Raw genomic sequence first — 255,463 nt, forward strand, 5'->3', positions numbered from 1 at the left:
GGTCCTGGATTGGCCTTGCCAGTCTTCAACCCCATAGAAAATCTGTGAAGGGAGTTGAAAGTCCGTGTTGCCCAACGACAGCCCCAAAACATCACTGCTCTAGAGGAGATCTGCATGGAGGTATTGGTCAAAATACCAGCAACAGTGTGTGAAAAGCTTGTGAAGCGTTACTGAAAACGTTTGGCCTCCGTTATTTCCAACAAAGGGTACATAACAAAGTATTGAGATGAACTTTTGGTATTGACCAAAATACTTATTTTCCACCATGATTTGCAAATAAATTCATTAAAGAAAAAAACAATGATTTTCTCGGGGGGGTTCCCCGGGGGGGGGGGGGGGTTCCCCACATTCCGTCTCTCATGGTTGAGGTTTACCCATGTTGACAATTACAGGCCTCTCTAATATTTTCAAGTGGGAGAACTTGCACAATTAGTGGTTGACTGAACACTTACATTGTATATACAGAGATACCTCAAGATTGAGACGTGATAAATTTGCAGTGTACTTAAAGAAGTCTCATTTTCCTTTTAGTAAGAAGAATACATTCTCAATTTTGGTACACTTTGATTCACAAAGCACTAACCTTAACGCAGGTCATTAATTCACCAACTATGTAAAGTCACGGTTGCCACTTGGAAGGCGTACCAACTTGTGTGAACACAGGAGCCGCGGGTTGCCTACCCCTGATCAAGTAGATCCACTTGTATTTGCTAGCTGCACCTACGCTTTTCGTAATATACTGTAACCTTACTTTAGATAGTAAAATAAAACACTGTAGGCTCTGAAATGTACACTAAATGTACATGAAGTAGTTTGTTAGTGTTATAGTTGTGTAGCTGCGCATTGAAGTATGTACAGTAATTGCTCAAAAGAATAGTAAATTATGCTATTTTCATACACAAACATGTTTGTAGCATTTCTGATTAAATCTTCCAATTTTTGAAGAAAAGTGTATTGTTCGATTAAAATTAAGATGGGGGAGGTCAATATGTCATGCGACCAGGGGTGAAAGTGGGCCAGAACAGTCAGGAACGCAGTTCCGGTATAAGATTCAGGACCAGAACGCAGTTCCGGTATAAGATTCAGAGCCGGAATGCTGTTCTGGTACACGGTGCTTTGATTCCGAAAATATGACGGCAACTGTCAAAACGCTATGTAAAAAAAAAATTAAAGAAAAAAATGCTAAGCTGCCACACACGCATTTCATCTCCAAGAAGAAAACAATCTACCAAAATCAGATTTACATACACAAGTGTTAACAACAAGCATAATAAAGTGCTTGTGTAGCGTAATCTGTTTCCACCAATATTTATTATTGATTTTATTCCACGGACGTGGAGGTTTCCCCAGTTCTGAGTCTGTCAATGTGCGAATGCACGCAACGAAGCAAAACGCTTGGACTCATTTATCCGTTCAATTGGCTGACATACTGACATGTGATCAGCAGGGATAGTTAGCTCTGATAGGTCCAAATGTGCATGTTTTCTGGAACAGCAAAAAAAAAAAAGCGACAAAAAACGGGCAATGCAACATAAAATGGATCAAATCTTTAAGAGCAACGAAAGAGTTGAGGAGGCTTATTTTTTTCATATTTAGTTTTATTTGTTCTGATGGGAAGGTTCAGAACATCTTAGCTGTCAATGTGCACTTTGGACTTATATTTGTTCATTTATGTTTGGCTACTTATTCATTTCCTTATGATTTAAAAAAAGTCAATGTTTGCGCGATCTTCTACACTGCCTTCTGGTCTACCTCATTTCACATGGCTGAATCCAACTGCTCCCTGTTAAGACCAACGTAAGATAAGTTTTAGTTTGAGCTAATGTTTTTTAATGCATTCATAATTTAGTTTATAGGAATATTTAGCTGTTTTTTATGTGGGAATATGTGTCTGAACCATTTGTTAGGAGTCTTGTAAAAAAACGTTAGCGTTTTATAGCATTTACTTTTGCTAAGTAAGTTAGCAAATTGTATACACCGTTTGAGGCCCAGCTCAAGTATTTTAATTCTTCATGTTACTTATCCGATTACTCGATTATTCAAACTAACTAGTTAATCGATTCATTGACTACTAAAATAATCGATAGCTGCAGCCCTAAAGTAAATGTTTACATTAACTTTAATTTTAATATACATCCGATGTAGGGCTGTCAAACGATTAAAATTTTTAATCGAGTTAATTACAGCTTAAAAATTAATTAATCGCAAGTCAAACCATCTATAAAATATGCCATATTTTTCTGTAAATTATTGTTGGAATGGAAAGCTAAGACACAAGATGGATATATACATTCAAAATACAGTACATAAGGACTATTTGTTTATTATAACAATAAATCAACAAGATGGCATTAACATGATTAACATTCTGTTAAAGCGATCCATGGATAGAAAGACTTGTAGTTCTTAAAAGATAAGTGTTTGTACAAGTTATAGAAATTTTATATTAAAACCCCTTTTAATGTTTTCGTTTTAATAAAATTTGTAAAATTTTCAATCAAAAAATAAACTAGTAGCCCGCCATTGTTGATGTCAATAATTACTTACACAATGCTCATGGGTGCTGAAGCCTATAAAATCAGTCGCACCCAAGCACCAGCAGATGGCGACAAAACTCCGAAAAACACAACAAGTACACATTTCACTGCGCTGTCATTTTAATCTGTTTGAGCGGGGCATTGGTGTGTTAATTGCGTCAAATATTTTAACGTGATTAATTTAAAAAATTAATTACCACCCGTTAACGGGATAATTTGGACAGCCCTAATTTTTATGTCTCTGGGTCAGAAGTGGGGTCTTCCTGGGGAGAGTCCTTTTTCATTAGGACGCCGACGGATAGTATGGGTCGACACTGTTGTGCCCTCGGACTGCGGGACAGCTTGAACTTGTTTGGATGTTAGTCAAGGTTCTTTATCCACCATCCGCACAATATTTTGTTGAAATCCCTCGTCAATTTTTCTTCTCTGTCCACATCTAGGGAGGTAAGCCACAGTGCCGTGGGCTTTACACTAATTGATGACACTGCGCACAGTAGACACAGGAACATTCGGGTCTTTGGAGGTGGACTTGTAGCCTTGAGATTGCCCATGCTTCCTCACAATTTTGCTTCTCAAGTCCTCAGACAGTTCTTTGGTCTTCTTTGTTTTCTCCATGCTCAATGTGGTACACACAAGGACAGAGGTTGAGTCAACTTTAATCCATTTTAACCGGCTGCAAGTGTGATTTAGTTATTGCCACCAACTGTTATGTGCCACAGGTAAGTAACAGGTGCTGTTAAGTAAACAAATTGGAGAAGCATCACATGATTTTTCAAAGGGTGCCAATACTTTTGTCTGGTCCATTTTTGGAGTTTTGAGTAAAATGATAATGATTTTTTTTTTTTCCCATTCTCTTTTGTGTTTTTTCATTGCAAGCAAAATAAGTACCATAATTTTTGGACTATAAGCCGCTACTTTTTTCCTTCATTTTGAATCCTGTGGCTTATAGTCCAGTGCGGCTTATTTGTTGATTTATTTGGGTTAATACTTAATAGGTAACACTTTTTTTGAGATTTATTATGACATGACACCATCATAGGCATGTCACTAACTCCATTTATGTCCAGCTTGGATCTTTTACATGCATTCAAAAGTGAGATAATTTGCCGGATAACACTAAATGACATCTGTTATAGGCATTCATTAATGCTCATGACAGTGTCATGTCATGATTACGACAGTCTAATGGCGCCACTGTCGTATAAAATGTTACGAAATACCAAAACTAGCAATTAATGAAACAAGTGAAACAGTAACTGAAGAAATAATTAGCACAGAACATGAATTTTGATTGTTATTTACATTTGTTGCGCTGTAATGCATGCTAAGAGGCATGTTAGACAATAGTATTGACAGCAGGTGGTAGCAGAGGTTCACCGTCTCCTCCAAGGGAGCAGTGATGGCCAAATGAAGCTTCTTGAAGTGTCATGGTGGTTCATTTGGTTTTATGACAGTCTTATGATGCCGCTTTAAAATAAAGTGTTACCAGGTAATATCTTTTGGAGTAAATATCTCATAATACAATGAGGAGAGCTGCGGTGTATAATCCCGTGGGGCTTATCCATGAACAAATGCCGTTTTCGTGCCAAATTTGGTGGGTGGCGGCTTATAGTAAGGTGCTCCTTATAGTGCGAAAATTACGGTAATACCAAAGCATTTGTAATTGCAGTCATTTGTATCAATTGAGCATTATCTGACAGAATTGCAGCATTTTGAAACACTAAAAAATGACTACGACTAATAAGTATTATCGTCCAAAAGACTTAGACAAAAATGAAAAGGGCTGCCAAAAACAACACTGCATTGGAGGATGTTATTTTGGAGAAAAAATTGCATTACACTATCATTTTGTTTTTACATTTTGCATACAAATGAGATGAGAAAGTATTCGGGGAACTTTTTAAAAAAGTATCATAAAAAAGCAGAATCATACGGAAGCGTATTGCATTCACTTGAAAAATAAAAAAATGGGAGGCTGTTTTTTGAATTAATTTTTTTTCAACCCTCAGTTTTTCTAATTAATTTATTTTTTGGGTTTGTTTTTTGAATTATTTTTTTCCCCCAACATAGTTTTTTAAATTAATTTATGTTTGGGTTTGTTTTTTAAATTAATTTGTTTTCCAACCTTGTTTTTCAAAATAATTTATTTTTGGGTTTGTTTTTTGAATTAACTTTTTTTTTTCAACTTTGTTTTTTAAAATAATTTATTTTTGGGTTTGTTTTTTGAATTAATTTTTTTTCCAACTTTGTTTTTCAAAATAATTTATTTTGGGGTTTGTTTTTTGAATTAATTTTAAAACAACCCCAAAAATAAATTATTTTATAAATAAATTTTATTTTTCGAGTGAATGAACCTTGTTTTTCAAAATAATTTATTTTCGGGTTTGTTTTTTGAATAAATGTTTTTTTCAACTTTGTTTTTTAAAATAATTTATTTATAGGTTTGTTTTTTGAATTAAAATTTTTTCCAACTTTGTTTTTCAAAATATTTTTTTGGGGGGTTGTTTTCAAATTAATTCAAAAAACAAACCCCAAAATAAATTATTTTATAAATAAATTTTATTTTTCAAGTGAATGAACCTTGTTTTTCAAAATAATTTATTTTCGGGTTTGTTTTTTGAATTATTTTTTTTTTTTCAACTTTGTTTTTTAAAATAATTTATTTTTGGGTTTGTTTTTTGAATGAATTTTTTTTCCAACTTTGTTTTTCAAAATAATTTATTTTTGGTGTTGTTTTAAAATTAATTCAAAAAACAAACCCCAAAATAAATTATTTTGAAGTGTTGTTTTAAAATTAATTCAAAAAACAAACCCCAAAATAAATTATTTTGAAGTGTTGTTTTAAAATTAATTCAAAAAACAAACCCCAAAATAAATTATTTTGAAGTGTTGTTTTAAAATTAATTCAAAAAACAAACCCCAAAATAAATTATTTTGAAAAACAAAGTTGGAAAAAAAATTAATTCAAAAAACAAACCCCAAAATAAATTATTTTAAAAAACAAAGTTGAAAAAAAAATTAATTCAAAAAACAAACCCGAAAATAAATTATTTTGAAAAACAAGGTTCATTCACTTGAAAAATAAAAAAAAATGGGAGACTGTTTTTTGAATTAATTTTAAAACAACCCCAAAAATAAATTATTTTGAAAAACAAAGTTGGAAAAAATATATATATATTTTGACAAACAAAGTTGGGAAAAAAAATTAATTCAAAAAACAAACCCAAGAATAAATTAATTAGAAAAACGATGTTGAGGAAAAAAATTAATTCAAAAAACAAACCCAAAAATAAATTAATTAGAAAAACGGAGGGTTGAAAAAAATTAATTCAAAAAACAGCCTTCCATTTTTTTATTTTTCAAGTGAATGCAATACGCTTCCGTAGAATCATCCATTTCTAAGAGAAAAAAAATTCTCCCTCCACCCAAAAAAATCAGACGCTGCATTAACATGCACCACTATTTCATATGTAGGTCACGTCAGTGTTTCACAACAAGGCACATGACAGCCTAGTGTTAGTATAACGGATGAAGGCTGCAAAGGGGGTCAAACGCGCTCTCAATCCAGGTCCTCCTCCCCTCCGCGCTTTGTAGTAGCGCATACGTAAGCGCGCGTGTCGTCACCGCCTCGTGACGTAAGCGCCGCTGACATAAGAGGCGGCTCAAAGGATTGCCGTATACGGCCATGATGCCGTCCAGGCCGAGCCGTGACGCTGAAGCAACCCGTGACTGCTGCAAAGAGAGGAAGCGGGGGCTCGGACTCGGAAGGGGGGAGGCAGCTGGAGCCGTGACGACTATTTTTAGATGCTCGCCATTGTCTCCGAGCAGGACCCGAATAGACCGGATGGCTGCGGTGGAAGGTGCTCACGAGGGGATGCACTAAATTATCTTTTCTTTTAAAGCCAAGGTCTGCTGAAAAACTAAAATTGTCGACTTTAGGGATGAACTCAATGAATTCGAGTGGCGGGTGCTGGTCTTTCAATGAAGGGAAGCTCGAAGTGTGTCCGTCTGTGAATGTTTTGTGACGGTGGAGGGGCTCAGCGGCACAAGCTGCTCGGTAGGGAAAGAAACTAGAGTGCTAGACGTCAAGTCTCCAAACACAAGCGGCTACAATAGAAAAAACACCAGAAATAAGCTTGATTTTTCGCTAGTTGTTTTTTAACTCATTTGCTCCCCAAAACATATAAATATGTTCTATTTTTAATTGTTTTAGTGTCCCAAAGACGTATTTACACATCTTTTAGGTTTTTTTTTTCCACAAAAGACATCTCTAGGTTCTGATGCAACTTAGCTCCAAAGCACAAAGTTGAAAATACATTTTAAAGCAATAAAACTGGCCACTGGAGGGCAGTAGCACATTTGGTAAGACCCGCAACCCGATTCAACGGAACAAACGGCCAGGGCGCTGGTGGAAGACGACCGAATGGACGTCCAGGATGCCAGGCGGCGGACGATCGAGCAGAACAACCGGGAGGACCCCAGGGATGCCAGGCGCTGGACGACTGAGCAGAACGACCGGGACCACCAGTGCAGCGGACGATGCCGTTGAGTCCATGCTGCTTGCTGCTTCCCGCGACTCAGCCGGAAACGCGCACGGCCAAACCAGTTCCTCCACAGGAACGCAAGTTCCCCAGGCGAACTCCGCCACGAGGCAGTGTTCACCACAAAAGAAAGACTCAAAAAAATCCATCTTGATGGGACAGGCGGCGATGAGGGAAAAGTTTACCCCGTCTGTCGCGGCCACAACAGCGTCATCTCTCAGTTCAATAGTTTAGTTATGTGTAAATAAATTGTTACCTTGCTATCAAAAGCTCCATTTGTCTTTTTGCTTATGTTATTTTGTAGTAGGAAAACATTATTCAGATGTTTAGGATGTCACAAAAGCAAAAAATAGCTGCGTTAAAGCCAAAGTTGTGTTTGAAATGTATGCTTTTACAAAAAGCTCAATTCATCTGTTTTTTTCATCAGAAATTGTAAAATTGCTCAAACTAAGCTATTTTCCAATGCTGATTTCTAAAGAAGGGAAAAAGATCTGACCTAACTTTTTTGCCTGCTGAAAGAACAAAGTCTAATCTTTCTTTTGGTGGGTTCCATGTTTACAGTGGGGCAAATAAGAATTTAGTCAACCACTAATTGTGCAAGTTCTCCCACTTGAAAGTATTAGGCCTGTAATTGTCAACATGAGTAAACCTCAACCATGAGAGACAGTATGTGGAGAAAAAAAACCAAACAGAAAATCACATTGTTTGATTTTTAAAGAATTTATTTGCAAATCATGGTGGAAAATAAGTATTTGGTCTATACCAAAAGTTCATCTCAATACTTTGTTATGTACCCATTGTTGGAAACAACGGAGGCCAAACGTTTTCTGTAACTCTTCACAAGCTTTTTACACACTGTTGCTGGTATTTTGGCCCATTCCTCCATGCAGATCTCTTCTAGAGCAGGGGTCTCCAACCCAGTCCTCAAGGCCCACTGTGGGTCCTGGTTTTTGTTCCAGCCGATCCAGCAGAGACAGTTGAACCAATGAGGCTTCTGTTAAAACAAGCCACACCTGACTGCAGTCAACTGATTGCACTTCTAAAACACCAGATTGGGGAAAAAGTGTTGTCATCTTGTTTGGTAGGAATGAAATCCTGCACCCACAGTGGGCCTTTGTGGAATAGGTTGGGGACCCCTGCTCTAGAGCAGTGATGTTTTGGAGCTGTCGTTGGGCAACACGGACTTTCAACTCCCTCCACAGATTTTCTATGGGGTTGAGATCTGGAGACTGGCTAGGCCACTCCAGGACCTTGAAATGCTTCTTACGAAGCCACTCCTTTGTTGCCCTGGCTGTGTGTTCATTGTGGGATCATTGTCATGCTGAAAGACCCAGTCACGTCTCATCTTCAGTGCCCTTGCTGATGGAAGGAGATTTTCACTCAAAATCTCTCGATACATGGCCCCATTCATTCCTTCCATTATACAGATCAGTCGTCCTGGTCCCTTTGCAGAAAAACAGCCCCAAAGCATGATGTTTCCACCCCCATGCTTCACAGTGGGTATGGTGTTCTTCGGATGCAGTTGAATATTCTTTCTCCTCCAAACACGAGAACCTGTGTTTCCACCAAAAAGTTCTATTTTGGTTTCATCTGACCATAACACATTCTCCCAGTCCTCTTCTGGATCATCCAAATGCTCTCTAGCGAACCGCAGATGGGCCTGGACGTGTACTGGCTTCAGCAGGGGGACACGTCTGGCCGTGCAGGATTTGAGTCCCTGGCGGCGCATTGTGTTACTGATAGTAGCCTTTATTAGTGTGGTCCCAGCTCTCTGTAGGTCATTCACTAGGTCCCCCCATGTGGTTCTGGGATTTTTGCTCACCGTTCTTGTTATCATTTTGACGCCACGGGGTGAGATCTTGCATGGAGTCGCAGATCGAGGGAGATTATCAGTGGTCTTGTATGTCTTCCATTTTCTAATAATTGCTCCCACAGTTTCTTTACACCAAGCGAAGAGTGAAGAGTTACAGAAAACGTTTGGCCTCCGTTATTGCCAACAAAGGGTACATAACAAAGTATTGGGACTGAATTTGGAAATAAATTCTTTAAAAATCAAACAATGTGATTTTTTTTTTTCCAAATTCTGTCTCTCACGGTTGAGGTTTATCCATGTTGACAATTACAGGCCTCTCTAACATTTTCAAGTGGGAGAACTTGCACAATTAGTGGTTGACTAAATACTTATTTGCCCCACTGTATATAGCAATAGAACAGAATTTTCTGTGGGCCTTGCAAAATCAGCCAAAATCCAGTAAAACGGCCGGGAGCGAAGGGGGTTGCACCGGTGAAAATGGCTGGGAGGTAATGAGTTAACAAAGCAAGTGTCGCTAGGATGATTATGATAGTCTCTACACAAAACGCTCACTGCCGCCCGGAACACACCCTCCCATGGCATTTCAGAATCGACACTGTTCAAGCTAAATTTCTCGAGCCTTCGGGGTCGTAGAACCATGGACTTCATAACCTACTGACATGACACGGGAAACGGGGCAAATTCGTAGGGAGTCTATTTTCAAAAACTTCAAATATTTTCAAAACCAAAGCTGCTACCGACCTAAAAGTATAACACAACTTAAAATGGCTATAAAAGTCTCAGATTTAACACTAAATGCACAAAAATCACCCAATGCAGAGATAATCACCTATATTTTCAGGATCAATAGAAATATTTAACATGTATAAGTTTTTGACCAAAATAGCAACTTAATTTTTTTTATTTACTGCAAGTTTTCAACAGCTAATAAATCACTCAATTTAACATCAGAAACTTAATACTAGGGCTGCAGCTTTCGAATATTGTAGTAGTCGATTAATCGATGAACAAGTTCGAATAATCAAGTAATCGGATAAGGAACATAAAAAAAATTAAAATACCTGAGCTGAGCCTCAAACAGTAGAAAAAAAAATAAATGAGGATCTATGTGCAACAAAAGAAGAAATGGCTAACTTACGTAGCAAAAGTGCGCTAGCTTAAATGCTAAAAAATGTTGTTTTTTTTGTTTTTTTTTTACAATGCTCTTAACAAATGGTTCAGACACCTATTCCCACAAAAACTGTCTAAATATACCTATAAACTAAATTACGAATGCATTAAAAAAAAATGTTTTACAAGTTAGACTGTACGTTACTGTAAGACCAACCTGTAGTTATGTGGTCAATTGCCCGTGCTGTGCAGAGTATAGGTTAAATAATTGTAAATTGTTGTCATAACATTTATTCCATGGATATTATCTGAAATTGAGGCTTGTAAGTCCCACAGCATGGCAAGAGGGCATTTGTGTGTTGTTTTTAGCACCATTTTCCGCGTATGTTCCGGCACCTGTGCCCGTCTCGTCATCCCTGCGATGACATATGTACTTTGTGTTCCGGCACCTTATGATTTACAAATTAAGCAATGCTTTTCTTCTCATGTTTGTGCGTGCATGTGGACAAGAAAACTCAAACTAGAGGAGACAAGAGTGTTGGGATTCGGCCTGTCGGAAACTTCCTGTCCTCTGTCACTCTTCTCTGCTTTGGCGGAAGGATTCGATATGGCAGGAACACCAAAAGAAGAGTTATAGCAACCTGAAACGTGACGCACTTAGCTTTCCCAACTAATTCGCTGCCATTGACGAGGAAAGATAGCAAGCAAAGAGTTAAATATGCCTTTAATTTCGAATCTTTAAGATCTTTTTAATCTTTTTCTACTTTAAGGACGTGTTTTTTGCTGCCCCTGTACCTTTAATCATTAATCAGCACCTTTATCTTCACTTGATCAGCCAACCGTCTTCATTTCTATGCAAATTATTCTCACTTTTATCGCTCAATCGTGATGCACACAGTTGGAATTGACCCAAACTTACAGGAGCTTTTATCTTTACGTCCTTGTAAGCTCATGTACGCATATGGATCATTTTCAGTAAATGTTCGAAAGTGATGTTTTTAAAATTATGGCCTGCCAATGATATCAATAGACCTACAGATTATTGTTGGTTGGTTTCAGAGGTGCGTTAGATTTAATCCGGTACGTTTTGAGAAAAATGTGCTTCTTAGAGTAGTTTTACAACACAATATTTTTTACTTTCGTAGATTTTGAAGAAGAAACACTACTCCGCTACTTTGAGCTACACTAGATTCGTTACATTTTTCCTCGTTTTTCTACGTATTGACTTCATTTTTGCCAGAGATGCCGACAGTAGCGCTACCAGTTTCGCCAGTGAGATGTCACATCAATAAACACATGACTCCATTATACCATTCATAGGTAACAACGTTTAATCTCCACTGCAGGGCACTCATGCTATTTGGACGGGTAGTGTCCTGGTCTAAATTTGATGACTTAGGTGTCATCTTTTGGCATTATATGGTCATGTAATTGGCTCAGCAACTCAGCAGGGATTCCCAACCATCGGGCCGGGGACCGACACCAGTCCGTGGCGCATTTGCTATCGGGCCGCAGAGATCGAATAGATAATTTGCTAACGACCGCAATCCGGCCTGTTACTCTTGACTAATCCGAGTAGAGATTTACCTACCTCGCCCTCTAGTGGACAGCATTTTTACTGGGAAAAGGCCACCTGCTGAGCCAGAAGCGGAGCTTACAACTAAGTCCATTCTTCAATTTGTGGCTAAAAGCTAGCAAACGAGGCAACAAAAGCGAATGCAGTAAGAGCATCAATGGGAGAAATTAGCTGCTACTGCATTGGCATCATAGTTCGTAATATTTACGTAAAATAAATGCTAACTGCACTGTTTTTTTTGGGGTTTTTTTTGCTTTTAACCAAGAATTGAGACTGTTTTATGTCCATATCTATAAAGAATTCGGGGGATTTAAGCATTTGTTCACATGAATTTTCACCGGAAAAGCTCTGTTTAAATCAAGTGGCCGCTAGCTACATTCACTTACAGACTAGCATTGTACTTCGACATATTTACATAAAATAAACGCTATGTGCACATCGTTTTTGCTTTTAACCGAGAACCGAGACGGTTTTATGTCCATATCAATGAAGAATTCGGGGATTTAAGCATTTATTCACAAGAATTTTCACCAGTAAAGCTCTCTTCCCATCAGGCGGGTGCTAGCTACATTCACTGACAGACTAGCATTGCACTTTGACATATTTACATAAAATAAACACTAGCTGCACATTTTTTTGTTGTTGTTTTTTTGCTTTCAACCAAGAATCGAGACTGTTTTGCGTCCATATCTATAAAGAATTCTGGGATTTAAGCATTTATTCACAAGAATTTTCACCGTAAAAGCTCTGTTTACATCAGGCGGCCTCTAGCTACAATCGCTAACAGAGTAGCATTGTACTTCGACATATTTACTTAAAATAGATGCTAACTGCACTTTTTTTTCTAAACCAAGAATCGAGATTGTTTTATGTCCATATCTATAAAGAATTTGGGGATTTAAGCATTTATTCACAAGAATTTTCACCGGAAAAGCTCTCTTTACATTAGGCGGCCGCTAGCCACATTCACTAACAGACTAGCATTGTACTTCAACATATTTACGTAAAATAAACGCTAACTGCACATTTTTTTCTTTATTTTAACCAAGAATCGAGACTGTTTTACATCCATATCTATAAAGAATTCAGGGATTTAAGCACTTATTCACAATAATTTTCACCGGAAAAGCTCTGTTTACATCAAGCGGCAGCTAGCCACATTCACTAACAGACTAGCATTGTACTTCAACATATTTATGTAAAATAAACGCTAAAATCAAGACTGTTTTGTGTCCATATCTATAAAGAATTCAGGGATTTAAGCATTTATTCACAAGAATTTTTACCGAAAAAGCTCTGTTTACATCAGTCGGCCAATCAGACTGCCAATGGGTTTTTCCATTGGCAGTCTGATTGGCCAATGGGTTTTCCCATTGGCAGTGTATCAAATACTTGTTCTCCCCACTGTACATTCACTAACAGACTACCATTGTACTTCAACATATTTACGTAAAATAAACGCTAACTGCACTTTTTTTTTTTTTGCTTTCAACCAAGAATTGTGACTGTTTTGCGTCCATATCTTTAAAGAATTTGGGGGATTTAAGCATTTATTCACAAGAATTTTCACCGAAAAAGCTCTCTTTACATCAGGCGGCCGCGAGCTACATTTACTAACAGACTAGCATTGTACTTCGACATATTTACGTAAAATAAACGCTAATTGCACTTTTTTTTTTTTTTTAATTTTAACCAAGAATCGGGACTGTTTTACGTCCATATCTATAAAGAATTCAGGGATTTAAGCATTTATTCGCAATCATTTTCACCGGAAAAGCTCTGTTTACATCAAGCGGCAGCTAGCTACATTCACTAACAGACTAGCATCGTACTTTGACATAATTACGTGATATAAAAACTAACTGCACATTTTTGTTTTTTATTTTAATCAAGAATCGGGACTGTTTTACGTCCATATCTATAAAGAATTCAGGGATTTAAGCATTTATTCGCAATCATTTTCACCGGAAAAGCTCTGTTTACATCAAGCGGCAGCTAGCTACATTCACTAACAGACTAGCATCATACTTTGACATAATTACGTGAAATAAATGCTAACTGCACTTTTTTTTTTTTTTGCTTTCAACCAAGAATCGTGACTGTTTTGCGTCCATATCTTTAAAGAATTTGGGGGATTTAAGCATTTATTCACAAGAATTTTCACCGGAAAAGCTCTCTTTACATCAGGCGGCCGCTCGCTACATTTACTAACAGACTAGCATTGTACTTCGACATATTTACGTAAAATAAACGCTAATTGCACTTTTTTTTTTTTTAACCAAGAATCGAGACTGTTTTACGTCCATATCTATGAAGAATTCAGGAATTGAAGCATTTATTCATTAGAATTTTCAATGAAAAAAGCTCTTTGTCTGTGATTCCACTCGGTCAGCTTTGATGGGCTTGCCAACAACACACGCCCCCTACTTATCGGCCCTGCGTCCCACGTCCGGTCAATACATTACGAAGTCTATGATTGGTTTGTGCTAACTATACTTCATGCGCTGTATTTTGTGGGTCAACCGTTTTTGTTTTTTTGGGGGGTTGGGGGGTGCCAAGCGTAGGTTAGGTTACCATGTAGGCTAGGAATGCCACTGATTGCATTTTATGGGATTTTTTTTCACCCAAAGCAATTTGGCGCCCTCACCATTAGATGGCGCCCTAGGCAACCGCTAAGCTTTCCTATGCTGAGGGCCTGGCACTAGCTACTGGACTGTCTCAAGAAATTAGAATACTGTGTATTCTAATTTCCTGAGACAGTCCTGTATATATACACAGGACTGTCTCAAAAAATTAGAATATTGTGTATTCTAATTTTCTGAGACAGTCCAGTATGTGTGTTTTTCCTTCTCTTTTGAAAATTAAGCCAATACAATTTTTTCATGTATGACATTTTCCCTCCTGCATTATAGGGCTCTCCCACCTGTTAAATTCCACTGTAACCACTGGTTACTACTCACCTCTGATTCACTGTGGTAACGTGAGCACACGTCACAGTTCACCGTAGCAACTCGAAAGAAAAGATCAGTGATGCAAGTCATTGTTGTCCATTAGGGTTTTATTTCTGGGGGGAAAAAATCAACGTATATATTTCCTTTATACAGTATATGAGGAGCAACGTCTCTACAGTTTCATAATGTAAACAATCTCTGAAGAGAAAAATGGATTCAGTTGAAAAGGAAGCCAGCGTTTCCTCTTTCAAACAATGTACACCAATTCAAATATAATTTATAACAATAACATCTATGAAACTAGATTTGAACAATTGAAAAATACTGAAATGCCTTTATTTATTTATTTTTTCATTTATTTCCCCGATCCCTTCTCCTCTCCACATTCTTCACCCGCTGTGAAACCACACATAAAGAAACAAAAAGAGAAAAGGGAAAACACCTCAAAACATCCAAGCTAAGTGGAGCATAAATAAAAAACAAACATATGTAAAAATATAAAATCTCACTAGAAGTATTTAGCATATTTTAGCTTAAAAAAAAAAAATCAGGTGAGTTTGATAGTCATTAGAAGTCAAAATAAAACGTATGCCCTTTATCTTATTTTGTTCCACACACATATATTTATTATTTCATTTAAATTCATTTTCCTACCAAGTGCTCATTTGACATCCTTAAATGTTGATCTCATTTGATGAAATGATTTTTTTCTTTCTTAAAAGAGAAAAAAAAAAGTAGAAAAAAAATAGCACATGAACAGAAAACAAGGAAGCCGCCAACCTGGTGTGTTTTTTGTTGTTGTTTGTTTGTTTTTTTGTTGTTTTTTGGTCAAGTTTTACAGTTTTTCTTGCCGTTTCTCCCTACCTACTTTCCCCCAAGAGCAAGATATATTGCATTGTGGTGAGGCTCTTTTCCCTTTGGAAGGTTTGATTATTATTATTACTATTATTCTTCCTATTTGGATTGATTGGATCAAGCCCACGTGGACAGTGCTTATTATTACACTTGAAAATGTGTCTTCTCAAAACATTTGAGGAGAAAAAAAACAAATTCAACATCAAAGTTTTCTATAAGAAAGTAGATCATCCTCTAGATATATCTACACAAACACACAAATATATATTGAGATATATTCATATATATGTATATACCTTTTTTTTTTTTTTTTTTTTTTTAGAATATGGCTATTGAAAAAGTTGTTCTGAATCAAACGTCCTCAGTGGCGGTCGGGATTGGATCGGAGGGGCGTGCTGCGGAAGAGTGAGCCTCCTGCTGATATTAAGGCTTTGCCGAGATCACGCCGATCGGGACGACACCCGTGATGATGATGGTGACGATATGTCAGGGAACGAGCACTGGAAAATTGGCGAACGCGTACAAATTGTCTTTTTATTAAATGAGGAAGGATCGGAAAAAAGCATACGATGTTTATAGAGGATGTAATGTAAGTTGACCTGGAAATTTGGATGTGTGTTCATTAGAGTCCGCGGGTTACGAACGAGTTCCGTTCCTACGCTGGCGACAGCTGAATTTCGGCGTAAGTCGAAATTAAACCTTTAAAAATTCAAAAGAACTATCCAGAAAGTCCAAAAGTACTGTATTTTGTTTAATGTTGGAAGATACACTGCCCTCTGGTGGCAGCGTTGGGTATGTGTGGACTGTCGTTCAATCATGCTTCCATGCAGGAGCATTCAGACGTCTCACATGGATTAAGGCTAGCTGCGCTCTGGTTTGGCCCACATAAGGCTGTAAGTTGTTTCAGCTAATATATATTTGTGTATGCATTTGTAATTTAAGTTTAGAGCGACACTTTGTGGAGTTATGTGTGAGCGATTTGCTATGAGAATTGTAAATATGTTAGCATTGGTAGCATTTATGAATGTGGACTTTTGTAAGGTAAATTAGGCTAATTTAATCAGCTAAATTTAAATATTGACCAGACTAAATGGACGTTGGAACACCAATCATTTTGTGTCAAGTGTTTTATTGTTAAACGTAACCCGAATTTTTGCGTAAATCGGAATTAACCCTTTAAAATTTCAAAACAACTATCCAGAAAGTCCAAAAGTAATGTATTTTCTTTAATGTTGGAAGATACACTGCCCTCTGATGGCAGCTTTGGGTCTGTGTGGAGTGTCGTACAATAATGTTTCCATGCAGGAGCGCTCAGACGTCTCACATGGATAAGGGATAACAGTGCTGTGGTTTGGCCCACGTAAGGCTGTAAGTTGTTTCAGCTAATATATGATTGTGTATGCATTTGTAATTAAGTTCAGAGCTACATTTTGTGGAATTACATGTGAGCAATTTGCTATGAGAATTGATGATACGTTAGCATTGGTAGCCTTAAAGGTAGTGGACTTTTGTGAGGCAAATTAGGCTAATTTAATCTACTAAATTTACATATTGATCAGTATAGATGGACATTCGAACAACAATCATTTTGTGCCGAGTGTTTTATTGTTCAACTTAATCCGAATTTCCACGTAAATCAGAATTAACCCTTTGAAAATTCAAAACAACTATCCAGAAAGTTTAAAAGTATTGTATTTTGTTTAGTGGTGGAGGCTACACTGCCCTCTGGTAGCAGCGTTGGGTCTGGCTGGACTGTCGTTCAATAATGCTTCCATGCAGGAGCACTCAGACGTCTCACATGGATTAAGGATAGCTGCGCTCTGGTTTGGCCCACATAAGGCTGTAAGTTGTTTCAGCTAATCTATATTTATGTATGCATTTGTATTTAAGTTTAGAGCGATAGTTCGTGGAGTTATGTGTGAGCGATTTGCTATGAGAATTGTAAACGCTAGCATTTGTAGCATTTAAGATCACTTGTGAGGTAAATTAGGCTAATTTAATCTACTAATTTATATATTGAGCAGACTAGATGGACGTTTGAACACCAATCATTTTGTGTCGAGTGTTTTATTGTTAAACGTAACCCGAATTTTTGCGTAAATCGGAATGAACCCTTTAAAAATTAAAAATTCTAATGTAGTTATTTTGAGATTTAGGGGTACTCAAAGGTTTAATTCTGATTTACGCAGAAATTCTGGTTACGTCACCAGCGTAGGAATGGAACTCGATCGTAACTTGGGGACTACCTGTATATCGCGTCGATATGCTCCTGCTAAGAATCAGTATATTGTTTTAAAAAGGTCACTGTTTAATAGAGTTGCACCGATGTCACTTTTTGGCTAATAATACCGATTCCCAAATCTGGTTGTATGGTATCGGCATACTGATTAGAGGTCGACCGATATACTGGCCGGACGATATATCAGGCCGATAAACTGATTTTCTTCCAACATCGATCATCGGCCGATTACCAAAAATAGAATAAGCCCATAAAAAAGAATTTTGATCAGGCATCTGTGTAAGCAACAGTGGCCGCCGCTGACTGACGGTAGGACCCCGGAAGGACCCGGAAGGACCCGGAAGGAGCAGCTTGAAAGCAGGCTGGTACAGGAAGCTTCAGGCTTGCCCATTTTGTAAATATCGCAATTTTTTTTATCTTGCATGAGAGAATTTGTAATGTTGCTTTACCCTTTTAAAGAAGTTTACTGAGTGATCCTTACACTCTAAATGTAACTCGTAGCGTTAGCTTTAGCATCCTCCATCTTTACCAATCTCTTCTGCTCTCACTTGTTTACATGTGGCGTCCTGGTGGGTTTAATTATTTGAAAATAATACTGTAACCTTCTAGTACTGTTCTTGTTGAGTGTGTATATTCATAAAATGAAGTGCTGTATTCAATGGTTCATTATGAATTTGAAGCTGTTAAGGCAATTTAAAAAAAAATTTCCTTTCAAAATCTATGCGCCTAAAAAAAAGTATATCGGCCTTAAATATCGGCTTACAAAATCGGCTTTGATACCGGCAATCAGGTTACTTTTTTTTATTTTTTTTATCGGCATTTGAAAATCTCATATCGGTCCTCTAATCCCGATACCCCATTTTTGAGGGAAAAAATACACATTTTTGGGGGGGGATACGCTTTATAATAACTATCTGTTATAACTGGTTAATACGTCATTACTGAACTGTTAATAAACGATTTATTAAGTGTTTGTTGACAGTTTGTTAAGCATGAATAATGATGCCTTTAGATAGGGTTACGTTAAATATCACATCAAATTTCTGTATCTTAAACTTGTTCAACCTATTTTCTGTTCTTCAAAGTTTATAGCTGGTAAGCAAACTATTAAATGATCTGTAAAGTGTGAGTTTATCTATTAAGTATTAGTTATAAGCTTATGTTTGTTCTTGGGAGGTTATTAATGACTTATTAATGGTATATTACTCATTTATAAGGTGTAGATAGGTATGAATGATTGATATACCTTTAACAAGTCATTTATTTCATGCTCAACAAATAGTTAAGAAACACGTCAACATTAAATCATTTATTAACAGTTTACTAAGGAGCTACTAACTAGCAATTATAACGTGTTAACTATTTTTCTTTTAATACTAAATCACTGCATATTTACTTGTATACTGGAAAGTAATTGCTATTGTGGCTCGGTCTGCCAATGATGGAGCTAGACGTCCAATACAGTAATTGGACGCCACAAGACTGGACACTTATCATCATCTTGGGAAGGGCGACAAGTGTTACCTTTCTACAGTGGTGTGTGTAGCTGGAGGCCATCTTGAGTAGGGCAACCAACGGACGCAATCTTAGTGCTTTAGCAGTGCTAGCCAAATTTCCCGCTAAACCAATATTTTCCACTTGAATAGTGTCTATGTTAATTCTTTGGCTGCAATCAAATGTGAGCATTCAACGCCAATCCTCCCAGTTTAAATGAACTGGACGACTACCGTTGTCAATGGCAGGAAATGCGTTAGCAAACATACTCATGTGTTTATGAGAATTTTGCAAAATGTATTGTATAAAATGCAATCTTTCACCTCTCTCGCTCATTTCCTTGTAAGGAGAGGCTTATCATTTTATCGATTTTTTCCAAAGTCGCAGTTAGCATACTACAAATTTTAGTGACGATCGCTTGCAGTTTTTCCAACGTAAAAATTAACTCCAGTGACTCCTCTGACTTCACACTAATTAGACCGCAAGACCATTGTAGGTGTGTTGAAAGTAGGCGTTTTGGGGACATCTACAGATGGCTCCAAAGATGGATTGATATTGAAATGGAATGCCAATTTCATATTCCTGAGCAAAATATACATAAAGCTGAGCTTTGTCTAAAATGGACCATCTTGGCCAAAGGGTCCCTTTCAGTACGCGAGTGAAAATGGGGACGTAAGACAAACGTTGCTGCGAATCCGCAACTTTTAGCAGAGAATTGATCCGAACGGTCTGATGTTCTCAATCGTCACCATCATCATCACGGTCATCATTATCATCATCTTCCTTTTGCCTCCCCCCACCATCCCAGTTAGGACATCAAGTGTGCAAGATTAAAATAGATTTCTGTACACGTGTCGATCACATTCTTGCGTATTGCATCCAACAACACGGGAAAAACCCAACAAAGTTAAACCAATGTGATCGTCTAAAGGGATTTTTTTTTTTTTTTTTGAACAGTGTCGGACTTGTTGTGTCAAGTTATTGTACGTCAGCGTAACCTCCAAATCCTGCTGCCGCCGCCAAAGTAAAACACCGTGTTTAGTGCTATGTACACATTATATATAAGAACATACTATATTTATATATATGTCATCTTATATTAGTTCTTCTCTTTATGTAAACCATGATGTAAACATTCAACGTTCTTGTGTGTATGTGTGCGTGTTGATGAGTTGGGGGAGGATCGGAAAAAACAAGGCCTCGAACCTGCGCGTAGCTGCGTTTTATTTCAAGTGTATCTGTCTGAGGCCTGCAAGACGGAGGGCGGGGGCAGAACTTGCGAGAAGGGGGCGTGGTTGAAGTTAGGGCGGGGTGTAACTTCCAAGATGGGCATGGTTAAGGTTAGGGTTAGGAATAAGGTTAGCTTTAGACCAGAGCTCTGCTTTAGACTACCTTAGATCCTCGTTTTGTAGGCCACAGACAGACCCTACTCATTTATTTTGGCGAGGAAAGGAAATGCTCCAAACTAAAGCCGCCTCCACACGTCGTACATTTGGGGTATAGACACGAAGCAGTGGCAGACATATTAACTGAGCGCTCACGCCAAGTGTTTCTGTTTAAAATGTGAAATAGGCTCGAATGAAAAATGGTGGTGGAATTTATTATTTTTAAGACTAGCTGTAGATTTGCCTGAATTCTACCGTTTAAAAAAATGGGAAAACCGTAAGATGGTAACAATAAACTATTGTGATAAGAACACTTTAACTGTTGTTTGACAGCAAACAATTATAAAAAAGTATGCGTATGTACTGGTCTGATGGTAGTAGTGAATTCCCTGCAGTCTTTTCTCGAACTTAAAGCTTTCCAACCGAAATTTGAACCCATGCCATCACTATGGCTTTCAAGCGTGCTGACTACCGAGCTAATAGCTAATGGTAAAAATGTATGTGTGTGTTACTAATATGATTGTGGTGGTGAGTTCACTGCAGTCTCTTCTCGTACTTACCGCTCTCCAACCGAGATTTGAAACCAAGCCATCACTATGGTAGTCGAGCGTACAGTCTAATGAGCTAATAGCTAATCGTAAAATGCAGCGTGTGTTACTGATCTGATAGTGGTGGATTCACTCCAGTGTCTTCTCATATATATCGCTCTCCAACAGAGATGTGAACCCATGCCATTACTACGGCAGTCAGGCATGCTGACCAATGAGCTAATAGCTCATCGTAAAATCTAGCACGTGTTACTGATCTGATAGTGGTGAATTCATTAGTCTCTTCTCGTACTGATCGCTCTCCAACCAAAATTTGAACCAATGCCATCACTACGGCAGTAGGGCATGCTGACGAATGAGCTAATAACTAATCGTAAAATGTAGCATGTGTTACTGCTCTGATAGTGGTGAATTCACTACAGTCTCTTATCTTACTTATCGCTTTCCAACCAAGATTTGATCACATGCCATCACTACGGCAGTCAGGCATGCTGACTAATGAGCTAATAGTTAAATGTAGCATGTGTTATTGATCTGATAGTGGTGAATTCATTACCTGTCTCTTGTCATACTTATGGCTCTCCAACCAAGATTTGAACCCATGCCATCACTACGGCAGTCAGGCACGCTAATTAATGAGCCACTAGCTAATTGTAAAATGCAGCATGTGTTACTAATCTGGTAGTGGTGGATTCACTTCAGTCTCTTCTCATATATATCGTTCTCCAACCAAGATGTGAACCCATCCCATCACTACGGCAGTCATGCTTGCCGACTAAAGAGCTACTAGCTAATCGTAAAATGTAGCATGTGTTACTGATCTGATAGTTGTGAATTCACTCCAGTCTCTTCTTGTACTTATCGCTCTCCGACCAAGATTTGAACCCATTCCATCACTACGGCAGTCAGGCATGCTGACTAATGAGCTAATAGCTAATTGTAAAATGCAGCATGTGTTACTGGTCTGATAGTGGTGAATTCACTACAGTCTCTTGTCATACTTATCACTCTCCAACCAAGATTTGAACCCATGCCATCACTATGACAGTCAGGCATGCTGACTAATGAGCTAAAGCTATTTGTAAAATGCAGCATGTGTTACTGCTCTGATAGTGGTGAATTTACTACTGTCTCTTCTCATACTTATCGCTCTCAAATCCAGATTTGAACACATGCCATCACTGTGGCAGTCGGGCATGCTGACTCATGAGCTAATAGCTAATCGTAAAATGTAGCATGTGTTACTGTTCTGATAGTGGTGAATTTACTGCAGTCAATTCTCTTACTTATCACTCCTCAACCTAGATCTGAACCCATGCTATCATAACGGCAGTCAGGCGTGTTGACTAATGAGCTAATAGCTTATAGTAAAATGTATGTGTGTGTTGCCGCGCTGATAGTGGAGGTTAATTTACTGCAGTCTCTTCTCATACTTACCGCTTTCCCTCCAAGATTTGAACCCATGCCATCACTATGGCAGTCAGACATGCTGACTACTGTACTAATAGCTAATAGTAAAAATGAATGTGTGCATTATTATTATGATTATGGTGGTGAATGCAATGCAGTGTCTTCTCATACTCACTCGCTTTCCAACCAATGTTTGAACCTATGCCATCACAATGATAGTGGAGCGTGCTAATGAGCTAATAGCTAATTATTAAATGTAGCACGTGTTAATGCCCTGATAATGATGAATTCACTACAGTCTCTTCTCATACTTGAACCCATGCCATCACCATGGCAGTCGAGCGTTCCGACCACTGAGCTAATAGCTAACAGTAAAATGTATGTGCGTTTCTGGTCTAGTAACATTGATGTTGGTAGTGACATCTTTGCAGTCCCTTCTCGTACTTACAGCTCCCTAACCGAGGTTTGAACCTGCGCCATCACTACGGCAGTCAAGCGTGCTGAGTACTGAGCTAATAGCCTAGTCTAGCTTCAGCTACCAGCACAGTGTTTTACGTTTTCAGGGAGTAAAGTTTCAACATGGACAGCGCTAGCATCCACTGGTTTTGAGTAAATCAGTTGTCAGCGTGCTGGCAAAACCATGGCGTGAATTTGAATCTCACCTAGGGCCGGCTACATAAGGATCACAGTTTTCTACCATGATTTCTGCTGTAGAATTTAATGTGCATTTTACGGTTTTCCCAGCGTTTTTGAACGGTGAAATTCTCGCAACGACAGCTGCCAGCATTTTACTGTCGATTCAATGTTGATTTTTTTTTTTTTTGTACTTTGTACAAAGACTGTGTCATGTAGAAGAGGCTTGAGAGGACGAACCCTGACGATATAGCAGGATGGCGGCGGCGAGAGCAACGGCACACGGACGTGAGGTAGAGATGCTCAGCTGACACCTCCCGCGCCATTTACTGGCAAACTTCTGACGTGCCCTTCCCTTTTTTGCCCCCCCTCGGCGCCTCCGACTGGCCGCGTCGGGCGCAACCAACTGCCGATAAAATAGATGTTTACATTCAGCATGACAAATACATTCCATCGGATCGAACCAAGTCAGTCAGTCGAGACGTTAAGGAGGGGAGTTGGGATCTTTCTCATAATGGAACCGCCGCCGCTAGCAATTAATTGACGTGTTTTCGGACGTCACAGACTGCAGTTCAAATGTAAACAAGACGTGGTCCGGGACGTAGCCTTGAATGTGGGAATGCTCCACCTTTATTGATTGTTTAGTACGATACTACCATAATTTTCGGACTATAAGCCACTACATTTTTCCTTCGCTTTGAACCCTGCGACTTAAACACCAGTGCAGCTTATATACGGATTTTTACAGGCCGATGGGTCGTATTTCTTTAGTCGAGTTGTCAAACGTATCGCTTCTTGATAAGCTATTGCAATATGCTATATGTTATATGCTATTGAATTGCAAAAGTATAGATACTCAGTTATTTGTTTTTGCGCGACCACAGATCACCAGAAGTTTTCTGTCATTAGGCAGTGCCCCCCTGTGGCCGAAAAATGTCCTTGCTTGTAATTGACGTTCCTATAAATGAATTTAAAGGGGAAGTTTAGAATTTTTACATAAGTCTTTGAGGTAGCTGGAGTTTCATTGGTCGGTGGAGTTGATTTCAACAAATTCTGTGCAGTTTGTTAGGTATTTTTTAGCTTCAGGGGTCCGGAGTGGCTAAGCTAGCACGAGTCAATGGTCCCTGCGTAATATACCAATAAAAAACAACACATACGAATCACCGATGACCCATGCAATCAATAGGGTTGGCTATGTTTTCAGGATAAAATTATTAAAACTTAGCATTGCATGTCAATAATTGTAGTATGAGCAGCAATATTTGTAATCCAGCACCTCTGCAGGGAACAGGCTGTCTAGGCAAGCAAGAAGGAGTGAAATGACATTGGTTTTTTTAACGCTGATTTTCTTGTTTTGTGAGAACGAAAGGGACGACCCAGCAGACTTGTGGCCGTAGCACTTCTCTCTATTGTGGTCAGCACAGCAGGTTGGTATGACACTGTTTTGGCCGCATTGGTATTCCGAACAATGCATTTTGATTTTATTTGACAATCTAAGACAATGTTAATATCGTTTTTTTATTGGCATAATAAGCAGGCACCACTGACTCGTGTTAACGTAGCCATTCCGGTGCCCTGAAACTAACAAATAACTGACAAACTGCATGGAATTTGTTGAAATAAACTCCACCGACAAATTAAATAAATGCTAACTCGAAGATTAAGCGTTATGCAGCGCTTAATTTGTAAATCATAAGGTGCCGGAACGCAAAGTACATAAGACAGCGCAGGGATGATGAGACGGGCACATTTCCTGGAACATACTCAGAAAATGGTGCTGAAAACAACACGCAAATGGCCACTTGCCATGCTGTGGGACTAACAAGCCTCAATTTCAGATAAAATCCATGGTATAAATGTTATGGCAACAATTTACAATTATTGAGGCTATACTCTGCACAGCACGGGCAATTGCCCACATAACCATAGGTGGGACTTACAGTACACCCGGCTTGGCTGGCTGTCTGTGAACCTGGCTAGCTGCTGCGGCGCTAGCCTCCTGCTGCACCCGGTCCTACCCGTTAGCATGATCGCTGCAGCTGCCCTCATTGCCGGTTGTTGCTTTTCTGACACGTTTCGAACCATCTTCCTTCATTTTGAAAAAAGACAGTAAACGCAACTGTCTTTTTGGCATGTTGAAATACCGTTTGATCCTGGCTGCTTGTTCCCCAGATGCCGCAAATTTCCATTTTTTTTTTTTTAAATTTCAGGGGCGTGATTTGTTGGTCCAGCTTTTCGCTGAATCAACAAATCTCTGACTTTCAAATGACGGTCAATTTTTATAAACAACATGCAATTCTTGGGATTCGTTCTGTTAATCAATTTATGCATATTATTATCATTTTATTTTACACATTTTTAAAAAACATGTTTATATTATTATTATTTTCTATACACAAGAGGTGCCGGATCTGCCCAAATAAGTCCCGGAACACAGGGAGGCCAAAATCAAGAGGTGCCGGATCTTGTTCCGGCAGGATCCGGCACAAATTTACCCCTGGCCTAATGTCAAAAATTCTGAACTTCCCTTTTCAAATAAAAACCTACCCGTGAAAATGTTGTCTATAAAAGTTGCAAAGCAATGAAACAAACAACAAAAATATCCCTGCGGTTATATTCCGGTGTGTCTTTTATGTAAATAAAACTGTTTTCTTGTCAAATTTGGTAAGTGTGGCTTATAGTCAGGTGCGATTTATAGTCCGAAAATTACAGTATACAGTGCTGCTCGAAAGTTTGTGAACCCCACAGCGATGGTCAGATTTTTTGTAAAAAAAACTAAAATAACCTTATTAAATGTTAAGTTATACCCAAATCCACAATACTGACATTCCAAATAATGGACTGAAACAAAAGAAATAGTTATATTGTCATTCTTTATTTAACAAAAGTGGTTGATTTAAGAAAAACTCAGATATCATGTGTGCAAAAGTATGTGAACCCCTTCAATTAATAGGATATTGCGCCTCCTTTTGCAGAGATTACCTCAACCAAACGGTTTCTGTAGTGACTAATCAGCCTCTCACATCTACTTTGGGGGATTTTTGCCCATTCTTCCTTGCAGAACGCAGTCAGTTGAGAGAGGTTTGATGGGCGTCTGGCATGAACTGCTCGCTTCAGGTCCCGCCACAGCATTTCAATGGGATTTAGGTCAGGACTTTGACTGGGCCAGTCCAGAACACGAATCTTCTTCTTTTTCAGCCATTCCTTGGTTGTATTGCTGGAATGCTTTGGATCATTATCATGTTGCATGATCCACCTTCTGCCAAGCTTTAACTTCAAAACAGATGGCGTCAGGTTATGTTCTAGGATTTGACAATATTCCTCAGAATTCATGATTCCCTGGACTATGTGGAGTTGTCCAGGTCCTGAGGATGAAAAGCAAGCCCAGATCTTGACATTCCCACCTCCATGCTTCACTGTTGGGAGAAGGTTCTTTTGGTGGTATGCAGTGTTGACTTTTCGCCAGACATGGCGGTTTTGGTTGTGACCAAACAGTTCAATTTTGCACCTACATCGGTTGATGAAAACTCTTTTTAATTTAGTCTCGACAACACAACTGTTAAAAAAACAAAAAAAAAACTACTGAATTGATTGATTAGGAAATCAGGTTGAAATAATAGAAAATTCCAAAATGGTGAGGGGGTTCACAAACTTTTGAGCAGCACTGTATATTATGTTATGCAAAAAGAAACAGATGACAGCTTATTCAAGCTGCATTTAGCCCCCTGCTCTCGAGATGGAACATTCCCATATTGCAGTTCGGGCGTCCCAGCGTCGCTAACGAAACACGAGCTAAAAGTAGGGGATCTCCGTGGAAAGTTTCGGAATTTAGCGTTAACGCTGACAGCGGGGTAAAGCAGAAAAAACCTCCCAACGGTGCATAGATCAAATCAAGGAAGCACTACAATTACAAAACAAGAAATCAAATTTCTGTAAACTTTGTCAACCTTTTTACATTGAACGTTATACTCTTTGCACACAAACCACAGGTTTTATCCATGTAGAACATCCAACAAAGCGTGTATCTTTTTTGCCGTTTTTTTTTTTGTTATTGTTTTACAACCACACACAATTTTTTTTGTTTTTTGTTTTTTTTAAACGGCGATTGAATGCCTCCCGCCACCCAGGTTTTTTTTTTTTTTTTTTCAAACAGAGACAAACAAACACACGCGCACACACGATGAGGATTTGCTACGGAGGTCTCTCGGCGGGACGTCGCGCCGCTGTAGCGAATACAAAGTAGCCGCTTTTGCCCCCCAACCCTCCCGAAAAAAAAAAAAAAAAAAATGAAAGAAAAGTTCTTATCGTCGTTTTACTCCCGACGATTTTCAAAAATGTAAACATTTTGCATGGAGAGGTGTGTACCGCTTCTTTCTGGTGCTGCGGGGCGCGGCGTTTAATAAGGCGGGACAGTCACGGCGCTGAGCCAGCGCGGCAGGACGGTCAGCGGTGGTGTAGTGATTTTTGCGCCTCCTTCAGCAGAGTGTCAAAGTCCAGCGTGTCGTACTTGCTTTTGACTGGGCCGGGACCCGCCTCATCTAAAATGAGAGATGCGCATAAATGCACCAACTGCATTAACAGTAGTGTATTACTGAGGACCAAATGGGACGGAATGAAATACCGTATTGGCCCGAATATAAGACGACCCCCTCTTTTTCAAGACTCAAGTTTGAAAAGACTTTTTGAACACCAAATTATTTTTTATACAGAAAATAATTACAGTTCATCTGAGACAAATGATTATAACAACATATTTGAGAGAAAAAGCATGTTATTTTGCCTCATTCAAATCATAATATCTGAACATTTAAATATGTAAACTAAAGTGCACTCACATTAGTAAATGAATGGCTTCTGTTTTTTGAAATGTAAATAAACCAATCTATTGCAATAAAACAGTACTTCTCAAATAGTGGGGCGCGCCCCCCTGGGGGGGCGCAGAGCGATGCCGGGGGGGCGCATGTGACCTCGGGGAACATGCTTTTTTTTTTTTTTTCCTTTTTTTGCCGTACTGGAATTAAGTGTACTTGCACATCCACTCAGTGGGTGGCAGTGGCGCTCTCATTTTCAGAGTGCGCGCAGTATTTTTGAACTAAGGAAGAGCACTCAGCACACACAGAAAACAGATATGAAGAGCAGTGGGCCGCCGCCGTTTTCGAGAGCCGTTTTCCGACCGGACTCACTCACGCAGCGACCCACTTTATTGTCCGGTGTTCTGTCAAAATTTGCTCCCTTATAAAATTTTGCTCCCAAAGCTTTTGTGGCGCTGAAAACCCCCTCTTTTACATTCAATTGGACTCTCAATGTTATCCAAAGTGCTAACTAAACTAGATACATCATAAACATACATGTGCAACACGAAAATGGCTTAAATTAATACTTAACGACGCGGCAAAGTTATTAGCAGTGAGAGCGCGGAGTGCAGTTACTGTGTGCAGCTAACATGGTAGGATGTGTCTGAGAACTTTTGTACATGTCTTTACATGATGAAAATTAAGTAAATATTCCTTTCTTTATGAAAGTTTGTAGTGTTTACTTTGGAATCGCCGCATTCGCGGCCATTTTTAATGTTACACGCATGCGCAAAACCCGCAAGGTAGCAATTTTTGATGGGTTGCAAATTTTGTCAGAACACCGGTTCTCACGTTGCCGCCCGAGAAGTTCCATTTTCGGCTTGGGATCGTCACGACGACCGCCCTCACCTACGGTTCTACCTCGGCTGCCGAGAATGCGCTTTTTTGGTGCCGTTTGCCTTTTAGCTTTGACTTTTAATACAGTGGGTAATGAGGAAAGACCACTGTTTACCGTGTCTAAAAATAATTATAGCGGACAGCCAGAAGCCAAATCAATTAAGACGCCACTTAAAGACATTAGACCCCAATCTCATTGATAAGCCGCTCGATTGTTTTTCAGTGAAAACGTGCCGAATATTGCCAGCAATCGTCCTGCTTTGTCAGTGTTATACCAGTAAACCAGTGAATATTGTTATCATGCTCATTGCAAAATCACTCCACACCACAAGGAAGTAAATACTGTGAGCAGCAAAAATAAAAACTGTCTTTCTGTCCAAGGACACTCTTTTTTTCTTTTATTCAGTTTTGTTTTTTCGGTCAAATTTTTTTGGCATATTGTCCTCATGAGTGAATGTTTCTAATCAATTTTAATTTGTTATTATTTACTGATTTTATTACAGTTTATTTTTCTGTATCAAATGGTCAAAAATGTACCTTGAGTGTATTCTTTACAGTTTGGATGTGACTTTTTTTTTTTTTTTAATTCAGGCAAATTGATGAGCGTCAAGTCTTCTCTGTTACAAACAAAACAATGTTAATAAAGTTATACTTTATTATAAGTTGATCTATGTTACTTTTTTTCTTTATTAGAAAAAAAGGACACAATGTTAGGCAGATGTGTATTTATAATAGTAATTTTATAGACAAATGATACTATTTACAGTGGCGGCAGAGAGTTTGGGGGGGCGCGAAACATTTACGTCTTCCTTGGGGGGGCGTAACAGAAAATAATTGAGAAGCACTGCAATAAAACAACAAAATTGCAATAACTGCATTAACCATCAAAGTGAAGTCTAACTAACTGTAGTCTTGAAACAAATCTGAATAAGGAAAAACAGTGCAATAAAATAATGCAAACTGGTTAAACTTGAAAGTAGCTGAGATCTGTCATAACAGAACATCGCTTCAATGATATCTGGGGCCATCTAGCGTCGTGAATGGGTATAATGTCTAGACCGCGAATGTATGACGACCCCCACTTTTTAAGTCTTATTTCAATGCAAAAAAACACCGTCTTATATTAGGGCAAATACGGGGGAATTAGAACAGCCAATTGTTGCATTGTTGCAATTGGCTAACTTGCATAGCAAAAGTCCGCTAGCTTAAATTCTATATAATGCTAATGTTTACAACAGTTGGCTAACTTGCACAGCAAACGTCCGCTAGCTTAAATGCTATATAATGCTAATGTTTACAACAATTGGCTAACTTGCATAGCAAATGTCCGCTAGCTTAAGTGCTATATAATACTAATGTTTACAACAATTGGCTAACATGCATATCAAAAGTCCGTTAGCTTAAATGCTATATAATGCTAATGTTTACAACAATTGGCTAACATGCATATCAAAAGTGCGTTAGCTTAAATGCTATATATTGCTAATGTTTACAACAATTGGCTAACTTGCATAACAAAAGTCCGCTAGCTTAAATGCTATATAATGCTAATGTTTACAACAATTGGTTAGCTTGCATAGCAAAGGTCCGCTAGCTTAAATGCTATATAATGCTAAAGTTTACAACAGTTGGCTAACTTGCATAGCAAAGGTCCGCTAGCTTAAATGCTATATAATGCTAATGTTTACAACAATTGGCTAACTTGCATAGCAAAGATCCACTAGCTAAAATTGTATATAATGCTAATGTTTACAACAAGGGGTTAACTTGCATTGCAAAAGTCCGCTAGCTTAAATGCTATATAATGCTAATGTTTACAACAGTTGGGTAACTTGCATAGCAAAAGTCCACTAGCTTAAATGCTATATAATGCTAACGTTTACAACAATTGGCTAACATGCATAACAAAAGTCCGCTATCTTAAATGCTATATAATGCTAATGTTTACAACAATTGGTTAGCTTGCATAGCAAAAGTACGCCAGGTTAAATGCTATATAATGCTAACGTTTAACAGATAGTTTCTGGTGTGCACCAGATTTTAAATTTAGAAAAATTATTTTATTTCTGACAATGTCCCTTTAGGAGATCCGTACTTCTAAACCAAATAAGTAATGCATAAACAAAAAATATTAGCTCAAACAAAAACATTCCTTACGTTGGTCTTAACAGGGAGCAGTTAGATTTAGCCATGTTAGACGAGTTATATTCACTATTGCCACTAGACGGCAAGTGTATCCACCTAAATAAATAAAACTAAATGCAACTTTCAAAACAATCCATTATAATGTCACTCTAAAGGAATCCTCGAAGCAGCAAAATCTGATTAGCTTTTTTTCTAATCGAATTACTCCAGTTAATTGATTAATTGCAGCACTATATCTCTAACCAACCCCTGAGAAAGTTCAAGTATATCCTCCTTAGCCGCCATGTTTTGAAAGATTTCAGGTGCTAGAATCGATTAGATTTAGATCAGCATTAGTCCCGCCCATCAACTTTGATGGGTGAGTTTGATAAAATAAATTCATGAAGTGCCGCAACATGTGTCCATGAAATAATGAATTAACATATTTAAAAATGTATTTATATATTTGAATCTGTCCCATTTGGTCCTCCTTAGTGTTGCTATATTGCAGTAATTACCGAGGTCGATATAGCGCTTCCTGGTCAGTCTCTTCCCGCTTGTGGTCGTGCTCGGGAAAACATTCTCGCGTTCCCGCCGGAGCCGCTGGATGCCGGACTGCCGAATCTTTATGACACCGCAGCGCTCCCTAAGGGTGTGACAGTAAATTGATATGGTGATGTATAGCGATACTTTAAAAGGTTAAGAAACAAGGGGCCCTATTTTTGTAGGCTGACTAAATCTAGGCAAAGCAATGTTTTAGACCAGGTTTTGGACTGCTGCTCCCCAAAGGAGGAGAAACTGGTTTGCTCAGTGGAAGGTTCAATCACACTGGATATGAGGAAGTCAAATCAAGTCAAATTTTCAAAGCATGTTTAAAAACCGACAGAAATGAAAAAAAATGTAAGCAATCTGGTGAGCACCAGATTGTTTCTAGTGTGCACTAGAAACGATCTGGTACAGATTAGCATTATTTAGCATTGAAGCTAGCGGACTTTTGCTATGCAAGTTAGCCAATTGTTCCATTGTGTCAATCGGTTAACTTGCACGGCAAAAGTCCACTAGCTTAAATGCTATATAATGCTAATGTTTACAACAATTGGCTCTCTTGCATAGCAAAGGTCCGCTAACTTAAATGCTATATAAAGCTATTGTTTACATCAACTGGCTTACTTGCATAGCAAAAGTCCGCTGTCTTAAATGCTATATAATGCTAATGTTTACAACAATTGGCTAACTTGCCTAGCAAAAGTACGCCAGCTTAAATGCTATATAATGCTAATGTTTACAATAATTGGCTAACTTACATAGCAACATTCCGCTAGCTTAAATGCTGTATAATACTAATGTTTACAACAACTGGCTACCTTGCGTAGCAAAAGTACGCCAGCTTAAATGCTATAGAATGCTAATGTTTACAATAATTGGCTAACTTACATAGCAACATTCCGCTAGCTTAAATGCTGTATAATACTAATGTTTACAACTACTGGCTACCTTGCGTAGCAAAAGTGCGCTAGATTAAATGCTATATAATGCTATTGTTAACATAAATTGGCTAACTTGCATAACAAAAGTCCGCTATCTTAAATGCTATATAATGCTAATGTTTACAACAATTGGCTAACTTGCCTAGCAAAAGTACGCCAGCTTAAATGCTATATAATGCTAATGTTTACAATAATTGGCTAACTTACATAGCAACATTCCGCTAGCTTAAATGCTGTATAATACTAATGTTTATAACAACTGGCTACCTTGCGTAGCAAAAGTGCGCTAGCTTAAATGCTATATAATGTTAATGTTTACAAAAACTGGCTAACTTGCATAGCAACAGTCCGCTAGCTTAAATGCTTATACAATGCTAACGTTTACAACAAGTGGCTAACTTGCATAGCAAAAGTATGCTAGCTTGAATGCTACACAATGCTAAAGTTTACAACAATTGGATAACTTGCATTGCTAAAGTCCGCTAGCTTAAATGCTATATCATGCTAATGTTTACAAAAATTGGCTAACTTGCATAGCAAATGTCCGCTTGTATAAATGCTATATAATGCTAATATTTACCAGATACCAGAAACAATCTGGTTAGCTTAAATGTATTTTATTTCTGTCGATGTTCCTTCAGGGGCTCCGTAAAAACATTTTGATTATCAGACGAAAACTAGACAGAGACGTTATGACTAATAAGTATTTTCGTCCAAAAAGACTACGACTAAAATATGACTAATAAGTATTTTTGTCCCGAAAAGGGCTACCAATAACATCAATGCATAAAAATCACTTAGTCTGGCTTGTTACGTACTCATTACAGATGATGACTTTGCACTCGTCAGCCGTGCCGAAGACCTGGAAGCGCTTCCTCAACATGTTCTGGGTCATGCTGCTGGGCAGGTTGTGGATGTAGAACACCTGACAGTTCTCCTAGCGGTACAGAAACCATGGCAACAGTTAGCAACGGGCGGGAGAAAACACACAGATGGACGTGGGAGGTTTTTAGCATTGCAGATGTTGTCTCCACACACGCACACACACACAACAGTGTAGTGATTCACTTTGCCGCGGAACTGGAACACTGTGTACCTCGTCAGATTTGGCTTTGTTCCCTTGTTCGTCCGTCGGGCACATCTCCGAGTGTTCACTGAGGAAGAAAGTAATCGGTTAAAAAAATACTCAAATATTGAGTAATGTTGTGAGTAAATGCTTACAATGTCAGATTTTTTATTTATTTATTTATTTTTAATAATGGTATATTTTTTCTCAGCACGTCATCTATATTAACTGTTATGATTATACTGTACTATACACTATTACATGACTGAATTAGGCCAAAAAAATATGTAAAAATTAGGGCTGTCAAAATTATCGCGTTAACGCGCAGTAATTAATTTTTTAAATTAATCACGTTAAAATATTTGACGCAATTAACGCACATGTCCCGCTCAGAAAGTATTCTGCCTTTTGGTAAGTTTTACAGCAAGACATTTTGTGCTGTCCAACAGCGAACTCTTGTGGTCGCTTTGTGAGATGGTTTATTGTTTTCTTTCCAGTTCATTATGGCTGCACGACGTCTCGGGTTGATAATGTTGTGCTTATATGATCCTTGGACAAGATTTGTCCGTAAGTATGGTTGTTGTAAAGAATGTATATATTAAGCGAAATGTTCTATTTTTTGTATGAGACGCTTTTTGTTCATGTTTGTTTAGTGAACCTGTATAGCGTGCTAAGCTAACGTTGTTGCTAATGCAATGCTTGTGTACTTTTTTTTTTTGTAGTTTTACAACGGTCTAAAGAGGACAATGGTTTGAGGCCATTTTATTAATAAATCAGATGAAAAAGGAAGAAGTCTAATTATTAAGGCGTCGTTCACTAGCTGTCTAGCTTTAGAAAAAGTAGACGCTTCGGAGTGAGGAAAGCATAGACAGATTTAAATGACAGTAGAGTGAAATGCCCACTACAGTCCTTTTGTACCGTATGTTGAATGTATATATCCATCTTGTGTCTTATCTTTCCATTCCAACAATTAATTTTACAGAAAATATATATATATTTTACAGAAAAATATGGCATATTTTATAGATGGTTTGAATTGCGATTAATTGCGATTAATTACGATTAATTAATTTTTAAGCTGTAATTAACTCGATTAAAAATTTTAATCGTTTGACAGCCCTAGTAAAAATCATTGAATTCTGAGTAGAACTATTGAAAGAAATGAGCAGCAGTGCCCTCTAGTGGAGAAAACATAGTTACGAGGGGGGGGGGAATCCTTTGTACATGTATGTTTTATAAATCTTTTAACATCATCCTGAAAACAAATAATCTAGCTTCATGCAATTATATTGGGATTTTTTTTTTCAATTGGGTTACCCAATTTAATAAAAAATAAAATAAGCAATTTTGGTAATGTACAAGCCCTTAATTTATATAGATGTCTATTTGCAACAACAACAAAAAATTGATGCTTGAGTAAGATATGTTTCTAGTACCCTGAATTCCCAGTTAATTTTAGTTCATGTTAATTCCCCAATACCTGAAGTGAGTATAGTAGTCAAAACTTTTACTCAAGTAAGAGTAGTGTTACTTCAAGAGAATCTTACTCAAGCAAAGTAAAATTAGTCATGCAAAAAAATTACTCAAGTACAAGTAAAAAAAAAAAAGTATCGATGAAAAGAACACTCAAATCACGGGTAACATTGTGAGTAACTACTTACAATATTGTTTTTTTGTTTTGTTTTTTTTTAATCAATGTAGATTTTAAAAAGGACAACTTCCAAATCCAAACTGAGCCCTGGACAAGATTCTGACCCAGATGAAGGCCCGAGTATGAGTCGTCGTGAAAAAAAAAAAGAAAACATTTTTAAAAAAGCAAAGGCGGCGAGCTCAAGCACAAGGCAATACAGTGAAATCTATGTTTCGTTCACATTTACTTTCACCTGGGATAAGACAAAACCTACTACGTTATATTTCACATTCCATCAAATATTACACTGAGTAAGTATAAAAATTGAGAAATTCAATTCAATTCAATTCAATTTTATTTGTATATCCTTGGATCACAACAACGTTGTCTCAAAGGGCTTGTCAAATTATAATGAAATATCCTGTTCAGAAAATTATTTAGATCATCTTTAGTAAGTGTTGTGCGCAAGATTTTTTCCAGTGTAAAAAGGTGCCGGGACTCAGAAAAGGTTGAAAAACACTGGAGTAGAGTAGAGTAGAGTAGAGTAGAGTAGAGTAGAGTAGAGTATGTTTGTACATGTTTATTTGTTGTTAATAAAGTTTTTATTTTATTTTATTTTTTTTTATTTAAACAAACCGGAACAGCGCGTGCGGCAAACAAACACATGCAAAACAGATGCAGAGGGATATGATGGCAGAGCATTCAGAGGAAAATTTGTCCTTTACGAGGTGGAGATATAAACACTATTTCAAGTTGGTCAAAATTAAAGGAAAGAACGTGCATGTAAAGTGTAATTTATGTCCCGGGGCAAAGCTTTTGTCGACGTCTGTGGTAAGCAATTCAAATCTGTTTATTTTTGTTGCAATTCAAATGTAGGATAAATCTGTTGCTGGTGAGGTGCAATAAATATTACAAGGTTCTACAACACAACTACCTGTCTGTTCTTTTCTATTCAACTGACTCGAATACTGCTCAGAAAATTTCAAATTCTTTGATGTACAACAACTTTTTTTAAAGTAACGGAAATAGTTACTTTCCCAGGCAACTAGTTACTTTTACTATAGAGTAATTCAGTTACTAACTCAGTTACTTTTTGGAAGAAGTAGTAACTATTAGGGTTGTTCCGATCATGTTTTTTTGCTCCCTATCCGATCCCGATCGTTTTAGTTTGAGTATCTGCCGATCCTGATATTTCCCGATCCGATTGCTTTTTTTTTTTTGCTCCCGATTCAATTCCAATCATTCCAGATAATTTTTCCCGATCATATACATTTTGGCAATGCATTAAGAAAAAAATTAAAAACATTATTAACATTCTTTCTGTGAGAGGGATCCACGGATAGAAAGACTTGTAATTCTTGAAGGATAAATGTGACTTTGTATTTGTGACTAAATATTGCCATTTAGTGTATTTGTTGAGCTTTCAGTAAATGATACTGTAGCCATTTAACTTCTGCCCAAATGCATGATGGGAAGTGCAACCATGACTGTGCGTTGTGGTACCAATTGATATATCTTCTCTGTGTTGGGAAATAACATAGGGTGTTAAGAAAAAGATCAACTACTACCTTTCTTCCCCACATTGCTTCCCACGATTGTTATAATCGTAGGGAGAGGGATTGTAAGGCTTTAGCCATTTAAAAAATGGCTCCAAAGGCTGCCAAAATTCACTTTACTCATTTTACGCTGCCTTTTAGCTCTATATACTGTATGGGTAAAACAGGCCATTATAGATTTAACGCGACAATGCGTGAGTGGGTCGTGCAGCGCATGCGTTAATTGCGGTAAATATTGTAATTAGAAAACGATTTAATTAAAATATATATATATATATATCAAAAAAAGGCATGTCCGATATTTTTTTGCTGATTCCGACACTTTGAAAATGACGTGATCGGACCCGATCATTACTTTTTTAAAGTAACGTGCCCAACACTGATTACGATTAATTAATTTTTAAGCTGTTATTAACTCGATTAAAAATTTTAATCGTTTGACAGCCCTAAATTAATTATTTCAACAATCTCGCAACTAGCCTTTGTGACGTTCTCTTTCAACACTCGGGCTCTTGCGAAATACTGCTGCTGTAAAATTAAACTAGCTTCAAGTTGCTTCAATTTCTCGCTACATATCTTCCCTGTAATCTTGTCGTACATGTCAGCGTGTCTTGTTTTTTAATATCGCCTCACATTGAACTCTTTAAAAACAACGACTGTCTCTTTGCAAATGAGGCAGACACAGTTGTTGCATATTCTAGTGAACAAATAGTCCAATTTCCACCTATCCTTGAAGCATCAGCCTTTCGCAGTCAACTTTTTTTTGTTGATTGTCGCCCTTTTAGAAAATTAGGAGTAAAGGGTCACACAGGGTAATGTTGCTTAGAGAGCTGCTGCCTTTTAGTGGGTAAATGAGGAGCAGCATTTAGTGTGTAAGCTACCTCATATGCTGGGAGCAGTACTGCTGACCAATTTATTACAGTGCCTTGCAAAAGTATTTGGCCCCCTTGAACCTTGCAACCTTTCGCCACATTTCAGGCTTCAAACATAAAGATATAAAATTTTAATTTTTTGTCAAGAATCAACAACAAGTGGGACACAATCGTGAAGTGGAACAAAATTTATTGGATAATTTAAACTTTTTTAACAAATAAAAAACTGAAAAGTGGGGCGTGCAATATTATTCGGCCCCCTTGCGTTAATACTTTGTAGCGCCACCTTTTGCTCCAATTACAGCTGCAAGTCGCTTGGGGTATGTTTCTATCAGTTTTGCACATCGAGAGACCGACATTCTTGCCCATTCTTCCTTGCAAAACAGCTCGAGCTCAGTGAGGTTGGATGGAGAGTGTTTGTGAACAGCAGTCTTCAGCTCTTTCCACAGATTCTCGATTGGATTCATGTCTGGACTTTGACTTGGCCATTCTAACACCTGGATACGTTTATTTTTGAACCATTCCATTGTAGATTTGGCTTTATGTTTTGGATCATTATCCTGTTGGAAGATAAATCTCCGTCCCAGTCTCAGGTCTTGTGCAGATACCAACAGGTTTTCTTCCAGAATGTTCCTGTATTTGGCTGCATCCATCTTCCCGTCAATTTTAACCATCTTCCCTGTCCCTGCTGAAGAAAAGCAGGCCCAAACCATGATGCTGCCACCACCATGTTTGACAGTGGGGATGGTGTGTTCAGGGTGATGAGCTGTGTTGCTTTTACGCCAAACATGTCGTTTTGCATTGTGGCCAAAAAGTTCAATTTTGGTTTCATCTGACCAGAGCACCTTCTTCCACATGTTTGGTGTGTCTCCCAGGTGGCTTGTGGCAAACTTTAAACGAGACTTTTTACGGATATCTTTGAGAAATGGCTTTCTTCTTGCCACTCTTCCATAAAGGCCAGATTTGTGCAGTGTACGACTGATTGTTGTCCTATGGACAGACTCTCCTACCTCAGCTGTAGATCTCTGAAGTTCATCCAGAGTGATCATGGGCCTCTTGGCTGCATCTCTGATCAGTTTTCTCCTTGTTTGAGAAGAAAGTTTGGAAGGACGGCCGGGTCTTGGTAGATTTGCAGTGGTCTGATGCTCCTTCCATTTCAATATGATGGCTTGCACAGTGCTCCTTGAGATGTTTAAAGCTTGGGAAATCTTTTTGTATCCAAATCCGGCTTTAAACTTCTCCACAACAGTATCTCGGACCTGCCTGGTGTGTTCCTTGGTTTTCATAATGCTCTCTGCACTTTAAACAGAACCCTGAGACTATCACAGAGCAGGTGCATTTATACGGAGACTTGATTACACACAGGTGGATTCTATTTATCATCATCGGTCATTTAGGACAACATTGGATCATTCAGAGATCCTCACTGAACTTCTGGAGTGAGTTTGCTGCACTGAAAGTAAAGGGGCCGAATAATATTGCACTCCCCACTTTTCAGTTTTTTTATTTGTTAAAAAAGTTTGAATTATCCAATAAATGTTGTTCAACTTCACGATTGTGTCCCACTTGTTGTTGATTCTTGACAAAAAAATTAAATTTCATATCTTTATGTTTGAAGCCTGAAATGTGGCGAAAGGTTGCAAGATTCAAGGGGGCCGAATACTTTTGCAAGGCACTGTAAGTCTATGTGCGGGCCAGACGTTATTGACTTTATGACAGAGGCTGGGGGCCGGATGAAATTTGACCATGGGCCGCATTTGGCCCCCGGGCCCTACTTCGGACATGTCTGCTCTAGTATGAGTCGTGGTAAAAAAAAAAAAAAAATTTTTAAAAAGCGAAGATCTTTTCGAGATTTCTACCTGGAGTCTGTCTTGCTGGCAGGGGAGTCGGGACAAACGTGGAGGGTCGGCGAGGGTGAGCGAGATGCCGCTGAGTGCTCCGCCTCTTCCTCTGAGGCAGGGGGCGAGGCGACTGCTGATTGGCAGTCGGCCGGCGGAGGTTGCGACGACTCCACTGACTCGCCTACATCTGATTGGACGCCGTTTTCCTCTCCGACCTTGGGTTTTCGGGACCCTTGCAGCATGCTGCCTAGCATGGCGATGCTTCGCTTGCGGGTTTCTACGAGGCTCAGCGCGCAGTAGTCGTGGTCGCCGAAGCCTTGGCAGGCGTCGCCGTCTTCGGCTATACCCCGCAGCTGGGCGTATAGCTCTGTCTGCTCCGGAAGCTTACGCTGATACGCACGGCTCAGCCAGGAGCCCCGAAGGCCACCGACGCCGGCGGTTGACGATTGGACGGACACGGGGCTGGACGAATGGTCGCCCTTTCTGGCTTCAGATGGCTTGAAGAGGTCGTCCTCTACCGGCTTGTGAGGCGGCGTGGTGGGCGGTGTCAGACCTGCAGAGGACGTAGGAACCAGAACTTTCAGGGTACAAAAAACGGTGCTATACAGCGAACTCTTCCTTCAAGATTTTGCAAGGAAACTTGCACAGAGACTCATTAAGACCTTGAAGCTTACCTGCAGTTCCACACAAATCCACTCCAAGCGTCTGCTCGAAGGTCTTGCTGCTGAATTCTCTTTAGTCATGGAAAACACAAAAACAGCTTGTCAGGTTTTACAGTGATGCCTCCCTGTCTTATCACTGCTACCAAATGCAGCCTGTCCTAACCGCCATTCTCCCCGCGTTTTATATTTTTGGGAGACACGAGCGCACTGGCCGCGGGAATAAAAAGCGACTGGCGCTTGAAAAAGGCAGATTAATGTGAAGGATGGACCGGCGCCAGGGAAAGCGCGCGGTGCAAGCTGGAGACGCTCCAGGGACGCCGGCGGGAGGTTAATGTGGAAAAGCGAGGGCAATGACGACGTGCCCGTCTGGCCTCGGATTACAGTCAGAATCATTAAAGCATCTTGGAATACAATCTGTTTTGGATTAAAATGCATCAATATTAGTCTGTCGAGATAAGAACTGACAACTTTGCAAAGTCGTGCGTATTAAAATCGACGCAGTATTGGCATTATGTACCTTAGACTTCACTATCAGTTGATGGGACACGGGGCTTTACATATCATGCTTTTTGCCCAAAATAGCAACTTATTCTTTTTTAATTTCGTTTTCAACAGCTGATAAGTCACTAAATTTTGAAATGAGAAACTTAATACTTGAGGAAAGCATGCAGAATCATGTTAATTTTACTCAACAAAAGCAAAATTAGCATTTTTCTACATACAATCACAACTTATTTTGGTTAAATTCCGCTATTGTGTATCTAAATCCAACATGGTGGCCGTCACAAAACGAAGAGCTTTTTAAGTTAATTCTTGTAAATAAATGCTTAAATCGCGGGATTTCTAAAGATATGAACGTAAAACAGTTTACATTCTGGCTTATGAGCAATAAATGAGCAGTTATCGTTCATTATACGTCAATATTTCAAACCCAAAATACAGTATTGTTTAATCCAATATGGCAGCCGTCCCAAAACAAAGAGCTTTTTAAGTTGAAAATTCTTGCAAATAATTTTTTAAATCATGGAATTTCGATAGGAATTAACGTAAAACAGTCTAGATTCTTGGTTAAAAAAAAAAAAAAAACAACAACCAAAAAACGGGCTGTTATCATTCATTTTACGTAAATATTTCAAGCCAAAGTTAGGGTATTGTTTAATCCAACATGGCGGCAGTCACGGAACAAAGAGCTTTTTAAGTTAATTCTTGTAAATAAATGCTTAAATCGCGGGATTTCTAAAGATATGAACGTAAAACAGTTTACATTCTGGCTTATGAGCAATAAATGAGCAGTTATCGTTCATTATACGTCAATATTTCAAACCCAAATTACAGTATTGTTTAATCCAATATGGCGGCTGTCCCAAAACAAAGAACTTTTAAAATTGAAAATTCTTGCAAATAATTTATTAAATCACGGAATTTCGATAGGAATTAACGTAAAACAGTCTAGATTCTTGGTTAAAAAAAAAAAAAAAAAAAAAAAAAACACGGGCAGTTATCATTCATTTTACGTAAATATTTTCAGCCAAAGTTAGTTTACTGTTTAATCCAACAATGCGGCAGTCACGGAACAAAGAGCTTTTTAGGTAAAAAAAATTCTTGCAAATAAATGTTTAAATTGCGGAATTTCTGTAGATATGAACGTAAACCAGTCAAGATCCTTGGTTGAAAGCAAAAAACGGGCAGTTATCGTTCATTTTACGTAAATATTTCAAGCAAAAGTTACGGTATTGTGTAATCCAACATGGTGGCCGTCACGAAACAAAGAGCTTTTTAAGTCGAAAATTCATGAATATAAATAAATGAGCAGTTATCGTTCATTATACGTCAATATTTCAAACCCAAATTACAGTATTGCTTAATCCAATATGGTGCCCATCCCAAAACAAAGAGCTTTTTAATTTGAAAATTCTTGCAAATAATTTTTTAAATCACGAAATTTCAATAGGAATTAATGTAAAACAGTCTAAATTCTTGGTTAAAAAAAAAAAAACAACAACAAAAAAACGGGCAGTTATCATTCATTTTACGTAAATATTTTCAGCCAAAGTTAGGGTATTGTTTAAACCAACATGGCGGCAGTCACGGAACAAAGAGCTTTTTAGGTAAAAAAAAAAATCTTGCAAATAAATGCTTAATTCGCGGAATTTCTGTAGATATGAACATAAAACAGTCTAGATTCTTGGTTAAAAGCAAAACCTGGCAGTTATCATTCATTATATTTAAATATTTCAAGCAAAAGTTACTGTATTGTGTAATCCAACATGGTGGCCGTCACGAAACAAAGAGCTTTTTAAGTTGAAAATTCTTGCAAATAAATGCTTAAATCGCGGAATTTGTATAGATATGAACGTAAAACAGTCAAGATCCTTGGTTGAAAGCAAAAAACGGGCAGTTATCGTTCATTTTACGGAAATATTTCAAGCCAAAATTACGGTATTGCTTAATCCAACATGGCTGCCGTCACGGAACAAAGAGCTTTTTAGGTTGAAAATTCATGCAAATAAATGCTTCAATCGCGGAATTTCTGTAGATATGAATGTAAAACAGTCTAGATTCTTTTTAAAAAGAAAAAAAAAACGGGCAGTTATCATTCATTTTATGTAAATATTTCAAGCCAAAGTTACGGTATTGTTTAATTCAACATGGCGGCCATCACGAAACAGAGCTTTTTAATTCGAAAATTCTTGCAGATAAATGCTTAAAAATTGAGGAATTTCTATAGATATAAACGTAAAACAGTCAAGATTCTTGCTTGAAAGCAAAAAACGAGCAGGTATCGCTCATTTTACATAAATATTTCAAGCCAAAGTTACTGTTTAATCCTACTTGGCTGCCATCATAGAACAAAGAGCTTTTTAGGTTGAAAATTCATGCAAATAAATGCTTAAATCGCGCAATTTCCATAGATAAGAACGTAAAACCCTCTAGATTCTTGGTTAAAAGCAAAAAACGGGCAGCGAACATTCATTTATGTAAATATTTCAAGCCAAAGTTATGGTATTGTTTAATCCAACATGGCGGTCGTCACAAAACAAAGAGATTTTTAACCCTTTAATGCCAGCAATATGAAGCAATCTTCAGAGAATCCCAAAATGTGAAAAATAAGGTCCTAATAAAACCTTTTTTTCAAATTTGTAAAAAGAAAAGTCAAAATGAATATGTGTAATAAGCGCTCAGATATCTATAACCCTTGCTAAATCCTGTTTGTTTTTTTCATGGAACATGCAGATGCATGTGTTGACTTGCATCCATCATTTTTTTTTTCCAAAAAGAAATGTCAAAATTCTGAGTTAGTCTCAAAATCATGAAATTTTAGGTGTATCAAATGTGATACATCTGGCAATATAGTAGAAAATTCTTGCAAATAAATGCTTCAATTGCGGAATTTCTGTAGATATGAACGTAAAACAGTCTACATCCTTGGTTGAAAGCAAAAAAAAGCAAAAAACGGGCAGTTATCGTTCATTTTACGGAAATATTTCAAGCCAAAGTTACGGTATTGCTTAATCCTACATGGCTGCCATCACGGAACAAAGAGCTTTTTAGGTTGAAAATTCGTGCAAATAAATGCTTAAATCGCGGAATTTTTGTAGATATGAATGTAAAACAGTCTAGATTCTTTTAAAAAGAAAAATAAACGGGCAGTTACTGTATCATTCATTTTATGTAAATATTTCATGCCAAAGTTATGGTATTGTTTAATCCAACATGGCGGCCATCACAAAACAAAGAGCTTTTTAAGTAGAAAATTCTTGCAAATAAATGCTTCAATTGCAGAATTTCTGTAGATATGAATGTAAAACACTCTAGACTCTTGGTTAAAAGCAAAAAAAAAAAAAAAAAAAATGGCAGTTATCATTCATTTTACGTAAATATTTCAAGCTTCGTTAGGCTATTTTTTTCCCCATTCATTTCATTTCAACGTTTCAAAGTGGTGCGAAAAATATAATTATTACCTTGACTCCTCAACCAAATCACTCTTGAGACTCCTAACTTTATGAACTTGACGTGTTCTGTCCTCACTAAACGTGAAGTTGGTCAGCTTGACAGACAGTAAACAAAGCAATTGTGGTTTTTGAAACTTTTCCTCCCTTCATTTTTGACAATTTGTAAAGCTGTAGCACATATATGTACACGTACGCTCAAAACGACACACATTTTAACAATAAAACACCTGTCACAACACAACTGTTGTTCAAACGTCCATCTCTTTTGATCAAAATGTAAATTTAGTAGATTAAATTAGCCTAGCCTAGCAAAATTCCGCTAGCTTAAATGCTACGAATGCTAACGTATTTACAATTTTCATAGCAAATCGCTCACACATAACTCTGCAAACTGTAGCTCAAAACTTAATTACAAATACATACACAAACTTATATTATCTGGGTTAGGGTTTGGCTGCTTTTGGCTACCAAGAAAGAATCCTAAACACAATTGCTCCTCCCCAGATTAACAATGCTACAGTCGGACGGCGTGAGTGTGACGAAGCACAAAAATCCTCACCCTGTGGACTTGCTGGCGTCGATGGGCAGACACAGGCAGACTCGTTTCTCTGTTCACACACACACAGAAAAATAACAATTAAAGTGTTAAAGAAGGGGAGTACGTGTGGGTGACAATTCCAAGCATTGTCGTCGCCACATGACTGACTCACATCACAACGTCACAACATTCATCAGTCAAGTCCGGCTTGTCAAAACCTGTCCACGCAACATGTTTATACATGTCAACTATTTAATATTCCCTGTTGTTTTCAGGCCTTTTTGTCCAAACTTTCTTTAGGCTGTGTTAGAAGCAGTGTTGTTTTTGGCAACCCTTTCAATTTTCGTCTTAGTCATTGTCTTTTGGACGATAATGCTAGGGTGACAATATTTTGATTTCCAAAAAAGAGGACACTCGGCCCGGCCTCAATATACATTGGGGCAAATAAGTATTTAGTCAACCACTAATTGTGCAAGTTCTCCCACTTGAAAATATTAGAGAGGCCTGTAATTGTCAACATGGGTAAACCTCAACTACAAGAGACAGAATGTGGAGAAAAAAAAAAACTGAAAATCACATTGTTTGATTTTTAAAGAATTTATTTGCAAATCATGGTGGAAAATCAGTATTTGGTCAATACCAAAAACTAATCTCAATACTTTGTTATGTATTCTTTGTTGGAAATAACGGAGGCAAAACGTTTTCTGTAACTCTTCACAAGCTTTTCACACACTGTTGCTGGTATGTTGGCCCATTCCTGCATGCAGATCTCTTCTAGAGCAGTGAGTGATGTTTTGGGGCTGTCGTTGGGCAACACGGACTTTCAACTCCCTCCACAGATTTTCTATGGGTTTGAGATCTGGAGACTGGCTAGGCCACTCCAGGACCTTAAAATGCTTCTTACGAAGCCTCTCCTTTGTTGCCCTGGCTGTGTGTTTGGGATCGTTGTCATTCTGAAAGACCCAGCCACGTCTCATCTTCAATGCCCTTGCTGATGGAAGGAGATTTTCACTCAAAATCTCTCGATACATGGCCCCATTCATTCTTTCCTTTACACAGATCAGTCGTCCTGGTCCCTTTGCAGAAAAAAAAGCCCCAAAGCATGATGTTTCCACCCCAATGCTTCACAGTGGGTATGGTGCAATTCAGTATTCTTTTTCCTCCAAACACGAGAACCTGTGTTTCTACCTAAAAGTTCTATTTTGGTTTCATCTGACCATAACACATTCTCCCAGTCCTCTTCTGGATCATCCAAATGCTCTCTAGCGAACCACAGACAGGTCCGGACGTGTACTTTCTTCAGCAGGGGGACACGTCTGGCAGTGCAGGATTTGAGTCCCTGGCGGCGCATTGTGTTACTGATAGTAGCCTTTGTTACTGTGGTCCAAGCTCTCTGTAGGTCATTCACTAGGTCCCCCCGTGTGGTTCTGGGATTTTTGCTCCTGGTTTTGGTTATCATTTTGATGCTATGGGGTGAGGAAGGAGTTGAAAGTCCGTGTTGCCTAACGACAGCTCCAAAACATCACTGCTCTAGAGGAGATCTGCATGGAGGAATGGACCAAAATACCAGCAACAGTGTGTGAAAAGCTTGTTAAGAGTTACAAAAAAAGGTTTGGCCTCCGTTATTGCCAACAACGGATACATAACAAAGTATTGAAATTAACTTTTGGTCTCGACCAAATACATATTTTTCACCATGATTTGCAAATAAATTCTTTAAAAATCAAACAATGTGATTTTTCAGTTTTTTTTCCCACATTCTGTCTCTCATGGTCTAGGTTTACCCATGTTTACAATTACAGACAATTCAAACCATCTATAAAATATGTCATATTTTATAGATGGTTTGAATTGCGATTAATTACGATTATTTTTAAGCTGTGATTAACTCGATTAAAAATTTTAATCGTTTGACAGCCCTAAACATAATATAAAATAATATAATAAATATAATATAATTTATTATATTATATTATATTATATTATATTATATTATATTATATTATATTATATTATATTATAACACTATTAATCAAATAGATAATAGCCAAATAACCCTCTCTGAGTTCTTCACAGAAAAAGCCAGAAAATAAATAACACAAGTTAAAAAAGAATATATTGTTCAGGGGGCCGGACCAAATGGGAGGTGGGCCGTATGCGGCCCACGGGCCGCAGTTTGGGGAACCCTGGCTTAGAGTCTCAACTCCCATTCAAACTGTAAATTGACATACGAGAGAGTGTGCTTTGAAATTGAACTTAGTCTTCATTGTTACTTACAATGAAACTAAAACTCCAACTGATTTTATGGGTTAGTACCATGAGTGAGCATGGTGTAATTATTGACATCAACAACGGCGAGCTACTAGTTTATTTTTTGATTGAAAATTTTACAAATTTTAATAAAACGAAAACGAGGGGTTTTAATATAAAATTTCTATAACTTGTACTAACATTTATCTTTTAAGTACTACAAGTCTTTCTATCCATGGATCGCTTTAACAGAATGTTAATAATGTAATGCCATCTTGTTGATTTATTGTTATAATAAACAAATACAGTACTTATGTACCATATGTTGAATGTATATATCCGTCTTGTGTCTCATCTTTCCATTCCAACAACAGTTTACAGAAAAATATGGCATATTTTATAGATGGTTTGAATTGCGATGAATTACGATTAATTGCCATTTCCTAAAAACTATTTAAAGTGAAAAGCCAATTCCACAACATGACAGATTTGGTACATCTCTATCATTGGCGCAATAGCCACTCACCGTCGCGGCAGCAAATTTTGGTCGCCTCCGTTGTGTCGTCTTGCGATACCACCTTCGTCGTTGTCCCGCTTGTGGCTTGAGTTGGTGAGAGCTTGACCACTGTCTCAATGTCATCCCGCTCCTCTTTCCTATCACCCTCCCTCCCCCGCCCGGGCCGCAGTCTTTTGGCGAAACGGCTAGGGAAGGACGCCAGACGCCTGGAGCGACGGACTGAGAAGGAGCCGCCGTCCTCATCGGGGATTTGCGGTGTCTCGCAGGAGGAGTTTCTCCTATCTGACAGGGAAGGGTCTGTACAAATTTCCGGTTTAGGGGTGCCGGTGCCAGGTGTGCGATTACAAGGCGGGGATCCTGCCCCTATTTGGGTGTACGGCGGACAGTGCGGTCCGTAAGGCTTGCTGACGTCGAAGGAGCCGCTTTGCTGCAGGAGCTCACGAAGAAGACAATCAGTCTTTATCTGCCGGCGCCTTGCGAAGGGAATCCTCCGAGGAGCGCCCGTGGGCCCGCTGCTCGCCGGCGGAGATACCAAGACCACTCGGCTGTGAGAGTTTGTGACGGGCAAGCGGGCGGTATCGTGTCGGGCCCGAGGCCTGGGTGTGTCCTTGCGGTCCAGACCCTGTTGCTTTCGCATGGGCATGCAGTACGTGTGCATGTAGGTGATAAGCTCTACAACAGAGCGGAGTTCTTTCTCCGAGGTGAACTGCGGTTGGGCCGGCTCGGCGGGGGCCTTGCCTTGCTTTGCCTCCACCTCGCTACCGGAAGACTCTTCGTCCTCTTCTTCGTCGTCATCGTCCTCTGACTCGCTCTCCTCATCGTCTTCCTCTTCGTCCTCGTCCGTTTCGGCTGACGGGGGCTCCTCGTGATCCCGTCGGGCGGTGGTGAGGTGTCGATGGAGCTCTGTGCAAAGACGCCCCACCGGACGCACGGCACGAGGCTTCCGCATCTGGGAGGGGTCCATCTGAGAGGGCATAGACATGTTGGTTGATTAACCGTGGTAAATTAGGACCCTTTCATCACGTATTGAGCCACAAAATCAGAGAATGCAGCAGACCGATACATTGCTCCCCACAAAACTAAGTCACGATTATCAAGGAAGAATCAAAAGTACTACTCTGTCTTTCAACTGATATTTGTCTGGTGCTATTCTGACTAAATTCTGATTGCAAATTGCATCTAGTCTGGTCTAGTGTAGCTCTCATCTGGTAAGGATTACTGTCTGCTGTTAGCCTGTTAGTAGTCCAACTGAAGTCTAACACTTGTCTGGGTCTACCCTGATTCCAGACTTTTTCCAGCCTTTTCTTTGGACTAGTCGTAGTCTGGTACTAGCCTTGTTCTGTATGGGTACTACTTTGTAGTTAAATTTTAGTTTGATGCTAGTATGGTTTGAGTTTGGTACTTCTCTAGTTGAAGTCTGATGTTTGTCTCATCTGGCAGTCATTTAACACTAAAAAGGCTTCAGTGTGGTAGTAGGCTTGTGTACCAAATGCAAGTTGGTGCACTGCATGTCGTGGAAACCTCCTTCCCGATGCCTTCAAGAGACTACGCTAGCGGCTGGAGCTGCTAGCCTGTGCTTTTAAGTTAGCGGCTACCGTGCTCGCTGGCCACACTCGGCGGCTAGGGTTTCATTCCTGACCTGGTCAAGTGGGACATATCGCATCAACGGCATGGTTTCAGACCGGTTACATTGGTGTCGTGTCCTGGATTAGTGGTAAGGGTTTCGGGGGTAAGTGTACTGTAAAAGGTACACGTTGTTACGTTGCATGCCATGGAAACCTCCCTCGCTTTAAATCAAGAGCGCATGCTGATGGGTGGAGCAATTAGCCAGGGCTTTTAGCCTAGTGGTTACCATGCTCGGCTGCCTCACTGGTCTCGCTTGTTCGAGTCCTGACCTGTTTGAGAGGGACGGATCGCGTTGCTGGCGAGATTTCAGACTGTTTGCTCTGGGTTTACTTTAGAGTATGATAGGCTACGTTCATACTACAGGTCTTAATGCATGAATCCGATTTTTTCGTGTTTTTCCGACTTGAGTGAGGCATTAACTTGACGGTCTGAACGTGACAAGTCGCATAGAACTGGACCAGTTCAAATCCCATCTGGGTCATTTTCGTATGTGGTTCAAATCCGATCTGGCCCACATTTTTCCAGACTGTCGGGGCGGTCTGTACTGTCCAGTCTGTCAAATCGGAATTCATGCAGCAATTACGTCATCAAAAAGCTAGAGAACGCTCGGTAGTGGTGCAGCTGTGCATTGTTAGCGCCTAGCTTGCCTTGAACACAGCTTTTTAGGAAGGGTCGGACTTGACAACAGTCATAAAAAAATAAAAATGGTTTGAGGATAAGCCTGAGAATGATCGGTTTTCTGTCTGCTCCATATCAGCAATATTTCAACATTGCTTACACGGCCAAGAGTCGGGGCAAACTGCCCGTGTGTGTGTGTGTGTGTGTGTGTGTGACATGCACAGATAGTGCGTGCATGCTATCGATCCATATACTTTGAATATAAGCCTAGACGGGGATTGTTTATGTCTGTTATTTGTGTCCTCTTTTAAAAAAGCAAAATATGATATCCCTGGAATGACGGATGACAGCCAGCATGTGTGGTCATTTGTTTTGATGCTTCGGCGCATGCGGGTCGTCTTGCTCAGCGCGTGTCTGACTGCGAATTAGTGCGCATGCGTAATACCTGAATGGTCTCAATGGACAAAGGCAGTCTGAACGGGCACGCCAAAAAAAACAGATATGACAAAAAATCGGATTTGTGCATTAAGACCTGTAGTATGAACGTAGGCATAGTCTCCTTTTAGCCTTGTGTTAGTGTAACTTTTATGCCTAGTAGTAGTCAAGTACTGGTTTGGAACAGATTGGCTTTAAACTTGTCTAATATGGCTTTTACTAGTTGGCTATAGACCCTACCCACCGACGTCACAAAATCACGTGCTCGCTGTATGGTTCCGCCCCCTTGTCCGTCATTTTGTGTCTGTATTATCAATGGTCTCAATTGATCGAGCAATTTATAATGCATTTCATGGAAGACCCGGTGCTTTCGGATGCCGTAAACTCACTTGATGCGTTGCATAAAAGGCGTTATGTGGAAAAGCTTCAGTTTATCCATTCGGCAGATCCATATTTGATGCCTAAATCGATGTTTTTCAACCCGCTGTCTCCGCCGTATTTGCCTGACATCTGCTAGCTACCCTGATATGTACAACTATCTTGTCCACACAAAATCAGCCTATTCTCACGAAAGTTTGAAAAACTTTAAGAGCTTGGAGGCTTATAAATACTTCGTTGCTGGTTGGGTGAACTCGTCCACGAAAATTCGGCAGGAATCTATCTTGTGCTTGGAAAGGTGAGTTACGAAATTTTCAATTCAAAATCTTTTGTTATTGCTAACATCCACTGTCAAGTCTAATGTATTTCATGTCGTTTGTCAATGGAGTTAGGGCTTTTAATGTTTATATGGTTTAGCGATAGCACTCTCACTACATACATACGTGTATGTTGTCGGCGATTAGCCTAGCAATGATCTTAATTGTGGTTGTCAGCCCAAAACCCTCTAAATATATATTAAATGCATCTTACCAGATATAAAATGACTACTACATAATCTGTGGTAATCGTTTGGAGCCCAGTTTTCTCGTCGAATTGCAGCAGCCCATCTCGCTCTCTTCTCTCCGGGTCTCTCGGAATCCGGTAGAACTTCAAGTCTCTCCGTCTTCTCCGTCTATCTTCTCTGTTATTGCAACCGACCGCCACACACGCCTTCACCATTTCGATTATTAATGTTAACGAGCAGAAAAACACGTCGTAAATAGGAGGAATGTACCGTAACAGGTAAACATGATGTGTTGACGGACAATTGGGCGGCACCAGTCAGGAGGAAGGAGTTGTGACAGGTGTGTCAGGTGGGTAGGGTCTATTGTCTTGGAACAGTTTGGTTTTCATCTAGTTCTAAGTAGGTTGCAGTCAGATTTAATTTTTTTGCTTCTCTTGTATTTGTCTGGTATTAGTCTTCTTCTTGTATGGAGCCGTACTAGTCTGGATCTGTAATGGAACAAGTTTTATTCCAACAAACTTTAACAATTGTCCCCTGCTTTGTGCTTTTGTCTTTCACACAGCCGCCCGCCCCTGCTTCAATCTGAACAAGCAGCGCCACAATCTCTGAGTACAGAGCAGTCGTATGTTCACCATGCGCCACACTTGTTGATGAGCGATGCCCTCTCTCTCTGCAACACACTCACGTCTAAAATGAGCCGTCTGGGCTGTTGTTTGTTGTTCCTGATGACTGAAGAGCGGAATTGAAAAGTGAATAAAGACATCCCTCACATGTTCAGCTTCGCTGTGTTTGGAATTTAAAGAGACTCTTTCAGTATATTCGTTTATTGTCGTTGGGCACGGGAAAAAGAAATTGAACTGCCACGCAATGATGTTAAAAGTCTCCCCAGACAGCCTAATTTAATAGAATTGCTAGTCTCGGTCTCAACGAGAACAACAACAAAAAGCAAGTGTCACTTCAAAGAAAGCTGGTGATTTTTTGGAATATCTCCGGAGCAGAGCAGGAGTGGGGAAGACGCTGTTGCAAACGCGATGCTAGGTGGCTCCAATAATACCTGACTATAGCCTACAAACTACGCCCACATGATACGGTAGATATCACATATTATAGAACTAGATGCAAATGATAGACACAGCTGCATTGGCAACATGTTTTAAAGACTACATGCGTTAATAAACAGCCGCCATCTTAAAGCAGTGGACCTATCAGGAAGGCTCTGTTGTATAGATCCTTCCTAGCGAACCTACTTTTTTTTTCCTAAAGTGTCTAAAATGGTCCTAAATCGGCAAAATCTTGACTTAAATTTATCTTTAAATGATGAAACAGTTTTAAAACTTATACATGTTGAAAGTAGACAGAAGGGAACTAATGCAATAGCGGGAGCAAGTTTAACAACTTTAACGGTTGATTCACAACTTTAAATGACTTCCACACATAGCAAAGGTTACTATCTAGTTATCGCAATACCCTTGTGTCTAGTTAAGTGGAGGGTAAAGAATTGGGCTAGGGCCAATTGTCCCAAAAACCCTTTAAACTTCACATTGTGTGACCTTTTATTTATTTTTATTTTATTTTATTTATTTATTTATTTTTTTGAAGAAAAAAAAAACATGAAAATTATCACTAGTTACTTTGTCAAGTAACTAACTACTCTTAAATTCAGGTAACTGAGTTACTAACGCAATTACTTTTTGGGAGAAGTAATTTGTAACTGTAATTAATTACTTTTTTAAAGTAAAATTAACAACACTGGCTGTGACCCAAATTGTAGTGCGGGTTATAAGTCAGAAATGTGTAGGGGGCATCATATGAACTAGAGCTGGGAATCTTTGGGCACCTAACGGTTCGATTATGATTACGATTCAGAGTAAGAGTGTGACAATATCTCGATACAGCGATATATCGCGATATTTTGCAACCCGATGGGTTATCGATATGCTCCCGCCAAGAATCGATACTTTTATTTAACATATTGGCCATACAATGGAGTATGGATGCTGTAAACTGCTCAATGTTTGTTGAGCAATTCCTTGGCGGTCCACTAGGGGCGCTCGGGAGTGGCGGTGAGGGTAAAGTGCGCACAAGTTGTCTAGAGAAGAGAGGAAGCTCCAAGTGGGTTGAAAAAATAAAAAAGCTACGTGAGAACGGTGGAGGAAAAAATGAGAAAAATATTGCTACAAATCACACATGGGGACACACTTTAGATTTTACACCAACAAGAAAGGAAGTAAGGTGAACAAGGACTTTGCTGTATGCAAGAATTGTCTAAGAAAAATAAGTTTCACTGGGAGCTGGTGACGTAGTGGACACTGGAGTTTGTGAGCTTCGCTTTCATCTCTTGAGGTAAGAAAGTTTTGCAATGTAATTGACTTTTTAATTTACATGTATCATTTTGATGACATTTGGTGTTGAATGATATAAAATAAACCAGGACCCTAAACTGGATGAAAATGAATATCGAACAAGCCCACATGAATTTACCGATTTATTTGAGAACCAATTTCCATCTAGTTTCTGTTATTACTGTCATTTTGATACAATAAGCTATAGAAATGGTTTGAATAGGTTCCAAGATATATAAAGTGATGTGCATGATAATTAATGTAGCCTACATATTAAAAATAGGTAATTATTGATGTAACCTACATATTAAAAATAGGTAATTATTGAATTTTTAATTTCTATACATTCAATTCATATTTTTTTAAATTCAATACTTCCAACACAAAAAAAAAAAAATCAGGATTTCAACTCAAACGCTATGACGTAGCTAATATTTTTTGTTTTATTTTGTTGTTTTTAAGGTGAGGAAGACTGTGACTGAGCAAGTCTGACATCTTAAATGCTGAAGCAGATAGCGGAAGTGCTCAAACCAAGCAACAAAGGTCATATACGAAGAAAAGACCCACCAATTTTATCATTGCTCCACTCCAAGCTGAACTCCTGACACCCACGGCACTTTTTATTTATTTATTTTTTTAAAGATTTAAAACTTTAAAGAAATTAAGGGTGCCATTCATCATGATCTCTCCAAGCGATATCAGTGGTCGTGGTTGGTTTCCTCTATATGTGCAGGGGCACAATTTGCAGTAGATTTATATTTTACAGCAAAGTTGCACAGAAAAGGTGTCACTGTTTAATAAATGACTTAAACAGTATTTTTTCTATTTTTAAATATCTTTTTTTTTTTCGTTTCAACAGTTGTATCCTAGAATGTCATGTATCCAATTTCTGACCAATATATCGATAATCGCTGTATCGTGATATAATCGTTATCGTGAGCCTTGTATCGCGAATCGTATCGTATCGTGAGGTGCCCTGAGGTTCCCACTCCTAATTCAGAGGCTCCGATTCGATTATAAACGATTATTGATGCACCCCCTCCTTATTTATTTATTTATTTATTTTCATGTTTTGTACATTAGTTCCAAAATTGTTCTTAGGCTCAGGCTCTCAGGCTAAACCAAACTACTTTTTCAGTATCAAGTTCACATATAACAGTAAACAAATATACAAAAATAGTACAGTACAGTACAATAATACAGTGAATAAAAAACTCCAGTCCCCATTCTGTATCAGCAGCTTTAAACTATATTCAATTAATTTAATGTTGTGTATCAACTGTTACAGTTGTTGAAATTGCTCCCGTTATTCCATAATTTCCCTTCTGTCTACTTTTGTCAAAGTTTTAAAACTATTTCATCATTTAAAGATAGATTCAAGACAAGATTCTGCCGATTTAGGAGTACTTTCGATAAAAAGTTAATTAGGTTCGCTACAACAGAGCCTTCTAGAGAGGTCTACTGCTTTAAGATGGCTGCTGTTTAGTTACGCCGGAAAGTCAGTCAATTTGCATCTCTGTTCAATAATACATGTTCTAACACTGACGTCGTCTGTCATTTTGCATCTAGTTCTACATATATATGATATCTACTGTAGCCGTATGTTTGTAGCAACTAGCAACTGGGCGTTGTTTGTAGCTGCTGTCAGCCGCAGTCAGGTATGATTGTTTTTTTTATCTAGCGGCATGAGTTGAACATGATATTTACTAGGGTTGTTCCGATCATGTTTTCTTGCTCCCAATCCGATCCCGATCGTTTTAGTTTGAGTATCTGCCGATCCCGATATTTCCCAATACGATTGATTTTTTTTTTGCTCCTGATTCAATTCCAATCCTTCCCGATAATTTTTCCCGATCATATACATTTTGGCAATGCATTAAGAAAAAAATGAATAAAACTCGGACAAATATATACATTCAACATACAGTACATAAGTACTGTATTTGTTTAGTATTACAATAAATCCTCAAGATGGCATTTACACTTTACATTTTTAAAGAAATTTTTACTAGATGACTTGAATAGCTGTTTGGAAAGACTTTGGATGACTCATTATGACCACAGTGTACAGTATTCCATCGTTTTTCGCGGTTAATAGGGACCAGAACCCATATATAAACATGTTTTTTGTCACTTTTTTCCCCCAAAGTATGATTGTAAAAAATGTATACATATATATATATATATATATATATATATATATATATATATATATATGTGTGTGTGTATTTAAACAAGTGCTTTTTAAGCACTTCAAATGTAATAATTATGATCAGTTTTAAACATAACTGTCCCACTGAATAATTTTTAAACAAGAATAAAGTACTGTAGTAGAAAAATGCTTGGCTTTAAATGCCAAGAAATTAAATGCTTCTGTTTACCTAACATGGCTGTGACTTTTGGAGTGACATGTAGAAATTACAAACTCCACATAATCACTTCTGGCGTTTATTTTATATGTCTCGAACCTCTCCACATTCTCCCCCCCCACAGACACACACATTCATTCCAGCCCGCGCTTCCTTGCAGAAACTGTTTAACAAGTTAAACGATGATTGACAGGTTGCTGCCCGGCTTCTTTGGCCAGATCAAAGCCATCGTTAACTTTAATAAGCAAGTGTCGCAGTGACTGAGAGCTGGGAATGGGGATTAGAGAGGCTGCGCGAGCGAATGAAGGAGAACAAAGGTTTGTGGATTGGAAAAAAAAAAAAAAACTATCGCACGTCCTTGCGATGGAACTATCGCGCATGCGCACATCGCGATGGCGATGTTTAAACGATATATCGTTCAGGCTTAACATGGACTTATTTCTGTGCCTGTTGTGACTGAGAAAACGCAGCTGCTTCTTCAAAGTTTTCCCGATCCGTGGCCGCGCTGAAACCTGACACCACATTTTCTGGCGACATCTACGCTCATTTACATGCTAACAGTGATTGGATGTTTACTGAGGGCTGTGCACGCTTTACTGTGCGCGCGCACTGACCATCCTGTGAATACACCCACAGCGGAGGGAAAGAGACACGAGAGAGACCTGATACAAAATCGTCTTCATGTCCCCTTTTCGGCAGATTTTTTTTCGCACTCCTGCAGATTAATCTGTCAACTTATAATGTATTAATTTTGTGAGTATATTAAAAATGTGCTTTCTCAACTTCTAACATTTTGATTTGATGGGGCAAGACATTTATTTGAGGGAGCACTGCTCACTCTTGCCCTTGTGAGAAGGTTTGCATGAAAATCGTCAATGCACTTTGGGTACTGTGGTCGTATGTCTATGAATTGCACTCCATTTACTCTCAACCTGGTGAGGTAGTTTTATTTAACTCACCTTAACCGGCGGTCGGATTGTCCGCGGGTGCAATCCCCTGTTGTTATAGTGATGCCTGTGAGTGCCATCTTTTCCGGCAGGTACATTGGGTGGAGTCAGCAGCAGGATCTTTAGCTGGTAAAACAATCACAGTCATCATTATTGGTGGTTATCTTTATGAGAAGACTAATCAGACCACATTGAAAATCTCAAGATCCCACTCCGGAGCACTCTTTGCTTTCTTGGACAGGGCGTTTAGTTCTGTTCTGATTGAAGTTTAGTTCTAATCTGGTGCTCATATCATTCTATTCTGTTCTGTTGGTCTAATTCGTCTAATTTGTCACAAAATTCCTTTTAGTATGGTTGCATTTAGAGCCGTCTCTAGTCGACCTTGTCGACGTCATCGATGACGTAAATGCGTCGATGGGCAAAACATACCGTCGACGGATAATGACGGGTTAAAAAAAACAACAACATGCGGATAGAATGGCGGGCGCTTGCGATGCAAGCGTTGTTACTGGCACCCCCAGGGGGGGGCCGCTGTTATTTCAATGTGACCGGCATTGACAGATTGAGCAAAAAGGAAAAAAGTGGCTGAGCAAGCGAGAGAGAGAGGGAGCGAGATGGGTGAGTTGGAAAAAGTTAGCGGGTAGCGCGGAGTTGAGTGGCTGCATCCCCCACGTTTTTGTTTTGGTCAATAAAAGTATCCATAAAGAGCCATCCGACGCCTCTCTGTGTTTTTATGCATGCCGCCGCCTTCCTGAGGAGGAAATCGGATGAACCGACGACAACGAGCCAAGTGAATTGCTGGTTCACTCCTCACTACGGCGAGGAGTTGAAAACACCGCCAATTACCAAAAAGGGCAGAATTGGTAACACGTGAAAGCGGCATAAAGCCAAAAAAAGCCAGGAATTATTTCAAGGAAAATATGGAGGGTGCCACTGTGTGTACTCTTTGCTAAGCTGAGCTCGTATACCACGGTAGCACGTCGGCTATGAACGAATACTTGAAGCGCCGTCACCCAAGTGTAATTTTCGAAGACAACAAGAAACAACAAGCTAACGGATTGTAAGTCCATACAACTTTCTAACGATTTTTTAAATGAAAAAAATCCTTTATGTGCGTCGTATCAACGTGCATTTTTATTTAATAAAATAATTAATTTATATATAATTGTATAGTATGTTTTTAAATTATTATTAAATTTATTAGGATCATGGAAGCTCCCACTTGGGCAAAATATATACATATAACCTGTATATACATAATATAATAAAAATATATATGGAAACAGCACTGGCCTGCTTACTGTAATCCATGACTGCCATCATGTTAGTTACTTTATATTATAAAATATTATTGTATATATACATATAGTAGTATACTATAAAATGAATACTATATATTTAATTTTTGTTACTGTGAGTATGTGTGCCTCTCATTCAAAATAATTGTGGTAATATTTCAGTGTGCCCTCTACTTTATCTATTTTCAGGTTAAAACAAACAAAAGTTGAACAGTTTTTCCCCTCCCTTAAAAATGCGGAATGCACACCAGAAAAAGCATCTGAACTCACACAAAGTATTCTGAAAATGGTTGTCCGGGACATTGCAATTCATTTGAACGTTTAGAACAATATAGACAATGACATCCTACAAAAAGAGTCAGAATTGTTTTGACTCCTGTTAAAGAGGTGAAGTCACAGTGTTTCCGTTTACATTTTTTTTGCACTAGTTAATGCCAGCAGCATTTGACCTCATTGTTTGTGATTTATTATTGTAATTTTTATGTTGTGTATTTATACGTTAATAAAGAATTTAGGTGTTCAAAAATGTTTTTTTGGGAATTAATAAGCTTCAACAAAAATTTCATTATTAAAGTAGTAAAAAAATTTTTTTTAATTATTAGATTAGTCGACTAATATTGAAACTATTCGGCTGACTAATCGGGAGGAAATTAGTCATTTGGTACAGCCCTACTTGCATTTTGGCTCTACGTAGTTTTAAACCAATTTAGAAATATGCTGGGTCACTTTAAGGATGCATCACGTGTAACGTAGGGGAACTAGATTAAAGAGAAACGCTACGTCATGCTTGAGACAGTTGGTTGAAAGGCTGAATGCAACTGAGAGGGGATTTAAGAGTGCCTAGCACACAAGGTGTCTTCATGACCTACAGCCCTGCAGCAACCACAACAAATCTTGTTGACTATCCTGTACATGATTAGTACAAGATGAACGTTTGACAGAGTTTGGCTAAACAACAGAATATAAATTTTGTGGGTCAAATGACTTGAGTAATCCCCCAAAGCTTTGTGGGCCAGCCAACTTGGCTGAGAGGCCACAAACGGTGATGATGAAGTGGCTTTCATTGAGGATGCTGTAAAGTAGCCCAAAGTGCTGTGTATGTGTGGGCCACACACACAGCTCTGAAGAAGCATCCGGAAGCATCCAGGGCCTCTCAAACACAGGCTGCTTCACTCTGGATGACTTCCTAAGACACATCAATGAGGGCCTTGTACGCCAAGCCTCACACTCAAGCCCATGTGATAGCCTACGTTTGATTGACGTTTAACTGTCCTATCTTATTACCTCTACCAACTGTACATGCCTAGCAACTTATCCAAGTACGTATCGTTTAGGTCTGCAGCTATCGAATATTTTAGTAGTCGATTAATCAATGGACTAGTTGGTTCGAATAATCGAGTAATCGGATAAGGAACATGAAAATTAAAATACCTGAGCTGAGCCTCAAATGGTATATATATATATATACACTGTAACAAATTAATCTGACCAGCAGCAGAATGTGACAAAATCATGGCAGTTGTCATACTAGCTTCGCTTGCTAGCTAGCACAGCTATTCTCCCAGTCCAGCCCAATTGCGTCATAACCACTAACCACCAGTGTGCAATGCGGGTGTAAAACATGGCGCCCTCTGTAGGTCAAAACACGGACTAAATATTATAGATAGGGTTGTTCCGATCATGTTTTTTTGCTCCCGATCCGATCCCGATCGTTTTAGTTTGAGTATCTGCCGATCCCGATATTTCCCGATCCGATTGCTTTTTTTTTTTTGCTCCCGATTCAATTCCAATCATTCCCGATAATTTTTCCCGATCATATACATTTTGGCAATGCATTAAGAAAAAAATGAATAAAACTCAGATGAATATATACATTCAACATACAGTACATAAGTACTGTATTCGTTTATTATGACAATAAATCCTCAAGATGGCATTTACAATACTAACATTCTTTCTGTGAGAGGGATCCACAGATAGAAAGACTTGTAATTCTTAAAGGATAAATGTGACTTTGTATATTGTGACTAAATATTGCCATCTAGTGTATTTGTTGAGCTTTCAGTAAATAATACTGTAGCCATCTGTTCTGCCCAAATGCATGATGGGAAGTGCACCCATGACTGTGGGCAGTGGTACCAATTGATATATCTTCTCTGCGTTGGGAAATAACATAGGGTGTTAAGAAAATGATCAATTACTACCTTTTTTCCCCACAGTGCTTCCCATGAAGTTTCTAATCGTAGGGAGAGGGATTATAAAGATTTAGCCAATTAAAAAAAGGTTCCAAAGGCTGCCAAAATTCACTCTACTCATTTTACGCTGCCTTTTAGCTCTATATATTGGTAAAACGGCACCATTACAGATTGAGCGCGACAATGCGTGAGTGGGCCGTGCAGCGCATGCATTAATTGCGTTAAATATTTTGACGTGATAAATAAAAAAAAAAAATTAATTACCGCCTTTAATGGGATAAATTTGATAACCCTACCTTAAGCCTAAACTAAAGACTCTCGATGAGTGTAACATATTATGTCTGTAACGTGAAATACAATTAGAAAATGATTTATATAAAAAATATATATATATTTAAAAAAGGCATGTCCGATATTTTTTTGCCGATTCCGATACTTTGAAAATGACATGATCGGACCCCATCGATCGGGACATCTCTAATTATAGATTTTTAAATTAATGGCAATAATATATAGGTTTCTAATAACATATTTTAGTAAAAGACAACAATTGTGGCTTACAAGAGCCTACAAGGTTCCCTTTAAAGAAGATTTATTATCATTTTTTAAAATTTTAACCAATTGTTTGCAAAAATGTTCAGTTACAAACAAAGACGTACTGTTTGGGATTTTGATGCATTACTTTGTTGTAGTAGATGAATTAATACATTTGTTATGCCCATGCGAAAAACCAAAATGAAGTCCATGTTAGCTATATTTGCTAAGAGAACCATAGCACCAGAAGAGGACGTACTCGTAATTAACTATTAATTAGCAAGTGGTAAGTATAAGCTTTCCCAGAGCATGTGAAGGCAGCATAAAATCCAATAAATCAAATCCACCACTTAATAGGCAATAAACATCAATTGTGTTCCACTGTTTACAAACTCAGTTTATTGGCACATTTCATTATGACAATTTGTTTTGGAAATGGCTGTGGTAAATGCTAATCCGTTCAAGCTTGTTCAGATCAGACTAAATTGCACATGGGGGTATGAGGGTGGGTGGGTGTGTGTGTGTGGAGGGGGGGGGGGTAACTGCACTTCACATTCATACCCATAGAGGGAACTAGCACCATCAAAGCTGAAGGACTACTGACCTGTAATTTAGCTGTATATATGTAATGTATAGCCTATACATTCTGTGAAAAAATTCTAAAGAATACAGTCCCTGACAAAAGTCTTGTCGCTTATCCATTTTGTAGAAACAATTGCCAATAACCTGACTTTTAATTATTCAATTGGTTTCAGAAATGGCTCATGTGAAAGCTAAAACCATCCCAAATCATGTTGAATGTACAAAAATATATTTGTTTCACTGAAAAAAGATTTATCATTTAATGAAGACATTAAGGTCAAATCTTGGCAAGACAAAAGTTTTGTCGCCTACAGAAAGTAGTGTGAAAATTAAACAAAAACTGTACTTCAAATACAAAAATATGTTACGTAAAATAAGCGAATTAAGTAGTGGTGCCGTGAGATCCAAATTTAATATTTTGTATGACTTCCATTGGCTTGAAGGACTGTATTCATGCGGTTCGGCAAGGATTCATACAATTTATTGATGAAGTCATCGGGAACATCAAAGAAAGCGACCTAGAAGAATGTGACCTAGGTATTAGAGGAGCAGCCCTCTGCTGGTTTAAATCATATTTATCGAATAGGTACCAGTTTGTCAATGTGAACCAGCAATCATCATCGTACTCTAGAGTTAGTTATGGTGTGCCGCAAGGATCGGTCCTCGGGCCCATCTTGTTTACGCTGTATCTGCTTCCTCTAGGTAATATCATCAGAAAACATAGCATTAACTTTCATTGTTATGCTGACGACACACAACTGTATTTATCAATTAAACCTGAGCAGATCAGGCAAGTGGACAAACTATGCACCTGCATCCGAGATATAAATACCTGGATGAGCACTAACTATCTTCTACTTAACCCTGAAAAGACAGAAGTCCTTATAATAGGCCCGAAAAGTGTGAGAGACTCTTTAGCTGCCCAGATAGTCACTCTGGACAATGTAAGTGAAGCCTCCAGCACCACAGTTAAAAACCTAGGAGTTTTATTCGACCCTGACTTATCGTTTAAAGCTCACATTAAACAAACCTGCAGAACGGCCTTCTTTCACCTGCGCAACATAGCCAAAATTAGAAATATTTTATCTAAAAGCGATGCAGAAAAATTAATTCACGCGTTCGTTACATCGAGATTGGATTACTGTAACTCCCTACTTGCAGCTTGTCCTAAAAGTTCTCTAAAAGGTCTTCAGCTAGGCCAAAACGCAGCAGCAAGACTTTTAACAGGAACCAATAGAAGAGAGCACATCACCCCTGTGCTCCAGGCCCTTCACTGGCTTCCAGTCGAGTTTAGAATTCAATTTAAAATCCTCCTTCTTACATTTACGACCATTAATGGGTTGTGGCCATCTTATCTCACCGATGCTCTGGTTCCATCCCGCCCCAACAGAACACTCCGCTCTCAGAATGCAGGTCTACTGGTAGTTCCCAGGGTTTCTAAAAGTACTGTCGGAGCTAGAGCCTTTAGCCACCAAGCCCGTTTTATGTAATCAGCTTCCAGCTAATATTAAAGAAGTCGAGACAGTCTGCACATTTAAGATTAGAATAAAAACGTTCATATTCGACAAAGCTTATGGTCAGCCTAGTTGAAGTCGGAGTATACTCACAGTTTAGTCTAAGCTGCACTAGAAGCTATAATGCTGGGGGAAGTACAGCCACTGAGTTCTATCTCGTTTTTCTCACTCGACCTACCACTTATCTTACTTTATTCCTATTTTACAATGTTAATATCTAGTTGTCTAGTCTCTTCATCACTAATCGCCCGGTGTCCCCTTTCCCCCCTCCCCTCGGGGGAGGGGCTATTTTTCAGCTGCAGCCTCCTGACTGTCCGGACCCCAAGCTGGATGGACGTCCTCGTGGCTACCCCCGTCTCATCTAGCTAGATGGACCCCTTCTTGTTCCTTTACTCCACTGCATCTTTACGGACTGTAACTTCGCCTGCTAACTCCCATTAGCAGTCCTGGGGCTTCCTGTCTATCCGTCCTGGGAGTGGATCTCTCCTGACTGTGGTACTCCCCAAGGTTTCTCATTTTTCTTCCGAAGACTGGAGTTTTTGGAGTTTTTCCTTGCCGACATGGAGGGTCTAAGGATGGGGGATACCCAGGACTCTAATTTATTTATTCATCTTTGTTGCTTCATTTGCTGTTTCTGATTGTGTATCATATTGCCTCTGCAAAGCCCTTTGAGACAACCTTGTTGTGATTCAGGGCTATACAAATAAAATTGAATTGAATGTCTGGTGACTGGGTGGCCAGTCCTGGAGGATCTTGATCTTCTTTGCCTTAAGGACCTTTGAGGTAGAGATTGAAGTATGCGATGGAGCACCATCCTGCCGCAGAATTTGTCCCTTTTTATGGTCAGGAATGCATGAGGCAGCTCAGATTTCTTGATATTTCAGACTATTTATGTTGCCTTCATCCCTGCAGATCTCTCGCACACCCCCATACTGGATCTAACCCCAGACCATGATTTTGCCACCACTAGGCATGTACCGGTTACCGGTTTCACGGTTTACCGTGGTGTGAAAACGTTGCGGTTTCAAGACCACTAAAATTTTCCGTCAGACCGTAGTACGGTATTCGCTATTTTTCATGTGTCAAAAATGCAGCCAGAAATGGCTTGGCGCGGCAGCGCTCACCCCCTCCCGTTTGTTGCTGTGTGTGAAAGTGACAGCCAGTGAACCCAAAAACAAATACTCCAAACATAAGGCGTACTTTTCTTCAATTTATTGAGCTCTCAAATCGTGGTAAGCGGAATATACAAAATGAATACATTTAAAACGTTGTACAGTTGTATTTTTCCATGTGTGAGTAGCTTCAACAGATTAGCACCATGAAACAGTTCGCCAAAAACAAAACACACATTTTCCTTTCAAATTCGATATACAAACTAACTAAAAGCTTACAAAGACGAATGTTAGCCTAGGCTTAGCTGGGAGAGCAACTTCGTCGAGTGTTACAGCTGCAGAGTGAGAAAACAAGCTTGATTCACTTGAATGAAGGGGATAGCATCAAAGATCGCTAATTGCGAAAGATGCTCTTGCCCTAAGCACAAATCCACGTTCGCTGGATCAAGGAGTGGTCTCACTCCCAATTTTTTTGTTTTGTTTTTTTATTTAGATGAAACCTTTCCACAACAATATTTACACTTTAAACTAACTTATACATTTCTAACTAACTTATTAACTTATGAATTCTTTATGTTTTTAACACATAGGCATGCCATCATGTAGACTAGAGCTGTCACAGTGGCTGAAAATGGCAAAACTTCGCTTGAGCTTTTCCACCCTCAAAAAAGAAGTCATGCAGTAGAATTTATCAAAAAAAAATTTCAGAAGTGTTTTTACTTTTTTATAGAAATTATTTTGTTCTTGCTCTAATCTTGAGCAACTTGAGCTGTGGCTGTGGGTTAGTCTATAAGTTATATTTATTTTAATTTTATTTAAAAAAAATATTTTTTTTGATAATTTATTTTAACAATATATTCATGTTCCAATTTGCAACTATGTTCTGAAAAATTAAAAAAAAATCCTGTTCAATGGAAAAAAAATACTTTTTTAACCCATACATCTCAAAATAACACATTTTGGAGCTATAGTTGCAATACCGTGAAACCGCGGTATTTTTGCCCACGGTTATCGTACCGTCAAAATCTCATACCCGCACATGCCAAGCCACCACCAAACTGCACTGTTTTTTGAGTGAATCTCGGACCCATGCTGGCTCCAGTAGGTCTCCTGCAATATTTGCGCCGACTGTGGTGTAATTCAATGGAAGATTCATCTGAAAAATCCACCTTTTGCCACAAAACAGTGAAGTTTGGTGGTGGCAAAATCATGGTGTTGAGGTAATTATTGTGGTTTGATTGATTAAATATTTGCTTGATTGATTGATTGAATATTTGCTTGTGCTTATATATACCATAATTAATACATATTGTCATATTTTTCTTATTGATATAACCAGTAAATGATTATTGCTTGCTATACTAGGTTGTAGTATAATGCTTAAGTGTTACAAAGAGTAAAAGAGGGTCGGAATGACAACTGCCTTGCTTCATGGCCGCATCATTGCGAGCATACATTCCTAACCATAAAAAGGGACAAATTCTGCAGCAGGATGGTGCTCCATTGCATACTTCAATTTCTACCTCAAAGTTCCTCCAGGCAAAAAAAATCAAGATCCTCAAGGACTGGCCAGCCCAGTCACCAGACATGAACATGATGAAAGAGGAAGCATGGAAGACGAAACCCAAGAATGTTGATGAACTCTTGCCAAAATTTGACCTTTATGTCTTCATTAAATGATTGATCTTTTTTCAGTGAAACAAATATGTTTTTGTACATTCAACATCATTTGGGAAGGTCTTAGCTTTCATATGAGCCATTTCTGAAACGAATTGACCAAATAAAAGTCAGGATATTAGCAAATGTTTCTACAAAATGAATAAGCAACAAGACTTTTGCAATGTACTGTATTTTGAACTACTTTTCAGGTGGCAAAAATGGCCTCCTGCTCAAAATTTTTCTTCCCCCAGAAAATCGGAATTTTAAACTTTCCAATAATGTATCACACATGCATATAGGACAATTTGAAATTTGCCACGTAAGTAATACATTATGTAATGCATGTAATTTGGAAAACAAGGATAACATTGTATGTTAATTCCCCCAGATCTGCTTTCTTTCTTTGTCATCGGTTGAAGTTGGCTAAGACCACAACTGTTTTTTTCCTCTTTTTTTTCCCCGACATTGCATTATTACAAGCTTCAGCGACTTTGACTTTTAATCATTTTCTCTTTCGCTTCCCATTTTTTCCTGCTACGTAACTCATTAACTAGCTCTCACCGCTTGTCTGAAGTACTATTGACCTCTCAATGTCACCAAAGGGCATTCTTTGGGCTGCACTTGTTTTATGTCAAAACACAAAACCGATGGCATCATGAGACTTGTTGTTTTGGCTCTAAACAAAAACCACTGTGGAATTTCACCTTGCCTAACCTTTTTATAGGTATGAACTAGGGCTGTCAAACAATTAAAATTTTTAATCGAGTTAATCAAAGGTTAAAAATTAATTAATCGTAATTAATCGCAATTCAAACCATCTCTAAAATATGCCATATTTTTCCGTAAATTATTGCTGGAATGGAAAGATAAGACATAAGAAGGATATATACATCCAACATACTGTACATAAGGACTGTATTTGTTTACTATAACAATAAATCAACATAATGGTATTAACATTAACATTCTCTTAAAGCGCTCCATGGATAGAAAGACTTGTAGTTCTTAAAAGATAAATGTTAGTACATGTTATAGAAATTTTATATTAAAACCCCTCTTAATGTTTCGTTTTAATAAAATTTGTAAAATTTTCAATCAAAAAATAAACTAGTAGGTTGCCATTGTTGATGTCAATAATTACACAATTCTCATGGTCATAAAATCAGTCGCACCCAAGCGCCAGCAGAGGGCGACAAAACTCCAAAAAACGCAAGTAACAAGTGCACATGACCCTGCACTGTCATTTTAATCTGTTTGAGCGGGGCATGTGCGTTAATTGCGTCAAATATTTTAACGCGATTAATTTAAAAAATTAATTACCGCCCGTTAACGCGATAATTTTGACAGCCCTAATATAGATAGATAGATAGATAGATAGATAGATAGATAGATAGATAGATAGATAGATAGATAGATAGATAGATAGATAGATAGATAGATAGATAGATAGATAGATAGATAGATAGATAGATAGATAGATAGATAGATAGATAGATAGATATTATCATTACTATTATTATTATTATATTATAATTTATGTTCACTGTTCGGTAGATGAGCTTTCTTATTAAGGTTGACCAATATATCGGGCCGATAAATCCACAAGATGGCATTAACATTATTATCAGTCTTTCTGTTAAAGGGATCCACAAGAAAGAATTGTAGTTCTTAAAAGATAAATGTTAGTACAAGTTATACTAATTTTATATTAAAACCCCTCTTAATGTTTTTGTTTTAATAAAATTTGTAACATTTTCAATCAAAAAATAAACTAGATACAATAAATACACCACAAGGTGTGAATGGCGAGTTTTAAATTAATTTAGATATCAAGCCAAATAGTGTTTTGTCCCTCGACTGACGCCGTAGTTTCCTGTTTACTGGTCCAGCCATTATAATTCACGTCATTTGAGTGATGGCTTCCCAATGTACAGTGGGGCAAATAAGTATTTAGTCAACCACTAATTGTGCAAGTTCTCCCACTTGAAAATATTAGAGAGGCCTGTAATTGTCAACATGGGTAAACCTCAACCATGACAGACAGAATGTGGGGAAAAAAAACAGAAAATCACATTGTTTGATTTTTAAAGAATTTATTTGCAAATCATGGTGGAAAATAAGTATTTGATCAATACCAAAAGTTCATCTCAATACTTTTTTATGTACCCTTTGTTGGCAATAACGGAGGCCAAACGTTTTCTGAAATTCTTCACAAGTTTTTCACACACTGTTGCTGGTATTTTGGCCTATTCCTCCATGCAGATCTCCTCTAGAGCAGTGATGTTTTGGGGCTATCGTTGGGCAACACGGACTTTCAACTCCCTCCTCACCCCGTGGCGTCAAAATGATAACAAGAACGGTGAGCAAAAATCCCAGAACCACACGGGGGGACCTAGTGAATGACCTACAGAGAGCTGGGACCACAGCAACAAAGGCTACTATGAGTAACACAATGCGCCGCCAGGGACTCAAATCCTGCACTGCCAGACGTGTCCCCCTGCTGAAGAAAGTACACGTCCAGGCCCATCTGCGGTTCGCTAGAGAGCATTTGGATGATCCAGAAGAGGACTGGGAGAATGTGTTATGGTCAGATGAAACCAAAATAGAACTTTTTGGTAGAAACACAGGTTCTCTTGTTTGGAGGAAAAAGAATACTGAATTGCACCATACCCACTGTGAAGCACGGGGGTGGAAACCTCATGCTTTGGGGCTGTTTTTCTGCAAAGGGACCAGGACGACTGATCTGTGTAAAGGAAAGAATGAATGGGGCCATGTATCGAGAGATTTTGAGTGAAAATCTCCTTCCATCAGCAAGGGCATTGAAGATGAGACGTTGCTGGGTCTTTCAGCATGACCGTGATCCCAAACACACAGCCAGGAGTGACTTCGTAAGAAGCATTTCAAGGTCCTGGAGTGGCCTAGCCAGTCTCCAGATCTCAACCCCATCGAATATCTGTGGAGGGAGTTGAAAGTCTGTGTTGCCCAACGACAGCCCCAAAACATCACTGTTCTAGAGGAGATCTGCGTGGAGGAATGATCCAAAATACCAGCAACAGTGTGTGAAAAGCTTGTGAAGAGTTACAGAAAATGTTTGGCTTCCGTTATTGCAAACGAAGGGTACATAACAAAGTATTGAGATTAACTTGGTATAGACCAAATACTTATTTTCCACCATGATTTGCAAATAAATTCTTTAAAAATCAAACAATGTGATTTTCTGTTTTTTTTTCCCACATTCTGTCTGTCATGGTTGAGGTTTACCCATGTTGACAATTACAGGCCTCTCTAATATTTTCAAGTGGGAGAACTTGCACAATTATTGGTTGACTAAATACTTATTTGCCCCACTGTATGTCAAATACTGGGATCCTTTTAATATATAGGTGGCTCCTTGTCCCCTCGGCCGACGACCGGCGGCTTGTCGCACATCCCCCCCGCCGGGAGAGCACTATACTCGGCTTATTACCCTCTTCATGTGCCTGATGTTCGGTCAAATTTTCCAACCCATCAGAAATTGCAACTTTGTGTTAAAAATAGCCGCGAATACAGCGATTACAAAGTCAACACAACAAACTTTCTTTAAATAAAGGACTACTAACGTTTAATCATGGATGCGCATGTAAAAAGCTCTCCTCATACACATTAGCTGCACGTTAGCTGCACAACAATTGCAGCCGCCCTCCTATGAGGCCATCTCACTGTTTACAACTTCGCCGTGTAGTAACGCATTATTTTGCCATATTGGTGTTAACCATCTGGCAGCTACATGCTCCTCTGACGTCCACCGGTTTGTCTGGCGGTCATTGTCCAGCTGCTTCCCCGCAAATGAGCCCTCTTCCTTTAGCAGGGGAACGACGAGCTCTAACTTGATCGCCTCCGGGCGGGTTGCCGATCGGTGAAGACAAATCAACAACCCAGTCGTCATGTGAAATGATCCGGGCTAGTTATGTGTGATTTTCCGCTTCGAAGACTTTGAAACATCAGTGGGTTCGGGTTAGCGTGTCGGCTAGCTGTCACGCCTCTTGGTTTGTTTACCTTCTCCGAAGCCGGGGAAGGGAAATGGCATAAGCCTGATTTAGGTGGAATAAAATATAATTCGGGATGCGACAGTAAAGGTGAAGTCGTCAGTTTTGACCATTATGGAGTAATTTTGCCATGTCATCCTGAATAAATGCAGTTTTATTATTTCATATTCCATTTAGCACAAGACTTATTTTTCACGACCATGCCATTTATTTAGCTATTGAGGAAAAATACTTCGATAAAAACAATATCCTTTAAAAATATTGGAGTACAGACTGAAACAATGACATTTTGCGGCTCTCTTCGTCGCATTTTCCTCGTTGTGAATAATTCCCCCTCAATGGGCTGCATACTAAATCAGATGAAATCGTGACTCCACTGACGTCATCCACCTGTTGGGGACGCTAGAGCCCTATAATGGTAGGCGTGGCTAACCGGCAGATTAAAATACTAATTTCTTGTTTTCTGCACTTTGCTAAATTGTTGTATATAGTCGAATCGTCTCAAAATATGATTCCAATTCACATAATAATGCTATTTAAGACTTTTTTTTGTCCTGCCGTAAGCACTTTAAGCCACGCATATCTTCAAAGCGTTCCTAAAAATTGGCACATCCCTATGCTATTCGCGAAAACAAAGCTGATAAACATATTGCTAGAACACATATTATGAATTTTATTTTTTAAACTTTTGATGTTTTTCACGCTTCTGTGATCTATTCAGAAAATCTTTGAAAATTAGCACGTTTTAATTAAGATTCTAAGTTTCATAAAGCAAGTTAAGTTTCATAGAGCAGCTCTTGCAAACAGGTCATACAAACGGTGATGCTGAGTGAATATTTACGCTCCAGCCATTTGGGACAAAAGCATCTTTGTAGTCCAACTCCAACACATGGATACACACACAAAAAGGTCCTTCAAACTTTAGTGAATGACGAGTTAGAGTCCAAATATGAGAAAATACAGTGGTACCTCTACATACGAAGTTAATCCGTTCCAGGACCTTGTTTGTAAGTCGAAATGGTCGTATGTCGAGTAGGATTTTCCCATAGGAATACATTATAATTCCATTAATTCGTTCCACAGCCCAAAAACCTGCACTAAATCCTTAAAAAATACTGCTGGTGCTATTACAAATGGCAATTACATGTAGCAAAACAAATAAATTATAAATCAAAATTGGAATAATATAATAAAAAGAATAATAATAATTCCTGTAATAGTGAAACGAATCGGGTTCTAATAAGGCGGACGTTTTTTTGTGTACCTGAACGCACCGCGGGGCTGACGTGCCTGGACGACCGGTGAGCTTGAGTTTCACTTTCACTTTGAGTGTTCTCTTGAGAACACCGTCAATTGCGGCAGACAGCAGGCGTTTTGTTTTGAATAAGTTGTGAAAGAAATGATGAAAACGTGGCGAAGCTGGCGATTTCTTTGGAGATGTTACCACAATAAGAATTGTCAGCTTAACTTATAAAGACTGGCGAACGATGGTCGGACGAGGACCATGGAGATGTATTGTTGAGCCATTTCACGGATGCCCACCCCACGCTCATATTTTTCTGTCATTTGCATCTTCATTTAGAAGGTAAGCATCAACTTTTTCCTTGTTTCACCACCTGTACCAACCTTTTCTGAAACCTGTGTTGATTTGTCACACAAGAAAATCCGCCGTGCATTCGTCTGCGGTGCTGCCATTGTCGTCGTATTTCGAGCATGTCGTCGGATGTAGAAACAAATGGCGAGTCAAATTTTACGTCGGATGTCGAAAAGTTCGTGTGTCGAAGCGATCGTATGTAGAGGTACCACTGTATTAGCATTAGAGATGTGATGCTAATCGATCGGGTCCGATCACGTCATTTTCAAAGTACCGGAATCGGCAAAAAAATATCGGCCATGCCTTTTTTTAATATATATATATATAATATATATATATATATTATATATATATATATATATATAATTTTTTAAATAAATCGTTTTCTAATTGTATTTAACATTACAGACATAATATGTTACACTCATAAAGAGTCTTTAGTTTAGGCTTAAGGTAGGGTTATCAAATTTATCCCGATAACGGCGGTAATTAATTTTTTAAAAAAATGTATCACGTCAAAATATTTAACGCAATTAATGCATGCGCTGCACGACCCACTCACGCATTGTCGCGCTCAATCTGTAATGGCGCCGTTTTACCTATATAGAGAGATAAAAGGCAGCGTAAAATGAGTAGAGTGAATTTTGGCAGCCTTTGGAGCCTGTTTTTAATTGGCTAAAGCCTTACAATCCCTCTCCCTATGATTAGAAATATCATGGGAAGCAATGTGGGGAAGCAAGGTAGCAATTGATCTTTTTCTTAACACCTTATGTTATTTCCCGCAACGCAGAGAAGATAATATATCAATTGGTAGCACTACGCACAGTGATGGTTCCACTTCCCATCATGCATTTGGGCATGGCTACAGTATCATTTACTGAAAGCTCAACAAATACACTAGATGGCAATATTTAGTCACAATATACAAAGTCACAAGTCTTTCTATCCGTGGATCCCTCTCACAGAAAGAATGTTAATAATGTAAATGCCATCTTGAGGATTTATTGTCTTAATAAACAAATACAGTACTTATGTACTGTATGTTGAATGCATATTAGTCCGAGTTTTATTCATTTTTTTCTTAATGCATTGCCAAAATGTATATGATCGGGAAAAATTATCGGGAATGATTGGAATTGAATCGGGAGCAAAAAAAAAAGGAATCGGATCGAGAAATATCGGGATCGGCAGATACCCAAACTAAAACGATCGGGATCGGATCGGGAGCAAAAAAACCTGATCGGAACAACCCTAATTAGCATTGTATCTGGAGTCTATCAAAATGAAGGATATTTAGCGTCCAAGGGATTACTCAGGTCCAGGAAAAGAAAAACAAAGTTGGATTCCTGGAAGTGTTAGGACTTTGGGGAATAACTGAGGGGTCAACCGGGAGGGAGAGGGACAGTCTGTTAAGGCATCCCGCAACGACGTGTGAAATGTGAACGGGAGTGCACACTGGTGTGAAACAAACTACCGTAATTTTCCGAGTATATGCCACTACTTTTTTCCTCCTGGAAACGTCAGACAGGAAAGTGGTCTTACCAGTGAGGGGTCCTCGGTGTCCTGTGAGCGTTTTAAGTGGTTTCCACTGACAGAAAGCTGCCGAACGTGGTCTTGGTCTTTCTCATCCTGGTCAGGCTCGTCCTCTCCCAGGGCAGGGAAGACAGAGAGGCCGCTCACCTCGGAGTCCACCATGCCGTCCAGGCTGTCCGTCAGAGCGGCCAGCAGTGCCGCGTTCTCCTCTTCAATCTGGAACACAGAGGAAAACACTAGAGATGTGACAGAAAATTTGGCGCCGAAAAGGAGGGTGCAGCACTTCACATAAGTGACACAACTAGACACTGCTACTAGAGATGTCCCGATCTGATATTTGGATCGGATCGGACAACGATATAGGCAAAAAAATGTGCATTGGTATCGGATCGGCCGACACGGAAAAATTCCAATCCAGACTTCCGATCTAGTCCGGTCCGGGTTTTCCAGCGCACCACTCTACATAATCCATTCCAATTTTTGCTTCAGTTTCCCTAAAATCCGGTCCGCATTTTACGGCACACCTTCAACACACTACATTACCGTCTCCCAATTTACCGAGAGACATTATCGGTAAAAATGTCAGCTGTGTGGGATCATTTCACCTTAAAGGACGACAAAGACGAAGAGGCAGAGTGCAACATATGCCACAATAAAGTCAAGCGTGGTGGTAAAGCTGTAAGAAGTTTTAATACAACCAACCTAATCAAGTATTTCGCGAAATACCACCACAAATAATATAAGGAGTATGTTAAGAAAACCGAAGACAAAAAGAAAGGTCCTACGCAACCAACACTGGCAGAAACTTTTGCTATGCGTGACAAACTGGCACTCGACAGTCCCAAAGCCCAGGGAATAACAAGAGTCATTGCCGAAGAATTCATTCTGGATGACGAGCCATTATCTCTCGTGAGTAAAGACGCACCATCCAACACTTACAACCAGTGTACAACATGCCCAGCCGTCATTACATCCTTGAGCGATTCGGCCGTGGAAGATTCGAGAACGATTCACAAACATCCAAATTCCCGATTATTGAAATATGTTGAGTAAAGCGGAACTAATACACAACGCGGTCTTCGGGACGCAATGAGAAACGGACCGCATTGCGTCCCGAGAGTAAACATCATGGTTGTCATAGACCCGGGTAATGCCAATGCTCAACTCACGGCTTTAGCTCAACTCATGCCGCTGGATAAAAAACACAAGAATACCTGACTGCTGCTGACAGCCGCTACAAACTACGTCAATATCGTTTTACTGTAGATAATAGATATCATATGTATATAGAACTAGATGCAAAATGACAGACTCGACGGCGTTAGCAACATTGAATGGTCGCTCTTGAATGGTTTAAGTCTTACCTAAATGAACGGAGTTTTTGTGTGAAAATGGGCAATTTCATGTCCAAAAAGGCATCGCTTCCAAATGGGGTTCCCCAGGGATCTGTTCTCAGCCCTCTTTTATTTTCACTTTATTTATTGCCTCTTGGTTCTGTTTTTAGAAAACACGGCGTTTTATTTCATTTGTACGGTGGCCGAGAGGTGTCAGGCGAAATGCAAAGTCCAAACACTTTGCAAATAGAAAAAAGCACGAACCCAAATTGTAAACGCTTTGCAAAAGAAAAAAAGCACGAATGCAAACTGCCACAACACGATCCCCAATTCCTAAAGCGCGATTGCAAATAGGCAAAAGCACGAACCCCAATTGCCATAACACGACAGCAAATGGCTCGCAGCACGAATGCAAACTGCCACAATACGATCCCCAATTCCTAAACCGCGATTGCAAATTGGCAAAAGCACGAATCCCAACTGTCACAACAAGACAGCAAATAGCTCGTAGCACAACAGCAAACGGCTCACAGCACAGCAGCAAAATCACGCAACACAACGGCAAGAGGATGACCCGGAAGTTTAAAAAAAAAAAAAAAAAAAAGGACGACACTTTATATGTGCTTTGTGACCAACCATCTATACGGACCTCCATTAAATTGCCCCCCACCCCCCATCAGATGCAAATTTATATAAAATGATGTCAGTCGTTTGTGCTGCAACGGTTTTGTGGATACAGTATTATGCTTTTATTGAGATATTAATTTCGAGTAGTGACGTCACTCGTAACTTTTCCTCAGTTTAGCTCCCGCGGCTAATGGAGCGTACCAACTCTCTCAATAACAGAGGGGTGTCCAAATAACTAGCACGATCATAACACAAATTCGGGTCCATTTTGCAGTAAATTGGGGGCTTAGAGGGACGTCATCACTCAAAATCAATATCTCAAGCCCCCAAATTTACTGCAAAATGGACCTGAATTTGTGCTATGCTCGTGCTAGTTATTAGGACACCCCTCTGTTTTGAGAGAGTTGGTACGCTCTATTAGCCGCGGGAGCTAAACTGAGGAAAAGCTACGAGTGACGTCACCACTCGAAATTAATATCTCTATAAAAGCATAATACTGTATCAACAAAACCGTTGCAGCACAAACGACTGACATCATTTTCATATAGATTTGCGTCTGATCGGGGGGGAATTCATGGAGGTTTTTTTTTTTTTTTTTTAACTTCCGGGTCATCCTCTTGCCGTTGTGTTGCGTGATTTTGCTGCTGTGCTGTGAGCCGTTTGCTGTTGTGCTACGAGGTATTTGCTGTCGTGTTGTGGCAGTTGGGATTCGTGCTTTTGCCAATTTGCAATCGCACTTTAGGAATTGGGGATCGTGTTGTGGCAGTTTGCATTCGTGCTACGAGCCATTTGCTGTCGTGTTGTGGCAATTGGGGTTCGTGCTTTTGCCAATTTGCAATCGCGCTTTAGGAATTGGGGATCGTGTTGTGGCAGTTTGCATTCGTGCTTTTTACTTTTGCAAAGCGTTTACAATTTGGGTTTGTGCTTTTTTCTATTTGCAAAGTGTTTGGACTTTGCATTTCGCCTGACACCTCTCGGCCACCGTACATTTGTATGCTGATGACTGTCAGATCTATTTTCCATTGGCGCAAAATGGCACTTTCTGTCAACTTATTGAATGCCTCAACGATATAAAGTCGTGGCTCTCATGTAATTTTTTAAGTTTGAATTACAGCAAGTCTGAAGTCATGGTGTTCAAACTGAGTAGCCAGGCCTCCCTGAATGTTGACCTCAGTTCATTGTCTCCGTTTCTTAAGAATTATGTCAAAAATCTAGGGGTCCAATTTGATTCTGATTTTAAATTTGAGAAGCAGATTTCTTGTGTTGTTCGGGACTGTTTTTAACAGCTTCGCCAGATTGCTAAGGTGAAATCTATTGTTTCACGCTCTGATATGGAAAAATTGATTCATGCTTTTGTCACAACTCGGCAGGATTAAGGTAATTCTATGTATGCAGGTGTCGGTCAGGCGGCACTGGCCCGTCTGCAACTTGTACAAAACTCTGCTGCTCGACTCCTTACTAGAACCCGCAGGCGTGAACATATCACCCCAATTTTAGCATCTCTTCACTGGCTCCCGGTACATTACCGAATACATTTTAAGATATTATTATTTGTTTTTAAATGTTTGAATAATCTTGCGCCGCCATATCTGTCAGAACTGCTTCAGCCTTACAGTCCAACCAGAACCCTCAGATCAGCTGACCACCTGCTTCTAGTACTCCCAAGATCAAGGCCGAAGCTTAGGGGTGACCGTGCATTTGCGGTGATGGCGCCCAGGCTGTGGAACCAATTACCACTTACTATTAGACAGGCCCCCTAACTTACGGATTTTAAATCACGTCTTAAAACATTTTATTTTTCTTCAGCTTTTAATGTGCAATGACAGTTTATGACCTCGTCTTTTATTTATTTTATTTTATTTTATGTGTTTGTTTTATCTTTCAAAGTTGACTTATTTTGCTGTGTTATGCTATGTAAAGCACTTTGGTCTCCTTGGCGGATTTTTAAATGCGCTATACAAATAAAGTTGATTGATTGAGTGATTGATTGATTGAAGTATGGAAAACTAGATGAGTTAGTAAACGGCCGCCATCTTAAAGCAGGAGACTTCCCTAGTAGGCTGTTGTGAACCTTCCAAGCGGACCTAATTAACTTTTTTATCTAAAATACTCCTAAATCGGCAAAATTTTGACTTGAATCTATCTTCAAAACAGTTTCAAAACTTTCACATGTCGAAAGTAGACAGAAGGGAAATTATGGAATAACGGGAGCAATTTTAACAACTTTAACAGTTGATTCGCAAAATTAAATGAATTGAATGTAGTTTAAAGCTGCTGATACAGAATGGGGACTTGAGTATTTTATTTACTGTTTTAAAATGTTAACTTGATACTGAAATAGTCGTTTATTTAAACCTGAGAGGCTTTTTATACAATTATTGCAACTAATGAACGAAACATTAAAAGCATCTAATAGCTTGATGGGTTTGTGGGATTTTCTACTGAGGTTATTTGTGTTTTGCTTTTTTAAGACGGTTTACAATATTATTTGCACATTTTACTGACTGACTATGCCATTTCTGTTTGTTATTTATAATGTTTTGTGTTTGTCACTAAATAAACAGGTCACTTTCTTGTTACCAACCGTTGTGTGTTATTCAAACTCACCTAATTCAGCTGGCTAGTTTTTATCAAGAGTACTAAAACCCTTTTCAACATGAGTCTGACAACTGAGTAAGGAGGCTAAATAACTTTAAACTTTAATACATGCTCAGATAGGCCGATATCGGTATCGGCCAGTATCGGTACCGGATCGGAAGTGCAAAACAATATCGGTAACGGATCGGAACTGGAAAAACCTGGATCAGGACATCCCTAACTGCTACGATGCAGGCTAACTACACATAAAAATGTTACACATTGTGAACATGTGACGGAAACTATGGCGCATTTTCAAATGTTTCAAAATATCAGCCGCTCACCTCAAAGAGCTCATCGGGGTTGCTGTACCGAATGGAGACCGGTGACGCGTCCGCCGCCTGGTCGCTGCACCACTGAAGTTCGCCCAAGCAGTTGACGCTGTCAAAGTCGCTGGTGTCCAGCTGTGAGAGGTCGATGTCGGGAAAGTCGGTATCCAGGCGGTCTGAGCACACCTCCTCTTCTCCATACTGAACACACAAAAACAAAAGGGGTCAGCATAGACCAATATACAAACTTCCACACAGGAATAAGGATTCGTGCCAGCAACAGCGTTTGGTGAAAGTATAAAATAGCTGATAGATGCCAGAGAATTCACAGGTTGATTTTACCATTCACGCAAAACAGCAACTTGGAAAACGACTTCAACCATCTACTACAAGTCATAAATTTGAAAAATACAGCTTTGAAGGACTTCGGAAGGTGCAGAATCATTTGAGGCTTGACTGCTTCCCGCATTGTTTGCTGCCAGTCACTGGGAAAAATCCCACAGAGCTAGTGTTGCACCAATACCGATACTAAAATGACATCATGGGTATTGGCAAAGGTGACTATGCGCTGGATCCGGCGTCAGTTCACCAGATCCACAGAGCAATCACACCCGACTCCGTCACGTTCATTTGTAGTGTTAGCCGCTAGCGTTAGCCTGTGGCCTGGCTACCAGAAGAAAGCACTGAAAGCATCCTTTCCTGAAATTGTGAGAACTAGGGAGGACAGCAGGTGAAAGCCCGTCTGGAACCCGCTAAGAGTTTACTTAATGTCGGGTGAAAATTTGGCGAAGCTCCCTTAAGCTCGATTCCATCACGTTTGCTTGTAGCGTTCGCCGCTAGCGTTAGCCTACCGGGCTTCTGTTTGTTTGGCTTCCTGAAAACTACGTGACTTCAGACGTAAGCACACCGTAGCACACACATAGCCGAACAACACAGAGTCAAAGCGGGATGAAAAGACTATATTTTCTTGTTTTATTAAATTACCGAATTTACCGACATGGTCAAAATTACGTCGGTCATTATGAAGAATTTCGGTATCGGTAAATTTTCGGTTTATCGCCCTGCTCTTGCCCATTGTTCAAAAAGAGGCGGATGTTTTACGAAATTGGGCCGAAATTTGCGTTACACCTGGCCCATGTCAGCGCCAGTTATATTTTGCTATCAGGGAAGCACTGAGAAATAAAATGGCAAAGCTGTGTAATATGTACTTTTCAAAATCTAGTTTCCAAGCGTTGGTCGCCCCACCTAAGATGGCGGACAGCTATACAAAAGGAGTCGTGTGGCGTCCATTCATCCTTATTCTGTGAGTTTAATAGAGCTTATCATTAGTGGACGCCGAATCCATTTGAACCGCAGTGTTCAACACTCGTTCTAGCGCTATCAATGGCAAACAATGAGTTAAACGTAGTATCAGATACAGCAGGGTTTTGGAATCGGTGTCAGGAGCCAAAGAATGGTAACGGTGCATCACTACACAAACTGAAGACCAGTCAAGTTAGGCTTTCACACAGTCATGATTACGTATTGACACAATGACAAGAATCAATGCCATCTACTGTTGTAGCAGTGATTTTCCACATTGCAAGCTAACGGCCTTGTGGCATAGAGTCATAAACACATGGCACATACACATTTCTAGCCACGTTATTGTGAAGCTATGAAAAAAAGGAAGTAAACTGTGTGACATAACAAGAGTAGTCTGGTTTACGAAAGACATTGAATAACAAAAAATGGAAATACTTGGAAACACATTATTATATCATTGTTGCTTGTTAGCATGTTCTTTATGCTATAGTTAGCTGAATAACTCTTAATAGCTATGTTATGTCAACATACCAGGCCCGTTCTCAGTTCGTTGTTTATGCGTCATGTAACATTAGCATACCGTACACTTGTTCAGCCTGTTGTTCTCTATTCTACTTTTATTTTGGATTGCCTTTCAAGTAGGGCTGTCAAACGATTAATCGTAACTAATCGCAATTTAAACCATCTCTAAAATATGCCATATTTTTCTGTGAATTAATCGTTGGAATGGAAAGATAAGACATAAACATTCAACATACAGTACATGAGTACTGTATTTGTTTATTATAACAATAAATCCACAAGATGGCATTAACATTATTAACATTCTTTCTGTTAAAGGGATCCACGGATAGAAAGACTTGTAGTTCTTAAAAGATAAATTTGAGTACAAGTTATAGTAATTTTATATTAATGTAAAATTTTCAGTCAAACAATAAACTAGCTCGCTATTGTTGACATCGCCAAGCGGGACGTCACATGGGCTGTTTGCCGTTCTTCCACAGTGTCTTTAACTACGTAAGGTAGTGATTGAAATACACCACAAGGTGTCAATGGCGAGTTTTAAATCAATTAGAGATCTAGCCAAGGCAAACTCTGAGTAAGTTTTATGTGTATTTTGCATAGCTATTTTGATTGGGAAAGCCAGTTCTCTTTGCATTGAGCGTTTTTCTTTTGGTGAACATTATTATTTTTTTCACCGATAGGAATATTATTTTTGTTGGGCTTTCACTAAATGATACTGTAGCGACTTAACTACTCCGCCCAAATGCATGATGAGAAGTTGGGCAACCATGACTGTCAGTGGTGGCTGCAAATTGTATACAGTATGTTCTGCGCTGTGTTCAATTAAGCGTGTTAAGAAAAAGATCGTCTCCTGTGAGAGATAGGAATATTATTTTTGTTGTGCTTTCACTAAATGATACTGTAATGACTTAACTGTTCCGCCCAAAAGCATGATGGGAAGTTGGGCAACCATGACTGTCAGTGGTGGCTGCAAATTGTACACAGTATGTTCTGCGTTATGTTCAATTAAACGTGTTAAGAAAAATATCGACTCCTGTCATTCTTCCCCACGTCGTTCGCCACAATACTTATATTTGTTGTGGAAGAGTTGCCAAAGCTTAAGCCAATAAAAGGTGGTCCAATGAACGCCTGTGTCCACTCGCCAGTCTCTCTCAATGTGCTAAAACGCCGTCATTGTAAACTATTTGAGGCAACGCATGAACGGGTCATTCCGTGCATAGGTTAATTGCATCAAATATTTTAACGTGATTAATTTAAAAAATTAAGTTACCGCCCGTTAACCCGATAAATTTGACAGCACTACTTTCAAGGTGACGTGTCTGTTCTTGGTGTTGGATTTCATCGAATAAATTTCCCCCTAAAAATGCGGCTGATATGTTTTATTTCTCTTCATTTTGCATTTTTTGGCTGGTGCGAAAAATTCGGTAGTTAAGTAACAACTGCTTTGCAAAATTATATTCATTCATATGTAGAGTGTTAATGTGAAACACAGCCTGAATTGTACATTGTTCCTAGAGACAACAAAAAGATGAGTGTGCCATTGTATGCTAGATGAGAACATGTCTGCTGGTACAATGAAGCACGTAATGGGGTCTGTTCCTTTAAAAGACACTTGACCTTTTAAACCAGAGCCATCTGTGCTAAAATGTGCCTAACTATAAAGTAATAACCTTTAGAAAAGGTTTTCATGTTTAAAAAACTGTTTAAAAGAACCCAATAGTTCAGTTTTTTTTTTCTCAGAGTTGTCCCATAATGACTTTTAAACCGATATTGTCCAACTCCAAAAAAATCCGATACCGATATCAAAACCGATACCAATATATGCTGCTGTGGGCCGGCTGGATGCTTTAATAATGATAAATGTAACAACTTCGAGGTTTTCCAAATATTTATTTACTTATACTTATTTGTTGATTTGTTTGGGTTAATAGATAACACTTCATCTGACAGCGGCGTCATAAGACTGTCATAATTATGACATGACTATGATGGGCATTACTAAATGATCTTGACAGATGTCATTAAGTGTCATCTTGCAAATTATGTCACTAACTCCATTTATGTTCAGCTTGGATCTTTTAAATCCATTCGAAAGTGAGATAACTTGCCAGATGACACTAAATGACATCTGTTATAAGCATTCATTAATGCTCGTGACAGTGTCATTTCATAATTATGATTGTCTCATGACAGTTTTATGGCGCCACTGTCAAATAAACTGTTAACAAATATTAGAGCTAGCAATTAATGAAACAACTGGAACAGTAAATGAAGAATATAAACTAAATTACAAATCCACAAAAAACATATTAGCTTATGTTGGCCTTAACAGGGAGCATTTGGATTCACTCATGTTAAATAAGTTATGTCATATTCTCTGTTGCCACTAGAGGGCAGTGTAGTCACCCACATCAATAAACCTAAATGCAAACACTTTCAAAACAAACCATTATTACGCCACTCTAATTAAACGATTACTCGAAGCAGCAAAATTTGATTTGAAGCTTTTTATTAATCAAATTACTCAAGTTAATCGATTAATTGTTGCAGGACTAGTCAGTTTCACCTAACAAGCTCATTTCGCAACATCGATCATGAATAGCCCCGCAAAAAAATTTCGAAAATGCTTGAAAACACACAGGAAGTCATCCGATATGTTTTGAAACGACCATTTTATGTTTTTCCATTTCCAAATACCAAACTATACCTGCCCGTGTACTGCGGCGTAACCGTTTCACTAAAAAAGGAACGACGGAGGCAGTCGTGACTTACTCGAAACGAAGATGGGATGAGAGGAAAAAGAGAGCGGACGCCCTCCATTAGACACTCCCATTGCTTCATCTCCTTCCAGCTGCTCGTGCAGGTGTGTGCGTGTGCATGTGCGCGCCTGACACTCTCTTAGCATGCCGATCACATCCCCGCTCGCTCACGTGCGCCCTCGGCTCGCTGGCGAGGCACATCCTTCTTCTTCTCTTTCATCTCACCGAGCACGCATCCTGGCCCAAATGTGAAGCGAAGACCTCTGCAAAGGCCCCACAATCCTATTAGGATTGGCAACCACGTGCGATTGGTCCTCACGTCACTCACACATTTATATATAATAATTAAGCAGTTTTTTGGGAGGGATTTACCATCTAAGACAACACTTTTGGATAAATGTCTTGATTTCATGAGCAGCTTCTGTTTTCCTTTCAAATGCAGAGGAACTGATATGAAAGCTGCACTGAGTCACGACTCGGGGCGAGAACGGGGTGAGATACGATTATCTCGTAATATGCCGATACAACAATTATCGATACACGGGTCTGAAAATCAATAAACAATATTCCACGAGAAAAACATGCTGTTTCTAAATGGAAGCTCATTTTTTTCACTGTTGCTATCTGTCAAAAACTTTTGGGTCATTTTTTATAGTAAAAATAAAGTTGGACGAGTACTTGTTCAACTTGACTGCCAAGTTCAAATATCGAAATAACGGGAATTGCAGAATTGCAGGGAGTTTTTCGAGCGAACCGGAGAAAATTTCCGTTTGCCCGTAAACACGGATTTTTTCCAGAAAAAAAAAAAAAAAAAAAAAACAATTTCAAAACGTAATTTTTGTCCTAGAATTTTTCACCAAATCACAAACTTTACACATCAAACATTCCAGGATGGCAAGGGGCATAAATGTTGTATACAGAATTTGAAACGGTTCCCCCAAAATTTGCCCAAAATTTACCCATTCATTTCTATTGGGATGTCATTGACAGCCATGTATGTTCAAATTTCCCATTCATTTTCAATGGCAGGAAAAAAAAGTTCCGACCATTTACCATGACATCCATTGACATTCAACTGGTGTCCAAGAAGTCGATTGACAGCCATTCATATCCATGCCATTGACTGACATATAAGTCCAAATTTTCCATTCATTTCTAATGGCATTTACGTTGCATTGAAGCCCACGTACACAGATGCCAATGAGAGCTATGCACGTCCATGCCATTGACGGCCATGTACTATATGTCGATTCTATTGATAAATTTGACGCATATGCAAGTCGATGCCAGTGACTGCCATGAATGTCCAAATTTCCCCTTCATTTTCAATGGCAGGAAAACAAGGTCCTTGTGATTTTTTACCATGACATCCCATTAACATTCAACTTATGCCCGAGTAAGACGATGCCATTGACAGCTATTCACGCCCATGCCATTGATGGCCTTTTTTGACAATTGACGATTCTATTGATGCCAATGTACTTGGATTCCATTGACGCATATGTAAGTCGATGCCAGTGACGGCCATGTATGCCCAAATTTCCCATTCATTTTCAATGACAGGAAAACAAAGTTCTTGTGATTTTTGACCATTTACCAGGACATCCCATTGACATTCAACTGGTGTCCAAGTAAGTCGATGCCATTGACAGCCATTCACATCCATGCCATTGACAGCCATATTCGTCCAAATTTCCCATTCATTCCCAATGGTATTTACATTGCATTGACAGCCTCGTACACAGGTGCCAATGGCGGCTATGCACGTCCATGCCATTGAGGCTATTTATGTCTATTCTTTTGATGCTAACGTACTTGGATTCCATTGACGCATACGTATGTATGTCGATGCCAGCGACGGCCATGTATGTCCAAATTTCCCATTCATTTCAAATAGCTTTTGTATTGCATTGACGCCCATGTACACTGATGCCAATGAGGGCTATGCACGTCCATGCCATTGACGGCCATGTATGTCGATTCTATTGATGCCAATGTACACTGACGCCAATGAGGGCTATGCACGTCCATGCCACTGACGGCCATGCATGTCGATTCTATTGATGCCAATGTCAATCAATTTCATTGATGCATGTGTAAGTCGATGTCAGCGACGGCCATGTATGTCCAAATTTCCCATTCATTTTCAATGGCAGGATAACAAGGTTCTTGTGATTTTTTACCATTTACCATTACATCCCATTGACATTCAACTGGTGACCAAGTAAGTCGATGCCATTGACAGCCATTCACATCCTTGCTATTGACAGCCATGTACGTCCAAATTTCCCATTCATTTCCAATGGCATTTACATTGCATTGACACCCATGTACACTGACACCAATGAGGGCTATGCACGTCCATGCCATTGACGGCCATGTATGTCGATACTATTGATGCCAATGTACTTGGATTCCATGGACGCATATGTAAGTCAATGCCAGTGACGGAAACGTAAGTCGATGCCAGTGGCGGCCATGTATGTCCAAATTTCCCATTCATTTTCAATGGCAGAATAACAAAGTTTTTGTGATTTTTGACCATTTACCATGATTACATCCCATTGACATTCAACTAGTGTCCAAGTAAGTCGATGCCATTGACAGACATCCACGTCCATGCCATGTATGTCCAAATTTCCCATTCTTTTCCAATTGCATTTACATTGCACTGACAACCATGTTCACAGTTGCCAATGAGGGCTTTGCACATCCATGCCATTGACGGCCATGTATGTCAATTCTATTGATGCCAATGTACTTGGATTCCATGGACGCATATGAAAGTCAATGCCAGTGACTGCCATGTACTGTACGTCCAAATTTCCCATTCATTTTCAATGGCAACAAAAAATCTTTGTACCCAAATATGACAGCAAAAGGTCATGTCCCCGAAATGTCCTCAAATCAGCAGGAAATGTCCCCAAATCAACCTGAGCTGGTCTTAGATCTGTATCTACCACAGCAAAGCCCCATAGTAATTTCTGCAGAAATTGCAGTTTCTAGTTTCTATTTAGTATAATTACGACATCACATGAAGCCAGCATAGACACAGCAACACTACATTACTGTAACATTTTTGTAAACAAATGCGTGTCTTTCTGAATCCATTCCCTGTCCTTGACAACGATGGACATGTAAACTGGGGGGACTGGTTTTGAATGCTAATGTTTCAGTGCCATTGACGGCGTTACACGTCCAATCCAGTCAAAATGAATTGGATGTCTCGGACCGTCAATGGCAGCCATTGAGCTAACGTTGACACTATTCTAATAGAAGATTTTTGTAGCAACCTCTTTGTTCTTTTTCTTTACTATATCGATAACCTTCTGGGCTACAGAGTATCGCGATATATCACCTTTTTGATATAGCATAGACTTCCTAATGTATTGACGGGACACGGGGCCGATAAATAGGGGGCCTGCATTGTTGGCGAGGCCATCAAAGCTGACCGAGTGGAATCACAGACAAATAGCTTTTTTTGTCAAAAATTATTGTGAATAAATGCTTAAATCCCTTAATTATTTATAGATATGGACGTAAAACAGTCTCAGTTCTTGGTTAAAAGCAAAAAAAAAAAAGTGCAGTTAGGATTTATTTTACGTAAATATGTCGATGCTAGTCTGTAAGTGAATGTAGCTAGCGGCCGCCTTGTGTAAACAGACGTTTTCCAGTGAAAATTCTTGTGAATAAATGCTTAAATCCCAGATTTTTTAAATATAAATATGGACGTAAAACAGTCTCAATTATTGGTTAAAAGCAAAAAAAAAAAAAAAAAAAAGGTGCAGTTAGCATTAATTTTACGTAAATATGTCAAAGTACAATGCTAGTCTGTTAGTGTATGTAGCTAGCGGCCGCCTTATGTAAACAGAGCTTTTCCAGTGAAAATACTTGTGAATAAATGCTCAAATCCCCGAATTCTTTATACATACGGATGTTAAAAAGTCTTGATTCTTGGTTAAAAACAAAAAAACGTATATATGTCGAAGTACAATGATAGTTAGTGATTGTAGCTAGCGGCCGCTTTATGTAAACAGAGCTTTTCTGGTGAAAATGCTTGTGAATAAATGCTTGAATCCCTGAATTCTTTATAGATATGGACGTAAAACAGTCTCGATTCTTGGTTAAAAGCAAAAAAAAGTACAGTTAGCATTTATTTTGCGTAAATATGTCAAAGTACAATGATAGTCTGTTAGTGATTGTAGCTAGCGGCCGCTTTATGTAAACAGAGCTTTTCTGGTGAAAACTCTTGTGAATAAAGGCTTGACTCCCTGAATTTTTTATAGATATAGTGTAAAACAGTCTCGATTCTTGGTTAAAGCAAAAAAAAAAAAACAACAACAAAAAACGAACAATTAGAATTTATTTTACATACATTTTGCGAACTATGATGCCAATGCAGTAGCAGCTAATTTCTCACATTGATTTTTTTCACGTTTTAAAATGCATGCATTGCACCAAAAATATAATAATTACATTGAATCCTCGAACAAATCACTCCTAAGACAATCCTTCCTGTTTGTATTTGGTATAAGTTTCGTACTTTTTCCACAGAAGTCCGGCATAAGATCATTGCATGCGTGTTTGTGAATAGGTCCTCTAGATGTGGGCGGCCCCCTACTTGAAGGCGAGGTGCAGTGCATGACCGATCTGACCCATCAATACCACTATGAAGTCTATGGATATAGTATATTATATTTCAATGTGTATGAGAATGCGATTAATCGCAGTTTACCCAACAGCAAAATCTTATTGTAGTGTCTGAACTGCAACTATCGATCCTCCGTGTATAGTCGTCACCATCTGTTCTTCGTCAAAGGTAAGCGGCCCTCTGAGAAGCAGGCGTTTAAATTTAGCGGCGTGGGACGTTGCAGAGGGGCCGATCAGCCGCGGACGTGCTTCTTTTAGCGCCGTTAGCACTCCTGCGTGCAGGCAGGCGAGCTATAAATAGCGCGGCTTTCATGCGCCGTTGTCTCGGTGTTCGCCCTCTCTTTTTTTCCCACTGTTACATAGAGCAGAGCTTGACCACACATGGAAGTCAAGATTTTTCTGCTAATAATACACAGCAACAGCTAGGAACGTCATGGGAAAATTAGAATAATCTTTAGAAACTAGATTATTTTTGTCGAAATGTTTAGTTCGATTGTACAGGTGGATGCTATCATGAATAACTAGCAAAAAAAATGAAAGCATGTTCAAGTGGGTAGTGGATTTTAGTTTTAGTCTGGATTGATGTTGCACTTTTAAAAGAGCATTAAATACGAATACAAAATACAATTCCCAAACTATGCAGAATTGTACTTTCATTAAAAAATAAATTACAATACCTGAGCTTAGCCTCGAACAGTAAAAAAAAAAAAATGAGGATCTAAGTACAACAAAAGAAAAATTGGCTAACTTGCATGGCAAAAGTCTGCTAGCTTAAATGCTATAAAATACAGAAACTTTTTATTTGTAATGCGAGTTGAAGAAATGACCCAAATTTCTATACACATAAGCCCCGCTTAGCGTGAAGTGGGCCCAAGCACATACGTATTTAATAATCATATTGGTGTATTCATAAACGTGCTGAACTCCACCCGAACTGGAATTTTCCCTGGAAGTGTTCCTTTTCAATAACATCAAAGGTATCAGTAGTCTTCCATATCATTTCATGCCTGTTTGCTTAATCGGCCTTTTTTTTCTCTCCTCTTAATGGCCCAGTTAAGCCCTCATATCAGAAGCCAAAGACACACTGATGAATGTGTTCATTGAACGCCTGCTATTGTCTTTGAGGAAGACATTAGGTCCATTTTTCTTGTATTATTTTGCATCTCATCCTGGCGCGGGGCACCTCAGGGTTGTCCTTTCCGCGCCACCGGAATAATCACACCGTGAACTGTTTCTGACCCCCCCCCTTCACCCACCCACAAATGTGGGAGACTGCAATCTATCTGGAAATAAAGATTCACTTTGATCATTGCTACTTTTGAATCGTTATCTGCTCCTGTAGTGACATCATTTCCATTAAATATCTTCCAGCCGTTTCAGTTAAAATGGATTGGACATCCCCCATCAATGGCTGCCTACGGTGGTATGAAACAGTATCTGAACCTTTTGGAATTTCTCACATTTCTGCCTAAAATCAACATCAAATGTGATCTGATCTTTGTAAAAACCACACAGATGAAAAAAAACTGTCTGCTTTAACTAAAACCACCCAAACATTTATAGTTTTTCATATTTTCATGAGGATAGTATGCAAATATTGACAGAAGGGGGAAACATAAGCAAGTGAACCATCCCATTTTATATTTTGTGCCCCCCCCCCTTTGGCAGCAAACACTTCAACCAGACGCTTTCTGTAGCTGCAGATCAGTCTGGCACATGGATCAGGACTAATCTTGGCCCATTCTTCTCTACAAGACATCCCAGATTCCTGGGATGTCTCGCATGAATCGCTGTCTTTGGGTCATGCCACAGCATCTCAATGGGGTTCAAGTCTACACTTTGACTTGGCCACTACAGAACGTGTATTTTGTTCTTCTGAAACCATTCTGATGTTGATTTACTTCTGTGTTTTGGATCATTGTCTTGTTGCAGCATCCATCCTCTTTTTAGCTTTAACTGTCTGACAGACGGCCTCAGGTTTTCCTAAAAAAAAATTGTGATAAACTTTTCAATTCATTCCTCGATTAATGATTGCAAGTTGTCCAGGCCCTGAGGCAGCAAAACAGCCCCCGCCATGCTTCACAGTGGGGATGAGGTGTTGATGTTGGTCAGCTGTTCCATTTTTCCTCCACACATGATGTTGTGTGTTACTCCCAAACAATTCAACTTTGGTTTCATGAGTCAACAAAATACTTTGCCAAAACTCTGGAGTGTCCAAGTGCCTTTTTGCAAACATTAAATGAGCAACAATGTTTTTTTTCTTTGAGACAACAGTGGCTTCCTCCTTGGAGTCCTCCCATGAACACCATTCTCGGCCATAGTTTTTCATATAGTTGATGTCTGCACAGAGATATTGGACTGTGCCAGTGATTTCTGTAAGTCTTTAGCAGACACTCTAGGGTTCTTTTTTACCTTTATGAGTATTCTGCGCTGAACTCTTGGCGTAATCTTTGGTGGACGGCTACTCCTTATGAGAGAAGCAACAGTGCTAAGCTCTCTCCAATTGTTGACAACTTCTCTGACTGTCGATTGATGAACATCCAGACTTTTAGAGATCTTATCACAGAAGCCCAACGCGTGCGTCACGAACAAGATTGCACCAACTCTTGCAATCAGCTCTCCCAGCAAACTCCAAGGACAAAGCGCTTTGTCCTAAAACAAGTAGAAACAGCCTGAACAACAAAGTTGATAGCGGGCGTCCCATCCGCGCACGAACCTAAGCCGCCCAAAACCGGCCACAGAGGGGAAGACCCAAAAGCAACGCCCAGACACACCTTCGGCACAGCCCGCTTCACCAATGACTTTAAAAAGACTGGACACTGAGATAACACAGATTTTGCTGCTCAGAAACATGTAGCCTTGTTTTGGATCCAGAATTGTCCCTCCGTCGTCTGTTTTGGCCTTGTTTTTAACCATTGTCGACGAATAAATTTTCAACCTGCTTTCGGCGAGTCTTTTTCAAACTTTTGGAACATGGAGTCAGTACAAAGGGTTAATATCAGAGGTGGACGCGCGAAGTTCTGCCTTCCCGCTTGGCGCGCGCGGGGGCAGCATCGGCAGAGCGACACTTTGTTCGGCTGTCGCTGTTTCCGTGCGCCTTGGCCGGGGGGCCGAATTTCTACATTTTGTATCCTTTCCCAGCTTTATACAAATCAACAATCCTTGATCGCAGGTCTTCAGACAGCTCTTTTGACCAAGCCATGATGCACATCAGGCAATGCCTCTCATCAAGACAATTCTTGCCAGGTGTGTGTTTTATAGTGGGCAGGGCAGCTTTAAACCACTCATCAGTGATTGGGCACACACCTGACTTAATTTGTTTGGCAAAAATTGGTTTCAATTGTTATTGAAGTCTCCTTAGGCAGAGGGTTTTCCCCTTCTGTCATTGTTTGCATGCTATCCTCATTAGCATATGAAAACCTATAAATATTTAGGTGATTTTAGTGAAAGCAGACAGTTTTTTCATCTGTGTGATTTTGCCAAAGATCATATCACATTTGATGGTTTATGCAGAAATGCGAGGAATTCTAAAGGGTTAAGATACTTTTTCAAGCCACTGTAATTGTATATGCAGTATTAGTATATACAATTAGCACACTCTAAGTAAGCCTCCATGTTCCACTTTCAACTGATGCTCTGTATTCAGACATGCTCTTCTCAATTGAATCTGGTCAAGTTGACTATAACACCATTATTTATATCTTATATCAACTTCGCTTGGTCGTTTTAAAATTAGCTTGCGAGGCAAAAAACAGTGGGCACCCCCTGGAATAGAGAGGCACCATGTGACCTTCAAGCCAATGGGTTCTGTCCATTAATGAGAGTTTTTATTGATCCACGCGTGGAGGAAATCCAATACATGTGGTGGCATAGTTTTACGTGAGGTCAGACGCTAAACACACACTCTTGAAAGCGCCGCACAAGGTCAGGCAAGCAAAGAAGAAGGTCATGTGTGCGTTATTTCTTGCCCCCACACACTTTTTTTTTACCATGTAGGCAAGGTAAAAAGTCGGCCAAACTGATGACGACAAGAAAGATAGTGACTGGAAAACGGTGTTGTTTTCGTCAAGTGATGACGAAAACATTTTGTTGATGAACCATAGACTTCATAATGTATTGACGGGTCAGATCGGTCATGCACTGCGCTTCACATTCACGCACGCAGCGATCTAATGCCGGATTTCTGTTGAAAAAGTACGAAAGCTGTACCGCATACAAACAGTAATGATTGTATCAGGAGTGATTTGTTCGAGGATTCAAGGTAATTATTATATATTTCGTACCACGCATGCATTTTGAAACGTGAAAAAAATCAATGGGAGAGATGAGCCGTGAATGCATTAGCATCATAGTTTGCAATGTTTACGAAAAATAAATGCTAATTGCATTTTTTTTTTTAAACCAAGAATCGAGACTGTTTTATGTCCATATCTATAAAGAATTCAGGGATGTTAGCATTTATTCATTAGAACTTTTACCGGAAAAGCTCTGTTTAAATCAGGCGGCCGCTCGCTCCATTGACTAACAGGCTAGCATTGTACTTCCACATATTTGCGTAAACGCTAACTACACGGTTTTTACTGCTTTTAACCAAGAATCGAGACTGTTTTACATCCATATCTATAAAGAATTCGGGGATTTAAGCATTATTCACAAGAATTTTCACCGGAAAAGCTCTGTTTACATAAGGTGGCCGCTAGCTACATTTACTAACAGACTAGCATTGTACTTCGACATATTTATGTAAAATAAATGCTAACTGCATGTTTTTTTTTTTTTTGCTCTTAACCAAGAATTGTTTTACGTCTATATCTATAAAGAATTCGGGGATTTAAGCATTTATTCACAAGAATTTTCACAGGAAAAGCTCTGTTTACATCAGGCGGCCGCTAGCTACATTCACTAACAGACTAGCATTGTAGCATTGTACTTCGACATATTCACATAAAATAAAGTCTGTGGTGAGTGATTATCACTCACTAAATGTAACTTAAAGCGTTAGCATAGCATTCGCACCATCATAAACTTTTGCGTGGCAAGTGTCTCAAACTCTCGGATAACATTTTTTTTGTACAGTTTGTGACTTCCAGGTGGGTTTACTTGAAAATAATGTACTGCTTTTGGCATTGACGCTACATATGTGCTCGTTTGTCAATGTTCATTCAACATTGCTGGAGACGCGTGGAGGAAACCCAATACATGTGGTGGCATGGTTTTACATGAGGTCAGACACTAAACACACACACACTTGAAAGAGCGCCACACAAGGTCAGACAAGCAAAGAAGAAAGTCATGTGTGCATTATTTCTTGCCCCCAGACACCTTTTTTTACCATGTAGGCGAGGCAAAAAGTCGGCCGAACTAGGGCTTGTGCATAAAAGACCTCTTAAAAATGTATTTCTACTCTATTGTTTGGTCTCGGGAGAATAAAAGCAAATCCCAAAAAATGGAAAGGGGGAGGACTAACCAAGGTTTAATTTTGACCTATATCGCTGAGCCCTACTTTTATAGAATCTTAACAAGTGTTGCACTGTGCCGATACTACTATCGGAAGGATCCCCTAAATAGCATTCAAAAGCAGGCACTAAGTACTAAGAAAGAAATAACATGCCTATTCTGTGCTATATGTATATCTGTACAGTTTTGCATCTGTCGGGTGTGCTTCCCAAGATGGCTGCTAGTTATAAAAAACACTTTAAAAGAAGCTTTGCCCTTTCCAAGATGGCCACCAATTACGAATGTGTGTATTATTGAGCCTCAGTGAGTTTTATTCTGGTAAGTGTTGTTGAACGTGCTCATTTAGCAGTCAAATTTTCGATGTATGGGATAAATGTAAGTTTCAAACCAGTACCAGCCACAATTTGAAATGTTTTATGAACACTGTCATTGACATTTGCATCTACGTGGCCCCAAAATGGACATCGACAGAAATAAAATAAATTTAAGCTAAGCTAAACTATTTGGTAAACATTAGCATTATATAGCATTTAGGCTAACGGACTTTTGCTATGCAATTGCAACAACTGGCTAATTTGCATAGCAAAAGTCCTCGAGCGGCTAGCTTGAATGCTATATAATGCTAATGTTTACAACAGTTGGCTACGTTGCCTAGCAAAGATCTGCTAGCTTAAATGCTATATAATGCTAATGTCTACAACAACTGGCTAACTTGCATTGCAAAAGTCTGCTAGCTTAAATGCTATATAATGCTAATATTTACAACAATTGGCTAAATTTGCGTAGCAAAAGCCCGCAAGCTTAAATGCCATATAATGCTAATGCTTACAAGAATGAGCTAACTTGCATCGCAAAAGTCCGCTAGCTTAAATGCATTATAATGCTAATGTTTACAACAATTGGCTAACTTGCATAGCACAAGTCCGCAAGCTTAAATACTATATAATGCTAATGTTTACAATAACTGGCTAACTTGCATAGGAAAAGTCTGCTAGCTTAAATGCTATATCATGCTGATTTTTAACAATTGGCTAACTTGTGTAGCAAAAGTTTGCTAGCTTAAATGCTATAAATGGCCAGTGTTTACCAGATAGTTTCTGGTGCGCACGAGATACTATCTGAGGCGCACAAGAACCAATCTGGTGCGCACCAGAAACAATCTGGTAAACATTAGCATTAGATAGCATTTAAGCTAGTGGTCCGCTAGCTTAAATGCTATATAATGCTAATATTTACAACAATGGGCTAACTTGCATAGCAAAAGTCTGCTAGATTAAATGCTATATAATGCTAATGTTGACAACAATTGGCTAATTTGCACAGCAAAAGTCCGCTTGCTTAAAAGCTATATAATGCTAATATTTACAACAATTGGTTAACTTGCACAGCAAAAGTCTCCTCGCTTAAATGTAATATAATGCTAGTATTCACAACAATTGGCTAACTTGCATTGCAAAAGTCCCCTAGCTTAAATGCTATATAATGCAAATCTTTACCAGATCGTTTCTGGTGCGCATTAGATTGTTTAAATTATTTTTTTTTCTGTCAATGTCCCTTTAGGGGCTCCATAAGCATCTACGTATAAAAATGTTAGCTTTGTTAATTGGCAGGAAAGCATGAAAAAGAAGGCTGTAGCAAAGTTGTGTGCTCTGCTAGCATTCGTTATTAGCACATGAGCTCAGCTAATGTACTAATTTGGTATAATGGCACTGAATATGGACTTAATACAAGTAGTCAATGTGGTACCAAATTGAACAAACAAACAAACAAGGCACAAAGTAGTTTAATACTAAAAGGAAAAAAATGGCTAACCTAAAGATGTTTACTTTTCTTCCTAGCACAACGGTTAACATTAGCACACAGGAGCATGTCACTTACAGCAGGAATAAAAGCAAGTGCTCAATGCAGTGCATTTTCTGCATGTGCACTGTATATACAGTATTATAGTGATCTTGTGTCAACCGGTCTGAAGGTGAAGCGTTGAGGAATGGTGATGAGGGAGCAACTGCGCTGTAATTACCTCACACCCTCGCAGCACGTAAAGATGGTCGAGTCCCTCACCATCCTACCCCTTCTTGGAGGTCACTTTGACAGGAAGTGGTTTACACATGACATCTAAGCAGAATCGATTGTCAGGACCGCACGTACACACACAACAAACCGTTAAACATTGAGCACGGACTACACATATACACATAGCTGACAGCTAATCATTGGTAAATGTGTTAGCGTTAGACATTATTTACTGGATTTGAGGTCTTTACGACTACAAGATTCACCTCCAGTTAAAAGAGAAGTCTTACAGCAGAATGTAGTGTATGTATGATGGTCATGAGGCTCTTCTTAGTTTATTGAGACTTTATTTTAGTTAACTTTCCATTTTTTTAATGACATAAGTACTGTAATTTTTGGACTATAAGCAGCACCCATCAATTTTGACAAGAAAACAGTATATATTCACATTTAAAACGCACTGGACCATAAGTCGCAGGTATATTCATATCTAAAGACTACTGTTGGCACGATACTAAAATCTTCAATTCGATGTCGCTACTTGAAAAAATACTCAATAATTTAATCAGTGCTATTGATGATGATAGACGTCTAATCATGTGGCGCTTAAACATCAAATTCAAACTCTTTAAATTAGTTTATCACTAGTAGACATCCAATGAACATTAGTTCATTCGCTGCCAGTCCACCCACTTCAAATGGATTGGACACCTAATGCCATCAATGACAGCCAATGAGTTAAAAAAATAAAATTTGTACTTCCAATGGCCAATATGCACCCTCCCACCAATTAGTTGATTACTAGTAGACGTCTAGTCCATTTTAACTGTTTAACTACTTTTATAAAGTGCACCTGACTATAAGCCACACCCACCAAATTTAACCAAAAAAAAAAAGTTTTTCAGTTACAAAGTTGATATTTTCAAATTTCAGGTTCAAATTAGGGCTGTCAAAATGATCGCGTTAACAGGCGGTAATTATTTTTTTTGATTAATCACGTTAAAATATTTGACGCAATTAACACACATGCCCCGCTCAGACAGATTTAAATGACAGTACAGTGAAATGCCCACTTGTTAATTGTGTTTTATGGAGTTTTGCCGCCCTCTGCTGGCGCTTGGGTGCGACTGATTTTATAGGCTTCAGCAGCCATGAGCATTGTGTAAGTAATTATTGACATCAACAATGGCGGGCAACTAGTTAATTTTTTTATTGAAAATTTTACAAATTTTATTAAAACGAAAACATTAAGAGGGGTTTTAATATAAAATTTCTATAACTTGGATTAACATTTATCTTTTAAGAACTACAAGTCTTTCTATCCATGGATCGCTTTAACAGAATGTTAATAATGTTAATGCCAGCTTGTTGATTTATTGTTATAATAAACAAATACAGTCCTTATGTACCGTATGTTGAATTTATATATCCATCTTGTGTCTTTTCTTTCCATTCCAACAATAAATTACGGAAAAATATGGCATATTTTATAGATGGTTTGAATTGCGATCAATTGAGATTAATTACGATTAATTGATTTTTAAGCTGTAATTAACTCGATTAAAAATGTTAATCGTTTGACAGCCCTAGTTCAAATATTAACTTTTTGGTTACGGTTATCTAATTTTCACTTTCAGATTTTTTTTTTCCACTTTCTGATCTTATTTTTTGCTGTTTCAATATCAATTTTTTTTTTCACCTTCAATTTTTTTTTCAGTTTCAAAACTTCTGGCCGTGTTCTGGCGTGGGGGGCGTGGCCTCCACGAGAGGTGTGTTGGCTTGTGAGAGACAGCCTATCAAAGCAACCCCAAGCCTTCAGGAAACGTGGGTACTTTGATGGATTATGAAGCCACACGCTATCCACTTTATTTTCTTGATACCTATAAAGTGATGCTAAGGTAGGGCGGGGGTAGAACTTTTGTCTTTTGTGAGTCAATCTAGATGACTCTTGGGCATTGTGATGAATAAAAACATGCCTAAAGAAGCTATGTGTCCGAAATCTAAGGGAAAACAGGAACGCAGCATAGCATTTTTTTCTAGTTTGTGCTGTAATTTTTTTTTCATTTGTGCTGCTATCGTTTTTGAGAAATTGATATATTAATTTCGAGTGATGGTGTCACTGGCAGCCCCCCATTTACTGCAAAATGGACCCCAAGTGGTGCCATTTGTTTGTGCTAGTTGTAGGGACACCCCTCGGTTATTGAGAGAGTTGGTACGCTCCATTAGCCGCGGCAAGTTAGGACAGTAAAAGTAAAGAGAGTGTTTATCGTGATGTCCGGTCCATTACTGACAGGGTGGCAGTCAACGCTCCCACTTTACTCCCACTTGACGTCTAGTGCCGTCAATGGCAGCCAATCAGAAAGTGCAAAAATATCCCACATTACTATCAAGAGTAGTGCAAAATCAAATTTACCCCATGATATCAACATTCTGGTGAACTCTGGTGGTGAAGAAACAAAGAAGTAATTGAGTATCGATACTTTTGTAATCGAATACTGTATCCGGATACAAGATTTCAGTATTGAAACTTCAATACATTTTGATACTTTTGGCAACCCTACTAAAGACAAACAGCTCACCAGCCTGTAAAATCTGCATATAAGCCGCACAGTGACTCGTAGTCAGGATTTTTGGGAGGAGCACGACAGGCTATGGCGTCGGCACAGGCGGTTTTTGCTATTGGCAATGTGGGCGACTGCCCAGGGCGCAATCTATTTGGGGGCGCACAAGCGCCCTCGAGAAAAAAAAAAAAAAAAATCTGCTAGTTTTCTAGACTAATACCGCTCATTTCCACGTCAAGTTAGTAGAGTGGGCGCTAGGGCGCCCTTTACTATCATGTCAACTGCTGCTGAGAGTCGTGTGTGTCAGAGGAAAAGGCAGGGGGAGACGGGAGGGGGATCAGCTGCTCACAACTGCAGAGTGAGTGAGCAGGACGAGTCTCAATCATTCTCATAGGAAAAGCAAGGAGGGGGGCGGGGCCCCGTACCTGTACAGCTTTTCTCAGGCCACCTCATTAGTCATTATTCATGTGACTACTTAAAGAAATGGTGATTTTTTTCCAAGAAAGTCCATTAATGGGTCAATCATATTCCTCGTTCAATACTCTATAAGAAAAATATAACATATATGCATCTAAAATAATCCTAAACGATTTTATTAGCAATTTTAATACTCCTTTTAGCAAGGTTACTTGAGTATGCGGTATGCGGTATGCGGTATGCCGTTGCGTACGTTCCCATAGTAGTGGGTAGTTTGGATGTCGGGGGGGGCGCTGATGGGGTGGTTCGCCCAGGGCGCGAAAGTAGCCAGGACTGCCACTGGGCGTCTGGTCTAAGCAGCGTACGCCGTCAACGGCGTTGCCCCGACGCTCAGGTATAACAGCCCCTTAAGGAAGTTTGTTCATTATCCCGCCGCGTTATGTAAAGAATTCATTGCAATCTCAGGCCTTGTTTATCAACCTTGCTTGAATCTGAGTGCCAAATGATTGACAGGTTGCAGTGTGGCTCAATCATCACAGCTCATCCTTCCTTGCAGGCGTCGCCCAAACCATCGGGTCGCGACGCTCTCATTCCTGAGCTTGGAATCGGCTTTTCTTTACCACCAAAACATCATACCGCCATCTCGAAGGCTCTGTCACTTAGGATTGTTCTGCCCTGGGTTCATGTCTTTCCGAGCTGTCAAAAGTCATCCAACCAAAATTGCGCTGTCGGAAAAGATAACGAACTTCTTATCCTTCTCTGATTCAAACTGCAAGTCTACTACTACTTCTGCATGTTACGTTTTGTGAGATAGACTCAGAATGCAGTCGACCAATGCCGCAAAAGCTGTGACAGTGTATACATGTCTGACTTACAATTGCAATTACGAGAAAGAACATTTCTTAAAGGAAGTGAAAACCAGCGTGACTTTGCACGCGGTCGCGAACTAATAAAGTAAGAAGAAACACAAGATGAAAATTAACTCTGGTACGTACGCGCATAGTATACACAAGCATGCTAGTGTATGATTGATTCATGCTTAATCGTCATTGGCTTGCATTATTTTGTTCTATATTTAGCTCATGCATAGGTCTCATGACTTGTTCCTGGCAGGCTGCCGCTGACTTGAGGAGCGTCTGCCAGACACAGATGATCTCTCGTGCACACACATACAGTACGTACTGATATAATAGTGCGTGTTGTGTGGAAGTCAATGAGAATCACCACGTTTCAAAAGAAACAGTCCGAGGTTGCGCAAGACTAAACTAAAATCCTACACTAGAACTAAGACTAGAATGTTTTTTCTTACATCATTTAGTTGCATAAAAGTCATTACACCAAGAAGGTATCTAGTGGAGGCGTGACATTATATCATATTAAAGGTGATATATTGCGGTACTTTGCAGCCCATAAGGTTACCATTCATGTTTTCAAGATGTGGGTATTATATATGTATATATGAAAAATGGGTCGTCATGTAACTCAGGGTAGTAGCAGATCGTCCCATGTCATCATGTCATGAGAACCTAACATGCTCGAAACTCGCCTCTTTTTTGGGGATTGGAAATACATTCACACACCTAGGGGGAAAAACCCCTATTGAAGAGGCTCCTACAAAAAAAAAGGAGGCAACACTGAGCTGTGCAGGCACACACTTATTCAAAACCAAAATGAATCTTCTAATTGAACAGATTCAACCAAGTGTGCCAAACTTCGTGGCTCTATAAGCTACCTAATTCCCTGAAGAATCTACTTCCTTTTAATGGCGAACAAAGGGTCATCAAGGACATAAGGACATGGGCCTTAAAATTGAGTATTACAAAAGGTCTTGTAACTACAATGACCAATCTGAAAAGAACTGGACATGTATAAGTAAAATATGACTTTCTTTTGCCACTAGGGCTGTCAAAATTATCGCGTTAACGGGCAGTAATTTTATTAATTTTTTAAATTAATCACGTTAAAATATTTGATGCAATTAACGCACATGCCCCGCTCAAACAGACTAAAATGACAGTACAGAGTGATGTCCGCTTGTTACTTGTTTTTTGCCGTTTGGCGCCCTCTGCTGGCGTTTGGGTCCAACTGATTTTATGGGTTAGTACCAAGAGTGAGCATGGTGTAATTATTGACATCAACAATGGCGAGCTACTAGTTTATTTTTTGATTGAAAATTTTACAAATATTAATAAAACGAAAACATTAAGAGGGTTTTAATATAACATTTCTATAACTTGTACTAACATTTATCTTTTAAGAACTACAAATCTTTCTATCCATGGATGGCTTTAGGAGAATGTTAATAATGTTAATGCCATCTTGTTGATTTATTGTTATAATAAACAAATACAGTACCTATGTACAGTATGTTGAATGTATATATCCGTCTTGTGTCTTATCTTTCCATTCCAACAATAATTTACAGAAAAATATGGCATATTTTATGGATGGTTTGAATTGCGATTAATTACGATTAATTAATTTTTCAGCTGTAATTAAATGTGATTAAAAAATTTTTAATCGTTTGACAGCCCTAGTTGCCACCAGTTGGAGCTGTGAAGTTGATGCAAATGACCCCTACAGGACCCTTCAGGGTATGACTCTCACCAAGCACGGGAAGTTTGGCGCAGATATATTGCATATCTGACAAGTTATGACTGTTCGAAATTTGTGGCGAGACAAAATGGCGACGGTCATTTTCCACTTTCCTTTTTATTTCCTGTTCCCAGCAGGGGGCTACAGGATCTAATGGGTAATTTTTCAATGCAGTCATGTTCAGGCTGGGATACCTCTCATACATGCCAGTTATGAAAAAGACTGAACCTTGTATCAGGGAGTTATTAGTCATATACTGAATTTGGCGTGTTGCCAAAAAAATGGCTGAGTTTAGCACCTTGCCCAGGTTGGGCCCATGAATGAAAACTAACCATTTTCATAACTTAAGATTTCATATGTCTTATGAACAGTCTCACCAATTTTGAGGAGGATCCAACTATCTCCCTCGGTGCCAATGTCTCAGATATGCACCATGTAACTCGATATAAATTTCACATTCAATCCAAAATACCTGATTTCCTGTGGGGTTGGGAATATGGGTGAAAAAGACTTTTTGGAGCAGTTTTGCACAAGGTATCGACTCCCCAAATGTCATTGCTCTACATTAAAAAAAACTAGTAGAGAGGCCTTTTTGAAAATTTTAAGGGGGGGGGGGGGGCACTGTGCCATTTTGTTGCATTTCTTTTTTTTTTCTTTCTTTCTTGGTTGCAAAATTATCGAAATTTACGCCAAGTCGCTTATATGTGCAAATTTTGGTGAGTTTTCGAGCATGTTAAGGCCTCCAAATGGGCCATTTTCATTTGCCATGAATAATAGTAATCCTTTGCATTACAATAGGGCTCTTGCACCACTTGGTGCTCAGGCCCTAATAATTGAAAATATTAATGGTTTCTAAATGAACAAAAATAGGAACTTTGCCTTGTCTTAAGTGTCAAATATGAAATAGCTGTACATTCTAATGACTACTATCCCTAAAAGGGTTAATAAATCAGCTCTGATACAAAATACCATAAATCTGGGTCCAATGATCGATAGATAGTGACTAGTACTACATAGCTACCAAGTTTCAAGACAATCGGTTTACCAAAGACGGAGGAGTAAGACTTCAAAGTAGTATCCACAAGAAGAACAACAAACTACAACTTGAATGGCGTCCTGACAGGCCTTAGCCTATAAAAAATGAGCATGTACTGGTGGTTTGGCCTTTACATTCATACCATGTCTACAAGGCTGGCTCTATGTGAGGCCACATAATAAAATCTCTTAACAAGCAAGACATGAGCATCAACTGAAGGCTTTACGTTCGACAAGATATTAACACATGAGAGGTGAGGCATTTACATACTGTAAATACAATAAAACTACTACTGCCGCATTAATGCACACACACAACGCGTCCTTGCTATAAGAGGAGGTCAAATGCTCCCAATCAGTCTCAGCAAGAGAGCAAGCTCATTAAGAGGCAACCGACGAGAACAAGCGCCATCACTCCCACGTGCGTTACTGCACCATACTTCTCATTTTCACTACTTCTTCCTGTCACATGCTACGAGTGGTGCATGACGCTCATTATTCCGTCTTCTGTTAACATTAAATGACACAACCCTGGTGCTAACCGATGACAAATATGTCTTCTTTTTCGTAGTTTATTAGTTAGGCTAGCTGTAAAGGCAAGCCAGGCGATTGCTTGGGGCCCCGGCCAATAAAAGGGACCCCAAGGCTGCCCAAAAGTACTCCACAGAAAAAACAAGAATTGGCCATTTGAATTGACACTGCAATAGCAAACCCCTCTTAGTGGGGGCACTTGACGCTGTCATTGGATCCTGAAAACTGAAACTCATAGGCTCATAGTCATAGAGATCAAGCGTTCAAACCCCTATCCTGGCTTTGCTGTGTGGAGTCTTTAATTTGCCAATTTTAAGCCACGCTTGCATGGGTTCTCTGCAGATACTATGTTTTACTACTAACCTGCCACGCAAGATTGATTATTCCATTATCCGCTATGAATAAATTTCGCATATCAATCTGGGAAAGATCCTTAACTTTGACTACGTCACTGGTTTCAGCGATGCAGAGGCAGCCAACAAAAACATAGACTTCATAATGTATTGACATGACACATTCCCCATTCACTGCTTCACGCCTTCCCGAAGGGGGCCGTCCCACACTCCGCTTCATTTATTAGCAGTCGGTCACATGGAGCGATCTAATGCCGGATTTAGGTTGAAAAAGTATGAAAAAGTGACCTAGATAGGATTTGAAAAGGTCCACTTTTATGCGACCTGTCCCATTTAGACCGTCAAGTTAATGCCTGACTCAAGTCGGAAAAACATGAAAAAATCAGATTTGTGCATTAAACCTGCAGTATGAACTTAGCCTTAGTCAGTAGAGTCAATTTCAACATATTCCAGGCAGTTTGTTAGTTATTTGTTAGCTTTAGGGTTCAAGAGTAGCTAAGCTAACGTGAGTCAATGGTGGTTGAAATCAACTCCATCGACTAATTAAACCCCTGCTAACTCGAAGATTTAGCCTTACGTGAAAAATTCTGATCTTCACCTTTAAATTAAATTATCGGAAAGTCAATGACGTGCCATGACATTTTTCTGTTGTCATTCTTATGTTGAGGCAGAAAAGGGAGAAAAATTGGTAAAAAGTAACCGATAAATTACTTTTAAAGTAACTTAGTTACTTTGATAATAAAGTAATCAGTAAAGTACCTAGATTACTTTTTTGAGGCGTAATCAGTAATCAGTAATTAAATTACTTTTACACGTAATCTGTGACAACACTGTTCCTTGAGTGTTTCTTTTTTTACTTGCGCTTGATGACGACATTTACTTTTACTTGACGAATAATATTTTGAAGTAATGCTACTCTTACTTGTGTAAAATCTTTGGCTACATGACCCAAAATCCTGAGAAACAGATGACATCAACTGGAAGGACACTAAAAATAATAAAGTTATCAGTAAAGTATAAAATAGCAGCAAATCAATATCTCGGCAAGCCGCCTAGGATCGGTTTCAAGACACTGCCTATGAGCCGGAATTGGATGCAGGTACGACGTTGGGAACTCATCCCACATCACCGTAACAAAACAAACTGACCAGCAGCAGAATGTGACAAAATCATGCCAGTCGTCATACTGGCTTCGCTTGCTAGCTAGCACAACTATTCACTGTCCATTGCAATAGGTCAGGATCAATTAAAAAAAAAAATGTGGGAAAACCGCGGTGAGAGGCAGACAAACGAAACAAACAAGGCAATGATGCAACTAGCCACAAAGGAATATACAAACCGTAAAATAGCAGCAAATCAGTATCTCGGCAAGCCGCCTAGGATCAGTTTAAAGACACTGCCTATGAGCTGGAATTGGATGCAGGTGCGACGTTGAGAACTCATCCCACATCTCTGTAACAAAATAATCTGACCAGCAGCAGAATGTAAAAAAATCATGCCAGTCATCATACTAGCTCTTCGCTTTCTAGCTAGCACAAATATTCGCTTTCCGTGACAGTAGGTCAGGATCTTTTTTTTTTTTTTAATGTGGGAAAACCGCGGTGAGAGGCAGACAAAGGGGTAAAAACAAGGCAATGATGCAACTAGCAACAAAGGGATACACATACTGTCAAATAGCAGCAAATCAATATCCCGGCAAGTCGCCTAGGATAGGTTTAAAGACACTGCTGATGAGTTGGAAATGGATGCAGGTACGACGTCGAGAACTCATCCCACATCTCTGTAACAAAACAATCTGACCAGCAGCAGAATGTGACAAAATCATGCCAGTCGTCATACTCGTTTCACTTGCTAGCTCGCACAACTATTCACTGTTCGTTAGAGTAGGTCAGGATCAATTAAAAAAAAAAAAAAAAAAAACATGAGGGAAAACTGCGGTGAGAGGCAGTGAAACGAGAAAAAAAATCAGACAGTGATGCAACTAGCAACAAAGGGATATGCAAACCGGCAAACAGCAGCAAATCAATATCTCGGCAAGCCGCCTAGGATCGGTTTAAAGACACTGCCTATGAGCTGGAATTGGATGCAGGTACGATGTTGAGAACTCATCCAACATCTGTGTATCAAAATAATCAGACCAGCAGCAGAATGTAACAAAATCATGCCAGTCATCATACTAGCTCTTCGCTTTCTAGCTAGCACAAATATTCACTTTCAGTGACAGTAGGTCAGGATCAATTAAAAAATAAAATGTGGGAAAACCGCGGTGAGAGGAAGACAAAGGGGAAAAAACACGGCAATGATGCAACTAGCAACAAAGGGATACACAAACTGTCAAATAGCAGCAAATCAATATGTCGGCAAGCCGCCTAGGATCGGTTTAAAGACACTGCCTATGAGCTGGAATTGGATGCAGATACGACGTTGGGAACTCATCCAACATCTCTTTAACAAAGCAATCTGACCAGCAGCAGAATGTAACAAAATCATGCCAGTCGTCATACTAGCTTCGCTTGCTAGCTAGCTAACTGTTCACTTTCCGTGACAGTAGGCCAGGATCAATTTAAACAAAAACAAAAAAAGAAAGAGGGAAAACCGTGGTGAGAGGCAGACAAACGAAACAAACAAGGCAATGGTGCAACTAGCAACACAGGGATATACAAACCGTAAAATAGCAAATTAATACCTCGGCAAGCCGCCTAGGATCGGTTTAAAGACACTGCCTATGAGCTGGAATTGGATGCAGGTACGACGTTGAGAACTCATCCAACATCTGTGTATCAAATTAATCAGACCAGCAGCAGAATGTAACAAAATCATGCCAGTCATCATACTAGCTCTTCGCTTGCTAGCTAGCACAACTATTCACTTTCCGTGACAGTATGCCAGGATCAATTTAGAAAAAGAAAAAAAAACGAAGGAAAACCGTGGTGAGAGGCAGACAAATGAAACAAACAAGGCAATGGTGCAACTAGCAACAAAGGGATATACAAACTGTCAAATGGCAGCAAATCAATATCTCAGCAAGCCGCCTAGGATCAGTTTAAAGACACTGCTGATGAGTTGGAAATGGATGCAGGTACGACGTTAGGAACTCATCTCACATCTCAGTAACAAAACAATCTGACCAGCAGCAGAATGTGACAAAATCATGCCAGCCGTCATACTCACTTCACTTACTAGCTAGCACAACTATTCACTGTTCGTTACAGTAGGTTAGGATCAGTAAAAAAAAAAAAAAAAAAACACATGAGGGAAAACCGTTGTGTGAGAGGCAGTGAAACGAGAAAAAAAAAATCAGGCAGTGATGCAACTAGCAATAAAGGGACATACAAACCGTAAAATAGCAGTAAATCAATATCTCGGCAAGCCGCCTAGGATCGATTTAAAGACACTGCCTATGAGCTGGAATTGGATGCAGGTACGATGTTGAGAACTCATCTCACATCTCGGTGACAAAACAATCTGACCAGCAGCAGAATGTAACAAAATCATGCCAGTCATCATACTACATCTTTGCTTTCCAGCTAGCACAAATATTAATTTTCCGTGACAGTATGCCAGGATCAATTTTTAAAAAATAAATAAATAAATAAAATGAGGGAAAACCGTGGTGAGAGGCAGAGAAACGAAACAAACAAGGCAATGGTGCAACTAGCAACAAAGGGATATACAAACCGTCAAACAGCAGCAAATCAATATCTTGGCAAGCCGCCTAGGATCGGTTTAAAGACTCTGCCTATGAGCTGGAATTGGATGCAGGTATGATGTTCAGAACTCATCCCACATCTATGTATCAAAACAATCAGACCAGCAGCAGAATGGAACAAAATCATGCAAGTCATCATATTAGCTCTTCGCTTGCTAGCTCGCACAACTATTCACTTTCCGTGACAATATGCCAGGATCAATTAACAAAACAAAACAAAACAAAAAAAGAGGGAAAACCGTGGTGAGAGGCAGACAAATGAAACAAACAAGGCAACAAAGGGATATACAAACTGTCAAATGGCAGCAAATCAATATCTCAGCAAGCCGCCTAGGATCGGTTTAAAGACACTGCTGAGTTGGAAATGGATGCAGGTACGACATTAGGAACTCATCCCACATCTCTGTAACAAAACAATCTGACCAGCAGCAAAATCATGCCAGTCATCATACTAGCTTCTCTTGCTAGCTAGCACAACTACTCTCCCAGTCCAGCCTAACCATGTCATCACCCCCAACATGGATTGCGCGCGTAAAACATGGCGCCCTCCGCAGTTCAAAACATGTACTAAATATAGATTTTTTAAATCAATGGCAATAATATATGTGTTTCTAGCAACATATTTTATTAAAAGAGAGTAATTGTGGCTTATTAAAGCCTACAAGTCTTTAAAAGTCAGAGGTTTCCTTTTAAAGGGCTTAGAGGTACCGCTATTTCGCAACAAGTTAAGGAGACATTTACAATGTGTGTGTGAATGCAAAATCATAGATTCCATTTTCTCATTTCTCCCTGCTGGTTTAAAGAACCGTGACCACACGGCTCAATGCGCAAACGCGTGCACACAATCACACATGATAGGGAAAAAGAGGAGGGTGGAGCCTCACCTCCATGACAGCTAGTGGAGAAGAGGTGGATGTATGGAGGAGGAACTAAGAAAAATTGTTCGCACGGTTGTGTGTGTGCATGTGTGTCCAGGCTGTTAAGATTAGTCACTGTGATATATGTCCTTATTCTGCCCAGATACAAGCTTTTCCCCGTTAAATGTAGTTCAGCAGAACCTCAATACGGGGGGGAAAAATGTGGATTAAACCAGACCCCCGTTGCGAAATGTAGTATTTTAAGACATCAATCAGTTGATTAGTTGGGACTGTGGACACAGGGCTGATGGGAAATGTAGTCCACCTGTCAAATCAGCGCTTTCTCCTCGGTCTCTCCTATTTCCTTCACGTGTCATGTTGCTTATCTCCGCGGTTCCTAGAAATCCTACCCGACGACCTTGACAAACGGCGCTTGTGTGTGTAAGCGACTGTGCGCGATAAGCTTTTTGTGCGCTGCAGGGCAACACGGCGTATCGCAGTCCAAACGAGACAAATACAATTTACTGGCACTTGCGATGTGTGTTTAACATCATTAGAGCTACATACAGTATGGGAAACTGCATAAGATGTGTTTATATACATGGAATGATGGAATATTCATTTTTGAGCTGGCAAGTGTTGAATTTTTGATCAAATAATGTATAAGATGTTATACGGATACAAATGAAGAAGTGGTGCGGCCTTGGCTCGGATTGCTGCTCCACTGAATTCATGAATAATTTGGATTCACACTGAGGAATTTACTGCGGTAAACATATTGTCAACAAACGTGACTTTCAAGGTTTTGAGGGAAAAAACAGTGGAACATGAATTAGGAAGTACCGTCTTGCTTGCAAAGCCAGCAGTTTATCGTCCGGTGCAGCTAATATATGTATTTTTAAATTAACTCCAGAAATCGTTACTTATATGACGAACATGGCGTGCTTTTGTTTTGAAATGTTCACCGGTCAACGTCGTGGAACAGACCATTGTAGTGTGTGTGTGTGGGGGAGAGATAATATAAATGCAGCTTTCAAGCTTTCTTTTTTGTTTTGTTATTTGTTTGTTTGTTTGGTATGCTGTCATAATTATACATGACGAATAGTTAGGGGGTGCTGCTGGCTCCGGTGGCCCAAGCCCTTGCTCGTTGGGGCAAGGGCAGCTGGTTGGGGGCCCCCTACTGGTTGGGGGCCTAGAGCGATCGCCTACTTCGCCTGAACAGTAGATCCGCCTATGCCTACCTCCCTCCTCAAAGTTAATTAGAGCCGGTGAAAGCGATACAGACTTCCTCAAGATATAAAAGAGGAGTCATTCAACTAGTTGTCAGTCGACATATCATCACAAATGCTATGAAAATATTTGATAAAAGTTTGAAAAGATACCTAGTGTTGCTTTAAAGTCCAAAAATTACAGTATAGAAAGGGAAAAAAAGCCCCAACGGCTGTGTCAACATAACTACAAATACCCAAAGGTCCCGTTTTTGGTGATGTTCTCAACCGTTACATTATGAAACGTATTCTCCAGATAAAAACACTACATCAAGTGACACTCTTCATCTTCTTTCCCTTAGTTTTGCATCTAAATATGGAAGTTCCTTTTAGAAGCCTTCATCGTGGTACTCCAGAGGGACGCGCCCCCCCACCCCACATCTCATGAGACCTCCCCCTGACTTTTCAACATCAAAGACCCCCAAAAAACAACCATCTCGACACACATACAAACAAGAATGCTGACGAGGTGTGGGAAAAATCCATCTAATCCAAGCCCGGTAGTGTGCATGATGGATATTTAGGGGTGTCACTGTCAATAAACAGCCCAGTCCCCCCCTCCTCGGTGGGAGAAGATGGTGCCAGAAAAACGGGGAGGGGGTAGGTTTGTTTTGAAACTCTATCGCAGCCAGGACGGGTGGAGATCTTCTGGAGACGACCGGGGTGCCAAAATGTGTGTTGTTATGCGTGCGTGTGTGTTGGGGTGGAGGTCGAAAGGATATGGCGTGAAACAGCTGTCTCACACACACATACACACACAACGGCGGCGGTCTTTTCCCAAACATATCACGTGTGAATCGAGGCCTCGGGGGGTGCACCGACTGTCAAAGTAACACAAAGCTCACACGCTGGTTCAAAACACGCCCGCAAGCGCCATACGTTGCTCCGAGCCAAAATGCATATTACTCAAAACACAAGCTGAATATCTTAGTGAGTTGAAGCAAAAGGTAAAAATTGTGTGCTATGTACATGCCGTGCCACTAGTTGGCAGTGTAACAAGCAGAGTATTGCAGGAACTCGGACTGAAATTGGAGTTTCTGTATCAGAAGAAAAATGGCTGAGGAAAAACTAAGAGTAATAAATTATCACAAAAAGATTAAAGTTATCATTTCAGTGTAAAAAATCTTGTTCGAATAAAGTTTTATATAGATTGAAGGATATTGGTTCGAATTTAACGAGAAAAAAAACATTTTAAGAAGAATGTTTACCAAAATGTATCCGTTTTAGGCTAATGAAATTAGAACTGTTACAAAATCAAATCAAAATAGTTTGTTTTAAATCATAACGCATTAGTCAATAAAGTACTAATTTTATGACATGGACAAGAATTTAGAGGAATCAAAATCGCTGAGTAAAATTGATATCAAAATATTTACTGTATTTAACTTTTTGAGGATAAAGTTGAAAGGCGTATGTCAAAAGATAATTGATAAGTCATAATTTTACAACAACAACAACAACAAAAATTTATATTTATATTAGGGCTGTCAAAATTATCGCGTTAACGGGCAGTAATTATTTTTTTTAATTAATCACGTTAAAACATTTGACGCAATTAACGCAGATGCCCCACTCAGACAGATTTAAATGACAGTACAGTGAAATGCCCATTTGTTAATTGTGTTTTATGGACTTTTGCCGCCCTCTGCTGGCGCTTGGGTACGACTGATTATATAGGCTTCAGCACCCATGAGCATTGTGCAAGTAATTATTGACATCAACAATGGCGGGCAACTAGTTTATTTTTTGATTGAAAATTTTACAAATTTTAATAAAACGAAAACATTAAGAGGGGTTTTAATATAAAATTTCTATAACTTGTACTAACATTTATCTTTTAAGAACTACAAGTTTTTCTATCCATGGATCGCTTTAACAGAATGTTAATCTTGTTGATTTATTGTTATAATAAACAAATACAGTCCTTATGTACCGTATGTTGAATGTATATATCCGTCTTGTGTCTTATCTTTCCATTCCAACCATAATTTACAGAAAAATATGGCATATTTTATAGATGGTTTGAATTGCGATTAATTACGATTAATTAATTTTTAAGCTGTAATTAACTCGATTAAAAATTTTAATCGTTTCACAGCCCTAATATGTATGTATGTATATATATATATATATATATATATATATATATATATACACTGTATATATATATATATATATATACACTGTATATATATATATATATACAGACAATACATATATAATATATATATATATATAAACACAGACAAGGCTGAAAAAGCAGTTTCTACTCTTGGACCCCTCTTTAAAATAAACCGCTGTATTTTAAGCCAAATGAACTGTTGTGATTGAGAGAACAACTAACCATCTTCAATTTGTCCATTTTACCCTGGAGACCCCCATTTACAGACAGATTTTCTTTCAACCCAGCCATAAAAAAAAGGTAAGTAATTATATCATTTTTAGCTTAGAATCATTAATTGATGTCTAATATTTAGTTTAAAAAAAAAACAACTTTATAAAATTATTCACTCGCATATTTTAAACTTTTAAACAAATTACGTCACAATGAAAAAAAATGGCGTCTGTAAAAAACTCACGGGTATCTATCTCATAACTATCGCTTAATTGTATTTTTTTTTTGTTATTGTCGCATTTTCTCTAATATGTTAGATGATAAATAATCAATCTAAACAAAGAAAAATTGAAAAATAATGTTTAAAAGCCTAGGGTAAATATTTGAAAAAGAAAATCTCGACCACTCTTTGATGTCTGCGATTTCTGCATTGCGACCCTTGTTATATTACCGTGTTTCACCCATAAAATCCCCCAAAAGTCCGGCTGTGGCCATTCCCAGCTGTGCCTTGATACTCAGTGAGACATGCTACAGGGAGTTTTTGGATCGAAACAAGGTAATTACGCGATAATACCTCGTTAAAATCAGCGTGTCTTTAATTATGCTCTATTCTATTCTATATTCAATCAACCCTCGATAATTAACTCAACAATTATGCTCCTTCTGTTCAAAATGTTTCTTCCCCCAGAAAATTGAGATTTTAACCTTTCCAATGATGTATCACACATGCATATAGGACAATTTTGAAATTTGGCCAAATTGGGGGTCTCGGAAGTGAACTGAGTGTTTTCCGGCATCTATATTTATATTAGGACACAAAAATTGTTTTTATGAAAATAATGTATTTTTAAAAAAATAATAATAATAATATTACCAATCATATGCAAAACTATTTATTTGAAATATATAGTTATGTACCGTATTTTTCGCACTATAAGGCGCACCATCAATGAATGGCCTATTTTAAAACTATTTTTATATATAGGGCGCACTGGATTACAAAGCGCAGTAGTAGTCGTAGTAATAGTGATTGTGGTTGCGTTATGCATCCACTAGATGGCGCTGCAGTAAAGGAAATGTCTTGAACTAATATCGATCTATATATCAGGCACATCGGATTATAAGGCGCACTGTCGGTTTTGGGGGAAATTGAAGGCTTTTAGATGCGCCTTATAGTGCAAAAAATACGGTAAAACCGAGAAAATACAGTTAATTCATAACATGAAAATCAAATTATTGATATTATTTAAACTTTTGGGCCCCACTTTTACGATAATTTTCATAATACACTACTGTTCAAAAGTTAAGGGTCACCCGGACAACATTGTGTTTTCCATTAGAAGTCACTTTCATTTATCTAATGAAATGCAAAATGAATAGAAAATATAGTCAAGACTCGGGTTTTTCCGATCATATTTTTTTGCTCCCGATCATATTTTTTTGCTCCCCATCCCGATCGTTTTAGTTTTGAGTATTTGCCGATCCCGATATTTCCCGATCCGATTGCTTTTTTTTTGCTCCCGATTCAATTCCAATCATTCCCGATAATTTTTCCCGATCATATACATTTTGGCAATGCATTAAGAAAGAAATGAATAAAACTCGGACAAATATATACATTCAACATACAGTACAGAAGTACTGTATTTGTTTATTATGACAATAAATCCTCAAGATGGCATTTACATTATTAACATTCTTTCAGTAGAGTGATCCACGGATAGAAAGACTTGTAATTCTTAAAGGATAAATGTGACTTTGTATATTGTGACTAAATATCGCTATCTAGTGTATTTGTTGAGCTTTCAGTAAATGATACTGTAGCCATGCCCAAATGCATGATGGGAAGTGGAACCATGACTGTGCGTAGTGGCACCAATTGATATATCTTCTCTGCGTTGGGAAATAACATAGGGTGTTATTTCCCAACGCAGAGAAGAAAAAGATCAATTACTACCTTGCTTCCCCACATTGCTTCCCACAATATTTCTAATCGTAGGTAGAAGGATTGTAAGGCTTTAGCCCATTAAAAAAAGGCTCCTAAGGCTTCCAAAATTCACTCTACTCATTTTACGCTGCCTTTTAGCTCTCTATATAGGTAAAACGCGCCATTACAAATTGAGCGCGACAATGCGTGAGTGGGTCGTGCAACGCATGCATTAATTGCGTTAAATATTTTAACGTGATACATTTTTTAAAAAAATTAATTACCGCCATTATCGGGATAAATTTGATAACCCTACCTTAAGCCAAAACTAAAGACTCTGGATGAGTGTAACATATTATGTCTGTAACATTAAATACAATTAGAAAACGATTTAATATTAAAAAAAAAAAATTATATATATATAAATATAAATATATATATATATATATATATATATATTAAAAAAAGGCATGTCCGATATTTTTTTGCCGATTCGGATACTTTGAAAATGATGTGATCGGACCCGATCGATCGGGAAATCTCTAGTTTTTGGTCTTCGGGAAATTGAAGGCTTTTAGGTGCGCCTTATAGTGCAAAAAATACGGTAAACCTGCAAAAATAGTTAATTCATAACATGAAAATCAAATTATTGATATTATTTAAACTTTTGGGCCCCACTTTAATGATAATTTTCATAATACACTACCGTTCAAAAGTTTAGGGTCACCCCGACACCATTGTATTTTCCATTAGAAGTCACTTTCATTTATCTAATGACATGTAAAATGAATAGAAAATATAGTCAAGACATTAAAATGTTATTGGGGTGAAATTCTCCACATTACCACATAAAAATTGACAGCTAAAATGCCAAAGACTCGCAATGCTGTAAATGCTACACATGGAACATTCTTTACCGAAAGCAAAGTTTAAAGTATAAAATTATCATTCTAAACAAAAATAATTATTCTTACAATTGTCAGTGTCTTGGCAATATTTCATATTCGTTTTGCAACTCATTAGATAAGAAAAAGTATACAATTTCATGGAAAAAAACAAAATTATCTACAAGACTGACCCCAAACCTTTGGATGGTAGTGTATATGTGAAGTTCTACCGAGTCACACACTGCCAACTAGCGGGCTGGAGTGCACACTACAGAATATTCACACATCTTTGACATACATCGTATTGAAAATGGAGATGACAGCTAACACTGATCGACAGCTCACTCAATCAATAAAACGATGAGGCGTTGCGACTTTACACCACGACGCGCCACCACATGCTGTTCCCGCGGAACCGCCTCAGCATTTGGCTCAGTGGAAACGTACAGTGAAAACAAGCAAAGCTGTCACACACGTGTGCACACGCTGCGGTGATTACAGCTGCAGTCGCACAGATCCTGCATACTTAAAGACATCACACAATACATGGTTGGTCCTGCTATGCCAATGGAATTACAATCTACATAATATATACACTCCAGCAGTGCTAGCTTGCATTAGCGACTTAAGTGCAGCGTTTCCAGTCCTATTAGAATCATCCCCAACCTGGCCTGGTAAAGGCTGAATATCTATCATTTAAAAGTCGTTTATCATGAGTAGGGCAGGGAACCTCTGGGTACCTCACGATAAGATACAATTTTCACAATAAGGCTTGTGATAACGGTCACACCACGATATTCTACGAGACAATTAACTTGACAGTGGCTTGAAGGGAATAGTATCTTTTCTCGTATTAACGGATTGGCTGTTTGTATTACTCTAACACACTTAATATAATCAATCAGGGAATAGTATCTTTTCTCATATTTACTATTTGAATGTTTGTATTACTCTAACACACCCAATATAAAATAAATAGCACTTACACCATAGTTTAAGGAAAACAAGCCGTATATAGGGCATAAGACATACATGACACCTTCTTATCACGGAAGCCAAACGTGTGCGTCATGCAACTAACTGAGCAAGATTGACGCTGACAAGCCCGTGTCTGCACCACCAACTCTCGCAATCAGTTCTCCCGGACAGTCCAGAATAAATGGCGGGACGTCCTGTCCCAACACAAGTAACACGGGAGAACACCCGATATCCAACTAATAACACGACTGATAAGACTCCAAGAGCCCCTTTGACGCTGAGGTGGCGAAATCCACAACACCCGTTGCCCTGACAACAGTAACTCCCAAATCCTGCTGTCCAATCCACAAACAGACAATAATTCTAAACAACGCTTAAGCACACCATTCTTCTGCCCACAGCCCGCCCCGCGAGAGCCTTAAAAAGGACAATGTTTATCTAATTGTTGCCATTTTTCTTGGAAACCTTTTGTTGACTTGTAATATGGTGACCTTGGAACGAGTCTGCCTCCTCGCCTGAGTTTGTTTCTGTTTAGCCTTGCCTTGACCTGAATAAACTGTCAACTTGTGCTTCGAAGCCTTTTTCCAGCTTTCAAAATGGAGTCAGTACAAGCAGTTAAGACTAAGGTGAAGACTAAGGTGTTTCGCCGGCCTGGGTCGTTGGAGCTGCGCCACCGCGGGTCCGGCGGTTCGGCTGGCGTGATTCTGGCAATCTGGCTAAAAGGTCAGATTCCTTCAGGCTCTACCAGTTTTACCAATGAGACATCGCAACAATAATCACATGGCTCAATTATATCAATCAGACTTAACAATACAGTCACATGACCTGCGTTGATTTTGGCAGCCCATTTAATTTTCGTCTTAGTCTTTTATACAAAAATACTAGAGCTGTCAAACGATTAAAATTTTTAATCGAGTTAATTACAGCTTAAAAATTAATTAATCGTAATTAATCGTAATTATTCGCAATTCAAACCATCTTTAAAATATGCCATATTTTTTTGCAAATTATTGTTGGAATGGAAAGATAAGACACAAGATGGATATATACCTTAAACATACGGTACATAAGCACTGTATTTGTTTATTATAACAATGAATCAACAAGATGGCATTAACATTATTAACATTCTGTTAAAGTGATCCATGGATAGAAAGACTTGTATTTCTTAAAAGAAAAATGTTAGTACAAGTTATACAAATTTTATATTAAAACCCCTCTTAATGTTTTCGTTTTGATAAAATTTGTAAAATTGTCAAACAAAAGATAAACTAGTAGCTCGCCATTGTTGATGTCAATAATTACACAATGCTCATGGTGCTGAAACCCATAAAATCAGTCGCACCCAAGTGCTAGCAGAGGGTGACAAAACACCAAAAAACACAAGTAACAAATGGACATGACACTGTGCTGTCATTTTAATCTCTTTGAGCGGGGCATGTGCGTTAAATGTGTCAAATATTTTAACGTGATTAATTTTAAAAATTAATTACCGCCCGTTAACGCGATAATTTTGACAGCCGCATATATTATATTATATTACATTATATTATATTATATTATATGATATGATATTATATTATATCATATTATATTACTGTATATTATATTATTATTATTCTATTTACTTTTGTTCAGTGAAGAATTTAGAAAGGGTTATTTGATTGTGGCTTTCTGAAAAACAATACAGTTTTACATTTAGACACTCCTGCAATTGTCACACTTTTTCTGTTACAAACTGACCCAGCCCCTCATCAGAGAAGGAAAAAGTTATGTGGCCCTCATAGGAAAAAGTTTGGGGACCCCTGGTCTAAAGGGTTAATTCCGACTCACACGGAATTTCGAGTTACGTCGCCATCGTAGGAACGGAACTCCTTCTTAATCTGGGGACTACCTGTATTATTACCATATTGTCCCGAATATAAGACTGTGTTTTTTGCATTGAAATAAAACTGAAAAAGCGGGGGTCATCTTATATTTGCAGTCTAGACATTATACCCATTCACGATGCTAGATGGCGCCAGATATCATTGAAGCAAATGCTGAACTTGAGGAGTAATGTTCTGTCATGACAGATCTCAGCTACTCTCAAGTTTAACCAGTTTGCATTATTTTATTGCAATGTTTTTCCTTACCTACCTTACAGACAGACCTCACTTTGATGGTTATTGCAGTTATTGCAATTTTGTTGTTTTATCACAATAGATTGGTTTATTTACATTTCAAAAAACAGAAGCCATTCGTTTACGAATGTGATTGCACTTTAGTTTACATATTTAAAGGTTCAGATATTAAGATTTGAATGAGGCAAAATAACATGCTTTTTCTCTCAAATATATTGTTATCATTTTTTCAGAAGTACTGTAATTATTTTCTGTATAAAAATTAATTTGGTGTTCAAAAAGTCTTTGGGCCATCTCATATTTGGGCCAATACGGTAAATGAGAAATGCCACCAAATGCACTCTCACACAATCTGCTTCTTCCAAGTGCCGTTGCCAGAACCGCCACAACTTTTGTGAAAGTCGATTAAGTTGTTTTTGTGTGTTCCGGCCGGCGAATTTTAAAGAAAACAACATTATGAGAGGTGGCTGAGTAAGCATCAATACCTGCTCTCCAAAACAATTTGGATCACCACCAAAATCTAATGGGTCCATATCGAATCCTGCCGCAGAATGTTTTGAGAAAATCAATTTTCAAAGTTTTTTGGTACATTTGTACTGGTATAAAACTAACTAGTTTTCACTTATGTTACTATTTTGCCCAGGGTCCCCCCAGGATTGATAAATCTAAATTCAAGACTTTTAAGACCTTTTATAATGCCGTTTCAACTGAAAATTAATACTTTTCTCGCACCCATTATTTAGATCATATTGAATCATATAAAAAAAAAATAAAGCACTGAACATCAAATTTAACCTCAATTACTAAGTGTATTTGACAAAAGAATGTATATTTACTGAAGATACAATTAAAACACATTTAATTATAAGGTCTTTCAGATTTTTTTCCCCAAGGATAAAATGGATTTTACACTATTTTTGTAAAGCAACTTCAGAAATTACATTTGCAATACAACAGGTTTCCTTTTTAAGAGGACCTAGTCAAGGTGGTAGGTTGGTGATTGTCAAGTTGGTCACCTTAAAGTGCCTGTGACACGAAAAAGCATGTTTATTTCATAATACACGCGGTATTTTATGCTCGTGAATGATATGGACCGCTTGGATGTGTGTGGAAGCGATCTCTATATTTATTTAGTTTTTTGAATCCAGCGCCAGGAAAATGAGTGACTTCCGGCTTCGGTCTTGCATTGAGGAGGAGGGCGCTGTGACGTGTACGGTAGAAGACGTCCTCTTCACGCTACAGTGTACTGTTGTGTATGAGGACGAAGGATTAGGCTGATTTTGCGGATTAATACGTTTATTTTTCGCATCACGCCAGCCAGACTGCTGCAGAAAAATCATTCTGTATGAGGGAGAGGCGTATGCGCCTTTTTGGAGTTTCAAAAGGTTCCCATTCACCGTGGATATTTACTGTGGGACCATTGGACTTAGGAGGAAGTGAGTAAACATCTTGTTTTGTATTATGTCAAATTCAAATACAGCGATTACAAAGTAAACACTACAAACTTCCTTTAAATGAAGGACTACTTACGTTTGATCATTGATAGGCATGTAAAAAGCTCTCCTAATGCTCATTAGCAGCAGCACGTTAGCTGCACAACTCCAGCCACCCTCCTCCGGGGAACGAACTGTAAATTGCTCTCCGCCGAGCGGTTTGCCGACCCGCGAAGACAATCGACAACCGGGTCGTCATGTCAAATAATCCAGGATAGCTATGTGTGATTTTCCGCTTTGAAGACTTTGAAACATCACTCGGTTTGGGTTAGCATGTCGGCTAGCTGTCACGCCTTCTGGTTTGTTTACATTCTCCGAAGCCCCGGGGAAGGGAAATGACATATGTCCGACTTAGGTGTCATAAAATATCGTTCGGGAGGTGCGACAGTAAAGGTGAAGTCGACAGTTTTGACCATTATGGAGTAATTTTGCCATGTCGTCCTGAATAAATGCATTTTTATTATTTCATATTCCATTCAGCACAAGACTGTTATTTGTCATGACCATGCCATTTATTTAGCAATTGGGGAAAATACTTGGATAAAAAGAGTATCCTGTAAAAATATTGAAGTAAAGAGACTGAAACAATGACATTTTGCGGCTTTCTTCGTCGCGTTTTCCTCGTTCTGAATAATTCCCCCTCAATGGGCTGAACAGTAAAATCGATGAGCCCAGTCTACCGCTGACGTCATCCACCTGTTGAGGACGCTAAAGCCCTATAATGGTAGGCGTGGCTAACCAGCAGATTAAAAGACTAATTTCTCGTCATCTGTGCTTTGCTAAATTGTTGTATATAGTCGAATCGTCTCAAAATACGATTCTAATTCACATAATAATGCCATTTAAGACTTTTTTTCTCGTGTCATATGCTCTTTAACTGTAAAGTGCTTGGGAAAATCTTGCAATTGGCAGTGAAAGTTTAAAAAACAGCCACTAAATGGTAGTAGTTTACCATTAATTACCACAAAATATAAAAGCTACACATGACCATTTCCCTTGGTAATTGTTTTTTTCTAATCACATTACAAGAAGTATACAAAACACATGTTAATCCTTTGTTAGCTATTGAAGACATTTCTTTTAATCAGATAAAATCCACACTCTTATTCAATCAAGAAAAACATTTAAATATACCAGGAGGTGTTTTACTATCACCTACACTATAATTTGCCTATCACCATGCCATGCTATTCAGATCAACGTTACCACGCACTCGTTCCAATAATAGTGTCAACCGTGTTGTGTATCTGAGGGTGATGGTGGATCTACGACTCCGGTTTATCCATGCTAAGGCTAGTGCACCTGCCAATACCCCATTGAACATGGCTAACTCTTGAGTTAAAACTACGAAATTCACATTCATTCGAAAGGCAAACCGTGCAGAAATACATTATTGCATCTAACACATTTTAATTGGAGAAATTGGCAACTTACTTTGAAATGTTAAGCAGGTCCACTGCCTTCGCATGACCCATAAACTGCGACCCAAAGTATCTGGATGCGACTTGGTCGCTGGTCCAACTGTTTGGACTTGGTTGTCTTGTTGAGGCTTTCGTCGAACATAACAACTAAGGCATCTGAGCAGTTCGCACACAGTACTGTGCGATTGCCTGCTGTTGTGATGTTGATGCTAATGATGCTAACAGCGCGCACGCACGAGGTTCATTATGATTTGTAGTGCAGTGCATCGTAAAAATTCTACGCGTCATCTTCGTTTTGGATTTAAAAAAAAAAAAAAAAACTTCGTCAAGGATATAATTTAGGTTGCACTGAGATGTTCTTCAAAATTAAAACCACGGTGAAAAAATTCCAGACTTACGACAGCTAATTTAATACTTTTAATACCTATAATAATGGAAAATAAATTCAATGCTTTTTTAATACTTTTAATAACACGCGGGTACCCTGTTTGCCGTAATGTCTTATTGTGCATTCTAAAATACACTCAACACACATTCACCCTCAGCCATAACACATCACCCCAAAAAATGTACACTTCACACTGCAGAGTTTGATTGTTTTTGACAGGGCAACAAAATTGTTTTTACGATCCAAATGCTATCAAAACACTATCATTCCCTATCAAAAAGCAATTGCCTCCCCAGACTCTCTTTCCTGTATGTGTGTCGTGCTGCATTGTGTGAGTCAGCGATGTTCCCTACCGCCTCAAAGGAAGCGCGCGTACACGCGCAGACTTTGCGCGCTAACTAGGAGGAAGATGAGAAGATGACACGACAAAAATGCATAATATGTCTGTGTACGTACGCGCACGTGCGTGACTAATTCGCAGACAGACGGCTGAGCCATCTGTTTCAAAGACTGCAACTTTTTGTTTCCCGCCACATTGTTGACTTCTGTCATAACCAAGCATTTTGTTTAGCCTGCATGTTTCCATCACATATTAGCATGTAGGTAGCATGTGGCTACGAGCTGCTAATCCCGCACAGGCTTATTTGAGGGCACTACCTCAGTAATCTGTGTTTGCCTGTACTGCTAAGTGGGTTTATAAAGCTTCCCAAGCCAAACACACAAGGCTTCGTGTTAGCTTCCGTCGCTAACAGACGTTGCTTGCTAAATTAGGGTGACCATATTTTGATTTCCAAAAAAGAGGACACTCAGCCCGGCCTCAAGATACTTGAATTTTACTCGAAGTCCACTCAAAGATGCCTATATCACTTTAATATATTTAAAGTGTGCCACCTCACTCTGGATGGAAAAATGCATTTTGAAAAAAATAAATAAATAATGACTAATATACACATATATGTATATATAAAATGCAGACCCATGGAAATGTAGTCCAGTCAAAGAACATACACACAGTAGGCTATGTGCCAACTAAACATTTTATAAATTACTATAGCGACTACGGTTGTTCCGATCATGTTTTTTTGCTCCCGATCCCAATCGTTTTAGTTTGAGTATCTGCCGATCCCCAAATTTTCCCGATCCGATTGCTTTTTTTTTTTTTTTTTGCTCCCGATTCAATTCCAATCATTCCCGATAATTTTTCCCGATTGTATACATTTTGGCAATGCGTTAAGAAAAAAATGAATAAAACTCGGACTAGTATATACATTCATCATACAGTACATAAGTACTGTATTTGTTTATTATGGCAATAAATCCTCAAAATGGCATTTACATTATTAATATTCTTTCTGTGAGAGGGATCCACGGATAGAAAGACTCTTAAAGGATAAATGTGACTTTGTATATTGTGACTAAATATTGCCATCTAGTGGATTTTCATGAGCTTTCAGTAAATGATACTGCAGCCATTTAACGTCTGCCCAAATGCATGATGGGAAGTGCAATCATGACTGTGCGTAATGGTACCAATTGATATATCTTCTCAGCGTTGGGAAATAAAATAAAGTGTTAAGAAAAAGATCAACTACTACCTTTCTTCCCCACATTGCTTCTCACGATATTCCTAATCGTTGAGAGAGGGATTGTAAGGCTTCAGCCAATTAAAAAAAGGCTTCAAAGCCTGCCAAAATTGTCTCTACTCATTTTACGTTGCCTTTTAGCGCTATCTATAGGTAAAATGGCATCTTTATAGATTGAAAGCGACAATGCGTGAGAGGGTCGTGTAGCGCATGCGTTAATTATTTAACGTGATTAATTTAAAAAAAAAAAAATTACCACTGTTAACGCAATAAATTTGATAGCCCTACTTTAAGCCAAAACTACTCTGGATGAGTGTAAGAAATTTTGTCTGTAACGTTAAATACAATTAGAAAACGATTTAATTAAAAAATATATATATATTAAAAAATAGGCATGTCCGATAATTTTCTGCCGATTCCGATACTATGGAAATGACGTGATCGGACTGTCCTTGACAAATTGTTATTCCCATTCAATTGATATTCTCATTCAATGTTCTAGAAACACACAAACAATAACCGAAAAAAACTGACAAACTATTCAACCAGCATGGATCCAAACATAGCAGTTCAAAACTACGTTTCCCATAATGCCTAGCGTGGTTTAGCTTACTGATAGTTAGCTGAGGCAAAAAATCAAACTTTACTATAAAAGTTTACAATCATCGGCAGCGCAACGATGCGACACCAAACGGGATTTTACAGTCTAAGCTCCGACAGAAGTCAACAGTTGCCATTATATATGTATTTTTTGTACAAAAAACTTAACAACTGGGCAGGCGTTGTGGCCAAATCGTCAACCCAGTAGATGGCGGTAATGCCTCATGATAGGGGTAAACTGCCAACAAAAACGAGAAGAACTACTCCTTCCCTCCCTTCTAGTAGGAGCCATGTCAACTGCTGCCACCCAGCGGCCGGAGGGATTCTCTTCAAATTGGTCCCGTGAAAAATCATAAAAAACTGACATTTTTATAAATTTTAAGGCTGTCAAAATAATCGCGTTAACGGGCGGTAATTAACAGTGAACATAAATTATGCTATAATATAATGATAATATATACATATTATCATATATATATATATATATATATATATATATAAATTAGGGTTGTCAAAATTATCGCGTTAACAGGCGGTAATTTTTTAAATTAATCACGTTAAAATATTTGACGCAATTAACGCACATGCCCCGCTCAGACAGATTTAAATGACAGTACAGTGAAATGCCCACTTGTTAATTGTGTTTTATGGAGTTTTGCCGCCCTCTGCTGGCGCTTGGGTGCGACTGATTTTATAGGCTTCAGCCCCCATGAGAATTGTGTAAGTAATTATTGACATCAACAATGGCGGGCTACAAGTTTATTTTTTGATTGAAAATTTTATAAATTTTATCAAAACGAAAACATTAAGAGGGGTTTTAATATAATATTTCTATAACTTGTACTAACATTTATCTTTTAAGAACTACAAGTCTTTCTATCCATGGATCACTTTAACAGAATGTTAATAATGTTAATGCCATCTTGATGATTTATTGTTATAATAAACAAATACAGTCCTTATGTACCGTATGTTGAATGTATATATCCATCTTGTGTCTTATCTTTCCATTCCAACAATAATTTACAGAAAAATATGGCATATTTTATAGATGGTTTGAATTGCGATTAATTGCGATTAATTAATTTTTAAGCTGTAATTAACTAGATTAAAAATTTTAATCATTTGGCAGCCCTAATAAATTTATAAAACCCGCCCGGACGACGAGGATACTACGTGAAAGTAGGACTTGTCCGGGCAAAAGAGGACGTTTGGTCACCCTAGCTAAATGCTAAACTGTAGCCTATTTTTTAAAATTTACTTCATCTGCAAGTGAACTTTGATGAATTACCCTGAAATGCGTAACATAATTCCGTTTGTCAATCCTTAAATAAGAACACAGAGTGGCTAAATTGCTTCTTTTTTTCAAGTTTAAAAAAAAAAAGAAGGGCCCTGTTAGAGAGCTACGTGATGACTTTCTCAGGCACTTTGTCGTGACTGTTGACAAATGTGAGATGACACCAAAGAGGACACGGACACGTCGAAAACAATTTGCCGCTAATTTCCCCGCCTGCTCCTCTCGCTAAAACGCAGACAAACGGCTAAAGCTATCTGTTATGGGTTAATAATTCGACTCTATTTAGAGTTATTTGATCAGGTATATAGCTGCATTGATACTTCTTTTGGCTTTATGTGTCAAAATAAATCTGCGTTTCATGATGCTGTAAAAACCACTTTAATGTAACAGGTGCATGCAGATCAGTTGTGTACTTTGCAGTTGAAACCTCCCTCCTGATGCCTTCAAGAGAGCGCGCTGGTGGCTAGAGCTGCTAGCCTGGGCTTTTGGCATAGTGCAGTAGTTCTCAAAAAGTGGGGCGGGGCCGGGAATGGCGCATGTGACCTCGTGGAACATACTTTTTTGCCGTACTAAAATAAAGTGTAATTGCACATCCACTCAGTGGGTGGCAGTGGCTCTCTCATTTCAGAGTGTGCGCAGTACTTTTGAACCAAACAAGAGCACACAGCAAAGAGCACTGAAGATATGAAGAGCTAAGACGAGAAAATATGACGCGTTTGGCTTTTGGCTTTGACTTTTAATACAGTGGGAGACAAGGAAAGACCAGTCTGTTTACTGTGTCTAAAAATGCAGGAAGCCAAATCAATTAGGAAGTCCATAGACTTCACTATCACTTGATGGGAAACGGGGCTCGGGGTAGGTCTGTAGGGGGCCTATTTTCAAAAACTTAAAATTGAAATATTTTGTATGCATAGGTTGTATGCATCCTTTTACAGCTAATAACTTGACATGTTCACCACCTGGGGTTGGTGGTGCTTGCCTGAGGGCCAGTTGATGGGGGCGCGGGTGGCCCAGGGGGTCACCCTGGATCCCGGGGAGCAGACGATGGCTCCTTTGCTGGGCTGCGGGAGGAGGGATGGGCTGCGCTGCCCCCCCTTCCCTGCCGCCCTTCCTCTCTCCCCGGGCTGGCTGGCCCTGGGGTGGCGCCCGCGTGGCGTCTCCACTCATCTGCATTGCTGTCGCGTGTTTGGTGGGGCTCGCACGCGGCTGGATGTGATTGGGCGCACTCGGGTGGGGTTGTCCAGGTGCCGGGATTGGCGATGTGGCGGCATAGGGTCGGGTGCCGACGGGCTTACACTCACAAGGGATTCACACGAGTTTCTACATCTCAGAGCTGATTTGTGTACACTCCACCCCTCCCAATCACTTAGCTTATAGACAACCCCACCCCCCTCTCTTTCTTTCCCTGGTCAACAGGCCCCCCATATGGTGTCAACCGGAGATACATCTAGGTGACAATAGCACCAACATTTTCATAGTTAGTGTAGGTGTTCAATGTATTTCTTGTTGTTTGTGTTTCTTTCCTTCTGTTCCCCCATAACCCCTTCCTGTTCGCTGCTTTGTCATAATGAACGAGGTATGTCGAATGATCACAATGGGAGTATATCATACGCTCAATGTGAAAAAAAAAAACCAAATTGGAAATATTTTCAAAACCAAAGCCGCTTGCTATGTTACTATTGCCTCAGCAAGTCTTGCCGGCTATCTGGCCCTCGTCGTTTTTAGATTGAAATGTTACATGAAATCAAACATGTAAAAGGTGATTTTTTTGTATGAACTTCTAAATTATTCTAAATTATTACTTTTTTGCCAAAGAAACAAGCGGTTGGCCAAAATTTACCTGGTCATTTGACTGTAAAGTTACGCTACATGGCGGCATTTACAAAACAAAGAGCTTTTTAAGTTTAAATTTTTTGTAAATAAATGCATATATCCCGGAATTTCTATAGATATGAACATAGAACAGTCTAGATTTTTGGTCAAAAGCAAAGAAACGGGCAGTTATTCATTATTCATTTTACGTAAATATTTCGAGCTAAAATTACCCTGATGTGTAATTCTACGTGACGGCCGTCACAAAACAGAGCTTTTTAAGTTGAAAATTCTTGTAAATAAATGCGTACATCCTGGATTTTCTATAGATACGAACATAGAATCTAGATTCTGAAAACGGGCAGTTGTCATTCATTTTACGTAAATATTTCAAGCTAAAATTACGCTAGTTTTTTCCGCGCATTTTTTTCACATTTCAAGTGCATACATGGGGCTATTTTGTATCATAATTACCTTGAATCCTCAACCCAATCACTCTTGAGACACTCCTACCTGCTTTTATGCAACAAAAAATGTGTCCTTTTTCCACCTAAATCCGGCGTTTGAACGCAGCGTGTTTGAGTTTATCACAGTGAAAGCCAAACGCTCTTCCTGGGCCGGCCCCCAAGTGGCTCAAGGTTTGATGGTGAAGTCGATGATTCGAACTAACTCATTGATAGATTAATCAATTACTTAATTAATCGATAGCTGCAGCCCTAATTCGTACCCGCATCGCATGGATCATTCAGCGCGCTAGCCGCTAGGGCTAGCGGCTTTAGCTTGAAAGCATCAGGAGGAAGGTTTCAAATGCAATGCACACAGCGGACCTGTGAGCACCCGTTACATCAAGACAGTTGTTCATGGCTGTTCTACCTGGCAACAGTACTTCTCGAACCATACACAACCGAACAGGAAAACAGTGGAACATACACTTTTTTGTTAGCGATTAGCGGATTATGTCAGGGTTTGTTGGGATTGCTGAGCCAAGTTTATTTAGAGTATATGCTTATTTTAATTATAGAGAGCTGGCTTTATTTTGAAGTTTGAGTGTGTTTGTGTGTGCGCGTTTGTGTGATTCTTGATGTTTTCATGTCATAAAAGCCCACAAGCTCACACAAAGATGCCAAATATAGAACTCCATTGTTGAACTCTACACAAAGCAGCACATACTGCAAGTTCTACTTCCCATTTAGTCCAAATAGTCCATTGGAGCTCTGGATACATTGATCCATGTAATTGTTTTTAATAGCGGTATTATAATTATTTGCCATATTATAGGTATTTTTATGGCTAACGGTTGAAGATATTTCAAAACAACACTTTTGCTTGTGCAGAAGCTCTTATGAAGATCAATACAATGTTAATAATACATTTGACGCTAGTAGTCTGGAAGTAATTATTATTATTGTTGTTATGTTGTTGTCAGTGCACTTTTTGAAGATAAACTTGTGATGTTTTGGAACGATTTGGCAATCATTTGTGCAATGCTAAAAAAACTGTTGGACTTGATTATAAAAGCAACCCACAAAAAAGTTAAATTGAATTCTATTATCCAACAAGAAGCGAATGAAGGACTACGTTTAATGATGCGCTCTGTTGGCTCCTTCCTCTAGGGAGACAAGCTTCAATTCTTAGTCAATGAACATTATCATTCCGATTAAAAGTGGGTGTCTCTTTTAGTTTTTTTCAGGGGCTTCAATTTCTATTAAAGGTTGACGGATATATCGGGCCAATACATGGATTTTTTTCGAGATCGGCTGATATATAGCCATTATGGAGTAATAGGATAACTCTTACAGTGGTAGGAAAAAGTATATAACTGGTACGTTCCCTGTTTGAGTGGTGATCTTTCTTATTAACTCCGACCAATATATTGGCTGACCGATATATCTAGCCGATACATATGGATTGTTTTTCCAAGATCAGCCGATATGAGCCATTATAATAGGATAACTGTTATGTTTAATGTTTGAGTGACGATCTTACTTATGAAAGTCGACCGATATATTGGCTGACTGATATATCGGGCCGATAAATGGATTTTTTTTCCCAAAGATGGGCTGATATGAGCCATATAATAGGATAGCTGTTATGTTCTCTGAGTGATAAGCTTTCTAATAAAAGTCGAATGATACATTGGCTGACCGATATATCGGCCCGATATATGGATTTTATTTTATTTTTTTATAAGATGGGCCGATGTGACCCATTATAATAGGATAGCTATTATGTTTACTGTTTGAATGAGGATTTTTCTCATAAAAGTCAATCGATATATTGGCTGACCGATATATCTATATATATATATATATATATATATATATATATATATATATATATATATATATATATATATATATTTTTTTTTTTTTTTTTTTTCAGGATCGGCCAATTTGTGCCATTATAAAAAAGATAACTGTTGTTAGAGCTGGGTATCTTTGGGCACCTAACGATTCGATTACGATTACGATTCAGAGGCTCCGATTCGATTATAAAACGATTATTGATGCACCCCCCTCATTTTTTTTTTTTCTTCAAATGTTTTGTACATTAGTTCCAAAATTGTTCAAAAATCCTCTCAGGCTAAACCAAACTACTATTTCGGTATCAAGTTAGCATATAACGGTAAACAAATATACAAAAATAACAGTAAATAAAATACTCCAGTCCCTATTCTGTATCAGCAGCTTTAAACTACATTCAATGAATTTAATGTTGTGAATCAACTGTTATAGTTGTTAAAATTGCTCCCGTTATTCCATAATTTCCCTTCTGTCTACTTTTGTCAAAGTTTTAAAACTATTTTATCATTTAAAGATAGATTCAAGACAAGATTCTGCTGATTTAGGAGTATTTTAGATAAAAAGTTAATTAGGTTCGCTACAGCAGAGCCTTCTAGAGAAGTCACTGCTTTAGTACTGCTATAAGATGGCGGCTGTTTACTAACACCGGAAAGTCTGTCATTTCACATCTCGGTTCAATAATACATGTTCTAACACCGCCGTCGTCTGTCATTTTGCATCTAGTTCTACAAATATATGATATCTACTGTAGCCGTATGTTTGTAGCAACTAGCAACTGGTCGTTGTTTGTAGCGACTGTCGGCCGCAGTCAGGTATGATTGTTTTTTTATCTAGCGGCATGAGTTGAACATGATATTTACTCTCGGTCCGTTCCTGATTGTGTCCCAAAGACCGCGCTAACTGTGTTTTACTTCCGTTTTACCTGGTATAATTCAATACTCGGAATTTGGATGTTTGTGAATTGTTCTCGAATCCTCCACGGCCGAATCGCGAATAATCTAAGAATCGGAAATTTTACACGCCTCTAACTGTCATGTTCAATGTTTGAGTGATGATCTTTCTCGTAAAAGTCGATCGATATATTGACTGACCGATATATCAAGCCGATATATGGATTTTTTTGTTTTGTTTTTTCAAGATCGGACGATATGAGCCATTATAATGTGATAACTGTTCTGTTCACTGTTTGGGTGATGATCTTTCTTATAAAAGTCGACCGTTATACTGGCTAACCGATATATCGGTCCGATATATGGATTTTTTTCCCCCCAGGATCGGCCAATATGAGCTATTTAAATAGAATAACTTATGTTCAATGTTCGAGTGACGATCTTTCTTATAAAAGTCGACCGATATATTGGCTGACCATTATATCGGGCTAAAATATGGGATTTTTTTTTTGTTTTTCAAGATTGGCTGATATGACCCATTTTAATAGGATAATTGTTATGTTTACTGTTTGACTGATAATTGTTCTCATAAAAGTCGACAGACATATTGGTTGACCGATATATCAGGCCGATATATGGATTTTTTTTCTCCCAAGATCAGCCAATATAAGCCATTATAATAGTATAGCTGTTATGTTCTTTGTTTGAGTGACGAGCTTTTCATAAAAGTCGACCGATATATTGGCTGACCAATATATCGGGCCGATATATGCATTTTTTTTACTCAATATCGGCCGTTATGAGCTATTATAATAGGATAACATTTATGTTCACTATTTGGGTGATGATATTTACATACAGGATACAAATTCAACTTTATACGTACATGTATATAAAGAGGGTTTCCTTTCATAATAAACGCGCTGCAAAAAAAATTTACATCGCCCATAAATATCAGCTTTCAAAATTGACAATCGACTGTTTTTTTGTTTTTTTTTTTAATCTGCATCGGCCTTTAAAAATCCCATATTGGTCAACCTGTACTTTTATGTTTCGCCTCAAGTTAGTTCAATTTGGCTGCTTTGAAAAAAAAAGGCATTTTCAGCTATGACGTTTTGAGACATTTTTGTGCGTCTGGTCACGATATCAACATCTGAGTTGCTGGATTGGGACGTCTCTCGTCGCCAACAGCACCAAAGATGATCGGGCCTGATTTCTGATCATCCCCAAATACAACCCAATGCATCAATTCCACATTCAAACGGTAAGAATATAAGCAATATTGCTTATTAAAACAGCTTCCCAAATTATGAATAAAGACTCAAGTGTGGCTTTTCCCGACCTGGGATTTTTCATACGCAAGTGCAGGAAGGAAGCACACATCATGCACGCTATATTTATAGCCGCACTGTTTCCATGACACTCATCCTCACGCCGGCCCGCAGACGCTGCATCCTCACCTCCCGAGGGCGGTGACAGTGGAAATCAGCTAAGGAAGTGAGTTGCCATCTTTAAGATGGAACAGCAGGAGCAAAATCAAAGGAGGTGTATTGATAAGTTTGAGACTGCCGGTAAGTTGGAAAGATTCCGCTCAATGGTGAACATTAATAGTTTAAAGTTACCGTAAGTAACATGCAAACCAATAACACTTTAATAACATTTTATAGCATTTACAACATCAACCATAACTTCTCGGCGCCGTCCTGTGGCCATCTGCGGTACATAAAGAAAACAAAACCGAAAAGGTTTGTGTAGCTAATTTGTTTGGTCAGTAGCTAACATCTTACCAGACAAAATTCTCCACATTACACTGCATCTAGAGTTTTCTATACACTTACTGAAATTAAGTATAAATTAGAAATTTAGTTTAAAAATGAGGGGCACTACAGTAGTAATAATAATAATAACAATAATAATAATAAGTAGTCCATTGTTTTTCACGGTTAGTGGGGACCAAAACCCCCTATGAAAAGTGGAAAACTGCAGGACTATCACATGTCTGACGGGATTCACGCATGACTAGGTGCAATTAGACACACTGAAGTAGAGAAACTCGATGTCAGGATTGGCAATCAGGAAGCATAGAATGGGATACCAACATATCCACACTCACAAATACTGGGTTCTACACCTCAAATGGCTAATTTGTGTACACTTCACCCCTCCCCATCACATATCTTTCTGACCCCACCCCCCTCCTCTTTCTATTTGGTTATCAGGCCCCCCACATGGTGTCTACCGGAACTACAACTAGCTAACGATAGCACCAACATATTCATAGTTAGTGTAGGTGTTCAATGTATTTCTTGTTGTTTGTGTTTCTTCTGTCACCCTGGAGATGTTGGAGGTTTGTAGCCAACTTTAGGTGCAGTCAAAGCAGGTGAAAATAGAGGAAAGTACCGCTTAATGTCCCCTCGGAGGTCGTGCAGGTGTTTGGCAGTGCTGCATTTGCGGGTAAAAGTTGTTGAAATTTCCCCGGAAAATGTTGGAGGTTTGTAGCGGAGTTTGGATGCTCTAAAAGTGGGTAAAAATAGTCCTGGAGGTTTTTGGCAAGATAGAGCACCCCATTTTCCGGTTTTAAAAAATTCAAAAAATGTTGAAATTCCCCCGGATGTTGTGGAGGTTTTGTGTTTGGCTTTGGGTGCTCTCAAGGCTTGTAAAAATGCTGAAAAGTCCTGCTAAAAATGAGTCTTGACGTCTTGCTGTTGAAATCATCGCGTAAGAAAAGATTACGGGATATAGCCACTATTATGTGGGGTCTAGTTTGTCAATCACTAAAGGGGAGGTCCCGATGGTTCGCAGCCACTCAATAAAGTCACTCGTATTGGCGGTCTTGTCATGTCAGTCATTGTAGAGGCGGCTTTGATGGTGCTCATTGGTTTTGTTATGTGTCAATCTGGCACCAGGACCCAATCACGCGCCTCGAATGAGTACAAAGCCGACACAAGAGAGATTAAAAATGAAGCAACGCATATTTTTGCATTTTTACTTTTTATGAATAATTTTTTGTTAAAAACCCGAGTGACGGAAACCGCAAATTTCGAAGCGCAAATTGGCGAGGGAGCACTATACTTCATGGTTTTTCACTTTATGCGGTCGGTTCTGGTCCCCATTAAAGGATCAATGTATTGTTGTATTGTGTATTGTAAAGGTAACGACAAGGAAAACATGAAGTGAGTCAAAATGGATATATTTTAAATTTTCCATCGTCAATAAACTGCTTAGGGATATTATTGATCTCAAAATTGCAGCAGGGCCTAGAATGAAAAGCGGTATTTGCCATGTGACATTTATCCCAAGTGGCAAAATTGATTTTGCCATGTGGCATTTTTTTGCCATGTGGCAAAATTGATTCTGCCATGTGACATTTTTTTTTGCTATGTGGCAAAATTGATTTTTCCTTTTCCATGTGGCATTTTTTTTGCCATGTGGCAAAATTGATTTTGCCATATGGCAAAATTGATTTTGCCATGTGGCATTTTTTTTCCATGAGGCAAAATGTATTTTGACATGTGGCATTTTTTTTGAATGTAGCAAAATGGATGCGCTGTAATGTAAAGTGTATGGTCAAAAATCACAACCAAATTTTTCTGCCATTCATAATAAATGGAAACCTTGGACAATGGCATAGCCTGACCTAGGTGCCAGTTGAATGTCAATGTGCTCGAATGGTAAGTGTATTAGTCAAAAATCACAGTCACACATGTTTTTCTGCCATTTAAAATAAATGGAAAATTTGGACGTGCACCATCAATCGCATGGATGTGCATGGCCTGCAAAAATGCCATATACACCAAAAAACTGCCACATACCAAAAAAAGTATACCACAAACCAAAATCCATTTTGCCACATTGCAAAAATTTGCCACATGGCCAAGAAAAAATGCCACATGGCAAAATCCAATTTGTCACATGGCGAAATCAATTTTGCCAAATGGGAAAAAAATGCCACATAGGCACGAAAAAGTGCCACATGGCAAAATCCATTTTGCTACATGGCAAAAAATACCAAATCATATGGCAAAAAAAAAATGCCAAATGGCCAAGTGAAAATGCCACATGGCAAAATCAATTTTCCCACATGGCAAAAAAAATGCCACATGGCCAAAAAATGCCACATACCAATAAAAAAATGCCACATGGCAAAAAAAATGCCACATGGCCCAAAAATGCCACATAGCAAAAAAAAAGCCATATGGCAAAATCCATTATGCCACATGGCAAAACATGCCACATGTCAAAATCAAATTTGCCAGAGGGAAAAAAATGCCACATGGCAAAGTCAATTTTGCCAAATGGCAAAAATAATGCCACATGGCCAAGAAAAAATGCCACATGGCAAAATCCATTTTGCCACATGGCAAAAAAATTGTCACATGGAAAAATCCATTTTGCCACATGGCAAAAAAATTGCCACATGGCAAAAAAAAAAATGCCACATGAATCAAATTTGCCACATGGCAAAAAAAATGACATGGCAAAATCAATTTAGCCAAATGACAAAAAAATGCCGCATGGCAAAATCAATTTTGACAAATGGCAAAAAAATGCCACATGGCAAAATCCATTTTGCCACATAGCAAAAAAATGCCACATGGCAAGAAAAAAGCCAAATGGCAAAATCCATTTTGCCACATGGCAAAATCCATTTTGCCACATGGCAAAAAAATTAGCCACATGGCAAAATCCATTTTGCCACATGGCAAAAAAATTGCCACATGGCAAAAAAAAATGCCACATGGCAAAAAAATGCCACATACCAATAAAAAGTGCCACATGTCAAAATTAAAATTGCCACATGGCAAAAAAATGCCACATGGCAAAACCAATTTAGCCAAATGACAAATAAATGCTACATGGCAAAAAAATGCCACACGTCCAAAAATGCCACAATGCAAGAAAAAAAAGACACATGGCAAAATCCATTTTGCCACATGGCAAATACCACTTTGCTTCTCGCTGTCTCTCCAAAATTGTCAGTCATTTGCTGCAACTTTTTGAACAAATTGGACGTCTACCGTTGTCAATGGCAGGCAATGAATTTAAGAAAGACACTCATGCGCCTGACTGCTTTTGAAAGCAAAGCTGGAAACTCTAGTTGCCCCAAGATACAGCCCCACCACACTTTGTCTCTCTCCCTCGCTGACTTACATCACACGTCGAACCCCCCGAGCACACGGGCGAGTTTGCCTCGGACGTGATGCGTGCGGCGGGTCATATGAGGACTGGGATTTTTTTCCCTGACACGATGAAGACAATTCACAGATTTGAATGAGAGATAATTGTTCGTGTCACTGTGTGCGTATGCACGTGTGTGATTGTGCAATCCTCAGTCTCCACGGAGATGCAGCAGGCCAGAGAAGCAGCCAACATGGTGGTATAAACGCAACAAACGCCTGTGTGTTTGTGTGCGTGTTTAGGCCGTGCAAGTAGAAACTTTTAGGTTGTAAATTGGTACTTTTTACCCCAGTTTGTGGAGAGTTGTCGCAACAGTTTAGCTAAACCGGCTACTGTTACCAATAGGGGTGTGACAATATATCAAAAAGGTGATACAGTATATCGCGGTACGTTGTAGCTTAAAAAGTTATCGATATGCTCCCACTAGGAAACGATATGTCCCATGAGAACAGCGTCTACGTTAGCTCACTGGCTACTATTGACAGTGCTAGTCACCCAATTATTTTTAACAGGATTGGACATCTAGCGCTGTCAATGGCAATGAAACCACAGCATTCACAGCCAGTCTTTTGTGACCCATTAATTCTCATTTTAAATGACCATTTTGCCAAAATATTGCACTGTCTGCCTTAGATCTGGACGCTATACCGAAAATTTACCATTGCCAATTTAATACTAGAAACTGCAATTGGCGGGCGTATCCTGGTCATATCAGGTCATTTGGGGACATTTGGGGGGCATGTCCATGTCATATCAGGTCATTTAGGAACAATTGGTTGGGCGTGTCCTGGTCATATCCAGTCATTTGGGGACATTTGGGGGCGTGTCCTTGTCATATCAGGTAAAGATGACCCGATCACGTCATTTTCAAAGTATCGGAATCGGCAAAAAAATATCGGACATGCCTTTTTTAAATATATATATACATTTTTTAATTAAATCGTTTTCTAATTGTATTTAACGTTACAGACAAAATGTCTTACACTCATCCAGAGTCTTTAGTTTTGGCTTAAAGTAGGGCTATCAAATGTATCACGTTAAGGGCGGTAATTAATTTTTTTTAAATTAATCACGTTAAAATATGTAACGCAATTAACGCATGCGCTGCACGACCCACTCACGCATTGTCGCGTTCAATCTATAATAGCGCCGTTTTACCTATATATAGAGCTATAAGGCAGCGTTAAATGAGTAAAGTGAATTTTGGCAGTCTTTGGAGCCTTTTTTTAAATGGCTAAAGCCTTACAATCCCTCTCTCAACAATTAGAAATATCGTGGAAAGCAATGTGGGGAAGAAAGTAGTAGTTGATCTTTTTCTTAACACCCTACGTTATTTCCCAACGCAGAGAAGATATATCAGTTGGTGCCACTACGCACAGTCATGGTTGCACTTCCCATCATGCATTTGGGCAGAACAGTTAAGTGGCTACAGTATCATTTACTGAAAGCTCAACAAATACACTAGATGGCAATATTTAGTCACAATATACAAAGTCACATTTATCCTTTAACTAAAACGATCGGGATCGGATCGGGAGCAAAAAAAAAAAACATGATCGGAACAACCCTAATATCAGGTCATTTGGGGGACACGTCCTATTGATATCTGGTCATTTCCTGTTGATTTGGGGACATTTGTTTTTTGCCATTGAAAATGAATTAGAAATTTGGACGTCCATGGCCGTCAATGGCATCGACTTACATTTGCATCAATGGAATCCAAGTACATTGGCATCAACAGAATCCACAAACATGGCTGTCAATGGCATCAATGCACTGTAAATTCCATTCAAAATTCCAAAGGAAGATAATGGGAAATTTGAACCAACGTTGCATCCCACTAAAAATGAATGGGAAAGTTTTTGGCAAATTTCCGGGAACTGTAAATGTTTCCAAATTCTGTATACAACTTTTATGCCCCTCACCGTCCCGGAATTTTTAAAGTCCAAATTATGTGATTTGGTCAAAAACTATAGGACTATAAATACATTTTGAAAATTTGCTTTTGAAAAGTGGCTTCGTAAGAAGCATTTCAAGGTCCTGGACTGGCCTAGCCAGTCTCCACAGATTTCAACCCCATAGAAAATCCGTGGAGGGAGCTGAAAGTCCGTGTTGCCCAATGACAGCCCCAAAACATCACTGCTCTAGAGGAGATCTGCATGGAGGAATGGGCCAAAATACCAGCAAAAGCTTGTGAAGAGTTACAGAAAACGTTTGGCCTCCTTTATTGCCAACAAAGGGTACATAACAAAGTATTGAGATGAACTTTTGGTATTGACCAAATACTTATTTTCCACCATGATTTGCAAATACATTCTTTAAAAATCAAACAATGTGATTTTCTGTTTTTTTTTCCCACATTCTGTCTCTCATGGTTGAAGTTTACCCATGTTGACACATACAGGCCTCTCTAATATGTTCAAGTGGGAGAACTTGCACAATTAGTGGTTGACTAAACACTTATTTGCCCCACTGTACGTACTTTAGGCCATATCGCCCAGCCCTAGTCTGCCTGTATTTGCCCTTAAGTACTGATAGCATAACTAACACAAAGCTAACCCATCTGTCCTTTCATCAGTTACTAGAAAACTATCACCTTTGCGTTAAACTAGCGGACAAGTACGAACCAACTCGTCACAGCCAAACGGCGTTGACGCACACGCAGATATGCATCCACGCAATCACACACTTTAGTTGCACAATATGGACTCTGCAACTCTTCAAGTGAAACAACTTTTGCGACCTTTTTTTGTTCTTTGACCACCTTTGATCGGGTTTCACCACACGCACTTTGTCCTCTGAGAAAAGAGACGCGCTCGTAGCTAGCAAGCAAACTGACTTTGCTAGCATTGGTTGAAGACAGGTTATAAAACCAAGTACAAATTGTTGTTTTAAGGCTAAAGGCTTATGTCACCTGTACTTGGAGCGAAGAGTCTTCATTATGTAGCGTCTAAAAGAGCAATGCTAACTTCGTGATGGTTTTCCAATAGTTTTATTAACAACTGGAAACTGTAAGCTGTAACTGACACCAACAAACAAAAATATGACGGGAACTATGGCGCGTTATCATCATCATTACATTATATATAAATTAGGGCTGTCAAACGATTAAAGTTTTTAATCGAGTTACTTACAGCTTAAAAATTAATTAATCGTAATTAATCGCAACTCAAACCATCTATAAAATATGCCATATTTTCTATAAATTATTGGTGAAATGGAAAGATAAGACACAAAACGGATATATACATTCAACATACTGTACATAAGTACTGTATTTGTTTATTATAACAATAAATCAACAAGATGGCATTAACATTAACATTCTGTTAAAGAGATCCATGGATAGAAAGACTTGTAGTTCTTAAAAGATAAATGTTAGTACAAGTTATAGAATTTTTTTAATTAAAATCCCTCTTAATGTTTCGTTTTCATAAAATTTGTAAAATTTTCAATCAAAAAATAAACTAGTAGGTCGCCATTGTTGATGTCAATAATTACACAATTCTCATGGTCATAAAATCAGAGGGTGACAAAACTCCAAAAAACGCAAGTAACAAGTGCACATGACCCTGTACTGTCTTTTTAATCTGTTTGAGCGGGGCATGTGCGTTAATTGCGCCAAATATTTTAACGCGATTAAATAAAACAATTAATTACCGCTCGTTAACGCGATAATTTTGACAGCCCTAGTATATACAGCATATAATATATATATATATATATATATATATATATATATATATATATATATATATATATATATATATTATCATTATATTATAGCATAATTTATGTTCACTGTTTGGTAGATGAGCTTTCTTGTAAAGGTTGACCGATATATCGGCCCAATAAATTGACTTGTTTCCAACATCGGTCGAAATATAGCCATAATACAGAATAAAATAATTTATGTCCACTGTTTGGGTGACTATCTTTCTTATACAGGAAAACCGATATCTTGACTGGGTGATATATCGGTCCGATATTTGGATTATTTTCCCCAAGATCAGCCAATATATAACCGATATAATAGCATAATTTATGTTCACTGTTTGGGTGATGAGCTTTCTTATAAAGATCGACCGATATATTGGCTGACCGATATATCGGGCCGATATGTTTATTTTTTTTTCCCCCCGAAGATCAGACAATATGTAACCAATATAATAGCATAACTTATGTTCACTGTTTGGGTGATGAGCTTTCTCAAAAAGGTCGACCGATATTTTGACTGACCGATATATCGGGCCGATAAATTGACTTGTTTTCAAGATTGGCCGAAATTATACAGTACTAAGATAACTTATGTTCACTGCTTGGGTGATGATCTTTATTAATAGTGATTTTACACCACCTAGTGGCAAGTGTTACAATAACAGTCGCAAAATACAAATTTAAACTTTGAATTTAGACATTTATATAATGAGGGTTTCCTGTCATAATGTGTTGTAAAAAAAAAATTACATCATGTCAAATATCGGCTTACGAAATCGGCTTCGGACATCGGCAATCAATCGCCTGTTTTTTTTTTGTTTTTTTAATTGGTATAAGCTTTTGAAAATCCCGCCAAGAAGCGATATATCATTTAACAACAGGTTGCTACCAAAATTTTCCGCTCGACCAAGATTTCCTGCGAGAATCGTCTCTATGCTAACTCATTTGTTGCCATTGAACACTAGACGTCAATGGCACTCAAACATGAGCCTTCAAGCCAGTCCTCCCAGTTGCCACAACATGACTGTGCTTCTTTTTGTTTTTGAGGTGGCTAACCAATATCAATAACGCCATTGAGACATGTTAGCTGGCTTTCATATCATCATGGAGAGAACTTGGACTAATACCAGGGGGCGTCTCAAAGTTAATTTCCAAATACATGAGCAGACTTAAGACACAGAAAGTCGTAACTTAAGGCCAGGCGGTGAGCCAAAAATAACGGAACGCTAGAGGACATGTTAGCCGCGTCTCACAAGGTCAGATTAAAGATAAAATTGTGGCCGCCTCAAAGACCGCATGCCAGTTATGTCGTCTATTTTTGCTGGGGGGCTAAAATAGAATGGACTTTAGCAATTAGCATGCACACTTAACACATGTACACGCACAGGCACACACACGGGCAAACAGCTAGCTATTAATATGTACACAAATGTCAGCACTACAGCCTTGTCTATCCATCATTGCTACACTCACGTAGAAGATATTAACACTACAGCAGACAGGAAAAGGTTAGACATGTCACTCAGCCGTTATAATACGACGTGACCCCCAAAGAATGCCTGACAAAATGACCCCTAAAAATTGTATCTTTGAAATATGAAATTCAGTGTGCGTGTCTGTGATGAGCAGACCTCAAAATAAATCTTACCTGGCGTTGCTAGCAAGATGCTAATTCCCGTTTTATTGATTAATCACACAGTACAGTCTTGCAAACCTCAAATGCCCAACCACTTTCCCGCTCAACTGATGTTCCAGCCAATCAAGAGAAAGAGGCGGGACCACGAAGCAACTATCTGCTTGAATGCAATGTCGGACTAAAGAGTGATTAAACTACGGAAGTTTTGTCGGAATTACACAGAGCAATCTGTTAAGCTTTTGAGTTTTTGTCAAAGCTAGAGGGTGGAGCGAGTTTGATGACTCGCCATAAAAACTCAAATAGCTCGACAAGGTTGGCTTGTCATTGAAAATATGCACGTGTATTTGTGTGAATGTATGTAGGTCACTTCCATGCGGGCTAATGTTAGACTTGGCCTGTTCTTAACATGTTAAAACTGTAGGTCACGGTTGCGTGTTCTCGTAGTATTGACGGATGCCGATACTGGACAATTATTCATTCACTGACAGCTCTTCCATTTCAAATGGATTGGTCGTCTACTACTGATAAACGAATTGATTTTGAGTCACTTCCTATTCGTTAGAGGATATCCTTGAGTCCCTTCCTTTTAAGTAACCCAAAATCAACAGGAAGTGACCTGTAAATGCCCCAAAATCAACAGGAAGTGACCTGTAAATGCCCCTAAATCAATAGGAAATGACTGAAAATCAACAGCTAATGACGTGAAATGCCTCAAACTTGAACTAATTGCTAGCTTGACGGTGCTAGAAGTCCAATTCATTTTGACTGGATTGGACGTCTAACGCCGTCAATGGCACTGAAACCAGACCATTCACAGCCAGTCTTTTGCGGGCATTTACAGGTCACTTCCGGTTCATTTTAGGGCATTTACAGGTTACTTCCTGCTGATTTGGAGTTACTTTCTATTCATTTGGGGACATTCTTGAGTCTCTTCCTTTTCAGTAACCCAAACTCAACAGGAAGTGACCAATAAATGCCCCAAAATTAACAGGATGTGACAATTATATACAAATAATAAATAATAAACAAAATTATCATAAAGTGACCCTGGAATGCCTCAAAATCAACAGGAAGTGACTCAATATCTACAGGAAGTCTGAGCTGAAGTGATCCAATATGTACAGGAAATAAACACGAAATGCTTCTAAATCAAGAAGAAATGACCCAAAATCCCCCTCATATCAATAGGAAGTGTCACAATATGAACAGGAAATGAACCCGATATGCCCCTAAATAAACAGGAAGTGACCCTGGAATGTCTCAAAATCAACAGGTAGGACCGTGAAATGCCCCAAAATCAAAGTGAAGTGACCCTGGAATGCCTTAAAATCAATAGGCAGCGAGGCTCAAACGCTTGGAAATAAACAGGTAGTGACCCAATATCTACAGGAATTCCGAGATGCCTCAGAACCAACAGGAAGTGACCCCAAAAATCTTAAAAATAAACAGGACGTGACCGGATATCGACAGGAAGTCCGAGATACCTCAAAATCAACAGCAAGTGACCCAATCTCTACAGGAAGTGACCCTGGAACGCCTCAAAATCAACAGGGAGTCACCCATGATACATAGGAAGTGACCCTGGAATGCCACAAAATCAACAGGAAGCGACCCCGAAATGCTCCAAAATAAACAGGAAGTGACCCGATATTTACAGGAATTCCGAGATGCCTAAAAATCAACAGGGAGTGACCTGTAAATGCCCCAAAATCAACAGAAAGTGACACGTAAATGCCCCAAAAGGAAAAGGAAGTGACCTAAAATCAACAGGAAATGACATGAAATGCCCTAAAATTAACTAGTTCCCTGGCATTTGCTGCCACTGACAGCCATAGACGTCTGATGGCAGCGAATGAATCATTCGCTGCCATCCCTACCACTTCAAATGGATTGGACGTCTGCTAGTGATGAACTCATTTCAATTCATGACAGAATGCTGATTGGACCCACAGCCAACAGGGCCGAGAACGAAAAGTGGTATTTGGTATGTGGCAAAATTGATTTTGCCATGCGGCATTTTTTTGGTTTGTGGCTAAATGGATCTCGCCATGTGGCATTTTTTTGGGTATGTGGCAAAATTGATTTTCCCATGTGGAATTTTTTTTTTTTGCCATTGTGGCATTTTTTGGTATGCGGCAAAATGGATTTTGGCATTCGGCTTTTTTTTTGCCATGTGGCAATTTTTTGGTATACAGCAAAATTGATTTTGCCATGGGGCATTTTTTTTTGCCATTGTGGCATTTATTTGGCATGTGGCAAAATGGATTTTGGCAAGTGGATTTTTTTTTTTGCCATTGTGGCATTTTTTTTGGTATCTGGCAAAATTGATTTAGCCATGTGGCATTTTTTTCTGCCATACATTTTTTGGGTATGTAGCAAAATATTTTGGCAAGTGGTATTTTTTTGCCATGTGGCATTTTTTTTCTGCCATGTGGCATTTTTTTGGTATGTGGCAAAATGGATTTTAGCATGTGGCATTTTTTTTTTGCCATGTGGCATTTTTTAGGTATGTGGTAAAATTGATTTTGGTATGTGGCATTTTTTTTTTTTTTTTGGTATGTGGAAAATGGATTTTGGCATGTGGCACAATGTACAGTATTTTGGCATGTGGCATTTTTTAATTTTAATTTTTTATTTTATTTTTTATTTATTTATTTTTTTTTGGTATGTGGCAAAATGGATTTTGGCATGTGGCATTTTTTTGATATGTGGAAAAATGGATTTTGGTATGTGGCATTTTTTTTTTGTATGTGGCATTTTTTGGGCAACGTAGCTTTTTTTTTGTAGGTGCCAAGATGGATTTTGGTACGTGGCATTTTTTTCTTTGGTAAATGGCATTTTTGCAGGCCATGCACATTCACGCCATTGACGGCTATGCACGTCCAAATTTTCCATTCATTTCAAATGGCATAAAAACATGTGTGGCTGTAATTTTTGACCATACACTAAGCCATATACCAAGCCAGGCTATGCCATTGACAGCTAAGAAAGTCCACATGGCAAAAATGCCAAATGGCAAAATCAATTTTGCCACATACAAAAAAAAATGCCACATGCCGAGATCCATTTTGCCACAAACCAAAAAAATGCCACATGGCAAAATAAATTTTGCAACATACCAAATGCACCTTTCATCATCGCTCTCTCTCCACTCTTGGACATCTATCGTCATCTTGGAGAGAGCGACAAATGCTCCTTTTTCACGGTGTCGGCCATCATGACCAGCGGTTGGAAACTAAATCCCGCAGAGTCCACATTACATAGCATAGGCACGTTTTTTTTCAGCACCGATTCAATTCACATCCAATTTCAATGCAATTGATTAACAGACCCCATCTTTCACACATATATATATGGGAACCCACAGGAAGCCACCAATCAGCCAGCTCTAGGCTAACATCCCTTGCGAGTCCCCCACCGAGTCACATTTCAGCAGTCTGTCACATGCAAGGACAACACTCACACACACACACACACATACGCATTACATACAGTGAGCCCACGTACATACATAAAGATTAAAGTGGTAGCTAATACATCATTACACATACACACACACAGGAAGGAGGCCAGAGTAATCATCGTCCCTGTCCTTGAGGCGTGAGGGATGCCGGCCATATATACACACACTCCTACACAGTAGCGTGTGACATTATTATAGGAGTGTGTGTGTTCCCCATTAAAATTCCCTTCAACATCCTGACATTTCACACAGATATGAGCAACAACGCCAAACATTTGCGCCCTTTCCAACCTGAGCCACTTTTTCAGAACGCTCCATCATCCTAGCTTTAATGCAATCTGACTCTTTAGTGGGGGTGTACAACTCTAAAATTGACACATTTAGGAAAAATATGCGACTAAAATGCAAAATATGAGTAATTAACTAATTATCACGTGATCGGAAATCGGGCCCGATGACGTCATTTTTTGAGGATCGTAATCGGGTCAAAAAAGTTAGGGTTTTTAAAACGTAATTATTCATTTTTAAGTACAGGTAGTTCCCGAATGATTTCCAATATGGATCCGAAGGGGTGCCATTTGTTTGTGCTACGTTTACGCTAGTTGTTGGGACACCCCTGTAATTGAGGGAATTGGTACGCTCCATCAGCCGCAGGAATTGGATAAGGAAAAACTGCGAGTGACGTCATCACTCGAAATAAATATCTCAATAGCTCGAAAACGATAGCAACACAAACGAAACATCATTGATCGACACATTTTAAGCCATTTTTAATCAAAATGGTGGGCTGGTTGACCTCAGATTGACCTATATAGGAATTGTAAATAACTTAAAAATGATTACAATACAAACAGAACTTTTTGCAGCACAAACGTAGCACAAACGATTGAAATAATTTTTATATAAATTTGCGTCTGATAGGAGGGCCAACTCCACAGACGTTGCACATAGACTTCACTATCAGTTGACGGGACATGGTGCTCGGGGCCGATCCGTAGGGGGCCTATTTTCAAAAACTTCAAATATTTTTAAAACTAAAGCCGCTAGCGACCTAAAACCAAAACAGGCACCTCCCTTAGGCATATATGAGTCTCTTAAAATAGCTATAAAATTCTCAGATTTTACACTAGATGCACACAAATCACTAAATGCAGAGATAATCACCAATATTTTCAGGATCAATAGCAATATTTAACATATCATATAAGTTTTTGTCCAAAATAGCGGCTTGAATTATTTTTATTTAGTGCAATTTTCAACAGCTAATAAATCACTCAATTTTCACATCAGTAACATAATACTTGAGAAAAGCACGCAGAATCATCTTAATTTGATCCAACATAAGAAAAATTAGCATTTTTCAATATACAATGACAACTTGTTGGACTTACTTGTGTAAGTAAGTTACTTATGTAGCGATACAAAATCCAAAATGGCGGCCGTCACAAAACAGAGAGCTCTTTAAGTTGAAAATTCTTGTAAATGAATGCATAAATCCCGGAATTTCTATAGATATAAAGGTAAAACAGTCTATATTCTTGGTAAAAAGCAAGAAACAAGCAGTTATGGTTCAGTTTACATAAATATTTCAAGCTAAAGGTTCGCTATTGGGTAATCAAACATTGCGACCGTCACGAAGCAAACAGCTTTTTAAATTAATAATTCTTGTAAATAAATGTTTAAATCGCTGAATTTCTATAAGTACGAACGTAAAAACAGTCTAGATTCTTGGTTAAAAGCAAAAATCTGGCAGTTATCATTCATTTTAGGTAAATATTTCAAGCAAAAGTTACGGTACTGGGTAATCCAACATGGCGGCCGTCACGCAACAAAGAACTTTTTAAGTAAAAAATTCTTATAAATGATGAAATTGCGGAATTTATGTAGATATGAATGTAAAACAGTCCAGATTCTTGGTTAAAAGAAAAAAAAACGGGCAGTTATCGTTCATTTGATGTACATATTTCAAGAAAAAGTTGGTATGGTATTGTGTAATCCAACATGGTGGCTGTCACGAAACAAAGAGCTTTTTAAGTTAAAAATTCTTGAAAATAAATGCTTAAATTGCAGAATTTCTATAGATATAAAGGTAAAACAGTCTATATTATTGGTTAAAAGCAAGAAACGAGCAGTAATTGTTCATTTTACGTAAATATTTCAAGCTAAAGTAACGCTATTGTGTAATCCAACATGGCGGCCATCACAAAACAAAGCTTTTTAAATTGAAAATTCTTGTAAATATATACGTAAATCCAGGAATTTCTAGAGATATGAACGTTAAACAGTCTAGATTCTTGGTTAAAAGCAAGAAACAGCAGTAATCATTCATTTTACGTAAATATTTCAAGCTAAAGTAACGCTACTGTGTAATTAAACATGGCGACCGTCACGAAACAAACAGCTTTTTTTGTTAAAAATTCTTGTAAATAACTGCTTAAATTCCGGAATTTCTAAAAATATGAACGTAAAACAGTCTAGATTCTTGGTCAAAAGCCAAAAACTGGGCAGTTATCATTCGTTTTACATATTTCAAGCTAAAGTTACGCTAATTTTTTTCCATTCATTTTTTTCACAACGTTTCAAAGTGCGTTCATGGTGCCATTTTATATCATAATTACCTTGAATCCTCGACCAAATCAGAGTCAAAACACTCCTGCCTGCTTGTATGCAGTAAAACATTTGTCCTGTTTCCACCTAAATCCGGTGTTAGAACGCAGCGTGCGTTTGAGTTTTTCACAATGATAGCCAACTCAACGCTCTGCCTGGGTCGGCCCCTGTCTTGTCTATGGGTTGGACAAAGAAGTCTTTAAAATACATTTTTTAAAACACCCAGTAAGTGAGGCATTCTGGCTAATTTAAGAGTCATTTTCAAAGAGAAAAAGCTAACACGTTAGCGTAATTTACCAGTACTTAGATTGAAGTTTTATTGTACGATGACTAACGTCTCTTTCCACTGAATCATGACTTAAAACAGCTTGTTCTGACAATAAGATGATTTCTATTTACACGGTAAGAAGGCAATTAGAACTACACGGTAAGTGGCAGCCATAAAAAATTGGATGAGAGCATTGTTAAAAGCATCTGACATCATCAGAAGTAAGACGGACACCGCTAATCATTAAAAAAAGACGTCTGTGGCCGAGTTGGGCCTCGAGTTAGCTGACTAGGCCGCTAAGCCTGACGCCACAAGATAACCAGGGATAAGTGGCTTAAGGCGTAGAATTAGTCCCGTGCGACCGGTCTTCTTCTCTCACCAGTCGGAGTTCCGCGGTGATGCTTCTCAGCACACCTGAGGAAATCCTTTGGCTACTTTTAACAACTGGAACCGTAGACTTTTCCATTTAACAACTTATTTTCCAGCAATGAATTTGTAACTGCCAGCTAGTATTGTGGAACCTCTAAGTGCCTCACGATAAGATTTTCGATATGAGGCTCGCGATAACGATCACCTCATCATATGCCGATTTATTGACAACGATAGACATCCAATCAATTTGAATTGGGAGGTCTGGCTGTGAATGTTTATTTCACTTCCCTCTCCCCAGCCACTTCAACCTGCTCCTCCAGCGGGATCCCAAGGTGTTCCCAAGCCAGCCGAGAGACAGAGTCTCTCCAGCCTGTCCTGGGTCGTCCTCGGGGCCTCACGTCGGTGGGACATGCCCAGAACACCTCTCGAGGGAGGAGTCCAGGAGGCATCCGAAACCAGATACACGAGCCACCTCAGCTGGCTCCTCTTAACGCGGAAGAGTAGAGGCTCGACCCTGAGTGTCTCACCCTATCTCCATCTCTATTGCTCGGAAACCCAGCGGTTGAAACTCATTTCAGCCGCTTGTATCTGGTATCTTGTTCTTTCGGTCCACAACTCGTGACCATAAGTGAGGGTAGGAACTTAGATCGACTGGTAAATCGAGAACTTAGCCTTTTGGCTCAGCTCCTTCTTCACCACTACAGACCAGTACAGACTCCGCATCACTGCAGACGTTGCACCGATCCACCTATCGATCACCTGCTCCCTCCTACCCTCACTCTTGAACAAGACCCCAAGATACTTGAGCTCCTCCACTTGGAGTAGGATCTCATCCCCAACCTGGAGAAGGCACACCACCCTTTTCCCAAATGAGGGCCATGGTCTCGGATTTGGAGGAAGCTCATTTCAGCCGCTTGCATCCAGGATCTTGTTCTTTCGGACAAGAACTACAACTCGTGACCATAAGTAAGGGTAGGAACTTTGATCGACGGGTAATTTGAAATCAAGAGATTAGCCTTCTGGCTCAGCTCCTTCTTCACCACTACGGACCAGTACAGAGTCCGCATCACTACAGACGTTGCACCAATCCACCTATCGATCACCCGCTCCGTCCTACCCTCACTCTTGAACAAGACCCCAAGATACTTGAACTCCTCCACTTGGGGTAGTATCTCATCCTAGACCTGGAGAAGGCACACCACCCTTTTCCCAAATGAGGGCCATGGTCTCGAATTTGGAGGAAGCTCATTTCAGCCGCTTGTATCCAGGATCTTGTTCTTTCGGTCAAGAACCACAACTCGTGACCATAAGTGAGGGTAGGAACTTTGATCGACGGGTAATTTGAAATCAAGAGGTTAGCCTTTTGACTCAGCTCCTTCTTCACCACTACAGACCAGTACAGAGTCCGCATCACTGCAGACGTTGCCCCAATCCACTTATCAATCTCCCGCTCCCTCCTATCCTGATTCTTGAACAAGACCCCAAGATACTTGAGCTTCTCCACTTGGGGTAGGATCTCATCCTAGACCTGGAGGAGGCACGCCACCTTTTTCCAAAATGAGGGCCATGGTCTCGGATTTGGAGGGTATGGGCTTCATTACAACCAATTCATACTTGGTGTGACGGCCCTGGCCGTTTAATTGTTATTTTTTTAGACTCTTTCAGTCGGCTGATCTCGCCTCTGCCAGCTGGCTGCTTCCCCTCCCACTGTGACGAAAGCTGATCGACAACGGACGGACGGACGACGTCACCGCCGATGATTGGCCAGGACGAAAAGGCGCCAAGCTTCATAAACCTGCCGCTGTCAATACTCTGGAAGGTCGCATTTGACAGCATTCGTGCCTCGGTCCTCCTCGCCAGCTGTTTGCTCGCCATTCACTCTTGTGTGCGTTTGATCGCTACTTTGGTACACTCCCGCTTTTTCGGTGAGGTCTTTTGTGTTTATTCATTATTGGATCGTTTTTGTTCACCACTGTAAATAAGAGCACTGAAGCAGTAAGGGTAAGCTGCCATTTCTGTTCAACCCGTGTTCTCCTGTTTAGTAGGAAGCTAGGGAAATGGCTGTCTTTTTGTCCTTTCCTTTTACGATCAGGGTTTAGTTAGCGGGTGGGGTTTAAGTGTAGTTCCTTTAGTTTGTTGTTTTGGCTTGGGCTTACCCTGAAGCCACGCTTCTTCTGCATTTTGTATACAGTATATTCATTGCGACTTTGAATATTGTGAATAAATTTGTGTCCACTTGTAAATTTGTGTGGCTTGTTTTATGTTACACCCTTAGCGAGCCGTCCTTGGGACGTAACACTTGGGTGCGAAGCGCTTTAGTGAAAGTTGGAAATCACGGTTTGATGAAGTAAACAGCAGCACATCATCTGCAAAAAGCAGAGATGCAATGTTGAGGCCACCAAACCGGACCGCCTCAACACTTTGGCTGTGCCTAGAAATTCTGTCCCTAAAAGTTGTAAATGGAATCGGTAACAAGGGCTTGGCGGGGTCAAACCATCCCTGGGAATGAATCCAACTTACTGCCGGCAATGCAGACCAAATTCTAGCACCGGTCATACAGGGACCGGACAGCCCTTACCGGGGGGCTCAGTACCCCGTACTCCCGAAGCAACCCCCACAGTACTCCCTGAGGGACACGGTTGAACGCCTTCTCCAATCCACAAAACACATGTAGACCAGTTGGGCATGCACCCTCAAGGACCCTGCCGAGGGTGTAGAGCTGGTCCACTGTTACATTGACAGGACGAAACAGCACTGCTCCTCCTGATTCTGAGATCCAACTTCCTATGGACCCTCCTCTCCAGCACCCTTGAATAGATTTTACCAGGAAGGCTGAGGAGTGTGATCCCTCTATAGTTGGAACACACCCTATGATCCCACTTCCACGCCCCCGGTCTACCAATCCAGAGGCACTGTCCCTGATGTCCACGCGATGTTGTCGAGGCGTGTCAGCCTGGACAGCCCCACAACATCCAGAGCCATTAGGAACTCCACCCTCGGGGCCTTGCCACCGAGGAGCTTCCTAACCACCTCAGTGACTGCGACCCTAGAGATAGGAGAGCCCACCTTGGAGTCTCCAGACTCTGCTTCCTCAAAAAAAGGTATGTCGGTGGAATTAAGGAGGTCTTCGAAGTATACTCCCCACCGACTCACGACGTCCCGAGTCGAAGTCAGCAATACCCCATCTCCATAATATTATAAATGTACTTTAAATGTGAGGGATGTACACCCATGAACCATTGCGGGCGTAACACATAGTAAATAACAGTCGCTACAGTATAAATATCCGGCCGAAATGGATCCCTTAATATTGGCCCGAATACAAGACGGTGTTTTTTGCATTGAAATAAGGCTGAAAAAGTGGGGGTCGTCTTATATTCTCCGTCTACACATTATACCCATTCACGACGCTAGATGGCGCCAGATATCATTGAAGCGATGTTCTGTCATGACAGATCTCAGCTACTCTCAAGTTTAACCAGTTTGCATTATTTTATTGCAATTTTTTTCCTTATTCAGATTTGTTTCAAGACTACAGTTACAGTTAGACTTCACTTTGATGGTTAATGCAGTTATTGCAATGTTGTTGTTTTATCACAATAGATTGGTTTATTTACATTTCAAAAACCAGAAGCCATTCATTTACGAATGTGATTGCACTTTAGTTTACATATTTAAATGTTCAGATATTAAGATTTGAATGAGGCAAAATAACATGCTTTTTCTCTCAAATATATTGTTATAATCAGGTTTCAGATGTACTGTAATTATTTTCTGTATAAAAATTAATTTGGTGTTCAAAAAGTCTTTTTTCAAACTTGAGTCTTGAAAAAGAGGGGGTCGTCTTATAATCAGGGCCGTCTTACATTCGGGCCAATAAGGTAATATTCTGGCAAATTTTCTTTTTTTCTTTTTTTTTTATCCAGCATCTTGGTATGGAGCATTCAAAGCCACTACGTATCATCACAGCATTTTTAACGTACGTGAAAACATAGTTTGAAAGCCAATTGCGACACTGCAATCCCAAGAGACCATGAGTGTAGATTTAAATTAACACAGTTACAGACATACAAAAAAGCTGTTTGATAGACTTGAATGAAAGTTTCTTTGTATGTGTGTGCATAGTTGGCAGTAACACACATACCCGTCCAGCTACAGCTTGCAGCTCCATATTAGGCATTAACACACACACACACGCAAATACAAGGGGCAGAAAGACATTGAACTACAACCTTCGACCTCCCCTAAGTTTATCTGCACTCATTGTAGGCTCTTTGCGGCGTCTACAAAAAGACGTGTGCGTGTTTGCGCGTCGAGCAGTCTTTGAACTTCCTCGCCATGGTATGAAAAACACCTGCTTTACACAAATAAACACGTATGGTCACTTATTTAGTCACATTGGCAGATGTACACTAAGTTGCTGAATATAATATGACCTGATCATGGGGTCTTTGGAATAAAAACCGGAAGAAAAAAGCAAAACTGACGTAAGACTTTTGATTTAATAACAAAACATGGATATTTCTAATTATAGCAAAGTACATCTGAACAGTTAACATCGACATTGAGGTTTTTACTGTAATGATAATCGGACCAGAGTTTGTTTCAGCAGTGTAAATACACATATCGTTCGATTGACGTCAACCCTCCAGTATAGACTTCACTATCAGTTTACGAGATACGGGGCTCGGGGCCGATCTGTAGGGGGCCTATTTCAAAAAACGTAACATTAAAATATTTTCAAAATCAAAACAGGGACCTCTCTTAGGCATATATGAGCCTCCATGAGAAGCAGCTCACAAATACGGAGATAATCACCTAAATTTTCCGTATCAATAGCAATATTTAACATATCATATTTAAGTTTTTGCTAGAAATAGCAACTTAAATTTTTTTACAAAATCCAACATGGGTGCAGTCACAAAACAAAGTTGAAAATTCTTGTGGATAAATGCTTAAATTGCGCAATTTCTATAGATATGAACGTAAAACAGTCTAGATTCTTGGTCAAAAGCAAAAACTGGGCAGTTATCGTTCATTTTCCTAAATATTTCAATCAAAAGCTATGGGATTGTTTCATCCAACATGGCAGCCGTCACGAACCAGAGCTTTTTAAGTTGAAAATTATTTTAAATAAATGCTTAAATCGCAGAATTCCTATAGATATGAACGCAAAACAGTCTAAATTCTTGGTTAAAAGCAAAAAACGGGCAGTTATTGTTCATTTTACGTAAATATTTCAAGCCAAAGTTACGGTATTGTGTAATCCAACATGGCGGCCGTCTTGAAACAAAGAGCTTAGTTGAAAATTCTTGTAAATAAATGCTTAAATCACGAAATTTCTATAGAATGGAATGTAAAACAGTCTAGATTCTTGGTTAAAAGCATAAAATGGCAGTTATCGTTCATTTTACGTAAATATTTCAAGCCAAAGTTACGGTATTCTGTAATCCAATATGGCGGCCGTCTTGAAACAAAGAGCTTTCTAAATTGAAAATTCTTGTAAATAAAAGCTTAAATCGCGCAATTTCTATAGATATGAACGTAAAACAGTCTAGATTCTTGGTTAAAAGCGGGAAACGGGCAGTTATCGTATATTTTACGTAAATATTTCAAGCCAAAGTTACGGTACTGTGTAATCCAACATGGCGACCGTCTTGAAACAAAGAGCTTAGTTGAAAATTCTAGTAAATAAATGCTTAAATCGCAAAATTCCTATAGATATGAACGCAAAACAGTCTAAATTCTTGGTTAAAAGCAAAAAACGGGCAGTTATCGTTCATTTTACGTAAATATTTCAAGCCAAAGTTACGGTATTGTGTAATCCAACACTGCGGCCGTCTTGAAACAAAGAGCTTAGTTGAAAATTCTTGTAAATAAATGCTTAAATCATGAAATTTCTATAGAATGGAATGTAAAACAGTCTAGATTCTTGGTTAAAAGCAGAAAAATGGCAGTTGTTGTTCATTTTACGTAAATATTTCAAGCCAAAGTTATGGTATTCTGTAATCCAATATGGCGGCCGTCTTGAAACAAAGAGCTTTCTAAATTGGAAATTCTTGTAAATAAATGCTTAAATCGCACGATTTCTATAGATATGAACGTAAAACTGTCTAGATTCTTGGTTAAAAGCAAAAAACGGGCAGTTATCGTTCATTTTACGTAAATATTTCAGCCAAAGTTACGGTATTGTGCAATCCAACATGGCGGCCGTCTTGAAACAAAGAGCTTGTTAAGTTGAAACTTCTTGGAAATTAAATCTTAAATCGCGCAATTTCTACAGATATGAACGTAAAACAGTCTAGATTCTTGGTTAAAAGCATCAAACGGGCAGTTATTGTTCATTTTACCGAAATATTTCAAGCCAAGATTACACTAATTCTATCCGTTGATTTTTTTTCCACGTTTCAAAGTGCATGCATGGTGCTATTTAATATCATAATTACCTTAAACTCTGAACAAAATCAGTATTGAGACACTCCTGCCTGCTTGTATGCAGTAAAACCTTCGTAGTGTTTCCACCTAAATCCGGCGTTAGAACGCAGCGTGTTTGAGTTTATCACAGTAAAAGCCAACTCAACGTTCTGCCTGGGTCGGCCCCCTACGGTAAGGCGTGGCGCAATGTCTGTGGGTGCTGTCTTGACAACTGATGGTGGAATCTATGCCCCCAGGTAAATTGGATTATCGCTGTCAAAATCAGCCAATGAGTTGCATTACATGCTAAGCTACCACCAATAACTCGCTTATGTTGGAGTAGCGTTGCTCAAAAAGTTGAGGCTAGATTTGGTGTGTTTTTTTTCTCCTTCTGAAGTATTGGATTAGAAATTGGTACAGATCCTAAAAAACAGGTGACTTGGACTCACATGCAAAAATATTTCATCGGGACATCTCTACTGTTAGCTTCCTTAAATGACTCGTCTTGGCAGGGTTCGGCCTCGAAGTCAAACGTGTCGCTATTAAACTCATCGGACGAATTGAATCACGACAACAGCGATCGTTCTATTGTCTCTTTAAAGAAGAAAAAAAAAAAGAATTGCTGGAGGCTACATGACCCAACGCGCTCTTCCTCCTGCACTGCAGTAGAGGAAGAGAATGAGGATGAGCAGGCTGTGCAGGGCTTTTCTTCACCCTAAAAGGTCCATCAAGAGCACTCCCACCTTCTACTAATTAGCCTCCTTTCCGTCGCTGGAGACGGTGAGGCCATAAATGGAACATTTTCCAAGCTTGCCTTGCTTTTTTCTTAAGGCTTAGCTTAGCTTAGCACGACGGCACCGCAAGTCCTTTGAATGAAAAGTCAAGACTTTTGCCTTGAAAGGCAGTCAGAGCTTTACACAGGCTAGTGAAGGCAGAACATATCGAGTGTCCTTTGCCAACCTGTGAGGGCATTGCAGATTTTCCAGACATAGTGGGGACATTCATGATAGTGGTGTGACAATATATTTGGGCTGCAGCCATCGAATATTTTAGTAAACGAGTAATCGACTGAAAATTCTATCGATTAATCGAGTACCGTAATTTCTGGACTATAAGGCGCACCTGACTATAAGCCGCCAGCCACCAAATTTGACATGAAAACGGCATTTGTTCATAGATAAGCCGCACTGGGCTATAAGCCGCAGTTGTACTCATTGTATTATGGGATATTTACACCGAAAGATATTAACTGGTAACACTTCATTTGACAATGGCATCATAAGACTTTCATGAGACCAAATGAACCACCATTAAGATTTGAACCAATTGGCTGCAAAGCCTTATTGTCACTCAAAGCTTCATTTGGCCATCACTGCTTCCTTGGGGTAGACAGTCAACCTCTGCTGCCACCTGCTCTCAACACTGTTGTCATCCAACATTCCTCCTAGCATGCATTGCGGCACTACAGATGTAAATAACAGTCATGTTCTGTGCTAATTATTTCTTCAGTTACTGTTCCAGTTGTTTCATTAATTGCTAGTTATGGTATTTGGTAACATTTTCTTGGCTAGTGGTGCCATAATACTGTCATAAGACTGTCATAAGTCATAATTATTACATGACAATGTCATAAGCATTAATGAATGCTTATAATAGATGTCTGTTAGTGTCATCCAGAGAAATTATCTCACTTTTGAATGGACGTAAAAGATCTGAGCTGGACATAAATGGATTTAATGACATAATAAGCCACATGACGCATATTGACATCTGTCATAAGCATTCAGTAATGCCCATGATAGTGTCATGTCATAATTATGATGTTCTTATGACAGTCTTATGATGCCGCTGTTAAGTGTTAGCTATTAACCCAAATAAATCAACAAATAAGACACACTGGACTATAAACCGCAGGATTCAACATGAGGGAAAAAAGTAGCGGCTTATAGTCCGAAAATTAGGGTAATCGGATTAAACTTTTTTTTTTAGGTAAAGAGCAATTATAAATATACTTGAGAAAAAAAGACATTCAATCCAATATCGAACCATTTTCAGTCAATCAATGTCTTTATTTTCGATGTACATTGTTCAAAACAGCCAACAATTGCATCTAAGATGTGACTAGAAAAAAAAATTCACTGCTTTCACTCAAAAAAACATATTTCTTACCTAAAAATGTAATTACGCTTGATAACACACATCACTTGAAAGCTACGTGTTTTTCCCACGTGTTTCAATTTAATTTCCATTTGTGTCAAGCCAATTTTAAGTTTTAGCTAAGTTTTAAGTTAGTCTAAACTGTACGTACTGGTAGGATTTTGAGTTTTTGCAGTGTTCAAAATAAATGTATGATACCTGCTGTATTGGAGCACATTTATTCAGTAATGACTACTGTGCAAAAACTGACAGTTAGCTTTATTATGTTTTAATTTTACACCCTCATCACTATACACCGCTGTGTTTTAACAGATTAAATAAAGCCTGTATGTAAGACACGTTAGCCACGCATCGACTTTCGCCAAAAGGTGAGAGATTTTCATAACTGGTTTATAAATGTCCTCCAGAGGATTTGTATTTGAACTTGACAGTAACCTCTAACTAGCTTTTGGCTAACAAGCTAACCAATTGGGACATCACCATTGATGACCCCTAACGAAGGTATTATTGGTCCTGACAAATATCGGAATAATTTAACTCAGATTGCAACAATCCAATGAAAAGCTACTGTACGTGTGGGCGGTTGCGCACACACGTGTATCGTGTATGCACGCTGTTCTACACACTAATGCCTCCGTAAATCCAACATGAAATACACAAAAGGGAGTGAATAGGGCACTAGTGGAAATATACACAAAAGCGGGTGAGAGCAGGTCAGGACAAGCAGGAAAGTTTCTGAATGACTGAATAAAGGTGTGTGTGTTTGTGTATGTGTTTGTTTTAATCATGCCCTAAAATGAATGAAAAGTGTGTGTGAGAGTGGGCAAGATATGTGCTAGCTCAACGCTAATGATCAAACATTAGCATTGGTAACTTAGTAACTATTGTGTGTTAATAATTGCACACAAACAGTAGAACCATAGCCTCTGGAGAACGGCCGTATCTGATTTTTGAAAGAGATCTTAGTCTACCTCAAGCTCAAACTCGAGTTATGTTCAGAGGTATCTTAGAAGAAGAACAACAACTGTGATTTAATCAAAGTCTTTGCGAAACACATGCATAAAATGTGGATGTCTGAATTGTGGTCAAGCTAACTTTAGGAGCGCAAGAATTTAATGTCATAGCTTTAAAGCAGCCTTTTAATTTTCGCGTTAGTCTTAATCTTTTGGACAAAAATACTTATTACTAAAGATGTTCCGATCGATCGGGTCCGATCACGTCATTTTCAAAGTATCGGAATCGGCAAAAAAATATCGGACATGCCTTTTTTAAATATATATATATATATTTTTTTAATTTAAATCTTTTTCTAATTGTATTTAACGTTACAGAAAAAGTGTCTTACACTCATCCAGAGTAGTTTTGGCTCAAAGTAGGGCTATCAAATTTATTGCGTTAACGGCGGTCATTTTTTTTTTCTTTAATTAATCACGTTAAATAATTATTGCATGCGCTGCACGACCCACTCACGCATTGTCGCGTTCAATCTATAATGGCGCCGTTTTACCTATATATAGAGCAAAAAGGAAGCGTATGATGGGTAGAGAGAATTTTGACAGCCTTTGGAGCCTATTTTTATTTGGCCAAAGCCTTACAATCCCCCTCTCAGCACTTAGAAATAACGTGGGAGGCAATGTAGGGAAGAAAGGTTGTAGTTGATCATTTTCTTAACACCCTGTATTATTTCCCAACGCAGAGAAGATACATCAATGGCGTACCGCAAGCAACACGTCACTTCCGCTCATTAATATTCATGGCATTAGCTACGGTTGCTATGCAAGGACAAGCCACCATTTGTCCCTAATAGGAAATGAATGGAAATCGTGTACGCAGGAGATGTTTACAGCGCTAAACCTACCAATTCTCTCCGAAAATGATGTGCCTGGTGCCAAATTGACTGGCATAGATGTGGAAGAACATAAAAATGTTCAGTTAAAGAGATGGCTTTAGCGTCGAAGGCTGAAAAAGACGAAAAAAACGAGCCGACCTAAGCATAGCTTTAGCTTTTTTTTTAATCGACGCGACTGACAATGACATTCTCCGGTTTCAACAAGCTATCCTTTACCATCAGCCCTGTCTTTCTTATATATCCTCTGGTTGTCCTACATCTCTTACCGTTCTTGGGGGTAATTTAGTTAGCTTTGTGTAGCGGTCACAAATGCTATTCAGTGACAGCCAACGAACACTTTAAATTTTTTCATTGATAACACATCTTAATCCTATAATTTATTTACACTTCCCCCTTACTAAAGTTGGTTTTTTTATTTATATATATATATATATATATATATATATATATATATATATATATATATAAAACAGAAACGGTAACAGTGGCAGTCAGATACCATTGTAGTTTTTTCAGGTCATTCATTGTCAGACAGAAGCAGTACAGCACAACGTTACGCAAAAAAAAATAAAGTAAAAATATAAAAATGGCTTACCTCTTTGTCCTCTGAAAGACCATGCCAACCCAACATAATGTTTACTGCATATGAAACGTGAATGGATTCGCCGAGCTGGTGTTAAAGTCCGCGCAAGTTGATTCGGTTTTCACATTTTTTTCCTCCCGAGTTTTTGGTTTCCGGGAACGTATGAAGAAAACATCCTTCATGGTCGTAATGTCTAGAGTCGTTTCTACAAGTTCCAAAAAAGCAATGCGTGATCGCCAGGTTCGTTTTTGAAAGATTACCGGCGAAAAGTAGCACTTTTTACGTGGGGTCTATGCGAGGGCGGGTCTATAATGTCCCACTTCGGCTTTACTTCCGCTTTACGATGCGACGTCACGGTCTAAAAATAGCCTGCGTGCGGTACGCCATTGGTGCCACTACGCTGAGTCGTGGTTACACTTCCCATCATGCATTTGGGCAGATCAGTTAAATGGCTACAGTATCATTTACTGAAAGCTCAACAAGTACACTAGATGGCAATATTTAGTCACAATATACAAAGTCACATTTATCCTTTAAGAATTACAAGTCTTTCTATCAGTGGATCCCTCTCAAAGAAAGAATGTTAATAATGTAAATGCCATCTTGAGGATTTATTGTCATAATAAACAAATACAGTACTCATGTACTGTATGTTGAATGTATATATTCGTCCGAGTTTTATTCATTTTTTTCTTAATGCATTGCCAAAATGTATATGATCGGGAAAAATTATCGGGAATGATTGGAATTGAATCGGGAGCAAAAAAAAGCAATCGGATCGGGAAATATCGTGTTCAGCAAATACTCAAACTAAAACGATCGGATCGGGAGCAAAAAAACATGATCGGAACAACCCTACTTATTACCGTAATTTTCCGACTATAAGCTGCTACTTTTCCTTCATTTTGAAACCGGCGGCTTATAGTCCAGTGCAGCTTATTTGTTGATTTAATTGGGTTAATAGCTAGCGCATTATTTGACAGTCATAAGACCATCATAATTATGACATGACACTATCATGGGCATTACTGAATGCTTATGACAGATGTCATGAAGTGTCATACGGCAAATTATGTCACTAACTCCATTTCTATCCAGCTTGGATCTTTTACATCCATTCAAAAGAGAGATCATTTGCCGGATAACACTAAATGACATCTGTTATAAGCATTCATTAATGCTCATGACAGTGTCATGTCATAATTTTGACAGTCTTATGGTGCCACTGTCAAAGTGTTAGCAAATACCATAACTAGCAAATAATGAATTAACGGGAACAGCGACTGAAGAAATAATTAGCAGAGAACATACATTTTGATTGTTAGTTATATCTGTAGCGCTGCAATGCATGCTAGGAGGCATGTTGGACAACATCAGTGTTGATATCAAGTGGCAGTAGAGGTTGACTGTCTCCCCCAAGGGAGCAGTAATGGACAAATGAAGCTTCTTGAAGCAATGAATCATGAATGAATCATGGTGGTTCATTTAGTCTTAAAACAGTATTATGATGCCACTGTCAAATAAAGTGTTACCGGTTAATATCTTCTGGTGTAAATATCCCATAATACAGTGAGGACAGCTGCGGCTTATAATCCAGTGCGGCTTATCTATGAACAAATGCCGTTTTCGTGCTAGATTTGGTGGGTGGCAGCTTATAGACATTGCGAAAATTACGTCTTAGTCATATTTTAGTCATCTCAAAATGTGTTAAACTCAAATTTTGTCTAGTTTTAGTCGACAGTTACTTAAAATTTTCAAAATTTTAGTCCATGAATAAATAAAAGGTTTCCAACAATTTCGAAGGAAAACATGCAAAACAACGAACTAAGCCTAATGCTAATGTGAATGCTATGCTAACGCTACCAGTTACATTTAATGTGTGATGATCACTCAGCAGTATGTGAGCATGTCACATGAGTGACACAACCAGACACTGCTACGATGGGTGCTAACTACACCTACGATTAGAAAATGTTACCTATTGTGGACTTATGCCGGAAACAAATTTTCGTCTTGTTCTTGTCTCGTCAGACAAAAACTGGGATTCGTCTTGTTATGTTTTAGTCTCCCAAGACAAAAAAAAATGTTTGTCGATGAAATATTTTTGTTATCGTTGACGGAAAACAACACTGATACCCACCTGGATGCCATGTATGTAAAAAAAAATTGTCCGAGAGTTTGAGGATGCTAAGCCTAATGCTAACGTGAGTAGTGCTGCAACGATTAATCGATTAATTCGAGTATTCAATTAGAAAAAAATTATTCGAATTAATTTTTTTGCTTAGAGTATTCGTTTAACTAAAGTGGCGTTGTAATGTTTTATTTTTTGAAAGTGTTTGCATTTAGTTTTATTGATTAGGGTGGATACACTGCCCTCTGGTCTGCCTCTTTTCACATGGCTGAATCCAACTGCTCCCTGTTAAGACCAACGTAAGCCAAGTTTTTGTTTGAGCTAATATTTTTTAATGCATTCATAACTTAGTTTATAGGTATATTTAGCCGTTTTTTGTGGGAATATTTGTCTGAAACATTTGTTAAGAGCATTATAAAAATAAAAAAAAGTTTTAGCATTTTATAGCATTTAAACTAGCTGGCTTTTTCTATGTAAGTTAGCCAATTGTTCTTTTGTTGTACATTGATGATCATTTTTTAATCTTTTTTATACCGTTTGAGGCTCAGCTCAGGTATTGTAATGTTTCATGTTTCTTATCCGATTACTCGATTATTTGAACTAACTAGTCCATCGATTAATCGACTACTAAACTATTCGATAGCTGCTAATAATTTGTAACTCCAACAGAATTATTGATGAAAACAGGCAATTCAAATTAGCACAAAAATATGGCTTCCAGCGGTTCGTGACATCATGCTTTCCACTGGCTGCCATTGACGGCGCTAGGCGTTGGTGACTAAACCAACGCTAACCTACCAGATGTTTTATTAGCATCCAGCAGGAGGGGACAGAAACACACACACACACACACTTGAGAAGAATTTGGCTCGCTACTCATATTGTATTGCATCACTCCAGACGGCGACATTCCTGCTGTCAGACGCACCGCCGCCTTGGCAGAGGGTAAAGAACGCATGAGGTGGGTGTGTCACCTACCTCTACAAGACAAGTAATACGACTACTACAACTCCTACTACGCCATATATTTGGCGTCCAATATGATATCTTAAAAACAAAAAAAACAGATACAGGCTTGACTAGCAATGTCTAGCAAGTCATATGCTAACCTAAAAGTTGTATTGTTTGAGTTTCGAAAAACAAAGTTACGCCCTAGAAAATTACTGTTGCTAAAAACAAGACAAATCAATTTTCTGCGAAAATGCCAATTTGGTCATCATTACTTGGTTTTGCACATCTTACTTTTCCTTAAAACTAGAAGATGAGGATGATTTGCTCTTTTTCCCATGGGTCGCTTTCTGTAAATTTTCGTTCACTTCCTATTAATTTGGGGGCATTTTCAGGACACTTTCTGAAAGGGTACCACAGAAAGAAAGGCATGAAGTTCTTAAAAGATAAATGTTAGGATGAGTTAGATTAGGGTTGTTCCGATCATGTTTTTTTGCTGCCGATCCGATCCCGATCGTTTTAGTTTGAGTATCTGCCGATATTTCCCGATCCGATTGCTTTTTTTTTTTGCTCCCGATTCAATTCCAATCATTCCTGATAATTTTTCCCGATCATATACATTTTGGCAATGCATTAAGAAAAAAATGAATAAAACTCGGACATGCCTTTTTTTAATATATATATATATATATATATATATATATATTTTTATTTTATTTTTTTTTTTTTAATTAAATCGTTTTCTAATTGTATTTAAAGTTACAGACAAAATGTCTTACATTCAGCCAGAGTCTTTAGTTTTGGCTTAAAGTAGGGCTATCAAATTTATCGCGTAAACGGCGGTAATTAATTTTTTTTTAATTAATCAAGTTAAAATATTTAATGCAATTAACGCATGCGCTGCACAACCCATTCACACATTGTCGCGTTCAATCTATAATGGCACCGTTTTACCTATATATAGACCTAACAGGCAGCGTAAAATGAGTAGAGAGAATTTTGGCAGTCTTTGGAGCCTCTTTTTAATTGGCTAAAGCCTTAAAATCCCTCTCTCAACAATTAGAAATATCGTGGGAAGCAATGTGGGGAAGAACGGTAGTGGTTGATCATTTCCTTAACACCCTATGTTACTTCCCAACGCAGAGAAGGTATATCAATTGGAGCCACTACGCACAGTCATGGTTGCACTTCCCATCATGCATTTGGGCAGAACAGTTAAATGGCTACAGTATCATTTACTGAAAGCTCAACAAATACACTAGATGGCAATATTTAGTCACAATATACAAAGTCACATTTATCCTTTAAGAATTACAAGTCTTTCTATCCGTGGATCCCTCTCACAGAAAGAATGTTAATAATGTAAATGCCATCTTGAGGATTTATTGTCATAATAAACAAATACAGTACTTATGTACTGTATGTTGAATGTATATATTCGTCCGAGTTGTATTCATTTTTTTTCTTAATGCTTTGCCAAAATGTATATGATCGGGAAAAATTATCGGGAATTGGAATTGAATCGGGAGCAAAAAAAAAACAATCGGATCGGGAAATATCCGGATCGGCAGATACTCAAACTAAAACGATCGGGAGCAAAAAAACATGATCGGAACAACCCTAATTAAGTCTTCTGATGTCATGTTGAAGTCAAGTCAAGTCATTTTCACTTAATTCTGACCTGAGTCACGTGACTGGAGTGCCCCACCTTTTGTATCTCACTAAATGGCATCAAACAAATCACTGAACACATCATCATCAGGTATACACACGCCCAACACGGTGTGTATGTGTGCGCAGTAGTAAATGTGCACGTGTAAGCATGGCAAAGCGGCGAGCAGAGAGCAGTGCGATGCTGCTGCAGCACTGTGGTCACGCAAGCCCGAGCCGGTCTTTGGGAAGTAGGTCAACCAGCGTGCCAGGCAAAGAAAAACTCCAAATGAGGGAGAGAGAAAGAGATAACAGAAAGAAGAGGAAGAGGACTGCGAGTGACCCTTCGCACACGCCAAGAAACGAACTCCCAATCATTGCAATGATTAACTCGTTTGAACGACGATATATAGCCAGATGTGGCAGTGAGATATCGAATTTCGTCGCAATGCTGCGTTCGCTTTCGAAATGTCTCATTTTTCTCAGTATCGTGTCGGTCATCCGTCTGGAATATGAGGTTGAAATTGGTTGCAATCGTACAAAATCTGTAGGAACGCCTTGGAGTACTTCAGGAAATAGACAAAATGACCGTAATAGCTACTTGAAACCGAACCAGTCGGACTTCATGTCGCTAATTAGAAACTGCCTTTGGAATCTGAATCATCCATAAAAATATTTATGCAGTAACCATAAAGTTCCAAAGCTCAATATGGCCTCCTGAAACCTTTTAATGGCTCTACAGAGCTATTAAATTTGTTTTCTGAATTGTAAATGTATTTTATGCAAAGTAAAACTGTTTCACAATGTCTAATACTACATTCACTGCTGAATGATATGCCAATAGATATCACATGAGTATGTAGAACTAGTACAAAATGTGCTCCGTCAACCAATTTTGGACGGCTGTTGAATTGTCGGCCATTTTGCGTCAGTGCTGTTCCATTAACACAGTACTTCTCAAATAGAGCGATGCCAGGGGGGGTGCATGTGACCTCGGGGAACATGCTTTTTTTTTTTTTTTTTTGCCTGACTGGAATAAAGTGTACTTGCACATCCACTCAGTGGGTGGCAGTGGCGGTCTCATTTTCAGAGTGCGCGCAGTATTTTTGAACTAAGGAAGAGCACTCAGCACACACAGAAAACAGATATGAAGAGCAGTGTGCCGCCACCGCCGTTTTCGAAAGCCGTTTTCCGACCGGACTCACTCACGTAGCGACCCACTGTCTTGTCCGGTTCTCACGTCGCCGCCCGAGAAGTGCCATTTTCGGCTTTGGATCATCACGACGACCGCCCTCACCTACGGTTCTACCTCGGCCGCCGAGAATGCGCTTTTTTCGTGCCGTTTGCCTTTTAGCTTTGACTTTTAATACAGCGGGTGATGAGGAAAGACCACTGTTTACTGTGTCTAAAAATAATTTAGCGGACAGCCAGAAGCCAAATCAATTAAGACGCCACTTAAAGACATTAGACCACAATCTCATTGATAAACCGCTTGATTGTTTTTCAGCGAAAACGTGCCGAATATTGCCAACTATCGTCCTGCTTTGTCAGTGTTATGTCGGTAAACCAGTGAGCATTGCTAGCATGCTCATTGCAAAATAACTCCACACCATTGCAAACGAGGTAATACTGTGAGCAGCAAAAATAAAAACTGTCCTTCTGTCCAAGGACACTTTTTTTTTTTTTTTAATTCAGTTTTGTTTTTTCAGTCAAATTTTTTTGGCATATTGTCCTCATGAGTGAATGTTTCTAATCAATTTTAATTTGTTATTATTTACTGATTTTATTACATTTTATTTTTTCTGTATCAAATGGTCAAAAATATACCTTGAGTGTATTTTTTACAGTTTGGATGTGACTTTTGAAATTCAGGCAAATTGATGCGCGTCAAGTCTTCTCTGTTACAAACAAAACAATGTTATAGACAAATGATACTATTTATAGTGGCCGCAGAGAGTTTGGGGGGCGCGAAACATTTACATCTTCCTTGGGGGGGGGGGCGTAACAGAAAATAATTGAGAAGCACTGCATTAACATAATGCGTCCGGAATGGACGCGTTTTTTTCCCCGCGTCACGTGATAGGTTTTCGTACAAAGAATAGGCGGGAAACTTTGCTCATGATAAGATACGATTTGAGATACAAGGCTCACAATAACGCTGATCTCACGGTATGGCGATACAAAAATTATCGGTATATGGGTTAGGAAATCATTCTCAGATATTCTACAATACAACTAATAAACAGAAAAGTATAGAGCCCTTAAAGGGACATCAACAGAGAGAAAATAAATTCAAGCAATCTGGTTCGCACTGGATTGTTTCTAGTGCGCACCGGAAACTATTTGGGAAACATTAGCCTTATATAGCATTTAAGCTAGCGGACTTTTGCCATACAAGTTAGCCAATTATTACATTGTTGCAATTGGCCGGGTTTAATTGGTCGGTGGAGTTGATTTCAACAAATTCCAAGCAGTTTGTCAGATATCTGTAGTTTCAGGGCTCCGGAATGGCTAAGCTAGCTCGAAATTCTGATATTCCCCTTTAAATTCAATCATCGGAAAGTCAATTACATGTGATGACATTTTTCTGTTGTCATTCTTATGTTGAGGCGGCAAACGGAGAAAAATGGGTAAAAAGTAACTGACAGATTACTTTTAAAGTAACTTAGTTTGATAATAAAGTAATCAGTAAAGTAACTAGTAGGGCTGTCAAACAATTAAAATTTTTAATCGAGTTAATTACAGCTAAAAATTAATTAATCGTAATTAATCGCAATTAATCGCAATTCAAACCATCTATAAAATATGCCATATTTTTCTGTAAATTATTGTTGGAATGGAAAGATAAGGCACAAGATGAATATATACATTCAACATACGGTACATAGGGACTGTATTTGTTTATTATAACAATAAATCAACAAGATGACATTAACATTATTAACATTCTGTTAAGGCGATCCATGGATAGAAAGACTTGTAGTTCTTAAAAGATAAATGTTAGTACAAGTTATAGAAATGTTATATTAAAACCCCTCTTCATGTTTTCGTTTTAATAAAATTTGTAAAAATTTCAATCAAAAAATAAACTAGTAGCCCGCCATTGTTGATGTCAATAATTACTTACACAATGCTCATGGGTGCTGAAGCCTATAAAATCAGTCACACCCAAGCGCCAGAAGAGGGCGGCAAAACTTCATAAAACACAACATGTGGGCATTTCTCTGTTCTGTCATTTAAATCTGTCTGAGCGGGGCATGTGCGTTAATTGCGTCAAGTATTTTAACGTGATTAATTGAAAAAATTCATTACCGCCCGTTAACGCGATAATTTTGACAGCCCTAGTTACTAGATTACTTTTTTGAGGCGTAATCAGTAATCAGCAATTAAATTACTTCTTCAAGTAATCTGTGACAACACTGGTCTAATGTATTTAAGTGACTTTGGCTTCCTGCTGTCCGCGGCAAACATTTTTAGACACAGTAAACAGACAGTGGGAGACCTCGTCTTTAAAAGTCGAAGCCAACCCAAACGCTACATACGCTTCATCATAGTTCCTCGTATTAGCTCTTCACATCTCCAGTGCTCTTTGCTGTGTGCTCTTGTTTGGTTCAAAAATACTGTGCACACTCTAAAAATGAGGACGCCACTGCCACCCACTGAGTGGATTTGCAATTACACTTTATTCTAATACAGCAAAAAATGTCACATGCGGCGCCCCCCACTATTTGAGAAGTCCCGGGTTTACCCTAAAGTTGCATCTTTGGACTAAAATGACATAAAATTTGGGGGGTCAACTTATGATTGATATGCCGATGACTGGCGACGGCAATTTTTTCTCTGAAGGAAATTTCAAAAACAACCATGACGATTTAGAACAACCTTTGCCTTTGTTTGTTTTGGGTGGGTCACCCAAAAAGCTTTTCAGATTTCATCCTGCATGCAGGCACGATCATGTTACCTGCTTAACACACACACAGCCACACTTTCTCTGTAAACTTTCCATCATTAAGCTTAGCCGCTCCCTTTCTTTATCTTCATGAATACATACTTCAATGATATCGCACACTATTCACAGGGGGAATCCATTTTCGATTTTTGGAACGTTTGTCTCACGAAAGGGCGATACGACAATTATCGATGCCCAGGTCGGGAAATCAATCTACGACATTTTACAATGCAACAACACTATAATGGCTCTAAATGCTGATCTTTTAGTGCCATTGAGTTACAAACCCTTAAAATATAGGCTAAGCAATTCTGAGGTCAATGTCTATGAATGATGTATTGACTATTAAAATAGATTTATTTGTTAATCAATTAATTGTGGCAGAATGATGTCGACGGGCTTCCACAATTACGCGAAATGGACCTTCTGCTGTATTTATTGTTTGGTTTATGTTACTAACAGGTGTGCATGATATCCATTTTTTGAAACCGATACCGATATCGATAACTTCCTGCTCCTCAAAGCCGATATCGATAACCGATAATAAATATATAATTTTTTAAATGTATAACCTGAGTTTTTGAACAGCTGGAGGTTTCCCAAAAAATGTGGTTGATTCAGCATCGATTTGCCTTTGATTTCACAAGATTTTTCATAATGACATGAACAAAATAGTCTGTTTCACTTCTGCACTGCCCAACAGCTAGCTAAAAACGAATGCACTTCCATAAATCACAAGGCTTGGTCTTTTCTTGCTTTTATGGGAAGACACTCGTCTTAATACAGTGAAAGTACAACAGAAAAATACACATATTCAATACTCAATATACAACAAACTGCACAATACACTTATATACACAACTATTATATGTATAGCATAGCACACTAGCTTGAGCTACTAAAGCATTGGCTGGCTTCTATAACACAACAACTTATGAAGTTCTGTACATATGACCCTTCACCACAGAAATAAACGTGTTGCACATCCATATGTTATAGTAAACATAAAATACTTACAGACATATATTTCCCAGGCGGAAACGTAACAGAAAGCATTCTAGGGCTGCAGCTATCGAATATTTTAGTAATCGAGTAATCGACTGAAAATTCTATCGATTAATGGAGTAATCGGATAAAACAAATATATTTTTAGGTGAAGCGCAATTATAAATATACATGAGAAAACAAGACATTTCATCTAATCTTGAACCATTTTCAGTCAATCAATGTCTTTATTGTCGATGTATATTGTTGAAAACAGCCAACAATTGCATCTCAGATGTAACTAGAATTAAAAAAAGACTAATTCACTGCTTTCACTCAAAAAACCTTTAGACCTTATATATATATATAAATATATATATACAGTATATAATATATATATACAGTGCCTTGCAAAAGTATTCGGCCCCCTTGAATCTTGCAACCTTTCGCCACATTTCAGGCTTCAAACATAAAGATATGAAATTTAATTTTTTTGTCAAGAATCAACAACAAGTGGGACACAATCGTAAAGTGAAACAACATTTATTGGATAATTTAAACTTTTTTAACAAATAAAAAACTGAAAAGTGGGGCGTGCAATATTATTCGGCCCCTTTACTTTCAGTGCAGCAAACTCACTCCAGAAGTTCAGTGAGGATCTCTGAATGATCCAATGTTGTCCTAAATGACCGATGATGATAAATAGAATCCACCTGTGTGTAATCAAGTCTCCGTATAAATGCACCTGCTCTGTGATAGTCTCAGGGTTCTGTTTAAAGTGCAGAGAGCATTATGAAAACCAAGGAACACACCAGGCAGGTTCGAGATACTGTTGTGGAGAAGTTTAAAGCCGGATTTGGATACAAAAAGATTTCCCAAGCTTTAAACATCTCAAGGAGCACTGTGCAAGCCATCATATTGAAATGGAAGGAGCATCAGACCACTGCAAATCTACCAAGACCCGGCTATCCTTCCAAACTTTCTTCTCAAACAAGGAGAAAACTGATCAGAGATGCAGCCAAGAGGCCCATGATCACTCTGGATGAACTGCAGAGATCTACAGCTGAGGTGGGAGAGTCTGTCCATAGGACAACAATCAGTCGTACACTGCACAAATCTGGCCTTTATGGAAGAGTGGCAAGAAGAAAGCCATTTCTCAAAGATATCCATAAAAAGTCTCATTTAAAGTTTGCCACAAGCCACCTGGGAGCCACACCAAACATGTGGAAGAAGGTGCTCTGGTCAGATGAAACCAAAATTGAACTTTTTGGCCACAATGCAAAACGATATGTTTGGCGTAAAAGCAACACAGCTCATCACCCTGAACACACCATTCCCACTGTCAAACATGGTGGTGGCAGCATCATGGTTTGGGCCTGCTTTTCTTCAGCAGGGACAGGGAAGATGGTTAAAATTGACGGGAAGATGGATGCAGTCAAATATAGGAACATTCTGGAAGAAAACCTGTTGGTATCTGCACAAGACCTGAGACTAGGACGGAGATTTATCTTCCAACAGGACAATGATCCAAAACATAAAGCCAAATCTACAATGGAATGGTTCAAAAATAAACGTATCCAGGTGTTAGAATGGCCAAGTCAAAGTCCAGACCTGAATCCAATCGAGAATCTGTGGAAAGAGCTGAAGACTGCTGTTCGCAAACACTCTCCATCCAACCTCACTGAGCTCAAGCTGTTTGCAAGGAAGAATGGGCAAGAATGTAGGTCTTTCGATGTGCAAAACTGATAGAAACATACCCCAAGCGACTTGCAGCTGTAATTGGAGCAAAAGGTGGCGCTACAAAGTATTAATGCAAGGGGGCCGAATAATATTGCACGCCCCACTTTTCAGTTTTATATTTGTTAAAAAAGTTTAAATTATCCAATAAATGTTGTTCCACTTCACAATTTTGTCTTACTAGTTGTTGATTCTTGACAAAAAAATTAAATTTCATATCTTTATGTTTGAAGCCTGAAATGTGGCGAAAGGTTGCAAGGTTCAAGGGGGCCGAATACTTTTGCAAGGCACTGTATATCTAAAAATGCCGTTACGCTTGATAACACACATCACTTAAAAGTTAGGATTTTTTCCCACGAGTTTCAATTGAATTTCTCTTTGTGTCAAGCCATTTTTAAGTTATAGTTAAATTTTAAGTTAGTCTAAACTGTAAGTCCTGATAGGATTTTGAGTTTTGCAGTGTTAAAAATAAATGTATGATACAGGCTGTATTGGAGCACATTAGGGACCAGTGCTACTATGTGTTTTATCCAGCAATGACTACTGAGCTAAAATTGATAGTTAGCATTATTGAGTTTTTATTTCACACCCTCATCACTCCACAACGCTATGTTATGTTATGTTAAAGCCTGTATGTAAGACGCGTTAGCCACGCATCGAAAGTGGTCATATTTAATAGAAACCTAGCCCGCCGCAGGGCTAACGTTACGTGAGCTAGTGAAAGTAAGGTTAATCTTATTTATTAGCGCTTAGCGCTCTTTATTAGCGCTTAGCGCTCTACTGCTTTAAGATGGCGGCTGTTTACTAACGCTGCCCAGACGCGGCCGAGTCCCTCATGCGCATCTAGTTCAACATACATGTGATCTCTATGAGACTCATTAGACGCTACCTGCTACCAACGTAGCATAGTGCGGGCTAGTATTTAGCAACGTCGGCGTCGTTTGGAGCGGCTGTCGGCTGCAGTAAGTTTTTTTTTTTTTGCTTCTTCCTCTACGCACGTGACATCAGCGTGTTGTCCCGCATTAAAAGTAGTCCGAGCAAAACGTGATGCTTAGAGCTGTCAAAATAAACGATTACTCGAGGTGAATAAAATTACTAGGATCAGTTTTTAAACTCGAGTATTCGTTTCAGCTCTAAAGCATTCACGATTGTCAATGCTACCGCTAGACACCGCAATGTGCAAATGAATGAGTTTGTAATGTGAACCAGACTGTAACAAAAAATAGATGCAGCGAATTATTCTGACCAGCAGGTGGGAGCAATGCCCCGCAAATGGTCAACTGATTTCCCATACTAGTGTGTGTGTAAACTGTAAAACCAGCACAGTACATATTATCGGTCCTATTTATAATGTTATTGGATTTATCGGGATGACTTCATAATTCCTATTATCGGACCAATAATTATCGGGCACCAGTAGTTACTAAACGCATCAGCGATTCCGAAATTACAAATCGCTACAAAGCTACGCACAGTTTTGCTGCGGATGGGTGCAGGACCTGCACATTACAACCGTATCAAACGGCAACTCCATCGTTCTTGCAAAGGTAGGCTATGTGTGTTTACTATTTTCATTGCCATGAACCTGAACGCACCCCAAGTCTTGGATGACAAGTAAACAGAGGAGAGTAGACTCGCTGGTAGTTTCTTCAATTTATTCAAAGTAAGTAACGCACCGCTTTTGACCGTTAGTAACGGTAACAGTTTGCCGATTTAGGAATATTTTAGATAAAAAGTTAATTAGGTTCGCTTGGAAGGTTCGCTACAACAGCCTTGCAGGTAAGTCTACTGCTTTAAGATGGCAGCCGTTTACTAGCGCCCGCATCTAGCTTTCTGTACATGTGCTGCTAACGCCACCGAGTCTGTTATTTTGCATCTAGTCCCATATAAATATGATATCTACCGTACCATTATGCAGTCAGGTATGTTGTTGTTTTTTTATCTTGCGGCATGAGTTGAGCAACAGCCGTGAGTTGAGCATTGTCATTACCCGAGGGGCCGGGTAATGACAAGCATGATGTTTAGCTACTCTCGCTCCGTTCCTCATTGCGTCCCGAAGACCAAACGGCGCGCTGAGTGTATTTTACTTCCGCTTTACTTGACATATTTCAATAATCGGAATTTGGATGTTTGTGAATCGTTCTCAAATCTTCCACGGCCGAATCGCGAATAATCTAAGAATCGGAAATTTCGCACACCTCTAGTTTTCACCTCTATTATCCATCATGAAAGGACGTCGAGAAGTCATTCCCCTAAAAACTAAGTATGGCATTTTGGTGTGGCACAACCATCGGAGGCCAAATTTCCAGGGTGTGCTTTACTGACAAACCTGTTGTATGAACATGAAATTTAATATCCATCTCTATTATGAGTAGACCCACGAAAAAATCTCATGAAGCCATGCCAGAAAAGATACTGGAAGTCTGCCAATTCAGTTCCAAGCTGATTATTTTGGTGTTAATTTAGCCAGAGTGTCCTTCCAAGATGACGCTGAACATGTTTTTAACGTTGCGAAAAGTCACCATATAAAAGTAATAAAGTAGTAATAAATCATCAATTATGTTATGTATTGCTTTTACTTGTTAATAAGTCTCTAGTATGTCTCAGTTTGTCAGTAGCTGTAGCCTGGTGACCTTTGGCCCGCTTTACCAAAGCGGGCCAGCCGAGGCTTAGTTTCTGCGCTGATGCCATTTGTTAGCCGTCGGGGCTAATTGCCACGTCGGCCACGATGAACCAATATGTATGAAGTAGCGTTAGGTTTACAGTATGTCGAACACTAATCTCGGCAGATCAGCGGGACGGCGGGGTCAGAGTTCACAGCGTCATAAACTCTTGAAGCAGGATGAAAGTCTTGGAAGTGTTACTGGAGCTCTCCAGTGGAATGTTGCAGTCGTTCCATGAGCTTTCAAATGCTGAATGTTTCTTTTTTAAATGTATTTTCTTGTGAGGATTGTTATATCCTTCACTTATATCTAGAGGTATCATATAATCACTTTTTAACCGATATCCCGATATCGTCCAAGTCCCAAAATCCGATCCCAATATCAAAAATGTACAGATATATGCGGTCGTGGACTTAATTGTACTGTGATGTCCTTTAATAATGATAATGCTCACATAGCAAATCTCAAGCATTTTGGAGACATCTAATGGTCAATAATAGAGCTTGGAATCTTTGGGCACCTAACGATTCGATTATGATTACGATTCAGAGCTCCGATTCGATTATAAAACGATTATTGACGCACCACCCTCCTGTTTTTTTTTAATGTTTTGTACTTTAGTTCCAAAATTGTTCAAAAAGGCTAAACCAAACTACTATTTTAGTATCAAGTTAACATATAGCAGTTAACAAATATACAAAAATAACAGTAAATAAAATACTCCAGTCCCCATTCTGTATCAGCAGCTTTAAACTACATTCAATTAAATTAATGTTGTGAATCAACCGTTACATTTGTTAAAATTGCTCCCGTTATTCCATAATTTCCCTTCTGTCTGTCTACTTTTGACATGTCAGAGTTTTAAAACAGTTTCATCATTTAAAGATAGATTCAAGACAAGATTTCGCCGATTTAGGAGTAGTTTAGCTAAAAAGTTAGTTAGGTTCGCTATGATAGAGCCTTCTCGAGAAGTCTACTGCTTTAAGATGGCGGCTGTTTACCAACGCCGGCAAGTCTGTTATTTCGCATCTCTGTTTAATAATACATGTTCTAACACCGCCGTCGTCTGTCATTTTGCATCTTGTTCTACATATATATGATATCTACTGTAGCCGTATGTTTGTAGCAACTAGCAACTGGGCGTTGTTTGTAGCCGCTGTCGGCCCCAGTCAGGTATGATTGTTTTTTTTTTTATCTAGCGGCATGAGTTGAACATGATATTTACTCTCGGTCTGTTCCTCATTGCGTCCCAAAGACCGCGCTGACCGGAAGCGAAACAGCCCCACAGCATCACTGACCCACCCCCATACTTCACAGTGGGTATGAGGTGCTTTTCAGCATGCGCATCTTTCCTGGCACGTCAGACCCTCTTAGAGTGTTTGTTGCCAAAAAGCTCAATCTTGGTCTCATCTGACCAAAGCACACGGTCCCAGTTGAAGCCTGGGGCTGGAACCATGTGTATTTTTGTGTGGGACCAATAATTATGGAGGGCACTGTATGTGTGTACTGTAAGTTTTGTACCTGCTGTACTTGTAACTTGCTCTGTAATTTCTGAAGACGAGAGAAAAGATGGCGGCGCGGAACGTCTGCAGCGGCCCGATGCTCATTAATCGAACGGAATTTCGTTGTCATCTTGTGAGAGCTGGTGTTAATGACTAATACATTTCTGAATCTGAATTAGGGGTGCACCATATCCATTTTTTGAAACCGATACCGAAATCAATAACTTCCTGCTCCTCAAACCCGATACCGATATCGATAAGTTTTTGAACACCTGGAGGTTTAAAAAATAAAATAAAAACAGTGGTGGATTCAACAAAGATTTGCCTTTGATCTCACAAGATTTTTCATAATGACATGAACAAAACTGTGTGTTTCACTTCTGCACTGCCCGGCAGCCAGCTAAAAATGAATGCACTTCCATAAACCACAATGCTTGGTCTTTTCTTGCTTTTATGGGAAGACACTCGTCTTAATAATATGAAAGTACAACAGAAAAATACACATATTCAATACTCAATATACAACAAACTGCAAAATACACTTACATACAGTACACAACTATTATATGTTTGGCATAGCACACTAGTTTGAGCTACTAAAGCATTGGCTGGCTTCTATAACACAACAACTTATTAAGTTCTGTACATATGACCCTTCACCACAGAAGTAAACATATGGTGCACATCCATATGTCATAGTAAACATAAAATACTTACAGACATATTTCCGAGGCGGAAACGTAACAGAAAGCATTCACGATTGTCAATGCGACCGCTAGACACCGCAATGTGTATGTGAATGAGCTTGTAATGTGAACAAAACTACTGTGACAAAAAATATATGCAACAAATTATTCTGACCAGCAGGTGGGAGCAATGCCCCGCGAATGGTCAACTGCTTTCCTATACTAGTATGTAAAGTCACTGTCATGACGTCATAATTCCTATTATCGGACCGATAATTATCGGACCAATAATTATCATGCACCAGTAATCTGAATCTTATCTTATTTGCTAAAATAAAATAATATCATATGTGGGAGTGTATGTTCACTGGTAATGGTTTACAGTTAACTGTGTTTTTTTTTTTTTTTACAAATAGGCTACCAAAGGTGGCGAGTGCTACCTGACTTTAGCGGTTACCTAAGTCAATCCCTACAAAAAAAAAAAGAGTCTGTTGACGATTTTTACACATATACTGTGAATTAAAGAATGTTAGAACCATAAAAACACATTCAAAATTTTGATGTTTTCTATTTATTTTGCACTTTAATTAAGAACTGAATGCTAGTTTTAGCCAGGAGAAGAAACTTTAACTTTCAAAAGCCTTTTGTTTTTCCTGTTGTACCAAACCCGAAATGAACTATGACTTGTGTGCACCATACACCCCTACAGTACACGTCAGGTGTCTTAGTATGTCAGCTCGGAGGTATTAAGGTAAAGTGAATGCAGTGTTAGCCCCGGGCAAGCATCGGGGAGGCCTGCTGTGAGTCTCCATGCCGCCTGTCCTATTTCTTTGGAAGCTGATTTATTGCCGAGACCTCCACCAGGGAAATGTCTTTTTTTAACGCACACTGAGCACCTGCTGTGCATTATCGCAGACTTCTGGAGGAGGCCAGGGGCAAATTGCTTATAAGGCAAGGAGAACACTTCAACTTTTATTGAAAAGAACTTTTAATAAAAAGTCCTCTTATCGGTCCCCATCACGACATTTTTAGAGAATCAGGTGAAAATGATTGGGTTTTTATAATGTATTTTTTTATTTGTAAGTAGTAATTGCAACCCCTAGCAAAAAGTATGGAATCACCAGTCTCGGACGAGCACTCACTCAGACACTTTATTATAGGGCTGCAGCTATCGATTATTTTAGTAGTCGATTAATCGATGAACTAGTTCGTTCGAATAATTGAGTAATCGGATAAGGAACATAAAAAATTAAAATACCTGAGCTGGCCCTCAAACATTATAAAAAAAATAAACTAGGATCTATGTATAATAGGGCTGCAGCTATCGATTATTTTAGTAGTCGATTAATCAACGAACTAGTTAGTTCGAATAATCGCGTAATCGGATAAGGAACATAAAAAAATCAGCCTCAAACGGTATTAAAAAAAATTAAAATGAGGCTCTATGTACAACAAAAGAACAATTGGCTAACTTACATAGCAAAAGTCTGCTAGCTTAAATGCTATAATCAACTTTTTTTCTTTTCTTTTTTTTTAAACAAATGGTTCAGACACAAATTCCCACAAAAAGAACTGCTAAAATAAACTTTACGAATGCATTTAAAAAAAAATAGCTCAAACTAAACTTTTGCTTATGTTGGTCTTAACAGGGAGCAGCTGGATTCAGCCACATGAAATGAGGCACTATAGGGCAGTGTATCCACCCAAATCAATAAAACTAAATGCCAACACTCTCAAAACAAACCATTACAACGCCACTTTAAAAAACGAGTCCTCGAAGCAGCAAATTTAATTCGAATCTTTTTTTCTAATCAAATACTCGAGTTAATCGATTAATCGTTGCAGCACTAATGTATAGTAAGAGAACAACTGGCTAACTTGCATAGAAAAATCTGCTAGCTTAAATGCTATAAAATGCCAACATACTTTTTTTTTTTTTTTTTTTTTTTTAACAAAGCTCTTAAAAATTGGTTCGGACACATATTCCCACAAAAAAGGCTAACTTTACCCATAAACTAAATTAAGAATGGCATAAAAACATTAGCTCAAACAAAAACCTAGCTTATATCGGTCTTAACAGGGAGCAGCTGGATTCAGCCATGTGAAATGAGGCAGACTACAGGGCAGTGTATCCACCCAAATCAATAAAGCTGAATGCAAACACTTTCAAAACAACCCATTACAAATAAAGTGTTACTGGTTAATATATTTTGGTGTAAATATTAAAGATATCCCGATCGATCGGTCCGATCACGTCATTTTCAAAGTATCGGAATCGGACAAAATATCGGACATGCCTTTTTTTTAATATATATATATATGTTTTAATTAAATCGTTTTCTAATTGTATATAACATTACAGACAAAATGTCTTACATATATCCAGAGTCTTTACTTTTGGCTTAAAGTAGTGCGGTAATTATTATTATTTTTTTTAATCACGTTAAAATATTTAATGCAATTAACGCATGCGCTGCACGACCCACTCACGCATTGTCGTGTTCGATTTATAATGGCGCCGTTTTACCTATATATAGAACTAACAGGCAGCGTAAAATGAGTAGAGCGAATTTTGGCAGCCTTTGGAGCCTCTTTTTACTTGACTAAAGCTTAAAAATCCCTCTCTCAACAATTAGAAATATCGTGGGAAGCAATGTGGGGAAGAACGGTAGTGGTTGATCTTTTCCTTAACACCCTATGTTACTCCTCAACGCAGAGAAGATCTGCCACTACGCACTGTTATGGTTGCACTTCCCATCATGCATTTGGGCAGAACAGTTAAATGGCTACAGTATCATTTACTGAAAGCTCAACAAATACACTAGATGGTAATATTTAGTTACAATATACGAAGTCACATTTATCCTTTAAAAATTATAAGTCTTTCTATCCGTGGATCCCTCTCACAGAAAGAATGTTAATAATGTAAATGCCATCTTGAGGATTTATTGGCAGGATAAACAAATACAGTACTTATGTACTGTACGTTGAATGTATATATTCGTCTGAGTTTTATTCATTTTTTTCTTAATGCATTGCCAAAATGTATATGATCGGGAAAAATGATCGGGAATGATTGGAATTGAATCGGGAGCAAAAAAACATGATCGGAACAACCCTCGTAAATATCCCATAATACAGTGAGGTCAGCTGCGGCTTATCTATGAACAAATCCTGTTTTTGTGTCAAATTTGGTGGGTGGTGGCTTATAGTCAGGTGCGCCTTACAATCCAGACATTACGGTAATTGTGCAATTTCAAAAGTAGTGACATCTAACCAAAGTCAGCCTGGACTATCAATTCAGATCAAATTGTAATTAGAATCACAGCCATCGTCGTCATCTATTTCTATTAAGAGTATTTTATTGCCAATGACGTTCCTCTTCATCTACTGTGCTTAAAGTGGCCCTTATTGCTACTCCTTGCTAATAATTGGATTCTCCCCGCAGATGTATTACGGCTTAAACCCTCCCTGGTGTCTCCCACTTAAGGCCGACCACTCACTTCATTGCCCGTGTTCATTTTCGCTCCAATAACAATAAAAAGGGAAGTGAAAAAAAGTGTGATTGCTTCAGGCGTAAACAGTGCTACTCTCGCTCTTTCTCTCTCTTGACATGATGCCAGTGTTTTGACTGGAGCTCGCCCCGACGCGGCCAACAAGCAAATCACGTTGGAGAGATGTCTGGCCGCACACGCGCATAAACACAAGCACACGTACATAAAAACACACAATTGTACTACACTAAAACACAGACACTCACTAGTAGGGGATTCTGTTTTCGATACAAGGCTCGTGACAGTGATTACGTCACGATATGGCATGTCATCACCTTTTTTGTCGTGAATTTGAATGAGTTTATCACTAGTAGACGTCCAATCCGTTTGAAGTGGGAGGGTGGCAGCGAATGAACGGATGTTTACTCAACTTCTTACTTTACATAATGATAACTTCAACTTAACTAGAACTTAAAAATAGATTGACACAAATGGACATTCTATTGAAAAACATGGGAAAGAACACCTAACTTTTAAGTGATGTGTGTTATCAAGTGTATTGACATTTTAGGTATGAAATGTATATATATATATATATATATATATATATATATATATAGATAGATATTAAGGCTGTCAAACGATTAAAATTTTTAATCGAGTTAATTACAGCTTAAAAATTAATTAATCGTAATTAATCGTAATTCAAACCATCGATAAAATATGCCATATTTTTCAGTAAATTATGGTCGGAATGGAAAGATAAGACACAAGACGGATATATATATATTCAACATACGGTACATAAGTACTGTATTTGTTTATTATAACAATAAATCAATAAGATGGCATTAACATTATTAACATTCTCTTTAAGTCATCCATTTTCAGTCAAAAGAAAACTAGTAGCTCGCCATTGTTTATGTCAATAATTACACCACGCTTGCTCACTGTGCTAAAACCTATAAAATCATTTGGGCCGAAGCGCCAGCAGAGGGCGCCAAACAACAAAAAACAAGTAACAAGCGGACATTACACTGACTGCTGTCATTTTAATCTTTTGAGCGGGGCATATGCGTTAATGGCGTCAAATATTTTAACGTGATTAATTTTAAAAATTAATTACCGCCCGTTAACGCCATCATTTTGACAGCCCTAATATATATATATATATATATATATATATATATATTTTTTTTTTTTTTTTTTTTTTTGATAAGATCTAGAAATTTTGTGAGTGAAAACCGTGAACTGATTGTTGTTGGGTTTTTTTCTTCTAATCACATCTGAGATGCAATTGTTGGCTGTTTTCAACAATGTGCATCGAAAATAAAGACATTGACAGTCTGAAAATGGTTCAATATTAGGTGAAATGTTGGTAACACTTAACAATAAGGGTCCCTTACTTAAAATTAGTTAATGCATTTTTAGACAATAACTCATATTAATTTACATGAGTTGATGCATTGTTATTGCATTAGTTAATACATTTTAAGACAATAACTAATGTTTAAGTAACATTACAATAATTCATATAATACCTTATTTAACATTTGGTAATATATTAACATTAGTAAATAAAAATTTGTGATGCACGATAATACATTTTTCAACCGATATCGATAACCGATAATTTCCTGCCCCTTCCACCCGATAACCGTTAATGTCAAGCCGATAATTCTATTCAAATATGTATGTAAAATGTCAAAATATACAAAGATCAAATGTTACTGTGCAAAAATGTAATTTAGTGCTATTTTTTCCCACATCAAATGTGAACAAGTAGTAAATTCCAACATCTAAACAATGGCAATGACATTGTGTAATGGTAAGCTTTTGGCAACAATTACTTAGAGAGTAAACACCCAAGTTGCACAAAAAGGCCTTTAAAAGTAAGCCGTTCCTAACATATATCACATTACTACACTGCAAAAACACCTCCTTAAAACTGTTGATTGCGCACATTTGGAGGCTAAATCAAGTATATAATTATCGGATTGCATTATCGGTTGAATTTGGTTTTATCTGGATTATCTGTGTGACGTCATAATCGGTGACCGATATTATCGTGCATCTCTAATAAAAATATATACAGTGGGGCAAATAAGTATTTAGTCAACCACTAATTGTGCAAGTTCTCCCACTTGAAAATATTAGAGAGGCCTGTAATTGTCAACATGGGTAAACCTCAACCATGAGAGGCAAAATGTGGAAGAAAAAACAGAAAATCACATTGTTTGATTTTTAAAGAATTTATTTGCATATCATGGTGGAAAATAAGTACAGTGCCCTCCATTATTATTGGCACCCCTGAAAAAATGTGTTATTTAGCTTCTAATATATATATATATTTTTTCAAATAATATGGGACCTTAATGGAAAAAAGAGAAAAATCCAACCTTCAATACAAGTGCATTCATTCAGTGGGGAAAAAAATCCCACATAAAGAAAAAAATATTTGACATCAAATAATGTGTGTCACAATTATGATCACCCCTGGTGTTAATACTTTGTACAACCCCCTTTTGCCAACAAAACAAGTTCTGGGGACTGAGATGACCATGGGAGGAGCTTGATTTTGTGTCTGGTGAACCATTTCTGTGTAGATTTGGCCATATGTTTAGGGTCATTGTCTTGCTGAAAGACCCAGTGACGACCCATCTTCAGCTTTCGGGCAGAGGGCAACAGATTTTGATTTAAAATGTCCTGGTATTTCAAAGCATTCATGATGCCATGCACCCTAACAAGGTTCCCAGGGCCTTTGGAAGCGAAATTGCCCAACAGCATCACTGACCCACCCCCATACTTCACAGTGGGTATGGGGTGCTTTTCAGCATGCACACCTTTCATGGCACGCCAGACCCACTTAGAGTGTTTGTTGCCAAAAAGCTCAATCATGGTCTCACACAAAAATACACACGGTCCCAGTTGAAGCCAATGAGTCAACTTGGACAATATTCTTGTCGAAAATTTGGGGAGCAACCTAACGCCTTTTAAAACGGTATATCGTTTCTTGCTAGGAGCATATCGATAGCCTATTGTTGTCAATGTACTGTATAGCCATATCGGTATTTTGTCACACTCCTACTCACTAGTATAGACACTGACACAAAATAATACTAACACACTGTCACTTGAAAACACACAGACACTAACAGACTAACGCTAACGCATACGTACGTTCAATATATACGCATGAGTGTGTTGTTTCCACTATAGGTAATCCACAAGTGGGATTATTGTGTGTGATTAAGACTATGGGATCTGAGAGGTTAGGGAGATTAAGGGGGGCATGTGCGGGTTATGTCACTCTGTCAAGTTAGCAACCTGCTGCTAAAGCACACACAGGAACCGAGGAGGTCTGCTAAAGTGTCACTTAGCATTTAGAGCAGGACTGTCTGTCGTCATGGTAACGGCGGACGTAGGGGTCAGGTGGCAGACCAAGCAACAGCAACAAATAAAAAGTGATGTCCAGTAAATGTGGTTTTATTTTGAGGACTATTCTTCAAATTGAATTTTGGGGATTAAATCCCTGAATGCACGAATTATGATTTTTTTTTTCTTTCTTAAATGATTTAGGGGTCTCAAACCCGCGGCCCACGGGACAATATCTGGACATGCGATTGTAGTAATTGTGTTGCCTGCATGTTTTTTTATTTTTTATTATTGTTATTTATTTATTATTTTTAATTGTAATATTTTTCATATATATATATATATATATATATATATATATATGCCCGCCTGTATTTTGTGATGGGCAATAAATGAAAATAAACATAAATAATGTGAAATAAAATGAATGAATTAATTGAAGGATTCATTTTGGATTTTTTTTTTTTAATTAGTAATAAAGAAAAAAGGCAAATAACAAAATCTGAGTATTTAAAAAAATATCTTTTTATTATTATTTTATTTATTTATTCCTTTTATTATTTTTTTAAATATACATCTATATATAGATTTAAAGAAAAAACGCAAATTTAAAAAATCTGAGCATTTAAAAAAAATTCAGTATGTATTATGTTTTTTTTTTTTTTGTTTTGTTTTTTTTTTGTTATAATATATATATTTTTTACATTATTTTTTTTCAATAAATATATATACTATGCCCGCGTGTATTATGTGATGGGCTATAAAAAAAATAATAATATTGTGAAATAATGAATCACAATGAATGAATTAATTGAAGGATTTATTTTGGATTAATTTTTTAAATGGTAATAAAAAATAAAATAAAAAAAATCTGAGTATTTAGAAAAATATATTTTTTTATTATCATTATTAATATATATTTTTTTAAATATTATTTTTCAAATAAATAAATAAATATATATATATATATATATATATATTGTTTTTAATAGTAATAAAAAAGGCAAATTAAATAATAGCGGAGTATTTAAAAAAATATACATTTATTTATTATTTTTTTTTTTTTTAAATATGTATTTATATATTTGGGGCGGCGCCTGTATTTTAATTTATTTATTTGATTTATTTATCTATTTTTTTAAAAAGGTAAATAACGTGTATGGCTCTCAATGGCATCAACTTACTTTGGCACCAGTTGAATGCCAATGTGCTATAATGGTAAATTTTCGGTAAAAAATCACAACCACACAGGTTTTTCTGCAGTTGAAAATGAATGGTTTGGACGTACATGGCCGTCAATGGCATCGACTTATTGGGTGCCAGTTGAATGCCAATGGGCTGTAATGTTAAATTTTCGGTAAAAAAAATCACGACCACACAGGTTTTTCTGCCATTGAAAATGAATGGGAAATTTGTACATACATGGCCGTCAATGTCATGGACGTGCATGGCTGTCAATGGCATGGACTTATTGGGCGCCAGTTGAATGCCAATGGGCTGTCATGGTAAGTTTTTGGTAAAAAATCACAACCACACTGGTTTTTCTGCCATTGAAAATGAATGGGAAATTTGGTCATACAAGGCCGTCAATGACACTGACTTACAGTGCCCTCCATAATTATTGGCACCCCTGAAAAAGATGTGTTTTTTACCTTCTAATATTTTTTTTTTAATTCAAATAATATGGGACCTTAATGGAAAAAAAGAGAAAAATCCAACCTTCAATACAAGTGCATTCATTCAGTGGGGAAAAAATCCCACAAAAAGAAAAAAATTATTTGACTTCAAATAATGTGTGTCACAATTATTAGCACTGCTGGTGTTAATACTTTGTACAACCCCCTTTTGCCAACAAAACAAGGTCTGGGGACTGAGATGGCCATGGGAGGCACTTAATTTATTTTGTGTCTGGTGAACCATTTCTGTGTAGATTTGGCCATATGTTTAGGGTCATTGTCTTGCTGAAAGACCCAGTGACGACCCATCTTCAGCTTTCAGGCAGAGGGCAACAGATTTTGATTTAAAATGTCCTGGTATTTCAAAACATTCATGATGCCATGCCCCCTAACAAGGTTCCCAGGGCCTTTGGAAGCGAAACAGCCCCACAGCATCACTGACCTACCCCCATACTTCACAGTGGGTATGAGGTGCTTTTCAGCATGCGCATCTTTCGTGCCAGACCGGGACCATGTGCTTTGGTCAGATGAGACCAAGATTGAGCTTTTTGACAACAAACACCCTAAACATATGGCCAAATCTACACAGAAATGGTTCACCAGACACAAAATCAAGCTCCTCCCATGGCCATCTCAGTCCCCACACATTGTTTTGTTGGCAAAGGGGGTTGTACAAAGTATTAACACCAGGGGTGATCATAATTGTGACACACATTATTTGATGTCAAATATTTTTTTCTTTATGTGGGATTTTTTTCCCACTGAATGAATGCACTTGTATTGAAGGTTGGATTTTTCTCTTTTTTCCCATTAAGGTCCCATATTATTTGAATTTAAAAAATATATATTATAAGCTAAAAACCTCATCTTTTTCAGGGGTGCCAATAATTATGGAGGGCACTGTACATGGGCCCCAGCTGAATGTAAATGGGCTGTAATGGTAAGCGGTCAAAAATCAAAAATTGAAAAACAAGGAATATGTTTGCCATTAAAAATGAATGGAATGATGTACAATGGCATCCCCATTAGAAATGAATGGGAAAGTTTTTGGCAAATTTTGCGGAACCATAAATTTTACTTTTGTGCCCCTTACTGTCCTGGAATTTGATTTTTTTGATTTATTTTTTATTTTTAATTTTTTTTTTTTTTTAAGTCTGCATTTACGGGCGAACGGAAAATTTTCATGGGTCATTTGAAAAATTCCCAGCGTCGCCCAATATTCCAGCCATTTTAATATTCGAACAGTGACGTTTCCTGAAGAAACGCCTTGCAAAGCCCCATACAATGACTAAAATATGACTAAAACTACCAAGTATTTTCATCCAAACGACCAAGACAAAAATTAGAACGGCTGCCAAAAACAACACTCCTGCTAAAGTTTGTATTCATAACACAACAATGATGGTCCCTCTATCTACATATGCACGTTTGCTTGTATGTGTATACATGCAGGCTTTCAAGGGCACAGGTGTACAAAAGCTTCAAGGAAATTTCCATTGCCCATTGGACTCGTGCGCGCACACACACAGGTGCCGGCATGCTGTGTCGCCGTGGCAACCAGGTGCATTGGACAGGCACAGGCTGGTGCGAGCAGTGTCAGCATGTACTTATTTATTAAATACACTCACAAGGTTGAGTCGACTTGCATTACTCCACTTGACAAAGCATTTGTTGTTATTTTTAGTAGTTGCCGCGTCAGATGAAGGCTTCATTTATATTTATTGTATGCGCGTTCGCATGTGCGTACTAAAGATGGATGTGGTTTCGCAGTTTCACATTCAAATTTGCTCGATTTATGAACAACCGCAGCGGCAGGAAAGTACTGCACCGGTATAGAACTTGAAATTAAGACACTGTTGCATAAAACAGAGTAGGTAGTAACATGTACATTTACTCTGTGACGTTTAGTTGAGTAATTTTGGAAAAAATGTACTTCTAAGAGTAGTTTTAACACACCATACTTTTTACTTTAACTTTCATCCCCCTGCTGTGAATTGGAATGAGTTTTTTAGTTGCACAGTGGTATGAAAAAGTATCAACCTTTTGGAATTTTTCACATTTCCGCATAAAATCACCATCAAATGTGATCTGATCTTTGTTAAAATCACACAGATGTAAAAACAGTGTCTGCTTTAACTAAAAGCACCCAAAGATTTATAGGTTTTCATATTTTAATGAGGATAGCATGCAAACAATGACAGAAGGGGGAAAAATAAGTAAGTGAACCCTCTGCCTAAGGAGACTTAAAGAGCAATTGAAACCAATTTTTACCAAACAATTTAAGCCCAATCACTGATGAGTGGTTTAAAGCTGCCCTGCCCACTATAGAACACACACCTGGTAAGAATTGTCTTGATGAGAAGCATTGTAACCCAAAATCAATAGAAAGTGACCTATTAATGCCCCATTATGAACAACTTCCTTCTGAGTTTGAGTCACTGCCTATTCATTTGAAGCGATTCCCAGGTCACTTCCTTGTCAGTAACCCAAAATCAACAGGAAGTGACCTGTAAACATCCCAAAATGAAGAGGAAATAACCTGTCTGTTAATTTTACAGCAATTACAAGTCACTTCCTATTGAGTTTGAGTCACTGCATATTCATTTGAGGCACTTCCCGGGTCACTTCCTTGTCAGTAACCCAAAATCAACAGGAAGTGACCTGTAAAATGCCCAAAAATGAAGAGGAAGTGACCTGTCTGTTAATTTTACAGCAATTACAGGTCACTTCCTATTGAGTTTGAGTCACTGCATATTCATTTGAGGCGATTCCCGGGTCACTTCCTCTTCAGTAACTCAAAATCAACAGGAAGTGACCTGCAAATGCTCCAAAATCAACAATAGGTGATCTGTCTGTTCATTTTAGGGCATTTACAAGTCACTTCCTGTTGAGTTTGAGTCACTGCCTATTGATTTGAGGAGATTCCCGGGTCACTTCCTTTTCAGTAACCCAAAATGAACATGAAGTGACCTTTAAAAGCCCCAAAATCAACAGGAAGTGACCGGACTGTTTATTTTTGATAGCATTTACAGGTCAATTCCTGTTGAGTTTGAGTCACTGCCTAATCATTTGAGGCGATTCCCGGTTCACTTCATTTTCAGTCACCCAAAATGAACAAAAAGTGACCTGTCTGTTCATTTTAGGGCATTTACAGATCACTTCCTGTTGAGTTTTAGCCACTGTCTATTCATTTGAGGCGATTCCCTGTTCACTTCATTTTCAGTAACCCTAAATCAACAGGAAGTAAGCTGTAAATACCCCAAAATGAACAGGTAGTGACCTGACTGTTCATTTTAGAGCATTTACAGGTCACTTCCTGTTGAGTTTGAGTCACTGCATATTCATTTGAGGCGATTCCCTGGTCACTTCCTTTTCAGTAACCCACAATGAACAGGAAGTGACCTTTAAATGCCCCAAAATCAACAGAAAGTGACCTGACTGTTTATTTTAGAGCATTTAGAGGTCACTTCCTGTTGAGTTTGAGTCATTGCCTAAACATTTGAGGTGAATCCCGGTTCACTTCCATTATAGTAACCCAAAATCAACAGAAAGTGACCTGTAAATGCCCTAAAATCAACAGAAAATGACCTGTCTGCTCATTTTAGGGTATTAACAGGTATCTTCCTGTTGAATTTGAGTCACTGCCTATTCATTCCCGGGTCACTTCCTTTTCAGTAACCCAAAATCAACAGGAATTGACCTGTAAATGCCCCAAAATGAACAGGAAATGACCTGACTGTTCATTTTAGAGCATTTACAGGTCACTTCCTGTTGAGTTTGAGTCACTGCCTATTCATCTGAGGTGATTCCCGGGTCACTTCCTTGTCAGTAACCCAAAATCAACACTCTAAATGCCCCAAAATGAAGAGGACGTGACCTGTCTGTTAATTTTACAGCAATTACAGGTCACTTCCTAATGAGTTTGAGTCACTGTGTATTCATTTGAGGCGATCCCCTGGTCATTTCCTTTTCAGTAACTCAAAATCAACAGGAAGTAACCTGTAAATGCTCCATTATGAACAGAACGTGACTTGACTGTTCATTTTATGGCATTTACAAGTGCACTTCCTGTTGAGTTTGATTCACTGCCTATTCATTTGAGGTGATTCCCGGGTCACTTCCTTTTCAGTAACCCCAAATCATCAGGAAGTGACCTGTAAATGCCCTCAAATTAACAGGAAATGACCTGTCTGCTCATTTTAGGGTATTTACAGGTCATTCCCTGTTAAATTTGAGTCACTGCCTATTCATTCCCGGTTCACTTCCTTGTCAGTAACCCAAAATCAACAGGAATTGACCTGTAAATGCCCCAAAATGAACAGGAAATGACCTGACAGTTCATTTTAGGGCATTTACAGGTCACTTCCTGTTGAGTTTCAGTCACTGCCTATTCATTTGAGGTGATTCCCGGTTCACTTCATTTTCAGTAACCAAAAATCAACAGGAAGTAAGCTGCAAATACCCCAAAATGAACAGGTGACCTGACTGTTCATTTTAGGGCATTTACAGGTCACTTCCTGTTAAGTTAGAGTCACTGCCTATTCATTTGAAGCGATTCCCAGGTCACTTCCTGGAGTGAAATTCCAAATTCCTCAATGCAACTTACTCAAGGTTTGCATTTTCCAAAGCTGAACCTTGGCAAAACAACTTAACACGTCTGTCCAAACAAACGGACACAACTTTATTATCTCGAAACAGAAGCTGTGTAAGCACCTTGATGAATTATTGAGCGCGAACCCAATGCTCTCTCTATTGAGGAAGGCGTGCATCCAAGTCGGATGCCATGTCAACCTTCAGGCTATACGGAAAGAAGTGTGTACATCCATTGACGGTGGGCTCTCGCGCTAACCCTTTTTGACGAGGTGAAACAGCAAAACTCACTAATCAAAAAGTACTGTATCCATCTGGGTTGGTGGTGTATTGCTTTTTCCAATAGTGACGTTAGCTTTCAACACATTACCATAGGAAAAGTGAGTACTAAATCTGATATTTCACACAGCTTAAAGCTATCCCCTTTCACACAAGTCTTAAACCTAACCATCAAGCTAAATTGTTATTCGCTCACATTGAAGGGGAATTCTCAAAATAACTCAAAAAAGGTATGCACCGATATTGATACCATTATCAATGCCAATATTGTGTATCTGTGTACTTGGTGGGAAAAATGCTCTGATGCTAACACACTTTACCGGCTTGACATCTGACCTTTGGTCAGGTGAAATAAGAACTAAAGTCGAGTGATATATCGGCCGTCCGATATATCGGGCCTATATATATGTATATATGTATATATATATATATATATATATATACATTATACATATATATATGTGTGTATGTATATATATATATATACATTATACATATATATATATATGTGTGTGTATATATATGAGTTTTGTCAATATATAGCTAATATATAGCCGATATACCAGTATATTTTTTGTTCACTGTATGGGTGATGATCATTCTTATAAAGCTAGATTCGATATATTGGTCGGCCAATATATCGGGCCAATTTATGGATGTTTCCAGATCAGCTGATATACAGCCGATATAATAGAATAACTATTATTTTCACTGTATGGGTTATGCGCTTCCTTATAAGGGTGGACCGATATATGGAATTTTCAAGATAAGCCGATATACAACCGATAAAATAGGACAACTTATGTTCACTGTATGGGTGATGAGCTTTCCTATAAAGATGGACCGACATATCGGTCGGCCGATTTATCAGGCCGATATATGGGATTTTATAAGATCATCTGATATATTACCGATATGATAGGATAACTATTATGTTCACTGTATGGGTGATGAGCTTTCTTATAAAGGTAGGCCGATATATTGGTCGGCCGATATATCGGGCCAATATGTGGATTTTTCATGATCATCTGATATATCACCAATATGATAGCATAACTATTATGTTCACTGTATGGGTGATGATTTTATAAAAGTGGACCGATATGTTGGTCGGCCGATTTATCGGGACGATATATGGATTTTTCAAGATCAGCCGATATAATAGGATAACTATTACGTTCACTGTATGAGTGATGATTTTATAAAAGTGGACCGATATGTTCGTCGGCCGATTTATCGGGCCGATATACGGATTTTTCAAAATCAGTCGATATAATAGGATAACTATTATGTTCACTGTATGGGTGATGAACTTTCTTATGAAGGTAGGCCGATAAATTGGTCGGCCAATATATCGGGCTGATATATGGATTTTTCAAGATCATCTGATATATCGCCGATATAATAGGAGAACTATAATGTTCACTGTATGGGTGATGATCTCATAAAGGTGGATGGATATATTGGTCGGCCAATTTATCGGGCCGATATATGGATTTTTCAAGATCAGCCGATATAATAAGATAACTATAATGTTCATTGCGTGGGTGATGATCTTTCTTAGAAAGGTGGACCGATATTTTGGTCGGCCAATATATCGGGCCGATATGAGGATTTTTTAAGATCATCTGATATATCGCCCAAAAAATAGGATAACTATTATGTTCACTGTTTGGGTGATGATCTTTCTTATAAAGATGGAGATATATTGGTTGGCCGATTTATCGGACAGATATATTGGATGTTAAGATCACCCAATATATAGCCGATATAATAGAATAAAATTATGTTCACTGTATGGGTGATGATCTTTCTTAGAAAACTGGACCGATATATTGGTCGGCCAATATATCAAGCCAATATATGGATTTTTCATGATCATCTGCTATATCGCCGAAAATAGGATAACTATGATGTTCACAGTATGCATGATGAGCTTTCTTATTAAGGTGAACCGATATATTGGTCAACCGATATATCGGCTGATCTTGAAAAATCCATGTAATAGGATAAGTCGTGTTTACTTCATGAGTGCTTTCTTATAAAGGTAGACCGCTAAATTGGTCGGGCCGATATTTGGGTTTTTTAAGATCAGTCGATATAATACGATAACTCATGCTTACTGTAGGTATAATGAGCTTTCTTATACAGGTGGACCGATATATTGGTCGGCTGATATATGGAATTTTCAAGATCACCCAATCAATATATAGCCTATTTAGCGGATAACTCGTGTTTACTGTATGGATGATGAGCTTTCTTATAAAGGTAGACCGATATATTGGTCGGCCGATATATGGAATTTTCAAGATCAACCGATATAAAGCCGATATAATAGGATAATCGTTATGTTCACTGTTCGGGTGATGATCTTTGTTAATTGTGATTTTGCACCACCTAGTGGCCAGTGTTACAATAATAAGTAGCAGAAGAAAAAAATAACGTATACATTTATGTTATGAGTGGTTTACTTGCCTTTTATAATCAATGTGCTTTAAAAAAAAAATGTACATCGGTCTCAAATATCGGTTTGAGATATCGGCATTTGCCTCAATTTTTTTTTTTTTTTTAAACGGTCAACCTCTACTAGAAACCATGTCATCCATATGAAATTACATGACCTCACTGGCTCCCATTGACGGTGAATAACATCCAATGGATTCACGACGCTAGACTCATTTGAAGGAGGAGGGATGGCATAAGAGCTGCAAACATGAATTGATCAACTCAAGTAATTCGATTAGAAAAAAAAAAATTCGAATTAAATTTTGCTGCTTCGAGTATTCGTTAAATTAAAGTGGCGTTGTAATAGTTTCTTTTGAAAGTGTTTGCATTTCATTTTATTGATTTGGGTGGATACACTGCCCTCTAGTGGCAACAGTGAATATTAGAGAAGTCCCAATCGATCGGCATCGATCGGGTCCAATCACGTCATTTTCAAAGTATCGGAATGGGCAAAAAAATATCGGACATGCTTTTTAAAAAAAACAATTTCTTTTAATTAAATCTTTTCTAATTGTATTTAACGTTACAGACAAAATGTCTTACACTCATCCAGAGTCTTTAGTTTTGGTTTAAAGATTGGTTCATAATAACAACAAACATCCTCCCCTGCCATTTATTGTCGCACTCACAAAGTGTGGCACCGAAAAAAACTGTTTATTTAACATGTTTATTGTTTACATATTTTATGGCACAGTGCTGATAAGCTTTGTTTTGATCCAAAGCAGTGGAACAATTGGACAATAAAAAAAGATACTTGGAGCAATTGAATTGAGTTTTATTCATTTTTTTTCTTAATGCATTGCCAAAATGTATATGATCGGGAAAAATTATCAGGAATGATTGGAATTGAATGAAATTGAATTGAAGCAAAAAAAGAGCAATCGGATCGGGAAATATCGGGATCGGCAGATACTCAAACTAAAACGATCGGGATCGGATCGGGAGCAAAAAACCATGATCGGAACAACTCTATTGAATATAACTCATTTTACAGCGCTGAATCCAGCTGCTCCCTGTTAAGACCAACATAAGCTAAGTTTTTGTTTGAGCTAATGTGTTTTTAAAGCATTCGTAATTTAGTTTATAGGTTTATTTAGCAGTTTTTTGTGGGAATATGTGTTCGAACCATTTGTTAAGAGCATTGTAAAAAAAAAAAAAAACTTTGCATTTTATAGCATTTAAGCTAGCGGACCTTTGCTCCTCATTCATTTATTTATTTATTATTATACGGTTTGAGGCTCAGCTCAGGTATTATAATTTTTTATTTTTCTTATCTGATTACTCGATTATTCGAACTAACTAGTTCATCGATTAACCGACTACTAAAACAATCGATAGCTGCAGCCCTAGATGGCAGCGAATGAATTCAAATGGATTGCACGTCTCCTTGTGATAAACACATTTAAAGAGTTTTAATCTATTTTTTAAGATCATCAACAGAACGTTTATTATCTTCAACGACTTTCACAACAACAGTGTAAAACTCCCTGCAATGCATCTTATATATGAATAAATACTGTTTTTGGTGGGTGTGGCTTATAGTCAGGTGCACTTTATAGTCGGAAAAATTGACAGTATCCTTAATTTTCCATATTATAACCTTACCGGCTGCCTGAAACATCACTCATAACAGCCTAAAAAAAACTGTGAATGTGCAACAGGGGGAATGACAGCCAGCCAGCTCAGAGAGGGAAGAGGAAGAGTCACATGCTGGAGGGTAAAAGAAGAAGAGGAGGCGCGGCGCTGCCAACGTCACGTCAACGCCTCCCTCCCTCCTCCACTACGACTCACATGACTGCAGCAGCTCGGTTCTGTAACACATCACGAGGAGTAGTATTACAAGAGCGGAGAGCAATGCAGGCACACAGTGAGAGAGAGAGGAAGGAGAGTTTAATAACCTAGAGTAAATATTAACGCAAAAGATAAGCTTTACAGGAGACAATTGTTATTTGTGTTAATCGGGCCTTCCTGTAGTACTAACACACGCGTGCAGAAATTGACATGTAACGTCAGTTTTGGGGGGCCTGCTGCAAGAAGTTGTGAATGCTAATCTTTCAGCACCATTGACAGCGCTAGATGTCCAATCAATTTTGACTGGGAAGGGCGAATGAACATTCAAATCAATAGAACTAAATGTAACACTTTCAAAACAAACCATTAAAACGTCACCCTAATTAAAGGAATCCTCAAGGCAGCAAAATTGGATTCGAAGCTTTTTACGCGACTTAATCGATTAATCGTTGCAGCGGTTTAATATCAAAACTACAAATTTTCTGCATTATTTTTACTGGTTTAAAAATATAAATATGGGATTGGCAAAACATATCTTGATAAAAATCACAAGTCAAAAATTCAGCATGGGGACATCTCTCTCGATAACTGATATCTAGAGTTGTCGGATAATGACTTTTAAACCGATATTTCGATATTGTCCAGCTCCATAAATCAGATATGGACATCAAACCGATACTAATATATGCGGTCGTGGACTTAGCATATTATGGCTAATTGTATTGTGATGTCTCACTGGATACATTAGTAATGATAAATGTAACAACTTTGAGGTTTTGCAAATAAGAAATCTGTGAAAAATAAAAGAAAACTTCAAGTGAAGTTATGGGAAATGTCCCTATATTGCACCATTATCTCAATAAGCATAACTGCTGTGCTAAGCTATGACCAGCCCCTTGTACAAAGGCAGAAGGCTCCTACATTCACTTTGAAGGCAACATGCATATCAGCCCAGAGCTGATCATGAAAAAACTGATATCCTATCAATACCGATTTATGCTGTCGTTGAGTTAGCATATTATGGCAAATTATATTGTGTTGTCCTATTATGCCTTAAACATGATAAATGTAACAACTTTGAGGTTTTCCAAATAAGCATACTGTGAAAAATAAGAGAAAAACTCCAACTGAAGCTATGGGACAAATTCCTATATTGCACCACGATATTCATAAGTTATGGGAAATGTGCCTATATTGCACCATTATATCAATAAGCATAACTGCTGTGCTAAGCTATGACCAGCCCCTTGTACAAAGGCAGAAGGCTCCTACATTCACTTTGAAGGCAACATGCATATTAGCCCAAAGCTGATCATGAAAAAACTGATATCCTATCAATACCGATTTATGCTGTCGTTGAGTAAGCATATTATGGCTAATTATATTGTGTTGTCCTATTATGCCGTAAACATGATAAATGTAACAACTTTGAGGTTTTCCAAATAAGCATACTGTGAAAAATAACAGAAAAACTCCAACTGAAGTTATGGGACAAGTTCCTATAGTGCACCACGATATTAATAAGCATAACTGCCGTGCAAAGCTTTGACTAGCCCATGTGCAAAGGCAGAAGGCTTCTACATTTACTTTGAAGGCAACATACATATTGCCCCAAAACCAATAATGAAAAACCAATGTCGATATTATCCAATATCATATTAAAATGCTTTCATCAGACAAATCCACTTATATCGATATCAAACTGATACCAACACATGCGGTCATAAACTTAGCATATTATGCCTTATTGTATTGTGTTGCCCTGCTGGACGCTTTAATAATGATGAATGTAACAACTTCGAGGCTTCTGTGAAAAATATGAAACTTCAACCGAAGCTCAATCAGCATTACTGCTATGCTAACTCTTTTACATCCACTTTGAAGGTAACATGCTTATTACCCCAAAACCAATAAAAAAAGGACTAATGTCGATATTATTCAATATCATTTTAAAATGCTTTTATCAGACAACTTCACTGTATTGATATCAAACCAATACAGATATATGCGGTCGTGGACTTAGAATATTATGACTAATTTTATAGTGATGCCCTACAGGATGCCTTAATAATATCATACACGTAACAACCAGGTTTTCCAAATATGAATTCTGTGAAAAATAAACTCCCACTGAAGTTATGGAAAGTGCCTGCTAAGCTGTGACCAGCTCCGTACAAAGGCAAAAGGCGTTTACATCCACTTTGAAGGCAACGTGCATATTGGCCCAAAACTGGTCATGAAAAACCGATGTCGATATTATCCGAGATAATTTTAAAATGCTTTTATCTGGCAACTCCACTGCTATCAATATCAAATTGATACCGATATATGCGGTTGTGGACTTAGCATATTATGGCTAATTGTATTGTGATGCCCCCACTGGATGCTTTAATCATGATAAATGTAACAACTTTGAGGTTTTGCAAATAAACGTTCTGTGAAAAATAAGAGAAACTGAACTGAAAAGTTCTTATATAGCACCACGATATCAATAAGCATGACTGCAGCGCAAAGCTTTGACCAGCCCTTGTACAAAGGCAGAAGGCTTCTACATTCACTTCGAAGGCAACATGCATATTGGCCCAAAACTGTTCATGAAAAACCGATGTCGATATTTTCCAATATCATTTTAAAATGCTTTTATCAGACAACTCCACCAAAACTGATATCTAACGGATACCGATATACATATGTTTTATATTATGGCTGATTGCATTGTGATGCCCCACTGGATGCTTTAATAATGATAAATGTAACAACTTTGAGGTTTTAAAAATAAGCATTGTGAAAATCTGAAGTTATGGGAAAAGTGCCTGTATTGCACCACTATATCAATGAGCATAACTGCTGTGCTAAGCTTTGACCAGCCCTTGTACAAAGACAGGAGGCTTCTACATTCATTTTGAAGAAAACATGCATATAACCGATAATGAAAAACCGTTTTTTGCATTTTATTACTTTTCTTAGTGACTATTTCTTTCTGTTGATGCAGTACTTATATGTAATGAGTTTGTAATTCATTATTTTTTCAGTCATTTATTGATCATTTAATTTTTGCACAATGAATACAATGGGCTACTCACATAACAAATCCCAAGCAGCTTCCTTTTGGAAACATGTGGTCGTGGTCATATTATGGCTAATTATTTTGTGATGCCCCACTGGATGCTATAATAATGATAAATGTAACAACTTTGGGGTTTTGCAAATAAGCAGTCTGTGAAAAATAAGAAAAACTTCAACTGAACTCATGGAAAAAGTGCCTGTACAGTATTGCGCCACTATGTCAATAAGCATAACTGCTGTGCTAAGCTGTGACCAGCCCTTGTACAAAGGCAGAAGGCTTTTAAATTCACTTTAAAGGCAACATGCATAAGACCGATAATGAAAAATCGATGCCGATATAATTTTAAAATGTTTTTTTACCAAACAACTCTATTGATATCGACATATAATCGATAACCCATCGCGATAGAAAGTATTATGATAAATCATCGTATCGAAATCCTGTCCCTGACCCTATTTGTAAGTTGAGAAACGGACTGGTCGGTCTTGTTTTTCAGGACAGGACAAACTAACACCCTAACAACATGGTCACCAGCCATGCCCATCAAAAGCAAGGTCACACCACATCAAATAATATGTGCAGGTGTGCGAAAAGAAATGCTGAATGTTGCAATGTCACAATGCAGCGCAACGTAAAGGTTAACGCAGCGTGTTAAAAATAGAACACACACTTAACCTGCTTCAAGTCCCAATCTGCTTGAATGCATGATGCAGACACCAATGTCACACAGCAGTGATGCAGTGCTTATATCATGGAAGGTGGGTGGATTGAGGTGCATCCTGAAGAGGGATGGGATGTTGCGGGGAGGGGTCTTAAGCATCCCAGGTCGTGCGTGTTTGGGAAAGCGCGGCATCCATCCAGGAGCAAGATGAAGGATTAAAGCCTTGATCCCTAGCCGCTCAATCCTACTCATGAACGAAACCTCGTCCGAAAAAACACACTTTGACATCGACTTCTCCTATTCTCCACTATGATGCGTTCAAGAGCAACACGTGACATTCAAAGCGTAGAGGACAGCCTCCAGAACACATCGGCATACCGCACTATCCCATAAACGTATGGTTTTGTATGCCACGTCTTTGCAAAAGTTGCCGTTTGCATGCAAGGTGCCTGAACGTCTCACCGATTGAGGTGATTTTGGTTTTTATTAGAGGCGAAAGCAACATACACAAAAAACGCTATAGACTTGCGTTTTGTAACACGAGCTGTTACGCAAACTATTACGCACCATGCAAAAATCAGCTATAACTTCCATTTAAAGGCAAAATATTGTCTCTACACAACCAGGGAGAGTTGACCCAACTCCTCCTCGGACCGTCAACGCAACAGCTTCACATTAAAAAACAAACGCGACGTCTTTATCCAAAAAGGAAGAATGAAAACAAGCGTGTTGTTGTGACTCAAAAAAGTGAGGCTAAAAACACCTTCCGAGGAACCCGCTGTCCACGCGGTTCCTCCCCGGGTTTAGTGCACGCGTTGTCAGTGTCACCACGTGTCCACGCCGGGCTGCACTGACAGTCAACTTCCCCCGTGAAGAATGCGTCAAAAAGTTTCCAAAGTGCGGCTCCGCATTCCCCCAGCTGCAGCCGAGGGGGGGGTCACGGCATCCGCGCACACGCACCTCCCGCGGTGTTATAACCACACGTGAATTCTCCTGGAATTCCATCCGAACCGAGGATGATGACATCCTCCTCCACGTGAACGTCGCATATCAAGACAACCCGGAGCACCGCGCCGAGGAAATGCTGCTGACAAGCCGGCGAAGGGCTCCCTCTAGCCGGCCTAACGCCGCTCCGAGCACCGGTGGCAGTCGGAGGTGGAGGCGAGCCGAGACGGAGACGTTTGCCGGGGCTTCGTATAAAATATCCGCGGGTCTTACCTGGCTGTCGGAGTTCTCTGTCAGGTAATTGAAGACGAAGGACGAGAGTTCCTCATCTAATAGTGTAGCGCAGTCCGCCATCTTCTAGTGAATGAGGCGCCGCGAAGCCAGGCTCCGGGTAAAAGAAGGAGCACTTGCAGTGAGGAGTAATGCCTGCAGGGGGCGCTTCTGTTTACAAGGGGATCACGCTCGTTGGCGCTCATCCCACGCACAGATGAAAACACTGACTGTATATGGAAGTCAGTCTGTGCCACCTTGAGTTTGAATTTCTAAAAATGATTTTTTTTTTCAGCTGCAATTTCTGCAAGAAAGTTAAGTAGCAACATTCGTTCATTCGCTGGCTACCTCTGCAAATGAATTGGACGTCCGTCGACGTCAATGGCGGCCAAAGAATTAACACATATACTTAGTAAAGCATTGGAGGAGGAGATAAGTAGATAAAAAATACTAACTATAGAAAATTTAATTGGAAAACAGAGCTGAAAATGGAAACATGTTAAAATTGAAAAATATATGTTTTAAAAAGAGATACAAGTAAACATATAACATTATTTTTTTATACATATATATAATGTTTAAAACATTTTTTAAAAACTTGTTTTCCCAAAAAATAAATAAATAAATAACATAAAAATCCTTTAAAAATTTCTTTTAAAAAATGTTTTTAATTTTAAGGTTTTATTTTAAAGCATAAAATGGATTTTTAATGAATTTTCTATAATTTCCTCTCGTTCTAAAGCATTAGACAAAGATTGAGAATGTCAATAATTCTAAATATGGAAAAAATTATACTGAAAAATACAGCTAAAAAGGAGAAAATCCTAAAATTTTTAAAATACTTTTTAAAGAAAAAATACAAATAAAAATGAAAACATGTTAAAATTAAAAAAAATGTTTTAAAAAGAGATACAAGTAAATATATAACTTTATTTTTTCATAAATATATATATAATTTTTAAAACATAATTACAAAATAAGCAATTTATTATTATTATTATTATTATTATTGTTATTAAATTGTTTTCCCAAAAAATAAATAACTTGAAAATTCTTTAAAAAAAAATTTTTTTTTGTATTTTTTTTTTTTAAATGTTTTTGATTTTAAGGTTTTATTCTAAAGTATAAAATGTATTTTTAATGAATTTTCTATAATTTCATCTCTTTCAAAAGCATTAGAGAACTACCTGAGTATGTAAATTATTCTAATTATGGAAAATTAAACTGAAAAATACAGCTAAAAAGGAGAAAATCCTAAACTTTAAAAATATTTTTGAAAGAAAAAATACAAAGAAAAATATAAAAAATAAATCCATATTTCAAAAAATGTCTAGTTATATTAATCAAAAATTCCTATTTTTAATTAATTTACTACCATTTCTTTTTTCTTTATTATTCTTTGATTTTTTTTTTTTTTTTTTTTTACTTTAGAATTATTAGCTGTTTATCGTAATTTAATTGTCGATATAAATATTTTTGTTAGAGCTTAAAAAAAATCATGCTTTCATGGAATTGACCCAAAAACGTTGAGCCAAAATCTGAAGTAGGTATCCTAAAGACAGACATATGTATGATATAAAGCTTTTCTACATATGCCAAAACCAGAAAAAATTCCAAAGGTCCCGAACAATAAGGGAATTTTAAAAAGCTCAGGTTTTATGGTATGTATATACAGTGGTATGAAAAAGTACCTGAACCTTTTGGAATTTCTCACATTTCTGCATAAAATCATTATCAAATGTGAGCTTATCTTTGTCAAAATCACACAGATGTAAAAACAGTGTCCGCTTTAACTAAAACCACCCAAACATTTATAGTTTTCATATTTTAATGAAGATAGCATGCAAACAATGACAGAAGTAAAAAAAAAAATAGTAAGTGAACCCTCTCCCTAAGGAGACTTAAAGAGCAACTGAAACCAATTTTTACCAAACAATTTAAGTCAGGTGTGTGCCCAATCACTGATGATTAGTTTAAAGCTGCCCTGCCCACTATAAAACACACACCTGGTAAGAATTTTCTTGATGAGAAGCATTGTCTAATGTGCATCATGGCTCGGTCAAAACAGCTTTCTGAAGACCTGCGATCAAGGATTGTTGATTGCTATAAAGCAGGGGTCTCCAAACCGGTCCTAGAGGGCCACTATGGGTCCTGGTTTTTGTTCATACCAATCAAGCACAGAACTTTTAACCAATGTGGTTTCTACTAAAACAAGCAGCACCTGACTGCAATCAACTGATTACACTTATAAAACACCAGATTGGTGAAAAGGTGTGGTCTTCTTTTGTTGGAATGAAATCCTGCACTCACTGCGGCCCTATTTGGAATAGTTTGGAGACCACTGCTATAAAGGATACAAAACCATCCCTAAAAGTCCTGGTGTTCATCAATCGACAGTCGGAGAAGTTGTCTACAAATGGAGACAGTTTGGCACTGTTGCTTCTCTCCCAAGGAGTAGCTGTGTATCAGAGATGACACCAAGAGTTCAGCGCAGAATACCCAGAGAGCTAAAAAAGCACCCTGAAAGTGTCTGCTAAAGACTTACAGAAATCACTGGCACAGTCCAATATCTCTGTGCACACATCAACTATATGAAAAACTATGGCCAAGAATGATGTTCATGGTAGGACTCCACAGAGGAAGCCCCTGCTGTCTAAAAAAAAAACACTGTTGCTCGTTTAATGTTCGCAAAAAGGCACTTGGACACTCCCCTGAAGTTTTGGCAAAATATTTTGTGGACTGATGAAACCAATGTTGAATTGTTTGGGAGTAATACACAACGTCATGTGTGTAGGAAAAATGGAACAGCTCACCAACATCAACACCTCATCCCCACCGTGAAGCATGGTGGAGGGTGCATCATGATTTGGGGCTGTTTTGCTGCCTCAGGGCCTGGACAACTTGCAATCATTAATGGAAGAATGAATTCAAAAGTTTATCAGGATGTTTTGCAGGAAAACTTGAGGCTGTCTGTCAGACAAGACAATGATCCAAAACACAGAAGTAAATCAATTTCAGAATGGTTTCATCAGAACAAAATCCATGTTCTAGAGTGGTCAAGTTAAAAGTCCAGACTTGAACCCTATTGAGATGCTGTGGCATGACCTAAAGACAGCGATTAATGCCAGACAGCCCTCGAATCTGACTGAACTACAGCAGTTTTGTAGAGAAGAATGGGCCAAGATTCCCGATCGATGTGCCAGACTGATTTGCAGCTACAGGAAGCGTCTGGTTGTAGTCATTGCTGCCAAAAGGGGGCCACAAAATATCAAATGTGATCGTTCACTTACTTATTTTTCCCCCTTCTATCATTGTTTGCATACCATCCTCATTAAAATATGAAAACCAATAAATGTTTGAGTGGTTTTCATTCAAGCAAACACTGTTTTTTCATCTGTGTGATTTTGACAAAGATCAGATCACATTTGATGGTGATTTTATGGAGAAATGTGAGTAATTCCAAAAGGTTCAGATACTTTTTCATACCACTGTATGACACATGGCTCACACATGTGCTTCTCCATGCACGCTGGAAAGAGTCGCGATAGTAAAGTAAAAATTGTGAAAAAAATATATTTGTGTTCTTGATAAAAACATTTTTTCAATCATCCACATTATTTTTATCTCACCACCTCCACTCCTTCTTCATTCCTCCAAATGTGAATCATCATTTAGTTAATCCCGCTCTCCAGTAGACATGCCTCAACCAACACTTTGGAATGCTTTGGAGTCGTGTTTTTTTACCTGAATGAACCTCACCAGCTAACACTTAGCATTCTTCTTTACTTGTAAGTTATTGCTACCGACTAAATTTGAAAGGAACATTATCCATAAAGCTAAAAAGCCAGGGCTGTTTTAATAATAGAGTATTTTTAAAACTCGTCTTTAGTAGACGATTAGCCTAAAATAAATTAATCACAGAGTGAGACAAGTAGCGACATGTTCAACCGAGCGTGAGCGAAAACCTCAAAACAAATATTTTCGCTTCTAGGAGGACATATAATGATGTTGATCATGATTCTACATGAACAAGTTTTTCTTCTAGTGTAAATAGTAGCAAGCAAACAGTTAACAGCGGAACACAAAACCTAGAATGATGTAACACGATTTCTATAAAAAAAAGTTCAATCATTTTTGCCGGGTTATGCTGTAAAAAGTTTCGTTTGTGCTGCAACGGTTTTGGAGATTCGATTCAATTCAATTCAATTTTATTTGATTTGTATAGCCCAGCATCACAACAATGTTGTCTCAAAGGGCTTTGCAGAGGCAAAATGATACACAATCAGAAACAGCAAATGAAGAAACAAAGATGAATAAATAAATTCAAGTCTTGGGTATACCCCATCCTTAGACCCTCCATGTCGGCAAGGAAAAACTCCAAAAACTCCTGAGTCTTCGGGAGAAAAATGAGAAACCTTGGGGAGTACCACAGTCAGGAGAGATCCACTCCCAGGACGGATAGACAGGAAGTCCCAGGACCGCTAATGGGAATTAGCAGGCGAAGTTAGTCCGTAAAAAATGCGGTGGAGTAAAGGAACAAGAAGAGGTCCATCTAGCCAGATGAGACGGGGTTAGCAACGAGGACGTCCATCCAGCTTGGGGTCCGGACAGTTAGGAGGCTGCAGCTGAAAAATAGCCTCTCTCCAGAGGGGAGGGGGGAAAAGGGACACCGGGTGACTAGTGATGAAGAGACTAGGCAACTAGATATTATCATTGGAAAATAGAAATAAAGTAAGATAAGTGGTAGGTAGAGTGAGAAAAAGGAGATAGAACTCAGCGGCTGTGCTTCCCCCAGCTTTATAGACCCTACCCACCGACGTCACAAAATCACATGCTCGCTGTATGGTTCCGCCCCCTTGTCCGTCATTTTGTGTCTGTATTATCAATGCTCTCAATTGATCGAGCAATTTAGAATGCATTTCATGGAAGACCCGGTGCTTTCGGATGCCGTAAACTCACTTGATGCGTTGCATAAAAGGCGTTATGTGGAAAAGCTTCAGTTTATCCATTCGCCAGATCCATATTTGATGCCTAAATCGATGTTTTTCGACCCGCTGTCTCCGCCGTATTTGCCTGACATCTGCTAGCTACCCTGATATGTACAACTATCTTGTCCACACAAAAGCAGCACGAAAGTTTGAAAAACTTTAAGAGCTTGGAGGCTTATAAATACTTTGTTGCTGGTTGGGTGAAACTGGTCCTCGTCCACGAAAATTCGGCAGGAATCTATCTTGTGCTTGGAAAGGTGAGTTACGAAATTTTCAATTCAAAATCTTTTGTTATTGCTAACATCCACTGTCAAGTCTAATGTATTTCATGTCGTTTGTCAATGGAGTTAGGGCTTTTAATGTTTATATGGTTTAGCGATAGCACTCTCACTACATACATACGTGTATGTTGTCGGCGATTAGCCTAGCAATGATCTTAATTGTGGTTGTCAGCCCAAAACCCTCTAAATATATATTAAATGCGTCTTACCAGATATAAAATGACTACTACATAATCTGTGGTAATCGTTTGGAGCCCAGTTTTCTCGTCGAATTGCAGCAGCCCATCTCGCTCTCTTCTCTCCGGGTCTCTCGGAATCCGGTAGAACTTCAAGTCTCTCCGTCTTCTCCGTCTATCTTCTCTGTTATTGCAACCGACCGCCACACACGCCTTCACCATTTTGATTATTAATGTTAACGAGCAGAAAAACACGTCGTAAATAGGAGGAATGTACGTAGCCGTAACAGGTAAACATGATGTGTTGACGGACAAATCGGCGGCACCAGTCAGGAGGAAGGAGTTGTGACGTCACGTGGGTAGGGTCTATAGCTTCTAGTGCAGCTTAGACTAAACTTTGAGTCTACTCCGACTTCAACTAGCCTGACCATAAGCTTTGTCGAATAGGAACGTTTTTCATCTAATCTTAAATGTGCTGACTGTCTCGGCTTCTTTAATATTAGCCGGAAGCTGATTCCATAAAACAGGGGCTTGGTGGCTAAAGGCTCTAGCTCCGACAGTACTTTTAGAAGCCCTGGGAACTACCAGTAGGCCTGCATTCTGAGAGCGGAGTGTTCTGTTGGGGCGGTATGGAACCAGAGCATCGGAGAGATAAGATGGCCCCAACCCATTAATGGTCTTAAATGTAAGAAGGAGGATTTTAAATTGAATTCTAAACTCGACTGGAAGCCAGTGAAGGGCCTGGAGCACAGGGGTGATGTGCTCTCTTCTATTGGTTCCTGTTAAAAGTCTTGCTGCTGCATTTTGGACAAGCTGAAGACCTTTTAGGGAACTTTTAGGACAAGCTGCAAGTAAGGAGTTACAGTAATCCAATCTCGATGTAACGAACGCGTGAATTAATTTTTCTGCATCGCTTTTAGATAAAATATTTCTAATTTTGGCTATGTTGCGCAGGTGAAAGAAGGCCGTTCTGCAGGTTTGTTTAATGTGAGCTTTAAATGATAAGTCAGGGACGAATAAAACTCCTAGGTTTTTAACTGTGGTGCTGGAGGCTTCACTTACATTGTCCAGAGTGACTATCCGGGCAGCTAAAGGTAGTGCCTGGGAACATTGACAGACAAGCACATATTGTAACATCTACAAGGACAACGCCAAATTGGTGATAATACACACTCAGCAGGAAAACAGTACAACATTTTCAATTAACTAGAAACTGCAATTTCTGGAGAAATTACTCTGGGTCTATGCTGTGTGGCTATACAGATCTTATCCCTGCCCAGGGCTATCAATAAAATGGGCAAACATGCCAGTCAATGGCATTAAGCAAATTAAATGCCATTAGAAATGATGCAGAAATTTGGACGTCCATGGCCGTCAATGGCAGCACCCTCCATAAGCATCAATGGAATTGGGGACGTTTGGGGGACACGTCCTATTGATATATGGTCATTTACTGTTGATTTGGGGACATTGTTGTTGGTTTTTTTTGCCATTGAAAATGAATGGGGAAGAATTTGGACGTCCATGGCCGTCACTGGCATTGACTTACATAGGCGCCAGTGAAATCCAAGTACCCTAATTTTCGGACTATACTTTTTTTCCCTTCATTTTGAATCCTGCGACTTATAGTCCAGTGCGGCTCATTTGATGATTTATTTGGGTTAATAGGTAAAACTTTATTTGACAGCGGCATCATAAGACTGTCATAAGAACGTCATAATTATGACATGACACTATCATGGGCATTACTGAATGCTTATGACAGATGTCAATAAGTGTCATGTGGCATATTATGTCACTAACTCCATTTATGTCCAGCTCAGATCTTTTACGTCCATTCAAAAGTGAGATAATTTGCTGGACGACACTAACCGACGTCTATTATAAGCATTCAATAATGCTTATGACAGTGTCATGTAATTATGACAGTATTATGGCACCACTATCCAAGAAAATGTTACCAAATACAATAGCTAGCAATTATGAAACAACTGGAACAGTAACTAAAGAAATAATTAGCACAGAACATGAATTTTGATAATTATTTACATCTGTAGTGCCGCAATGCATGCTAGGAGGAATGTTGGATGACAACAGTGTTGACAGCAGGTGGCAGCAGAGGTTTACTGTCTCCCCCAAGGGAGCAGTGATGGCCAAATGAAGATTTTTGAAACAATAAGGCTTTGCAGCCAATTGCTTTAAAGCTTCATGGTGGTTGATTTGGTTTCATGACTGTCTTATAATGCCTTTGTCAAATTAAGTTTTACCAGTTAATATCTTTTGGTGTAAATATCCCATAATACAATGAGGACAACTGCGGCTTATAGTCCAGTGCGGCTTATCGATGAACAAATGCCGTTTTCATGTCAAATTTGGTGGCTGGTGGCTTATAGTCAGGTGCGCCTTATAGTCCAGAAATTACGGTATATTGGCATCAATAGAATGGAAAAATATGGCCGTCAATGGCATTAAACAAAGTAAATGCCATTAGAAATGAATAGGAAATTTGGACGTCCATGGCCGCCAATGGCATCGAGTTACATAGGTGTCAATGGAATCCAAGTACATTAGCATCAATAGATTTGACATACATGGCCGTCAATGGCATCAAAGCAAATTAAACTCTATTGGAAATTCCATTGGAAGTGAATAGGAAATTTCCCATTGAATGGGAAAGGTTTTGGCAAATTTCCGGGGAACCGTACATTTTTTCCAAATTCTGTATGCAACTTTAATGCCCCCTACCGTCTCAGAATTTTTGATGCCCAAATAATGTGATTTGGTCAAAAATTTTCGGACTAGATACATTTTGGAATTTTTCAAAAAATTTTGGGTCCGTTTGAAAAAAATCCATCGTCGTGTGGAAATTCCGGACGTTTCGATACTCGAACGTTACCGATCGGGTGAAACAGTTCAGGCTGCGCGGCGCGCCGAAGAAACGCGCAAAAATAAGTTCACCCAGCAACAGATTTTGATTTAAAATGTCCTGGTATTTCAAAGCATTCATGATGTCATGCACCCTAACAAGGTTCCCAGGGCCTTTGGAAGCGAAACAACCCCACAGCATCACTGACCCACCCCCATAATTCACAGTGGGTATGAGGTGCTTTTCAGCATGCACGACCAAGACCAAGATTGAGCTTTTTGGCAACAAACACTCTAAGTGGGTCTGGCGTGCCACAAAAGATGCGCATGCTGAAAAGCACCTCATACCCACTGTGAAGTATGGGGGTGGGTCAGTGATGCTGTGGGGCTGTTTCGCTTCCAAATTTCTTCATGTGGGATTTTTTTCCCCACTGAATAAATGCACTTGTATTGAAGGTTGGATTTTTCCATTAAGGTCCCTATTATTTGAATTAAAAATATATATATATATTAGAAGCTAAAAAACACATCTTAACCAGGGGTGCCAATAATTATGGAGGGCACAGCAGATGATTACAGTCTAACAAATGAATATAATCTTACAGCAGTTATGTGTTTTATAAGCATGAATAAAATATTCTTTCTAAGGCTGTCAAACGATTAAAATTTTTAATTGAGTTAATTACAGCTTAAAAATTCGTAATTAATCGCAATTCAAACCATCTATAAAATATGCCATATTTTTCTGTAAATTATTGTTGGAACGAAAAGATAAGACACAAGACAGATATATATACATTCAACATACTGTACATAAGTACTGTATTTGTTGATTATAACAATAAATCAACAAGATGGCATTAACATTATTAACATTAAAGCGATCCATGGATAGAAAAACCTGTAGTTCTTAAAAGATAAATGTTAGTACAAGTTATAGAAATGTTATATTAAAACCCCTCTTAATGTTTTCGTTTGATTAAAATTTGTAAAATTTTCAATCAAAAAAAATAAACTAGTAGCTTGCCATTGTTGATGTCATTACACCATGCTCACTCCCCAAACCCATAAAATCATTTGGACCTAAGCGCCAGCAGAAGGCGCCAAACAACAAAAAACAAGTAACAAGCGGACATTACACTGCTGTCATTTTAATCTGAACGGGGCATGCGCGTTAATTGTGTCAAATATTTTAATGTGATTAATTTAAAAAATTAATTACCACCCGTTAACGCGATACTTTTAACAGCCCTAATTCTTTCACAATAATCATGACAAATACGTTGTCGATGAAAACAACACTGCCCCAACAAGTCAAAGTGTTAGGTTTTGTGTTGTTTTTTTCCTAGTGTGACTTGTCCCTGTGATTACCCATTGATTTTACCTGGTGTGCCTTCACCTGGTATGCCTGCTCCTAGTGCATCCTCCTCCTTTATTACCCAGCTGTTCCTCATTGTCTCGTTACCCCTTGTCTGCATGTGTGTATATAAGCTCCTGGTTTCTTTTCACCCGTTGTTGCGTCATCGTCAGTGTCTATGTCAGTGTCAAACTCGATGTCTATCCAAGCCCTCGTGTTCCAAGTTTTTTTTTTTTTTTTTTGAAAACCAGTCTTTTGTTCGTGAAAATTTTGTTTGCCCCTGTGCTTTCTTGGGATCTCCTCAGCCTTTGTTTTGTACTTTGTTTTTTTGTTGGATTTAATTAAATCATTTTTGCACCATTCAACTGCCTCGCCTTCCTTTCCCTGCATTTGGGTCCACCTGCCTGCCTGCGTATTCCTGACGTAAAGTTCCCATTGACAATATCTTACTTGCTATCAAAATGAATGCATCAACGCTGTCAGTTAAGCAAATCCATGATCACATTGCAAAGTGAGTATACTAAAAAGCTGGCAAATCAAAAACTATGCCTTTGAATGATGACAGCACAGACATATAAGTACACACTTTTAACCCTTTAACAGCTAAGCCTATTTTGGCCGAATTTCCATGCATTTGATGTTGCCTTTATGTTTCAAAGAAAAAAAATGTTTACAATGGCCAAGTTGGGTCCCTTTTTTCAGGACACCTTGAACGTCATGTCCAAACTGTTGTTTTCTTCACTGACCAATTATAATCCAGATTTTGGACTCAAAAAGACAAAAAAATCCCAAAATCTTTTTTCAAAATTTGTAATGTTGATGTCCCATTGCCAACCAAACACGCTCGACCAACCATTTTGAAGCTTGATAATATTTATTCAACTTGTTAGGATAAACATTCAATCGAAAAAAATTAGATTGAATAGTTTTATGTTTGAAAATTCAACACAAACAGCAGGTATCGTCATAGGCGTTTTTGGGCCTTACACATACTATGGTCGAAACAGGTTATATACAGTACAAAATAGTGAGAAAAAAATTATATACAGTATGTCATCTAACACAAAAAGGGTTTGGAGGATATCTCTTTGTGAGGTTAGGTGTTGTACCCATCACCTTATCAAAAGTATATACGTACATGCAATCAAGCTTCTCAAACACACATCTACATAAAAATTGACAAGATTATAGTGAAGAAAAAATATATATAACATTGAAAAAAAAGTATTTTAAAAAATATTAACAAGTAGTTCAGTTCAATTCAAATTTTTCAGGCATGCGACCCAATAAAGTTTTTTTTTTTTTTTTTTGCGCACTCAATAAAGCTTCTTCTTGAACAGGTCACGTTTCAAAGTCGCTCGCTCAAACCAACCAGCTGTTGCTTGCTTCGCATGCCTCCCTTTCATTAGTTGGCGCCTCGCTCGGAAATTTATTCAAAATGATCACATTCGGTCCGTCCTCCTTGACATCACAACGGCTCTTGGGATATATAGTCTCTTGTGCTGCTTTCGGTTTTGAAAAAGGACAAGAAATGATGGAAATATGCAGATAGATACATGGTCCATGCAGCGTTTTAATGCATATTTATGAGTGCAATAAAACTATAAAACTCTAATCACATTATCTCCGGTTGATCTTGGTCGATTGACTTCAAATAAAAACTGATGTGGACGTCAACTTCCGCACTTTCAAGTGAGACCAACCAGCGGCACGTGGGTGACGTCATTACAGCGTGATGAAGCTTCAAAGACGATATGCATAAACGCGTCGCTGCCGAAACGTTTGGTGTCAAAGGGTTAATAGACCATGCAGCTTGACATCATCCAAGGCTTTGTACAGGCATGATACTGGTGTGTGGCTACATCTGATGTTGCTCACAGTGGTCCTCACTGTGCTTTTCAATTAGCACAATATAAATTCATTTAAAGGTTCAAAACAGTCGATAGAGGTTGAAAAAGACTTTGTCAGACTTTCATTGTGTCTTGGTGTAGGTCAACTGAGTGTGTCGCGTGCCTTTGTGTGTACATGTTAACACTTTGAGACAGGTGACGACCATCACGAAGCGTGTCGTTCAAGGGCTGGCCAGCGTGAACTGACCATAGCACGCATACTAAGAGTGTATGTGTGTGTGTATAGTACCTGCATGCTGCCATTCTTACTCACCTTCTCATCTTCCTCTGGTGTCGGTTGAGGGTACATACAGTATCCATAAAACATGGTAACATTACAAACATTTGCAATAAAAAAAAGACACTTGTCGCGCTCTATAATGTATGTTTATATTTGTGTGGGGTTCATGTTTCACGAGCGGACATACACACACCCGTACACCCCCTCATACGAAGGTCGCAGTTATCACCCAGTTATGTGATTGTTTAGTAGGACAATGCATTTACAATACTGTAAAACAAATCCTACTATAATACTTTGTATTTTTTAGTCAATTTAAAAGAAACAGCTCGTCCAATGGGTACTTGATTATTTTGTTGAATTCCTATGTGACACTTGTTGTGTATCCTGAAAAATTGCTTGTTACCTACAAGCATTTTATATTCAATTTCAAATTATTCACACGCGCATCTATATTTATTAGGGCTGTCAAAATTATCGCGTTAACGGGCGGTAATTAATTTTTTTAATTGATCACGTTAAGATATTTGACGCAATTAACGCACATGCCCCTGCTCAAACAGATTAAAATGACAGCAGTGTAATGTCCGCTTGTTACTTGTTTTTTGGCGTTTGGCGCCCTCTGCTGGCGTTTGGGTCCAAATGATTTTATGGGCTTCAGCACAATGAGTGAGCATGGTATAATTATTGACATCAACAATGGCGAGCTACAAGTTTATTTTTCGATTGAAAATTTTTACAAATTTTAATCAAACGAAAACATTAGGAGGGGTTTTAATTAGGGCTGTCAAACGATCAAAAATTTTTAATCGAGTTAATTACAGCTTAAAAATTAATTAATCGTAATTAATCGCAATTCAAACCATCTATAAAATATGCCATATTTTTCTGTAAATTATATATATATTCTGTAAAATAAATTGTTGGAATGGAAAGATAAGACACATGATGGATATATACATTCAACATACGGTACATAAGGACTGTATTTGTTTATTATAACAATAAATCAACAAGATGGCATTAACATTATTAACATTCTGTTAAAGCGATCCATGGATAGAAAGAAATGTAGTTCTTAAAATATAAATGTTAGTACAAGTTATAGAAATTTTATATTAAAACCCCTCTTAATGTTTTCGTTTTAATAAAATTTGTAAAATTTTCTATCAAAAAATAAACTAGTAGGCCGCCATTGTTGATGTCAATAATTACTTACACTTTGCTCATGGGTGCTGAAGCCTATAAAATCAGTCGCACCCAAGCGCCAGCAGAGGGCGGCAAAACTCCATAAAACACAATTAAGAAGTGGGCATTTCATTTTACTGTCATTTAAATCTGTCTGAGCAGGACATGTACGTTAACTGCGTCAAATATTTTAACGTCATTAATTTAAAAAATTAATTACCGCCCGTTAACGCGATAATTTTGACAGCCCTAGTTTTAATATAAAATTTCTATAACTTGTACTAACATTTATCTTTTAACAACTACAAGTCTTTCTATCCATGTATCGCTTTAAGAGAATGTTAATAATGTTAATGCCATCTTGTTGATTTATTGTCTTAATAAACAAATACAGGACTGATGTACTGTATGTTGAATGTATATATCCGTCTTGTGTCTCATCTTTCCATTCCAACACTAATTTACAGAAAAATATGGCATATTTTGTAGATGGTTTGAATTGTGATTAATTACGGTTAATTGATTTTTCAGCTGTAATTAACTCGATTAAAATTTTTAATCGTTTGACAGCTCTAATATTTATATTAATGCTATGCTAGGACCTTGTGTGAGTCAGGTCTCCTTAGGAAGCAACTCAAAGCTTACAGTGGTATGAAAAAGCATCTGAACCTTTTGGAATTTCTCACATTTCTGCATAAAATCACCATCAAATGTGATCTGATCTTTGTCAAAATCATACAGATGAAAAAAAACAGTGTATGCTTTGACTTAAACCACCCAAACATTTATAGGTTTTCATATTTTAATGTGGATAGTATGCAAACAATGACAGAAGGGGGAAGAATAAGTAAGTTTACCATCGCATTTAATATTTTGTGTCCCCCCCTTTGGCAGCAACCAGAAACTTCCTGTAGCTGCAGATCAGTCTGGCACATCGATCAGGACTAATTTTGGCCCATTCCTCTCGAGAAAACTGCTGTAGTTCATGAATCGCCGTCTTTAAGTCATGCCAAAGCATCTCAATGAAGTTCAAGTCTGGAATTTGACTTGGCCACTCCAGAACGTGTATTTTGTTCTTCTGAAACCATTCTGAAGTTGATTTACTTCTGTGTTTTGGATCATTGTCTTGTTGCAGCATCCATCCTTTTCACTGTCTACTGTCCGACAGACGGCCTCAGGTTTTCCTGCAAAACGTTTGAATTCATTCTTCCATTAATGATTGCAAGTTGTCCAGGCCCTGAGGTAGCAAAACAGCCCCAAATCATGATGCTCCCTCCACCATGCTTCATTGTGGGGATGAGGGGTTGATGTTGGTGAGCTGTTCCATTTTTTCCTCCACACATGACGTTGTGTCTTACTCCCAAACAATTTAACTTTGGTTTTATCAGTCCACCAAATATTTTGGCAAAACTTCAGTGGAGTATCCAATTGCCTTTTGGCGAACATTATATGAGCAACAATGTTTTTTTTAGACAGTAGTGGCTTCCTCCATGGAGTCCTCCCATGAACACAATTCTTGGGCATAGTTTTACATATAGTTGAGAAATTGGACTATGCCAGTGATTTCTGTAAGTCTTTTGCAGACACTCTAGGGTTCTTTTTTACCGCTCTGAGTATTCTGTGCTGAACTCTTGGCGTCATCTTTTGTGGACTGCCACTCTTTGGGAGAGAAGCAACAATGTAAAAACGCCCTTCATTTGTAGACAACTGTTCTGACTGTCGATTAATGGACATCCAGACTTTTAGAGATGGTTTTGTATCCTTTCCCAGCTTTCTACAAATCAACAATCCGTGCTCCCAGGTCTTCAGACAGCTCTTTTGACCGAGCCATGATGCACATCAGACAATGCTTCTCATCAAGATAATTCTTACCAGGTGTGTGTTTTATAGTGGGCAGGGCAGCTTTACACCACTCATCAGTGATTGGGCAGACACCAGACTTAAATTGTTTGGTAAAAATTGGTTTAGGAAGAGAGTTCACATACTTTTTTCCCCCCCTTTCTGTCATTGTTTGCATGCTATCCTCATTAAAATTCAATTTTCAATTCAATTTATTCACACACACATTCATATTTACAAAGTGTACATCATATCATAGTGCTGAGCCAAGATTATGTGTGAGTCAGGTTTCCTTAAGAAGCTACCAAAAGCTTATAGTCAGGAGCCTGCGTACATCAAGACAATTAAGAAAAAAATTATCAGATGAGTAGAAGGGTGAGTTGTCATATTTTACGGTGTTCTCATTCAAAAACATATTAATGGACAATAACAAACTCTGTATACACACACACACACAGAAAAAAAGAGAAAAAATAAATAAAAAGAAATACTTCCCTCGAAAAGAATTTATAACCTAAGTATGTTGGAGTTGTTGTATTTACTGATCAGAATGCTTTTTAGCATCATTTAAAGGTGGAGGTGGATTTCAACACCTTTAGATTTTCGTCGCGCTAATTCCCAAATATGAAAACCTATACATGTTTGGATGGTTTTAGTTATAGCAGTTTTTTCATCTGTGTGATTTTCACAAAAATCTGATCACATTTGATGGTGATTTTATGCAGAAATGTGAGAAATTCCAAAAGGTTCAGATACTTTTTCATGCCACAGTATAGACAGGAGCCTGCATACATGAGGACAATCATAAGAAACATTATAGGAGTTCAGAGTAGAGAGAGAGATTACAAGAGTAAGTTTTTGTCATTTAATGACTGTGTTCATCTAAACAATCGTCACCCACATCACTAGTTACAGAATGTTCAGTACAAGTTTAAATCAAATCAAAACAAATCCAATTTATTTCTATAGCCCTTTACAAAAACCCGAAAAGTCAAAGTCTATTAGCTATATTAGCCTATTATCAAAATGAGTCGGCTAAAAATACATAATAAGCCTTCATGATTTAATGTTTATTTTCCCTGCAGTGCATCCAACGTGACTACTCTGTTGTATGATGCCACCTCAAGTTTAACTTCATTACAAATAATGAATTGATTCATTGCTTTTATGAAATTAAAGAAATGCAATAAAGAAATCAGATTTTTTTTTTATGTCATTTTTATTTTGAGGTTTCAAAACATAACAAAACGGAACGTGCATTACCCCTTATCTAGGCATGTCTTTGATTTTCTGTTTTATCTCAGTTTTGTTTTTGAAGTCTGCAAACAAGTACAGTGCCCTTCATAATTATTGGCAGATCTCAGTCCCCAGACCTTGTTTTGTTGGCAAAAGGGGGTTGTACAAAGTATTAACACCAGGGGTGCTAATAATTGTGTCACACATTATTTGATGTCAAATAATTTTTTCTTTATGTGGGATTTTTTCCCCACTGAATGAATGCACTTGTATGGAAGGTTGGATTTTTCTCTTTTTTCCATTAAGGTCCTATATTATTTGAATTTTTAAAAAATTATTAGAAGCTAAAAAACACATCTTCTTCAGGGGTGCCAATAATTATGGAGGGCACTGTATTCTGATATGTTGATGAATGTCTCATTCATGTACTCACCATCTGTTTTCCACCCTTTATTATCTCCCGGGCTGCAACAAAACTTGCAGCAGTAGTGGTGTTGCCGTTGCAATCCCTTCTTAAATCTATTTTTGCGCTCCTCTACGTTCTTCAGAAGTAATGCAAAGTCACGTTTTCTCTCACTCCTAACTGCAAATGTAGCATAGCTTCCCTGGAAATGTCTTTCCACATTACTGTTTTTGTTATTTGACAACTTCGGGAATGGTTAAGCTAGTGTGAGTAAATGTTGCCTGCTTAGCATGCCAATAAAAAACAGCATATGCAGCCTTGAGAATCACCGATGACAATCAATAGTGCTGGCTATGTTTTAAGGATAAAGTTAAATTCTTGTACTATAGAGGATATGTTTGCATTTTCCCTGTTAACTCATTGGCTGACATAGACGGTGCTAACCATCCAATCCATTTGAGGAGGCTCCCAGTTCAAATGGATTGGACGTCTACTCATGATTAACGCAGTGCTACGTTTATGTGAATGAATACTGTTTTCTTGTGAAATTTGGTAGGTTTGGCTTATAGTCGGATGCGCTTTATAGTCCATGAATGACAGTAACCGTGACCTGTAGCGTGACTAGTTAGCAGCTTTGTGCCATCATCTGGAAAACCACTCCACTTCTAAGTCCATATGATCTGAAAAGCAATGACATCTATACATTCATAAATGTTATGTAAAGCGAATACTATAAATGCCAATGTAATTTTGAGCAGCGTCGAGCGAGAAATTCAGAAGTTGATCCCGTCTTGTTTCCTTTCAAGTCTGGTGGCTATAAACGGACAGTGAGTCTTGGAACGTTGACATTTGGGCATTCGGCCTTGGCGTCGTCTCCTCGCTGTCAGTCCTCCAACTACCACCGCCGCCGTTAGCGTGGCAGCCGCATAGCCCGCATTGCTGCAAAGGGGGCGCTTCGGGAACAACGCGTCCTCACCGTCGTAAATCTTTGTATCGGAAGGGAACTCGGGGATTACGCGTGGGGAAGAACATTAGTTACATCTAGGTTGATTCACAAAATGCAAACCTTTAGTGTTGAAATACAAGCATTCAAACCCCCTTCACACCCTTGAAAAAAAATGATACAGACCATAGACTTCATAATGTATAGACGGAACACGGGTCGCGGGGCCGGTAATAGGGGGACTGCATTGTTGGCGAGGCCATCAAAGCTGACCGAGTGGAATCACAGACAAAGAGCTATGGTCATTGAAAATTCTTTCGGATAAATGCCTAAATCCCCAAATTCTTTATAGCTACGGGCGTAAAACAGTCTTGATTCTTGGTTAAAAGCAGAAAAAAAAGTGCAGTTAGCAATTATTTTATGTGAATATTAGGGCTGTCAAAATTATCGTGTTAACGGGCGGTAATTAATTTTTTCAATTAATCACGTTAAAATGTTTGACACAATTAACGCACAAATGCCCCACTCAAACAGATTGAAATAACAGCACAGTAAAATGTGTCAGGGTCCGCGAACGCGGAAACAAGGTTGGACTCACAACAGACACAAAAGGACTGAGGGAAGCGTGCAAGGATTTATTAAATACAAAACAAAAACACACGCGATCGCGGTAAAAGGGAATAACAAAAGGGGTCCGTGACAAATAGGTCAACGGGGATCAAACACGCGAAAACCTAGCGGAGGGCAGAGAGCCAAAAAGACAAACAAAAATACACTCAATACCTGCACAAGGTAGAGGATCACAAAACTAAGACGTCCGACAAACTCGAAGGCAATTACAAAGCGACTCGAAAGCAGTACGTGTTAATGGCGACCAGCAAGGGAAATATCTCGGCGTCCTTCCAGTGGATCGCCTACGTCTTTATACTGTTGTTGATGAGCAGTGATTAGCTGCAGGTGCGACGTCGGGAACGCCCCACAGCTGGCTCTGCAACAACACAAAATCTGACCAGGAGCAGAACATGACAAAATGTGTACTTGTGTTTTTCGGAGTTTTGGCGCCCTCTGCTGGCGCTTGGGTGCGACTGATTTTATAGGTTTCAGTACCCATGAGCATTGTGTAAGTAATTATTGACATCAACAATGGCGGGCTACTAGTTTATTTTTTGATTGAAAATTTTACAAATTTTATTAAAACGAAAACGTGAAGAGGGGTTTTAATATAAAATTTCTATAACTTGTACTAACATTTATCTTTTAAGAACTACAAGTCTTTCTATCCATGGATCGCTTTAACAGAATGTTAATAATGATGATTAAAATTAATGATTATTATTATTAATGATTAAAAATTTTAATCGAGTTAATTACAGCTTAAAAATTAATTAATCGTAATTAATCGCCATTAATCGCAATTCAAACCATCTATAAAATATGCCCTATTTTTCTGTAAATTATTGTTGAAATGGAAAGATAAGACAAGATGGATATATACATTCAACATACAGTACATAAGGACTGTATTTGTTTATTATAACAACAAATCAACAAGATGGGATTAACATTATTAACATTCTCTTAGAGCGATCCATGGATAGAAAGATTTGTAGTTCTTAAACGATAAATGTTAGAACAAGTTATAGAAATTTTATATTAAAACCCCTCTTGATATTTTCGTTTTAAGAAAATTTGTAAAATTTTCAATCAAAAAATAAACTAGTAGCCCGTCATTGTTGATGTCAATAATTACTTACACAATGCTCATGGGTGCTGAAGCCTATAAAATCAGTCGCACCCAAGCGCCAGCAGAGGCCGGCAAAACTCCATAAAACACATTTAACAAGTGGGCATTTCACTGTACTGTCATTTAAATCTGTCTGAGCGGGGCATGTGCGTTAATTGCGTCAAATATTTTAACGTGATTAATTAAAAAAAATAATTACCTTCCATTAACGTGATAATTTTGACAGCCCTAGAAATAATATAAACGCATTTATTCACTACGACATGGCAAAATTACTCTAAAATGGTCAAAACTGTCAACTTCACCTTTACTGTCGCATCTCCCGAACGCTATATTATGCCGCCGTAGTTAGTCAGGCTTTTGTCATTCCCCAGCCCCCCGGCTTCGGAGAATGTAAACTAACCAAGAGGCGTGACAGCTAGCCGACATGCTAACCCGAACCGAGTGACGTCTCAAAGTCTTATTTTTGCTTTTCAAAGTGACAAATCAGACAAAACTAGCCCGGATCATGTCACACTGCTGCGGGGTTGTCGATTGTCTTCGCCGATCGGCAACGCGCCCGGCAGAGAGCAAGTTGCAGCTCATTCCCCTGTGAGAGCTCGCCGGGGAAGCAGCTGCAGAGTACCGTCGTACAAACCGGCCGACGTCGGAGGAACGCGTAGCTGCCACATGTTCAACCCTAATATAATGAAAAATAATACTTTACTACACGGCGAAGACGTAAAAAGCGAGAGAGTCATACATAGGAGAGCGGCTGTAGTTGTTGTGCAGCTAACATGAAAGAGTGCATGAGGAGAGCTTTTTACATGCCCAACCATGATGAAACGTAAGTAAATAGTCCTTTTTAAAGAGAGTTTGTAGCTGTATTCGCAGCTATTTTTAACACAAAGTTGCAATTTCTGATCAGGTAGAAAATTTGACAGAACACCGGGCACATGAAGAGGGCAACAAGCCGAGTTTAGTGCTCTCCCGGCGGAGGGATGTGCGACTCGGTCATCGGCCAAATGGACAAGGAGCATGTCAGCCATGAAATGCAAGCCACCTACGAATTAAAATGATCCCAGAATTTTACATAATACAAAACACGATGCTTACTCACTTCCTCGTAAGGCCAATGGTCCCACAGTAGTAGGGCATGTTTTGGCCAATATCCCCCGATGAATGGGAACCTTTTGAGACCCTAAAAAGGCTCACATGCCTCTGTGCCTGGTGCAGCAAAAATTTTCTGCAGCCGCTTGGCTGGCATGATGCGAAAAATAAACCCCGTACACGTCACAGCGCCTTCTTTCTCAACTCGAGACTGGAGCCAGAAATCACTCATTTTGATGGCGCGGGATTAAAAAAACTAAATAAATATAGCGATCGCTTTCACATACATCCAAGCGGTCCATTTCATTCAGGAGCATAAAATACTCAAGATGTTCCGATCGATCGGGTCCGATCACATCATTTTCAAAGTATCAGAATCGGCAAAAAAATATCGGACATGCCTTTTTTTGATATATATATTTTATAAATGAATCGTTTTCTAATTGTATTTAATGTTACAGACATAATATGTTACACTCATCCAGAGTCTTTAGTTTTGGCTTAAGGTAGGGTTATCAAATTTATCCCGATAATGGCGGTAATTAATTTTTTAAAAATTGTATCACGTTAAAATATTTAACACAATTAATGCATGCGCTGCACGACCCACTCACGCATTGTCGCACTCAATCTGTAATGGCGCTGTTATACCTATATATAGAGCTAAAAGGCAGCGTAAAATGAGTAGAGTGAATTTTGGAAGCCTTTGGAGCCTTATTTTAATTGTCTAGAGCCTTACAATCCCTCTCCCTATGATTAGAGCTATCGTGGGAAGCAATGTGGGGAAGCAAGGTAGTAATTGATCTTTTTCTTAACACCCTATGTTATTTCCCAACGCAGAGAAGCTATATCAATTGGTAGCACTACGCACAGTCATGGTTCCACTTCCCATCATGCATTTGGGCATGGCTACAGTATCATTTACTGAAAGCTCAACAAATACACTAGATGGCAATATTTAGTCACAATATACAAAGTCACATTTGTCCTTTAAGAATTACAAGTCTTTCTATCCGTGGATCCCTCTCACAGAAAGAATGTTAATAATGTAAATGCCATCTTGAGGATTTATTGTCATAATAAACAAATACATTACTTATGTACTGTATGTTGAATGTATATATTCGTCCGAGTTTTATTCCTCTTTTTCTTAATGTATTGCCAAAATGTATATGATCGGGAAAAATTATCGGGAATAATTGGAATTGAATCGGCAGCAAAAAAAAAAGCAATCGGATCGGGAAATATCGGGATCGGCAGATACTCAAACTAAAATGATCGGGAGCAAAAAAACGTGATCGGAACAACCCTATAAAATACCGCGGAAAATTGTTAGGTTTTGTGTTTGTTTTCTCCTAGTGTGACTCGTCCCTGTGATTGCCCATTGATTTCACCTGATGTGCCTTCTCCTAGTGTGTCCTCCTGTGCTCACCTGTTCCTTGTTGTCTTGTTACCCCTTGTGTGCGTGTGTGTATATAAGCTCCTATTTTCTTTTCACTCCTTGTTGCGTCATTGTCAAAGTCCGTCGACGTCCATGTCCACGTTCTGGTTAGCATTCTCGCGTCTCTCCAAGCCCTCGTGTTCCCCTCAGTAAGTTTTGATACCCAGCCTTTTGTTAGTAACCTGATTTTTGTTTGCCACTGTGTTTGTTGGAATCTCGTCATTATTTGTTGGTACTTTGTTTTTCGCTTGCCATAATTAAATCATTTTGCACCGTCAATCTGCCTCGCCTCATTTCCCTGCGTTTGGGTCCACACACCACCTGCCTGCCCATTTTCTGACAAAAATATGAAATAAACATGCTTTTTGCAGTGATAGGCACTTTCAAGTGAATGCGCTGAGTTTGGCCTTTTGGCCGGATTGTTGAGTTTCGCCGGCAATACCGGCTAAAAGGTCAGATTCCTTTAGTCATCAGGCCGGAAATAAAATTGGTTACGATCGCACTACTATATTCACAGTTAGTGTAGGCATCAAATGTATTTTTTGTTATTGTTTGTTATTCTTTTCTGTCCCTCTCTACTTTTCTAATTCATTTTCTGTCCCCCCATAACTCCTTCCTGTTCACTGCTTTCTCCCAATAAATGAAACACAATGAATAATCATCTCAATGGTAGTATATTATACTCTGACTATACATTCAGACTAATAGGACACTCAGATTGCCATTCTTCGTGTCACGTAGCTGAATGGGACAGGTTAGAAAAAAAGAAAAAGATTGAATAAATTCCCAATGAAATGCAACAATTGTCATTTCGAGTCTACATATGGCAATAACAATGTGATTTAAGGCCTTCCCCCTTCCCAGACCGTCTCTCTGGGTTTGAGGGTCTCAGGCGTGTTGGTCCGAATGCTGTTCTGAGAGGAAGCAGATCGAGATTACTCGCGTAGCACCAGCGCTGTGATTGATGACTGCACTCGATGGGCCGCAGCAAGAGATTGAGGACCGTCCAATGACACGCTTGCGTAGTCTCCTGCTTCACGTGTCCCGTTTGCGTTACGGGCTCCCTCGCTCAGGGGGCTGACCTTCAACTTTAGCCTACTTGGCAGCGAGCTTGACTGGCTGCATCCTGCTGTGACTCACTATTAGTGGGAGCCACACACCATTGTACGCTAGTACATCTTTATTTTTGCAGTTTTCCTGATATTTTGGCTAAAACAATGCCTTGTTATGTTACGTTGTTGCAACTGGAAACCTAAATGACACCTTGAGCACATCATTCCAGAGAGAGAAAAAAACACAGATGAGGGAGTCAGTTTGGTCCATCTTCACTGCGCAAATTGCAGCAGTAATCTTCAAGTAGGTGAAAATGTGAAGTCATGCGGCTCGCTAACTCTCATCCCATTGGCTGATGAGATGTGAAGGTCGGGTCAAGGAGAACCTGAGGCATCATGTAGAAGAAAAAAAATAGAAAAAAACAGCAGTGTGGGTGCCCGCAGAGGACACATTGTGCTGATGCGACACAAAATGTTGTCTTTTGAGCAAGGGTGGAGCAAAGTATGGCTCGCGGGCCACAAAGGGCCCATTATGGTATGACATTAGTCCCGCTACAGATTTAAATTTTTTAAAAAAATTCACACATTTCTTGAAATAATTAGCTAAGCAATTAAATGTAGAGTTATTATGATTACATATTTCTGTCGTGATCCAAAAAATGGTGCAAAACTACTTTGAAACCTCAAATTGTTCTGACGCTCTTCTTAAACCCTCTCATGCACAATTTATTATTGATGTTTTAACTCATTGATTGCCATTGACGCCGCTAGACATCCAATCCATTTTGATCGGGAGTGGACGTATGAACCTTCATTGATACGTAATAAGGTGGTAATTATAATGTAAAAAGGTGATACCCTTGTAAATGGATAAACATGGTTATTATCATGTAAAAACGTGATAATCATCATTTAAAAACATGATAATTGTGTAAAAACGTGTTAACAATCATGTAAAAATGTGATTATGTTAATGTAAAAACGTGACAAAATTGTAAATATATGTAAACTATCATTTAAAAACGCGATATTATTATAAGAACATGTTAACTTGCTAATTATCATGCAAAAACGTGATAATTATCATTTAAAAGCATGTTAACAATTATATAAAAACGTGTTAACAATCATGTAAAACGTGATAATGATGTAAAAACGTGATAACGATCATTTAAAAGTCCGATAAATATGTAAAAACATGTTAACAATTATGTAAAAACTTGGTAATCATCATGTAAAAACGTGTTAACTTTCATGTAAAAACTGGATAATCACGTAAAAAGGTGATAACATTGTAAATACATGTTAAGTATCATATAAAAAGGTGATAATTGTGTAAAAACGTGATAATTATGTAAAAAAAAGTGATATCTATGATGTAGAAATATGATAATTAGCATGTAAAAACGTGATAACCTTGTAAATACATGTTAACTATCATTTAAAAATGTGTTAATTTTGTGAAAACGTTTACAATTATAAAAACTTGGTATCATGTAAAACGTGTTAATTATCATGTAAAAAAAATGGATGATCATGTAAAAAGGTGATAACATTGTAAATACATGTTAACTATCATTTAAGAATGTAAGAACGTGTTAACAATTATGTAAAAAGTTGATAATTATCATGTAAAAATGTGATAACAATCATGTAAAAACGTGATAATTATCATGTAAAATGTTATACTTATGTAAAAATGTGATAACTATCATGTAAAAACATGACTATCATGTAAAAACGTGTTCACAATAATGAAAAACCTTGATAATTATCATGTAAAAAGGTGATAATTATCATGTAAAAAGGTGATAACATTGCAAATACATGTTAACTATCATTTAAAAATGTGTTAATTATGTGAAAACGTTTACAATTATAAAAACTTGGTAATTACCATGTAAAACGTGTTAATTATCATGTAAAAAAAAATGGATGATCATGTAAAAAGGTGATAACATTGTAAATACATGTTAAATATCATTTAAGAATGTAAGAACGTGTTCACAATAATGAAAAACCTTGATAATTATCATGTAAAAAGGTGATAATTATCATGTAAAAAGGTGATAACATTGCAAAAACTTGGTAATTATCATGGAAAATAACCGTGGTAACTATCATAAAAAAATATGTTAACTATCATGTAAAAACTTGATAATTATCATGTAAAAATGTGATAACAATCATGTAAAAACGTGATAATTATCATGTAAAATGTTATACTTATGTAAAAATGTGATAACTATCATGTAAAAACATAACTATCATGTAAAAACGTGTTCACTATAATGAAAAACCTTGATAATTATCATGTAAAAAGGTGATAATTATCATGTAAAAAGGTGATAACATTGCAAAAACGTGCTAACTATCATGTAAAAACGTGTTAACTATAATGTAATAATGTGATAATTATCATGTACAAAGGCGATAACATGGTAAATACATGTTAACTGTAACATATTAATGTCACAATGCTGTTGCCATAGTTGTGCGCTTCATGTTGTTGTGGTATCACGATAAAAAGAAACCTAAGTGATGAGCCGTGTGCACATGTGATGAGAAGCACACTGAATAAAGAAATGTTGTTCCACTCATGTCTTGGCCTTAAATGTACTTCGGATTGAAGTACATAACATTAACTAACATGTAAAAACGTGATGATTACTGTATGTAAAAAATGTGATGACTAACTATCACTATTTATCTATGCGTATATATCTATCTAGCGAGCTACCTATGCAATCTTAAGTGTCAATTTTTGAATATTTGTCCACAGTAGTGACCACTGACCATGAAAGGGTTAAATCCCCATTCTGTCCATTCATACTGTTTGTTGTCGTTACATTGTCTAGTGTTAAAGTGGTGCTGCCGATGCTGTTGCGTCCTCAGCGAGTTGAACACGTGCGCGTTATTGACATCGTATAAGGCTTTGGCTTGGTTACCAGTGATCAATGACTCGTATGAATGAGGTCACGCCGCTCACTGATTGACCAGGAAAGTAAAATAAACAAACAAACGACAGCTCGTCATCATCTGGGGTGCGTCCTCATCTGTGCGCTCGTATTACTTGTTCGACTTCATTTAGCCAACCGGGATGCTTCATTAAGTACAGATTGATAGCATTTTAAAATTTGCTCAAGAGGTTTTAAGCCAAGGTTAAGAGTTTTACATGAGGGTTTTAATCCGGCAATGGTAAGTAAGGCTTCCATTTCGGGCTGAAATCAGAAGTTTCAAGTCAAACTAGTTCACAACAGGTGAAATCGATGGGCAATCACAGGGACCAAACACAAACCCTAACAGGTATTTAACCACATTTCATTTGTTCGTATTTAATTAAACGTATTGATTTGAAACACTTTGCAAAGCATAGAATTAAGTATTACTTACTTCTTTTGAACATGTTTTTCTTGTGTTTTTGTATACAGTATTTAATTTATATATATTGTACGGAAGCGTATTGCTGTCCAGTCCGGTTTTTTTCATGAGGGGATCATGTAAAAACGTGATACTATAATGTAAAAACATGGTAATTATCATGTAAAACCGTGATAATGTCAAAACATGTTACCCATTATGTATAAATGTGATAATTATCATGAAAAATGTGATAGCCAGCATGTAAAAACGTGATAACGATGTAAAAGACATGTTAAAATAATGTGAAAACGTTATAACAATCATGTAAAAACGTGATAACTATCATGTAAAAATGTAATAATTATAATGGAAAAACGCGATAACTGTAAATATGTGTTAGCTATCATGATATTTATGTTTAAAAATAATAATAATAATGTAAAAATGTGTTAACTACCATGTAAAACGTCATATTTATCATGTAAAAACGTGATAACGGGCATGTAAAAATGTAATAATTATAACTATCATGTAAAAATGTCATAATTATAATGGAAAAACGATACATTTATGTATATATTTGTCAACAATCATGAAAAAGGTGGTAATTATAGGTATGTAAAAATGTGTTAACTATCGTGTGAAAACTTGATCACTACCATGTAAAAACTTAATGACTATCATATGCTAAAGTGATAACCATGTACATATATGTTAACTATCATGTAAAAACATAACAATCGTGTAAAAACGCGACAACTATACTTATCATGTAAAAACGTAATAATTATAATGAAAAACGTGATAACAATCATGTAAAAACGTGATAACTAACTATCATGTATAAACGTAATTATAATGGAAAAATGTGATAATTGTGTAAATACATGTTAACTATTATTTAATAACGTGAGAACTATCATGTAAAAACGTGATAAAGATGTATATACATGTTAACTATCACGTAAAAACATGATAATTGGCACGTAAAAACACGATAATTATGTAAAAATTAGGGCTGTCAAACGATTAAAATTTTTAATCGAGTTAATTACAGCTTAAAAATTAATTAATCGTAATTCATCGCAATTCAAACCATCTATAAAATATGCCATATTTTCCAGTAAATTATTGTTGGAATGGAAAGATAAGACACAAGATGGATATATACATTCAACATACGGTACATAAGTACTTTATTTGTTTATTATAACAATAAATCCACAAGATGGCATTAACATTATTAACATTCTGTTAAAGCGATCCATGGATAGAAAGACTTGTAGAAGATAAATGTTAGTACAAGTTATAGAAATCTTATATTAAAGTTTATATTAAATTTTAATAAAATTTGTAAAATTTTCAATCAAAAAATAAACTAGTAGCCCGCCATTGTTGATGTCAATCATTACACAATGCTCATGGGTGCTGAAGCCCATAAAATCAGTCGCATCCAAGCGCCAGCAGAGGGTGACAAAACTCCATAAAACACAAGTAACAAGGTGACATTACACTGTGCTGTCATTTTAATCTGTTTGAATGGGGCATGTGCGTTAATTGCGTCAAATATTTTAACGCGATTAATTTTAAAAAATTAATTGCCGCCCGTTAACGCGATAATTTTGACAGCCCTATTAAAAATGTGTTAACTCTCGTGTGAAAATGTGATAACTATCATGTATAAATGAAATCACTATCATATGCTAACGTGATAACAATATAAATATATGTTAAATATCATGTAAAAACGTAATGACTATAATGTAAAAACGTGATAACTATATCACGTAAAAATGCAATAACTATAATGTAAAAATGTGATAAATATAATGTAAAAACTCAATAACTATCATGTAAAAACATGATAGTGATGTAAATATATGTTAACTATCATATAAAAATGTGATAACTATCATGTATAAACCTAATGACTATCATGGAAAAACGTGATAAGTAACTATCGTGTAAAAATGTAATAATTATAATGGAAAAACATGAAAACTGTAAATATGTGTTAACTATCATGTAAAAACGTGATAACTGTCATTTAAAAACATGATAATGATGTAAATATATGTTAACTATCATGTAAAAATGTGATAACAATCATTTTAAAGTGATAACTATATCACGTAAAAACATTATAATTAAAATGGAAAACCTTGATAACTATGTAAATACGTGTTAAATAGTGTAAAAACGTATTAATTATGTAAAAACGTTATAACTATCATGTCAAAACGTAATAACGATGTAAATACATGTTGACTATCATGTAAAAATGTGATATTTATGTAAAAACATATGTAAAAATCTTTCGTGTAAAAACGTAATAATTATGTAAAATTGTTAACTATCGTGTAAAAACGCAAAAATTATTATGTAAAAACGTGATAATTATTTTGTAAAAACCTGATACCTATAACTATCATGTAAAAATGTCATAACTATCATGAAAAACCGTGATACTATAAATGTAATCTGAAAACGTGATAATCATGTAAAAATGTACTAACATGTAAAAACGTAATACTATCAAGTAAAAGTGTGATACTGGACTTTTTTTGGGGGGGGTGGCAGCAAGTAATAATGGATTGCAATGTAAAATATTGGCATGTAATGTGTTTGTTGATTTTTAATAGCCATGTTCAAATCAAGAGTACAATTCAAAAAAGCATCCCCACAATTAACGGTATCGTAACAATAATAAGTGTACAGTATAAAAGTGTATACAAGTCAAATTTATTAATCATCCTAAATAGCCAAAAAACCTCAAAGTCCTTCACAGACAAACAATTGACATCTAAAATATTCAATAAATAATAGTAAATGAGCACTATAAAATCATTAAAATGAAAAGGTGCATATTAAACATAAAACTCATTAAATTCCATATTTTGTTTCTGAAATGAAGTCAAAATGGTTTCATCAAGCCAGAGTTGAAAAGTGACCTTTGAACCCCGACCCTGCTACTCATTGACCTCATAATTACACGGGATTTCTCTCCGGTTGGTTATCATTCAAAATCAATTGCCAAATCGTCTGTCGACGTTCTTTCCTCAAGCAGCGGGAGATGCTCAATGAAGAATGTTTCTGATTGGCTACCTAGGAGGCGGGAAGGAGGCGGCTCAAGTGAGGAGAGGAGTAGAGCGGGGAAGAAAAAGAGAGAGAGTGATGAGTCATGTGATCCGGCGGCACGTGGAAACGTTTTCCCTTCGCCTGAGCTTCCACTCGGATACAACAGACGCTCTCGACCAATGGCAGCTTGCCGTCTCTGTGTCACCGCGCTCGGCCACCGACACCCTCCACCACCCCCAATGTCACACACACCCTCTAAGTCTCTTTAATGTCCTCAAGCAGCACCGACTGGACTGGGTCAAAAATAAATGCAAATTGTTTCTACTCTGCTAGGACAAAAATAAAATAAAATAATACTGTAATATTTGAACAACAAGGTGTACCTGCCACTTCCTGTTCATAGATCACTTCCTGTTGATTTTGGATCATTTCCTCTTGATTTTAGGGCATTCGCGGGCCACTTCCTGTTGATTAAGGGCAGGGCTTGATTTGAGACGGATCCTGCCAGAACAACATTTTGATTTTGGCCTCCCTGTGTTCCAGGACTTATTTGGGCAGATCCGGCACCTCTCGTCGTAGGCGGAGTTTGACTTTTGGGGCAGGGGGGGCACAGCATGTTGATGACCCCGAAACGCAGTGTCAGCAATAAAATTAACTTAAAGAATCTTTATAATAATAAGTTGAAAATAGCGTTTTTTGTTTCACATTATTCTTGAGGGGGATTCTAAATCAGGCTGCTTAGGCAATATTTTTCACCAAGCTCGTCACCCGTTGAATATGGTACGCCCGCCGGTGTCGTGCCAATGTAGTTACCCAGTCAAAAATTGTATCCCCTGGGCGGAGCCATGTGGTGGTAGATTTGTGTCTTCATTATTCGAATAAAAAAAAAAAAAAGTTGCTTCAATCAGAAAAATGTGTGAGTGTAAAAATAAATTAGAAATTCAAAAAATGCATTTGAAAGCTATTTTTATTTGATTTTTTTTTTTTTTTTTTTGATTGAAGTCAAAATTTTTTCTTTTTTTGGATTGAAGCAACTTTTTTTGATTGACGTAATGTTGATTTGTGTATGGGCCACATTTTGGCTAGTAAATTTGTGTCTTTATTATTCAATCAAAAAAGTTGCTTCATACAAAAAAATATATATTTCAAAAGAAAAATCATATCAATCAAAAAAAAGAAAAAAATTCAATTATAGAAAAAAAGTTTTTGAATGCAAAAACTTGCATTTGAACACATACATTTTCATTTTAAAAGAATGTTTTGATTTTAGCAATCCTTTTTGTGTTTGGGCCATATTATGAGTAGGACATTTGTGTCTAAATCATTCAATCCCCCCCAAAAACTTGCTTCAATCAAAATATATATTTTCAATAAAAAAAAAAGTTCAATCAAAAAAATGTGTTTTAGTGCAAAAATACATTTGAAATTCAAAAAATGTATTTGAAAGCTATTTTTATTTGATTTTTTTTGTTTTAGTTTTTTTTTTGTTTTGTTTCTTTGTTTGTTTGATTGAAGCAACTTTTTTGATTGGAGTAATGTTGATTTGTGTTTGGGCCACATTTTGGCTAGTACATTTGTGTCTTTATTATTCAAGCAAAAAAGTTGCTTCATACAAAAAAATATATATTTTCAAAAGAAAAATCACATCAATACAAAAAAAAAAAAATCAATAATAGAAAAAAAAGTTTTTGAATGCAATTTTTTTTTGTGTTTGGGCCATTTTATGGGTAGGACACTTGTGTCTAAATCATTCAACCCCCCCAAAAATTGCTTCAATCATAAAAAAAAAATGATCAAAGAAAAAAATCATTTGAAAAATAAAATTCCCCTCCCGATTTTTTTTTTAAATAATATGCAAAGCAAATGAGTCACATGATCTGTTCGAAAAATATTTTTCACCCTTTGTAAAAATATTTTTTTTTGTTCATTTCATTCATTTTTGTTGTGTGTTTTCTTGCTTTACAACTTTCATATATATATATATATATATATATATATATATATATATATATATATATATATATATATATATATATATATATATATATATATATATATGTATATATATATAGGAAAGTCAATTACATGCAATGACATTCTTTGGCCACGGGGGGGTGGCCCCCCTGTCCCCCCCTTAAACTTCGCTTATGCCTCCCGTGTATAGAAAATAATAATAATATAAAAAATTTTATAAAATGTATTGTAATAGCCCCGAATGGGGGGAAAGAAGAACAGGAGTCGTTGATGGCTTTCTCTACTTTATTGTGGCAACAATAAGAAAACAATAAACAAAATAACAGCTGACTGCCACCACATTCGACCGCTAACTTTTGCTTCCCGCCTGTCAAGTTAAAAAAATAGACCCTTAAGTTGACATTTGATTACCCAAAAATAAGACACTCAGTTTTCTTGGCCAAGGAGTGCACGGAGGGACTAGACAGAGAAATGCTAGATTACGCTGTACAGTCACCAAAATTGATCTAAAAAAAACTCTCCTTGCTCTTTCTTTTATTAGGGGATTGTCCTAACACAGAAGTGTGCCGCCCTAAAGGGAGGGGGAAAGCAAGCTGGGGACACCCATGTGATTTTGGTTGGCTATGTGTGAGCATGTAGGTGGAACTAACTAAATACACATGTGTAAGCAAGGGCACTTAGGTAAAGTGGTCAGAATGACTCAGACACTTCAGTTATGCAACGCTGCGGCCATGGGAGATGTCCTCGAATGGAAGACTGTCCTCGAAAGTGTAGACGAAAGTCCAGACGTAAGATGCTGAAGATGTCCTAGAAGGTCTAGTTACGCAATGTTGCGGCCATGAAGCAAGGCAGTTGTCACCCCGACCCTTTTTAACACTTTGTAACACTTAAACATTATACCTAGTATAGCATGCAATAATCATTTACTGGTTATATCAAATAAGAAAAAATATGGCAATATGTATTATGTATGTATTAGGTATATATGAGCACAAGCAAATATTCAATGAATCAAGCAAATATTCAATCAACCCTCGATAATTAACTCAACACCGCCCGTCTCCCACCTCACAGTCCCAGCAACCCTTAAAGGGACTGTGCATAGTTACGGACATTGCAGTATAAAATACAAATAAAAATAATAATATGCATAAATTCATTTAAAGAACAAATCCTAAGAATTGCATAAACATTTTACATCATCGGAGTCGGAGATTTGTTCATGCACTGAAAAGCTGGACCAACAAATCACACCCCTGACATAAAAAAAAAAAAAAAAAACTTTGGAAATTTGCGGCAACTGGGAAGCAAGCAGCCAGGATCAAACGGTGTATCAACATGCCAAAAAGACAATTGCATTTACGGTCTTTTTTCAAAAATAAGGAAGATGGTTCAAAACGAGTCAGAAAAGCAACAGCCGGCGATGAGGACAGCTGCAGCGATCATGCTAACGGGCATGACCGGGTGCAGCAAGGAGGCTAGCGCCACAGCAGCTAGCCGGGTTCACGGACAGCCAGTCAAGCCGGGGCAGGAGGCTGCTACCATGGCAGCAGCTGGTCAGGTTCAGCTCCACCCGGAGTGGGGACCAGCGACAGCGCCAGCAGTCAGCCAGGTGGACCACTAACAGCCGGAGCAGCAAGCCAGTACCCTTATGGGAAATTAAGGTTTGGGCTGCACAATTTGTAAGGCGTGGGAACTTTGGGGTCAGAGTTTATTGTAATCTATTTTTTGGGGATGTTTTACACATTAGACCTGTTGAGAAATTAATTGCTGACTGTGTACTGTAAGACCCACCTGTGGTTATGTGGGCATTTGCCCGTGCTGTGCAGAGTATAGCCCAAATAATTGTATATTGTTGTCATATCATTTATACCATTATCTGAAATTGAGGCTTGTAAGTCCCACAGCATGGCAAGTGGGCACTTGCGTGTTGTTTTCAGCACCATTTTCTACGTATGTTCCAGGGCCTGTGCCCGTCTCATAATCCCTGTGCTGTCATATGTACTTTGTGTTCCGGCACTTTATGACTTACAAATAAAGCACTGGTAAAGAGATTTCGACATATGAACTTGACGGCCCAAATCTGCAACAGAAGAAGACCCAAACACACCCCTCTGCCTGCCCACAGCCCGCCCCGCGAGAGCCTTAAAAAAGACTTCATATTTAATCATTGTCATTTTCCTCAGGTACCTTTTGTTGACTTGTGATATGGTGACCCTGGAACGAGTCTGCCTCCTCGCCTGAGTCTGTTGCTGTTCTGCCTTGCCATTTGATCGTTGTCGACCTGAATAAATTGTCTAGTCGAACTTTTTTTTTTAATCCCAGACAATAACAGGTGATTTAGTTACCTGACATGTTTCGTTGAATACTTCCACCTTCGTCAGGGGGTCACTGGTGTTTGGTGTAACGCATCTTCATCAGCTGATAGATGAAGGCGAGACTCACCTGTAAGGTTGACAGGCGAGTCACGCCCTCTGCTGACCATTCACTCTTCCCGGAAGCTGGTCCAGGTCGTAGAGAGCATGTACGCCCCCTCGTCCCTGTTGATGGTGCTCAGGCCCCGCTTGAGGATCTCATTGGCCTCCCTGATCCATCGCTGATGTTTGTTTTATTCGGATGACTCTGGCCTTTTCCCAGTTCAACTCAATACAACTGCATAAATTGTCAACTTGTGTTTCGAAGCCTTTTTCCAGCTTTCAAAATGGAGTCAGTGCAAGACTAAGGTGAACGCGCAGAGTTTGGGCTTTTGGCCGGGTTGTCAGAGTTTTGCCGGCCCGTTTCATTGGAGCTGGCCAACAGTATTGAGAAATGATATGAATGTGCTTAAGTGTATCATCCCATCTCTAGTATATAGGCATATACTGCATACTTACAGTCTATAAATAGATGGCGTTTGACTCCAAATAGTACTACAATATCTTATATTTACATTGTTTCTTTAGTTAGACACTGTTTCTACATCTTAAGTTCCTGCAATTGTCATTTATTTCTAAGTTACATGTTTGTTTCTAGTCTGTAAGCCCCTCCGTATTGTGTGTCTTTGTGCGTGTATGCAGTGTTACATGTCAATGATACTGTGACTTGGTGGACACATGACTGAGGGATTATCCCAAACTAAAATAAGACAATAGGGGAAGTGGAACAGAACAACTTGAGGGCTTTTATTTTAAAAAAAAAACAGCAGGGATAATGATAACATGTATTCATTATTGTGATAAAAAGCTCAATCTTGTAATACAAAAAAATACCGTGTCAATGTACAGTACGAGTAAGCACATAGCAACTCATACGTCACATTTATTTTTCGACTTTTTTGTCAGGCTTGATGAAGGAGCAGAAACATTTGCACCCAAAGGCAGAAAATATGATCTAGGCAAACGCCTTCAAATAAATTCATAAAGTTAAAGAAAAAAAAAAATCCACAGTTTATGAAGACGCCGAGAGCAAAAATTGGTTACACTGACAATATCCATCCTTTAATCCCACTTGCGTGTGAGTCTTTCCGTTAGAGGGTGTGCATTATTATGAGTCACCAGTGAGAAATCACGACAGAAAGCCTACTGCAGCAAACAATGGCACTTCTGTGATTTGGCCACCGGTGGCAGCAGAGTGTTGAGTTTCTTATCAATATTTTTGGCACATCATCATCTCTGATATCGGCGTGCAATTTGGGGGAAATTAATGTGTTTTAGGGTTCCCTATAACACAGAAAAACCATTCCCACCCAATAGTACTTACTGCAGGTTGGAAACGAGACGGTTAACGTACAAAGAAATACCGCACCAAGTGACATTTAATGTGATAGCAGCCCATATTTTTGGACACATCCATCAAAAAAGTGATACATAAGGCTTAATAATGGGAGCCTGCATCTTAACTCGCACACTCATCACTTTGCACCTTAAATATCCTTCACCTCACCTATATATATGTATATACAGTATATAATAGAGTTCATAATGATATTGACGGGGCGCGGAGCCGATGAATAGGGGGCCTGCATTGTTGCCGTGGCCATCAAAGCTGACCGAGTATAATCACAGACAAATTCTTTAGAATTTCTTGTCAATAAATGCGTAAATCCCTGATTTCTTTATAGATATGGATGTAAAACCGTCTCGATTCTTGGTTAAAAGCAAAAAAAAACGTGCAGTCAGCATTTATTATAAGTATATATGTCGAAGCATGATGCTAGTCTGTTAGTCAATGTGACAGCAGCCTTGCAAAAAAGAGCTTTTTAAGTTGAAAATTCTTGGGAATGAATGCTTAAATCCCTGAATTCTTTATAGATATGGACGTAAAACAGTCTTGACTCTTGGTTAAAAGCAAAAAAAAGAAAACGTGCAGTTAACATTTATTTTATGTAAATATGTCAAAGTACAATGCGAGTCTGTTAGTCAATGTGGCGGCAGCCTTACAACAAAGAGGTTTTTACATTGAAAATTCCTGTGAATGAATTAAATCCCTGAATTCTTTATAGATATGGATGTAAAACAGTCTTGATTCTTGGTTAAAAGCAAAAAAAAAAATTTTTTTTTAAAACATGCAGTTAGCATGTATTTTACATAAATACGCTAGTCTGTTAGTCAATGTGGCCTTTTCCTGTGAAAATTCTTGTGAATAAATGCTTAAACCCTTGAATTCTTTATAGATATGGACTTAAAAAGGTCTCGATTCTTGGTTAAAAGCACAAAGAACTTGCAGTTAGCATTTATTTTACGTAAATATGTCGAAGTACAATGCTAGTCTGTTAGTAAATGTAGCTAGCGGCCGCCTTATGTAAACAGAGCTTTCCGGTGAAAATTCTTGTGAATAAATGCTTAAATCCCTGAATTCTTTATAGATACAGTGCTGCTCGAAAGTTTGTGAACCCCACAGCGATGGTCAGATTTTTTGTAAAAAAAACTAAAATAACCTTATTAAATGTTAAGTTATACCCAAATCCACAATACTGACATTCCAAATAATGGACTGAAACAAAAGAAATAGTTATATTGTCATTCTTTATTTAACAAAAGAGGTTGATTTAAGAAAAACTCAGATATCATGTGTGCAAAAGTATGTGAACCCCTTCAGTTAATAGGATATTGCGCCTCCTTTTGCAGAGATTACCTCAACCAAACGGTTTCTGTAGTGACTAATCAGCCTCTCACATCTACTTTGGGGGATTTTTGCCCATTCTTCCTTGCAGAACGCAGTCAGTTGAGAGAGGTTTGATGGGCGTCTGGCATGAACTGCTCGCTTCAGGTCCCGCCACAGCATTTCAATGGGATTTAGGTCAGGACTTTGACTGGGCCAGTCCAGAACACGAATCTTCTTCTTTTTCAGCCATTCCTTGGTTGTATTGCTGGAATGCTTTGGATCATTATCATGTTGCATGATCCACCTTCTGCCAAGCTTTAACTTCAAAACAGATGGCGTCAGGTTATGTTCTAGGATTTGACAATATTCCTCAGAATTCATGATTCCCTGGACTATGTGGAGTTGTCCAGGTCCTGAGGATGAAAAGCAAGCCCAGATCTTGACATTCCCACCTCCATGCTTCACTGTTGGGAGAAGGTTCTTTTGGTGGTATGCAGTGTTGACTTTTCGCCAGACATGGCGGTTTTGGTTGTGACCAAACAGTTCAATTTTGCACCTACATCAGTTGATGAAAACTCTTTTTAATTTAGTCTCGACAACACAACTGTTAAAAAAACAAAACTACTGAATTGATTGATTAGGAAATCAGGTTGAAATAATAGAAAATTCCAAAATGTTGAGGGGGTTCACAAACTTTTGAGCAGCACTGTATGTACGTAAAACAGTCTTGATTCTTTGTTAAAAGCAAAAAAAACAAAAACGTGCAGTTAGCATTTATTTTACGTAAATATGTCGAAGCACGATGCTAGTCTGTTAGTCAATGTGGCCTCTTCCTGTGAAAATTCTTTTGAATAAATGCTTAAACCCTTGAATTCTTTATAGATATAGACGCAAAATAGTCTCGATTCTTGGTTAAATGCAAAAAAAAAAAAAACGTGCGGGTTGCATTTATTTCACGTAAATATCCCGAAGAATGATGCTAGTCTGTCAGTCAATGTGGCGGCCGCCATATGTAAACAGAGCTTTTCCAGTTAAAATTCTTGTGAATAAATCACAGAATCACAGACAAATTCTTTTGAATTTCTTGTGAATAAATGCTTAAATCCCTGAATTCTTTATAGATATGGATGTAAAACAGTCTCGATTCTTGATTAAATGCAAAAAAAAAAAAAAAAAAAAAACGTGTGGGGAGCATTTATTTAATGGAAATATTGCGAACTGAGAATCGTCTGATAGTCAATATAGTGACCGCCATATGTAAACAGAGCTTTTCCAGTGAATTCTATGTAGATATGGACGTAAAACAGTCGATTCTTGGTTAAAAGCAAAAAATAAGAATTAAAAAAATGTGCAGTTAGCATTTATTTTACATAAATATGTCGAACTATGATGCTAATGCAATAGCGGCTAATTTCTCCCATTGATTTTTTTCACAATGTTTCAAAATGCATCCATGGTACGAAAAATATAATAATTACCTTGAATCCTCGAACAAATCACTTCTGAGACAATCTTTCCTGTTTGTATGCGGTACAACTTTCTTACTTTTACAACCTAAATCCGGCATAGTGTTGGTTTTAAGAATTACTGCGACCGACTGCGAAGCATTACTTATCCTTAACTGAAGCTGAGTGTGGGCCGGCCCCCTACTGTACCGTACCCCTACCTACCGAGCAATGAAATTTTTGTTGAGGCCTATTAATTCACAAAACCATTTTGGAACACTTACATTCTTTATTAAAGTACAAATAATCATGTAAATAACAATAATTAATCACAAATAAACAATGAGGTTAAATGCTGATAGCATTTACTAGTGCAAAAAAATGGACATTTCCAACATTATTCAAAACAATTCTTAAAAAAAATATTCTAGCAATATTATTATTATTATAGTATACTACTATACTGTATATAATAGTAGTATAATAATTATGATAATTATTCATTGCCAATCATATTTGTCGTAAAGAGTGTCATTTGAAAGCTATTCTTAGTGTAGAATCTGTATTCTGTAGTATTTACTCAACATGTTATAATATTAATTCTGAAGTATGTGGGATTAACTCCAGAAATCGTTATTTATATGACGTACATGACGTGCTTTTATTTTGAAATGTTCACCGGAGGTACGTTCGCTAAACCGCTAACCTAAAGCTTTACACTCTGTAAAAAAACATTCTTCGTAATTGCTTGTGGTGTCACTAATAGATTTAATTTTTAGCAAATGCTGTTAACCAGCTGTTGAGTGTTATTGTATGACTGTAGTGCATTGTTTCGCCACAGGGTGTGCTGTGCTGTCGTGTATTTTATGTTCGGTGTGAAGAAGAAGAAGAAGAAGGTTAAAAGAGGCGTGAGCGGCCTGTTATCAACTTCTCCCTCACTGCACTTTGGCTCTCATGGAGAGCACGTTCGCTCATGTGTTCGAAATAAACGATAGCCGACGTGCAAAGTAGCAAGTGAGCTGTGAAAATATCGAGCTTAGTGGGGTGAAAAACGCAGGAGAGCTAAGTGAAGCTAACGAGCAGCTACTGTAAGTGGAGTTAAACGGAGCTAAGCGAGGCTAAACGGCGCTAAATGAAGCTAAGCGACTGATACTCAGTCCATCATCGTGGAACAGTCCATTGTAGTGCATGTGTGGGGGGAGAGTTAATATAAATGCAGCATTCAAATGGCTTTCTTTTTTGTTTTGTTATTTGTTTGTTTGGTATGCTGACATAATTATACATGACGAATAGTTGGGGATGCTGCTGGCTCCGGTGGCCCAAGCCCTTGCTCGTTGGGGCAAGGGCAGCTGGTTGGGGGCCCCCTACTGGTTGGGGGCCTAGGGCGATCGCCTACTTCGCCTGGATAGACGATCCACCTATGAGTCTATGCACAGTTCTAGAAAGCTTGTACAAATTGAGCGTATAGCATATTGATACAAAGTATCTCGATATATCGCCTTATTGATATATTGCCACATTACTGTATACATATTCAAAGAAAGCGAGATAACAGAAAGCCTTCAAAAATGAAGAGAGAGGGAATATAACGTAAAATAGAGTTGAGTTCCCCAGGCACCTGCCTACCCCTCGCTCCAATGACTGAGAAATCTGACATAATTATTACCTCTGAGCGCACACAAACACATGCATGCATGGAGGGCGTATGGGAGATATCCTTAAATAACCTCTGCAAACTCATCCAAAATGCTGCATGATGACAGCTCATCAGGCTCTTGTGCTCACTGCACCAAACAAACATAAAAACGCAACACTAACACACACCCTTTATAGTATCTATATTATACTATAGTATAGTAACATAGTATATTACAGTGTTGGCCAAAAGTTTTGGCACCCCTGCAATTCTGTCAGATAATGCTCAATTTCTCACAGAAAATAATTGCAATTACAAATGATTTGGTAGTAACATCTTCAGTTATTTGGTTGCAATGAAAAAACACAAAAGAGAATGGAAAAAAAACATAAATCATTATCATTTTACATAAAACTCTAACAATGGGCCAGACAAACGTATTGGCAAGCTTTGAAAAATCATGTGATGCTTCTCTAAATTGTGTAATTAACAGTACCTGTTACATACCTGTGGCACATCACAGGTGGTGGCAATAACTAAATCACACTTGCACCCAGTTAAAATGGATTAAATTGGATTCAACCTGTCCTGTGTCCTTGTGCGTACCACATTGAGCATGGAGAAAAGAAAGAAGGCCAAAGAACTGTCTGAGAACTTGAGAAGCAAAACTGTGAGGAAGCATGGACAATCTCAAGGCTACAAGTCCATCTCCAAAGACCTGAATGTTCCTGTGTCTACCGTGCGCAGTGTCAAGCCCACGGCACTGTGGTTAACCTCCCTAGATGTGAATGGAAAGAAAAATTGACGAGAGATTTCAACGAAAGATTGTGCGGATGGTGGATAAAGAACCTCGACGAACATCCCAACAAGTTAAAGCTGTCCTGCAGTCCGAGTGTACAACAGTGTCAACTAGGGGTGCAACGGTTCAGTTAGCCCACGGTTCGGTTCGAACCTCGGTTTCGGAATCACGGTAGGGTTATCAAATTTATCGCGTTAACGGCGAGAATTAATATTTTTTTTACATTTATCCCGTTACAATATTTAACGCAATTAACGCATGCGCTGCACGCCCCACTCACGCATTGTCGCGTTCAATCTATAATGGCTTCGTTTTACCCATACAATATATAGAGCTAAAAGACAGCGTAAAATGAGTAGAGTGAATTTTGGCAGCCTTTGGAGCCTTTTTTTAATTGGCTAAAGCCTTACAATCCCTCTCCCAACGATTAGAAATATCGTGGGAAGCAATGTGGGGAAGAAAGGTAGTAGTTGACCTTTTTCTTAACACCCTATGTTATTTCCCAACGCAGAGAAGATATATCAATCGGTACCACGACGCACAGTCATGGTTGCACTTCCCATCATGCATTTGGGCAGAACCGTTAAAATGGCTACAGTATCATTTACTGAAAGCTCAACAAATACACTAGATGGCAATATTTAGTCACCATATACAAAGTCACATTTATCCTTTAAGAATGACAAGTCTTTCTATCTGTGGATCGCTCTCACAGAAAGAATGTTAATAATGTAAATGCCATCTTGAGGACTTATTGTCATAATAAACAAATACAGTACTTATGTACTGTATGTTGAATGTATATATTCGTCCGAGTTGTATTCATTTTTTTTCTTAATGCATTGCCAAAATGTATATGATCGGGAAAAATTATCGGGAATGATTGGAATTGAATCGGGAGAAAAAATAATAATAATAAAGCAATCGGATCGGCAGATACTCAAACTAAAATAATCGGGATTGGATCGGGAGCAAAAAACACATGATCGGAACAACCCTAATTAAGACTAAGGTGAACGCGAGGAGTTTGGCCTTCTGGCCGGATTGTCGGAGTCTCACCGGCCCGGGTCGTTGGCGCTGTGCCAGTGCGGATCCGGCAGTTCGGCTGGCGCAATTCCAGCAGTCTAGCTAGAAGGTCAGGTTCCTTCGCAATATACCGGAAGACAATCTAAATCACTATATAACTGAACTCATTATATCATCCAAATAAAGGTTGCTTAAAAGGTGGTGGGGACAATTTGAGCATCCTGAAAAGTTGCTAGTGTTATGTCCCTACCATCCCTATGCAAACCTACGCCCTTGTTGTTGTCTATTTTTGCACATAAACTCTTAATTCAAGAATGTTAGAACTATAAAAACACAAATTCACAAGTATGATGCTTTAATTTTCAAATGCTGTGTGTAAAAAAGCTTTTTTGTTTTCCCTTGTTGTACCGAACCCATACCAAACCGTGACTTGTGTGTACCATTACACCCCTCATATACATAGTGCTTTTTCGTCATCCAGTCACAAACACGTGGACAGTCTCGCTCATGTGACTGAAGGACAAATATCTAAGTGGTCCAAGGTCAGATGGTTCCACATGAGTAGCCAGCATACCAGCATGTTCGTGTGTATGCACTTGCTATGCGTGTTTGTCATTTTGTCTTTACAGTGGTCATTTGTTCAAAAGTTAACAGGAGCTTAACTCATTCACTGCCAGCCCTCGTCACAGTGTTGTTGTTGTAGTATGTAAAAGAGGGAAATAGATATCAAAAATATCTACTAATGTTAGGTTTTGTGTTGGGTTTTTCCTAGTGTGACTTGTCTCTGTGATTACCCATTGATTTCACCTGTGTGTGTTCTCCCAGCGTATCCTGCAATCTGCATCCACCTGTGTTACCCAGCTGTTCCTCGTCTCGTTACCCCTTGTCTGCGTGTGTATATAATGACCCAGTTCCTTGTCACCCCTTGTTGCGTCATTGTCTATGTCAGTGTCTATGTCTTCGTCTGCCAAAGTCAAGACCTGCCCAAGCCCTCGTGTACCAGTCCCTCCGTTTAAGTAAGTTTCTGTTTGAACATTGCCTTTTTGATCCCCAGTCCTTTTGGTTGTACTTTGTGCTTTTGGTCAGTTGTTATTAAAACGTGTTTTGAGTTCTCCTCCACCTGCCTTGCTGCTTTTTGTTTCCCTGCAATTGGGTCCACACCACCTGCCTTCCCGCATTCCCTGACAACTAACGGCAATAGACATCAATAGCAACACAAATACTACACTTGGGTGTCAAATGGGGGCCGCAAAATACCATCCCGTAGGCCACCATTGGCCCCTAGGCCACAGGTTTGAGACCAATGTCTTATATGACTGTAATAAAAACATTTAAGAAAAAAAATGTGTATGAAAGGGTTAAAAAGCCGATGCTTACTCTTTAGTTACATGTAAATGTGTGCGTGTGCATATGTTAGCTTCCCATTAGCGCTGCTATTGATCAGAGGTTGACATTACACGCGTGTGTTCGTGCATACGGGTGTGTAATTGTGTCGCTTCCAAGGCCACCTGAAGGCCACGCCGCCTGGCTCCTGGATCGATGATGTCACAGTAGCAGGCGGTTGCTCAACGGGGTGGATAGAGGAGAGGTTAGCGTAGCTTAGCATAATTAATAGTCAGCAAATTCTCTCGAGATGCAATGGAAAACCAAGTAGTCAACGGTAAAGGACGTTGGTGTTTGATCCTAGTGTTTCCCAACCATTATTGAACCAAGGCTAACATCAATACAGGAGATACTGTACATGAGAAAAAACTCGTTGACAAACTACTGCAACCATTTTGTCATCTATAACAGGGGTCCCCAACCTTTCTTGCACCACAGACCGGTGTGATTTGGGTCTTTTTTTTCACGGACCGGTGTTCTGTCAAATTTTGCACCCTTATAAAATAAAATAAAAGCCCGCTTTTATATTCAGTTGGACTCTCAATGTTATCCAACGGTGCTAAAAAAACTATTTACAGTGCCCTCCATAATTATTGGCACCCCTGGTTAAGATGTGTTTTTTAGCTTCTAATTTTTTTTTTTAATTCAAATAATATGGGACCTTAATGGAAAAAAAGAGTAAAATCCAACCTTCAATACAAGTGCATTTATTCAGTGGGGGAAAAATTCCACATAAAGAAATAATTATTTGACACCAAATAATGTGTGTCACAATTATGAGCACCCCTGGTGTTAATATTTTGTACAACCCCCTTTCGCCAACAAAACAAGGTCTGGCGACTGAGATGGCCATGGGAGAAGCTTGATTTTGTGTCTGGTGAACCATTTCTATGTAGATTTGGCCATATGTTTAGGGTCATTGTCTTGCTGAAAGACCCAGTGACGACCCATCTTCAGCTTTCGGGCAGAGGGCAACAGATTTTGATTTAAAATGTCCTGGTATTTCAAAGCATTCATGATGCCATGCACCCTAACAAGGTTCCCAGGGTGTTTGGAAGCGAAACAGCCCCACAGCATCACTGACCCACCCCCATACTTCACAGTGGGTATGAGGTGCTTTTCAGCATGCGCATCTTTCGTGGCACGCCAGACCCTCTTAGAGTGTTTGTTGCCAAAAAGCTCAATCTTGGTCTCACCTGACCAAAGCACACGGTCCCAGGCTTCGACTGGGACATATGGCCAAATCTACACAGAAATGGTTCACCAGACACAAAATAAAGCTCCTCCCATGGCCATCTCAGTCCCCCAGACATTGTTTTGTTGGCAAAAGGGGGTTGTACAAAGCATTAACACCAGGGGTGCTAATAATTGTGACACATATTATTTGATGTCAAATATTTTTTTCTTTATGTGGGATTTTTTTCCCACTGAATGAATGCACTTGTATTGAAGGTTGGATTTTTCTCTTTTTTTCCATTAGTGTCCCATATTATTTGAATTAAAAAAATAATACATTAGAAGCTAAAAAACACATCTTTTTCAGGGGTGCCAATAATTATGGAGGGCACTGTATTTAGTCAACCACTAATTGTGCAAGTTCGACTCTTGAAAATATTAGAGAAGCCTGTAATTGTGAACATGGGTAAACCTCAACCATGAGAGACAGAATGTGGGAAAAAAACAGAAAATCACATTGTTTGATTTTTAAAGAATTTATTTGCAAATCATGGTGGAAAATAAGTATTTGGTCAATACCAAAAGTTTATCTCAATACTTTGTTATATCCCCTTTCTTGGCAATAACAGAGGCCAAACGTTTTCTGTAACTCTTCAGAAGCTTTTCACACACTGTTGCTGGTATTTTGGCCCATTCCTCCATGCAGAACTCCTCTAGAGCAGTGATGTTTTGGGGCTGTCGTTGGGCAACACAGACAACTCCCTCTGCAGATTTTCAATGGGGTCGAGACCTGGAGACTGGCTAGGCCACTCCAGGACCTTGAAATGCTTCTTACGAAGCCACTCCTTTGTTGCCCTGGCTGTGTGCTTGGGATCATTGTCATGCTGAAAGACCCACCAGCCCCATCCCATCTTCAATGCCCTTGCTGATGGAAGGAGATTTTCACTCAAAATCTCTCGATACATTGCTCTATTAATTCTTTCCTTTCCTTTCCTTTACCAGTCGTCCTGGTCCCTTTGCAGAAAAACAGCCCCAAAACATGATGTTTCCACCCTCATGCTTCACAGTGGGTATGGTGTTCTTTGGATGCAATTCAGTATTCTTTCCCCTCCAAACACGAGAACCTGTGTTTCTACCAAAATGTTCTATTTTGGTTTCATCTGACCATAACACATTCTCCCAGTCGTCTTCTGGATCATCCAAATGCTCTCTAGCGAACCGCAGACGGGCCTGGACGTGTACTTCAGCAGGGGGACACGTCTGGCAGTGCAGGATTGTAGACCCCAGCGGCGCAATGTGTTACTGATAGTAGCCTTTGTTACTGTGGTCCCAGCTCTCTGTAGGTCATTCACTAGGTCCCCCCGTGTGGTTCTGGGATTTTTGCTCACCGTTCTTATTATCATTTTGACGCCACGGGGTGAGATCTTGCATGGAGCCCCAGATCAAGGGAGATTATCAGTTGTCTTATATGTCTTCCATTTTCTAATAATTGCTCCCACAGTTGATTTCTTTACGCCAAGCGTTTTACCTATTGCAGATTCAGTCTTGCCAGCCTGGTGCAGGTCTACAATTTTGCCTCTGGTGTCCTTCGACAGCTCTTTGGTCTTGGCCATAGTGGAGTTTGGAGTGTGACTGACTGAGATTGTGGACAGGTGTCTTTTATACCAATAATGAGCTAAAAAAGGTGCCATTAATACAGGTAACCAGTGGAACCTTTTTAGACCACGTTAGAAGAAGTTAGACCTCTTTGAAAGCCAGAAGTCTTGCTTGTTTGTATGTGACCAAATTCTTATTTTCCACTCTAATTTGGAAATAAATTCTTTAAAAATCAAACAACGTGATTTTCTGTTGTTTTTTTCCCACATTCTGTCTCTCATGGTTGAGGTTTACCCATGTTGACAATTACAGGCCTCTCTAATCTTTTCAAGTAGGAGAACTTGCACAATTGGTGGTTGACTAAATACTTATTTGCCCCACTGTAATCCTATCGAAAATTCCACTATATGACTTTAAATGATTTAGAGCTGAAACGAATACTTGAGCATCTCGAGTAACTCGAGTTTAAAAACTGATCCGAGTGATTTTATTCACCCTGAGGAATCGTTTAATTTTGCCAACTCTAAGCATCCCGTTTTGCCCAGACTACTTTTAATGCGGGACAACGCGCTGACGTCACGTGCGTAGAGGAAGAAGCAATAAAAATAAAAAGAAAAAACAGCCGACAGCTGCAACAAACTACGCCGATGTTGCTAAAAACGACGCCCGCATGATGCTAGTTTGGTAGCAAGTAGTGTCCGATGCGTCTCATAGATATCGCTTGCATTTAGGACTAGATGCGAAATGACAGACTCGGCCGCGTCTGGGCAGCGTTAGTAAACAGCCGCCATCTTTAAGCAGTAGACTTCTCATCGCTAATAAATATAACGTTACTGTCACATGCTCACGTAACGTTAGCCCTTCGGAGGGCTTGGTTTCTATTGATTATGACCACTGTCGATGGGTGGCTAACGTGTCTTACATACAGGCTTTATTTAATCTGTAAAAACACAGCGCTGTAGAGTGATGAGGGTGTAAAATTAAAACATAATAAAGCTAACTGTCAGTTTTAGCACAGTAGTCATTGCTGAATAAAACACCAAGTAGCACTGGTCCGTAATGTTCTCCAATACAGCAGGTATCATATATTTATTTTGAACACTGCAAAAACTCAAAATCCTATCAGTACTTACAGTTTAGACTAACTTAAAACTTAACTAGAACTTAAAAATAGCTTGACACAAATGGAAATTAAATTGAAACACGTGGGAAAAACATGTAGCTTTCAAGTGATGTGTGTTATCAAGCGTAATTACATTTCCAGGTAAGAAATATGTTGTTGTTGTTTTTTTTTTATAAGATCTAGAAGTTTTTTGAGTGAAAGCAGTCAATCGTTTTTTCTTGTCACATCTTAGATGCATTTGTTGGCTGTTTACAACAATGTACATCGAAAATAAAGACATTAATTGACTGAAAATGGTTCAATATTGGATTAAATGTCTTTTTTTTCTCAAGTATATTTATAATTGCTCTTCATCAAAAAAAAAATGTTTTATCCGATTACTCGATTACTCGATAGAATTTTCAGTCAATTACTCGATTACTAAAATATTCGATAGCTGCAGCCCTACTTCACATAGTTCACTGACGCAAGTCCTGAATTCCTCCAGTATGTCATTATATCACTATGCCATTCAAAGCCCCAAAGATTTGTGTGTACACCTTCCGAATGACAACCGTGACTTAACATAGTTGTTTAATTCATGACCTGTTTTTTTTCTGAAAAGTGAGCACTTATTCTGCTAAAATAACATCAATATGTGCGCGAATCTGCCAGTGTAAATAATTCCCGACCCCTAGTAGATTTCCTCCTAAATTTGACACACACACATACTCACGCAAGCGCCTACAAGTTTATTATGACAGTTGGCTTGGAGGAATTCAAAACAAGAAGGCCTCCAGTATTCCCCGCAAAACGCACACACACAATGACATACATGTAACGGTCACACTGTTGTGTGAGGGCCCGGCAGGACACTTTCACACACATACTCACAGAATGCGAGGCCCCCACCTCATGTGTTTTCATAACGTGGTGTAAAGGTTAAGTCTTGGTGTTTGTTTAACGTCAACACACACACACACTATATCGCTGAAGTGGAAAAACAACAAAGGGGTCAGAAGCTCCCGGCAACCCCGGGCAGGTGTAGAAGACAGGGCCAATCGGCTACAAGGAAGCCCCCCAGAGTGAGGCCCTTACTCGGAAAATGTTTTGTAAACTTAGAATACTTGAGTTTGTTTTTTACCAATAAAAAAATCACTATTTAGCATTAGGGCTGTCAAAATTATCACGTTAACGCGCGGTAATTAATTTTTTAAATTAATCACGTTAAAATATTTGACGCAATTAACGCTCATGTCCCGCTCAGACAGTATTCTGCCTTTTGGTAAATTTTACAGCAAGGCTTTTTATGCTGTCTAACAGCGAACTCTTGTGGTCGCTTTGCGACATGGTTTATTTTTTTCTTGCCAGTTCAATATGGCTGCACGACGTCTCGGGCTGACGCCTACGTTGTAATGTGCTTATATGATCCTTGGACAAGATTTGTCCGTAAGTATGGTTGTTGTAAAGAATGTACATATTATGTTAGTAAGCGAAATGTTCTATTTTTTGTATGAGACGCTTTTTGTTTATGTTTAGTGAACCTGTATAGCGTGCTAAGCTAACGTTGTTGCTAATGCAATGCTTGTGTACTTTTTTGTAGTTTTTTGAGGGTCTAAAGAGGACAATGGTTTGATTTTATTTCTATTTATTACTATTTTATTAATAAATGAGATGAAAAAGGAAGAAGTCTGATTATTAAGGCGTCGTTCACTAGCTGTCTAGCTTTGGAAAAAGTAGACGCTTTGGAGTGAGGACAGCATAGACAGATTTAAATGACAGTAGAGTGAAATGCCCACTACAGTCCTTATGTACCGTATGTTGAATGTATATATCCATCTTGTGTCTTATCTTTCCATTCCAACAATTTTTTTTACAGAATATATGTATAATTTATAGAAAAATATGGCATATTTTATAGATGGTTTGAATTGCGATTAATTACGATCAATTACGATTAATTAATTTTTAAGCTGTAATTAACTCGATTAAAAATTTTAATCGTTTGACAGCCCTATTTAGAATATTTAAACGTCATTTGCTTCAACTTTTTTTAAACTTGATGACTTCAGCATGATGATAATAATAAACAGCAACACAACAGGTGCACGAGGACCAAATTGACTTAGAGACACGGCGAATAAAACACGCTGTATATCTGTCACTCCCTCACGGACAAACGCCGGCTGACGGGAGAGCGTCCAATCTATTATTGAGCGGGGCGCCCATCATTCCACGAGGCGGAAGGTCAACGCCATCAATAACTTCGCCTCCACGCACGCGTGCGCACATGCGCGAGCTTAACATGAATATTACTAGCTTGAAGAAACGTCTACACCAGCGGGGCTGACGCGCCCAAGCGGTTTGAGGGAGAAGAGGAAGAAAATGGATGAGAAGTGATGTGAGCGATGGAGAAGAAAGGAGGTAAAAGGTGAGCTAGGTGAGGTATGAAAAGAGGAGCAAAGAAGAGGAGGATGACAAAGAGCTATGGAGGTCAGCTCGATGGCTTCGGCTGAAAACTCATCTGACGACACTGCAGTGCACTATATCATGGATCCCCAACCACCGGGACCAGTACGTGGCACATTTGCTACCGGGCTGCACAGAAATAATAAATAATTTATCATTGAAACACCGGCCCACCAGCCAGCAACACAGAGTGGTCCAAAATTTACCAACCTTGGCCAGAACTTATTCAGAACTGTGGATTTACAGTTCCACAAAAATGAGAACTGCAACCAGATCAAAGTATGCATGTAGGACTTTCAATTCAAATTTTCTAAATATTGGTACAGTAAAAATGCATAGCTTTGAGTCTGGGAGTAGTCAGAGAGGTCGACTACTAATATTCACCATCCTTGTCCAGAATTTATTCAGAATTGTGGTTTTACAGTACCACAAAAATGAGAACTGTAGCCTCTAACCAGATCAAAGTCCACATTTAGGGCATTTTTTTTTTTTTTTTTTGTAATATTGGTACAGTAAAAATGCATAAATTCGGGTCTGGAAGTAGTCAGAGAGGTCCACTTCTAATATTCACTATCTTTGTCCAGAGTTCATTCAGAATTGTGGATTTACAGTACCACAAAAATGAGAAATGTAGCCTGTAACCAGATCAAAGTCCATATTTAGGACCTTATATTCATATTTTCGAAATATTGGTACAGTAAAAATGCATAGTTTTGAGTCTGGGAGTTGTCAGAGAGGTCCACTACTAATATTCACCATCCTTGTCCAGAACTGATTCAGAACTGTAGATTTACAATACCACATAAATATTATGAGATAATCGTTATCACAAGCTCTGTATCAAAAATCATATTGGTTCTCACATCTTGTCACGATTATGGCATAAACCTCGATATAAGGGGCCACTCGGTTCTCTAACTGAGTCTTGACGGGGCTCAAAAAAATTATTAATGGTTTGTACTTGCTATTTCATTGGTTTCACACAGTTGAAACAAATGAATTTGGATGTTTACTACTGATAAATTCATTTAACGGGTTTGAATGTACAGTGCCTTGCAAAAGTATTCGGCCCCCTTGAATCTTGCAACCTTTCGCCACATTTCAGGCTTCAAATATAAAGATATGAAATTTAATTTTTTTGTCAAGAATTAACAACAAGTGGGACACAATCGTGAAGTGGAACAACATTTATTGGATAATTTAAACTTTTTTAACAAATAAAAAACTGAAAAGTGGGGCGTGCAATATTATTCGGCCCCTTTACTTTCAATGCAGCAAACTCACTCCAGAAGTTCAGTGAGGATCTCTGAATGATCCAATGTTGTCCTAAATGACCGATGATGATAAATAGAATCCACCTGTGTGTAATCAAGTCTCCGTATAAATGCACCTGCTCTGTGATAGTCTCAGGGTTCTGTTTAAAGTGCAGAGAGCATTATGAAAACCAAGGAACACACCAGGCAGGTCCGAGATACTGTTGTGGAGAAGTTTAAAGCTGGATTTGGATACAAAAAGATTTCCCAAGCTTTAAACATCTCAAGGAGCACTGTGCAAGCCATCATATTGAAATGGAAGGAGCATCAGACCACTGCAAATCTACCAAGACCCGGCCGTCCTTCCAAACTTTCTTCTCAAACAAGGAGAAAACTGATCAGAGATGCAGCCAAGAGGCCCATGATCACTCTGGATGAACTGCAGAGATCTACAGCTGAGGTGGGAGAGTCTGTCCATAGGACAACAATCAGTCGTACACTGCACAAATCTGGCCTTTATGGAAGAGTGGCAAGAAGAAAGCCATTCCTCAAAGATATCCATAAAAAGTCTCGTTTAAAGTTTGCCACAAGCCACCTGGGAGACACACCAAACATGTGGAAGAAGGTGCTCTGGTCAGATGAAACCAAAATTGAACTTTTTGGCCACAATGCAAAACGATATGTTTGGCGTAAAAGCAACACAGCTCATCACCCTGAACACACCATCCCCACTGTCAAACATGGTGGGGGCAGCATCATGGTTTGGGCCTGCTTTTCTTCAGCAGGGACAGGGAAGATGGTTAAAATTGACGGGAAGATGGATGCAGCCAAATACAGGAACATTCTGGAAGAAAACCTGTTGGTATCTGCACAAGACCTGAGACTGGGACGGAGATTTATCTTCCAACAGGACAACGATCCAAAACATAAAGCCAAATCTACAATGGAATGGTTCAAAAATAAACGTATCCAGGTGTTAGAATGGCCAAGTCAAAGTCCAGACCTGAATCCAATCGAGAATCTGTGGAAAGAGCTGAAGACTGCTGTTCACAAATACTCTCCATCCAACCTCACTGAGCTCGAGCTGTTTTGCAAGGAAGAATGGGCAAGAATGTCAGTCTCTCGATGTGCAAAACTGATAGACAATTACCCCAAGCGACTTGCAGCTATAATTGGAGCAAAAGGTGGCGCTACAATGTATCAACGCAAGGGGGCCGAATAATATTGCACGCCCCACTTTTCAGTTTTTTATTTGCCAAAAAAGTTTAAATTATCCAATAAATTTTGTTCCACTTCACGATTGTGTCCCACTTGTTGTTGATTCTTGACAAAAAATTAAAATGTTATATCTTTATGTTTGAAGCCTGAAATGTGGCGAAAGGTTGCAAGGTTCAAGGGGGCCGAATACTTTTGCAAGGCACTGTAGTTTTTAACAGCCACGTGGTTAGAGGTCAATCCTCGCCAATGACACTGTGTTTATTAAAAAAATATTTTCAAATTGAAGTTTATTTTTTATTTATGTAGCATCAAAAAAATGTGCCTGATACGCCAAAAATTAAAGTACATTATTATATATTCATTTGGTCCGTTGATATAGTGCAGTGCAGATTTGCTATGGCATCCTGTAAGAAAGGTGACACATGTGCAAGCTCACGCCCACAATTGTGTGTTATTACCTAGTGGGTGTCCACATAGACAAAGACAGGCACGCACACGGAGTCCAGATGTTTGGTGACAGATGTGCACTGACAGGGCTGCAGCGCACCGGATTAATGCACTTAGCGGTACAAATGTCAAACTGCATCAAGCCTCCCCCTGTACTGCCGTCTGTATACTTGCAGCGTCAGCCGTTTGTGATTGGGTACAGGTTTATTACACTTTCCTACGGCTGTCAGCAGACGGCGCTCTTGGGAGCTTAAACAGGGTGTAAACTAGTGTCATGTATCATGTATCACTAGCCTTGCAAGCAAGACAGGGCTGCAGGATTCCATGAATCATCATGCAGTATAGTCTTGCAAACCTCAACTGTCCTGCCACTTCCCAGGTCATCTGATGTTCCAGCCAATCCAGCCAAGAAAGAGGCGGGAACTGCAGACTTGACCAGGAAGTGACTACTGTAATTTTCGGACTATAGACCCTACTCACGTGACGTCACAGCCACGCCCCCGCGCCATGTTGTCCGTATACTCGTCATGTTAATGCATTAGCGCTTCGTAAATTCCTCCTATTATGGCGTGTTTTTCTGTTCGTTAACATTAATAATCAAAATGGTGAAGTCGTGTGTGGCGGTCGGTTGCAAAAACAGAGAAGATAGACAGAGAGACTTGAATTTTTACCGTATTCCGAGAGACCCGAAGAGGAGACCGAGATTGACTGCTGCAATTCGACGAGAAAACTGGGCTCCAAACGACTACCACAGATTATGTAGTAGTCATTTTATATCTGGTAAGATTCATTTAATATATATTTAGAGGGTTTTGGGCTGACAACCACAATTAAGATCATTGCTAGGCTAATCGCCGACAACATACACTCAGACGTTGTGAATGAACTACCTGAAAATATATAATTATAAGGGGATAATCAGACAGTTGTCATACAATTAATTTACAATTTCACTATTGAGGTCAAAAGCCAAAAAATAAATTCAACTAGGGACAATCTGGAGTAGTGCTATTGCACTTCATATTTATTACATATTATATATGTATGTAGTGAGAGTGCTATCGCTAAACCATATAAACATTAAAAGCCCTAGCTCCATTGACAAATGATATGAAATACATTAGACTTGACAGTGGATGTTAGCAAGAACAAAAGATTTTGAATTGAAAATTTCGTAACTCACCTTCCGAGCACAAGATTCCTGCTGAATTTTCGTGTACGAGGACCTGTTTCACCCAACCAGCAACGTAGCATTTATAAGCCTCCAAGCTCTTAAAGTTTTTCAAACTTTCGTGAGAATAGGCTGATTTTGTGTGGACAAGATAGTTGTAAATATCAGGATAGCAGATGTCAGGCGAAGCCAGCGGGTCGAAAAACATCGATTTAGGCATCAAATACGGATCTGGCGAATGGATAAACTGAAGCTTTTCCACGTAACGCCTTTTATGCAATGCATCCAATGAGTTTACAGCGTCAGATAACACCGGGGCTTCCATGAATTGCTCTATAACTTGCTCGACTAATTGAAAACAATGAGAATAGGTCTATAAAATAGGTACAATATGGCGGCCGGAAACAGCGACACGCCCATTTTGTGACGTAGGTGAGTAGGGTCTATAAGCATCTACTTTTTGCCCTCGTTTTGAATCCTGTGGCTAAAATGTTGCTAAATTTATTTGGGTTAATAGTAAAGATGCACCGATACCGATACTAGTATCGGCAGGGGGCGCCGATCCGGCCCAAAATGGTGGTATCGGTATCGGCGAGTACCAACAAAGACGGCGCCGATACCATTTACCGGTCCATTATTATAACATTTGACCGCAGCCTTTTTTTTTTCTCCTGGCGCTCACTACACTTTGTCTCTGTGTTGTGTGATGACACGTGAACACCAAGCAGCTATCGCTATTGGCCTACTCCAGACCAATGAGAACGGCCAATAGCCACTCCTGACCAATGACAAGGCCGCTTGGCTGCGCCGACATGGCGGCGGTCGGACAATATTTCAAAATAGAAATCCCGTCAATTAAAATCAATGGCTGCATGCAAGATTTGCGGCCTGAAAGTTTCGAGATGTGGAGTTAAATCGGCCAATTTCAATACCTCGAACCTGATAAAACATTTGAAGACGAAACGTGAACGAACACAACGAGTTTGAGCCTGCAAGAGCAGGACTGCTATCCAGAGGAAGGGCGCTGGACAGGTGCAACAATCTCTGGTCAGTTCACTACGTCTACTAACTTTTATTGTCTTTTACTGAAAGAAATGCTGCAGTAATTTGGGAACTGTTTCCAAAGTAGGGTTGCCACCTTTCAGAAATAGAAATAAGGGACCCACCCCCTCCCGAAAAAATGAGGCTAATATGGAGACGGGATGCTGTGGTCAATTATTATTACTTATAATTGTTAGCGTCCGCAAATGCGGAAACAAGGTTGGACCTCGAAGCGGACAACAAGCGGGGGATACGTACAGGGGTTTAATGATTGCAAACAAAAAATAACACGCGATCGCGGGATAGTAGAAATAACAAAAGGAGTCCGTGACAGCAGGTCGACGGAGCTCAATACTACAAACTCGAAGGTATATATATATATATATATATATATATACATATACAGTGGTACCTCTACATACGAAGTTAATCCGTTCCAGGACCTTGTTTGTAAGTCGAAATGGTCGTATGTCGAGCAGGATTTTCCCATAGGAATACATTATAATTCCATTAATTCGTTCCACAGCCCAAAAACCTTCACTAAATCCTTAAAAAATACTGCTGGTACTATTACAAATGGCAATTACACATAGCAAAACAAATAAATTATAAATCAAAATCGGAATAATAATAATAATAATAATAATAATAATTCCTGTATTAATGTAACGAATCGGGTTCTAATGTGGCGGACGTTTTTTGCTGACCCTGAACGCACCGCGGGGCTGACGTGCCAGAGACAGACCGGTGAGCTTGAGTTTCACTTTCACTTTGAATGTTTTCTTGAGAACACCGTCAATTGCGGCAGACAGAAGGTGTTTTTGTTTTGAATAAGTTGTGAAATAAATGATAAAAACGTGGCGAAGTTGGCGATTTCTCTGGAGATGTTACCACAATAAGAATTGTCAGCTTAACTTATAAAGACTGGCGAACGATGGTCGGAGGAGGACCGTGGAGATGTATTGTTGAGCCATTTCACGGATGCCCACCCTACGCTCATATTTTTCTGTCATTTGCATCTTCATTTAGAAGGTAAGCATCAACTTTTTCCTTGTTTCACCACCTGTACCAACCTTTTCTGAAACCAGTGTTGATTTGTCACACAAGAAAATCCGCGGTGCTGCCATTGTCGTCGTATTTCGAGCATGTCGTCGGATGTAGAAACAAATGGCGAGTCAAATTTTACGTCGGATGTCGAAAAGTTCGTGTGTCGAAGCGATCGTATGTAGAGGTACCACTGTGTATATAAATATATATATATATATATATACATATATATATATACATACATATGTATATATATATATATGTATATATATAAACGGGGTGGTATCGGTATGGTATCGGTATCGGCCGATACTGCATGGTATCGGGGCCAAAAAAATGGTATCGGTGCAACACTAGTTAATAGGTACCACTTGATTTGACAGCGGCGTCATTAGACTGCCATAAGACCGTCATAATTGTGACATGACACCATCATGGGCATTAATGAATGCTCATGACTGATGTCATGAAGTATCATCTGGCAAATTATGTCACTAACTCCATTTATGTCCAGCTCTGATCTTTTACATGTACTCAAAAGTGCGATATTTTGCTAGATGACACAAAATAATATCTGTCATGAGCATTTATTGATGCTCATGGCAGTGTCATCATTGTCATGTCATAATAATGATGGTGGTTTTATGAGTTTTATGGTGCCACTGTCAAATAACGTGTTACCAAATACTACAGCTAGCAATGAATGAAACAACTGGAACAGTAATTGAAGAAATAATTAGCACAGAACATGAATTTGTATTGTTAATTTCCTTTGTAACCCTGCAATGCATGCTAGGAGGCATGTCGGATGACAGCAGGTGGCAGCAGAGGTTTACTGCCCCTCCCCCCCAAGAGACCAGTGATGGCCAACTGAAGCTTCTTGAAGCAATGCAGCTTTGCAGCCAATTGGTTCTCAAAGTTTCATGGTGGTTCATTTGGTCTTATGACAGTTTTATGGTGCCACTGTCAAATAAAGTGTTACCAAATACTAGAGCTAGCAATTACTGAAACAACTGGAAGAGTAACTGAAGAAATAATTGGCACAGAACATGAATTTACCTCTGTAGCGCTGCAATGCATGCTAGGGGGCATGTCAGACGACAGCAAGTGGCAGCAGCTGTCATGGCCAAATGAAGCTTCTTGACGCAATAAAGCTTTGCAGCCAATTGGTTCTCTGGTTCATTTGGTCTTATATGACAGTGTTATGATGCCCCCACTATCAAATAAAGTGTTATCAAACACCATCACTAACAATTAATGAAACAACTGGAACAGTAACTGAAGAAATAATAAGCACAGAACATGAATTTTGATTGTTATTTACCTGTGTAGTGCTGCAATGCATGCTAGGAGGCATGTTGGACGACAGCAGGTGGCAGCAGAGTTTGGCTGCCCCCCCCCCCCCCCAAAAGGGAGCAGTGATCGCCAAATGAAGCTTCTTGAAGCAATGAAGCTTTGCAGCCAATTGGTTCTCAAACCTTCATGGTGGTTCAATTGGTCTTATGACGGTGTTATGATGCCGCCACTGTCGAATAAAGTGTTACCAAATACCATAACTAGCAATTATTGAAACAACTGGAACAGTAACTGAAGAGATAATTAGCGCAGAAAATGAATTCTGATTGTTATTTACCTCTGTAGCGCTGCAATACATGCTAGGAGGCACATCGGATAACAGCAGGTGGCAGCAGAGGTTGACTGCCCCCCCAAGGGAGCAGTGATGGCTAAATGAAGTTTCTTGAAGCAATTCATGGTGGTTCATTTGGTCTTATGACGGTGTTATGATGCCGTCACTGTCAAATAAAGTGTTACCAAATACCAAGCTAGCAATTAATGAAACAACTGGGACAGTAACTGAAAAAATAGCACAGAACATGAATTTTGATTGTTATTTACCTCTGTAGAGCTGCAATGCATGCTAAGAGGAATGTTGGATGATAGGTGGCAGGAGAGGTTGACTGCCCCCCCAAAAGGAGCAGTGATCGCCAAATGAAGCTTCTTGAAGCATTGAAGCTTCATGGTGGTTCATTTGGTCTTATGACAGTTATGATGTCACTGTCAATGCGTTCCTGGTTAATATCTTTTGATGTAAATATCCCATAATACAACGAGGACAGCTGCGGTTTATAATATCCAGTGCGGCTTATCTATGAACAAATGCCGTTTTCGTGTCAAATTCGGTGTGTGGCGGCTTATAGTCAGGTGCGCCTTATAGTCCAAAAATTACAATATTTGCTTCAGTACAATAAAGACGTGCAAAGCGGTTCAATTTCCGAAGTTTTGTCAGAAATACACTTCTTTTCCTTATTTAAAGAAAAGGAAAGAATGACAAGAAAAAGCTTTTCTTGACAAGACCATACAGCATTGGCAGTATGTCAAGATTGCAAGTCAGAACAAAAAAAATCTGCCAATTTTGTCCCACATCTCAATAAAGTTGCGCCGTTTGAATCACAAGGCACTACTAGACATATCGGTTTACACACACATACACACACACACACACATTTAAGCTGTTGTTGGGCCTGCTGCTTCACAACTAATCCTCTAGCATGTGTTTGTCCTCCATGCACTGATATTTAACAAACACATTAAATAAAGAAGGCTGTGCATCTTTACATGCTTAGCAACTGACTCTTACTCCCTTGCAGTCTTCCACACAAACACACACCATTGCATGCAATGGTACAGATGGCTGGCAGCCACCCAGAGGCTGCCATTATCACCATTTGGTGAACCCTCAGCTTTCCGCACGCACGCCGACATGCTCACAACCCAAATTAACTAGTAATTACAGTAACCAATTATTCCGGTGTTGACGTTTCATCTTTAAATACATGAAAAACTCCTCACTGACCGACTCAAGTTCAAAATCACGTTAATGCACTTCTCCCGGGCGCCACTTGAGGGCGGCTGTGAGGGACGAGTTCTATTTTTAGCCTACTTTCAGCTGGAGGACAAGATATTTATAGACCGAGATCTGTTCACTGTTACACTCGCAACTCTGCCGCAAGAACACACACACGAACGTGCTACATCTGCAGTCGAGCAGCGGCCAGCAGATGCCTGAAGACATCTTTGATCTAATTGCTGATGGAGCAAATGTCAGCTGCCATACACAATACACGCAACACATAAACGGGAACGTATGGGAGTTAAGTGGCAGAACCAACCTGCTACAACTCCAATGATCCTTGATTAGCCTTACCAATAGAAATAAACACTATACACAGAAGTGCGTGCATTCATTCATTGTCAATATTGCTTCGCTGCATAAGGGTTAGGAGGGCTCGGACCAGGGCCGTCAACAGACTAGCAGGGGGCCAGGGACAAGAGACCATTATAGGGCACCCCACCCAACCCCTGCCACCGGCTTGTCACGACAACATACGCAGTACTTTTAACTAGGGCTGTCAAACGATTACAATTTTTAATCGAGTTAATCACAGCTTAAAAATGAATTAATCGTAATTCATCGCAATTCAAACCATCTATAAAATATGCCATGTTTTTCTGTAAATTATCGTTGGAATGGAATGATAAGACAAGACGGATAAATACATTCAACATAATGTACATAAGTACTGTATTTGTTTATTATAACAATAAATCAACAAGATGGCATTAAACATTATTAACATTCTGTTAAAGCGATCCATGGATAGGAAGACTTGTTCTTAAAAGATATATGTTAGTACAAGTTATAGAAAATTTATATTAAAACCCCTCTTAATGTTTTCGTTTCAATAAAATTTGTAAAACTTTCAATCAAAAAATAAACTAGTAGCTCGCCATTGTTGATGTCAATAATTACACAATGGTGCTGAAACTCATTAACTCAGTCGCACCCAAGCGCCAGCAGAGGGTGACGTATCACCAAAAAAACACAAGTAACAAGTGCACATGACACTGTGCTGTCATTTTATTCTGTTTGAGCGGGGCATGTGCGTTAAATGTGTCAAATATTTTAACGTGATTAATTTAAAAAAATAATTACCGCCCGTTAGCGCGATAATTTTGACTAGGGATGTCCCGATCCAGGTTTTTGCACTTCCGATCCGATACCGATATTGTTTTGCACTTCCGATCCGGTACCGATACTGGCCGATACCGACCTATCTGAGCATGTATTAAAGTTTAAAGTTATTTAGCCTCCATACTTAGTTGTCAGACTCATGTTGAAAAGGGTTTTAGTACTCTTGATAACAACTAGCCAGCTGAATTAGGTGAGTTTGAATAACACACAATGGTTGGTAACAAGAAACACAAAACATAAATAACAAACAGAAATGGCATAGTCAGTCAGTAAAATGTGCAAATAATATTGTAAACTGTCTTAAAAAAGCAAAACACACAAACAACCTCAGTGGAAAATCCCACAAACCCCCCAAGCTATTAGATGCTTTTAATGTTTCGTGCATTAGTTACAAAAAATGTATAAAAAGCCTCTCAGGTTTAAACAAACGACTATTTCAGTATCAAGTTAACATTTTAAAACAGTAAATAAAATACTCAAGTCACCATTCTGTATCAGCAGCTTTAAATTCATTTAATTTTGTGAATCAACTGTTAAGTTGTTAAAATTGCTCCCGTTATTCCATAATTTCCCTTCTGTCTACTTTCGACATGTGGAAGTTTTTAAAACTGTTTTGAAGATAGACTCAAGTCAAGATTTTGCCGATTTAGGAGTATTTTAGATAAAAAGTTAATTAGGTTCGCTTGGAAGGTTCACTACAACAGCCTGCTAGGGAAGTCTCCTGCTTTAAGATGGCGGCTGTTTACTAACGCATCTAGTTTTCAATACTTCAATGTTGCTAACGCCGTCGAGTCTGTCGTTTTGCATCTAGTTCTATATACATATCATATCTATTATCTCCAGTAAAACGACGTTGACGTAGTTTGTCAGGTCAGTCAGGTATTCTTGTGTTTTCTTATCCAGCGGCATGAGTTGAGCTAAAGCCGTGAGTTGAGCATTGGCATTACCCGGGTCTAAGACAAGTTATGTTTACTTTCGGGACGCAATGCGGTCCGTTTCTCATTTCGTCCCGAAGACCGCGCTGTGTATTAGTTCTGCTTTACTTGACAGATTTCAATAATCGGAATATGGATGTTTGTGAATCGTTCTCGAATCTTCCACGGCCGAATCGCTCAAGTACGTAATGACGGCTGGGCATGTGGTACCGTGGTTCTAAGTGTTGGATGGTGCGTCTTTACTCACGAGAGATAATGGCTCGTCATCCAGAATGAATTCTTCGGCAATGACTCTTGTTATTCCCTGGGCTTTGGGACTGTCGAGTGCCAGTTTGTCACGCATAGCAAAAGTTTCTGCCAGTGTTAGTTGCGTAGGACCTTTCTTTTTGTCTTCGGTTTTCTTAACATACTCCTCATATTGTTTGTGGTGGTATTTCGCTAAATGCTAGATGAGGTTGGTTGTATTAAAACTTCTTACAGCTTTACCACCACGCTTGACTTTATTGTGGCATATGTTGCACTCTGCCTCTTCGTCTTTGTCGTCCTTTAAGGTGAAATGATCCCACACAGCTGAAATTTTTACCGATAAAGTCTCTCGGTAAATTGGGAGACGGTAATGTAGTTTGATGAAGGTGTGCCGTAAAATGCAGACCGGATTTTAGGGAAACCGAAGCAAAAACTGGAATGGATTATGTAAATCGGTGCGCTGGAAAACCCGGACAGGATTAAAAAAAACTGGATCGGAAGTATGGATTGGAATTTTTCCGTGTCGGCCGATCCGACACCGATGCACATTTTTTTGCCCATATCGGCGTTCGATCCGATCC

The 255,463-nt window shown here is 38.6% G+C and overlaps 1 protein-coding gene across 1 annotated transcript; it reads right to left on the reverse strand.

The window, feature by feature from the left end:
- Nucleotides 1-14,409: 14,409 nt before the first annotated feature.
- Nucleotides 14,410-194,750, reverse strand: ppargc1b (peroxisome proliferator-activated receptor gamma, coactivator 1 beta). Its single transcript, XM_057851110.1, has 12 exons — nucleotides 194,634-194,750; nucleotides 77,427-77,612; nucleotides 72,554-72,760; nucleotides 56,511-56,624; nucleotides 47,288-48,242; nucleotides 44,533-44,581; nucleotides 40,033-40,091; nucleotides 39,377-39,911; nucleotides 33,490-33,547; nucleotides 33,212-33,330; nucleotides 31,425-31,552; nucleotides 14,410-27,630 (listed from the first exon to the last, which is right to left on the reverse strand). Exons 1-12 carry the CDS (start codon nucleotides 194,712-194,714, stop codon nucleotides 27,536-27,538), a joined length of 2,586 nt encoding a protein of 861 aa, XP_057707093.1. The 5' UTR covers nucleotides 194,715-194,750; the 3' UTR covers nucleotides 14,410-27,535.
- Between the last annotated feature and the right edge of the window lie 60,713 nt (nucleotides 194,751-255,463).

This window comes from Corythoichthys intestinalis, chromosome 11 (genome assembly GCF_030265065.1).
Source record: "Corythoichthys intestinalis isolate RoL2023-P3 chromosome 11, ASM3026506v1, whole genome shotgun sequence".
In the NCBI taxonomy this organism is placed as follows: Eukaryota; Metazoa; Chordata; class Actinopteri; order Syngnathiformes; family Syngnathidae; genus Corythoichthys; species Corythoichthys intestinalis.

Coding starts and splice junctions, on each gene's coding strand:
- ppargc1b (XM_057851110.1), bottom strand. CDS start 194,714: ATGGCGGACTGCGCTACACTATTAGATGAGGAACTCTCGTCCTTCGTC. Junction 56,625..72,553: donor ACACCGAGGACCCCTCACTG/GTAAGACCACTT, acceptor TTGTTTTACCAG/CTAAAGATCCTGCTGCTGAC. Junction 31,553..33,211: donor AAAGTCATCATCTGTAATGA/GTACGTAACAAG, acceptor TCACACCCTTAG/GGAGCGCTGCGGTGTCATAA.